At 43.1% G+C, this 288,358-nt stretch overlaps 4 protein-coding genes and 2 long non-coding RNA genes across 35 annotated transcripts; 3 read left to right on the top strand and 3 right to left on the bottom strand.

Moving 5' to 3' along the window:
• Positions 1–1,406: 1,406 nt before the first annotated feature.
• On the bottom strand, positions 1,407–14,486 carry CCNL1 (cyclin L1). Its single transcript, XM_083614972.1, has 11 exons — positions 14,111–14,486; positions 13,669–13,743; positions 13,256–13,365; positions 7,176–7,296; positions 6,791–6,855; positions 5,076–5,175; positions 4,864–4,968; positions 4,177–4,318; positions 3,356–3,467; positions 3,156–3,254; positions 1,407–2,236 (listed from the first exon to the last, which is right to left on the bottom strand). The coding sequence occupies exons 1-11, from the start codon at positions 14,384–14,386 to the stop codon at positions 1,888–1,890; spliced, it is 1,554 nt and encodes a 517-aa protein (XP_083471098.1). The 5' UTR covers positions 14,387–14,486; the 3' UTR covers positions 1,407–1,887.
• Positions 14,487–26,960: 12,474 nt separating this feature from the next.
• Positions 26,961–32,552, bottom strand: LOC310762475. Its single transcript, XR_014547998.1, has 3 exons — positions 32,494–32,552; positions 30,954–31,101; positions 26,961–27,860 (listed from the first exon to the last, which is right to left on the bottom strand). It is a non-coding gene; the product is annotated as an uncharacterized lncRNA (long non-coding RNA).
• Positions 32,553–57,047: 24,495 nt separating this feature from the next.
• Positions 57,048–211,051, bottom strand: VEPH1 (ventricular zone expressed PH domain containing 1). 19 transcript variants are annotated; one of them, XM_083613207.1, is made up of 20 exons: positions 210,035–210,154; positions 192,069–192,149; positions 189,981–190,107; positions 188,128–188,320; positions 181,894–182,001; positions 179,496–179,567; positions 174,713–174,963; positions 173,309–173,524; positions 169,615–169,789; positions 149,932–150,098; positions 143,988–144,197; positions 127,537–127,757; positions 120,636–120,743; positions 115,886–116,095; positions 112,538–112,932; positions 94,709–94,848; positions 90,775–90,909; positions 78,318–78,435; positions 64,708–64,844; positions 57,048–60,604 (listed from the first exon to the last, which is right to left on the bottom strand). In XM_083613207.1, the coding sequence occupies exons 7-20, from the start codon at positions 174,848–174,850 to the stop codon at positions 60,368–60,370; spliced, it is 2,607 nt and encodes an 868-aa protein (XP_083469333.1). In that variant the 5' UTR covers positions 174,851–174,963; positions 179,496–179,567; positions 181,894–182,001; positions 188,128–188,320; positions 189,981–190,107; positions 192,069–192,149; positions 210,035–210,154; the 3' UTR covers positions 57,048–60,367. The 19 variants fall into 19 exon arrangements, 17 of the variants coding, with proteins under 17 accessions (XP_083469333.1, XP_083469334.1, XP_083469337.1 ...); XM_083613208.1 differs by lacking the exon at positions 188,128–188,320; XM_083613211.1 differs by lacking the exons at positions 179,496–179,567; positions 181,894–182,001; positions 188,128–188,320 and adding an exon at positions 202,841–202,917 and having other exon boundaries at positions 210,035–210,157.
• PTX3 (pentraxin 3) lies at positions 157,990–164,968 on the top strand. Its single transcript, XM_083613437.1, has 3 exons — positions 157,990–158,296; positions 158,714–159,256; positions 163,233–164,968. The coding sequence occupies exons 1-3, from the start codon at positions 158,155–158,157 to the stop codon at positions 163,850–163,852; spliced, it is 1,305 nt and encodes a 434-aa protein (XP_083469563.1). The 5' UTR covers positions 157,990–158,154; the 3' UTR covers positions 163,853–164,968.
• LOC310762507 lies at positions 180,955–194,280 on the top strand. The gene is made up of 3 exons (XR_014548040.1): positions 180,955–180,983; positions 181,119–181,347; positions 193,987–194,280. It is a non-coding gene; the product is annotated as an uncharacterized lncRNA (long non-coding RNA).
• LOC310762434 (lysosomal amino acid transporter 1 homolog) lies at positions 209,845–224,257 on the top strand. Of its 12 annotated transcripts, none has more exons than XM_083613562.1 (11): positions 209,845–210,156; positions 211,480–211,593; positions 211,782–211,836; positions 213,389–213,474; positions 213,957–214,095; positions 216,673–216,802; positions 217,996–218,086; positions 219,334–219,458; positions 219,738–219,833; positions 220,740–220,925; positions 223,907–224,257. In XM_083613562.1, exons 4-11 carry the CDS (start codon positions 213,408–213,410, stop codon positions 224,003–224,005), a joined length of 933 nt encoding a protein of 310 aa, XP_083469688.1. In that variant the 5' UTR covers positions 209,845–210,156; positions 211,480–211,593; positions 211,782–211,836; positions 213,389–213,407; the 3' UTR covers positions 224,006–224,257. The 12 variants fall into 12 exon arrangements, 11 of the variants coding, with proteins under 11 accessions (XP_083469688.1, XP_083469692.1, XP_083469691.1 ...); XM_083613566.1 differs by having other exon boundaries at positions 209,846–210,156; positions 213,756–214,095; XM_083613559.1 differs by having other exon boundaries at positions 210,070–210,156; positions 211,480–211,601.
• The last annotated feature ends 64,101 nt before the right edge of the window (positions 224,258–288,358 follow it).

Here is a 288,358-nt window from a genome sequence, read left to right as displayed (position 1 = left end):
AACCACTGGTCCTACTAGGTAGGGATCATGGGAGTTGTAGGCCAAAAAAACACCTGGAGGACCAAATTTGAGGAAGTCTGGTCTAATCACATGGTTAAAGCAACTACTTTTTGGGTGGAAAGTAATCCTCGAGCATTATTGTAAATAAGGGACCAGAATTCAAAGCCTAGCTTCCTACCATCCAGGCCTGTATTCTTTTTTTTTTTTTTGCATGGCTTTAAAGTTATGATACAGGGTTCAGAACAGGATTTATGGGCCACGAACATTAAACAAGAAAATGCTAGGACTTTTTCTGAGCAGTGATAAATGCAAAATTAAATCAAGTCCTCTTGCAGCTGAGGTTGAATTCAAACGTCTAAGTGGCATTCCAAACAGGGGCTTTAAAGGAAATGCAGTGGTCTGCCAAGAACAAAATCGGAATGAGAATGAGTGGCGTAGTCAAAATAATTTGTTAGTGTGCCATCTCTATTCCAGTTGCACAGTGTTATCCTAATTGTCTCTACACATAAGCCACATCCCCTCAAAACTATGTCATGTTCTACATATAAATTCCTGTACAAGCTGAGAAAGGTAGCATGTTTACAGGCCACCATTAGGAACATTTTTTGTGGTAGAAAAGGACATAAGACATGAGGAATAAGATACAGGGGGGTCCTCTTCCTGCTACCAAAAGGCTCTCTGAAAGCTAAGGCTCAGGGCAGCTACAATAAATCCACAGTATTTGTTCCAGGACAAATAACATATTATGGCCATCCTCTTCTCCTAGTCATGAAAAACCAAGAATTAAAAATCTTGTAATATCATTGCACTTCCTATTACTAGCACAACAGCTTTTCAGTTTGTATTTAAGCTGCATTGATGACTGGCTGTAGTCCTTTTTATTACTGCAGTTGAGCAGCAAGCTTGCAAAACACGAACATGAAGTTTAAGTAGGGATGAGGAGGAAAGGAAATACCGTATTTTTCGCTCTATAAGACGCACCAGACCACAAGACGCACCTAGTTTTTGGAGGAGGAAAACAAGGAAAAAAATATTCTGAATCTCAGAAGCCAGAACAGCAAGAGGGATCACTGTGCAGTGAAAGAAGCAATCCCTCTTGCTGTTCTGGCTTCTGGGATAGCTGCGCAGCCTGCATTCACTCCGTAAGACGCACACACATTCCCCCTTATTTTTTAGGAGAGAAAAAGTGAGTCTTATAGAGCAAAAAATACGGTAATTACTGGCCATTTACATGCACGAAAGTCTAGTGACTTTAGATGGAACTAAACTCACTCCTTGAATTATACTCTGAAAAATAATCAAGCCATGCTACTTGTAAAACATCATGCTCCTATACCATTTAACTCAAAACAAGCTCCAGTGAAGCAGATTTGTGTCTGTGTTACCAAGCATTAAAGAGATAGCAATTTGGTATGAAAATTTCCACATTTTGATGATTTAATGAGGTATTCAACAGAGTAGTTAAAAAAAAAAAAAGAAGTCGGTATATTTTATTTCTTGTAAAAAGGTTTTCACACATGCAGACTAAAACCAGTGTAAGAAAGTATTCACCATTATTTTAAACAAATAACTATACTTAAATAGAAATGTCTGCAGTATGCGTGTATAAAAATAAGGTACATTTGTACAGAAACAAATTCTCCAGTTTTCATATTGATACAACTCTAACACATACAATTTAACCTGATCATTGTTTTAAATCAGTTTGATACTGCTAAGGTATTTTATGTGCAAAAATTCAACACCTTTTTTTTTTAAAAAAAGTCCTACCCATTGAAGGTGTTGGGCTTCAAATTAAATCCTAATTTGACTTCTTTTCAAGTTTCAAACAGTCCTGCACATGGTATAATATGCAAGTGTAACTAAAGGACAGTTCAGTCTGCCCCGTCAGCGCCTGTGTCTGCTGTGTCCTGAGCGACTGCCACTGTGGTGCTTTCCTTTATGCGACCTTTCAAACGAGCGAGATCTCTCTCGCCTGTCCCTGTGGTGTCCTCGCTCGTGCCTGTGTTTTTTGGTAACATCTGTGTGGTCCCTGGATTTGCTCTGAGAACGGGAGCGAGACTTTTTCCTTTTGTGACCATGTCTATTTGCACCTTTCAACTCTTCTCTGCTGTGCTTGGGTTTTAAATGTGGTGATCCGTGATTATGATGCCTCCGAGGACTGCCGCTGTGACTGCGTGATCTGCTTCTGGATCTTGAGCTGTAGGTTCCAGAGAGACTCCGTCTATTGTTGTAACTTAAAATGCAAAACAGCACAGTATTTAAACTTGCACAGCATACAAATTGTCTACTGCTTACTCGATGTGAAACAGCATCTACATCTAATCAATTTGACACTATATGGTCTTTTGTTCCTAATTTTCATGAATAACTCTCGAGAGATCACCTCCTACTACTTGTGCTGAGTTTTTGGAGGGGCTGTATCAGCTGTTTTCCTTACTGTTTATCTGATTTCGATGCTTATCACTGCTTTCCACACATATACACCACTGCTTTGTTACTGTTTCTTAATTGTACTATTTGCAAAATAAAAATTAAACTTGTCACAATACACAAATTATCTATTGCCTACAGTAAGTGAAACAGCACCCCAGCTCATTACTAAAGAAAACCGTATCAGACACCTGAGATTCTCTCTCACTCATATCTGTATCTGCCTACAATATATAAAAATTGCTTTCAAATTTTAACAGACGGGACTTCTTAGGTGCAAGAATATATTATTGCATCTGTCCACTTGGTAGAATCCCAGGGCTACATAAACTCCCATAAATGTTATTTCATGCAGTATTTCTTCAGTTAAGTAGGGTGGCAAATTTTAGTTTACTGGCACAGCAGGGGCTAGTTCGCATGTACCAAATCCACAAAAGATAATCTTGTTTTTATTGCATATTTAAGCTGAAACACTGTGCTGATATTTGTTATTTCATTTCAGTGTTCCAAGAGCTTATAAGTTGCCAACTTTTGATATTTAATCATAAAAGTTACTCAAATAGCTTTAGTAACTTTGTAGTCTCAAAGCAGAAGGCGTGATATTTTCACATTAGAAGCCCTTAACTGCTCTTTATTTTCATGTTACTAAGCTTCCCTTAAGAAAAACATAGGAGAAGGAAAGCATATTTTAAGTTATATTTAACCATTATTTAAATACTCACTGTCTCCTTGGGGAATGGGATCTGGACCGTGACTTTGTTCTTGACTTTGATCTGCTAGCACTTCTGCTGCTTCTACTTCTTTTGCTCTCTTTTCTCATACTGGATTAAAACAGTAAGCATCATATCAATTTACAAATGCATATAACAACATACAACTTAGAATGAAGTGAATAAATCATATTTTACAGACTGCTACCTACCCATTGTAAGGGCTCTTGGAAACCACTTGTCTGTCTTCTGGTTCTTTTTTGATAATTTTTGCATTGATGCACAACGGAGATTTCTCTTCCGCTTTCATTTCCCTTGGAGAGCCTATTAATTGAAATAACTTATGGTAAGAATGTTGAAGAAACAGAACTCTTGACATTATACTTTATAGTGAATTTGCTAATGCAGGTTTCTACAAATGGCATCAAACAAGGATCTGATCACACAACAGATTTACATTGAATTTCTTACTCCTATAAGATGTCACACACCCCCAATTTTCTTTCTAACGTAGTTTTAATTCATTTTCATCTTTAAAATGATTAGCACAGGTATCTTACCACATGTGCATGACTGTATATATGTGTGGTGCCAGTAAATAATTCAATAAATCAAGTTAAACAAAAAGAGCAGAAAAACAGCTAGCAATCCCATGACAGTTTTTGCACAGACTCTTGAGGCCTGTGGAGTGCTGAGAATTTGAAAAAGGAGGTTTGGTGGGAGCAGCTGTGGTGGAGTTTAGTGGAGTCCTCTGGTAATGAGGAAGACAGTCACCATTCATGCCAGTTTGGCAAGTACTGCTGGCTTTTTAAAGGGGTTTCCAAAGGTTTATAGGGTGTTTCCCCACTATATTTCCCATATCCACGCAGTACCTGGAAACCTAACCCCATGTAAGTGGGGAGATGCCTGTATATAAAGGCTGTAATATTTGCTCAGTCAGACATTCAGGGACTCCTAATTCTGCTCTGATTTTTCTTTTAAGAATTAAGTAAGTAGACGCAGAATCAAGTGGACATTGTTACAAAAAACGTACAGGGCTTGGAAGCAGGTGAAAAGCCTCCCAACGTGGAAAGGGCTGGCGTTCCATCCGGGTTTAATCCTTTTGCTTTTAGTTTAGCTTCTTGAAGTGCCATTTTTCTCTTTTCAACTTCCTTATCAAGTAATTCATAGTTAGGCTGCAAGGAGAACCAGAGTGGGCATATAAACACACACATGTATCTCTTTGATTTTTAGCAAAGTATCTTATTTAATTTTTTATTCCACCCTTCCTTTCGACTGTGGCCAAAGAGGCACACAAAATAAAATACAAGTTTTAAAAAGCAATTAAAATACTAAACCTTGTCAGTTGCCAAAATGGAGCTTAAAATTAAATTACTTTATCACAGCATGCTAGCAGCTTCCATGCAGCACAAGAGTCCTGGAATTTATACAACTTAGCAATTGCATCAGGGCTGCTTGAATTTGCTCCCAGGAATACACAGCTTCTGTTCCAGGCTGTTCACACCCTCCTCTAATGGCTGAGTTTGGAAGCAAAACAGAGCCTCTCAAAAGTATAGCAGACACTCCTACACACTTGATGTGGGGTGAAGGCTTCTAGATATAAATCTTAAAATATTTCTGTGTAAGAAATTGCAACACTCCCCCCCAAACTCCCTAAAAGAGCACATCTTTTAGCATGTATGTAGTACATTTCACCCCACCTGCAAGTACAGACAGTTACCTTCTTTCTCGTATACAACTTAAGTGTTGTTAAACATATCTCTTGAATTTCTTCTTCAGTAGTTCCAAAAAGCAAAAACCAATGGGGACGGTTAGGCAAAGGAATCTGGAGGAGAAATTATTACAAAAGCGGGTCAGAATCTGAAACTAGGCAATTTTATTTAAAGATTATTGAGATAAAGGTATGAGTGAAAACAGAAAACAAATTCTTACCTGTAGAGCTCTAGCTGCAAGGTAGATACAAGCACATGCTATTGTCTCTGGTTGAAATCGAACAAATACATTGGTTCTGAGGCTGTCGTTCATGTAATTCCTGAAAAATATGAATGTGAATTTGTTCCAAGTTCTAAGGCCTATTATGAAATCAAAAACATGAAGTTGGAGACTCAATCTACTTTATTATTTTTTCTTCACCTTCATACTATTAATTTAGATTCCAAAACGTCAAAATAAGTCTTAAAGACAAAATGCCTCAAATGCCCCAGGATCATTCCAACATACAGGCTCTTATCATCTCTCTAGAACTCAGGAAAGTACAAGCTGAGTTTTGTTTTGAGTTCAATCTTTATCACCACAAGTCATCACTATACAAGTCGTCACTATGGCTTTACATACTATTATGTAACTCATGATTATTCTATGAAGTGTCCATCAACTAAGATTTAACTCTAAAATCATCTGTTCACATGACCACTTTAAAAAAGTCTAAATATATATTTAAATTTAAATCATTCTTTTGTCAAACAAATCAGTATGTTTTATTTAGTGCTAACAGCTACAATAGCTAAATGCATCTCCTATGATACAATGTAAAAACAAGATCTACAGGATATGTACTTCATTTCATAAAATTTATATACCAATTTAGCATCATTTTATTTTTGTAAAAGGTTAAGCACTTGTGCATTCCAATTATGTCATGGGAATGATTTAAGTACGTGCTTAACACTTCTACTAAAAACAGTGGGATGTGACTGGAACTTGCTAAATCATTTTTATCAGCTGTTTCCATGGACTTTTAATGGCCCGTGTGCAGAGAGGCTGCAAAGACTTTACAAAGTGAATGACATCTATACAGATGAGATACAAATATAAACTATAAAAACTCTGTGAAGTCAAGTTCTAACAAATTAAAAACATTCTTAATCACTGAAAATGTTGGTACTCAAAATTGTGATTTCAGAATTTAGTAATAAACTTTTGCTTCTGAACATAAGGGCGAGACCTCCAAACATGCCAACTAATCTACTGTGGATGTTTGCTGGTTGCGAAAAATATGCTCAATACACAAAACAGTAAATAGTTAGGCATGTGCTAGTCCCTCTGCATGCACAACCCACCGCCAAAAAACCCCCAACCACTAGAATCCAAATTGAGATAAAACTGGAAAAGCAGTTAATTAGGAATCTGTGCTACAGCTAGACTTTACCATTTATGCTGACAGGTCATGTCATAACTAGAATAACTAGGAAAACAAATACACATTTCATATGTATGTTGAACAGATACTTCTAGAATCAGATATACAAATCCTTTTGACACCCGGACAGAACTAGAAGATGCTGCCAGATGGATATGGACCACTTCAGTAAATCTTGGCTGAGAGCTTGCACTGCACTGGCTGGAGAGAGAGGCAGCCAATCAGGCCATCCTCAGGTCATGAGCTGTGGTGCAGAGGGCAGAGTTCTATGACTTACCATCAGAGGCTACCCTTTAATCAAAGAGTAGAAAAAAGAACAAAGTTAAATTGAGTTCTCCAAGAAAATGTGCTATGAAAGCCACGAAAATAGTAGGCAGAAAACAAGCAACGACACACATTTCACAAAGCGTTTACAAACTTACAGTTCATTCTTTGGTATATTGGACACCAAGCTTGTTTTTTTTCTGCTACTATTTTCCTGGCTAAGAGAGAGAAGAGGAAAACTTACCAGGCTGTTTGGACGAGTGTTTGATTACGTTCACATTCTAAGACTTGTAAGTACATAACAATGATCTGAGAGAGGAAGAAAAACAAAAAGGTAATTAAAACACCATTTAAATGTTAAGGAACATCTGTACCCACATCCATCTTGAACATAAAGCAAGGCAAACTTAAGTCTTAAATCTCATAATCTATCAACCCCCATTTCTGATGAAAATTCAAAATTCCACTCCCCCTAACCTTAGCTTACAATTAGGAGTTTTACCCTCTTCCTAGAAACAGGCATGTGTTCTTGAGTTATACAGGTTGTCATGTCTAGGAATAGTTTACCTTTCCTGTCACCATCAAGACATTTTCGCAGTTCAATATTGAAGAAACTTTCGTGGACTCACCTTATGTGGATGCTTGACATGAACACAAAATCCCAATTCCTTCAGCACCCTCCTTTCTGCTTTGATTACTTGATTTTTGGTGTTTATGTAGTTCTGATCAAGTATCAATGGGCTTGGAGTCCTACAGTTTGTGAGAAATAGAGTCAAAACGGTTTTCTGTATCGAAGACAACGGCTTTTCTGTTTTCCCTTCCAACCAACTAATGGCAACAGAAACCAGATTCTAAACTCCTGCAAACAAGTTTTAGCTTTAATCTTGTGCTGTCCAAGTTAACTAATTCAGTACAACTATGTTAACTTTAAAAAGCTTTCCTATTAACATTCAGAATTTCACATTCAAAAACATTTCACTTCACATAAAAGAGATGATATACAAGGCTAAATTCCAAGTAATTCCTAGTGATGTCTTTTGGGAAGATCCCATTCTCTGAAAAGGAGCATAGTGGTGAATTCATCATTCACATTACCACTGTAGTTGCAACATCTGTAAAAATAAATGTGTTATGCATGGGAAATAAAACAAAGCTAAGCTTCAGTCATTTATCTTGATCACAGAATAATCTAGATTTCTTAAATTGTACGTAGACTTATTTTTTAAAATGTACTAACAAACAAAAAATGAATACTATGCTATAGTAATGAGAACTATGTTATCAGAAAGCCCTAAACGGCCTTGGCCCTGTATACCTAAAGGAGCATCTCCACCCCCACCGGTCAGCCGAGACACTGAGGTCCAGTTCAGAGGGCCTTCTGGTGGTTCCCTCACTGCAAGAAGTGAAGTTACAAGGAACCAGGCAGAGGTCCTTCTCAGTAGTGGCACCTGCCCTGTCCAATGCCCTCCCATCATGTTACACAGATAAACAACTACACGACTTTCAGAAGACATCTGAAGGCAGCCCTGTATCAGCAGGTTTTTAATGTTTGATGTTCCGTTATGTTTCTTATATTCTCATATATTTCCCGAGGGTGGCTAGGGAAAACCAGTCAAGATGTGTAGGGTATAAGCAATAAATTATTATGAACATATTCCCTACCTCTAAATCCCTATAATCTGTTTTATCTTGTATCTATGTCACAAATCGCTAAGCAAGCACATAACCTAGTTTGTTAATACAGCTGAAGCAACATTATACTGTTCTCCATTAGTTAAATTTAAACTACCGGTATCTTGCAAGGAGCAAGTTAAAAATATTTTACTGTGGCATTATTATGGAGTCTTCTACAAGCATCTTTTTGTATGAATGACTTATATTGGTTATGGATAGCCTTAAAACAAAGTCTCTTCTCATTAGTTGTGTACTATCCATAAGCAATAGAATTCCTTTCTACATAAAGATGCACACAGAAAACTATTTTAATATTAAAATATTAAAGTATTTTAGCTTGCTTGTGTGCAGTATGTGTGTATTCCCCTACCTTCATTTCCATTGTTTTCTGTATTGAGATTGTAAACATCTTCAGGTAGTGATGTGTCCTCTTATATTCTAAAGCATCATGCACAAGGATTGAACTATATATACAATCAATACTACTTACTGCATTTTACAATGTTTGACATTCAGCAAACTGACTGAAGATCATAGGGCTTTTTTTTAAGGAGGCAAGTGTTTCAAATCCTTTTATGTATAAGAATCATAAACTGTCCACAGCACAATCATCTGAATTCTGCCCCTGCATTTAACTAGAACAGGGATAAAAGCAATTCAAACAACTGCATTCTTTAGCTGTTTATGGTAGAATGACACTTCATTCATGAAAACTTGATACGTGAGGTTGCACTATATATTTCCTAGATTATCCTGATCCAAAAGCCAATGCACATTACTGCATTGAAGACAGCTTAGCTTCACTAAATTATTTGGTAGTGCAACAGAACTAACCTAGGCAAAACAGGCTGTAAGATTCTGTGCATTGATATAAATTTACCTTGTGCTCAACCTAGAAAACCTTAAGAAATCTGTATACTAGCACTTGTGAAAGATGCTTCATAACATACAGGTATTTCCTGTTTCCACTTCTTGTTGGTATACTGCCCAAGGTTAATTCAAATATTTGTAAGGCAGTGTTGATGAACTATATACTTCTCAGAGGAACGTTCATTATCACACACACCCTCTACTCCAAATGTAACTCTGTCATCTTGCTGTTAAAGACCAGCACAGCTTCCCTATCCACAACTTAATGCAAGTTACTAAATGTCTCAAAGTGTATATTTGCAATATCAGCCCTACTAAACTGTTTCTGAAATATACCTTTTTAACTTCGCAAATTAATTTACTTCTAATTTAGATGCAAATCTAATTAGACTTGGCAACTTGTTAACCTGAATACCCATAATATTTTATTAAAAAGTAGTTGGGAGGGGGAAGAGATGCCACCTTATAGAGCCAAAAAAAGATTGTAGAAACTGTCTCAAGATTAGACTTGTCAAGATTAGCTGTCTTCCAAAAAATTAAAGATCTTATATTTATTGCGATAGCATGTCAATTATTGGGCTTAGAGTCCTAGGTTGTGGTCATTACATTTTTGCATTTTAACTACATACCAAACTCCTGTTTGGCTCTATGCAACCTGTCCAGTTAAATCAAGTAAGCCCAAAGACTGCCAAGTGGCTAGCTATCCTACATTTCTACGCTGGGCAGGGAAGAGTGGAAGTCCCCCTCTCTGCACCTACTATGGAAATGCAGATTACTAGCATCTTAGGAGACTACTTTTAAGAATGCCCTCAGCCGGCAAAAGGACAGGCAGGGTGACAGGCTTCCCTTCCTATATAGGCAATTACAGGGGGGAAAATCAGACTAGTATTGATAGATCTCTCTGCATGGAATTCCTTGTTAACTATGGTTACCAGTAGAGTGGTTAAATACAAGGTCAAGTTAGAGTTAGCTATCAGAATACAATATACCTTTCAAAAGGACTAAAGGCCACATTAGTGCTCTTCCTAACTAGACAGCATTCCAACTGGAATGATTGGCATATGCAAACTTTATGCAGTTGTGTGTAGAGTTCACCATAGTATTAACAATAAGAATGCAAAAAGGGTGCTTTCGTATCAAACCAAGAATTACATCAGCTATGCTTACATATTAGGCACTGAAAACAGCCATGGCACTGCATAAATTTAGAGTTGTGTTAAAAAGTGTAATTATTACAATTTTAAAGGGACAAGAACATGATTCTCTGAAGCATAATACACTGAGGAAATAACTTTCCCACAAATTTTACTCCACTGCTTCAGCGCTGGAATAATGGCTCAACAAGGGGAAGCATTTCTTACTAAGATGGCAGTACGCATCTTATCAGAGTTACACGCGCATATCAAATCAAAGTCCGACTTTAGAGTTCAACAGAGGTTACTCCCAATTAATTTCATCCTCACTTACGAGACTTGCTTCCACTTAAACCATGCACATGATCGGGATCAAGCAGCAAGTCTGCAAGGTAACTAACCATAACATTCCTTGTTTAAGTGTATCCAGATGTTACATCAAACAGCCCATCAACATTCATGTATATTTGCAGATATGGCATGTGTTATGATGACACTCTTTCAAATTCTGCTTAAAAGGGTGTCAGGTTAAGGATCTAAGCCCCAACCTGCGAAATACTAAAGAAGAGTGACTTGACCCCCTAGGAATGCAGTAATATGTACAAGCAAAGAGAAAATTATATTTGTTATGTTTTCACTGCTCTTGGTTTGTTGGCATAGCCTTCGATACAAATTATGTGACAGCTCCAATGCACGCACAAATGTTGTGCTAATTCCAAATGCTTCACATTAACAGTATGTACTGTTGACAAAAATCCAACCATTCTTGTCTGCTGACAATTGACTTTTGTAGCAGCTTTCCCAGCCTTACTACCGAAGATCCCTTTTCAACTGGAGATGCTGAGAATTACTCCAAGCAAGCAAAGCCAAATAAGATGTTGCTCCTCCCAGTAAAAAATTCCCATGTGCAGAGAGCTTAAAATAGATTCTTTAGTGCACACCTGCCTATGATTGCAATGCTTATTACTTTTAAAGTATTTATTTCCCCCAGTTACAAAACTGTACATTAATCATATAGAATGTACACAAAATTTACTATTTGTGAATAACCTTGGTAGCAGCAAAAGCATTTTGGTTTACTAAATGCTATTTATGTTCTTAAACATAAATTTGCATGTTTGTGGCAGTCAGTGCTATACAACATCAACCACTTTTTGCATTCCAAAGTAAAAACTTTTCTAATGAGTCTTTTTTCCAGTGAGTACTAGATTTTAGTAACAAATACTACAATTGTACTTGAGTGAACTACATTAAAGGTGAAGATTTCATTAAATACACAAAATAAAGCATTGAAATGTGACAGACAAACTATTAAGCACAGCATACCTAAATTTGCTAGTTAAAATTCTAACATTTGGCTAATTTCCAAAAACCTGGACAGCAAAGATGAAAGCTTAAAACAAGATGCAGGAGTTCTTCCAAATGGTTCACCAACGGCCAACCTGTCAGTTCCCCGATTCCAGTGACCTATTCTCAGAGCACTGGCTTCTCCTTGGGGATTTTCCATACGTCACTCACTGTTGCCATGACGACAGCTTCATCTCTATGAACCACTCCACATCACCCAGGCTTTGGTAAATGTAGCTGGTCGCTGTATAGTCGGTTGCAAGGGAAAAAAGAGCTAAAGTTAATAACATGTACAACTGATTTGTTTGTAAAACTGTAACACGCACAGAATAATGCTTTCAACCCATTTTTAAAAATGAGCCTGCATGCCAAAAATGTAAGATTTCTTATAGACTTGACTTGCTCCAGACTTTTCAGACAGTATTTGTTTTTAAGTTAGCTAAAAATGAATCAAGTAAAGTACATCAGCACCCAACATGACATGCCAGGTTTTTTATGGGAAGACTTCTTTTTTTTAAGAATTATGTTTTTCATCTACCCGCCATGCTACTTTTCAAATCCTGGCTGGCCAAGATTTATATTATTAATTAATTATAACTTCACTTGAAATCTAGACAGTGAGGGAAAAAGCCTTAGGTGCAACTGTTTCATTCAAATGAAGATGAATAATCTTTTTAAAATAAAAAAGACTTGAAAAGAAAGTATATTAGTACATGTGCACGTTACCTGTGTATAAACTAAATCTACCTTTCTGAAAAATAGCTTGTTTTGCCTAGATATGCTTTTAAGCGGTAAGACACATATTTGTATGGTGTTTTTAGAATGCCTCAGTATCCCACAAGATTTGGCAAAGAAAAATAAGCTCTTAAAAATGTCCCTAAGTAGTGAGGATATCATTGAAATCAAGCCTATATGTATTTGCTAGTTAATCAAGAGACAGCTTCAGAAAAAAAAATCAAGATAGTGCGCAAGTTTTCCTGTTTAATCTTTCCTTACTCCTTTATAATTAAAGCTTTACAAACCCACAAATAGGGACAGCTCTACAACAACCACAAAAGCACACACAAAATTGAGACTCATCTGATGTATAGACAATCATGCTGAATGACAAGTGTTGTTCCTGTAATTCTAGATGCACATTGCTTCCAGGATTCCTTTGTTTATATCGTGAAGATACCATTAAAACAGGTATATGCTGTAAACCAAACCAAGCTGTCAACTTTCCCAACAAAACCACTACTATAAACGTAAATAGGCTAAACTTCAGTCTTCTGCTAAGAGCTTGAGAGACAATTATACACTCTCTACTACACTAAACATGGACAGTGGTCTAACAAGACCCAATATACATTTTCAGTAAAGTTAAGATGTAATAAAAGATAACTACAAGTTTCCACTACAAAACAAAAAAGAAAAGCAAAGCAAAACAAAACAAAACAAACAATACTAGCTCAGACCTGAGTTCATCCAGCTCATTTCAAGGTCCAGAGTTAAGAGATACTTCAATCCACTAAGTCACACTAAGACACAAAATCAACAAAATTCAAGCCTATGTCAGCTGTTTATCACCTTCAACCTGATCAAGCCAACCTACCCAAGCAGAACCTCTACAGTCTTTGGACTACATTACAGTGGGACAGTGTACAGTGGTACGTTGTGTATACCAAAAGCGGAGCTGATCTTACCTTTTAGCTCTTAACTGGCGCAAGTGATGGGAAACGTTGATCACATCTCTTATGCGACGAGGCGCTTCTTCAATTTTGGAAGCAAGATTGATGCAGGCCATCGCAACAATCTGAAAAAGAAGCCCATTGCTGTGAGAAACTTGTTTCCCCTGGGGGTTCATACATAACACATTATAAACATGACTAGGAGCTAACCCTAATGGGAGATATGCCAAAGAGAAATCCACCCAAGCCAGAAACAGTGCTGTGGAGACTCCTTGCCTGAGGCAAAAGAGCAGAGTCAAGATGAGCAAATCCTAGCTGAAAACACTCACTTCATACGTTTGAATGTCTTCAGTACCTCTCGCCCCCTCCCCAAAAAACCACAACCAACGAAAACCTTAAGCCTGCCTACACCCACCAAAAAAACTCACCTCGAAGCTGTGCTTGACGAACGACTTGGAATAAAAGAAGCGGTGAAACAACACCTGCCCGGTCGCCATCGCCACCTGCGAAGACAATCCCCCGGCGGGGAAGAGACAGGAAGATAAGCCATGTTAGTAACAGGCGAAGCGCGCATGCGCGGAGTCCAGCTAACGCCTCCCACCCTCCCTTTTCCGGAAGCGGCATCGGCGCCGGGCCTGTCAAGCAGGCCGAGGTCGCCAATCCGCCGCCATCTTGTGTCCAGCGCCCTCCTTTCCCCTCAAGGAGCCCCGTCTCGGGTCAGCGCGGGCGGGAGAAGAGAAGAGGCGCCCTTAGGTGGCGGCGGCGGCTTCCCCTCCCTCACTCTCCTTCCCCTGCCCACAAAATCGAGGCCGAGGCCTTGGGCTCCGCGGTAGGCCCCGTCGGAGGCAGCTCCCCTCCCCCGGCGCTGACCTGCGGCAGGCGGAGCATGATGCCGGCGGCCTGGATGAGCTCGCAGCCCAGGATGCGCAGGTCCGTCTCGCTCTGGAGGTCCAGCCCGTCCTGCATGGAGGGCGTCGGCGAGAGCCGCTCCTCGGGGATGAGCGAGTGGTCGATAGTCAGCGACACCTCCGAGTACAGGCGGTCCCCGATGAGGATCCCCGCGGGGGGAGCCGAGGAGGACGCGGCCGGGGCGAGCGAGGCGCCTGAGGCGGCCGGGGAGGGATGAGTCCCGCTGGAGGAGGCCATGGCGAACGTCCGCGACCAACACGCTCGCCTCGACGACCGCACCCGGAGCCGGCCACGCACGGAATAACGCGTTTGCGCCCGGCGCCCGATGACGCAGCGCGGAGCGGGGCGCGCTGGGAAAAAAGAGTCCCTCCCGCGCTGACGTCAGGCGAGCGGCACGTTCTTCGTGCGTGAACTCGTCTTGGCGAGACGGCCTCCCCCCCGTGCTATTACAGGCCCGCGATTTCAGGGCGTTGGAATGCAGTTTCGGAAAATGTTCCTTGATGTTACAAAAAAATAAAAAATAAAAACGAGCAGCTGCTAGTTGCCAGCCCACGTCCTCCTGCAAGTAGGAAACGTAGCATTTCAGGGATGTTTTAGCTCAGCCTGTCGCTGCTCTGCTATGTTTCTACTTGCAAGGACACACACACACACACACACACACACACACACACACACACACATATATTATTATATATTTTATTTTATATATATATATTATTGCCATAGGAGCATGAGCATAGCCAAGGAGGGGGACAGCTGCCCCTCCTATAAATCAATACAAATCTGAGCTTCTCCCCCCCCAACAAAAATCCTGGATACGCCCATGCATAGGAACCAACAGCCCTCCATAAAGTATTTTAGGGGGGCAGCCCTGCCAAAGTGGATGGGGATTGCCATTCAAATGGTGCATGTGTGCCACATCTTGTGATCAGTTAGGTGGGGAGTGGCTTACCTCCACCCCCCCTAGTTTCTTGGTTGCTCCCCTGTATATTATGCACGTGAACACACAAAGGGAAGCATGAGAAGTATGTTCCCTTTATGTGCTCTTAGAAATAGTTATGTTCACAGCTCTGCTTGCACCATTCCATGCTGTTGCAAGTTTGGGCAAAGGCCCAAAAGAAGATGGAAGCAGGTCTTGCCCAAGACATTTTGGCACCTGAGGCAAACTACAAGATGGTGTTCCTGTCTGATTCACAGCTGTTTCAAACACCACACTATTTTGCCACAGAAAACTCACGTCGTGTATTATACATCTATTCACAAGTGGGTGTTTTGTGGGGGTTTTTTTATTAAAAAATGCTTTAAAAAGTGCTTTCTGTGTAGGAAATACAGTAATTGTTTGTCCACATTTGTCTGCAAAGAGCTTAAGGCTGTATACATAGTATCTCCCAGTGTCAGATTTACGTATAAGCTAAACAAGCTATTGCTTAAGGCCCCACTCTCTTGGGAGCCCCCTAAAAAATTAAAGGAAAAAAACAACTGGATGTACATTTCCAAAATATAAGAAAAAACAAATAAAATAAAACCTACATACATACAGCAACACCTTTTAGGTTCATAAATTACCATATATTCAACACAAAAACCCGACAATTTCTTGTTGACAAAGGACAGCTGGACATATAAAGGGCCCCATTACCTTCAGTAGCTTAGGGCCTCATCAAACCTAAATCCAGCCCTGCTCCAGTCCCATTTTATCCCATTAGTCCTGCTAGGTTGGAGGACTGGCCCAAGGCTGAGCAGGGCATATGGGTTCAGGTTTCTCTCCCGCCCCATATTCTTGTCTGTCACTCTAACCACTATACCTCACTGCAACATTTACATACGTAACAAAGCATCAGATGAAGAAATCCCATCAAAGTGAAGACAGTTAAGAAGCAACACAGAGTTCTGAGCCAATATGAAGGCCTCTTATCCCAGACACGCTTTTTGAACACAGGTCAAAATAGTTGCCTTCCCTCTGTTCAGCTGCGTGACTGAGCAAATGTCCCAAACTGCGCTTCATTTTACGAGGCGAACAAATGCCAGGAGGTGAGACTTCCTTGTCTGCATCATAAGTGCTCTGGCTGGAGTTTCCTGGTAAGCGAGAGAAAGGTGCACTCTGCGTATGCTCAGGAGCAGTGTTCAAAACTCCCATTGTTCTAGGCCGGGGTAGGCAACCTAAGGCCCGTGGACCGGATGCAGCCCAATCGCCTTATCAATCTGGCCCGCAGGCAGTCTGGGAATCAGCGTGTTTTTACATGAGTAGAATGTGTGCTTTTATTTAAAATGCATCTCTGGGTTATTTGTAGGGCATAGGAATTCGTTCTCCCCCCCCAAAAAAAAATATAGTCCGGCCCCCCACATGGTCTGAGGGGCAGTGGACTGGCCCACAGCTGAAAAAGGTTGCTGATCCCTGTTCTAGGTGCATTTTGAGACAGGGAATTCCATTAGCGCAAGCTGCTTCTCAGCTCTGGGTACTGTCCTGCGCATAGCTGTCAACCTTTCTGTTTAAGGAAAATTCGCTTATTCCGAATAGAATTCCTCGCAAGAAAAGGGAAACGTCGACAGCTATGGTCCCACGCCTAAGATTTCAGATCAATACTAGACCATGTGAAAAATGAACGTAATATTTTAGCTGCAGTTTCTTCATTTTCAGCTTTGTGTTCTTGTTATAAAAAAAGCGCGCCTGGAAGGATGCAAACCCAACAGGCTTCCACTCCATATTTCAGCTGCTGAGTCTCTTCTCTCACTGCTGCGACCTCTTGCAAACTAACCTCCGCCCTCCCCTTGTCCCTCTCCGCCAGTCTCCGCCCTCGCCGGCTTTTCGCAAGAGCTTGGCGCAGCTCGCACGCGCACGTGGGAAATTCCCAGCATGCCAGACGACTTTTCGGACTCGGCACCGTCGTCATTCCGCGGCTTTCTGGTCGGTCTCGTATCCTTCCGCAGCCTCCAGGGCGAGCCGGGACTTCTTTCGGCACAGAGCCGAAGAAGCGGGCTAGGGGGAACGTGCCGTGGTTGACAGGGAAATAATGTGGCTGCAGGAGGGCAGGCCGCTCGGCTCCCGTTCTCAAGGCACTGCAGACAACTGTGTGCATCTTAGAGGCTTGAAGGACAGCGAGGTCCTCCTCTCCACCCCCCAAGGGGAGGGGGCAGCTGCTAAATCAATCAAAATCAATACAAACCAATGCGAATCTGAGGTGCTGACCCCCCCAACAAAAGCCTGCCCTCCCTAACAAAAATCCTGGCTATGCACTTGCAAATCACATTTTTAGGCTGCTGTGCACACAGGAGAGGAAGAGTTATAATAATAATAAAAAAATGTTATTTATATCCTGCCTTCCCCAGCCGAAGCTGGGCTCAGAGCGGCTAACAACAGTAAAAATAACAGAGTTTAGATAAAATCACAATCAATTAATTGAACTACATTCTGAAATCAATTCAGAATCAAATTAATGGCAACCATTGGGCTAGAGTTCTATGAGGATTACTGAAGTGTGTGATTCGTGCCCACAACCTCTCCTGAACTTCCAAGGAAGTTCAACTTGCGCATGTATGCAGTGTTATAAGAAAAAACTGGTCCTGTAACATCCCGCCCCCCCGCAACTAGTATTAGAGGCATACTAGCTATGGAGGCCTGGTGGCAGCCCCCAGCATACCTGAGCATTTGCTGGGGCCCAGGCACCCTGTGAGGCTTGCCTGCTCCTTGCTGCCCAGTGCCTGCTGCCACAGAGCTGACTTCCTGCTCCTCCTTCCACCGCTTGCTGGCACACTTTATCAACACTGCTGGCAATCTAGTGGGGCAGAAGCCAAGTGGCCACCTGTCTCCCAGCCAGCGGCAACGATGCTGTTGCTGAATAACGCTGTGAACAAGCAGCGGGTCGGGTCAGTGCTGGCTGCCCTCACCCTCGCAAACGAGAGGGGAGATTGGCAGCTGCTAGAGCTCCATCAATGGGTCCCAAGTGGGTAGCTTGCTCAGCCCCCGCTCCCAAATGTGCAGCCACACCTGTCTAGGATCCTATACATAGCGTATATTTATTACCTAATAATAATTTATTACTAATAAATAAATAAATTATTTATTTATTAGTAATAAATCTCCACCCCCATCATTCTGCCCGGACGCTGAGGTCCAGCACCGAGGGCCTTCTGGCGGTTCCCTCATTGCGAGAAGCAAAGCTACAGGGAACCAGGCAGAGGGCCTTCTCGGTAGTGGCGCCCGCCCTGTGGAACGCCCTTCCAGTGGCCGTGATCGTATCGTATAGTAACGCCCTTCCAGCAGATGTCAAAGCGATAAACAACTACCTGACATTCAGAAGACATCTTAAGGCAGCCCTGTTCAGGGAAGTTTTTAACGTGTGATATCTTACTGTATTTTTGGTTTCTATGGAAGCCGCCCAGAGTGGCTGGGGAGGCCCAGCCAGATGGGCGGGGTATAAATAATAAATTATTATTATTATTATACGACTCGCAGCTGCTCTTAGTCGTCTTCACTATAAATTTGCCTAACCTTCTAAAGTCGTTGGCTGCAATCGCCACAACTTGAGGCAGCAGGTCCTAGAGCAGGGGTCAGCAAACTTTTTCAGCAGGGGGCTGGTCCACTGTCCCTCAGACCTTGTGGGGGCCGGACTATATTTTGAAGGGGAAAAAATGAACAAATTCCTATGCCCCACAAATAACCCAGAGATGCATTTTAAATAAAAGGACACATGCTACTAATGTAAAAACACGCTGATTCCCAGACCACCTGTGGGCTGGATTTAGAAGGCGATTGGGCCAGATCCGGCCCCCGGGCCTTAGTTTGCCTGCCCAGAGTTTAAACACACTGTGTTTGAAGAAACAACTTCCTGTTGCCTGTCGCAAATTTCCCACTATTTGTCCTAGGACCCAGGTTCTAGGATTATGAGAAGAGAAAAGCCTTTTATCAACACTTTCCACGTTATGCTTGACTTTCTACATCTCTGTCATGCCCTCACTTATTTGACTTGTTCTCTAGACTAAAACATCCCAGATGTTGTAAACTTTCCCTGCTCCTGCCCCCTGGTCATTTTGGTCGTCATTTTCTGCACCTTTTCCTGTATACAGGATGTTTCAGATGCAGGGGCTGTGGGATAGAAAGCTGTCAGTCAAGTCCAACATTCCGAGAGGACTAACTGCCTCTGTGGCGGGCAGTTTAGTTAGTTGGTTGGTTGCTGCAAGGAGTGTTAACTGGTAACTGCTCGGATGCAGTCTTCTCATGACTCACTACTATCTAGTATATAGTTTATCTGTTATGTAACCTAAGCCTGCCTCTGTAAACCTGACTCTGTAAACCTGTAAACCTGTAAACCTGTAAACCTGAATGAATCTGATAGTAAAGTAGTTTATGTTAATATCATTCAGATTCATGTGTGTTTTCTTTAAGAGGGACAGAAAGGGATTATCAACCAGGAGGGTATAATTATTGATAGGACTCAAACAAGTTAGCAACCCGCTTGTAGCTGCATAAACTCAAACGGAGGATTGTTTAAACTCCGCTAATTTATATAAACCTTCCCACAGTGACCAGAACTACGGACGTCATTCCACATGTGGCCACGCCATAGATCTGCATAAAAGCATCATGAATTGGGCAGTTTCATTTTCCATTTCCTAACAATCCCTAGCACTGAACGTTCCCTTTTCGCAGCTGGTGTCCCCTGAGTCAACATCTTCATGGTTGTTCTCATCTAAGGGTCACATGTGTTTTCTCTTAGGACCTTTGGCTGGCTATTATACCCTATTGCCTAGTTCATAGTAGCCAGCCTTTTTGGTCAATATCTCCTTATACCTATCACACATACAACCAGTGCTTTTTTACCCTAAAAAAAATGTTTAGAGGTACTCTCATTTTCCTACTCAAATTGAAAAACCACCCCTCAATGAGGCTGAACTTAGATTCACAAAACGTTTAGGGGCATGTGTCCTCCTGCGTCCCTCCAGAGAAAAAGCACTGCACACAACTACCGGTACTGCCTGCAGGCAAATCATTGGACATTTAACTCTGCAGCACACCAGGTCATGGCCACATCTCTGCTGGCTAACTACCTTCATACTGGCTTTTTAAAAAAATTACCGTATTTTTCCGTGTATGACTAGGTTTCCCCCCTAAAAAATAATGTCAGAAATTAGGGGGTGTCTTATACACAGATAGTGCCGAGGGTGGACTGTGTATTTTTGAGTCCCCCAAAACAGTCTTATACATGGGGGCATCTTATAGACGGAAAAATACGGTAAATTAGGGCTGTTTACTTGGAAATTTGTAACCTGTGAGATAAAAAAAGGGAATGTTGATTCCTCTGGCCTTATCCTGTTGCTAAAGTCACACAGGTGGCTAACTCACCTGCCTGTTTAACTTTGACCCTTTGTCATTGGGACTGAGATGCTTTGTCAGCTGTGGCCATTCCTGGCTGGCTTCCCCTAGTTGTTGTAGCAGCCATTTAAAGTAGCGGGAGCTTACTTAAAAATAAGAGTGTGAATCAAGTGCTCTAGACTCGAGTGAGTGGAAATTTAAAGGGGGGTGGTGCTGTTAAATCAATTCACACTCCCCTCCCCTTCCTGGAAATGGTGATTTATTTATTTTAAAAAATGCCTTTATATCCCAATTTTTCCGCTGAGGAGCTCAAGATGGCATACATTGTTCTCCCCTCCTCAATTCCCACAACCACCCTGTGAGGTGGGTTAGGTCGAGAGGCAGTGACTGGTCCAAGGTGAGCTTTGTGGCTGAGTAGGGATTTGAACCCTGATCTCCCAGGACCTAGTCAGACACTCTAATGGACGACTGAGTGAGGATTAAGGAGAGGGTGTGAACATTCCTCTGGGAATTCAAATATTCAGCTCATTATACTCCCTGCTCGGTGTGCACTTTTCCAAATTTACACAGTCAAGTTTTAAGACTGGGCTACAATCTGAGCTTTCACTTTGAACAAAGATCTGCACCTCCTCTTTAGCTTGTAAGCTGTACTTTGGGCCTAAACAGAGCTTGAACGGGAAACTAAGCTTGCATTTTGCTTTTAGGTAGAATTTGCAGGTCCGTAGAATTTCATTTTAGCTGTGCTCCCTTTCCAACGCCAATAATCTTGTGCCATCTAGTGGAATTATTTGGTTTCACATAACCGTCCTTACCAATGCAGTTGACAAATGAATCCTACACAGAGGTATTCAGTTTGCCGGGACAATTTCTTGCGGAGATGAGGAGTGCCTGAGAAAGCAACTATTTTGTAATGTGTGCATGGTGATGTAGAGTGCTGTGTGTATCGCTCAGTCTGACGGATTGGCCTTCATTCCAGGCATGGCGCAGGGCAATGTCGCTCCATCTGACAAGTCCGAACATTCATTCAAAGCCAGATCCTTTTATTGCAATGGCTGCCTTTTGCCATTCACACTTGGAATTTGTGTTCAGCAATCCTATTGTTAAGGGCTGGGCTAAATGAACTCCTGGGGTCCCTTTCTACTCTGTGATTCTGTGTTTGTAAGAAGGCAGCTGCTCATATGGGTCAAATGTATTGAGCCAGTTTAGTTTGGCAGAGATCCCTTTTTCTTAGGTAAAAGGTAAAGGGACCCCTGACCATTAGGTCCAGTCGTGACCGACTCTGGGGTTGCGGCGCTCAACTCGCTTTCCCGGGTGAGGGAGCCGGCGTACAGCTTCCGGGTCATGTGGCCAGCATGACTAAGCCGCTTCTGGGGAACCAGAGCAGTGCACAGAAACGCCGTTTACCTTCCCGCCGGAGCGGTACCTATTTATCTACTTGCACTTTGACGTGCTTTCGAACTGCTAGGTTGGCAGGAGCAGGGACCGAGCAACGGGAGCTCACCCCGTCGCGGGGATTCGAACCACTGACCTTCTGATCAGCAAGCCCTAGGCTCTGTGGTTTAACCCATAGCACCACCCGGTAGATGGGCTTTATTGATGTCTCACAATAGCTGGTTTTAACAACGGCTTCTGGAACGGGGATGCCTCTCAGCTGGCTAATAAGTGTTAGAAAGGAAAGGACAGACTCTGTTTCTTTGAGACAGACACAGGAGAGAGAGGGCTGAGTTTAGACTCTGAAAAGCCTAACAGTATCTAGGGCTGCCAGTTCCCTCCCTTAAAGACCGGATGTGAATGCTGCGAACTTGGGGTGTCTGCTGGTTTAATGTTGCCCCTCCATCTATGTTCAACCTGTATAAATGTAAATAAACACAAATACTGTATGTTCAAAGGCTTCTGGTGACCTCATTCCAAAGGAGGTCGGGTCTCACTGTTTGGAGAATCAAGGTGAGCACAGCAGTTATGTATGAGACTTTTGAACTCTCTTGGTTCAGTGCTAAAATTAAAGTTTAGTAAACGGTAGCTGAGAAACAATAGTGATCAGGCTTATTAACCCTGCTGTGCCTCAGCTCCACTGGCTGGGGGTGTGAGAGGGATACACACCCAATGCCTAAGCCAAGGTTTCCTACATCTGATATTGATAATGAAAGTTGTGGCCATTTTAGATCCCAGTACACGTTGTCGTGTGTGAGTCACTGGTCTCGTTCAGTCACCAAGAAGGGAGGGGGTCTCCGCCTGGGCTCAAACAATAGTGATCAGGCTTAAGTCCAGCATTCCTCTCTGTGGACTTTTCCACTCTTGATGACCCTGAAATTTTCCTGTCTGCTGTGTGCAGTAGTGGGACTCAGTCTGATTGTGCAGTGCAGATTGTGAAATTCAGGATGTGCTGAGAATCAGGGCATCTTCACTTTGATTTAAAAGCAACACACACATGCTTTGAGTCAGTTCTTTTGGTGACTGTTTCTCTCTCACACACGAAGGTGGAATCTACACACATATAAAAAAAAAACATTCTGAAAATGCTTTTCTAAAAAGCATTTTTAAAAACACGTTGAATTTTCCATAAGGCTCACCATCACCATCTAGTGTCACATTGTATATTGCAGTTAAAACACCCTTAAAATGTTTTATAGCTGAGTCCTAGGTACCCTTTGTGGGACTTAAAGTCAAGCACACACAGGACTGGGCTATGTGAGATGCATTGTATCTTGTTGAACAGGAAAGGTGTGATGACAGATAACCCAGGTTCCCCATTCTTTCTCATCCAGCATTGTTCCCGCCCTCCAGCATTTCACCAAAACAGTGTTTAGACACAGTTAAGAAATTCTTCATATATTCTCTGTTCTAGTTTTTCCTCTGGTAATACTGCCAGTTTGATAGCAGGCAGACACCTTCATCTGCTCCAGATACGAAAAGACATTTTTCTCTTCCATATCAGCCTCTACAGCCCCAACTAATGCTGCAATCTTTCAACAGTTTGACTTCACCGCCAAAGGCACCCTCCTCCATTGTCTCGCCAGATGCCAGGTGGGTGCCAACAATCAACAAATAAAACCTTCAACAGCTTGGGACCAGTTTATCTTAACCCATATGTGCCCACTTGACCACTTCAATCTGTGGAACTTATTCAAGTGCTACAAAATGTTTGTTCTGCAATTGCCAGAAATTGACCCTTCATTGTGGCAGCACCTATTCCCCTGAAATTTCCTGCAGGAACCTTTGCTGTAAAGTTTTCAACACCTCCCCAAAACTTTTTTGTTTAGGCAAGGTTACCCAGATATGTAATTTTATTATGTAGATTTGTTTTAGAACTGATGGCTTTATCTATATTTTGATAAATTTTATGTGTATTTGCTTTTTAAAAGTATGTAAACTCATTAGAGGTTTTTATTAAGTGGTGTGGGTGTATATCTGGATACATAAAAAGAAAGCATCAATATAAGTGTGTCACCTCTGATGTCTTCGGAAAATCTACTCTTTAGTTTCTAATGGTTAAATATAGCCATCCTGTTGGTGAAAATTAAGCACGTCTCCTAAATGAAGCACATTCCCTTTGCCATGTTCTGTTCGATCCAGCAGGAGGCAGCATTCCACTATAAGAATTATCCAAAAAGTGCTGAACAGCTAACAAGAAAGATGAACTAAATACTCGCTCATTTAGAACACTTCTGGATAATGGTACTCCGCAATTTATAGTTCAGCTATTCACATACCAATTGAACCACTTTGTCCTACAAGTACATTAAGGTACAGCGTGTGGGGACCTTAAAACAAAACCATAATCAAAACACACTGGGTTCAATTGCCAAAGCCTTTCCCCCCAGATGCCTGCCTGCTTTCTACCCCCTTTTACAGTAATTTTCTTTTTCTTTTTCTCAAGCGCGTAAAGCTGAATACGCACAAGTTAAACGTGCAGACGTTGTGGGCTTACTCTATTTAAAGAACTTTCTTTTATCCATCCTGAATCAGAAGGAATCTGTCCTGAAGAAAGAGCACCCCTCTCAGAAAGCCCTTTGACGTGTCCTGCAGCACGGGCAGCAACGGGCGGGTTGAAGCAGTTGATTAATTCTTACGCAACAAAAAACCCGACATCAGTATATATAAATCTTTGTTATTAGCAAACAATTTGATATACAGGTACCGAGGGAGGATTGGAATAAAGAATTAGAGATCTCGATTTTGACCACACAGTGGGAAACTGTTTTAACTGCTATAACAAGGGTGTCTCTGGATCTTAAATTGAGACTCATACATTAAAAAATAATATTTAGAACAGGGGTCGGCAAGGTTTACCGGTCATGGGCTGGATCACTCCCACGGAGATCGTCCGTGGGCTGGACTGGCGCAGCACGATGCCGGAAATCGCGTCTGCGCATGTTGGCGGCGCCAGAAATTGCTTCTGCACATGCCCAGACGCCAAAAATCGCGCCTGCGCAGAAGTGATTTTTGGCATCTGGACATGTGCAGATGAGATTTCCAGTATCTGCACATGCACGGACGCAATTTCCGGTGCCACTCGTGAGTCCCTGCGCTGTGCTGCACCGGTTTAGCGCTGCACGCGGGGTGGTGGTGGCTCAATTCAGGGGTGGCTCGTGGGCCGGTAAAACGGTCTTCGTGGGCCACATCCGGCCCATGGGCCACATGTTGCCGACCCCTGATTTGGAATATACTGGACCCCATTATGTTTGTTTAGAAAAGGGTTATCTAAGGTATTTAACTGTTGGAGATGCAACAGGGATAATGTTTCTCTAAAACGTATGTTTTTTCACTGTTCTATATTGAACGATTTTTGGCAGAAGGTACCTGGTGAAGTACAATAACAACCTTGTAAAATATAAAAATATATATAAAAAAGATTGACAGGACGTTGGCGCTTGGGCCTCCTTCGGCCTGCTCCTTCCACCTGCCACCACCAACCATACGTGAGGGGAAGGATGGGGGGTGGGTGTCCAGAGAGCTGGTTGGGTGGGCATTCATTTATTTTGCTCAAGGGTAAGGAAACATGTTCAACCCGAGGGCCACATCCCTTTCTGGGCAGCCATCTTGGGGGGGGATGCATACTAGTGGAGGGTAGTGCCAGAAGTAAAAGGTGCGTTTCAACTTTGTACAATAAGCCAGTTTCCTCACATTCACACACCCCTCTCCATCTAGGCCAGCAAGAAGCATTATAAGAGTGCAAGGGTGCCTTTCGCCCGGGCAAGGAAACTTGAGGAGGGTGCAGAGCAGGTCTGGGGAGGTTATGTGTCTTGAAGTGAGTGGTGCATGATCTAGTTATCTCCCGTTTGGACTACAGCAGCTACCTTTGAAGGTGACCCGGAAACTACAATTAATCCAGAATGCGGCAACTAGATCCGTGACTGGCAGTGGCCACCGAGACCACAAAACACCAGTCCTGAAAGACCTACATTGGCTCCCAAGTATGCTTCTGAGCACAATTCAAAGTGTTGGTGCCGACCTTCAAAGCCCTAAATGGCCTTGGCCCAGTATACCTGAAAGAGCGTCTCTACCTCCATTGTTCTGCCCGGACACTGAAGTCCACCTCTGGGGCCTTCTGGTGGTTCCCTCGCTGTGAGAAGCCAAGTTACAGGGAACCAGGCAGAGGGCCTTCTCGGTAGTGGCTCCCGCCCTGTGGAATGCCCTCCCATCAGATGTCAAGGAAATAAACAACTATCTGACTTGTAGAAGACATCTGAAGGCAGCCCTCTTTAGGGAAGTTTCTAATGTTTGATGTTTTATCGCTTTATTATTACTATTATTCTGTTGGGATCAACCCAGAGTGGCTGGGGAAACCCAGCCAGATGGGTGGGGTATAAATAATAAATTATTATTATTATGAGTCCTGTGGGCCACTTAGAGAGACTCAGAGGGCCACATTTGGCCCCCCAGACATGAGGTTCCCTCTCCTTGCCTTAACTCCTTGAGCTGGCTCAAGAAATATTCAAGAATAAATACCTTCTTCTTGAATCAAATTGATTCATTTCCGAGGGAGTTGGCCATCTCTGGTGGATGGTGTTTCGACACAAGCAACAGTTGAGTCCGAAGGATGATTTGGTGTTGGTGTTAATTGCTCTTTTCTGTGACATGAGTATTTAAAGCAGATATCAGCAGCACGCGATTCCTGTCCCAATGCACAGCCAGGTAATGTGTGAGATCCAATGCACTGTGCAGGCTGGTTGTCAGTTGCTTCAAGATTCATACCCCACTGAGATGTCGAATCCAGCCAGCAGATTTCAGAGCAGGCTGATGTGCTCACTTTGTCAGGGTTTGCGTGTCGAGGTCCCCAAGCCACCCCCCAAATAACTCACAACGCACACTTAATTTTTGTTTAAGGTTTTTGGCATAATTTTGGCCACAACTTTATTTAAATACAAAACCGTGAGTGGTTGTTTAGGCATTGGTTAAGACTATCTGTCCCCCTGCCTGGGGACAGAACTGACTTCCGGGCACCACCGAAAGACAGTGTGGGTGAAAGCAAGTTGGGGAGAAATGGAGCCGAGTCACAGACCCTCAATTCTCATCCGCATGCTCCCCGAAGGCTTGCCGGCCCTAGTCCCATTCCAGGGATTGGACGAAAAGATGGCAAGCCCCAGGATTCCTTTAACGGAATTCCCTTTCCGCAGCAACCATGGAGGGGCAGGCCCAGCCTATCCTAACCCCTCCTCCACCAATTTATAACCAATGCCTAACCGCCAATCGAGCCCTTTATGCTCGCCGCCAACCACTCACAATCCCAACCCAACCTTCAACCTTGCAGTTACCGCATCCAACCAAACATCATTCCCCACTACAGAGAGATGTACTCCATCATTGCGGTAAAGGGCCAGAGTCTTGAAGGTAATATCCGGGTGGGAAATAACCAATCCACCCAAATCCGCCACCTTCTTACACACTGCGGAATTAATGCGCTTCCTGGCCCTTTCAGCAGCCTCAGGTCGAGAAATGCCGTGCCAATTGCGCCTTTGCAGCAATTGTGACCAAAATATTTTAACTGTGGGTATTAAGGTCACCAATACCCCCAAGTCTCTCTGAATCGTGGAGCGCAAAGTAAAGCAATCATAAGTTGCCACATCGTTCTCCCCCAGCTGAACCACAATTGCCATGGGGGGGGCATCCGAAAGCACCCTCTGCTTAATTAGCGGGATGAATTCGCTCCACTGCATTCTGCGCCTGGACATCCACAACACCTGCACATGCTGCGGGAGGCCAAGACCCAGTCTCCTTCCAGACTGCCTAGCTCTGATGCCAGCCCAGTAAACGATGCTGTGCCCCACAATCCAGATGCGGACTGGAGCTAGAAACATGGGCAGGAAGGCCGAGATGGCGCCCCCAGTCCAGACTCGTCAGGGTGCTTGCCAGCTCAGTGCATGATGCTGTGGCCGACAATCCAAATGCGCACAGCTGCTCCTATGAAAAAAGGAATAACAGACAGGCATCAGCACAGGCATCATTGGCGATGCTTCCTGACATAACCTTTGTCAGCGTCAGACTTCCAATGACCCGTATTCACAATCCTGTCTACTAACAGGCCCCAGTGCGCAGCCTTTGCCGCAGCACCTATTTGGAAGGAATGAGGCGTGTTCAGCGGTAGGCAAGCCGCAGGCTGCAATAACTGGCGCACGACGTGAGCAATTAGATGCCTGTCGAACCGGAACCCATTTCTGTGCACTAGGATCGAGCCAGCCCCCAGGGGAACGAAAAGCCAAATATTTCCGGTATCCAATAACAGGGCAAGGGCCCACCTCACCTGTGACTGGAAGCCTGATGGCGGCAACCCTGCTCACTAGGTCTGACTTAGAGCTCCAGACACTTATGACAAGCTCCAAAGCAGATAAGGAAAAGTCCTGAGGCAATAAGCCTCCAAACTCAGCCCTGTGCTGGCTCCAACACAATTTCCCCAACCCTCAGTACACCAAAATTACAATGGAATACTGAAATAAGTCTCGTCTTGATCTTGAACCAGCCGACAAGGCTTAACTTGTTGCGGATACTGCATAGGTCAAAGATTGACTGGCTTCAAGGTTGGAGCCTATTCCAACCTTCCGAGACCCTGCGCACGACACACTTTTAGAAGGGTCTCTGAAAAATTAAAGCTTTACTCTAGCAGACATTGCAGCGGACTGAATTCTGATAGTTTTAACACTGCATCCGATCTGAAGCAGGTGGGCGAATTACTGCAGGTCCTGCTCAGAGGATGGGGGCAGGTTCCTCTGAATGGCCGAGGACTGCCAGCTAAATTTTAAGAAATCAGTCCAGGTCTTCTCATAAGACCTGAAAGCGGATGGGGAAACGTAAGCTACTACTCCTCATAATTATTAATTGTTGCCAAGTGCCACAGGAGCTCCAGAAAATCCGGTTATAGCTGGGCGTCCAGAGCCCAGGATCTGAACCTCTCCAACTGAAAAAACGGGATAGAGCGACAGCAAAAACATTAGATGATCCCGAAATAAAGCAAGCAGAAACGCAATATTAAACCTTAAGCAGTGCGAAGACTCTGCCAGAGCATGAGGACCGTTTTGCCAGGACTCTCACACTGCCTGGTTATCAGACCAAGACAGACCCGACGGCCCCTAAACTCCTCAGTTCAGATGTGCGCTGACACTACAATGGGGAAAACTCGAGAAAGGTTAGGTTACATGTGATTGCCTTGCCCTGCCAGGCTCAAGGCCACTGTACATGATGATGAAGGGACCCCGGGCCATGAGACCACCTGGCCAAGCAGGAATGGAAGGGGCAGCCTGGAGCAACCACCCTGCATGCAAAATTTAACTGACCTAGGAATGATAGGATCTGACAAAGCAACACTTGCTTCAGAGGAAGTATTACAAGAATAACATCCTTCAAGGCAAACAGCTTTTCCACAGGCAAGCAGATGTTTGGGCAACGGTATCCAGCTAGCCCCCAAATACGTTAAAAGGGGCAGTAGGACCCACTGTCCCCCACTGCCAACAGAACACCCAGCTCCTCAGGGAATAAAGGGGCATCTAGTTAAGCTAAGCAGAGGCTGGTGTCACATGAACCAGCCAGTAAAATAATCCACATAACGATACCCCCAGTTAAACGAGTCTTGACTCGCAATGTTCAATCCAGAAAGGCGCTAAAGGACTCAAGTGCTGCACAGCCTATTGAGCAACCCACTGGCATCGCCTTATCAATATATAAGGACCATCCAATTAAAGCCTAACTACTTAATATCTTGAGGGTGAACTGGCAGCAGCCTAACAGCCGATTCAATATCGCATAATGGCAACAAGGCACCTCCTCCAATTTGTTGGTAAGCTCAACTGCCTGATCCAAAGATGCATATTTCACGGAACAATTCCGGAGGGATAGCATCATTCACTGAGGTGCCTTTGGGATGCGATAAATATGGATCAGATGGAATTATATGGGGCTTTCTTAGGGACGGTCCCCAAAGGGGATAAATGAAAATCGGGACTAGAAGGAGCATCAAGGGGATCCCACCATACGTCCCAATGCAAGCTGCTTCCTAACCTTCTTTCTGGCTACCACAGGTAGCTCTCTAAGTGGCTTTTGAGTTGCTGTATTCTGAGCCACTGACTGAAAAGCCAGAGGAATCCCAAACCTTGGGAAAAACCCTTCCCACAAGCACAAAGCTACTGACCCATCTAGATAACCTTTTAGCCAGGCTTTCAAGGGAGATATTTTTATGGAAATATGGGCGAGACGTATTGAGTTATTGCTTGCCAGCCCCCGCTTGGGCAAGATGCCCTGCCTTGTGTTGCCACCATGATGTGTAAATTTACAGGGCCAACACTGGCCAGAAACCCTAAAGAAGTCCCAACAAAGCTGCCACTGGGCCAGCTTCCTGCATACCAGCTTCAGGTTCTATTGCTCAGGGAATTTCCATTTGAAATGTGGAGCTGTGCAAGTGGTCCACATGTCCCCGTCCCTGCGATCCTAGCGAGCTAAGGGGATGATGGCAGCCCTGCGTCTAACATTCCCATCATAGTGAATTACCACTTATAGAATAGTGGGGTTGGAAGGGACTCCGAGGAACATCTAGTCCACTCTCCCACAATATCATCATCATCATCATCTATTTGTACCCCGCCCATCTGGCTGGGCTTCCCCAGCCACTCTGGGCAGCTTCCAACAAAATATTAAAATACAGTAATGCATCAAACAGTAAAAGCTTCCCTAAACAGGGCTGCCTTAGATGTCTTCTAAAGTCTGGTAGTAGACATCTGGTGGGAGGGTGTACCACAGGGCAGGTGCCACTTCCGAGAAGGCCCTCCACCTGGTTCCCTGTAACTTGGCTTCTCACAGTGAGGGAACCACCAGAAAGGCCCTCGGCGCTGGACCTCAGTGTCCGGGTAGAGTGATAAGGGAGCATGCAGGTGTCCCATACAGGGACCAATCCTGCAACCTAGGCATTACCGGCACCATACGCTTAAAGACCTGGAACAGCCTCACCCTGACCCCTGGAGAGGTCCAAGGTGATGTCTGAATCATAATCAGAGCCCAGTGATGATTTACCTGCAAGGAGGTGTAAGCATCATCCCTGCTCTGCTTTTTCCTGCCTCTGAAGACGCTTCCTTCTGGAAGAAGGCACCTGGGGCATCAACAAGTCATCCTCTGCAGGAGAGGCAAGCTCTGGAGGCATCTTGAAAGGCCCTGTCATAGTCTGCAAAAAGAAAAAAAACCTAAACAATGTGAGGAACAGGTGAAACCAATGCCTTGTGCACCACATGGGGACGCTATTCAGGCCAGAAACGCTGCCAGAGGCCATCAAATTCTAGGGCCAAGCGGGCCAAGCCCTAGGATCACCTGCTAGGCCAGACATAAATGTTTCCAATGAGATAACAAACTCGAGGCAGCCCACCGCCTGTCCAGGTACCCCTGCTTGCCCTTTAGAGGGAAGCACCTCCTCAAGAAACCCAAAGTTCTTTTTGGGAGCAATATCACAAATGGGCCAAACTACCCAGCAACAAATTAGTCCAAAAGGAGCAGCTTATTTTGCTTTGTTATAACAATGGCTAAGTGGGGGATATGAACCCTGTCTCCCAGGTCCTAGTCCTGTACTCTAGCCACTAAGCCACAATGGCTCGTCTCTAAAATGGCAGTCGCCACTATCAGGGAAAAACAAACCTGAAGAAAATAAACTTGTTCAGAAACAGCATAGTTAAAGAGCACACAAAGAGTGCTCATTGGAGGCACAGAGAGCCTCTGGCTCCACTCTGTCTGCCTAAGATATACATTAGCAACAAGTGAGCCTGCAAACAAACAGATACATTCTTATAGAGAGAATGAGTCACATGTCACAGAAACCTAACAATTTACTGTACTGCTAACTGCAGCAGGCTTAGGCTTGAATGATATGTGCAGGCCGAGCAGGCCTCCCTGCTTCTGCTCTCTGCCTGTTTGTGTCATTGCAATATTAAAGGAACTCAAAATAGTGCTCCCGCCCAAGGCTAGATTAAAATTCAGCCAACAGCACTGCAATCACCCAAAATAAAGCCAGCCTATGAGGATACTATAAACGAAAGTGATTCCAGGCAAGCTGGCAATTTACTGTACTGCTAACTGTAGCAGGCTTAGGCTTGAATGATATGTGCAGGCCGTGCAGGCCTCCCTGCTTCTGCTCTCTGCCTTTTTGTCTCATTGCAATATTAAAGAAACTCAAAATAGTGCTCCCGCCCAAGGCTAGATTAAAATTTGGCCAACAGTACTGCACACACCCAAAATAAAGCCAACCTATGGGGATACTATAAATGAAAGTGATTCCAGGTAAGCTGGGAACAGCCCTGACTAGCCCCACAATTAAACAGGCGAAAATGGGGAAAACCTTTTTGCAAAAGAAAGCCCCGAATGGGGGCTCTCTCCCTATTGGGAAAAGCAAGCAAAGGAGGATTATGCACAGGCAGCGCTCACAGGTACAGGGAGAATCTTCCCAAAGGGCAGAGTAAGGGGTGGGGTGGGAAATCAAACAGAAAAAAGGGGGGGATTAAATTAATTAAGGGACTAGAGAAGATTAAAAAGAAGGGGAAAATAAAGAAATGTAACCAGACAATGAGACAATGAGAAGATCACTCCACTGTCCTCCAGACGGTCCAAGCGCTCCAGGTGATCCGTTGCACACAGCAAAGAGAAAGCTCCAGGCTGCGTGCAGAGTATTTAAACATTTTACCCCTCCCACCAAAATTGCAACATAACTTTTACCCCAGCAACCCAGTGAACCAGTCACTGCCCCAGGCCATCTTTAGAGACCCTGCCTGGTAACAGAGGGGTGGCTCAGCAGACCCCACCGCAACACGTGCTCTCCATGAAGGAGAACGCGCTTTTTGCTCTTAGGGCTCAGTGTCCCAGATCACTCCATGCTATGCCGGCTGTGGTTTAAGGTTAGCAAAGTACTTTATGAACTCTCCCTTTGCTTCTCACTGGAGCAACGGGAGAGGGAAGTTTGCACACAGCTTTAGTCTAACAGAAAGCAGACATCCTGGCACAGATGCACGGGAACAAGGTGCGAGGTGGGAGTTTTCAAGTACATGGCTCACCACTGCCAAACATTTATTCTGCAGGCTGTATAGTGTATAAGCAACTGAATTAGGGAGAACACGAAATGAATGCATAGCACAGGAACAAGCGTTTGAGTCCGTTTAATGTCAACGTAACAAGCCATTCAGGCATTTAAAAGAATGTATGAGGGCACAGACTGGGGTGTGTGTGTCTAATGCAGCCCTCTCAATTTGGCCCTCTTCCCTACTGTCAGGGACAACTCTAGGAAAGTAGGTGTTTGGTAGCAAACTGCTACAACATTTGATACGTTCGGGATCACACCCACTGACCACTAATCTCTTTGCACCGTCATGACAGTGTAGATAAAATAAGGGATGAGTGAATCCTTCAATTTTGGTTTCTCTCTGATTCTTATTTTTTTCAGTCTTAGGTTCAGTGTGCTAAATTTCCAAAACAGTTTGCAAACTTTTTTTTTCTCTAAAAAAGAGTTTTATAAAAGCATGCATTTCTCTCCATTTCTGTATGCCGTTTTGCCTAAAATGCACATTTTTGCAAGTAATTTCCCCTAATAGAATGCCTTTTGTGCATTATTTTCACTTGCATATGCACCTTATGATTACTTCAAGACACACGTTTGGTCCACGTTATTGGGCTGAAGAACTGCATCTCAAAATGTGGAGAAATTAGATGGATAACCATCATCAGTAACCAAAGGTAATATAAATAAAAGGAAGCATCCTGTGGTAAATAGCTGGTACACCTTACCTTGTTTAAAACATTTGATTCTGCAAATGTTGCGGCTCCTTCATCCTTAGAATAGGGATGTGTGTGTGTGTGTGTGTTTCTGGAGTTGTATGTAGAGCACTCCCTCTAAAACTGCTCAGTCGGGAGCCATCCGAACACGTTAGCATGGCAATCTAAACATTATCTCAGCCCATTACTATGCCACAAGTGACAGGACATGAAAACCCTGTAACGAGAATTATGGGACTTGCCCCAGTGCAACCTGAAAGGCTCTCCAGCTATTTCCAGCTCCAAACAGTCAAACATAATAGACTGTGTTACAAGAGAATTTATTGCTGGCCTGTGGAACCTTCGCTCGCCTTGCACCAGCACTTTGCTCTCTGAACAGAAAGAATATTGTTCGGAATGGGTGTCGTGGGCTCTTGTTTTGGTTGCATAACATAGTTACCATTCACTGGGCCGAATGAATCCCAACAAAGTCCAGTTAGGACAAGAGCACTTAAACCGATAAGATTTAGTGTGCCTTCATTGCAGCTGGCTCATTCGGTAAAGGCGGTGGGTGGAAATTAACAATAATTATCTAAAATTAGCTAGCTGTGAGTGTTGTCAAACCTTCTCTTTGATAGTCTTGCAGCCTGGAAGTGACTTCAGTCTTTCTAGGTTTTTTTAAATACAGAGGTACCTCGGGATGCGAACAGGATCCGTTCCGGAGCCCCGTTTGCATCCTGACGCGAACGCAACCCACATCCACGCATGCGTGGGTCGCATTTCGCCGCTTTCACGCATGCGCGTGACATCATTTTGACTGTTTGCACATGCGTTCCGTTACTTCCGGGTTGCTGTGGAGCGCAACCCGAAAATACTTAACTTGAAGGACATTTTCCCGAGGTATGACTGTAAAATAATAATAATGTGGAACTAGTATTTTAACCAGGGCTTTTTTCAGCCGGAACTCAGTTCTGGCACCTCTCAGGTAGGCACCATTGCCATTATAAGGGAACAAGGGAGGCGTTCATGGTGAGTTCCGGCACCTCTTTTTCTTGAAAAAATATCACTGGCTTTAACATTCTCCTCTGTTTAGACTTTTCAGCGTCTTTGTGTTCTTGCGTTTTTAATAACTGCAGTGATACCCAAACATGTCATACTCAGAGTAGACTGATCAAAGTCAATGGATTTAAGTTACCAAGTCTGTGATGGATGGATTGCCTGGGCTTTGCAAGGCCCTGAGAAGCTCCCTGCAGCGGCTTAGCAGCTCAGAGCCAGCCCCCAGGTTCCCAACCCCTGCTTTAGAGGCAAAGGCGCTAACTATCATTTGCCAATTTGGGCACCATGGCCAACTATGTTGAGAGAATATGAAGCAGGGAGTGTGTGCGAATAGAGCTCAAGAGCCTTTAGCGCCTTCCAGAACCTCCAACTGTAGCTCTTAAGACATCTGAACCAGGCCATTATGTTGAACTGGCATTCTTTTATAAGACGATAATGTGGTCGGACACTTATTTTAACCGCAGCACTGTTTGATTTATAGTTTCCCATTTGGCATTTTAGCTGAACTTGGAGCGGTGAGGCCTGACCGATAAACTCATTGCTTTTGCTGAAGGGACCAGCCCATGACATGTTTGGTGCAATCCATCAGGCCAAGGCAGATACTGGGGCCCTGTGCCCGGCTACGCTTCCTAAGGTCCCTTTCTGCTGTCTTACCTCAATTTCAGTATATAGCGTAGAAGGCGAGTGCAAGGGCTGGAAAGTACCCCAAAATAAACATCTTCATTTAATAATCATAGCCTCAGCCCAGCTTCTTATTTCCAAGAGTCTTGTTGTTGTTGTTTAGTCGTTTAGTCGTGTCCGACTCTTCGTGACCCCATGGACCAGAGCACACCAGGCACTTCTGTCTTCCACTGCCTCCCGCAGTTTGGTCAGACTCATGTTGGTAGCTTCGAGAACACTATCCAACCATCTCGTCCTCTGTCGTCCCCTTCTCCTTGTGCCCTCCATCTTTCCCAGCATCAGGGTCTTTTCCAGGGAGTCTTCTCTTCTCATGAGGTGGCCAAAGTATTGGAGCCTCAGCTTCAGGACCTTTCCTTCCAGTGAGCACTCAGGGCTGATTACCTTAAGAATGGATAGGTTTGATCTTCTTGCAGTCCATGGGACTCTCAAGAGTCTCCTCCAGCACCATAATTCAAAAGCATCAATTCTTCTGTGATCAGCCTTCTTTATGGTCCAGCTCTCACTTCCATACATCACTACTGGGAAAACCATAGCTTTTACTATACAGACCTTTGTTGGCAAGGTGATGTCTCAACCTTTTAAGATGCTGTCTAGGTTTGTCATTGCTTTTCTCCCAAGAAGCAGGCGTCTTTTAATTTCGTGACTGCTGTCACCATCTGCAGTGATCATGGAGCCCAAGAAAGTAAAATCTCTCACTGCCTCCCTTTCTTCCCCTTCTATTTGCCAGGAGGTGATGGGACCAGTGGCCATGATCTTCTTTTTTTGATGTTGAGCTTCAGACCATATTTTGCGCTCTCCTCTTTCACCCTCATCAAAAGGTTCTTTAATTCCTCCTCCAAGGTCCTTTAATTCCTCCTCCAAGAGTCTAGGGCCTCTGAATTCAACACCAACCAGGCTCAAAACCATGGTTTAGAACCATGTTTCAATGTAGGTTTGCAAGACGTGATCTAGAGGCAGTGCGAAACATAGCTTGGCAATTTGGACATCCTGGCAAACTACGATTAGAGCATGCCAAGTGACCAAAGAGGAGGAACATAGGAAACTGCCTCATACCAAGTGAGATCAACCTAGCTCAGTGTTGTCCACACTGACCACCAGCAGCTCTCCAGGGTTTCCAGCAGGGAATGTTTTCTCGGAGATGCAGGCGACTGGGCCACTGAGTTACAGGCCAGGGAACATGAGGGAGCGAGGCTGGGGCTGGTGGATTGGGTTCATGTCATCCGAACTGGGAGAGTTTCCTTCCTGCAACTATGCATGCTATGCATGCTCTAAACCAGCAAGAATTCCAATGTCTCCAGAATGTTTGTTTGTCTCCCCCTATTTGAGGCGTTTTGTTGCCTCGTGTGCATAGTCAAGTTCTCTGCGGATCAACGATTTAGCATCCTTTGAAGATTTACAACATCCACATGAGAGTCTCCGCATATCTAGCCACAGGGGCTCCAGCAAGGCTTTGCCTAAATCCATTTTCCAGAAGAGAACTATCGACAGAGAGGGGTGGGTGGACTCACATGAACTCAATGTGATTTCTCTCCCTCAAGTCATCTCACATCAGGAATCCCATGGACCTAGCTTGTTGTTGGCAACTTATGATGACGGGCTGTTATTGATGTCCAGAAAGCAGTAGACTGTGTTTGCCTAGCCTTCACTGTTGTTGCCAGTTCACTTAAACATAACTTTGCTTTCAAAACATAAAAGGCTTTGGCAGAGCACATTTAGCACAGTAAAGCAACAAAAGCCACTTGCCTGCAATTCTATATATCAATACTCTGGGACTGTGCTTATGTAGGCAAAACCACACCACCAAAAGAGAAGGGAGATGTATTGGGCAGACCCCAACATACACACATATTCAAAAACATTGAAAACATTTTTTGCGGGGGGGGGGGGACTAAGGGGGTAGGTAAGACCCCAAAACAGCCTCATAACAACTTGTTGGTATGGAAAGTTGAGAAACTGATGCGGTGGGCAATGGGGAGACGGGATGGGACACTCTGACATTTAGGTGGTGTTAGCTGCACATAAGGTGTCCATGAAGATGAGATTGTGCACATTATTCAGTCACTATAATACTCCTCATTAGGTCTTGGGGGAATGTGCATAATGCGTCAACATTCTCCAGGCATTATACATAATCTCCAACAGAGATTGTTTTGAAACAATACACCTTTACTGGGCCAATATGCAGATTGACTGGGGAATGTGCACAATTCCTGCTTCATGGAGAGATTGTGTGTTGAACGTGCACAATGTCCTGTTGGCATGTACATGAACAGTTCAACTCTACCTCTAACATACATAAAGAGTAGGAAGAACCATCTCACTATCTGGAGGGATCATAAGGAGAACTGAGATGTCCTCAGGGGCAGATCTGCCCATAAACTTCAAGAGAGAAAGCAAATAATTGAAGTTGCTGGGATTCAGAGCAAGAGTGTGCAGCCCAACCACCCAGGATTGAGCATCAGGGTGTCCAACTGTCCATCCAAACGAAACAAAAATGGAGGGGACCCCCCAAAAACAGTAACACCCCAATGAGGACAGAGCTACTAGCTTAGTGAGCCCAGAATATTGATTGACTTGGGGGAGGGGAGACAGAATGGATTTTGATGTAGTGCCCCATTTGTTTTTCTGATCAGCAAGTCTTCCTAGGCAGGCTTGAGGGCATAATGTGGAAGCCTTGGAAGCTGCTGGGATCTTTGCTCCCTGGCAGAGCCCACCAGTAGAGTAGAAGAAGAGGAAGAAGAGTTTGAATTTGATATCTGGCTTTATCACTACCCGAAGGAGTCTCAAAGCAGCTAACAATCTCCTTTCCCTTCCTCCCCCACAACAAACACTCTGTGAGGTGAGTGGGGCTGAGAGACTTCAGAGAAGTGTGACTAGCCCAAGGTCACCCAGCAGCTGCATGTGGAGGAGCAGAGATGCGGACCCAGTTCACCAGATTACGAGTCTACTGCTCTTAACCACTACACCACGCTGGTGTAGTGTAGTGTAGTGTAGTGTAGTGTAGTGTAGTGTAGTGTAGTGTAGTGTAGTGTAGTGTGTCCTGCTAAATTTCCCACAATGCACCAGTGCTTCCCCAGGGCACTGTGGGAAATGTAAATGGCAGATTTTACAGTCACCTGTTGCTGTAGTCAGGTAAGCCCACAATCGGGGCACCCCACCAACGTACGAGGGGCCCACCACTTTGTCAAGGTTGTCCTCTCAACCGTGGAGCTGATCCTGCTCCCTAGCTGTATGTATCAACAGCTTCATGGCAACCCACTAGTTCAGAATCCACACATATTTCTGTTTAGTGGCAGCTGCCGCAAATAAGACCACTGGGTATACGTTACGTATTTATTTTGCCCACTAAGCAAATAAACTGATTCCAGCTATGCTATATGTTTATGCAGCATACTTGGCACTTTGCAGAGGATCATAAGCCTACCCTGAGGAGTTTACAATATACATTTCAACAGCGGAGGAGGCATCAGGGGAGGAAAGAGCCAAAGGGAACCGAGGCTGAATATCTGCAGGGCAGCCAGAGGTTGTGTAAGCGCCATGCATTCAGTTAAAGTACATGGCTTCCCCCAGAGAATTCTGGGAGCTGCAGTTTATCCCTCAAGAACTACATCTCCCAGCACTCTTAAACTACAGTTCCTACAGTTCCTGATGAGGCCCTAAGCTCCTGAAGGTAATGGGGCCCTTTATATGTCCAGCTGTCCTTTGTCAACAACAAATTGTCGCTGTTTTTTGTGTTTTAATATATGCTATATGGTAATTTATGGACCTAATAGGTATCTAAAGCCATTTGCACATAGCAAAATATGTATTTTATCAAAGTAATTGTTGAACTGAAATACAATTAAGAAGAAGTATATTAATAGTGAAATTTGGGGGGGCCTCCCGAGAGAACGGGGTCCTAAGCTATAGCTTGTTTAGCTTATATGTAAATCCATCATTGGTTCCTATGTTTCTTTGGGGTGGCTATGTGTTTTAAATGTCGTGTATGTGTGTACACACCCACAGAAACATTGGTCAGCCCCACCCTAAACATTTAGAGCATACTCAATGCACATTTAAAACACATGACTCTACCCATCCCCCAGGGAATCCTGGGAAATGCAGTTTCTCCCTCACAGAGCAAACTACAGCCCCCAGGATTCTTTGGGGGGGGGAGTCATATGCTTTAAATGTGTGTTTAATATGTTTTAAATGTATAGGGTGGAGCTGCCCTTGGTGTTAACTTCAATAGGGGGCGAGAATGACAAGCCACAGAAGACGTGGCAACTGAAGGGATGTTGTGTGTGTGTGTGTGTGTGTGTGAGAGAGAGAGAGAGAGAGAGAGAGAGAGAGAGAGAGCGAAAGAGACGGACAGACAGAAAGGGACTGAGACAGATAGGTAGTTCCACTTAGGAATTGAAGATCTAAGGAGAAGCAGGCATAGCCTTATTTCAGCTGGAACTCAACAGAACTCACTTCTCCGGTGGGCGCCATTGTCATTATAAGAGAACAAGAGAGGTGTTCATATTGGGTCCCAGTACCTCTTTTTCTAGAAAAATAGCACTGGCTAAGAGGGGAAGAGCTTAGGAAGCAGGGGGCTTTTAAGAAGTGGAAGGCTGAACAGCTTCAGGAACTACTGTGTTGTCATAGGAATCTGCCTTATAGCACCTCAGGGCCAGCCCAATGCATTTGAGCACCCGAGGCAAGCCACAAAATGGTGTACCTCCTCTGCCCCCAGGGAAGAACGGGTGTGTGAAGGTCTACATTGGGAACAAGGCAGGGGGGAAATAAAATCAACCCTACCCAATGGTTGAAGGGGAAATCAAAAGCCATTGTAGGGTTGTAGGGGAAGGGGTCCATTCTGAATTACACTGGGTGGGTGCAGAGCTCAGGAGACCCTAGAAGGCAGCCTGTACCATTTCCTCCCTATGGAGGGGAGTCGCTTCTCCGGTTTGCCAAAAGGTCACTGTAGAGGTGGCATTGGAGGGGGCATGGAGGTGGTCCATCCTGCCTCCAAAGAACGTGCCTCAGATTTTCTGTCCCTATGGATCCTGCTGCCTGAGGTGGTTGCCTCACCTTGTATCATGAGTGGGCTGGCCCTGTATCACACCATGCTATCCATCTCACCCAGCACTCTCACAACAACCCTCCAGGTTTCAGGCAAAGAATCTTTCACCTCATCGGTTCCTTCACTGAATATGCCAAGTGTTGAAGGTGGCACTTTCTGCGTGCAAGGCCTGATTTCTTCCATGGAGCTCAGGGTTGTCTAAGGGTATGTAGTAGCCCAAGGAGTTTCCTTCTAGGCTAGTTTCTGTGGGCCACATGCCAGTTCTGGGCAGGGCCAGGGGCAAATGCGGGCAGAGTGAGCAATGAATGTCAACTTTACTTTTGTCCAGGCAGGCTAGTTTCTACAGACATACACATACCCCTCACTAATCTCCACCAAAGGAAGCAAGCGGCGTTGTCAGAGTCCAAGGACACAATCCAGCCGGGCACTCAAGAAGAGGGTGGAGCAGGTGTGGGCAGAGACATCCAGAGAACCACATTTGATCAGGCAGTTGTAGACCAGAGCACTGCCAGGCACATAACTACATTTGCAGCAATCTATCATTCTATGGCTATTCGGGTTGCAGGAACCCAATTTCTTGCACCAACCTTGATCTCTTTCCCTCCTTGTCTCCTTTTGCTGATTCCTACATTGCTTTTGCTTCTCTAGACCCAAGAGCTGCCTTGTGGTTGTGTCTATACTCTGCTTAACCTACCCAAAGCCAGCATTTCTTTGCTCCGTGCCTTATCTTAAACCAGAATCCGGCACGGCTGTTCCTGAGCTCCCATAGTAGCCTCCAGCTCAACACCTTGTTGTTGTTGTTGTTATTTAGTCATTTAGTCGTGTCCGACTCTTCGTGACCCCATGGACCAGAGCACGCCAGGCACTCCTGTCTTCCACTGCCTCCCGCAGTTTAGTCAAACTCATGCTGGTAGCTTCGAGAACACTGTCCAACCATCTCGTCCTCTGCCATCCCCTTCTCCTTGTGCCCTCCATCTTTCCCAACATCAGGGTCTTTTCCAGGGAGTCTTCTCTTCTCATGAGGTGGCCAAAGTACTAGAGCCTGAGCTTCAGGATCTGTCCTTCCAGTGAGCACTCAGGGCTGATTTCCTTAAGAATGAAGATGTTTGATCTTCTTGCAGTCCATGGGACTCTCAAGAGTCTCCTCCAGCACCATAATTCAAAAGCATCAATTCTTCGGTGATCAGCCTTCTTTATGGTCCAGCCCTAAACCTAGTATCCCCAAAGACTGACACCTAGGTCTTGACTTTTTGCATGATGATTATGCTTCTGGTTTTATCCCTCCATTTTGCTGCTTTCCCTGGCTTGATTTCCTAACCTGACCATTTGTCTGAACCTCAGCAGTATCTAGGAGAATCTCGTTTGGGTTTTTCTTTGTTCGCTGAATAGCACGCCAGCCCTCGTCCTGAGCCAAATCATTCTTAGCCTTAATTTTGCAAACACCCCCCCTGCAACTTGGAAGCTTGCAGCGAGCCCTATTTGCAGCAGCAGGTAAGGTAAGGTAAAGGTACCCCTGCCCGTACGGGCCAGTCGTGACTGACTCTAGGGTTGCGCGCTCATCTCGCTCAAGAGGCTGGGAGCCGGCGCCGTCCTGGCCAGCGTGACGAAGCTGCAACTGGCGAGCCAGCACCAGTGCCGCACACGGAAACGCCGTTTACCTTCCCGCTATAAAGCGGTACCTATTTATCTACTTGCACTTAGGGGTGCTTTCGAACTGCTAGGTGGGCAGGAGCTGGGATCGAACGACGGGAGCTCACCTCGCCGCGGGGATTCGAACCGCCGACCTTACAATCAGCAAGTCATAGGCACTGAGGTTTTACCCACAGCGCCACCTGCGTCCCCTGCAGCAGCAGGGCAACCTATCAATTCAATTTATCTAGACCCAAATCCTTTCTCATTTGGATCCCGAGCGCAGAACCCCGGGTTTCCGTGACACAATAGTGTCATCCATCTCCTATTTGCCGTTCCATTTGTGGCCTCCCACTCTTGTACAGTGCAATGGAAAACACAGCCCTTAGGTTTATTTAAAACAGATGCTTAGACATATGTTTCCAAGTTGGTCGCCACTGACATTTTTTATTTATTTAAAAAAGCACCCTTTAAAAAATTCCAAATTATGCTGGAAAAGAGGAAATTAATGATGTGTCATCTTCATGTTCTTTTTGGCTCAATAGCATTGCTGCTGCTGCTGGGAGTTACAGATTATGACATTTAAGGAGAAAAAGAGAGAGGAGGAAGAATCCTGCTTCTTTGGATAATTGTACAGAGTTTTCCTTTTTAATCACCTACTAATAAAGCATAATGAATTCCATCATCTAGTGCAGGCATAGTCATTGTAGTGCCCTCCAGATATTGGAGCCCAGGTCCCCTCAGCTATAGCCAGCATTGGCCCAAGGCGAGGGATGATGGCAATAGTGGCCAACTCTGGAGTGAAGCATGTTGTCTGCTCCAGACCTAAGGAATAGCATTTTAAAGAACCAGCGAGGAGAAATGAGTAACAGAGCACAAGGAAGGTTATGCAAAGAAAAAATACATCCGGAAAGAACATCTTCAATGTTTTGCAGTGATTTTGTGGAGAGTGTGCATCCTGCACAGATGAAATATGCAGCTGAAGCAAGGATAGCATTAAAAGGAATGATGCACAGCTTACAATCGATGTGCCTTCAGAGGGATCTTGCTCGTTGGCTTGTGAAAGAACCTACCCATGTAGAAAAAAGCATGTGTATGCCTAGGCTAATTCAGAAGTAATGCTCATGTGCATATAGAGATTGGGAGAGGTGCCAGTAGGTGCATGCGGGTATGATCCTGCTCCCCTCCCTCTATGCACATTGATGCTTCACACATGTACTAGGTGTAACTTGGGGGTGTGGGGTGGGCATTTTGTGTGTCTTCCAAGATCTGGGAAGCAATATTACTGCTTCGCTCAGCTCTTGCAAGAAGACCTCTTTTGGAATATTGCATTAAGGTCTGGGACACAGCAGCTGGAGTCAGATGTTGACACCTTGGAAAAGATTCAAAAGAGAGCTAAGAGCATCATGAGATGTGTAGAAGGCAAATCCTGTGAGGAAACATTGAGGTAACTAAATAGGCTTTGCTGAGTGGGGAGCAGGGGAGGCTGAAGGTCTGTACATTGACCGTTTCCAAATATTTAAAAAAGATGTCAGAAATAAGAGAGGTTGAACGTTCAGGAGTAGGGATGGGTGAAACTAACAGTTTCGGCTTTTCTGCTTCTCATTTTCCCAATCCTAAATTCAGTTCTCCATATTTCTGCATTAGTTTGTGATCAATAAAAATCCTAGTGAAAATTCACCAGCAGCTTACCCAGAAGCTGTCTGTGGACAAACGCCGACTTCCCCGGCCAATAAAGCGAGATGAGCGCCGCAACCCCAGAGTCGTCCACGACTGGACTTAACGGTCAGAGGTCTCTTTACCTTTTAGTGTACCTTTATCCCAATGTACACATTTTTGTATGTGATTTTGCATAGTAAACATAGTTTTGCAAAGCAACTTCCCCCCAACAAATGCTAATAATTGCATTTCTATGTGCACTTTACCCTAGGACAGGGGTGAGGAACCTCCTCTTCATGGGCCAAACTGGGCCTGCCAGGGGGTCCAAATTGGCCCTGGAATCTCCCACTGCTCACAGATTGGGATGGTGCACAACAATACTATCTTCGGACGTGATTCCATAAGGTGAGAACAAAATCACTGCAATGCAGTTGCCTATGTGTTTGTAGCAGTCCAGTAAGATTTGAGGGTTTATAGCAGAGAGTGGGGGGAGCTCTTCATACCATTTTTGGATTGGAATTCCCCCGCTCCAAATCCTGGGAATGTAGAATGGAAGAAAAGAAAATTATCAGCATCCATAAAGGACAACTTTCTGGACTCTTTCAGTGAAGCCTTCAAAGCCACAACAATTAGAGTCACATATGTGAACCGAACGCTTTTGTCTCCTGTATGTTTTAAGCAGCACACGTGGGATCAGTCTCAATGCCAGAATTTAATTCCGTACATCAAAATAAGTACATCTATTCAGAGCAGAGTGATGAAACAGTCTTCAGAACATCAGACCTTTTTGTTCTGACAGAGCTGGAGAAGCCTGACGTTAATATCAGCAAATTCCGAATGTTCCAAATCATTTCAATGGCCTTGCGGTTTGAGCCGAGACTCATTTAGCTTCTTTCTTCAGCTAATTAGGCAACTGGGAGATTTATGATGTAATTCAGTCTATTAAATGTTTTCTTCAATTTGACATCTAATTCATCAATGTCCACTGCCTCTGCAGGTGTAATTTAAATTCTCCCATACTAATGCACAGCATTTTCTTATTATCAGAGGAAGCACATTGAATTCTCCAGGACCACCATACATTTTTTGACCACATAATATACTGGAGACAAATTCTAGTAGCTCCCTTTCATATGCTTCTTTAAAAAAACAAACGCTGGGGTGTATGGAAGGGAAGGAATGTGATTTAGATGTCTGTGTTTTCCTATCCTAAGCAGTACCCTCCATATAAATGGGCAAATCGCTTCTTGGCCTTTTGGCTAAGATCAAGCGCACCATATACGTGGGCAACTGCTTCTGAATATTGAGGAACACCTCACCATCGGTGAAACCCACGGGGGAATCACATGACTGAATGCTTTCTCATGTCAGAAATTCCCTCCCAGTGGAAAGATAGCAAGTCTGAGAGAAGGGAGCCTAGCTTAGCTTTTTAACTGATGTGCTAGTTTTCTAACCATAGGGTTTCTGCTCCAGCAGAAAGCCTCGAACATGTATATGAAGCTTAAGGTAAAGGACCCCTGACCATTAGGTCCAGTCGTGACCGACTCTGGGGTTGCAGCGCTCATCTCGCTTTATTGGCTGAGGGAGCCGGCGTACAGCTTCCGGGTCATGTGGCCAGCATGACTAAGCCGCTTCTGGCGAACCAGAGCAGCACATGGAAACGCCATTTACCTTCCCGCTGGAGTGGTACCTATTTATTTACTTGCATTTTGACATGCTTATGAACTGCTAGGTTGGCAGGAGCAGGGACCGAGCAACGGGAGCTCACCCCATCGCAGGGATTTGAACTGCCGACCTTCTGATCGGCAAGTCCTAGGCTCTGTCCTAGGCTCCACAGCACCACCCACGTCCCATATGAAGCTTAATTGTCCTATATTTGTATGCAATGAATTGCCTTTTGTAAACTGCCTTGGCAGGGTTTTCCCTGAAAGGCAGCATCTAAATATTAAGAATGAATGATTGAATGAATGAATGAATGCAGGCCCCTCCAGACTGGTGGGTGGGTTTGTTTTGCAGGTGTATTTTACAACATGTCATAGATGCCATAACAGTGCACCTGTGGTGGATTTATTCTGAACTGTCCACACATTGTTCGGCTTTGTGCGTTGCTCTGTGATGCTGCCGAAAGGATACTGCATTGTCATGCAGAGGGGAACTTGTTCTAGCCAGGATAAAGACATGCATCTTTAGCATACATCAAAAACTGTACAATGAAGGTGTCAACCATACACCTCTGCAGAGAGGAAATTCCACAACTCTTGCACTATAGAGCAACAAAAACAGGACAGCCTCCCCCCACCTGGATATTTGTGGTATGAAAAGTTCAGATATAAGGACCTACTTGAAAATAAAACCCCAAGGTGGTTGTCACCGATGGAAGTGAAGGCTCAGAAAAAGCTCAATATGGAGGCCAAATGGCCGAAATATTGGGAAATTTTGGAACAAGAGGGAGATAAATTAAAACTGCAGAGCTTTGAAAAACTAAAAAATAAAGTGCGAGATTGGCTTCATTATTATCAAATAATGGAGGCATACAATTTGGACAAGAAAATTGGCTTCCAGGTGGAAAAATCAAAATTGGAAACAGAACTGTTAGATCCCAAAACTAAGACTCTGTCAAGGATGTATAATCTGCTGCTGAAATGGAATACTCAGGATGAAACGGTGAAATCTGCTATGATTAAATGGGCACAGGATATCGGTCATAACATTATGTTGGCTGACTGGGAACAGTTATGGACCACAGGTATGAAGTTTACGGCATGCAATGCCTTAAGAGAGAATATAATGAAAATGATCTACAGGTGGTACATGACACCAGTCAAGCTTGCAAAAATCTATCATTTGCCCGATAATAAATGTTGGAAATGTAAAGAGACCGAAGGTACATTCTTTCACCTTTGGTGGACATGCCCAAGGATTAAGACTTTCTGGGAGATGATCTACAATGAAATGAAAAAGGTATTTAAATATACCTTTCTGAAGAAACCAGAGGCCTTTCTCCTGGGCATGGTCGGCCAATCGGTGTTAAAGAAGGATAGAATTTTTTTTATGTATGCTACAGCAGCAGCAAGAATACTTATCGCAAAGTATTGGAAGACACAAGATCTATCCACCCGGGAAGAATGGCAGATGAAGGTGATGGACTACATGGAACTGGCGGAAATGACTGGCAGAATCTGAGACCAGGGAGAAGAATCAGTAGAAGAAGGTTGGAAGAAATTTAAAGACTATCTACTGAAACATTGTAAAATTAAGGAATGTTAGAAGGATGCTGGAATGAAGTTATGTGGTTTTAGCAGTAATGTTATAAAGGAGTATGTAAAAATGGATTGTTAACAGGTGAGAATGTAAAGTCACAATACACTAAGATAATTTATTAAGATAAAAACAAAGATGGAAAGGATTTGCTGAATTAACTAATTGAACTAGAATACAAAAAAGGGAGGTGTGAGGAGGTCAAGGAAACAAGCAAATGAAAGATAAGATGTGGAAAAATTGTCTTGTTTTTTAATTGTCTTACTTTTCTGTATTTTTCTGTATTTTGTATTTTTGTTTTATTTTCTTTTATTTTTGTAATTCTTTGAAATTTTAATAAATATTATTAAAAAATAATAATGAAAAGTTCTAGGATTTCAGCAGAAAGCTACAGGACATGCATGGAGCATGAAACAGTACTGAATGCAGGATTACTACCACGCTCCCATCATGAGTACAAATCATCACAAAATTTGGAGGGCCCTCCAAAATAAAAAGGCAGCGGCTGCCGCAGTGGATTGCTCCCATACTAATATGAGGATCTGTAAGTTTTTTCACCCCACTTTGGTGACTCCGCTGCCATGCCGATGTGTCACCCCTTCTGAGATCCATCACTTTGTGTGGATGAGGTCAGCTATACCCTCCACCATTTCTCCGATGAAAATAGGGACGTCCCATTCCAAAATGATAATTTTACTATTTATACCCCACACATCTTACTGGGTTGCCCCAGCCACCCAGGGCAGCTTCCAACACATATAAAAAAATAATTAAACATTAAGCATTAAAAAAACACCCTTCTCTATACAGTGGTACCTCGGGTTAAGAACTTAATTCGTTCTGGAGGTCTGTTCTTAACCTGAAACTGTTCTTAACCTGAGGTACCACTTTAGCTAATGGGGCCTCCTGCTGCCACCGCGCTGCCAGAGCATGATTTTTGTTCTCATTCTGAAGCAAAGTTCTTAACCCGAGATACTTTTTCTGAGTTAGTGGAGTCTGTAACCTGAAGCGTCTGTAACCCGAAGTACCACTGTACAGGATTGCCTTCAAATGGCTCAAGGGTTGGATAACTCCATATTCTCCAACATTTCTTGGATGAAAATAGGGACATCCTAAGGAAAAGCGGGACGTCTTGGGATCAAATCAGAAACCGGGACGGCTTCTTTAAATCAGGGACTGAGCTGAAACAGATTCCATTCTCTTTAAAGGGGCTTCCATTAGCAGATCTGTGCACATTTTGCTTGGATTAGTCAACCTAGTCATGCTATTCCCAGAAGTGGAAATGTGTCTGCAGTCAATGGTTTGGATCATTCCAAACTCATGAGAAGACTGAGTGCAGAGAGGGACAAAGGAGTAGCATTCCTTCGCTTCTTCCATTTGTTCACACATTTCATATGGCTGGAGGACGTCCTCTTTCGCCGTTAAATCTGGCTTGTAAAAATAATCGTATGCACCCGAGAGGCCTCGGTGGACAGAAACACCTTGGCACAACAGTTCTTATCAGCTTTACAATTCCATGTTTACTGAAACGGTACTCCTGGTGGTGTGTCCGTTGCAACATTTCCACTTCTGCTGTGCCAGCTTTTCTCCCTCTTCCAGCCTCAGCCGGTTCCACCCACCCACAGCCGTGGGGGACCTGCTGCCTAGTAGCAATCTTGGAGAGATGACATTTGCATCCCCCGCCCCTGCTGCAGCCGATTTGCCAGTTAGCGGGGACTCTGAAGAGGCGTGAGCCAAGGCAGTATTTGCCAAGGTCCTCATATGTTTCCATTTTGTTCTCCTTTTTACAGCCAGTGAGGCCAGAAGGGACTGTCACTGCCATTTATCATTGCGGGAGTCAGAAGGGTCAAGGCAAACGTTCTTTGCATAACATGACACAAGGAATAAAAGTGCTGATGGCACCTAGCGGGGAAGATACAATTTGCACATGGTCCGCAGTCATGGAACTGAGCTCCGTGACATTTGGATTTGGGTCAAAAGAAAGCTCAGGAGTGTCCAGATATCTTCGGTTTTGGAGAGGGGAGAAGGGGCGGAAAAGGGTTGGCTGGCAATGGTTGGATGGGCTTGTTTGTGTCAACCCTCTGTGCAGCTCAGTTTTGAACACAATGTTAAAAAATTGTTTCTTCTGGGAATTAATTTCTCTTCCCTTCTCAGTTTTATGTAAGCAGCATTTTGGAAGGCTGGCCATATATATAGGCAAGAGGATAGAGATGTTGTTGTTGTTTTCAAATTTAATGGGACTTACTGTATAATGTGAGTTAAGTGGATTGCCTACTTCTGTGCTAGGTTTTCACAGTTTTCGCTTTACACTAATCCGAACATGAGGAATTAGTACCCAAACCTTACTATAAACTCTACAGATTCAGATATCTGAACAGTGAGAGCCAGTGTGGTGTAGTGGTTAAGAGTGGTAGTCTTGCAATCTGGGGAACCGGGTTCGCGTCTCCGCTCCTCCACATGCAACTGCTGGGTGACCTTGGGCCAGTCAGACTTCTTTGAAGTCTCTCAGCCCCACTCACCTCACAGAGTGTTTGTTGTGGGGGAGGAAGGGAAAGGAGAATGTTAGCTGCTTTGAGACTCCTTAGGGTAGTAATAAAGCGGGATATCAAATCCAAACTCCTCTTCTTCTTTTTAACTTCCTTGTTTGCCTTTTGCTGGTTGGCTGAGGAATTAAGGGAGGGGGAAGGGGCGTGATCGGATAAATCAGAGAGTGTTTGGGAGAGGGTTCCCGGTGTCCCCCCCTTTTCCTTTTTCTTTTGGGGGTCAAAATTCCATGGCTGGGAAATTTCCCCATAAGAATCAGTGGAAATTGTTAACTTGTAATCCGAATGCTTGTGTAAGGAACAATTTGCAGGGAGTGCATTGTGTTTGGTAAGCAGGGCCTGCATGTATCTGTGGCAAAGCAGGAGTGGCAAAGCCATTTACCTCAGAGCGATAACACTGTAATAGTTCCTGGGGGATGAACTATGCTTGCAGCCAAGTCCTCCTCAAACATCAGAGCAAGCCAGAGGGCCGCCGACGCAGCCTTCCACATGACGGCTTTTCGCTGGCCATTTTGTGAAAACAATTAAGGGCCCATCTCCCACTAGCACAAGGATGTGGAACCTACGGTCCTCCAAATCTTGTTGGACTACAACTCCCATCATCCCTGACCATTGGCCATGCTGGCTGGGGCTGATGGCAGCTGGAGTTTCCCATTCCTGGCACTTACAGAAGTTTGCAGAGGGGCTTGTAATGGTTCAGTCAACCTTCAGGCCTCTCCATGGAAGGTCCTCATGCCAGCTGGTAGCAAAGGAATGCATAAGCAGAAGAAAGCCTACACAGATAGAAAAGGATTGATCAGATGGGGAAATTTGGGGCTATGCTGTCAGGACCAATCAGAGGAACCTGTCCTGAAATTCATTGCTGGAGATGGAAGGGCCATTTCTTCTCTCATAGGAAATATCGTGAGAAGCAGGATTCTATTCAGTATGTGGGAACAGAGTGGATTAACTATGTTGACTTTTGTGTATTCATTTAAAGGGAAAATGTACTTTTTAAAAAACAGCCCTGACAGCGAAATGTTTCTTGGCTTTAGAGGGTCTCCGTTCTGGGAAACCTGTTGGCATTTTATTGTCTTGCACATTTGTTTGTGTGTTGTTGTCGTCTTTTGCTCTGAATACCACAAGATGATTGCTATATGTGTGTTTTTTTAAAACAACCCACCTCCCACAGTTTGGTATTTTCAACAAAGGAAAACAAAACCCTCATTCTTTCCCAGTAAAATGATTATATGTTGCTTTGGTGAAAGTTAAATTGCATTATTCCCTTTCAAGGGCAAGTTGTGCAAGCTTGATGAAGAATTGTTTCCTGGGAAAGAAGAATATTGCCCTTCTGTAGCCAACCGAAGGTTGGTTTTAGACCAGAAAACTGGGAGGGCTGGAGGGAGGGGTCCTCATTCCGTTCTCAAGAGTGGCTGCTAACATCTGTGGGGGTAAGGACAGGACCAATAATGGAAAAAAAACAAATAAAAGTCAACAGAGCCGCATAATTCTTCATAAAAGGTGCTCCGGTCCAGTGCGTTTGCGGGTTGTAATTTTGGACAAAGCTTTCATAAAGCCCATGCTAGGACTGATGCTCAGCTCAGGAGGTAAATTGAATAACTTTTAAAATGTGGAACACGTAATCCTTATTTCCTGCTTGCGTTTCTTTTCTTTTCTTTTCTTTAGCCATTTGCCAGTGTGGCATTTGTTTTGATGGTTCTGTTTTCCCTGAATAACTAAGAATACAGTGGAACCTTGGTTCTCGACTCCCGAAATGTTCGAAAACCAAGGCTTGGTTTCCGGTTGGCTGCAGGAGCTTCCTGCACTCAAGTGGAAGCCGTATCAGATGTTCGGCTTCCAAAAACGTTTGAAAACCGGAACACTTACTTCCAGGTTTTTAGCGTTAGGGAGCCGATTTGTTCGTTGACTAAGCTGTTCGAGAACCAAGGTTCCACTGTATAGGAAGCTGCTGTGCTGAGTCAGACCACTGGTCCATAAAGCTCAGTATTGTCTACACTGACTTGCAGCGGCTACCCAGGAGTCTCTCCCAGACCTGCCTCCCTCTCTCTCAGGGCACTCCCTTCCTTTCCTACCATCCTGCAGCCTTGGCCTGGACCTCACACCCCACAAGCCCCCACAACGGAATTGGCTGCTGCCACCTGCTAGCATCCTGGCGAGGTGAGGAGGGAGCGGTGTGCAGGCAGGGCCTGCTGTCATCCCCTGGTGAGCACCTAGCTCAGTCTCTCAGGGTTAGCCCCATGCCAGGTAGCACTGCCTCCTGCACCCAGAGCCCGACTGCCCAGGTCTTGAAAGCTGTGCAGCCTCTGTCAGGTGGGGGGGGGGCCTCAGCCTGGGCTTGGCTCCGGCCTCCCTCCCTTTGTCTATTGGGAGACCTTCTGGCAGGGGGTGGAGCAAGAGGCTGCCCCAATATTTTATTCAAGTTGGTGTCACTCTCCTGGGAAGTGTAGTTTACCTCTTAAAGGTAAAGGGTAAAGGGACCCCTGACCATTAGGTCCAGTCGTGGCCGACTCTGGGGTTGCGGCGCTCATCTCGCTTTATTGGCCGAGGGAGCCGGCGTACAGCTTCCGGGGCATGTGGCCAGCATGACTAAGCCGCTTCTGGCGAACCAGAGCAGTGCTCGTTAAAGCCATTTACCTTCCCGCCGGAGCGGTACCTATGTATCTACTTGCACTTTGACATGTTTTCAAACTGCTAGGTTGGCAGGAGCAGGGACTGAGCAATGGGAGCTCACCCCGTAGCGGGGATTCGAACTGCCAACCTTCTGATCGGCAAGTCCTAGACTCTGTGGTTTAACCCACAGCTCCACCCGTGTCCCTTTTAGTTTACCTCCTAGAGAGCTTCAATTCCCAGCACACTGAGCAAACTCCAGTTCCCCATGTGCTTTAAATTTCTGGTGTGTGCGCAAACAAATGAGGATGAATGCTCAATAAAAGGGTTGTTTGGAAGCAAGTGAACGCATACTGGCCTCTTGGGAGGATGAACCAAGTCTGGATTGGGCCTCTGAATATCCCTTCCTTCCCCATCAAACCACTGAACAGCAGGGTACAAGCTGTTTTTATAGTGCTGCTGTGCGGTGCACATAAAATTGATCACAATTGCGCTCATAAAACTAGAACGCAACGGGTTGGCAACAATAACATCCGGATCTTCTGTTTTTTTAAAAAAAACCAAGCTAAAACTGAACTGAGGGACGAGTTCTGTTCCAGACCAAATGGCTAGCATGGGTGCACAACCTTGATAATCTAATATAAACTGCGTAACAATGGCATTCTGAGCTCTGCAGCTTTCAGGCTGAGTATGGACATTACTTTGAATGTCACACTGAAAAAACAAAACCCTATAAAAGTTTATTTGGCAGTTGAAGTATAAAATATGCAGCGGTGGGATATATACACATATACTTTGACAGCTTCCTCTGCATTCTGATTGATGCCTTTTTGCTTATGTCTTTCCAGAAGGGCAACGCGAAAGCGCGGCAATGATGTTTCCCTTTTATTGTATTCCAAGGTATAATCGACTACAGGGGGACCCAGCTTATGCTTCTTATTTCATGCAATTATGTTTGGCTCTGAAGCAGGGGGTCTCTTCAGTTTCACAGTTTTATGTTCCATATTGTTCCAATAACACTTAGGCTGAAGGGAAGGATTTAAGATGGCTGATGATAGCTTTAGTGAAATAATGGGCTGCAAAATTGGGACAATTTCACACAAAATTCTGCTGGAGTCAGGGAACCGTAATTTTGTTCCAAAGGTTTCCGCGTCCACGTGGATTTCAAATTACTCAAAGTACCACTGCTTACGAAATAAATTAAATGGTCCCACCCGTGACACAGGTATCGGCCTGCCCCCTGCCCCGCCACAATGCTCCAGTTAATACATTACCACATAGTAAGATTGAAAAGCACCTCATAGATGAAGCTGCCTAATGCCAGGTCCAACCAACTCAGAGTATATTGGTCCATCAGGGATGTGTGTGGCGCTGTGGTCTAAACCACTGAGCTTCTTGGGCTTGCTGATCAGAAGGTCGGCGGTTCGAATCTGCACGATGGGGTGAGCTCCCGTTGCTTTGTCCCAGCTCCTGCCAACCTAGCAGTTCGAAATCATGCCAGTGCAAATAGTTAAATAGGTACTGCTGCAGCGGGAAGGTAAACGGTGTTTCCGTGTTCTCTGGTTTTTGTCACGGTGTTACGTTGTGCCAGAAGTAGTTTAGTCCTGCTGGCCACATGACCCGGAAAACTGTTTGTGGACAAATGCCGGCTCCCTCGGCCTGAAAGCGAGATGAGTGCCTCAACCCCATAGTTGCCTTTGACTGGACTTGACCGTCCAGGGGTCCTTTATCTTTACCTTTTTACCTGTATTGGTCCATCTAGCCTAGTGCTGTCTACACGCACTGGCAGCAGTTGTCAGGGGTTTCAGACAAGGATTCCCCCTGCCCCACCTGAAAATGCCAGAAACTGAACCTGAATTGTTCTGTGTTACGCATGAGGCATGTGGGTACTCACAGAAGGAAAAAAAAGTTTCCAACATAATTAACCCAATGAACTGATGTCCCCAATTTGATGTCCCCAAGTTCTCAAGGACTGCCTCTTCCCATATGAACCAACCAGGACACTGCAATTATCATCTGAGACCCTTCTGAGCCACCTCCACTAGAGGTCTGGAGGGTGGCAACACAAAAATGGGCCTTTTCTGTGCTCGCTCCCCATTTGTGGAATGTTCTCCCTGGGGAAACTCACCTGGCACCTTCATTGCATAGCTTTAGGCACCAGGGGAAAACGGTCCTCTACTCCCAGGCCTTTTGCTAATTAAGCAAACTATGGCCTTTAAAACTATAGGTGTGTTTGTGCACGTGCAGACATGTGTGTTGTCTTTGTTACTATGTTACTACAGTGTGTTATGTATTTTTTGTGTTTTTATATTGTAAACTGCCCAGTGATCCCTGGATGAAGGGCGGTATAGAAATCTAATAATTTCACCTCCCTCCTTATGTAGGCACCTGCTGCTGCCTTCGCTGTGTGTCTGTTTTGAGCATCTATCACTGCCTTTCTCAACCTGTGGGTCCCCAGATGTTGTTGAACTACAACTCCCATCCAGTGGCGTAGCGTGGGGGGTGCAGGGGGGGCCGGCCGCACCGGGCGCAACATCTGGGGTTAGGGCAAATCCACGGGTTAGGGGGCGCAAATCCACGGGTTAGGGGGCGCAAATCCACGGGTTAGGGGGCGCAAATTACTTGCCTTGCCCCGGGTGCTGACAACCCACGCTACGCCACTGCTCCCATCACCCCTAGCTAGCAAGACCAGAGCTCAGGGTTGATGGGAGTTGTAGCCCAACAACATCTGGGGACCCACAAGTTGAGAACCACAGATCTATCACATCAGCCTGCAACACACTCACATTACTAATGATGTAGGATCATGACTCAGGAAGCTGCCTTAGTCAGACCATTGGTCTGACTAGCTTACCACTGTCTTCCACACTGTCTGGCAGGGTTTTCAAGACAAACGTCCCCTCCCCACACATTGTCCTACCTGGAAATGCTGCAGAATGAACCTGAGACTTTTTGTAAACCATGTACCACTGAGATACCTGCCTTCCACAAAGCGACTTCTACTTCCTCCATTGTGCGATGTACACTCATTTATCTGTGAGTCACAGAAATCAGAGGACTGCCAGTTTGGAATGTGGTCAGCCCCTGCACAGTCTGGATCTCCTACATGTCCTGAGTTGATTTTGTGTGGGGTGAATTGGCTCTTTGTCTTGGCTGTGCCCACTGTCTTCCCCCATGGCAAGGAATAAGTTCAGTTTTCCAGATTCTTAATGGTGGCCTTTCAGGCAACTGAAGTTAGCTATCATTACAGGAAAGACAACGTAATATATTTTCCTCCCTTGTGCTTCAGAGATGTAAGGTGCCCTACAAAGGGTAGTGTTTCTATTCCCCAAACTGGCAGATAATCTGCTTCCATTATCAGGAATTAACAGTAATTCCTAGGCAAGGATTCTGTTCTTGTAGGATAAGACAAATCTAATGTTGATTTATGCCTTCTGACGTCAACTGCAGGAAAGGAACAGGAGGAGGCTGTGAAGGCATCATCCCTTCAAAGCACATTGCTTTCAAGACATTCAGCTAATTTTAACTCAAAGCCAACCTGTTGAAACTAATGAGCATGGCTAAGTTAGGTCTGTTAATTTAAATAGGGCTACTCTCAGTAAAGCTTAGTTCAGTATTGCCCATTGTATGTACGCACATTTCAAAACTTGTGGAGCTAAATGTTCTTTACTCCAGTTATTCCAAGAACCTTAAAATTTCAGTATTGTCTTTAGGCATCCAAAGTAGCTGAGAGGGTCTGGACTTGGTTAAAAAGCTGTAGTGGCTGCTTGTCAGATTTCCTTCTTCCCTAACCCACATCATTAGTGCCATTGTTAACTTTTATCTCTCTTTATCAGTAAATATCCTGTTGGTCTCAAAGTTCTCCCAAATCTCACATTCTGGGGGTTTTTGTTCTCAGTCACACACCGTGTGACATGATTTAGCATGACTTCCTGTTCCAATTACAGTGTGAAGACCGGGAATAAGATATATTGTCTATCTACTGCCAACCTTTTTGAAGGTGCAAGCCAAGTCTATAATTTGAAACGCTTTAAGGCATGTGTTTATGCTCTACGCTTGTGTCGCAGGTCGGGGAAACTTTGCCCAGAGAAATCCAGATAAGTACTGCATTGATAGAGGTTCTGGCCTGTGAAATTCCTAGTGGAACCATGTTAAAACACACACACACACCAAAAAGTCAGATTCAGCAAAATGAACAACAACACCCAGGCACAGAAGAAATAACCAACACAAAGGAGGAACCACTCAGATTCCCCCCTCCCCTGCTTTCTGTTTGAGTTGGACTGGGAGAAGGTTGTTTCCCTACTAAATCAACAATAGAGCAAGTCCAGGGACAGCTTGCAGCAGTGACAGAACACACACTTGGCTAATAAAATAGCCATGGCAGAATGTCTTGCATGAATGTGTGCTTTCAAAGCCTATTAAGCTAGCAACCACTGTAACTTATTGTGGCAATGGATCTGATTATGTGTTGAGCTCGCACACACACACACACACACACACACACACACACACACAAAATGACATTTGGTTTGTATACCTTGCAAGAACTGGATGTCCTAAAGAGACCGACCTAAACAATGGCGTGTCCTTGGATTGTGAGCGCTCAAGGGGGCGCAGCTCGTTTCCTTATGTACAATTACTTTTGACATTTTTCAACTGCGGTGTGACCGAGTTTTCTAATCAGGTTTTGCCAGGACCTGGCCCCCAGTGCAAGGACGTACTTCTTTCTCGATGTTCCTTACACAGTAATACAACGGTGGACAACCACAGTTCTTAACTGGGCAGCAGACATTTCCAAATGGTAAAGAACAGACACTTTTCCACCCAGGGACTGAACGAACTTGGCAGAAAAAAATATAGCATACATCAAATTTAAAGATAAACTTTGGATAAGAAAGCTTTAAGATAGAGGAAATTCCTAAATTTTAATTTAAACATTATTTTCTGAACGACATCCCCTCAGAAGAACAGTACACTTAAGGATACTGCAGTGTTAGAGATAACAAAATTAGATCAGCAGTGACATCCACATTCTACATTAATATTTTCATTTGCACATCCATGGAAGAGACTTGCATAACCATGGGGATACAAGCCTGTGGCTGGCAGGTATTTGTAAATCACATACGCAAATGAACACTTACTTGATTACTTGAAAAAGGAATATTTTTAAAGTAATGAATTTTCATCTGTTCATTAGAAGTACAATGGTTAATCCCAAACTCCAGGCTATCCATAGCTCCTGACTGCTCTCTCATCCTGCCATACATTAATATGGCAGCATGTAAGCTTCTTGCGGGCAGAGAACTTATTGCTTATGAGATGAAAACTCGAGGGCCTTGTACTGTCCTACAAATGACTACATTGTTATTACTATTGTTATTTCTTCCTTCTATAATACTATCAGTGTATATGGGGCTTTGCAGACTACACAGGCATAAAGATGAATGTGTACAACTGCAGTTAACGTCCCCCGGTCTTGTTTTAGTGGAGGATAAAAACCCAGGAATTAAAAGGTAAATATAGTGGAGCTGAAAACACCAGGAGTTAAAACAATAATAATGAAGTAACTATTAACGTATAGGAAACAGGCACAAAAATGATCTAACGCAAAGCCAACATCATAAAAGTCTTTATGATGCTAAAATTCCAGCCCAATTTTGACATGCTTTGCAGATAAAGAGCCTGCCCCATTAACCCCAAGCCACATTACAGCAATGCCGAAAGGATGAGAGGCCTCTCTGGGCTCTGATGAGATCTCTCCAGTGGAAAGATAAAGCCATCTGTGTATGGGGCTGGGCTTGTATTTTCACCCCCCCCCCACTTACAGTGTTATCAATGGCCTTTCCAATCAAAGTGCCAGAGGCATTAAATCCAGGCATAATATTTCAGAGTTCACGCACACTAGCAAAGGCTCAAATTCATGAAGCGGGTGACCACCTGCGATACTAGACACAGCTGATAGGGTTGGGATACATGTGAGTGTGTTTTGCACATCACAGACACCAGAAACATTGTGCTTCAGTGGGAGGTGAAACCAGCAGCGGTGCAGCAAACCGATTGGGCGCCTGGGACGGCGCACGTGCCATGTGCTCAGGGGCAGGGCCAGCCGCCTGTGGGGGCGGGTCCAGCCGGGGCAGGATGCTCCACAGGGCCTCTAAGGAGTCTCTAAGGAGTCCTCCCACTCAGCCACCCTACAGCTGGGGGGGGGGGGAGAGGCAGCGGGCAGACCATTTGGGGCAGCATGGAGCCTGCGGGCGCCCAAGCCACTGCGTCACTCCCAGGAGAGATTCATGGCTCAGGCGTGCTGCAGGCCCTGCGGTGAGTTCCACCCAGCATTTTGTCACCCCTCCCAGTGGTGACAGTCGGCCCAGCCTGCACCCACTGCACCCTCCTTCCCCGGAAACCAGAACAGGTTTGCAGCTGAGGATTATAAGGATGCTGCATTGACTGCAGCGAGTTCAGCAAAGGTTTTAATTCCTGCGTTGTACTGGCTTGGAAGAATTTACTCTCCTTTACATACCCCAGTGGGTAAGACAGATGGACAGAAGATCCTGCTGACCTTCAGTGTTTTCATAATCTACAATCTCTGTTCCACACATGCTTATGACTATCCTCAAAACATTCTGGGCCCAATTTCAATCAATGGGTGGAATTCAATAGAGCCCCAATGAGATTGTTCCATCAGTACAAGATTTTCTGCTTGCCTGATGGAATCATTTCACTTCTGCTTCTCCTACACACTGTTCTGGGGGTTCTCCCAGCCCTCTTGAAAAATTTTGGGGAGGCTTAGGGGGCGCATGATGGGGAGAAAGCCCAGTTGCATTACCAGGAGTCCTTGCACTGGCTTTTGCTGCTGGAACGGCTTAGCTGAATCCGGCCCAATGTGTACAGACGGGTGTGGCCTGGGAAGATCTCCCCACCCTGTCGCCATCTTGTTAGTGAGTTTGTGTTGGGTGCTATTGCGGTGGCAGGCTGGAGGCACAGAAGGTGGCAGGCAGGCGGGATACATGCAGTGATGTCAGGGCAAAACATATAGCAGAGTTCATGTACAAAGCCCACCTTGAGTGGGTCCTACATCCACCCAAAGTGCAGTCAAAGTCAGTCGAAAAAGGCTGTGTGGATACATAAACAGCTGTTGAGATGGTGGTGATAATAAGAGCCATTAATATCATCAGGGTGGACTTCAAGAAAGACATGGTTGGCAGAGCTGGTAAAAAAGTTAAAGGCCTCATACTGCCCCTGGAAAGCAGGGTCCAGGCACTGTGTCACTCTGCACACATGAACAGGTTTCTATTGCATGCTACTTAAACAATACTCAGGACAAAGGCAATCTTATGTACATCTGTAGGTATTATCCAAGGAGCAAGATGTTGCTTCTGTAGTGTCCATGTTCGTTCTATGCACAGAAATGCATTGGTCCCCCGAACAAGCACTGGGTGCACTCAGATGTGGGGATTATTGTGATAGTTTTCTGGCTGTAATGCTAGCGCTTCTGTCCCTGTTTCCAACATTCCTTTTATGCTGCATTACCTGCTGCATTACAGAACTGTAGCCTTTTGACAGATATATCACCATGCCGTGCTAAATGCCATTCGTATCAATGGCTGTGTCGTAACACAAAAGCAAATACCACTGTATGCATCACATCCGTTTTGAGCATGCCTGCTTCTGTTCCCCCATGAAAATGGTGGGAGATGAAAGTATGCCAGAACAGCACCACCATTTCACATGAGCGCCAGTGGTGGGATCTGTGAAATTCCAGCACAAGACTCCCACAGTTTTTCCAAGGGGTTAACGAGGTTGCAAATGGTTTTTAAATTTTTTCTTCCTGGAAGCAATTAACGTGGAAACGAGTGTTGAACTTCCACTAGATTCTGCTAGATTTCCTGAAGTGTGTGTGAATGATCAAATAGGACACAAAAATGTTCTGGTGAGGAAATAGAATAAAGTGCTGCCTGAATGCAGCCACTGTAGAACAGGAGAGATTGGAAGGGCGTTTGTCAGTCTGAAGCAACTATAATGGACATGGCATTAGTTGCATTAGTCCCTGCGCCACTCCTCGTAAACAAGGGATGTTGCAACGGCGCCCAGCTTGAGCAATATTATCAATGAGGTCTTATATTGCCTTTTTTTCTCCTTCCGTGACTCAGACGATGAGATATTTTACATATTCGTGTGCGCTAGCCTTGTGAATCATATAAACAGGCCCAGAGTTCTTACAAATATGTGGTTGCTTCCCTGCTCTCCCTTTCTTTCGCTTGGGCAACTGCTACGTTAATGCACTGGAGCCATTCCTCGGCATTCTTCTCATCTTTGGCCTTGAAAACGTAGGTCTTACTGTCCGTGAATATTTCAAAGGCCCGAGGGAGGCTGCGGTCCCTGCGTTTCTTGGCCACCACTTTGACACTCTGGACCTTGCTGAGCTCAATGGGGCAGTCGTCTGGGTCATCTTTCTAAAACAGAGAAGGAAGTGAAGATGGGGGGGGGAGGGAAACAGAGTTCAAGGTTTGTTCTGAATATACCGTATATACTTGAGTATAAGCCGACCCAAATATAAGCCAAGGCACCTAATTTTAGGACAAAAAACTGGGAAAACATATTGACTTGAATATAGGCCAGTTCACCACACCACAAACCTGGTGGTGGTGGCAGCGGAGGAGGAAGAACAAGCACTCACTCCTCCTCCGGCGCCGCTGACAGGGGCAAAGGAGGCGGAGGAGGAAGGAGCAGCCTGAAAGGGCTCCTTTTGGGCTGCTCGTTCCTTCTCTGCTGCCACCACCACCAGGTGATAACCCTGAGCTATGAAGGGCTCCTTTCTTGCCGCTCGTCCCTCCGCCGCTACCCGCCTCACTCGAGTATACGCCAAGGGAGGCTTTTTCAGCATAAAAAATATGCTGAAAAAGTTGGGTTATATTCGAGTATATATGGTACGTGGTTGGTTAATCTGCCAAAAGTGGCCTGTTGCTGATGTGGTTCTTACATATTGTTCATCACCACACTATTCCACAGTATTGAACTAGTTTAACACCTTTTCCTTTCTCCAGTGAACCCAGGGAACTATAGCTCTATAAGAAGTTAGAGGAGAAAATTCTCAGCACCCCTACCAAACCACAATTCTCAGGGCCCTTGGAGAGAAGCTGTGGCCGTTTAAATGGCATAACATCGCCAGACGTTTCTAGGGCAGATATACACTCAAAAGTCTCTAGGGAGGAAAAAATAACTCTTAAAACATAATTTGTTCCACTGGAGTCAATCTTTAGGAGTGCGGCTTAATGAGACATCAATAAATTTTTGCATAGTTTAATCTACGAGTTTCTCCTCTTTCAACATTAGCACAGTTCTCTAACTGAATCCAGAGATGTAGGATTTGGGCAATTTTCCCACCAGGGTTTTAAGCAGTCTTAATGCATGTGAAAGATGCCCGACTGATAACCCTGGGCTATGAAGTGCTCTGTTTCTTCTCAGAGTCAGCCTGGCACATGCAGAGGTGTATCCAGCAGGCTTCCACAGCCATACCACCTGCAACGGTTCCTCTGGTGCAAAAGTACAAATTGTGACAGGAGGTGGGCCGTTAAGACACAAAGGCTTGAACTGAAGCCCATGGTTCATTTATCTCCATCCCATTAGCTGTACGTAAGCCCACAGAAATTACTAGTGGAGCTAAATGGAGGTACAGTGGTACCTTGGGTTACATACACTTCAGGTTACATACGCTTCAGGTTACAGAACACTAACCCAGAAATAGTATCTCAGGTTAAGAATTTTGCTTCAGGATGAGAACAGAAATCGTGCTCCAGTGGCGCGGCAGCAGCTGGAGGCCCCATTAAGAACAATTTCAGGTTAAGTACGGACCTCCGGAACGAATTAAGTACTTAACCTGAGGTACCACTGTACTGTACTTGTTCTCCTCTTCCATGAATTGGCCTTGATAGCATCTAGTGACGATCCATTGGAAAGTTTTGTGTGTTGCTGACAACCCTTTGGTGACCCACCAGTGATGCTTCCCTCTCCATTTTGCTCCCTGGTGCCAGCTTTGCACAATGCAAGGCAAGAAGAGCTGGCATGAGGGCACTGACATTCTGGAGTATTGCAGGAGCTGCAATGCTGGCAAATTGGCACTGGGCACGATCTGCCATGGCGACAAGGCTATCATAACTCGGCACGCAAGTTTGCCATGATTATATTTGGTACATTGGTAACCATTTGTTGAGAGTGTAAGACTCCCTTGCCATCTTTACAGTGTATGGAAGGAACTTCAAGGCCCAATTAGGCTGCAGAAATCTTACTACAAAAGTAAAGGTAAAGGACCTCAACAGTTAAGTACAGTCGCGAACGACTCTGGGGTTGCGGCACTCATCTCGCTTTACTGGCTGAAGAGTTTGGATTTGATATCCTGCTTTATACCCTAAGGAGTCTCAAAGCGGCTAACATTCTCCTGTCCCTTCCTCCCCCACAACAAACACTCTGTGAGGTGAGTGAGGCTGAGAGACTTCAGAGAAGTGTGACTAGCCCAAGGTCACCCAACAGCTGCATGTGGAGGAGCAGAGACGCGAACCCGGTTCCCCAGATTACGAGACTACCTCTCTTAACCACTACACCACACTGGCTCTGTGCCGAGGGAACCGGTGTTTGTCCGCAGACAGCTTCCGGGTCATGTGGCCAGCATGACTAAGCCACTTCTGGTGAAACCAGAGCAGTGCACGGAAATGCTGTTTACCTTCCCACCGGAGCGGTACCTATTTATCTACTTGCACTGGCGTGCTTTCGAACTGCTAGGTTGGCAGGAGCTGGGACTGAGCAACGGGAGCTCACCCCGTTGCGGGGATTCGAACCACCGACCTTCCAATCGGCAAGCCCTAGGCTCAGTGGTTTAGACCACAGCGCCACAGAAATCTTAGTAGCTGTTACCTATTATATGCAAAAATTAAAAAGCGGACTGATCCACAGGGGATGATGCTGTCATTTTATTAGGTGAAACAGCTGGGTAATGGTGTGGGGCATATAACCAGAGTTTTAATGAGTTTGCACCTGCCTCAATTGCACCTTAACCTAGAAATCCACATTAAAACTGTAATAATTCTGGATGAAATCCTGTTTATTGTTTTAGGCAGAAGAAGAGTGCTTAGAATGTTACTTGGGGGAAAAAACCTGAACAAAAATTAATCTCTCTCTTTTAAAATCCTCGAGCCCGCTAGAAATGGTTGTTCAGCAATTCAAGTCTGCCAAATCCATTTGCTTTCCAGAAAGATACCCACTCCTTTGATTTACAAATGAGATCACCCATAAAGAAACTCCTTGCCATTTTTAATGATGTGATATTCTTTTACCATTGAGAATAGAGGTACTTTTATGTGCCTCCTGCTCTGTTATGAAAGCAGGTCTAATTATCTTCCATTACGGCAAAAGTCCTTTTTCTAAGTCAATCAGATATGATACAATTGGTAGCAGAATTCATCCAATTAGGCTGGGAGAAAATCAACCTGAAGTCTGATGTATTCTTAAAACTAACCATCAGCTAATGGGATCAAGATGAGCAGGTGACAGCAAAGGTTGCAAGGTTTTAAGCTGGGGCAATTGGAATAAGATCCACTATTTGACTATTGATTCAAAAACCCCAAATCTATTTTATATAATTGACTTTTTATTTTTATTCTTTGTATATCGTATTGTCGTTTTATTGCTATGGCCGATGGCTGACGCAAATAAAAATTCATTCAGCCAATGGGTTAATCTATTTGTTATGGCTTAAGTTGGTTAAGGCTTTACAAGACACACTTTAAGTGTTCCAGAAATATAACTCAGGGGATAAATCTACCAATTGTCTTATTTCTAGTTCTCTCTCAAGCCCACACCTCTCTCTTGACATTTCTGTTATATCTGTGACTCACAGAGGCACAACACGATCACAACCGCCTCCTCAAAGCAACCAATTCAGTTTCTGTGTCAAAACAAGGCACAGATTAATTAATTCGTCTCATCTAAGAGTGCCTGGAACAAAGTCAGCCCTGGGAAACCACTAAAAATTAGGGCAAAGTCCTTAATCATCAGCTGGTACTGCCCCGATTGAGTGATGAGCATACATGTTAACTCACTTTTGGTATGTTATGTATAATAAGCTTTTTCAGACATGTGAGTGTCTCGTTAAAGTTTGTGGTGTATGAGAAATAATCATCAAGACTTTTAAGGCCTGATTATGCAGGGACATTTCTAAATAAAAGGATGTCACATAGAGGAGGGAGAAAGGTTGTTTTTTGCTGCTCCAGAGAAGCGGACACGGAGCAATGGTTCCAAACTACAAGAAAGAAGATTCCACCTAAACATTAGGAAAAACTTCCTGACAGTAAGAGCTGTTTGACAGTGGAATTTGCTGCCAAGGAGTGTGGTGGAGTCTCCTTCTTTGGAGGTCTTTAAGCAGAGGCTTGACAACCATATGTCAGGAGTGCTCTGATGGTGTTTCCTGCTTGGCAGGGGGTTGGACTCAATGGCCCTTGTGGTCTCTTCCAACTCTATGATTCTATGATTCTAAATGATTTCTTTCCCCTCTCTCCCAACTTACAGATTTCCCTTTGCGAAAGAGAAGCTGATTCCCAGCAAGCGTGAAATAGCGGGTTTTCCACCTTTTGATGAATTTCCACCGAACTTGCTTTTCTTTCAGCTTGCCTTCAATTAAGGGTTGGCCATCTTGATTGACAACTGTGGAAATATGAGAGAGAGAGAGAGAGAGAGAGAGAGAGAGAGAGAGAGAGAGAGAGGGAATTGTTATGAATTCTTGTTTCTCCTTTGGTGGCTCAGACTTTACAGAAAATTTAGAATCAGAAGCCCAGGATGTGGCATCTATATAAGCCATTTCCCTATATCCCCCCCCCACCCCACAAAACAAGCAGCAAAGAAACCACAGTTCAGATGAACCACAGTTTGCCTGGGTTTGGGTGACATGACAAGCTATGGTTCATCTGAAACAGAAGGGGAACCTTCTAAACTCCTCACTGCACTTGTGTTGGAAGAGGAGTACATGGGCTCAAAGCTTACTGGGTTTCATTTGTACAATAGGAAACTTCAGCCCATTTTTTCTGTCAAGGAGTTAAACTTATTCCATGCATTTGCAAAATAATTTTCAAAATTTTGATAAACAAGATTTTCCTTCCTTCTGTCCCTATGCAGCTGTTAGGAGCCAATCTCCCAGAGAACAAAGAGGACATTTGGTGGCTGAGGAATACTGTTCTTGTCAACTCTGAGAAACAATGATGAAATTTAACAATGTATCTGTTTCTAGAATGTTTTTACTATTTTAGAATGTTCTTGTGTAGGAATTGTAGATGTGTTTGATGCCCTGGGCTCCTTTGTGGGGAAGGGCAGGATATAAATTCAATAAATAAAATAAATAATACACCCAGAATTTGTCTGCAAAAGTAAATCATTTTACACAAATATGTCTGCTCTATTCTAGCTATAGATCTGCTGGTACCTGACTAGTGTTGTTGTTTTTTAAAGGAATGGATTCTAAGTAACGAGTCTTATTTTCTTTACTTTTAGCAAAGCCTGTTTATTTACAAGGGAGCCTGTAGATGCTGCTTTTAGAATTGCAAGAGATTAGATTATTTGCAGCAGGACAAGGTTGCATAAGCTTTGAGAAACACAAGCTTTCATGTGATGTTTGAAAAGCAGTTTCTTGTTATGAAACTTCAGGTCCAAGTGAATTTTCTTGGCCTTCTGATGCCATGTCTCAGCAATGTGGGACGCAAGAAATTCTAGTATGTCACTGAAGAGCTATGGTGGCCATGGACAACTTTTAATTCTAACTCCCACTGTGTATATTTGGATAAATCCATGGCTATGCAGAAATGTCAACTTTAAAGGGCGCCCTAACGGATGAGATGCCAACATGTCTGAGGGAGTAATTAAAACAAAAAAAGTTCAGAGGGTCACAATGAACTAGTATTCCAAATACTTCTTTTTTTATTTTCTTTGCAATTAAGCTGTCTAAACATGTACAGTTTTATACAGCAACCTTCTAACCTCTTTGTGGTAGAATCTTATGACTTTAATGGAAGCAACCTTTTCCATGGTATCTTAGTCACTGGATGAAGTGCTTTGGCCGGCATTGTAACAAAGCTTCTTATCTCAATCCATCCGATTAAAAGTTAAATGCATTACCTTACCGTAATATTGATAAGAACAAAACTGGATACTAAGTGCCTCTCTGGCTAAAGACTTGTGGGCATGTGCATCAAGCAAAATATTCATTTGGGCTAACTAGGCTGGGATGAAGCCTAAGAATTGAAAGTCACGCACACCGAACAATTCACAAAACAGACGTCACAATCTCATTTGCTGGTGTGGGGAAGAGGGGGGGGGGAGTTCTGTTGCACAGGTGTAGATTCTTGCGCTGAAGGAACAAGTTACATAATGCTACTCTGGCTACAACTCTAGGTTTTGAGAGTGTTCCCTTAATATTCCATCAGCACTAAAGGAAATTTATCTCCTAACAGGGCTAACAGCAGTTTGGGGGCATTTTAATAAGGGAAATGGCAGGGAAGAAAGGGTAATTTCTCCATGAGCAAATGAGCAATGGTCCTGCTCTTGATTTCTCCCTTCCCTGTCACATATCTGTTATTTGAAGAAAAAATTAAGGGACCAGATGTAAAAGTGAGTATGGAATTTGAGGTTTCCAACCATTTGTTTGAAGCATCCTGCATCAATTAACAACGTTTCTCATTGGAACATGCCCAGACCAACCCATTTTTGCGAAATTTGCACATGAAAACACAAATGGCGCGCATAGGCTATGTCCTAGTCAGCATCCCAGTTTGGGATTTTGTTGCATTAAGACTGCACTCCTACACCTACATACCTGGAATGAATATTCTTGGGGATTTACTTTGGGGTAGATATGTATAGGATTGTGCTGTCAGTGCTGCGTTTAGTTTGGCACTAGGTGCTCATTAGAACGGCAGCCTTCTTCCGGTTGCTAAGTCACTGGAAATAAGAAATTACTGTCGATCTGCTGCACACCACCCAGAAACCTACTGTATGATCACCATTTCCCCCCCACCAGCCTTCACTTCTTCCACAGTGCATGGAAGATGTGTGCTATTTGCATCTATCCTGAAATTTCAATAGAGATATTCACAAAGCTCGTGTTTATGCAGAGAGGATTCAAGGAAGTAAATGTTTAAATATTTGCCTAACTGGGAAATAAACGCTTCTCGCAACATACGACTTCATTGAGAATCCCTCAGCAATGTGAAAAATGTTGGCTGAAAAGGAAAGTTAAACACGATTCTCCTACAAATGCTTTTATCAAGAGTTAGGTTCATAACCCAACAGTAAAGTGAGAACTAACCTTCACCCAAAGATCCCAGAGCAGTTCACAACATAAAAATACAAAGTGAGAATACAAAATAAAACAAATACAAATACAAACTAATAACCCCTCTCCTACAAACACATTTTAAAAACCATAGAGAGGCCTCGATGGCAGCATTCGATCCCCAGGCCCAAGCTCCCCGACCCGGGGGTATAAAATACATGTGTATTTCTGCTACTAATTTCCACAACATGACTTTTGTTTTTCTCTAAAGGGAATGCTTTATAAGCCAATGTAAGAAAAAAATATAGGACTACGTGTGCAAAAACAGTCTAAAGATGCAATTCTATACACACTTAACTGAGAGTAAGTCTGATTGAATCTACTCTCAATCCCCATAAATCTACTTTGCTAAAGAAAAGACAAGAAAATAAATTAAAACAGCACTGAATTTCTAAGAAACACATTTGCACATCATGTGGAGTTAGCCCCTCCACAGTATTTCCTAGGTAGTGAAGTGATTTAAGCTGTTAATGGAGAAAGGTTGATGTTGAAATATTGGGCTGTTATAATATCAGCCAACTTTCTGTAACATCAGGCCAACTGGTGGCTGGGTACAGATGCACAAGCACAGGGGGGAAGAGAATGAAGTATGCTAGAAAAGGACCTGATTGGCTGGAAGACTTGAAGACCCAAATCTCAGTTCTTTCACTCAGTCTGGTTCATTTTGCTTCCTTAAATACATCTCTGGGGTTCCAGGTTCCAGACCATGGGTAGGCAAACTAAGGCCTGGGGGCCAGATCCAGCCCAATCACCTTCTAAATCCAGCTTGCGGATGGTCCAGGAATCAGCGTCTTTTTACATGAGTAAAATGTGTCCTTTTATTTAAAATGCATCTCTGGGTTATTTGTGGGGCATAGAAATTTGTTCATCCCCCCCCCATATAGTCCGCCCCCCCACAAGGTCTGAGGGACAGTGGACCAGCCCTCTGCTGAAAAAGTTTGCTGACCCCTGGGTCCAGAAAATAAAACACTGTCAACCTAGGGCATTCTATGGAATGGTCTTTGGCGTCTTTAGGAAACTTTAGGATTGCAATTAAAACACGATATATATACAGTGGTACCTCGGGTTATATACGCTTCAGGTTACATATGCTTCAGATTACAGACTCCGCTAACCCAGAAATAGTACCTCGGGTTAAGAACTTTGCTTCAGGATGAGAATAGAAATCGTGCAGCGGCGGCGGGAGGCCCCATTAGCTAAAGTGGTGCTTCAGGTTAAGAACAGTTTCAGGTTAAGAACGGACCTCCGGAACGAATTAAATATGTAACCAGAGGTACCACTGTATATTGCTTCAATCTTATTAACATCAATGAGGACTACACAACCTTAAAGGGGTGTGTGGACTGTATGGCCCACCAGATGCTGTTGGACTTCAACTCCCATTACCCCTAGCCAGCATAGTCAATGCTTATGCCACGGGCCAGGAGTCAGCTTTGCCTGTTGAACAGCAGCCTGAAGGGGGAGAAGGCGGATTGACTCCACCTGCAGCTGATCAGCCTTCAAGGATACAGAGGAGAAGGCACTGATGAGAACCAGCTGGCTTTAGCCTTCTTAAGCATAGCTTCCAGAAGCAGTCAGATGTTGGTAACATTTGTAGTTCCTGACCCTGCCTTGCCGCTTCCTGCTTGTCTTGACCATTGACCGCATGATCATCAGATTACCTGACCTTGGACCATCTGACCATGCGGCTTGCTGTTTGGTGGACCCTAGGACTGGACCTGACTTTGGATGCTGACTCTACCTCCAGGCAAGTATAATTTAGAGACTCTTCTGGTTGGCTGACCTCCCACTCTCCTGAGCTCTGCATGCTGCTGCTCGGCAATGAGACTATGGCAGCTTAGCGATGATGGGAGTTGTTGTCCATTAACATCTGGAGAGCCATAGGCTTTCCACTTTAGTCTAAAGTCTCCTTGAGTTATCTCTAGAAATCGGTGTATGAAGCAACTGAAGAAAAATGGTGCACAGTATATCCATCACCAATGAGGGCAGTGACTCTCATTGGAACTACTCAGTCCCTAATTACAAAACCAACTCAGTTGATCTCTGGCACAAACTGCTAGACCCTGGAAAATTTTCAGGATGTACAGGGATATTCATATATGGTTTATTATTCACGTTAAAATAGTTCATGAAGAATGAGATCTTCATTTCCAAGACAGACCCCACCACAACAGCCTTATAGAATGAGTTAGAAGAAAACTTAATATTTGTAAGGCACAGCGATTCACTAAATACAAGAAGTGTATCCTTCCAAACACAATGGAACAACCTTTCTACCCACTCAAAAATGCAATAAACACTGAGAAAGGAGTCTGGAATTTCCAACTTTGCCAGCTGAAGTTATTGTCAAGGGTACAAAATGTCCTGAAACAAGTCTTGAAATTCCTGACACAGCTACCATAAATCATCAGAGTTTCATTAAAGCAAATTATTCTCTTGTGAGTTTGTGCAAATGAGGATGGCATCGGTGGATTTACTGGAAGGGAGAATTAGCAGTGATGAGAAGAAGTCCTTGGCTGGCTGCGCTTTGATCCCATTGTGAGGTGGATATAACTGGGAGCTGCGTTTGAAAGCAAGAGTGCTGGAGGAAAATGGTCCATGAGTCATTTTCTGTTCTCTACACGTATCAAATGGATGAGATATGGGTCCCTTCCAGATCATCTGCTTACTGAGCATTCATCCTGATTCATATGTACAAAGTTTGTGGAGAGGTTAGATGATGTCAGTGGTCGAGCATTATGGCCAGGTCAAATGAAGTTGGCGATAGTCAACTTTCCAGCACATTTCCCCATGACTTTACTTACCACAAAAATCTGATTGGGGGAGGGGTGTTACTTGTTGTGCAAATGTGCCAAGCCAACTTTAATTGTGCGAATGTACTGGTTATGTGATTGAATTTTGCCTGCAAATAGTGACCAGCTGAAAGTACATATGGAAAAAGAGACCCCAAAATAATATTTTAAGGAGCCATTGTATTGCCTGTTGGCTTTATGGCAGTGGTTCTCAAAGGGTGTGGTGTGCCACACTGGCAGGAAGACTGAAGGACAAAGAAACATTTAAACATTTCAGTATAGTGTATAGTATAGTATAGTATAGTATAGTATAGTATAGTATAGTATAGTATAGTCATACCTCGGGATAAATACGCTTCAGATTGAGCGCTATCGGGTTGCACTCCACGGCGACCCGGAAGTAACGGAGTGTGTTACTTCCAGGTTTTGCTGCTCGCGCATGTGCAGACGGTCAAAATGACGTCATGCGCATGCGCGGAAGTGGCGAAACACGACCCGCAGATGCGCAGACGCGCTATTGCATCTTGCGTTCCTTTCGGGATGCGAACTCGGCTCCAGAACGGATCCCGTTCGCATCCCGAGGTACCACCGTATAGTATAGTATAGTATAGTATAGTATAGTATAGTATAGTATAGTATAGTATAGTAGTATCAATTTATTTATTTACAGAATATGGATAGGTATCTTTTCAAAATGAGAGCAAGAGCATCAAGTGATACTGAGGACAATTCTAGTTGCATTTACCAATGCGTTTTTTATCTTATCAACAACAAAATTGGCTTGAGCAAATTTTTATTTTGAAAGTGTGACCCAGAGAATAAAGTCTGAGAACCACTACTTTATGGCCTTGGACACATGATCCCACCCTTTCTGTGCCTTGTGCTACTTTAGTTCCGAATAATAATTTACAAATCCACACAAAGAGATTTCATGAGTAGGTTTGTTTTTAAAACTCTCTGGTTAAAAATGTGTTGCCTTTTAATTGCCTGTAAGAAAAGCTGTTTGGAGCAAAACTACACGTTTACGAAAAGCATGGGGCTGCCACCCAAAATGGAATCTCCGGGTTACATTTCCCCCCTCCTCCATTGGAGGCAGTGTGCCTCTGAATACTATTTGTTGGGAATCGCAAGCAGGGAGTGTGCCACTGCACTCAGGTCCTGCTTGGGGGCTTTGCATAGGCATCTGGTTGGCCACTGTGAGAACAGAGTGCTGGACTAGATGGGCCATTGGCCTGAACAAGCTGGGCTCTTCTTGATGTAAGCCTGTGCTCTGATGCCATGTGGTTGTGGTTTTCCTCATTCTACCATAACTGACACGCAGCGAAAGGATGATGACAGTGTGAAGACATAACAAAAAAAAATTTTTTCCTTCCAGTAGCACCTTAAAGACCAACTAAGTTAGTTCTTGGTATGAGCTTTCTGAAGAAGTGTGCATGCACACGAAAGCTCATACCAAGAACTAACTTAGTTGGTCTTTAAGGTGCTACTGGAAGGAAAAAAAAATTATTTTTTTTTGACTATGGCAGACCAACACGGCTACCTATCTGTAAGTGTGAAGACATGTCTCACAATGTGTAATTCTACCCTTATATGAAAGGGACACGGGTGGCGCTGTGGGTTAAACCACAGAGCCTAGGACTTGCCAATCAGAAGGTCAGCAGTTTGAATCCCTGCGACGGGGTGAGCTCCCATTGCTCGGTCCCTGCTCCTGCCAACCTAGCAGTTCGAAAGCACGTCAAAGTGCAAGTAGATAAATAGGTACTGCTCCGACGGGAAGGTAAACGGCGTTTCCGTGTGCTGCTCTGGTTCACCAGAAGTGGCTTAGTCATGCTGGCCACATGACCTGGAAGCTGTACACCGGCTCCCTCGGCCAATAAAGCGAGATGAGCGCTGCAACCCCAGAGTCGGCCACGACTGGACCTAATGGTCAGGGGTCCCTTTACCTTTACCTTTACCCTTATATGAATCATATGTTTGCACTTTTCCTGGAGAGCTACTCCAGATAATACCCATCTGCTGCCCACAGGGACCAGGGCAGATGGCAGAATTATGAACCACACTGACATTGCTCACCTGGACTCTCTTAAGGGTTTCTTTTTGCCAGCTTGGTACATGCATATCTGATGTGTCCTAACTCATGGCTGGCCCGTCCATTAGGAAGAATGAGGAGATGGCCTCGGGGAGCTGATTTGAGGTGTGATGAAAGGTTTGCAAAATTGTTACTCATTTGATGGTTGTCCTACTGACAGGGAGAGAGGTGTTTGTGGGCTTTTCTGCCTCAAGCTCCAAAGTACATTGCATGATGTCTTCAGCTGAATGGTTCCTTCCATTGGAAAGTATTCAACTTACATGAGCTGATGGGAAAGCTCTGCCTCTGGGATTTGAAGATGTGGTCACTGGATGATGAATACATGTGCGAACTCATCATTCAGTCACCCACAGCTGTCTCCTAAACCACACTCAGGCTGGGCACCCCACTGGCCAGACCATTATCTCCATATACCCCCGCAGGCGAAGTCTGACACGTGGCCAGGGTCAACCACCTTTCAATCATCTGACATCACAATGACAACACGTGTCCAGCATTTGTTCACATGGTTTGCACTCAAGCAGAATGGGCAGCTTCCCAGTGTGGCGGTCAGCTGATATTCAGCGCAAGATAAATGCTGAGCATAGGGCTTTCCAGGGGCTGAATATCAGCTGACAGCACTTGGTAAGGGCTGTGCAAGGGGCTTTGTAGGGACCACCAATCAGCTAATCAGCAGGGCCAACGAAGCCCCGTTTTCCAAACTCCATCTTTACCTGGATCCACACTTGACAACATTTATGAGATTAAGTGTGGGGCAGGAGGGCATGGCTTGGTTGAAACAGCCTGGCCTAGTTATGCCTGCAGATCAGAGGTCCTTCAGCCTTGCAGTACATAAAGCACTGGTTCAAGGTCCTTGCATTAATTTACAAAGTCCTGAGCAACTTAGGCCCAGGGAACCTTAGGGACCACCTGAACCTTTACATCCCACTTGATCACCATGATCACCTGCAGGAGCAGTGTTCCCTCAGCTGCTGAAGTTCATCTGATGACAACAAGGAACCAAGTCTTTGGTGTCTTCAATCTGCCAATAGAGATTCAGCAGACACCTTCGGTGACAGCTTTTAAATGCCTGCTGAAAGCTCTTCTATTCTGTCAGGCCTACAGAATACATCTTTTCAGCAAATCTGATTTATGGTTTTATTATATATATTGTTTTTACTGTATGGTTTTATGCACATCTGTCGTAAACAGGTTTTTTATGAATAGTGGTTCACAAATATTTTTTTATAAATAATAATTTTTAAAATGTATATTTGGAAAGCTGGAAATCAGGAACACTCAGAGGTGATAGACTTGGCTGGTAGCAAAACACAACACAGGCACGAAACAAGACGCAGGGATTAAAGGACCAGTGGGTGAACCACATACACCACATTGAGCTCCTTGGAGGAAAACATGGGATAGAACTGCACTAAAATAAAGAAATAAAATAACTACTATGAGGGGGCAAATGCTAAGGGTGAGGCATGGACAGAGCTGCGCCTGGTATGTCTCTGATCGGATTTTAGTGCAGAAATCCCTTTTAAAACCCAGAACTCACATTCAATCCCAGTTCATAACGTAGGACCAAATGTTTAGTTTTGATTATATACATGTCTGACTCCCCACTGTCTGCAGTCTGCATTTCTCCTATCTTCCTCCTTTCTTATTTCCTTTGCTTTTTCCCTTTTTCCTTCTTTTAAGAAAACTTAAACAAACAACACAAATGGCTGCAGTGTCACTGGGTGTGACCCACCTTAGGGTGGGTCACGACCCATCAGCTGAAGACAAAGGGTCTAATGGATATCAGTAGTCTCTAACATGTATTTCCAGGGTGAGGAGTCCAGCTGCCTGTAAAATAATATGCTCCCCATCTGGCAGATGACTACTCAAAAAATAAACCCATTTCATTTTTTTGCTATGACAGCAGGAAATGAGCAAAGAAAGCCCCCAATATAGTGAGGTTTCTAATGTCAAACATTTTGATTCAATATGTTCCACACTGGAGTGTTTGGATATATATATATATATATATATATATATATATATATATATATATATATCCTTGAAAGTGGCTACTTTTAAATAATAACTAAGGGAGACAGGAACTGGCAAAACCATACATTTAAGTCTTTTAAACAGACATTTTATGTCTTTTTAGCTGAACAATTTTCCTTAAGAACTATCAAAAGCAGACATAGCATTCCATTTAGGAAATTCAATATGTTAGGAGTCTACTGAAAAATTATGAATGCAGGCTTTTAACGACTTTTGGATTCCTCATTGATTTAGCTACAGTTGCACATGCAACCAAATTAATTAATCAAAGTAATTTGTTACTCCCCCAAGAGTTAATATTAGGCCCGCAACAATATTTTCTGATTTCAAAATTTGCATTTGATGCAGCCTGAGATGCAGCTGAAAGAGGATCCACCAAATGGAATATCTGATTTGTTTTGTTGCTGACTAGCACACTTTTGTTTCTGTAGTGACAACTTTTCAATTCCCAATTCTATTCTTCCTTTCCTGCACTTGACTTCATTTGTCCACATGGCTGTTTAATTGATTGATTTTACTTACAACTTTTTGTGGTGACATATTGGGCATATTGGGCAAAGTGTTGGCACAGCACTGTCAAAAGTACATCAGTTGGCACAGCTGTGAGCAAATTAAGCCATGAACCAGGAATTGGGAATTTGCCACTTTCCAGAACTTGCTGTAATATCATTCTTATCATCCCTGGGCTGCTAGATGGTGGCTGGACCTAATCAAAGTCCAGCAACATGTTCCTGCCGTACATAGTGAAGGCTAAGAAGAACAGAAATGGTGCTGAGAAGAACAGCATCGAAACCGAATGAAGCACTGAAAATAACAGAAACAGAAAGGTGCTTTTTGACACTTGCAAAACAAGGGAAGCCATTTTGTCTCAGTCATAGTTTCTACATTCTACAATGGCGGGATTGAAAAGAGATTTGCCTGTTGTCCAATACAATACTCTCCAGTGCATTTTCCCACCACTTCCCTTATTGCCAAAAGGTTCGGTTTTTGGGGGGAGAAGCAGGTTTGTTATGGAAGAGTGGCAAATCAACTTTAATTGCCCAACCTCAATTTTTCACTATGAGATTGAATCCCATATGAAAACAGCAACATTTTGGATTTGCCCTATACTTCACTTGGGACTGTAAGATCAACCAGAAAAAGGAACTGGGGCCCAAACAGCTACCTAGATCCACGGATGGAGCTTGTCCTGGCTTAGTGGAATTCTTTCCTTTGAACAACTTGCATGGTAGAGTGCCTATTAGTTTGGAAAAGAAATGGGACTGTGCAAGAATAAGTTGTTGGTTTCTATTATCCCCAGATATACAGAAGTACATAAGTTTACAATTTATATATATTGTACAGAAAAGCTTGAAAACCAAAGAAAGATCAACAAGCACCTGTAAACTTCCAGGACTTATGTAACATTGATGACATAACTGATGAGCCCATGGAAATAACTCACCTCATTGTCCAGAGATGGAACTTCTGGACTTACATTAGACACTAAAAACAGGAACTCTTATTTTTTGTGGCTATGCTTTGTTTAGGAGATGGGGTAAGGTTGGCAGGGGGTTGGACTCGATGGCCCTTGTGGTCTCTTCCAACTCTATGATTCTATGAAGCATGACAAAATGATGCCCCAAATCCTGATCACTGCCCTCCCCCATGATTGCCTACTGCCTGTGTCCAGAAAGTATGATTCTATAATATTCTATGCAGGTCCCCTGTTCTTAAAATGTCCAACAGTTGTAAAAGTAGTCTGCGATGTGGAATTGGGTCCACTCTTTGAGAAGTATAAGTAAAAATGCCCTTCATTTAATTATTTGTTGGATCCTGGCCATTTTCAAGTTTGCAATACACAGGCACCTAAACAGCTGTTCTTTGTGGGTTGTCTTGTATCTCATAACAATTATGTTTCCTTTCGCTGGAATGGGATGAAATTTGGTGACTGAAGGTAAACTGGGTTTTAGCAGCCCTAGTTTGTATTTAGATTTTAACTGGTAATTTAGATGTCCTCAGTTTAAATTATTGTAAGTTAAACTCCCAGGATTGGGTAGGAAAACCTTTCAAACCCCTAATTAATTTCTTGGAAGTAAGCAACTTATTATTTACTCAAGTTCTATTAGTTTCACTGGAACATGCTTCCCTGTAGATGTGCTTAGGATTTCAGTCTTAATTTATTTTGTCCAGGGATTGCATAGAAAAACTGCTTAATCGAGCAATGACTCTGTCTAGATCATACCCTTCAGCAGATGTGCTGCTGAATAAAATGAACCCAGTTTTCTTTGAAAAATGCTGGAAAATTAATTATGACTTGTGCTAAACCGAGTTGGGTAAAATACAATGAAAAGCACTTCACACAAATGCAAAACTCTCTGATGATGTTAGTGAAAATTTAGAAAGTCTTCAACTCTGTGTAATAGCCAACAGTCAGCATTAGAAAGTTGTCCAAACTCCCTAATTGCCAGCTGTTTCCACCCTGCTGTATGATTTCAGTAGTGTCACATCTTCAGATGGCAACTCATTTTAATTGGCATCTGTTTTTCCCCTCATATCTCCATCTGTCCCAAACCATGAAATGTTTTTTGTGCAAACATGCTGGCCCAAAAGCATAATTGGTGTAAGTCCATTTAACTGAGCCACACCCCAAAGAAGCAGAAATCAGTAATAAAGCAAGCCAAGTCATTATAGGAATTAGAGCTCATCGTTTACTAATGGGAAGCCAACCAACAGGTTTAGAAAATTACGTATAAAAAATCATTATTATGGCTTTGCTGGGCATGGTTTCATTAGCTTAAATATTTTTAAATGGACACATGAAACTTGGATAGGTACACTTGCATATGAACACTAGTTGAGTCCTCCAGTAATTTAGCCCGCTACTTCCAGCAATATCTGGAGGGCCAAAGGTTCCCCATCCCTGCTATAGAGAGAGAAAGTATTGCATTATATTTGTGTGTATCAATGCTGGGGTTTTCTTTACCACATTTCTCCCCATGTAAATAAATGCTCCAGCACCTTGATGATGTGGCACACAGATTTGTGGTTTGCCCTTTGAATTAAGAAGTACTGGCTTCCTGATCTGATGAATTTCCACCAAAACATTCAGCTGACACCAGGGAGAAGAGACGGTGGAAGAAGATTGGAAGAAATTTAAAGACTATCTACAGAAATATTGTAAAATTAATGAATGTTAGAATGATGTTGGATAGAAATTAAGTGGTTTCCAGCTGTAATGCTTTAAGAATATGGAAGAAGGGTATAAATAGGTAAAAAAATAATTAAAATGATGTTGGATTGGAAATAAGTGGTATTAGCAACAAAGTTAATAAGAATATGCAAAAATGAATTGATAATGGATGAAAATACTGAGTTATAAAATGTTAAGTTATAGAGATAAGATAAATGAAAGAGGGGAAGAATTTGCTGATTTGATTATTTAAATGGGAATACAAGAAGGGGAGGTGTGAGGAAGTCAAAGAAACAAGCAAATGAGTCTTAAGTTATCAAAAAGAATTGTTTTTAATTTTTCTTATTTTTTCTGTATGTTTACTTTTATTTTTTTATTTTTTTATTATGTGTTTTTGTATATTTGTCTTTGTAAAATCTTAATAAATATTTCTTAAAAAAAACAACATTCAGCTGAGATGCAACACACAGTGGAATTCTAAGCAGTTGTCCTTGGGAGAAAGTCCTATTGAATTCAAGGAGATCGCCTCCTTGTAAATGTGTTTTAGGATTGCAGCTGTAAGTGACTCTCCATTTGTACATGTTCATTACAGACATGAATGGTTTGGTCGCCTAATTCATATCGTCTGCACAGTTCAGCCCTCAGCACTGTCAGATTCTGAACAGTATTACTTGTGTATCTCACTACTACAGGAAAAACTCGTTACCTGTTGCTTTTTCAGGGTTATTACACATGAAGCACTGCCAAGCCCCTGCTTCCTCGCTGTAACCAAATAAATCAAAGAACCTCACTTCTTCCAGATGTATCCGCACATGGTCCAGATCCTAGGCAAGTTACAAAAAAGAAAACGGGGGGGGGGGAGAGATACCAACCCTGTTAGGAACAGACTTGACTGATGTGCAATTTATTACCTGCAAAATAAAAAGTAATAAGGTTAAGTACTTCTAGCAATGGGAACTGAAAGTAGAAGTTTATAAGCAATGGGAACTGAAAGTAAAAGTTTATAAGCAATGGATTCAAGCCCTCAGTCTCGTATAATATAGCAATTACGCTGTGTGCTGTTCTGTAACTACTCCAGTCAACGTTTTGGTGATTGACTAATGAAATTTTTTAAAGCTGTACAGAGTGCAGACCGAGCACTATGTCTGATTCTCCTGTGGCCCTCCAACTGAAAATGGCTTCTCATCCCTGCCCCACAGTGATTATTTTGGAGGTCCTCAGTGTTGCAGAATAGTCCAAACTGAATGGTCTTCACTTTTGTACTAATGACAGGCTAAAGTGAAGGTGTCATTGTGGATTGCAGAAGATCCATGCTGTTGTTTGCTGGGCTATCTGGTATTTAGTGAGGAACACGTGTCCTTTGTTATTGTTTAGTCGTTTAGTCGTGTCCGACTCTTTGTGACCCCATGGACCAGAGCATGCCAGGCACTCCTTTCTTCCACTGCCTCCCACAATTTGGTCAAACTCATGCTGGTAGCTTCGAGAACACTGTCCAACCATCTCGTCCTCTGTCGTCCCCTTCTCCTTGTGCCCTCCATCTTTCCCAACATCAGGGTCTTTTCCAACAAGTCTTCTCTTCTCATGAGGTGGCCAAAGTATTGGAGCCTCAGCTTCAGGATCTGTCCTTCCAGTGAGCACTCAGGGCTGATTTCCTTAAGAATGGATAGGTTTGATCTTCTTGCAGTCCATGGGACTCTCAAGAGTCTCCTCCAGCACCATAATTCAAAAGCGTCAATTCTTCGGCGATCAGCCTTCTTTATGGTCCAGCTCTCACTTCCATACATCACTCCTGGGAAAACCATAGCTTTAACTATACGGACCTTCAAGCCCCTTCGCCACGGCAAGGCAGTGATCCATGAAGGGGAACACATGTCCTTTAGGATGCCCTAAAACTAACCCAGAAAAACAAAATATTTTGAAGCTAAATTTGTAGAATCAGTTGGAAGGGACCCAGGGTCATCTAGTCCAACCCCTGCAATGCAGGAATCTCAGCTAAAGCATCCATGACAGATGACCATCCAACCTCTGCTTAAAAACCTCCAAGGAAGGAGAGTCCACAACCCACCGAGGGAGACTGTTCCACTGTCGAACAGCTCTTACTGTCAGAAAGTTTTTCCGAATGTTTAATTGGAAATTCCTTTCTTGTAACAGGCTGAATTTTATTAGAACAAGATCTTTTAGCTTGATGACAAAACAGAAATGCCATTTTATCTCCCACAAGAAACTTGTTCAAAGTTTTCTCTTCTTCCCCCTTTAGGGGAACTTTTACCTAGATTTTGTTGACACCTTAAAGGACACAGAGTAAGATTTCCTTCGCAAATGACAGCATGAGCTAACACAAATGATTTCTAAATGAATCGCAAGGAGGTTGCCGTGTTTGTTTAAAAAGTAACATAGCCTATGTACTTTCATAAATATCCATGAAGCAATTGACCGGAAATCTGTTAGGAAATAAATACATCTGGAAACATTTTACTTACCAGAATATTTGAACTACGTTATAAAAATATTTTCTGCGGTATGTGCATACTGAAGAGTACAACACAACATTCTTTGCTAGCTAATTTCTTTTTTTAAAAAAAGACTCTGTTTAACCCATATGCACTGATTTGGCCATATTCTGCAGTCTGTTACAATTATACAAGTCATAAACCCTTTCACTGAAGTCACTGGGGTATGTTCTTCTGCCAGAGAAATTTGCTGATTGTGTAAACTTCAAATTTACATGAGTGGAAGTAAAGAGAAAGAAGAAGAAGGAAAAAAAGGGGGGGAGAGAAGAACCCCTCACCAGAATTTAGCACCAGCAATTTTTAAAAATATATCTAACTGAATACATCACCTGTGCTTGTATTTACTCAGAAGTAAATTTCATTGGGTTTGATTCGGACTTATTCCCAAGAAAGTGTTGCATAGGATTTCAGCTTAAGAATAACAGGCTATTATTGTCAGGTAGCTGCATAATAAAACACTTGCTGTGTATGATTGACAATATGATAAATTGAATTTCATCCCTGTATTTTGTACTAGGAGCTGTGCCCCAGCTCATGTTTCTTGCCAACCTCCCTAGACATCATTTTTGCTCCTTTTAATTGACAGGTGGGTCATGCTCAGGATAGCATGTATGTTTCTCTGTGTCCATTTAATGCTCACAACAATCCTAGGAGGTAGGTGGTCCTCTCAAACCTTGGCTGAACCTGTCTTTTTCCTTCAGGTTAGGTGAAGCCAAGCAACAGTGACTGGCCCAAGGTCAATCAGAAAGCTTCATGACTGGAAGGCAATCTGAACCCAGTTTCCCCCATGCTGCCTCTTAATCACACCGATACCCGATTCTTCCTCCAGGGAGGAAGCTTACACATGGTTCCCCAGCAGTCTCCTAACTGAGCAGCTTACAGGACCAGGCCTGCTTAGCCTCAGTAGAACCATGTGCCTTTCGGCCATTCTTGTTTCAACAAATTATTCCGGACCAAGGTAGATGTGCTGTGGGAAATCCATGACTGGCTTTCCAAATATGTTTCTCTTTGGCTGACGAAGCAGTTGCATGAGCCTCCAGTTTGGATTTGGCAGAGGTGCTTAACTCTTTCCTCACAATATCCTAATAACAGAAATGTCCATCTAATGCACTGCTTTTTCTTGCACACATTGGGAGGAGATTTCCATCAGGGAAACGGCACTCCACGTAGGTGGGATAGTAAAAGTCATGGTTTAACAAACCATAGTTTAACAAATCACGGTTTAGCATTATGCAGACTTGGGCATCAAGTGATGGGCAACTCAAAACTGCATCCTCACTAGTCTTTGGTACAAAGCACAATCCATTTTTTAAATCCCTTCAGAGCATCCATGTGCATTTTGAAAGCTACAGCAAAAGCTGGCGTATGTCCAGGTTGAGGGAACTATGCCAAATAACTGATAGACAGGATGGATAAGGTCTTCCCTACCTCCTGAGTAGTTGTGACAAATGTTTAAAAATGCTATTTCAATTGGCTAGGGTAAAATGAAGCCTTAAAAAAAAAATCCCCAGCAAAGAGAAGTTTCTTTAACCAGACTGCCCGGCATTCTAAATTTCTCTGACTGATATAAAACATCTGGCTGTCTCTGATGAAATGTAACAGAGTAGTGAAGTTGACATGCTTTATTATGATAGGACGGACTAGTTGTAAATTAAAATAAAAACACAAAAACCCAGATTTAGTAAATCACCATTCACAAGTTTTCTTTGCTGTTTATCAATTGGCCTTTTCATGTTCCATTTTCCATTAAAAGGTCTTTCCCCCTGGAAGACCTTGCTTGAGCTGCAAAATTGACATTCCACAACTGAAGGCAATGGAGTACAAATAATTCATGTCATAAAAACTTGAGAAGAGACCTGGATCAGACTAAAGGCCCATCTAGCCCAGCATCCTGTACTTACAGTGGTCAACCAGATGACTCTCAGATGCCCACAAGCAAGACCTGGGCCCCACAACACTCTTTCCACTTGTAATTTGCAACAGCTGGCATTTAGAGGCATACGGTCTCTGACACTGGCAGTGGTACACAGCAATCATAACTAGTAACCATGGATTTGTCTAATCCACTTTTAAAGCCACCTAGGTTAGTGGGTAGGGGCACGGGTGGCGCTGTGGGTTAAACCACAGAGCCTAGGACTTGCCAATCAGAAGGTCGGCAGTTCGAATCCCCGCAATGGGGTGAGCTCCCGTTGCTTGGTCCCTGCTCCTGCCAACCTAGCAGTTCGAAAGCACGTCAAAGTGCAAGTAGATAAATAGGTCCCACTCCAGCGGGAAGGTAAACGGCGTTTCCGTGCACTGCTCTGGTTCGCCAGAAGTGGCTTAGTCATGCTGGCCACATGACCTGGAAGCTGTACACCAGCTCCCTCGGCCAACAAAGCGAGATGAGCACCGCAACCCCAGAGTCAGCCACGACTAGACCTAATGGTCAGGGGTCCCTTTACCTTTAAGTTAGTGGGTGTCACTACATTTTGTGGTTGTGCATTTCATACTTCAGCTGTGTGCTGAATAAAGAAGTACAGTCATACCTTGGAAGTCGAATGGAATCCGTTCCAAAAGTCCATTTGACTTCCAAAACGTTCAAAAACAAAGCTGTTGCAGCCAATCAGAAGCCACGGAAGGCCCGTCGTGCATTCAGGTTCCAAAAGAACGTTCGCAAATGGGAAAAATCACTTCTGGGTTTGCAGCGTTCGGGAGCCAAAATATCTGAGTTCCAGGGCGTTCAGGATCCAAGGTACGACTGTACTTCGTTTTTCCTGTTCTGAATCTTCCAACATTCAGCTTCATTGGATGATCCCACATTCTAGTATGAGAGGAAGAAAAACTTCTCCCCATCCTAGTTTCTCTACACCATGCATAACTTTATATACCCCAACCATGTTTTCTTTCTAAGCTAAAAAGCATAAGATGTTATAATTGAACCTTTTCTATAATATTGTTTTTGAGGTATGGTGACTAGGGTTGTACACAGTGTTCCAAGTGCAAAGTATAGATTTGTTTAATGCCCATTAGGATATCGGTAGTTTTATTTTCAACTCCTTCTCCCAGGTGGAAAAAAGCCTGCAAGGCAGGGAGCAGGTCTTCCAGGAATCACAGCCAAGATGTTAAAATAAGTTTAAAAGCATCAGTCTCAACTGAAATTCTTGAGTGCACCTACAGGTTCCTCCTCTGCGAAAAATATCAAATGATACCTGCTCTCTGTCTGTCTTGTTCTTTAAACAGTTACTGATCTGTAAGAGGACAATGTGTTTTGATCCCATGACTACTAAGCTTACCGTACTTTTCCCTTTAAAATCATACTAAAAAGTGGGGGTTGTAACTCTGTGCCATATCCCCCCATTTTCTTAAATTAGTCTGCAAAAATAGAGGGCATCTTATACATGGGGGCGTCTTATAGACAGAAAAGTATGGTACTTGGGAGTCTTTGGTGAGGAATTTGTTGAAAGTCCAAGTTCCCAGTCTGGCTACATGGACTGGTAAGATGTATTTGGTGTCTTCTTAATTCCATAGAATCATAGACTTGTAGAATTGGAAGGGGTTCCAAAGGTCATTCTAGTTCAATCCCCTGAAATGCAGGAATCACAGCTAAAGAATCCCTGACATACAGCCATCCAACCTCTGTTTAAAAACCTCCAATGGAGGAGAGCCCATCATCTTCTGAGGTTTCCACTGTCACGGTCCGGTTCATGGGCGATCGAAGTCCCGGCAGGGGACGTCAGGACTGGGGGCAAGATGGCGGGGTGGGAGCAGGAACGGGGGTCCAGAAGCCAGGAGTCAGGAAGCCAAGAGTCCGAGGGTCAGGAAGCAAGGAGGCACGAAGTCAGGGGTCCGAGGGTCAAGAAGCAAGGAGTCAAGGGTCCAAGGATAAAGAAGCAGGGAGTCAAGAAGCCGAGGTTCAAGGATCAGGAAGCAAGAAGCCAAACGCAGCAAGCCAGGGAGTGTGTTGCTGTGGCAAAGAGCCAAAGGGAAATGCTGACCTTATATCCCTTCCCAGCTCTTCCACCAGGTGCTGTGAGTTACCAATCAGCCTCACCTATGAGGCCGCGCCTTGCCTCTTCAGAAAAAACTTAGGAAGGCCCCAGTTCTGCAACGTCCTATTGGCATAGCCATCAACTTTTCCCTTTTCTTGCGAGGAATCCTATTCGGAATAAGGGAATTTCCCTTTAAAAAAGGGAAACGTTGACAGCTATGCCTATTGGTCACAGGGCCTGGCTCCTGCATGCACACCTGACATCCACTGTCAAACAGCTCTTATCACCAGAAAGTTCTTCCTAATGTATATTCAGAATTTCCCCTCCTGTAATTTGAATCCACTGGTTTAGGTGCTACACTCTGGAGCAACAGGAAGCAAACTTGCTCCGTCTTCCATGTAACAGCCTTTCCGGTGTTTGAAGATGACTATTATATCACTTCTCAGTCTTCTCTTCCCCAGGCTAAGCATACTCTGCTCTCTCAACCATTCCTGGAAAGGCTTGATTTCCAGACCCTTCGTCACCTCTGTCGTCCTGCTCTGCACAAGTTCTAGCTTGTCAATATCCTTCGTAAACAGCAGTGTGTTTCTACGGCACTATGAGGAGCAGCAGAAATTGGTAACCCTAGAAGCAGGAATGATGTGGGACTGAAGAACTTCATGCTGACAGCATTAACAGTGGCATGCAGACTGCACATGCCTCACTGTCTGCATGATTGTCTCCATACCTGCAGTGCACATATTCATGCATCCCTGCAGACTGATGTCAAATGCTGCACAAACCACAGGGAGTGGGGGAGATCAGATTCATATCAGAAGCACATAGGTACAGATCTAATCTTTGCAAAATCTTTGATGTAGTCCAGATGTTCTCTCGGAGAGCTTACATGAAAATTGCATCTCATCACACCTGAGACTCTCTGGGCCTAGTTATTTACCCTACAAAGCACAAAACATTTAAGTCAATACTCTGGCTCTTAAGCCTGTGCAACACAGCTGTCAACTGTTCCCTTTTTTAAAAGGGAAATTCCCGTATTCCAAATAGGATTCCTTACAAGGAAAGGGAAAAGTTGACAGCTATGCTGTGGAACACTGTAGAAATCAACAGGACTAAGGCTGCAATCCCAGACTTCCTTACTTGGAAGTAAGTCACAGTGAAAGCAATGAACCTGATTAGGATGGAGTATCCTCCTGGTCATTCTGCCCCAAAGTCCTGCCCTGATAGTCTCACTGCTGGACTCTGACAATTACTGGAAATGACTCCAACTGGAAGGAGGCAAGATGGGAGGTGAGGATCAGCACTCCCTTCCAGCACTCTGTTTGTTTTCTAAAACATCCGCTGTGTCCCCAGCTTTGTACATAATTGAAGCTGAACTGCATTGAAACCGACAAGTTTTCTGCTTTCAGCTCTACTTTGGCTCTAACTTTTGGCTCTAGTTTTGGCTCGTCTTTCGTAGGATGAAGGTATGCAACCACTTTCAGCGATAGCCAGCTTGTGATAGGCTTCCCCCTGCTTCCTCAGCATCAGGGAATTCCCAGTAAGAGAAAATAGCCATGAAGGTTTTTGTTTTTTTTAAAAAAAGACGCAAAGCCCACCCTTCAGAAGCTCAGCTGGCAAACAGAGGAGGTAGAAGGAGCTTCCAAAGTTTTCTACGAGGGATTAGCATGCTCCAGTTCTGCAAAAACGAGACGGCTGTAGTGATAAGGAGACTCAGCACATATTTTTTACAGAATGTGAGCAACAGGACAAGCTTGTTCATCTTTCTTATGAGACCTTGTCCTGCTCGTAATATGATTATGCAACTAATACATTTGAGAGCAATAGCACTTGCTGTTGCTGCGTGTTCAACGTCTTTGGGGAATTTTGCATGATGTATTAGAATTCTGGCCAAGAAGGATTTCACTTTCCTAAGCACTTTCCTCTCTCTTGGTGGTTCCCTCAGTCAAGTGCTGTGTCTCTAAAGCTCAAACTACACATTACGCAGAGTGCCACCCTCAACTTTCTGCATTGTTTAAAAGCCAAAATGAGCTCGGGTAGGCTGTGGATCGGGGAGTAAGGAAGGGAAGACTGTGAGACCTTTCCACTCGTCACTTTCCAGCTCCAAATCCCTCTCCCCATCCTGTTTTGCTATCTATACTTTACCCAAAGTTAAAGGGAAGATCTAGCAGATCAAAGCATCACTGGGATGTGTGTGATTTTGAGCTGAAAGCAGCAGGAAAAAAGTGAAGAAGCTTCTTTCCCAATGTCCTGTTGGGTTAAGACCCAGGGTGGTGAATGCTAAACAAGGCTTAGCATATTAGCATGATATTAAACTAGGAAAAGGACAATCCTTGGTCAAATTTTTGCTCAGATATAAAGTTTACTGGGTGACCATGGTCAGCTCATTATCTCTCAGTCTAACCTACTTTGCAGCATAAAATGAAGGAGTGGAGTAGAAATGGATGCTTTTTGAAGAAAGGGCAGGAAAGATTTTTAAAATTATGATAAAACTACTACTATTTTATTTATTAGACTTCTGTCCCACCCTTCCCAGGATGGAAAACAACGAAGTAGGAAAATAAAATGAAAACAAGAAATAACATATTTCAAAAAAATGTAAATGGCAGCAGGTTCACAACTAGTACTTGCAAGGTTGCAGAGAACACCATCCTTCAGATTCCTAGATTTACTCATTAAATGTATGGGTGAATAGGAAAGTTTTTTAGTTCCTCCTGGATGCTAATAATCAAGAGGGGGGGGGGGGAGACAACTCACCAGGGATGATTTCCACAAACAGGGAAATGCCACTGGGGAAGCTCTGCCATAGGTCAGTGCCAACCAGGCAACACTCACTCCACCAACAGAGCTTCCACTGCTGATTGTAGGTCCTGAGATGGTTGATACTGGGGAAAGCAAACACTTGAGTCCCAAGCCATTCAAGGCTTTGTAGGCTAGTAAAGGTAAAAAAAAAAAAAAAAGGTAAAGGACCCCTGGATGCTTAAGTCCTGCCAAAGGTGACTACGGGGTTCTGGCGCTCATCTCGCTTTTATGCCGAGGGAGCCGGCATTTGTCCACAGACAGCTTTCCAGGTCATGTGGCCAGCAGGACTAGACTGAAACGGGACACCGTGATGGAAGCCAGAGCCCATGGAAACACCATTTACCTTCCTGCCGCAGCGGTACCTATTTATCTACTTGCACTGGTGTGCTTTCGAACAGCTAGGTGGGCAGGAGCTGGGACAGAGCAACGGGAGCTCACTCCGTCATGCGGATTTGAACCGCTGACCTTCTGGTTGGCAGGCCCAAGAGGCTCAGTGGTTTAGACCACAGCACCACCCACATCCTATGACAAATACTACACCCTTGTCTTAGGCCTGGTAGCAGCAGCTACTACTACTACTAACTCATGGAACTCAGTCAAATGTTTAGAAGCAAATATAATAAAATCTCTTTCACGGAGATTTCCAAAGATACTCCAGTCCTCTCAATAAGAATGCAAAGGGTTTTTTTATCCCCCCCCCAAAAAAAACTCAAAGCCACACATTATTTCTTTGTCCTATTTTATACTTCTCATCAAAGGAAACCCCACCCAAACTTTTTCTAAGCAGAGAAAACATGTGACTTGATCTGATTGCTTTAAATTCAGTCCCACATTGAATGCGTCTACTCCCATCTCTTGTCATGAGGCCTTTCCAGCACAGCTGGAAAGTTGGGATTGGAGGAGTGAGGATTGCTTCAAAAATGTCCCAACATGGCATTAGGAGTATGCTTGTTCCCTGAGAAGTTTTGCTGTTTGCTTTTTATTTCACTGCGTTTTTGTGTAAGTAAGCAGCTCTGGACGCAAAGTGAGTCTCTTGTTTGTAAAAAAACACATTTTTTTATTTACAACATTTTTGTTCAATTTGTGGGGACATTGGGAGGACTTAAATTATTATTTTTGAATGTGATGGTCAATCCTATAGCAGTTTAGCCTCATTCAGACAAAAGTTGCTATTTTCTGGTCTTCATGTTTTTTGGATCTTTTCTGTCAGTGAGAGTTTTAGAAAAGCATCTCTCCTTGCTTGATTTCCAATTATGCAATTTTAAGTTAGGGTTGTGCATATGTGTGTGTGTTTGTGTGCAGTTTTTCTATTTTTAAAAGAAAATTGTAGGTAGTTAAGACTTACTTCAATTACATTTTTAAAAAAATCCATACTGGTCACTTGCGTGAACCCCAGTTAAAGGCTAATAGCTCTGACCAGAAATCTTTTGCTTTGCTTCGAAACAGAATTCTTTGCCATCTTTGAAATTGCAATTGCTTTGAAGCAGGGATATTTTTAAAGGGCAAAGGCTGACAGGACAGAGCATGCACAAATCATTACCCCTGCAGAGTCAGTGCCATAGCCCACAATTATGTGAATTTGCAAAAGGCAGCTATTCTCTCTCTTTTTGTAAATAAGAGCAAAAGCCAAGTAGCATTTTCATTTTCCATCCAGATATCAATTGCATGTGCAAGGGATTAGGGACAAAACTCAACGACCTTTCAAAAAACAGCACAGAGGACATCAATGCAAGCAATGACAAGTTCAGAAACATATTAAACTTGGTTTAAGCAATACGATAGAAGTGTATAAAAGTATTCATGGCATGGATAGTGGACAGAGAAAAGTCCCCCCCCACTTTATTATTATTAATAGAATTATTATTCAAATTTGTATACTGCCCATCATCTGAAGAAAACAGGGTGGTTCACAACAGATAAATACAAAATGAGAAAACAAAATATATAACAAAACGAACCAAAAAACCCTCCCACATTTAAAAGGTCATAGAAGGTTTAACTAGCTAAAGGCTGGTTATAGAGGAACACTTTGCCTGGCGCCTAAAGATATGTAATGAAGGCGCCAGGCGAGCCTCTCCGGGGAGAGCATTTCACAAATGGGGAGCCACAGCATAAAAGGCCTGTTCTTGTGTTGCCACCCCCTGGACCTCGTGTGGAGGGAGCACAGGAAGAAGGGCTTCATATGATGGTCACATGGTTCACATGGGGAGAGGCAGTCCTTGAGAACTTGGAGATATCAAATTAAGCTGAACGCTGGAAGATTCAGAGTAGACCAAAGAACATGTTTCTTCAAACAGTAAAACTATGGGATTCGCTCCTGCCAAAAATAGCGAGGGCCACCAACTTGGATGAATTCATAGAAGATATGACTATGTTCCATCTCCACTGTCAGAGGCAGTATAGTTCTGAGCTCAGATTCTGTTTGCAGGCTTCCCATAGGCATCTTGGTGAGAACAGGATGCTGGAACAGATGGGCCACTGGCCTGATCCAGGAGGCTCTTCTTATGTCCTAATGTCCTCTGCCACTATGCCCCAGTCATGAGGATGGGCCTATGGATTGGTTTTACCCATGAAGGCCAAATGATCAAAGGCAACTTACCTCTGAACAGCATTTAAAAACAAGAGACTGTGCAAAAATTAAAAAGGAGACTGTTAGGATATAGTTCCGTCCTACCGTAAAAGGAACAGGCATGACTGCTGTGTGTCACATGCCTGTTTACTTCCAGCACAGGCTTGCTGGGAACTTCCATTTTGTATATTGCTTTTGCTATATTGCTTTTTTTTTTTTTTTGCTTGGACACGAAGGGAAGCAGACATGTATTTTCCTTTGTTCCTGAATAAACACCTGTAAATAATGCTTATACATGTCTCTGTCCACCACTTCCGTTGTGAAGATTTATTCACTCTGCTGGTAAGAGCGTGCTTAGCTTCTGAACGTTTTGGAGGCTCAAGTCGCTGATTGATGCTGTTCTGGGAACCGGAGTTTGCCCGGCTGCTGGCCGGTGGCTAGAGCCAGCTGGGGGCCTGCCAAATGCCCCCGTCTCCCCGGACGCATCCCATCAGAGACAAGCTCTGCATGCAAGTTCACATATATGTGTCTATATAAAAGTACATATTTGCAATAGTTCATTAGGTTAGTCAGACAAATGACCAAGACAAGTGTACTTCACAAAAGGATAGCCTTTATCATTCTGGACAAACCCATATGCTTCCCCTCCTTTTCAGTCTCCAAAAGGTGATCAAAATAACGGTGTGTCTAGGAGGTTGAGGGGAATAATACATTTGCACTAAATGACAAAAAAACAACAACAAAAAAAAACAAGTCCACATGCAAGATTAGCTACCCATGAAGCAGAGAAAGAGACTGTGCCCTCTCCTATGTGGTGCTGTTAAAAGTAACACCTTTCTGTTCCCAGTTTTATATTTGCGAACATGTGAAACGAAATGTATGCTATGTCCCTTCAAGTTTTCTACTTTATCTGCATTTTATACCCTCTTAACATGTGGAGCTACACCACTCCCAGTACTTCTCTGTCCTTTCAAGGGAGTTCATATCTAGGGATAACAGCATCCAATTGATTCTCCCCTCAGTTGATTTCCTCAGTTTTGATTATATCCACACTCTTATTTACAACCATGAATTTTCAGCTTCGGAGTACTTGAATTCAGTGCTTCAAGAAGCCCATCTTGTCTCAGAGGCTTCTAGCATTCGCATATAAACTCCACAGCCAATGGTCCACTAAAATTTCACTATGATCCTGAGGAGCAGCATTGATTTGATCTCTCTGTCCAGATTTGGTGGCTGCTGCACTGATCTATCATATAGTAATGTGTACATCATACCCTCATGAATGCTCACTGGGGGTGGGGAGGAAAGAGGAAATACCTTTTGGTGTGGAAATGTAGACTGAACCATTGCAGTTTCAAAGCTGTGTGTTCCCTTCAGCTGGGTTTTCTCCCACAACGCTTTCAAGGCTTGTACAGAATTATTTTGCATGGACAAAGCTTCTGGGAACAAACTCTGCTGGGCAATATTGAAAGAAGAAAGCGTCATGGACAGTGTTTCCCCCCACAATCTGACAATTAATACAAAACACAGGTTAGAAAAGTTCTGACATGCAACCCAGTTAATTATTTGGTGACTTCCCAAAACTCTCAGAGTTGATAGCAAAAGAAACAATCCTAATAATTTTCATATCGGGGATAGAGCAATGGGACAATGGATAATTTAAACTTTTCCCCTTCTCATGTCTTTCTGAGGCTTAGGCTAAGGAAGCTGAGGTACAGGCAGGCATGGCAACCCCGTCCCCAACACATTATAATTGATTCAAGCGACCTACACTATACAGTACATAAAACCTGAATCTGAAACCAGACTGTAACTGAAAGCAACAGGGTGATACTGTTATGCCCTGTCATTTTAAAAAAGATAAAAATTATAACTCCCAGGAAGTTACAGAATAAAGGGAAACCAATGTGGCACAGCGACTGCAGTACAATTATTAACCCAAAATTTTATAAAAAAATGTTTTCTTTTCCACTGTGTTTACCTTCAATCTTCTAAATTCAATACAGTGGTACCTCGGGTTAAGTACTTAATTCATTCCGGAGGTCCATTCTTAACCTGAAACTGTTCTTAACCTGAAGCACCAGTTTAGCTAATGGGGCCTCCTGCTGCCACCATGCCGCTGGAGCACAATTTCTGTTCTCATCCTGAAGCAAAGTTCTTAACTGAGGTAATATTTCTGGGTTAGCAGAGTCTGTAACCTGAAGCGTATGTAACCTGAAGTGTATGTAACCCAAGGTACCACTGTATTGTTAATACATGGCTTACTCCCACCTGTTATCATGTTTTCCTCAGTGCTGATTTTCATCTGTATTTAACTATTTCACCTTATTTTCCCCAAGACCAGGTTTTAACCTTATTCTTCAGTGAACTTGCTGGAGTATAGTAGCTTCATTCATCAATGGTGTCTTTGCTCCTTGCATCCCCCCCCCATTCAACATTCTTTCCCCATTAGCTCCTCCAATATACACTTCCTTTTAATATTCTTTATTTCCTTTATTTGATTCAATTAATTCTCTATTCTGTTCAGATTCACTCAGATGCTTCAGCCCTTACTTCAGTTTCTCTACTGATGTAGTTCCATATCCTTAACACCGATACCACAAGTTTCTCCTACCCTTGGCTTCTAAAATCCGCCTGGGGCAAGAAATATATTTTCTGATGTCTCAGAGACTGCTTCTGTGGGACCTTTGACAGAGTGCACACAATTATCTAAATAAACATCCAGTTTTTAGCCTCCGGTTAACTGTAAATAGATGAGACACTCAAAGGAAGCGTGCGACTTGAAAGTTTCGCTGAATCATTGCCATAGTACATAAATGCAAATGGAAATGTTCCAATGGGTTTTAAGCTACCTGCTGATTGGTGCTCTTGGGATTTCTGCTAGTCCTGTTTCTTCAGCTTTGGCCAAGCATAATAGTTGTGCCACAGCTCAATAGCAGGATTTGTGAATGGCAGGAGTGTCAATTTGTGATTGACAGGAGTGTCAACAGTAGTGACGGGCAGGGGTAATTAAGGAGGAAGGAGAAGGCTGTGAAGAGCTTCCAAGAGGAAAAGAAGCTTTCCGTTTCTGTGCCCCATGCTTTCTAGATTCAAATACCTGGTGAACAGGTCATGTTATTAAACACTGCACAACGTAAATAAATGCCAGCTATAACTTTGCGTGGCCAGGCAGAGACCTCCCGACCCCAGGCGACCCCTGGGAGGACTAATGACTCATGACAACCTGTTATGGGATTAAACTGGCCACAACTTTATTAAACTTTCAGATGTAGGGAGACCTTGGCTTAGGCATTGGCCGTTTATCCCTCCCAGTCCCCGTCCGGGGATCTGGGGAATAGCAGAGTTATCCAGACTGTGGATAAGCAGAGAGCCCACCTCCCATTTCGCCGCAACTCAGGGGAGAGCACTGACAACCTAACGGCGTATGGCCAGTGACTCCCTTCCACGCAACTCCTTTAACGGGGAACCCTGGGATCGCCGCCGCAAGGGGGGCGTGGGTCATCGCTTCATGCCCCCCCCCATTTAGGGAAGATAGACTAAAGGATTCCACCCAAGGCCTGAAACTGCCTTTGTTGTGATGTTTTGCTACGGGAAAGGCAAAACCTGCCAATGCAGGGAAATTCCTTCCATCAATGACTGTAGCAGCGCCTGCATACCTGTAAAGAAGAGGTTACCCTGCAAAAGGAAGGCGTAAACTGAGGGAGGGCAGGGTGGGAGAAGCTCTGGAGCCGACTGAGGACTCCCAGGTAAGTTCCACCCTCTATTGTGTGTGCAGGGCAGTCCTAACCCTACCTGGTCAACTCCCCTGGCAACACCCCCCAACTGGGATTGGTTGGGCTCCAGGTATCCAGCTTGGGGAGGCGAAGACGGGCTGAACTGCCGGGGATCGTGTAGGATTGAGGGGCTGCACACGACCCCACAAAAAGCGACCCCCCATTTGAGGTGGGGAGCGGTCATTATTGTGTGAGGACAGCCCCATGTCAGAGAAGACATCTTTATAGGGGTCCAATTTCAGTGGCAGAGAGGCAAATAAATTTGTTCGTATGGGTGAGTGGAAGAGATTCAAAGCAAGATTGTACGATATTCTCTTTGCTATATTGAACATTTACGGCACAATCCTGTACTCAGAAGTAAGTCCCAATGGGTTCAGTGGAGTTTACATATTTCCCTTGCTGGGGATTAAGTACTATTGAACTTAACAGACCTTGCATCAGAGTGGGTATGTATATCACCACATTATAAATTGACGAAATGCAATTTCGTTGTGTTGTGGGGTGTTGTGGGGGGCGGGGGAGGACAACGCCTCCTTCCTCTGGTGCCTTTGTGTCTTGATTATTTGTCTCTGAATTAGGATATGTAAGAATAAAATGAAATTTGACAGCACTGAAATTGGGTTGGGATTCCTGGACTAATGCGCAGACCGGCTCTCTTCCTGCACACTGCCTTTCCCTTCAGTGGGAATGGGATACTGATACTGAGCTGTGTTTTGCTTTTCATTTGCACTGCCTGTTATTCATACTGTATTTAGACTATTGTGTAGATAGGAGTCAAAATATGAGAGCTGGAATCATCACATGGTAAAAAGAAAATCCGTCAAGAACATTAACATTGTTTGAAATGGGCCACATTTTCCATATTATTACAACTTGCATGCAAAAGCAATTTAGTCGGTCTTTATCCTTTTCCAGCATGATTGCAAAATCGAGTAAAATGTTGCGAAATAATTAAAATAAAATAAAAACCCAAACCACCAGAAGCAGCATACAGTACAGTTAAAGCTAAAGGCATGTTAAACAGCATTATTAGCAGACGGAAAATCACAATAATGACAATCCTGGAAGTCTGAGGTAGACATAACACTGGTTCCCTGAAAAATGTAGATTGCAAATCAATAACCTGCCCCCATTTGTGGTGCAATTCCGCATCCATTGCCCTGTTGGTATTAATGGTTTCATGCTAGACCAATGCCAACTGTGGTTAATACAAGGACCAAAGTTCCTTGCAAAACCCCAATTTGCAAGCCCTTTCCAAATTCTGCCTTACAAGGAAAGCATAGTTAGCAATGACCCCGGTTAGTATCAGGGCCCCAGTAAATGCAAACCCAGAATAATAATACTCACCTCACAACAACAGTGATAAGGGTCAACAGCATCTCCAAAGAGATAATAATTTAGACTTTAATTGGGGGTGGGGTGGGGGGAACCTTTAAATGATAAAAGTGCCACTGTTGATACGTACATATTGCACACACCTGTTGAAAGAGAAACATGATGTGGATCCAAAGCTGAGGCTGTTGACTGATGAGAGTAAAACTGGATTTACTGTACAGGCAGTAATGTCCTTTCAGGGGACAGCTGAAGAACAACTTTGCTACACAACTTCTGACGGTATCTGGGGAGGAAATACATGTCATTAGCATCAGCTGTTATTATTTAATGGAAACCTAAGCATGATTATTTTACACTTAAGGCTTGCACTCTTCGCTGATACCTAGTACTGTGGTGTTATGGCATGTTATAAAATTCATCCCTACGGAGGGGTGTGGTAAGGTAACATCCGCCAACAAACTTAACAAATCCATAACAAACATTATGGATGTGATTCTGAGCCCTGCACACACATATTTTTCATTCTTTACTATGAAATTTCATTTGCATGTTAGAAGATGACCATACAGCCAAGGACAAGTCCGTCTTATGGATAATAAATAAGGCGGCCATGTTCCTGTCTACACGGAACTCTGGATGCAAACCACTGTTTGGACGTACCACTTCATGGTTGCATACAAGCTAAAAAGTCTTTTCACTTCATAATAAACACCAGCAGTTTCTCTCTCTGTCTGCGTTTTCTTAAGTGCATCTAAATTTCTGAGGTCATGAAGAAACAGATAGATCTCTCAGTGTGCTGTCACTTTGGCCCAAATGGACAAGCCAACGTATGCTCAGCTGTCTCCTCAGAATAGTGTTTGCAGAACGTCTTAGGGGGCAAACCATCACATTGGCAGTACTGAAGACCTGAACAATTGCCTGGCAATGATACTACAATAGGAGGAGGAGACTGCCAGATTCTTTTATCTTCTGTTGCTGCAACGAGTATTAAGTCCAATGGTAGGCATATTTTAAATACAGTGGTACCTTGGGTTAAGTACTTAATTTGTTCCGGAGGTCTGTTCTTAACCTGAAACTGTTCTTAACCTGAAGCACCACCTTAGCTAATGGGGCCTCTCGCTGCTGCTGCGCCACCGCCACGCGATTTCTGTTCTCATCCTGAAGCAAAGTTCTTAACCCGAGGTACTCTTTCTGGGTTAGAGGAGTCTGTCACCTGAAGAGTATGTAACCTGAAGCATCTGTAACCCGAGGTACTACTGTACTATACTATACTATACTGTAAATTACTGTACAGTACTATACTGTAAATAGACTGTACTGTCTATACTGTAAATTACAGTATAGATCTGTTTTTTTGTTTATCTCATGCCTTATATTTATATGCCTAGACCCCTTAACATTCAAATGAGTTGTACACAACACACTCGCTTCTTCGACAAGTGTGACTCTTTACCACCTGATGCTTTCTTAAATAAATAAATAATAAATAATAAATATTCAGTTTGCATTCACAATCTTGCTTACTAAAGCATACTTGGTTAACCACTGTTCACTGTTGGTTATTGTTTAATCAGTGGGTTCCATGATTAAAAAGCTTCTTAATTTATGTTAACTAATAGGCTCTTTGAGGCCTAAAACACATCCTCCAGTTTAAACATAATTTGTAGCTTTACTTTAAAACATGCAGCTGTCATCGTGGTCTTTTTTATTTTTAGTAATTGTTAATTGAAGAAGAATCTTCCATTTTGTCCTTGAACAGAACCACAGTGAGACACAGAAGAAACGTATTTATGTGGCATCTATTTCGTGGCACTAGCCCAAACACAACGTTCATTCACATGAAACAAATCAGAAACCACAAGCCAGAATCTGCGAATTTCATTTCATTTAAAAAACAAACACACAAATGAAACATACATTTGGCAGTCTCTTATAGCTATCTTTTAACTCACATCTACTATATTCAGAAGTAATTTTCTTCCAAAATAAAAATAAATAATGCAAGGACGAACTCATCCTCACCACAGTATCAAAGGGAGATCCACATGGGTCTGTGTGGCTGTGTTCAGACACCATGTTAAATTACAGTAGATTGGGTAGAGCTATCCCTTTGTTCAGTCCTGTCTGTCCGTTCCCCATTCCTGACTCTGGAGCAGACCACCCCACCAATAAATAGTAGAAGATAGTGTGCTAGAAAAACTGAGCCACAATGTGTTTAGCATGAAATCTGTGGAGAAAGACCATCAGTTTGTATTTTTTTAGCATTTTAAATAGTGGGTAGATTACAATGACCTAAGCACACAGGAAGCTGAGGTTTAATGCTTTTTGCCGCAGCCTTACTACCGCTGAAAACCATCCCTCAAAAATGGCATTAGTCCCAGAGAAAATGCTCCCACTGGTGCCAATGGGAGCACACACACACACACCAGGGTCTGTGATAGCAGTGTGGTGACTGGTGAGAGTGATTTTTGTTGGGACCATGGTGGGTTGTGAAAGGGTTAAGTCTCCCCTTTCTGCATATTGTGGTCCTGATGAAAATTGCGCCTCACCTACTATTGTTATTGTTGTTGTTTTTTTAAAAAAATGATAGCTTCCTAATGAGATGTTTAAAATCACATATACCAGTTTGACCCCCCAAAACGTATCAAGTCTGAGCAACTTTGGACACTGCTGAATGGGAGAGGACGGATAAAATTCATCCTTTTTTCCTTTCCCCCCTGGAATTCCTGGAATTCTCTATATTGTCTGAAGTAGAACATTTTCTAGACTCTTGGGAAAGTTGTCTTTCCTGTTCCCCTGACATTCCATAAGGTCCAAAGCCGTTCTCGATTATTCTGTAATGCTTTCTCCACTCTGGATTCTATTATTTCTATCAGTGACTTTGAGACTTAAGAAGCTCAAATAGGAACAGCTACCCGCAAGATAACCAAATATGTATATGATTAAGGCCCACAAAATGTAATAGTTTTCCAGACTTTCCTCTACCACTTAAAAGTTAGACAGGAGATGCCAACCATAGCTTGTATTAAACTTCATTTGATGCTGTTTTGAAGCAGTAAAGTCAACAATCTATTCAAGATGGAGCTGCATATATGGCTAGAAAAAGTAAGGGAATAAAGTAAAATTAGATAGATAGATAGATAGATAGATGATAGATAGATAGATAGATAGATAGATAGATGATAGTTAGATAGATGATAGATGGATAGATAGATAGGATCAGTGCAGATTAAATGACCATTTAATTCTTTATATTTTTGAAGGCTCCAGTGAATCCCAAAATCTTGTCTTCTTTTAACAACAGTCTAATACTGTTCTAATGGGGAAACTGAGGTCCTCCAGATGTTGAACAACAGCTTTTTAAAAAAATATATATTAATTTATTATTTACACCCCGCCCATCTGGCTGGGTTTCCATCATCATGGTCCACTGACAACGCTAGCTGGGACTTACTGGTGTTGAAGCCCATAACAATGAGGCTGGATGAGAACTATTTCATCCATTCATATTCATCAGCTTTCACTTTCTTTGAGCAACATCTCTGCTGACTCGTCTTTATGAATGTCCCAAGCTAAATTAGGCATTGAGGAAGATGGCTGCCATCTGTAAATGCTAGTGATTATACTATGCCTCTTCACCAAAGGCTCCGAATGACCAAAATATGCTTTCTGAAGTGGGCAAGAATTGAAGGCCATATACATGACATAAGCTGTGGGAACTATAAGGTGCTGGGAATTATAGCTCTGTCAGGCATAAACGACAGTTCATAGAATTCTCCAGGGGAAGCTGTGTGCTTTAAACGTATGGTAGGCATACGGCCTTAATGTCCTTAACTGTTATGTACCTTTTTATTTTATTTGACCAAACTGCGGGAGGCAGTGGAAGACAGGAGTGCCTGGCGTGTTCTGGTCCATGGGGTCACGAAAAGTCGGACACGACTAAATGACTAAACAACAACAACCTTTTTATCGGGCTGTATGAATTTAACCAGAGCCTGGCGTGCTCTGGTCCATGGGGTCACGAAGAGTCGGACACGACTAAAAGACTAAACAACAACAATGAATTTAATCTCGTCCCAGCAAAATGATCAACAAACAGTGGGAAGAGAACAGTAGCTGTACGCAAATAGAACTGAGATTAGCGTATTTGGGACCTGTGCTTTTTCACTTGTTTGTTAATGATCCAGAGTTTGGGGTAAGCACTGAGGTAGGCAAGATTGCTGGTGATACAAAATTGCTGAAGAAAAGGGAATTGTGGGGATCTCCAAACCTCCCATGCTGGCAAAGCCATACAAGGGGAGGAGGCAGACACACAGACACTTGTAAACATGATATTGGCTATTATTACAGATTACTGATATACAGTATGGAAACTACCTTTGGAAATAGGTGGAACGTAATAAATAATAAAAGCCGCAGGCATTGCGATAAGCATTTATCACAAGCCATACCCTAAGCAGTAGGAAATCTCTGCACAATAAAAGAGATCCATCACGCTCTGAAATATGGGGAATTTCTTTAAATCAACAACATATGGTGACCTTACATAGTATCCCTTTCTGTGTTTTCCTTGTGGCAGTACGCAAGTCGATTATTCGGTTATTGTGAACACATTTGACCTTTGCAGGTTAACAAAGGAAGGTTAGAAAATGCATTCCATGAAAGACAAAAGAGAAAAGGCAGAGCTCTAAAGCTACAGGAAAATGGCTGCATGGATGAATTTAAAGTAACAGCCTGGATGAAGTGTGGATATTTCCCCTTGCTCAGACTGCTGCTTGCTCCTTATGTCATTGCTGGCATTTAGCTATCCACTTCTCCTGCATCAGATCTAAGTTGCCTTGGCCCTTCTTTATGATGGAAGACTCGTAATCAGAGGCCAGGGAATGGTCCAACAGTTTGATGTGCCACTACCATTGTTAAGGCTTAGATGTGTCCCTGCTAGGATGGGAAGAGGGCCCTCATTTCATCTGCATTCATCTTCTTGGAGAAATAAAGGTGCAATACAGCTACTGCAATCCCTTATTTGACTTGTGCATTTTCAACCATACGCTGGTTGAAATTGTACAAGCCTAGTCCCAGGCAAGGTGGGCAGCCCTTAAAAGCCCTTTTCACACCGGGTCCACTTGGGGTTTCCTGGCACAAAAAGAGCTTTCAGCTCACTGCCTTGCTTGCTGGTCAAAGCCCACTCACATGTTTGGGCATACGGTGGTACCTTGGTTCTCGAACAGCTTAGTTGTTGAACAAATTGGCTCCAGAACACTGCAAACCCAGAAGTAAGTGTTCCGGTTTGCAAACGTTTTCCAGAAGCTGAACATCTGACACGGCTTCCAATTGAGTGCAGGAAGCTTCTGCAGCCAATCAGAAGCCGCGCCTTGGTTTTCCAACGGTTTCAGGAGTCGAACGGACTCCCGGAATGGATTCAGTTCAAGAACCAAGGTACCACTGTACTGAAGAGTTTCTGTGCACATGGCAAACTGATTCATTCTAAATCCACAATTTTCAGGAGCATAACACCAGTCTTTAGAACAGCTTTAAAACACTGCATAACAACCCAAAATGCACTGGAAAGAAGCAGCAGCAGCAGAAGAAGAAGAAGAAGAAGAAGAAGAAGAAGAAGAAGAAGAATGCTAATCTAGGTGGTAATCAGTAGTGCAAGAAGCCAATGTCCATCCGAGTGTAACTGCCTGAGAAGGCAAAACTTGCAGAGAAAAATGTCCATAGCTTCTTGAAGGGCAAGACGGAAATTTCCACATAAAGGAATAAATTCATAAAACATGAAAATAATCACCTGGGACATGTATGATCATGAGGATTTATTCTCTCTATGTGTCCATATGAACAGTCCAAACAAGAATATGCAGATATACTTCAGGATTCAGAGTATATCACAGGAAAAAGGCAGTAATAGGTGTAAAGTGTAATGCTGAAACCAGCCCTTTAGTTCATTTCACAGTAGCTTAAAGTTTAATCAAAATGGCCAACAGCAAGCAACTTACGGTGCCTGTTTGGCAGCGGCATAAAGATTCAGCTGATGGGGAAACTGCTTACAGCAGTGTTTACTACACACCCACCCACCCACACCCACTCCACTTCTGATCCATTCCAAACCACCTCACAGAAACAGAACCTCTGCTGCCTTCCCAAGGAGTTTCTAGCTCTGAAGTAAGATTTCCCTAGCAATTAAAGCAAACATGTTAGGTGATGTGGGAGTTCCATGATAGGAATTATCAACCTATATTTCTTTTACAGAAAGCAGCTATTGAGAAGAGCCCCGGTCAGGACTGTGGCATCAGGGGAAGAAGGTTTAACTCTTCCCCACATTGCACTTCCTCGCCCTCTGAAAATTATCCACTGAAGCTGCTATCCGCACCCATTGGAAAAGGTAAGGCCATGCAGAGCTGTGACATCTGGCTAAATAATGCCCCCCTCCTAGTCATGAAAATGGGAGAAGGTCCTTAATTCTATTTCTGAGCAGCAAATTAGTGCCCCTCTTATAATACTGGCTGTGCTGCCACGGGTACTAAAGTGCAATTGGTAAAGGCAGCCTACATAGAAGAACCGGTTTGAGTATTGGCATGTGAACTTTTCACAGTATGGGAACAGTACTTTTGGGTCTGTAGCTTAACATCAGATTTAAATAATAAGAGGCCAGCTAATTTTTTATTTTTGGCATAGTGAAAACACAACTGATTTTCAGAAATGCTGCTCTGCGTCTCTGCAAGTTTGTGGTTGCATTGAGCTAGCAGAAGCCCATGTGTTCTCAATCATGCTTTGGCTCATGCCATGCTTAAATTTATCAAAAGGTTCCAGAAGCAAGCACTGCAGGGGAGCAGTGATCTTTCCCATCTATCCCATCATATGGTACTAATTATCTCACAGCACAGCATAAAACATAACACCAACCAAATTCAGACCAAGGGCAGTCTTGCCCTAGTTATCAAGGGGAATTCTGTCATACACTCCATCAAATATTTGCTGTTTAAGTTTATATCCTACGGAAAATAATAAAAGCAAGGGGGGAAAGCCAATGCAGAGCTTAAGACAAAACTTTACAACTGTCGTACCAATTTGCTTTCCCCCAATCTAACATAAAATGCACAATAACTCATCAAAACTACTTATGAAAACTATGCAGCATTGAAATATAATATGATGATGGAGGCAGGGAAGATGGCGACGGAGATAGCAGCACAGTCAGGTTCGCCTGCTTTCAATTAAGATTTTAAGTAGTTTTTTATCCTTCCTGGACTCTAATTTTATAGTTTTAATGATTTATTGGCTGCCTTATCACCTCACCACTGCCTTTGTTTTTCTTAGTTAACGTTTCATGCCTTGTTATCTTGATGTCCGGAGGGTTTGCTCCCCGCGCTGCTACGCTCCTCAAGTCTGACCGACAATAAGGAAAACGGGTGACGGCTGATCTATTGCCAACTTCGTGTTATGCCCTGAACTACAAGCTATCAAATTACAAATTATAAACAGCTATCCCAAATCTTGTCTCAATTTGGACCTTAGCCTATAGCTGGGTGGAGCTTCCGACTTCCTAAGAGACATAGTTTTTGAAATAGGAAGAATAACCCTGATTGGTAACAAAGATTTACAAATGGTACTTACTAGAAAGAAATGTAGGGACCTGGGGATAGTGACAAGCCCATTGTTCCAGGAGTGTTATGAGAAACAGAGTAAAATCACGCAATACTTTTTACATACAAGGGACAATGAGAATGGAAATGGAAATGGGCAAAAGATGGCTGAGATGGTTGAGTCGAAGCAGGATGAGGCTCTTCTTTTTCCCTCTGCTGCTCAAGATCACTCAACCTCCTCTAGAGGAATACAGGACACGGAGAATAACAACCAAAATAGAAACACAATGAGCCTGGCCCATGAAATAGTCTTGGCTGAGATATTATCTTCAGAACTACAGGAAGAATCCCGAAACTCCCAGAAATCCCAGACTTCATCTATGGGCTCCCAGACGGAAAACAATGACTGCTATCCTCAGGACTGGCTGCTCTCTATAAATCTGGATCTGGCAGCTATGAAAAAATACTTAACAATAACAAATGGGCTGCTCCTGACATTAGTGGAAAATTATCCCCTTCAAGCTAAAGGCTCAGAATTTCATGGTGCCGATCCACCAACCACCCTTCAAGAGCCAGAATATACAAAGCAACCAGCAACCAGCAAGTGCACACAAGGATCAGCAGCGGAAAATCATTTACACCAAGGAAAGGACATAGGGTTGTATGTACCTGTCCCTAAAACTGAATTTCCTACCGAAGTAAATCAAAAGAAGCGAGGCACCAGTAAGAGATCCCATAAGAAGAAAGCTGAAACTAAAAAGAAAAGTAAGAATATAAAAATTGCAAGGAAATCTGTTATAAACCGACGTGCATGTAAAGTATGCTGGAAAAGACTATATAAGCTGATCCCAACAAAATCAAAAACAAACTCTAACAAACCTGCTATACATGGTAGCAGAGAGAACAATAGTGTGGATTCAGGAAAAAAGATCCAGCTGAAGTCTTTGAAAGAAACATCATCGCTGCCTAACAAAACAAGTGAGGAAACGGAATCACAACCCGGGTGCTCTATGCTGAAACCCCAAGGATCCACAAATATTAAAGAAGACTCACCCCATACCATTGATTATGGCAGATCTCAAGTTGAGCCAGTAGCAGGGCAAGACTTGCCCCAGGATAAAGGATGGAAACTGATGTTGGCAGATAGGAAGTTAGCATTTCTTAACTACCCGAAGCCAAAGGGCTTCCTTACACAGGAAGAACGCTCGGTGCATTTTGTGAATACTTTAGATGACATGCTGCCAGGGAAAATAAAATTAAAGGACATTACCTCAGTAGATTTTATATTCTACAATGGATACTCTCTGCGAGTGATTGCCTCCTTCAAAGATCAAAACTTGGCTAAATATATATATAGATCAAGACATCTGCTGTTAAAGAAAAGGATAACGGTAACAAGATTCTTTGAAAACAGCACATGTTTGAAATTGTTTCCTGATGAGTTTACGACAGCTGAGATAAGATTTTCTTGTAAACCAAAGGTGGAGAGAGGACACTCAAAAGACAAACTGGAACATACTGAGCAAGGGTCCTTGAAACTAAGACAGGAGATGAGACTGCCTAATGAGGGGACGGATAACTTCTATCCAGAAGAAAAGGCATTAATAAATCAGTTTGGATTGTTGCCTTTCCCTGCCCAATCTGAGATCTTGAGAAGATTGGAGACCCTTAGAAATAAGCTAACAGAGATGAATGCTCAGGAAAAAGTAAGAGAGAAAGAACCGGCAACGGATCAATTAAAGAAAGAGAACCTCTCTGAAAAAGCCAAGACAGACCCCATGAAAGATTACTCTTATAATACCTCTGCATCTGCAGAGATAAACCTGTTAACAACAGATCTAACACAGTGCGCAAGGGACAAACTACCATCTAAGAAGGAAACCATCCTTATGGCAACCATGAAAGACTACCTTTATAATACCTCTGCAGCTGCAGAGATAAACCTGACAGCAACAGATCTAACACAGTGCGTAAGGGACAGCAACAATCTACCATCTAAGAAGGAAACCATCCCTATGACAACCACAACGCGCTCCTGGACCAGCATGAGATACCTGGATGAGGATGAACTTGGTACCAGTCAAATAGAACACCTCAAGGTAGATTCGCCAAAAAAAGGAGTACTGATCACTAATGTTAGCACGCTGCACCCTTCAATTGATTCCATTGAGTACCTGGGCGACAATACATCTATGGACACTGCCAAAATGAATGAAATCCAACTAACAGATAAAAAGATAGGCCCAAAAAATCTTTTAAAGGCAAATTGACTAAGATCAATGTTTGGCAAGACAGCGTGCAACCTTGCCTTGCTAACTTGGAATATTGCAGGTTGGCAAAAGAGGGTTTCTGACCAATCCTTTGCTAAATATATCCAGAGACATGACATTGTGTTCCTCCAGGAGACCTGGAGCACAAGTGAAGTGGAGCTAAATGGTTTTTCTGCGTTCTCCCTCCCAGGTCTTTTAAGTACTAGAGGGGGGCGAGTTAAAGGTGGGTTAGTTACCCTAATTTCAACAAGGCTAAGGGCCATATTTAAAGAACTAGACCCACTAGACCATCTGGCCACAGCTGTGCATGTACAGTGGAGAACCCACAGCTTGCTGCTGATTAACGTATACCTACCCCCACAAAGAGAGAAAAGATTGATAAGAAACACTTGGGCTCAGTTAGAACAGTATCTTGACAAACTATCAAATCAATTTCCTGATGCCTCTGTAGTGGTGGCAGGCGACCTAAATGCCAGAACTGGACAATCTGATGAGGCTTTGTATGCCCATTTCCGCGAAACAGTCCCCATTATAGAGGAAACCCACCCAATACCAGCTAGAGTCTCAAAGGATAAAGGCTGCAATTATGCCGGCTTATGCCTACTACACTTGGTCAACAAGTTGGACTTGGTTATACTAAATGGCCGTACAGAGGGGGAGAAGGTCGGAGAATTCACATTTATATCTAACAATGGCGCCTCCACAATTGACTATATAATCGTGTCGTATGATTTTCAAAACAGAGTTCTGGAATGTAAAGTGGAGGAGCGCTTAGACAGTGACCATCTGCCATTAAGTGCACTCGTAGCTGCGGGAAAGGATTTATCCTGCGCTGAGAAAATCGAGCATTCGAGCCCTACAGCTCTGGAGCTCAGATATTCGCGTATCAGATGGACAGATGAACTGCATAAGGAAATTTCAAGTAGGCTATGCTCAAAGGAATTCCTCACTAAGAGAGAAAACCTTATAACTTCCTCTAGCCATGAACTAAAGATAAATTTATTTCAGGAGTTAATTTCACTCCTTCAAGATTCCCTGAAGGAAAAAAGGAACAGGCCAAGTAGGCAATCTTCAGCATATAAAAACTCCAAACCCTGGTTTGATCAAGAATGTCAGGACATGAAGCTAAACTTACTGAAAAAATACAAGAATTATAGATCTGCCAATTTACCCCAACTCCCCACGGGCTGGTTTGAAGATAAACGAAACTATAAAATTTTGATCAAAAACAAAAAACTCCTGGCACAGAAAAGAGAATGGAAATGCCTAATAGATGCATCCAGAGAGAGAGATTCGGCCACCTTCTGGAGACTGGTAGCAAATGGAGTGCGATCTACTTCCTCAGAAGTGGAGTATACTATACCTGCAGGGACTTGGGAGGCATTTTTTCAATCTTTATATTCAGCTCTGCCTTTGACACAGCCACTAATACAGTGTGCGGCAGGTGATGAGTGGCCTCCGGTGTCGGTTGTGGAGATTAGGAGGCTTATTCAGGCACTCAAACATAGAAAAGCCCCGGGAGCAGATAATATCTCTCCTGAGCTTCTCAAAGCCAATATTGACTGGTGGGCCCCAGTCCTTGCCACCCTTTTCACCAGCATAGATCAAACAGCAATAATACCAGAGGACTGGGGACTGGCAATCATCGTTCCCATATTCAAGAAAGGCTGTAAACTTGATCCAGCCAATTACAGACCAATCAGTCTCTTAAGCATCATTAGCAAACTTTATGCAACTCACTTACGTGAAAAGTTTGCGGACTGGCTGGAACAGGAGCACATCCTAAAGGAAGCCCAGGCTGGTTTCAGGGCACATAGATCAACTCTAGACCAAGGACTGGTATTGCAACATCTAGTGGAGAAATACACCTCAAAGAAAGGAGGCTCTCTCTATGTAGCCTTTATAGATTTCAAATCAGCTTTCGATTCGATACCCCGGCATAGACTTTGGGAAAAATTAAATGCCACAAACATCGATAGACGTCTTTTGCTTCTTATCCGTAGACTACATGAAAATACTCGGATCCGTGTTAGATGCGACCGCTATGGGAACCTATCAAAGGAAATCCAAAGTTTCCATGGTGTCAAGCAAGGCTGTGTTCTTGCCCCTATTCTATTCAACTTCTATATAAACTCCTTAGTCGGAAAGATGGAGGAAGCAAGTACTCATTCCCCAAACCTAAACAATATACCAATCCCAGTCCTTTTGTACGCAGATGATGCGGCACTTATTTCCTTCTCCTGTGTGGGTCTAAGAAAACTTTTACGAGCTCTTACAGAGTATTGCGAAGCTGAACACCTAATAATAAATTACACTAAATCAAAAATTATGGTGTTCTCCAAGAGAAAACTCCGACATAAATGGAAAATTAATAACCAATCTATTGAGCAAGTAACGTCTTTTAGATATCTTGGAATAATTTTTGATGAGAAAGGATCTTGGTGCCATCAGATTAAGAATTCCATTGCAAATGCGCAAAGATCTTTTAGAGCTATCATAAGATTCTTTTACAGAAAAGGAGGTCAATATGTTCCTGCTGCCTCCCAGGTCTTTGTTGCAAAAATACTTCCACAACTGATGTATGGCACCCAGATATTTAACTGCCAAAAACTCAAGTCCCTGGAATCTGTACAAACTAAATTTTACCGCTCCCTACTAGGGTTACCTACCTGTGTCTCCAACACTGCCATTAGGCTGGAGGTAGGTCAACTCCCTATTAATGCCAGGATATGGATCCTGAAGATTCACTTCTGGCTAAAACTTATATTTTTCCCAGTGGGAGTGGCTCCATTGACCTTATTAGACCCGTTTCAGTCTAAATGGAGATTGTCGCTTTATGAAAAATTGAAGGGCCTGGGGCTTTCCCTACAAGAACTTATAGCCGCAGGTTTTGAAAAGGCTAAAATGATGGTGAGCCAGCGAATAGGAGATGTAGAGCTTCAGGACCATATGAGCAAGATAGATAAATACCCAGCTATCCAAGATTATGGGAAAGGGTTTAATTTAACCCCATATTTGCTGGATCTACAAATCGCAAAATATAGGCGGGCGTTTACCCTTACCAGATTTGATGTACTGCCATCTGCCTTACTAAAGGGCAGATACGAGGGCACACCCTATGCCGAACGAGTTTGCCCATGTGGTCTGAAGGAGGTGGAAACGGCTTCACATGTGTTGTTACACTGCGACCTCTACGGGGATATCAGGTCACTGTTTATCTCTCCTATCGTTCAGAAATTTCCAGGTCGATCTGAATCTCAGCGGCTGAAAATCCTACTAGGAGATAAAAACCCAGAAGTAACACTGAAAGTGGCCAAGTTTTCTGCGGCCGCGATCAAGCGGAGGGCATTAGTTGTAAAAAAGTAAAAGATCTGACCCTTGGACAAGCCCCCCCCCCCTTTTTTTTTTTTTTTTTTTTTTTTTCTTTTAGTCTACACATATATTGTAGTGCATATATGAGTATATATGTGCGCGTGTGTGGGTGTGAGTGCATATGTGTATTGTTTTGTAAACTACTGTTGTTTTTATGTTTTTTTTCTTCTGGTCTATGACCGTAATAAACTTATTCATTCATTCATTCAATATGATGATTTATGCGACGGAATGCGAGCTATCATGGACACTGATGGGAATTTCATTTCAGCTGGTCACTTCAGTTGTAGGGCTTTCTAAAAGTTTTCATTCTTATCTTCAAGTGTCAGCTGGAAGTGGGAACCAGCTCCAAGGAAAGTCCCCAGAGCCCTATTCAGGCAATCAGTATCTGTGGGTACCAAACAAATGAAACATCTTTTTGGAATGTGTGGGGCTAGCTCTCATGACAATCACAAATATGCCGGCCAATGCAATAATAGTCTTGCATGAGAATAGGGTTTCTGACACAGTCAGGAACCCTGTTTGACTAGGGCTCTTATTTACATGTTTGAAACCCTACATGCACAGAAGCACGCATTCAGGCTAACACAATTCATGTGTCAGCCTGTGGCCTGGCTGGCAGTTGTGTTGTTGTCAAGAGGATGAGGCTAGACCTGTATGTTATCACAGGATCCTTCATGTGGTCAGAACCAAATGTCTGAATGAAGCTATCTTTGCTATCATACTAGCTCAATAGAAGGCTCTTAGGACAGAACCTTTTATCTGTAAAGTCCATAAAAACAGGCTAATGTCAATCAGATAATAGGTGGACATCTAAGGCCACTGCTTAAAATTAGCTGTGATTTTAGCAATACATTTCCCACTTGTTTCCTGTCTTACATGCTGTTGATCATAAGGTCACAATATTGACTGCATTGATCTCATGTGTGCAGGCAACCTGAGAATGATCTCAAAATATGTCAAAGTAATCAATTTCTGTAAGATCAAACAGGAAAAAGAAAAATATCCTGTTCTACTAGATATATACAGAAATAGAACCGGCTGGAAATCCCAGCCAACAAAGTCCAACTAGATTTAATAAACGAACTGGTCCTCCAGGAAATTATAAACCAGTAAGCCTAGCTTTGTAGTAAGCAAAATTCCTGAAACGCAGATAAGAAGGAAGATCGCAAGACATCTGGAGAAATATAAGCTGATGAAAACTACCCCTCCTTGTTTTGTTTTTAAATTAAAAGAGAAACAGGTGGAAAAGATGGTAATTTTTGGAAAGTAAGGAAGAAAGATGAAATATTGTGGTTGTTGGTGCATTGGATCTAGAAGCTATTTCATATATAAATATTAAATAAGTGATCTTGGATGGAATTAAGCAAGATGTAAAGCAGGTTCTTTATTAAATTTAACAGATCAGTTTTTTTATGGTTTGGATCTTGTTTCTTCCCCCTCTGAAATACCTAAGCACTAAACTTGAGCTCCAAGTTATGCAGCCCAATTCTAGAACTACTTCTGCTTACTGAGTGCCCTGGGACTTACTCCTAGCTAAGCATGTATAGGATTGCAGCCTCATAGACATAAATATGAACCTGTGCCAGGTTGTCATGGGGTTTGATTTTCACAACAAAAGATAACATTTCTAGCCAAGCAAAGGACACTCCTAAACTAACTAAATAGCCATTCACTTCAAAATTGCTACCCAACTCAAGCAAAGTCCTTGCCGGGAACAAGAGGCGGGAGAGTTACTCTTAGGGTGGCCGCATAAGGCCTGCTAAAGAAGAAGTGTACCACTGAAAAGAGAGCAAAATAGGGTGCAGGAGTGCATAAAACTTGCACACACTAATTTATATGTGTTGATGCAAATTTGGAATAATTAACTGCTGTATAATTAACTAGAAAGGCTGTGCATCCCTCCACAGTGGGGCTGTGTGGCTTGTGTGCTTATTGCTCAGGAGGTAACTGCTGAGGGGCAACTTCAAGCTGTCTGCTTCCATCCCTTCTTCTGGGTCTGTACTTTAAGAACTGGATGGGACAACTCTTCAAATAGAGGAGTCCTTCAAATTGTGGATTGTCCGCAGGCAACCCTTCAAATAGAGTGTTATCCTCTGTAAAGTGGGATACATAGTTATAAGAATCATAACAGCTAGGGCTTATCCACACTTACCTTTCTGCCACACTTTTCAGGCACAGTCTGCACTTTAAAGCTCTCTGTCTGACGGCCCCACTGTTTTTCTCTGAAGCTGAATCAGAGCAAACAACAATCCACAGAAAACCTGAATAGCTGTTTGCTCCAATTCAGCTTTAAAGAGCGGGTTTTTGAGGGGGAAGCTCTGGAGCAAAAAAGAGGGCACTTGGACATGGACCTGTGCCTGGAAAGAACCATAGAATTTTAGAGTTGTAAGGGACCCTGAGGATCATCTAGTCCAACCCCTGCAATGCAGGAATATGCAGCTGTCCCATACGGGGATCGAACCTGCATCCTTGGCATTATCAGAACCATGTTCCAACCAACTGAGTTATCCAGGCTGAGTGGGGCAAAAGTGTGGATAAGCCCATCGTTTAACTATGGCAAACTGAAGCTTTATGTGAATCACAATCCTTTTCCTTTCTTGCCAAGAGAGGACTCAATAGCAGGGCCTATATCACATCATTGCTAAATCATTGTATGAGAAAAGCTACCAGTGGAACAAATTTCCTGCACTCTGGGATCTCCTAGGTCTTTGAAGGGGTCCTTAAATAGATTAAGTGAAGTTTCCCTAAAGAAATATAGAACAAGGAACTAAACTGGTTTCTCAACTGTAGGTTTCATTAAATCTTAAAGGCATTTCTATACAAATTCTCACTGATTTGTTGACTAACTGCTCAAAGCTGCACCAGTAAGCAACACTCACCCAAATCCCAAGTGTGTTTACCCAAAGTATACCCAACCCTCCAAATGCCCTGAAAATACTGGGATTGTCATGAAAATCCTAAAGCCATCATGGCTCTCACTTTCTCATGCACAGCCCCAAATTTCCAAGGGTCTTACTGGAAGTTCAGATATGTGCATCCATTTAACACATTTCTTAGATCTATGCCTCCTGCTCCCTTGCCCCTCCCACTCAACATGGTGTCACTTCCTGTTTTTATGTGCATGTGTGTAAACAAATATACTTGTGCCTACCTAGAGAGCACCCTGAATATGTATTTTTGAGTGGGATTATTTTGCTTTTCAAAATGATAGATGCTTCCCAAGAACACTAATCAAAGAAATAATGTTTCATTTTAAAGGTATATAGAACACAACTGAAGTGGCAGTTCTGAGAACTCTTCGTACTTATACCTTGTATATTGCAGTACAGTCATGTTGTAACAAACTGTTAGTCATGTGTGGTTTGACACAGATTGCGTATTCACCATACTCCTTACATTTAATATTAATAAAATTGCAGCAAATTCCAGTTTGGCTAATGCAACACCAAACAGCTGTGTATTATTTGTAGCAGGATCTTGTGAACAGTTTCTTAAGAAATGGGTGGGATGAAGAAGAGTCTCGCTCTTGATGTACTAACTGCAGAAATTAAAGAAGTTCAGATTGCAGCCAAATTTCAGAACAAGTAGTTTTTGGAGTTATGGAAATATTAGCTAAGTGTCCCACGTGCAATGGACATGAAGGTATGGCTGTGCATGTATGGAGTATCAGTCACATCAATCTTACAACGTGTCTTACTCTGGGAATTTTGCCTCAATAATCTTACTTAAGGAATTCTCAGGAAATTACAACAGTAAAAGAGAATTCTACAATAATGGCACAGTTTAATTACTGGAGTCACCATGCTAAAAGCTTTGGTTCACACTGAAATGAACCCAATAGGATACAACTGTGGGGAAATTAGGAGGGCTTCTCATTCATTCATTCATTCATTCATTCATTCATTCATTCATTGAATTTATATACTGCCCTATACCCGGAGGTCTCAGGGCAGTTCACAAAAAAAAATCACAATATATAAAATCAAAATAAAAGCAATAATCCAATACCCCCCCTGAAAAAAGAGCCACATTTTAAAGGGTATAGGATGTTGATTAGGTCAGCCAAAGGCCTGGTTAAAAAGGAACGTTTTTGCCTGGCGCCTAAAGGTGTGTAATGAAGTCGCCAGGCGAACTTCCCTGGGGAGAGCATTCCACAGATGGGGAGCCACTGCAGAGAAGGCCCGTTCTCGTGTTGCCACCTTCCTGACCTCTCAGGGAGGAGGCACATGAAGGAGGGCCTCAGAAGATATCTCTGCAGGTGATCATGGTGATCTAGCCAGTGTAAAAGAGACAAGGCGGTCTTTCAGGTAACCTGGTCCTAAACCTTTTAGGGCTTTATACACTAGCAGTAATACTTGGAACTTAGTGCATTGCATTCATGACCAACTAATTCATTACAGTGGGTCTACTACTCTGAGCATAAACTAGTTAGATACAACCCATGAAAAAGAGTCCTGGGAACTCTGAGCACATATAGGACTTGTTAGCGGAAGCACACAGCAAGCATGCAAGGGCAGCCTGCTAGCAGGTCCTTTATGAGGTAAAGCACAATGAAGCACAGAAACAACGCAGAGGCAAGAAGGAATCTCAAGACAGTGCCTTTTAAAACAACGCTGTTATGCAGAAACACGTTTCAGCTAGTGAAAAGAACTCATGCTTAGAGGAGGCTGGTTGACAGCTTAAAAGAAGGTCCTAAAGTATTTTCTAAAATGCTCCCATCATTTCAAAGGGTCAGGCCTCTTACCTTCAATAACACACTCATCTGGGAGAGGAATTTTCTTCCCCATCTCCATGACATATGCTTTCACTTTAGAGAGATTTTCCTTTAAGTGAAAGTAAAGCTTATCTTGATACTCGGCAGGATTCTGTATTGTCTTCGGGCTCCCTTCATGGCAGTTTTCTTTAACGGGTTCTGGCAGATTCTCTGGTTCTGTACATTTGATACTTGGGTGAGAAAGTGAAGACTGTTCCAGCTGCGACTCTTCAGTGTCTGCACTGGAAGGCAATTTGTCGGCTTCTTGGCTCAGATAGATATCTGTGAAAGAGATGCCGGCTGTAACATCTCCATTCTCCATCTCTTGTCCATTGTCAGAATGAACACTCCTCAAACGGACAGCATGCAAAGCTAGACTCTTGGACCTGCAGTGTAAACAAAGGCAGGAACAAATGGCTTGGGCAAAAGGCAAAATGGACTGTGGTGCATGGCGGGGGGGGGGGGAGAGTAAGAACCTTAATTAGCTCCAAACCATAATTAGCACTAAATGATAGTTGCTTTATAGGGACGCGGGTGGCGCTGTGGGTTAAACCACAGAGCCTAGGACTTGCTGATCAGAAGGTCGGCAGTTCGAATCCCCGTGACAGGTGAGCTCCCGTTGCTCGGTCCCTGCTCCTGCCAACCTAGCAGTTCGAAAGCACATCAAAGTGCAAGTAGATAAATAGGTACCGCTCTGGCAGGAAGGTAAACGGCATTTCCGTGCACTGCTCTGGTTCGCCAGAAGCGGCTTAGTCATGCTGGCCACATGACCCGGAAGCTGTATGCCGGCTCCCTCTGCCAATAAAGTGAGATGAGTGCCGCAACCCCAGAGTCAGCCATGACTGGACCTAATGGTCAGGGGTCCTTTACTATAGTTCTTTTGCATAAACCGAAGCTGATTTCCTCAAACCAGTCTGGGATGATGGTCTGGGATTCTGGTTTGTGCAAACCTATTATACTTGTCAGGTTAAATTGCAAGCTATTATTTGCTGCTAACAAAAAGTTTGATTGTGAAGGAAGGAGAGAGGTAAGGAGGGAACATAAAAGCTCGAGGCTCACTGCTGATATTTGCTGATCATCTCATTGTGGCCAACACCTTATCTAATAATATCCAAATCCAAAATCAATACAGTGACTCAGAGTATATACCACATAAACTACTGAAAAAATTAATCACACTGCACAGCAGAAATAACCATTCAAAATGGCCATATCTACTGCAAGTATTTTTGTTTGTTAGCCTTCTTTCCAATAATTAAGGAAATACACAGTTTTGTCCTTGAGAAATGAGCGAACCTCATAGATGATTCATCTTCTCCCGCTGAAAACAGATGTGACCTCTATTGAAAACTTAAACTTTTTTAAAAGTTTCAACTGATGTTGTAAGCTGCAACTTGCGTGCCAAGCAAATTCGTAAGAATGGGTCTGGGATGTAAGTGCACTGCTTTAATGGAATTTCAGTGTAAATTTATGCTCTTCTGCCTTTGAGATTAACACAGAAAACTATCCAAGTTTCAACAAAGGCAAAAGCTGCTCCCTCCTTGCCACTCGGTGAAGCCTTCTATTATCAAATGAGTGGATGGCTTTTGCCAGTCTTATATCTGCCAGTTCTGCCCCCGCCCACTTGCAACTTGAGTCCTTTTGGGGTATTCACCCCTATGTTATTGAATTAGGTGGAGGAGAGAATGGGCCTGTGCCACTAGTTCTGGCCTGGCCGTCATGTGCTATTCTGGCTCTGATTCCCAGCATTTGTGCATCAGGGGGGATGTCTTGCCATGTGATCGGGAGCCTTGATTGTGCAGTATTCCATCTCACATCGAGAGCTACATACATATACACCAGGCTCACCTTTACCATTGTTTCCTTAATGTGTGGATGGTAGGGGATGTGATGGCAGAAGTGTAGCCAGAGGGCACAGACCTGCTCCACCCCTCTATATGATTACAATTGCCATAAAAGGGTTTTGGTTGGTCTGGGACTGTATGGAAAAGGGTAGTAGTGGAAGAAAAGTTAGCAGTAGGAAAGGTTGGCATTGACAGAGATCTGCCACCAAGTCACCCCAATCTGAGCTGAAATTAGAGGGGCACCTGGCTCAGATCATAATGGCCTTGGGATTTCAGAACTGGGACAGCTGGCATCTCTACTCGAAAATTCTTAACAGGATTATTTATCAGAAATTGTTTTGAGAAATCTTGCTACTGGAGGATTACATGGTAGCTTGTTCCAGAGTGGGCACCAGACTTCAGAGGGCCCCCCCAAACACACACACCACCCAATGCAACCAAATCTCTTCCCCACCCTACCCCCCACTGCCACCACTGTAGCAACTGGGCCCCTGGCAGAAGTACCGCTTCTGAACAGGAGCTAAGCTCAGCTCCCACCCATGGTTGCTGCCTGCCATTTTAATTTACCAGGGAATGCAACGCTCTAGTACAAAGATCTATGAAACCCATAGATTTCATAGCTCTGATGGGCTGGGGCATTGCATTTTTGGTAAATGAAAATGGTGGGGAGCCACTGCAGATGTGAGCCAAGCTTGACTCCCGTTCAGAAACAGCTGTCCCACCATGAAAATGACCGAGGGGCCCAGTGAGGAGGCGGCAGGGTGGCACAGCTTTGTTGGGCTGGTGAAGGGCCCTTCTGAGCACCTACAGCCCTTGATCAGTGCCCAGTCTAGGTAACAGTTAGCGCAAGACCTGGCTTGTGCTATTGTTTAATTCAACATCTTAAAAACCTGAAGATTAACATTATTTACAAAGAAATACTGCCCTAGATAGGACTTTCTTGTTTGGGGGTGGGTTTCTTTTGCTGTTGTTATCCCTAATGCTTTACATATGTGATACAATCTCTTTTAATGCTTTGTCTTTATTAATTTTGCATTATGCCAGATTAATTCTAACCAATTGTTTGCTGCATTTGTACCTTTCGTTTTCTCTGGATCTGCTTTGACTATATATTTATGTATGTCTGCATACTTTTCACTCGTTGACAGTGCTTATAAACCTGCTGTTAAGGTGTCCAAATTGCCAAAAGAATTTCGCCAACTATACTTACGGAAAGCGATCTTCATTTTTGCCTGAACTTTTTCAAATCCAGTGTTCCTTTGCACCTCCCCCTGCACTCTGGAGCACAAGGTAGGTTAAACAAATAACTCGGAGATCTTATCCAGCTCTTAGAGTTATTGACAAGATGTCTGGATACAATTAAATGTCTGATGCCCACAGGTACTATGTAACTTGCCTGTTCACTTTAACATTTGGGGGTTTTTTTCCATGAAAAATTATGTATGGGAAAACCAATCGGCATGCAAAACCACTGACACACTGCACTGAAGCATACCTGTTAAACCTCATGTCCTTCCTTTCTTCTTTAGAAACCTGGCCAAGACTATACCGGCGTACAGAGCCAGGAGTACTGCTGTCAATGTTTATTTTCTCTTCAAAAGCTTGTTTTTTAACCTGAAGCTTTTCATCGTCTTCATTCCCATTCATAGTGGATTTTAAGTCATCCAGCTGAGAAGGAGATTCTGTTTCAGCAACATCTTCTACCCTAGGAGAAGTGAAAAACTGGGGGGTTAACAGAAACATCGTCCTATTTTGCAGGTGGTAAAAATAAAAAATATATATGTATCTCTAAGGGTCCATATATATGCCAGCATTTATTCCAAGTGCATCTGTGGCCAGGTTCTTTCGAGGGATCATCATTCCCATTTAGTCCAGGCCTACACCTTTCTGACTTGTGCTATATAATTCTCTACTGTCGGTCTTACCTCACAGCTCCTTCCCATATGTCATATTTGGCCAAAGAGTGGTGTAAAAAGGTGCCAAAATAAATAAAAGGCTGTATCATATATCTGTCATAAGGAGTTGACTAAATTGACTTTAGAGGCAACTTTTACAAGATAATTTCAAACATTTCGCTCTGTGGAAATATATTACAATCAGTGAGAAGAAGAAGAAGAAGAAGAAGAGTAGTAGTAGTAGTAGTAGTAGTAGTAGTTTGGATTTGATATCCCGCTTTATCACTACCCGAAGGAGTCTCAAAGCAGCTTACATTCTCCTTTCCCTTCCTCCTCCACAACAAAGACTCTGTGAGGTGAGTGGGGCTGAGAGACTTCAAAGAAGTATGACTAGCCCAAGGTCACCCAGCAGCTGCATGTGGAGGAGCGGAGACGCGAATCCGGTTCACCAGATTACGAGTCTACTGCTCTTAACCACTACACCACACTGGCGCTCAAGAACAGGGGACTTTTGACACCACCAGCTATACGCTGTGAGGATGCCTAGACTGGCTTGCCCCCTGCTTGAATCAATGGCATCATCACCTTGTGTAGAGGCCTACATGTGGGTGCAGTGTGGCTATGTCCGTATTGTGCAAACTGCCTCAAGGGCTACTGCTGAATATATTACTAAGAGAACAATAGATGAGAAATAAATTTGGATGTCTAAGCAAAGAGCTAGAGGAAGAATTCCCAGTGATATGATCTTGAATACCAGCTGGACATCTCTAAGGCAAGTATTCTAAAATGCAATTTAGAACAGATTAGTAAAAGTGCTATATATAACGAGCAGCCTTTAGACACCTGCAACTAATTTGCTGTCAATGTATATAAATGTGTGTGTGTGTGTGTGTGTGTGTGTGTGTGTGTGTATACACATAGGTGACACATATTCTTATATATACATCAAAATAATCAATCTTTTTAGTGCCCTCCAGACAGACTGCAGGGTGCACAAAATGTGGAGTGGGGAAGGGGGTTGCAGAGAATAAAGATGGGAGTCTTCCAGTGGTGGCAGAAACAAGAGAGGCGTTTTCTCCCTTCAGTGGTCTGTGTGCTGGCATTTTCTTTCCCCCAGAGTGCCTGGAAGCAATGTTGTCCTGGTGCACTGTGGCAAGAAAACATAGCTGCACACACACACACACACACACACACACACACACGTTGCACCTTGTTCCTGGACAAAACACAATCCATGGAATGGCTTTCAGTAATAAATCATATTCAAAACAAAAACTTGCATTACAATAAAAATCTAATTTACCCCAATAAAATGCAATAAAAGCATCATAGTACACAGATAAAAGACCACACTGTCAGACCATAAATCCCACAGTCAGTTTCGAAACAGCCATCTGCAAACAGTTTGCTAGAGCCTCACCAACATCAATATACGTCAGGGCTTTTTTCCAGCAGGAGCTCAGTTTTGGCACCTGCTGGTGAGCACCATTGTCATTGAAGAGAACAAAGGAGGCGTTCATAGTGAGTTCCGGCACTTATTTTTCCCGGAAAAATAGCACTGAATATAGTAGCAGCTTGGAACTAGCTGGTGTGTCCCTGTAAGACTCTTTCCCTGAGCTGAAAAAGACCGCTGCATATCTAGCAGTTTTGCATCCCTTGAATCTCCAACGCAGAAAAAGGCATTACATTCAAAAAGAACCAAATTACAGCTGAAAAGGTGTGTTCCAGATCCTTCCTTCCTTCCTTCCTTCCTTCCTTCCTTCCTTCCTTCCTTCCTTCCTTCCTTCCTTCGCAGCCTCGGCTTGCAAAAAAGGAAGGAAGAATTGGGAGTGGACCCTAAGTGTGCTCCCAACTTCTTCTTTGAAGTGGTATCTCCTGGCATCATTGACAGGTGTCTGCCCTCACACACCTGTCAAAGTGACCTGCTGAAGTCGGGAAACTCCTGAATCTACCCCCAGTTGGATCCAGTTCCCCATACCTGCCTTAAAAGGATAGGAGATACAGCTGTGCTAGCCATATTGTATTCTCTTTGATTCTATGTAGGGGTCCAAGATTGGAAAAGGGAGAGCTTATGGATGTTTTGTGATGGGGTTGACCAATAGCTCAAAGTTAAGGGTAAGTTAGGGTATAGAGCCTCAGAAGGAACAGGGAGAGATGCCTATGTGCATTTGAGTGTACATGTATAGGCAATTTGAAGATGTGCATTCACATATGCATACTAGGGTAGAGACATGTGGGGGTGTTACTTTCTCCTGTATGCACATCCTCTAAATACTTGCAGTCCCTCTGGAACCACCTGAGAAGGGTTTAAACTCATCACTACATCTTGTGACAATGAATTGCATAAACTTTTCTGAGTTCCTACTATTAGATCCTCATTCTACTCATGAACTGTATGGAGATCTGATTGAAAATTCACTTTTTACTTGGTATTATAGGTCAGGACATTAATAGGCAAGATGTTAAATTGTTTTTATATGCAACAACTGCGGCAAGAGTATTGTTACCCAGAAATGGAAACAAGAAGAAATTCCGACGAAAGAAGAATGGCAGATGAAATTAATGGACTATGCAGAATTGGACAAAATGACAGGAAGGATTCGAAACCTGCGGGACCAGAGATTTACAGAAGATTGGAATAAGTATATGAATTATTTGAAGAGCAACTGTAATCAACAAATTACGCTAGTAGGACTACAAGAAGTTTTGTAAGGAGAAATATAAGAAGTGTTACAAAGTAGAAAAAGATAGAGATATTGGTTATGAGTTTGAAATGTAATAGGGAAGATAAGAAATGCATACTGAGAGATTAGATTGGACAATTTTCAGACAGGATTGACGGAAGTCAAAAATTTGAATAAGATGTAAAAGTATGTTTAATTACTATTGAAAATGATATGTTAAAAAAAACTACTAAAAATTATATTAAAAAAAAAGAAAATTCACTAAATATAATATGTAAAGAGTAAAATGTGTTCAAGGCAGCATAAGAGTCTGCATCAATGTCAGGTCATAGAAAGAAATGTTTGTAACAGTCTGCTGTTTTTAAGGGGACATTTTGTTCTACATTTGCATGTACATTGTTTACTATGGCTTAGCAATCTATAAAATATCTAACTTGGCTTAAGACTCCTCTAGTTAGCTAATATCACACAAGTGGAATTCTCAGAATAGAGGATTCTGTGCTGTCTCGCCAAAGCCAGCCCCCAAAATCTTGTCCCCGGAGATCCTCTTCAGGGGGTCCAACATTGTATTCTGCTTGTTTACGTCCAGGCTGACCTCCAGAACAATGTGGTTTTCCAGGCAAACTGTTTGCTGGAAAGTAAGACTAATGGAACAAGCATGAAATGCTTCACTTATAGCCTTCATACTATGTACAACTGTGAGATATGTCTCCTCCTCTCTTGCCTCTTCTAGGAAAAGAGTCAGCAATAAAACTAATTACTGGTGAAAATTGTGAATAGGTTTAATTCCAAGATGTTCTGCCCAAACTCTAGGGTGGTAGTCAGCTAACTTTCACTCAGAGTAGACCACTGAAATCAATGGCCCTAACTTGTTGTTGTTTAGTTGTTTAGTCGTGTCCGACTCTTTGTGACCCCATGGACCAGAGCACGCCAGGCACTCCTGTCTTCCACTGCCTCCCGCAGTTTGGTCAAACTCATGCTGGTAGCTTCGAGAACACTGTCCAACCATCTCGTCCTCTGTCGTCCCCTTCTCCTTGTGCCCTCCATCTTTCCCAACATCAGGGTCTTTTCCAGGGAGTCTTCTCTTCTCATGAGGTGGCCAAAGTATTGGAGTCTCAGCTTCAGGATCTGTCCTTCCAGTGAGCGCTCAGGGCTGATTTCCTTAAGAATGGATTGGTTTGATCTTCTTGCAGTCCATGGGACTCTCAAGAGTCTCCTCCAGCACCATAATTCAAAAGCATCAATTCTTCAGCGATCAGCCTTCTTTATGGTCCAGCTCTCACTTCCATATATCACTACTGGGAAAACCATAGCTTTAACTATACGGACCTTTGTTGGCCCTAACTTAGCTAGACAATAAGTCAACTTCAGCAGGTCTACTCTAAGTAAATCATCATAGCCCTAGAATTTTGACATTTGAAAAATATTTCATAAACTTGCCCACTATGCCCAGAAACTGTTCTAAGTGCCTTTCATACATTATCTCAGCAATATTTACAGCAAGCTTGAGAGGCAGGCAGTATTAAAATCTCCCTGCTACCAATATAGGAAGAGGTGGGAGCTCAGAGGCAACCTGCATAAAGCTATCTAGCCCAAAGTGATTAGTATTCTGCTCTCCCTAAAGGACTTACGCTAAAATTAATTCTATAGCAGGATCTCTACTTACAGTGATTTTAGTGGTTCTGAAAAAGTTTGAGCAATGGTGAAAAGTTGCTTGGTGAGCCCTGATATGAACCTTCCTAAGAGCAAATGGTCATAATCAAGATGCATGGCCCTGTGGAAAAAATATCCTACACTGGATCATTTCCAAAGAGCACATCAATATCATCATGCACTTTCAACATTGCTTATCTTGGCAAAGCGCTGTCTTAAAATGGACGAATGGTAGTGAAAATAAAAGGTGTAAGGGGCTGCAAGAGCCAAATCAGATATGGCAGATCAAGCCTCGCTTACAATGAAAAGGAATTCAGTTCATCCGGCTATTAAGAAAAATAAACAAAACCAAAAAAAGGATACAATGAAAATTTCATGCCTTGTTATTCTCAAGAATTGTGGTTGGGAGGTTTCTGTAGATCTGCATTTTCTGTTTGTTGTTAAGTTGACCATGGTTGATTTCTAAGATGAAATCACTATATATTAAAATTCTTCATTCACATTTGAATGACCTGAATCTTTGGGATCAGCAGGGGGCCGGGGCATTCTAATACTGCATGGTTTTCATTAACACATGGTTTTAATTACATCAGATATATGCAAAATTCCCCATGTCAAAGGATTCAGGCCAACAATTACTGTATGAAAAGTCACTTCCCTATAAGTACAGTAACTGCAGGTTTCCTAAAGGAATGAATTATTGTCGACACACAAATTTTCAAATTACATTGTTAATTCAAAACCAGCTTTGATATTTGCATCTGACCTCAGAGTCAGGGCTACTTCAAACACTGAATAATTATGAGGTGGAATGCTTTTCCATGGAAGAAATGGGTTCAGGCTGTACACCCGTTGCGGATCTGTGTGCTTCACTATACTGTATAGGTAAAAAGGTAAAGGACTCCAGTCAAAGGGAACTATGGGTTTGTGGGGCTCATCTCACTTTCAGGCCAAGGGAGCCAGTGTTTGCCCACAGACAGCTTTCCAGGTCATGTGGCCAGCATGACTAAACCACTTCTGGCGCAATGGAACACCGTGACGGAAACCAGAGCTCATGGAAACGCCATTTACCTTCCTGCCACATCAGTACCTATTTATCTACTTGAACTGGTGTCCTTTTGAACTGCTAGGTTGGCAGGAGCTGGGTCAGAGCAATTGGAGCTCACTCAGTTGCAGGGATTTGAACCATCAACCTTCTGATCGGCAAGCCCAAAAGGCTCAGTGGTTTAGACCACAGCGCCACCTGTGTCCCTTTCACTATATGGTGCATACTGAGTAAGCATGACAAGTGTCAACTTTTGAGCGCGTGTACAGTCATTAGCAGGGGTCAGCAACCTAAGGCCCATGGGCCAGAAGTGGCCCATGGAGGTCATTTGACCGGCCCACGAGCCACCCCAGAACCAAGCTGCCCACTCCCGCGCTGTGCTAAACTGGCACAGCACAGTGCAAGAACTCAATTCCACGGCGCCGAAAATCACATCTGCACACATGCCGAAAATTGCATCTGTGCACGTGCAGATGGCAAAAATTGCAGGCACGCACACTCATGCGTGCCCGCAATCCAGCCCGCGGACGGATCTCCAAGGGACTGATCCAGCCAGGCAAGATAAACCTTGCTGACTCCTGGTCATTAGGATTTACACACAGGTTTCTGTATAGAATGGTACAGTGAAAATTTATAAATCTAGAGAAAACTAGAGGTAGAGATGGGCAGCAGATTTCTAAAGAGCCATATCAACTTGAAGGCAGCGTTGACCTAAGTGTTGCCATTTTCCTATCACCACCATTTCTTCCAGGAACGAACAGCAGATAGCTTATGTGTGCACTCCATCCAACTTTGCAGCACGGAGTTTCTTCATCCCGTGTTCAACTTCAAACAACCTTACACCATCTCTAATGGTTTAAAACAACAACCTGGGAGGCAGCCATTATTCCAGTTCACATACCAGTGACTTCAACTGGAGGGACGTATCTGAAGCACAAGCAAAAACTACCCCTATCAGATGACAGACGACGGATTGAAGCCAAGGAGTGCTAAGCTGAATATTTGTAAAAATGAAGTAACAGATGGGAAATAGTAACAAATGGAATCAACCTTCTTGTTAAAGAGCTGAGACCTATTGGCGCTGAACTGGCATTGTGCATGTTGCAAACACAACTCCAGCAGGAAACACCAACTCATTTTACGTATAACTTTCTGTTGCTTCAGCTTTTGACAGCACACAAGACAGCTGCCTTGAAGTAAAAGGATTTGTCGTGTCCTGTCATCAATCCTGTGAGCAAACCAGTTTCATAAGACGAGAGATTTACCCTCAACAAGAGGAGATTGTTTTAGAGGTCCCTAACAGATCCTGTTTTGGATCCTTGCCCTTGAAGACCAAATCCCGTTCTTACCTCTGAAATAATAAATCATAGCTCTGAGGAAAAAACAGGACAACTCTGGTGTAAAACAATACTTGCCCCAAACTCCCAAAACCAGGTTCACACTTTCCCCTGAAGATTTGGGGTGGGGGTGGGAAGAAGGTTAGGGAGAGAATCTGCATTGTTCAGGTAGAAATGTAAGTTCTTCCTCCAATATAAGCCAACAAGGTGCTCTTTATGTAACAGCTTATACTAACCTGGAGGAAAGCCTAGCAGGCTGTCTGCCTAACTGGCTGGAATCCTAAACAGTGGTGGTCCTGTGAGTTAGTAACAATATAATGCAAATATATATATATATATATTAAATATACAAATACCATGTGTCCTTTTGCAGTTCTTCAGGGCAGATTAATAAAGTCCTGGCATGTTTTAATGAAGATGATTGGCACACATTCTTATTGAATTTAGTGAGACCTGTAAGTTATCTTCCATGGGAAGCTGAGGGAGACTGGGAAATTCATGGATTGCATTGCCTTGCAACTCTGGTCATTACACACACACACACACACACACACACACACACACACACACGGCTTGCCTGTTAACAGTCTGGTATGAGGAGTTTGGCTGTCTGGCACTGTGGTGGTGCCTCTGCAGGTCACCTATAGGCAGTGCTTTACCTCCCTAAAAATGTTTAGGGGTACTCTCATTTTGACTCAAGAAAACCACCATTTTATAGTTCAACTCTTGTTTGGCCCCACCCCAAATCTCCAGGGAAAAGTATGAACCCAGTTTTGGGAGTTTGGGACAAGTATTGTTTTACACCAGCGTTCTCCTGTTTTTTCTCAGAGCCATGATTTATTATTTCAGATGCTCCTCAACCACCTTGATTTAACAGGTACATCCTGGAATTACAGAAGCCATCCTGGCTTCTCTTTGGATCCTGGAATGTCCCGGTTTTTCGGTCCAGCACTCTAGTGCAAAGTCACTTGGCTTGTGCCAGAGCGCCAGATCAAAAGATGCTCATTTTTTGGTCTTGTGTGAGAACCAGCTGGCTCCCATGAGAGCTTGAGATGAAAAAACAAGTGTCCCAGTTTTGATCAGAGGGATGCTGAGGGGTATGCATTGTGATAACATTTTATTTGTCAGCCAGCTTCCCTCTATAATCTTATCATAGGCTTTGTCTGCAGAATGACTCCTCCCAACCTCCTTTGGGCTTCCAGAACACTTCTTTGAGTTCAGGGATAGGTTTTTCCCTCTATGAGTTGCCTTTAGAGATACATATGGGATACACATCAATTTTCTGATACAATGCTATTAGTAATTAATATTTTTATCACGTTTGCCGGGTTAGTTTGTCTGACATTTGCAGAATTTCAAGTCCACTAAGTTTCCTTTACATCTATTTTTAATTCTATCCAGTATTTTGGCTCCCACTGCAAGCATAAGACTGCTTTTCATATTTGTATTGTCAGTGACATCTGTGTTGCATCTTATCATATGTGTGATTTCCCATCTCCTCTTGACCTTTTAAAATCTGCTTAATACCAGTGATGAGGATCTCATGCAATTTAAAAGGGATTACTGCACATTAGTAGCATATGACAACAAAAATGACTTGTCCTTATTGGACATATATTATCACACTAGGTTTGAGGCGAACTGTGTTTGCACAGAGGAGTTGGTCTTGCTTTACTTAATACGACACTCACTCACTGATGAGCACGCTAGGGATAGATGAAATAAAATAGTTACTGTATCCTTACAGGTTTTGTGCTATTTCATTATAAGAGTGAATGCTTTTAAAATACTGGGCACATGCTAGTGAAAGGTGAGCACACTTGAAATCCAATGATTTTGCTGAAGTTAAGGGCACTCCCATTGGAATCAATAGAGTTTAATTCTGACAGGTTTGTGTCCATAGTTTGTGCTGTTTTCTTTTTCATTTGGACACACTGACATTTTTAAGGAAGGCTTTGAAAATTGTATTTAACATGGGTTGTGTGTTTTTTGTATGCTTGCACTTAAAATGGCTATTTGCATCGAGTGCAAGGAACAGGACTTATTAGAAGTTCAATAAAATGTAACCATTTAAAGAGCTGAGCATATGAAAACATTTAAAACTTGCTTTGGGAAGCAAGTACAGCAAAGTGTTTATGAAGCTGAGTGGCGTAGAGCTAATAGACAGCTATTTGAAAAACAGCTGGGTATATCACATTAATGAAAATATACCCCAGTGGAAAGTGAAATGAGATGTTTGCTGGGATTTTAAGGTATTAGATGTGAGACAGGAAGACTGGTGTTCATTGTTATGCTTGTAGCAGTTAGAATAGGCTTTTCTAAAACTTTTATAATCCAATATTCAGCCTTAGCTAATGTTTATTGGGTTTATTAAGAAAACAGACTTGAAAAACATCTGCTATGTTAAAAAGTGTAGTGTGTAGCTGTATCAATACAGTTATAGGGTTGTGTCCAACACATCAGATTTTCACTCGCCCTTCCTCATCTTATCCTCTCCCCTGCAGCCCCCTTATAATCTGCTCCAGAGGGGGGGGGGCCCTCCCCAAGCAGTGTTTAGGGGTACATGAGAAGGGAAAGTCCCATTGTGCTAGGGCTACTCCATTCATGAAGAACTGGATGCAACCCATAGACCAATACTATTTTATCTGTTTCCTTAAACATCTCCTGCAATCTCAAACTATGAATTTATAGTTGCCAGTTATTTATTTATTTATTTATTTATTTATTTATTTATTTATTTATTTATCTTATTTCATAAAATGTACACATCACTTGATTGTAAAAACAAAAAACAAACCCAAAAACCAAAACCCTCAAAGCGGCTGAATGGGAAAATGCCTGTGGTGTATCCTTGCTATTTTTTAAATTTATCCTTTCTTTCTGTAGTATGTGAGCCAAAGTCCCTCAAAGTAATTGAACCATACTGCTAAATAATGGAGTCACACTTTCAAATACTTCCCAGAAAACAGACCTTTTTATCCTTTCCCTTCTCAGGTACCGTAAAAAGCTGGCTGATATGAGATTTATTCGCATCTCTTCTACCGCTTGCAAGGTAAGCTCTTCGCTGGCCATTGGAATCTCTTCCATGTATTCAATGCTCAATGGAAATGTGTACAGTGAGGGACAGTGTGGTTTCAGGAAGTCTTACACCTGCACACTATGGCATGACAAGCTGTTTTCAAATATGCTGTCCTACAGAACTCACATGGGATGCAGGTGACGCTGTGGGTTAAACCAGAGCCTAGGACTTGCCGATCAGAAGGTCGGCGGTTCGAATCCCCGTGACGGGGTGAGCTCCTGTTGCTTGGTCTCTGCTCCTGCCAGCCTAGCAGTTCGAAAGCACCTCAAAGTGCAAGTAGATAAATAGGTACCGCTCCAGCGGGAAGGTAAACGGCATTTCCGTGCGGTGCTCTGGTTCGCCCGAAGTGGCTTAGTCATGCTAGCCACATGACCCGGAAGCTGTACACCGGCTCCCTCGGCCAATAAAGCGAGATGAGCGCTGCAACCCCAGAGTCGGCCACAACTGGACCTAATGGTCAGGGGTCCCTTTACCTTTGCCTTACAGAACTCACATATGAGCTGGTAGCACATATTTAGGGTCTCCAGGGTTTAGAGAAGAGCCTCCTCCTGAAACTTCAGCAATTATAAAATCCTCCAATAACTGATCTACATGACTAGTCATCAGACCACAGCTGATAAGAAAACACCATCCTTTAAGAAATGTGTCTGAGATACATTTTATCATATGTAGTGGACTTGTAGAGTAGCTAAGGGATATTAAGAGATGATACATAATGAGATAAAAAATTTTTTTAAGAGGTCTCTCCCCAAAATATCAGAATCTTTTCTTCTAGGGATAATTGGACCAGATGCACCAAAGAATCAATAGAATTTGTTTGTGTACATGACTGCAGCAGCGAGAATATTATATGCCCCAAAACCAGGGGAGGAGGCCATACCCACGAAAGGGGATTGGCAGTTGAAATAATAATAATAATAATAATTTATTTAATAATTTAATAATAATAATAATTTATTATTTGTACCCCGCCCATCTGGCTGGGTATGTAGAATCAGCAAGTTTGACTAGTAAAATTAGAGAACAAAATGAGACAGCCTTCAAGGAGGATTGGAAAATGTCTGTATATTATGAAAAAAAAACCAATACTGTAAGTTAGTAGGTTGGCAGGCGTGGAGTAAGTTCAGCAGTAAAAGTTAATTTGAGAATAAAGTTGAGAAAAGAAGGTGTTGATTAACTATAATACACAGCAGTAAAAGATAACCATGACAAAACCATGGAAGGGTAGAAAGGAAGTCATTTTTTTTAATTGAACGTTTATTGGAAAATGTATGATTAATTGTATTTTCCCCCTGAAAAATTATAAATAATTTTTTTTTAAATAGAAAGGCATCTGATGGTTAAATATTTTTCAACTGATATACTAAATGTGACCATAGCACATCTAAGATGCCACACATATTCATTAATGTGCTATGTCACCTATATAAAGGAACAAAAGAACTGGGCTTACCTGCTCTCAGCGGTGGCGTCGTTTTCCAGCTGTTGGATGAGAAGTTTTGCTATGGCTGTGAAACTGTTGCTCATACGATAAATGTCTCTGCTCTGGATGCCCAGGATATTGGAGAAGGTGTCTGTGATGTGCTTGATCTCCAACAGAAGAATATGGTGAAATGAATGCTCCATGTTGGCCAGCTGATTAACCAAGTAGATCAGGCAGATCCTGGCTCTTTCCTATTCAATTGAGAAAAAGATGGTGTTTTAAAGTGAACGCTGCTAGTTTCAAAACTTGTGACTACTTTACCAGAAAAATAAAATCCACAGAACACTTGTGGGGGAGGAATTCGAACCACTTGAGCATTTGAGTGAAAAATAAAAATCCTAAGTACAGCTGGGATAAACATGTTACACAGACTTAATGAAAGTCTTTGTTTAAATAACTCAAGCAAAATGTGTATAAAGATAGAATGGGGAGCACTGACCCCTTTCAAATTCTCTGGTGTCGTGTATATTGTATACTGGCTAAATAAATGAGGAATGTGATTGGCAAATATAAATCCTAATTAGGGAATGAGGTTGTAGTGCTCTTCTAGCTTAGTAAAATTGGAAGAAGAGGCCAAGAAGAAAGGAATATGATTCCAATGAGTGAACAGGCCGATCTAGATCAGTAGGAACTGCCACAAGTACAACATCTGTAAAAGAAAAGATGGGCAGTCTATGCCATACCCTCAAACATTTCTCCGATGAAAATGGGGACGTCCCATTTCATAATGATAATTTTATTATTTATACTCCACACATCCTCCTGGGTTGCCCCAGCCACTCGGGGTAACTTCCAACATATATAAAAACAATAAAACTTTAAACAATTTAAAAAACCCTTTCCTATACAGGATTGCCTTCAGACAGCTTCGAGGTTGGATAACGCCATACCCTCCAAAATTTCTCCAATGAAAATAGAGACATCCTAAGGAAAAGAGGGACATTCCGGGGTCAAATCAGAAAATGAGATGGCTTCTCTACATCAGGGACGTCCCTGGAAAATAGGGTCTGCTATGCTTGTTTAACGGTAAAGGGACCCCTGGCCATTAAGTCCAGTTGTGGACGACTCTGGGGTTGCAGTGCTCATCTCTCTTTACTGGCCAAGGGAGCCGGCGTTTTGTCCGCAAACAGCTTCAGGGTCATGTGGCTAGCATGACTAAACTGCTTCTGGCGAATCAGAGCAGCGCACGGAAACGCCGTTTACTCAGATGTCATTCCCAGAATGGGCCTTACTCCCATACAGTATACATAGGATTGTGGCTTAGATTTCCTCTCCAGTATCAGCCATGAAAACCTAGCAATAAGCAGACACAGGGACAAGCTACATGTTACACAGGAGATCTGTAGGTGGATCTCCTAGCATATTTTCTTTTACGAAGAGAAGACTCCCTGGAAAAGACCCTGATGTTGGGAAAGATGGAGGGCACAAGGAGAAGGGGACGACAGAGGACGAGATGGTTGGATAGTGTTCTCGAAGCTACCAGCATGAGTTTGACCAAACTGCGGGAGGCAGTGGAAGACAGAAGTGCCTGGCATGCTCTGGTCCATGGGGTCAAGAAGAGTCGGACATGACTAAACGACTAAACAACAACAACAAAAAACATGGGGAACTGTCAATTTTGTCATGCAGCAGCTGTTTTCCCAATCAGGAAATACAGGAACAGCTGCTGATATATAGATAGTGATTTGTTTCAGGGGGTTTCATGAAGGTGTGAAAAACGGCCCACCTACTTCCTAATGGGAGTCAAATCCAGTGTTTTGAACTCAAAGAAAGTTAGGACAGCCAGCTTTTTGATTAAAACAACAACACATGTGGAGAATAAATGAGCTATGGCCAGAAGAACATACCATACAAAGTTTGACCACCCCAAAAGTCTTTCAGCTCAAAACCCTGAAAATGAATCTCATTAGGAAGTAGACAATATTGAAGTATGAGTACAATGAAGGTGTAAGAAAGACCTTGCTAATTCATTCATCAGAAACAGCAGAGAGGACATAGAATATAGATCTCAAGAAGTGGGCTCAACAAATAGAAAGTTTGCATTTAAAAGGTAGCTGATATATTTGGAAAATAATGATTTTATACTACAGTGGTACCTCAGGATACATACACTTCAGGTTACATACGCTTCAGGTTACAGACCCTGCTAACCCAGAAATTGTGCTTCAGGTTAAGAACTTTGCTTCAGGTTAAGAACAGAAATTGTGGTCCAGCGGTGCGGCGGCAGCAGGAGGCCCCATTAGCTAAAGTGGTGCCTCAGGTTAAGAACAGTTTCAGGTTAAGTACGGACCTCCGGAATGAATTAAGTACTTAACCTGAGGTATCACTGTACCCATCTCTTCACTTTTTCTTTAGGGTCAGAGAGATCAAGACATAAACAAGACCTTAAGTAATATTTAAAGAACAGTTCGGTTTCCCAGACAATATCTGCAGTAGACTCAAGAGGGCCGGGAAGCATCATCCAGCCGTTTCCTACTTTGATCTAGCTGGCAGAAATCCAGAAGTGCTGAAATTCTGCTATGCATCTAGAGGGAATTGTCAAGGAATAATGAACTATACCATTATAGGATATGGAATTAATATGCACACACGTGCACACAAAAAGTCTATAAAAAAATTATCATCGACTTAAAAGCAATAATCTTTAGCAAGACCAAGATCAGAAGTCTCTTGTAAAAATAACGCTTGCATTTTAGTTACCATTGTTATTGTAGGTTTGGTTTTTGAGTGGGTAGCCTTACGTTCCTTATGGGAAGCAGATTTTCTATTTTTATGGTATACAATTACATTTGTTGACAGGGGAGTGATGTTCATATAAAGTGTTGCAACCGCTTAAGCTATTTTATTTTGCTGCATGAAAAAATATAAGCAAACAGCAGAAGACAAATGTGGAGTGACTCTAGATTTATCTTGGTAAAGTTATCGCCACTATTGGGCATTATAAAGGGTTGATAATTCAACTTTGGAGAATTTATTCAACAGACATTGCATTGTAAGATCTTTGCTAGAGGCAGTGGCGGAGCTTCATGCAGGTGGGGGCGTGGCGGGCATCCCGGGGGCGTGGCACACCACCAGCAGGGGCGTGGTGCCCAGCAGGGGGGGCAGCCACGATGGCACCCCACTGGGATCATGGTGCCTGGGTCGCTGCGCTCCCCCTACCCCCCTCTTCCTCCAACAGTGGCTAGAGGTTCCTATAAGATCAACCAAATTCAACAGCAAGTCATGACTAACTTGAAGAACATACCGTATATACTCGAGTATAAGCTGACCCAAATATAAGCCGAGGCACCTAATTTTAGCACAAAAAACTGGGGAAACTTATTGACTCGCGTATAAGCCCATTCACCACACCACAAATCTGGTGGTGGCAGCAGCGGTGGTGGAGGAAGAAGGAGCAGCCCAAAAGGGCTCCTTTCGGGCAGCTCGTCCCTCCGCTGCTGCTTCTGCCGCTGGCAAGAGCAGGGATAGGAGCTGCGGTTGGGAGAGGCACAGCACAGTGCAGTGCCTCTCCCAACTGTGGCTCCTGTGCCTGCCCTTGCAAGAGGCGGGCAGCGGTGGCAGGAGAAAGGGCTCCTTTCGGGCCGCTTGTCCCACCTCCACCGCCCGCCTCACTTGAGTATAAGCCGAGGGTTTTTTTTCCAGCATTAAAAATGTGCTGAAAAAGCCAGCTTATACTCGAGTATATACGGTAGGAAGATCCCTGCTGGTCCATCTAGTCCAGCATCTTGTTTTCATAGTGGCCACCCAGACACCTGTGGGAAACCCTCTAGCAGGAGCCGAGCACAAGAACACTCTCTCCTGATGGTGCAGGGCTCCAAATGGAGGGCTCCATATGTTTAGCGGAAACTTCATGCTTCAGACCTTCAGACCCAATGCATAGACAATGGGAGCTAGAGCCAGCAGGGGTTGTGACAGCAATGGGGCAGTGAATTTGCATAATGGGGGCATCTTATTGCATAATGCACATCATAGCTACAGGTAAAGGGGTGGGTGGGAGACAGCCAAGTATGTTTTAAATGATTTATTTTAACCCACTGTTCACCAGACTGTTGCTTTGGCCCGAAGGGATGCGGGTGGCGCTGTAGGTTAAACCACAGAGCCTAGGATTTGCCGATCAGAAGGTCAGCGGTTCGAATCCCCGTGATGGGGTGAGCTCCTGTTGCTCGGTCCCTGCTCCTGCCAACTTAGCAGTTCGAAAGCATGTCAAAGTGCAAGTAGATAAATAGGTACCGCTCCAGCGGGAAAGTAAACGGCGTTTCCGTGCGCTGCTCTGGTTCAACAGAAGCGGCTTAGTCATGCTGGCCACATGACCTGGAAGCTGTACGCCGGCTCCCTCGGCCAGTAAAGCGAGATGAGCGCCGCAACCCCAGAGTCGGCCATGACTTAGACCTAATGGTCAGGGGTCTCTTTACCGTTACTTTAACAGACAGGCAAAAAGGCCTTACCTCAAGGCCGTACTCTTCTGCAAGAAGAAATCAGAAGAAATCCAGCAGCCCCCGAGCCCTTGTCCCTGATTGGCCTTGTGGGCACTGCCCGTCCATACCTGAAAGGCCATTGCGACCGGAGGTAGGTGGTGCCAGGTGTCCATTCCCTCCTCTGGCAATGCCGGAGGATGGCGGCCTCCATGGACCCAGTGCAGCCACGCCATGCAGCAAATGCCACCCACCCAGAGCCCCAGGTGAGCACTTAATTGGGGAGAGGTTCTCAGTGACTTCCCAGGGACTAGCCAATCAGTACTGTGCACAGTCATCTTCTGCACAGAATTGGGTGTGTGTGTGCTTTTTTCAGCAGAGCTCAACCATGGGGAAGAATCAATGTTTTTGGTCTGAATGCAGTGGGGACACTTTGAAATCACCATCATTATCATGTTACACTTATCTTCTTCCTATAAACAAGGAAGCAGCAGCAAACTACTGCTACTTGCCTTAAACCTGCCTTAAATCATTACTTGTAACAGGCAGGGTGATGTATGAACAAAATCATAGTAATTTTAAGAAAAAACGCAGACAATTTGGGGGAAGGATTTCAGACACAGACTCTCCAAGCAAGATGAATCACTGGACTGAATGCAAAGATAAGGAAAAGGTCAGTGGGGTGTCTATGTGGGTAGAAACTATTTTATTACTTGTATTTCTCAACTGGACACTGCAATAAAAAAGTGACGTCTTTTGCCCTTTTGTTCTCATGCAATGCTTATAACTAAATAATCATGCTTATTATTTTTAATGGGTATTCTAATTATTTGTTTTGCAGAACAACTTCAGCTTTTATAGTGCCAGCTGTGTTTCTGTTTAATTCATCTCCAGTCCATTTTCAAATGAATAATAAACAACAACAAAAGACCACAAATTTAGTGGATTTTTGAAACGATAAAAAGTGGTTTGGATTTATTTCATTTTAAAATATCTCTATCTAATCTTAAGTCATTAAAAGCTATATAAAAATTTAAAGGGTAGGGAAAAAAGAAATACCAGCACCATCTTTTTTTAAATCTGGGAGGAACAATTGCCTATGAAATCCAAGACTTGAAACAGCAGAGGATAAAGAGAGGAACAAATTGTATATCATTTTTAAGATCAATACATTTCCCTGAGCCATGTGTGAAAACTGGTAGAAGAATTTCATTCTGCAGTTGTTTCCTAATCCTGAGCAGTGGATTTATTGCTTAAAGCATATGTTCCCATTCCAGTTTTGTCCAATGTAAATTATTTGCTTTAAGTAAAGGGGCCAGATGCACTTACATGTGCCACTCGCAGTCACACTGCAGTATGCATTATATCGTTTTGCAATTGTAAACAAGAAACAACAAATTGTGCTTTAGCATCCTCCCCCTGCTGTGCATCGGTCAGCCACTACATCAGAGTTGTTTGGAGGTTGCAAAAACTGATATATGACCAGCCTCTTCCCCTTGAGCTTACCGTTTCCCAGGTAAGGCTTCTTGCAGTAGAGCCCGACTCATTTGTCTTGTATCTTTGGGAGATGTGCTAAGAATGAGGGCCACCCCCTTTCCCATATTTAGCTCCCCCAAACCAGAGTAGGATTCACTTTGAGAGGTAAGTCCTTTGCAAAGATGGGTCATAAGTTGTGCCTCCAGTCTCTGTCAACTGTATGAGGGAACCTCTTAAGAACAAACCAAATGTGACATTAATTCTGAGAATGCAATTTATGTAGATGAAGAGGCATGAAAGAGTTAAAGTATTGCGAGAGTAGACATGATTTGTTTCTGATGAATCCAATTTTTGCTTTCAAGAATGAAGGTGGTTTTTCATAAAACAGTTATAATTTAAAAGGAATGCAGACCTCACTAATTCATGTAAGCACAACATGAAAGATGTATGGATTTGACCATGACCACTAGAATTTTTGGATAAGGCTTTGGAAGTGATGGAATGTCAATACTCAATAAATCACATGCAAATTTCAGATTACATAGTAATGAGTCAAAGCTGAAAGAAGCACTCTCCTTATAGTTTAAAAGCAGCCCAATCAGAATAGTTAACTACTGGCCCAGACAATTCAAAACTTCAAAATCAGCAAATTTCAACAAATAAAGGTGCAAGACCAAGGCAAGGATCAACTATCTTTGACACAGTTAAGCATTCATAACTCAAATATTAACCAGTTAGTCATTAGGATCCAGTTATAAAGTGATTACACCTTTTTTATTTTTCAAAGTGTGAGGATGATAGATACTGAACTTGTGCTGGCAAGCTCCCCATTGCTGTTTTTTCCCTTGTCAGTTCCATAAATATTTTTAAATATCTCGTGAAAGGTCTTCCGGATGTCACTGAAACTGGACCTAGTGATGAAAATGCCCCATCTGTGCCATCCCTTCAAGTAAGCGTTACTCCTAATGCCACAGCCAGGCTGTAACCAAACACCTCACTAAGTCTGCATGTCAAAACTACTTAAGAGAATTCAGCATGGTAACAGAATGTAATGTCAGCGACTAAACATTTAAGCAGATACATTAGGAGGAAATATCATTTTGCCCACCGCAGGTATAAGGTCTAGGCACAGGCAATGTAGAGCTCAGCAACTCCGAAGGGATAAAATGGGAGTCTTTCCACTGAATGACATCTGCAGCTTACATTTCAGATCGCCTTATAGGATGCATGAGTCTTTTCCAGCCATTCAAATTGCACGCAGCATCAACTCAAGGAGAGCAAGCTGAAATGCACTCACTGTTCCTGCCCACAACTTCTCCATGTTAACCGGCTTTGTGGATATAATGACTGTGCATGTACGCTGTTGGAAGTAGAGTGGGACTGAACCACATGGTGTGTTTTCCTATTCCAGGGTACATTTTTCAGTTCGGTATTCCAGTGTCCTGTCCTCCTACCTTATCTCCCAAGGGAGGATGCAGGTTCTCTGCCTTTACCTCCACTTATGAGCACTTTCCTACAATCAGAAGAGGCTGCAGCACCAGAGAAAACAACAAACAACCTATTAAGGTGTTGAAGATTTTGTTCCAAACTCTCCCAACTCTCTCTCCTTACTCAGGAGGGAAGCAAACAGAGGGGAATGGCCCAGGGATGCTGACAATCAGCCCATTGACTGTCAGACGTACCCAATTAAAGGGCCTGCCTAAGATCTAGAGGGAGCCAGACTCAGTCCTTGGCTAGGACTCAAGACTGGGAAATAATCATGATGGGACAGTAACCAAACAAAGTACTGTATTTACTGGATTAGAAATAGTATCCTGCATGACGTAAGCAGCTCAATGTCTTGGGACATAGATTCTGTACTCTGTACACAGAACTTACTATGAGCAATGAGACAAAACCGCTAACTATTCATCAGAGGTGGGAACAAATGCATTAAAAAAAAACTACCCTACATCTTATTGCATCTACGTCCTGCAATGAACAGAAGTCATTGCGGAATAAAGAAGAGTGTAGTGTATATTGTTAGCCAAGGAATAATTTTATTAGATGGCTCATAAATATTGTTTTGATTTTCAAGGGCAGCATATTAATACTGTCTTATGAAGAGCCGCTCTCTCAATAGATTGGTTTCAACCCAGAGTGTCCTTGGCATGAATTAAGAGAATTATTAACCAAGGTGGCTCCAATTATCTGCTTCAACTGCAACTCAGCACCACATTCCATGCTGTTCCAGAGAGTACCCCAAGTCCAGGAATAGTTTCTCAGGGAGCACAAAGAGCTATAGGTATGGATGGGACCATATTGAGCAAGTGGTGCTGTGCTTGTACTTCTCTGGATCCAAGCTACTGTTTGTGGTGACAGTGCAAGACTCCATTACAAATAATGAGAGACATTTCACATCACCACCAGGTCATTTTATGCTGGAGTGTATGACTGGTGAGACCCTGGGTATATGTTTTAAGTATCTATCACAATGGGGCTTTTGGAAGTGACATGTGTAGCTTAAACTGGTGTCTGGGAGAAAAGCAGCTCAGCTGAGTGAAACTGAATGAAGTTCAAAAATCTCTAAACTACACCTGAAAATAGTTTCCCTAATTTCTGGGTGAAATAAAGGTAAATTGGGGGGGGGGAGGGTCAGAAAAATAATAGTTCATCTTCCTGTACATTCCCTACCCACCATCCTTCTCCCATTAGCTTTCACCCAGAAAGTTATAAAGCAGTTATAACCAAAAAGTTATATAAAAAATGATAAAGCTGGAGGTAACAATCCAAGGCTTATTAGCATATATTGAGGCACTGCTGGTGCTAATGTCACATAGTCACTTAATCACTGTTGCAAAGCAATCAGAAGGAAGGAATGTGAGGCATTTCCTGTATCTTCCCTGCTAAAGAAATTCACTCTCTTCTGACTGGAGCAGCTTGCAGTGGAAAGTATTGGTACAGGAACAAGTAAAAGATGCCTTGTGTGTGAACAGCTCCGTGGCTGACGACACAAATTAAACAGGGTAAGTCTTTTCAGTTGTAGAAATACAATTATGGATGTGGCCTCTGATTTCATTTAGGACCCTAGACTTCAGCACAGCAGCTTGCAACTTTCTGAAATCTGAAGGGTCCGTCCCCCCCCCCCCCAATGATGAGCTTGAACTGAAAACCAGAATTGTCATTAGTTTCAACTCAGAATAAAAGAGCAGGTTTTCCTAGGGAAACAACAGGGGCAGAGGGAACCATGCTTGGGCATGGACCGGGAAAGTACAGACCTGTGCCTAAAAAGCATGGTGCAAAATGCACGTGTGGATGAATCCTTTAACTAGTTCTTTTTAAGAATTTTTTTTCTAAGCTCAAACCCATACAGACTTTCAATCCGTTAGTGAACTAAGCGTTGCAATGGCACCACCAAACCTTCATTCTACAAACAGGTACAAGTTGTAGTCCAACAACATATGGAGAGCCATAGATTCTCTATTCCGGCTCTAGAGGGTAGATATATAGCTTGGTTCTCAAACGCTTTGGTTCTCAAACTCTGAAAACCCGGAAGTAAGTATTCCGGTTACTGAATGATATTTGGAAGCCAAACGTCTGATGCTGCTGTCGGCTATTGTTTCCGGGTTCTTCACCAATCAGAAGCTGCGCCTTGGTTTTCGAACATTTTGGAAGTCAAACAGACTTCTGGAACTGATTAAGTTTGGTGCTTTTATTTTTGCTATTTATTTTGTGTTTTTGTTTTTGAGGCTTTTTTGGTTAATGTTTGTGACTGTGTTTAACCCAGTTCTGCTACTCATTGATTGATTGTATGACCGCGGAAGTGGATAAAAGCCCCCCATCCAAACAATGACTATCATCAGTGCAGGGAAGGAAAAAAATAAATTTTCATTTTTATCATCTACAATACTGTCTTATTTATTTTATAGTACAGTACGTTGATTATTGCTTTCATTTTATGGATCAATGGTCTCGTTAGATAGTAAAATTCGTGTTAAATTGCTGTTTTAGGGGTTGTTTTTAAAAACCTGGAACAGATTAATCCGTTTTGCATTACTTTCTATGGGAAAGCACGCCTTGGTTTTGGAACGCTTTGGCTTTGGAACGGACTTCTAAAACAGATTAAGTTTGAGAACCAAGGTACCACTGTACATTCTTTGTAGAACAAGAAAAAGGCAACTAATGTCGTAACATAGAAAAAAACATGTAAACATATATTGATAGCTATCACATTTCCAGTTTTTCAGGAGTTTAAGGTATGCAGACAACAACAACTTCTGTTAAGTAGTTCAAAAACAGTGAAAATGAATTTGGGAAGCAATGTGCTGCAGACAAAGCAAGCACAGTCACCAGAGCAAATACTTAAAGTTGTGAGGCTGTGTATGCCTAGTGCCCAGGTCATCCAAGCTGTTTCTGACTACATTCCACACAGCCTTTGAAGTGTACAAAAAGAGAGAGAGAGAGTCACTAGCCCTATATATCCTCCCAAGATGTCTGAGACAAAGTGTAATAGACTTCCAAACTCACCCTTTTTGTCTCATATCATGCCAGGGGAATCTATATCCTCTTTACTGAGAAAACTGCGATGGGCTGTACTGATACCCTCTCCTTAAGAATACTAATTAGAATATTAATTAGCCAGGGCAAAAGTTAAAAACAAATGATAAATTACAGTAGTTTATAAAGGAAATTTAAATGGGATATGTAAACAGGATACATAGCTATCTCAAGTAAAAGCTTTAAGAGAAGACCACACAGGATATTCAAGGAAACAGGAAAGCAGATATAAAGTTAACACTCAATTGGCACACTAAAATAGGACTTCAGTTTCACTTGGAAACCTGCAATTGGTTCCAAGCAACATTTTTAGAAATACTGAAGACATGGAGCTTCTAAAACAGTTCATGTGCTGGGGGAGGGAAGGGAAGGAAATCAGCCACACACACACACCCCAACACATTATAGGATAAATTTTCTTTTTCTTTAAACAAGATTAGATGAGAAATGGCCATTGTTATAATACCAGGGGCCCTGTAGGTTTTCAGCGATACAGAAAAAACCACATTCCTAGCATTCCCCCAATTAAACTGGAGTAGAGACAAAACTAGGAAAATGGAATCACATTCCAGCCCTTTCAGGAAAGTGAATTGTGAAAGTCTCCAGGCACAATCAAACATGGAGCTAAGGATGCTTAAGCCCATTGATTTCTGTGTCCCTAGGCACACTTAACTCCGTGTTGGATCGTGGCATCACAGTTTAAATGGCAAACTCATAGAAAGACGCCTCCATCAAAAGCTGTGTCACAAGGACACATTTTCTTCATTAAGTTTCTTATTTTTTATGTGCTCCTATTACACTGGTTATCTCTTGCCGTACCAGAGACAATGCTTAATACAACGCGCAATAACTTGATAAAGGGACACTGAATTACTCGAGGGTCTCCCTTGGTTCAGCCATCAGAAGTGGGCTTTCAAGTCTGAAGGCAGGTCATTTATCAGGGAGCTTACAATCTGTCTTCTAGTCTTGCCAATGGCTACATTCTCATAAAGTAAGATTTATTACTTGAAGGTGCTGTCAGCAAGCCACCCCATGACAATCTGCAGAACAAAGTATCACAGTCCATTCTACAGGATACCCAGGAAATATTATGGGGTGAAGCAAGATAGGTAAAAAGAGAAACAATATTGTCCCACAATACTTCTAGGTCAAAATCGCAATAATAATAATAAAAGGTCATGTTTCAAAGGTATCAGATCATAAAATACGAAGAGAAGAGTCAGTGGAGAAAGAAGTAGGGAATTCTAGTCACAATCCTTTTGCAGTTAATTTCATAGGAATTATTTTAAAAATAAATTCTGGGCTCTCCACTACCATTCTTAAAAGCAGTGCCTCTTGAAGTTTGAGGTGCTTCATAAAAAATAATAAACCTTACAAATTTTTCATGAAGCTGCACGTTTGTTTCATGCTATATTATTATTATTGCCAGGGCTTTTTTTCACCCAGAACTCAGTTCCAGCACCTCTCAGCCATTGCCATTGTAAGAGAACAAGAAAAGCATTCATGGTGAGTTCCGGCACCTCTTTTTCTGGAAAACTGCACACATCATGGCTTGTAGCTGCTGATAGCTTTCTCCTCCAGGAATTTGTCTAATCCTCTTTTAAAGTCATCAAAGTTGGCAGCCATCTCTGCCTCCTGTGGGAAGCGAGTTCCATAGCTATGTGCTGCACAAAGATTTTTCTTAAAAAATCTGCCCTGAACCTTGCAACATGCAGTCTTCCGTAGACTGTGGTTTGCCTTACCTACATTAGTTATGGGCCCAGGTAATCATCATGGGAGGTAGCGGGTAACCAACTGGGAAATCTGTAGTCTCACTGTTGAGGTTCAGGGAAAGCTGGTATTCAACAGCCTAGCACAATAGATGGCTATGCCTGATGTTGGACATCTCCCAGGCCCATTTCATTCCCTCCGTGGCAGCTGTTTGGGGCTCTGCTCATACAGTCATACCTCGTGTTGCATCCACTTCATGTTGTGTCTTTTCGTGTTACGTCCCATGACAACCTGAAAGTACTGGAATGGGTTACTTCTGGGTTTTGCCACTCACGCATGCCCAGAAGCGCTAAATCACATTGTGCGCCTGCACAGATGCAGCGCTTCGAGTTGTGGGCAGTTCACATTATGGACGGGCCTCCAGAACGGATCCTGTCCGTAACACGAGGTACCACTGTATTAGAATTTAAGCAGTCTTTTAGAACTATTATGGTAATTAGGATGGGAAGACATTCTTTCCCTCTACAACTAATTAATCTCCCCTCCAATGACTTTTTGAGCATCAAAGGGGCCAGAGCACTTAAATGCTTATAGCACCCTGAAGTGTGTGTGTGTGTGTGTTGAAAGATATTCATCACTATTAGGGGCTCAAGCAAGTTAGTTTCCACCCCTCAATTTTCCTTCCTTCCCTCCCTCATATGATGTGCAACTTCTTTCTACATTTTGTGCAACTTAAAGGGCAGTAGACATGTGCAGGCCTATTGTTTAATTTACAACTCTTTTTCCTGCCTGGAACAGGGCCACACCCGCTTTACTACTAGAGGAAATGATTGGATTTTCAGATATTTCTAGAAATTTGAGTGTACTGTATAGCTTCCTACCAAAATACTTAATATGTCCTGTGGTTCTCAAAACTCACTCATTGGGTTCTGGTACACACAGATGTACGCACCAGGCATACAGATCTCATGGGAAGATTGTTTATTCCAGTGGTTTCGGGTGTAAGTACAATCTCAGAGCTAAAAGAAAACACTGCCTTTAGTTTCATCCATAAAACAAGAAAAACTGTTGTGTTGCGGGGGTGGGGGGAGAGCTCAAACCTATTAATTTATGGTAGCTGGCAAGGGACATCAGCAAAAATTGGGGAAAGGTTTGTTTCATGATGTTACAGACAAAGCCAGTTTCTTGTGTCAGTTGCCATCATTTCTAGTGATTTGGGGCTGGGTGGATAGGTAAGAAATCAGTGAAACTAATGCTAAGAAGATCTGGAAAGTTCAGAACACAGAATAAACTATTCTGGTTCCTGTAATGTAGGCACTGTTTTTATGTTTCTTAAAATGTTTATCTTTACTACATTCCAGTCATTTTCTGGCTATAATCAAGCGTAGTCACAGAGCTACAAATCAGTCGTTTATCCAAGGCTATTGTAATGCCACAGTATGCAGCTTTCAGCTCAACAGACTCTTTAACTGCTGTGAGGCACACTGTGCGCTAAGGCTGCAATCGGAGCCACACTTACCTGGGAGTACGACCCACTGAATTCGGCTGGACTTACTCCTGAGTGGACATTGTTAGGACTGCACTGTAATATATCTAGCCACAGGAATCATTAAAAAAAAATCTCATTAAAAGCATGGTGTATAATCTTCAGAGCAAAGAAGACCACATGTCATGAGAAAGCTTTCATAATTTCAGAAAGTTAATACCAGAATTACCAGTAAAAGCTATGGTTTTCCCAGTAGTGATGTATGGAAGTGAGAGCTGGACCATAAAGAAGGCTGATCACAGAAGACTTGATGCTTTTGAATTATGGTGCTGGAGGAGACTCTTGAGAGTCCCATGGACTGCAAGAAGAACAAACCTATCCATTCTGAAGGAAATCAGCCCCGAGTGCTCGCTGGAAGGACAGATCCTGAAGCTGAGGCTCCAATACTTTGGTTACCTCATAAGAAGAGAAGACTCCCTGGAAAAGACCCTGATGTTGGGAAAGATGGAGGGCACAAGGAGAAGGGGACGACAGAGGATGAGATGGTTGGACAGTGTTCTCGAAGCTACCAGCATGAGTTTGACCAAACTGCGGGAGGCAGTGGAAGACAGAAGTGCCTGGCGTGCTCTGGTCCATGGGGTCACGAAGAGTTGGACATGACTAAACGACTAAACAACAACAACAATACCAGAATATTATTTGTTTAAAACTTCCACTTACCCACAAGACCCTGCACAACTCACCAAAGGACAGTTCTTCCTTCTCAAGTACAATGAAGATTTGTGGTATAAATACTACAAAGTATTTAACATGCAGTTCATTCTTTCCCTTCTCAAGGGCTCAGGCTTAGAGTGTACTTCTAACATACAATGCATTGATAACAGTTTATTCAGAAATTAATATACTATAGCACATTTGTACTTTTCCTGGCTAAACTACCCACATGTCTTATTTTGCTGTATGTGAATAGTACTAGTTCCTTAAGCATTTAAACAGCAGTTACTTGTACTGGAAATATCCCCCCCCAAGGCCAATGATATTGATATTCAGCAGCCTTTTATATTAATTGATATACCAGAAATACACCTTTGTGGATTCTTCTGAGTCTGGGGCTGAACTACCACTGGGTGAGAGGTTGGGCCATGTTTCTGGCTGATGCTGAGCCTGGTCAGAAGCCTGCAGAACCTGAGCCAAGACCCTTGTACAGTGGTACCCCGGGTTACATACGCTTCAGGTTACATACGCTTCAGGTTACAGACTCTGCTAACCCAGAAATAGTACCTTGGGTTAAGAACTTTGCTTCAGGATGAGAACAGAAATTGTGCTCCGGCAGCGAGGCGGCAGCAGGAGGCCCCATTAGCTAAAGTGGTGCTTCAGGTTAAGAACAGTTTCAGGTTAAGAACGGACCTCCGGAACGAATTAAGTACTTAACCCAAGGTACCACTGTAGATGTCTTTTGCGAGACCCAACTTGCGTTTGCACCTGCACAATTGTTTCCTATAGTCCCTACACAGATAGGCAGGATATAACCCAAAAATACAAGTGGGCCTAGAGTTGTTATCTGTCACACAAGTCCACTGGAAAAGTGCCATCAGCTATCAAACACTATACAGTATCAACAGAGGGATTTTATTTTGAATATCCAGAGAGGGATGCTTGCAACAGTCAGCTGTCTTAAGTGGAAGACAGAGTAGTGCTGGAGCAGATTAAATGGTCTAACAGCTAAATTGTAGGAACGGAAGGTATTTTTATACAGTCAGATGCGACTTGTGGTTAGAGGATAGATGCACACATTCACCATATAGATCCCCTGAGTGTGTTACATAAAACATTGTTTGTGGCTCAGACATGACCCGTGCAAGGAAAAGCACGGTATGGCAATAAGCATTCTACACTTCCCTTGGTGCAGGTCGGCCCTGGGTCAGAACTGCTTCCTGAAGTGCCTTGATTGGAATGCTCAAGAGAACAACACATGAATGTGCAACACAGCATTTTGCTGTCAGAGGGCAGAAGGTAAACTAATGTAATCTGCACTGATACAGACTGTAAGGGGGGGGGGAACTCCCATAATATGATTTCTTATCCGCAACAACAGTGAACTTCTCATATACTGATGTGGAATGGAAACATACTGTCAGGGGACTGCCATTGGAAGGGGGGGGCAGAAGAATACAGGGAGCCTCCAATGTTGCTGAGAAGTAGCTCTTTTTCAGGCAGTGGAGAGAGCCACGCCTCCAGCATAGCTGTCAACCTTCCCTTTTTTTGCGTGAAATTCCCTTATTCCAGCGCCATTTCCCGCTGCTATCCCGGATTGTTAGATATTGCGTAGACTGTCCCCGGGACAGGTGAGGCTGCTGATCCCTTATTTTCGAGGCTGCTGATCCCTAATTTTCAAATCTGAAAGTTGACAGCTATGGCTTCCAATCAACTTTCACTGTACAACCTGAATTCCACCCCAAAATAGTTACTGAACAAAAACAGCCCATGACCCCAGAATTCTGTCTCAGGAGAAACTCATGAAAATGTATCCCACTGGGGTTTTTGGTCCACTGTGTTCCTCCAGAGAGGCTTTATTAAGTAGATCGCATCAAACTATCCCCCAGCCCATCATTATGAAGGCCAGAGGACTATTCCTTAAGATATGTTCAAAGTAGACACCACTCAGTTTGCCTTTGCTCTCAGTTCCCATATTCTCCTGGTAGCTGGTGACAGATTTACCCTTAAGTTCTGACTGCTGGCCAGTAACACTATAGGTAATAAGTTTATGAAAATTTATTCCTGGCACATAACAGTTTCCATACCTCATCAACATGTCCAACTGCTCCATAGATCTTTGCAGTTTGTCCAATCAGACTTGGGAAACTCTCCCCAATCTCCTTCAGTATTGGAAGCAAATTGGTCAATACTTCTGGTTCATAGTCCGATATTTCTATCAGTATATTTAGGATGAGGTCATTGTGATGGGGATCTCTTAGGTGACTAGTGAGAGTAGGGATACATTCTTTGAGCAGCTAAAAAGAAAGAGGCAGAAGGAAATAGAAATGTTAATTTTGCAAAAACGTTCTGCATATTATTCTCTTTACAGAGAATTATCCAAGAAGTCATTGCAAGTTCAGCTCAGCACAAGGCATATGGAGTAGGCTGCTGCCTGAGGTTATACATTCATAGATGTAGCATTTCATAATTAAGGAAATCCTTTGGTGTGTTTAAAAGAAGAAGAAAAACATAGAAAATTCTCAAGTTTCTCCCCTTAGACTAGTATGAAGTTTTATTGATTTAAAAGAAGTTGGATTTATCCGATGACACAGTAAATGAAGGAATAACAGAAAATCCCATGGTCCCCAAGGAATCCTTAAAAACCTAGGTCTGATGCCTAGAGCAAAGAATGAAATTAAGGAGCCAGACTCTGTGCTGGCTTAAATCAGTGTCAGTCCATATGCCGCAATGAAAGGACACAGATTCACAATGGCAAGGACTAAGAACCTTGGCAATATGAGAAATAAGCATCATACCACTGTAACAACTATCAAAACAGGACACATTGGCCTGGCTTGGACAATCATTTGAGGCTTCATAAATCATGGCATATGAAGCTGGGAACAAGCGTCAGCACCAATCAAGCGTCCCTGCCTTCTCCCTTCCTCCTGTTGCACTCTGGGATCAACACAAAGAACCTGGCTTGGAATAAGATAGAGGTCTCTGTTATGTATTGCTCTGGACTGCTCATTAACCAATCAGGAAAAGAAGTATGGTGGAGGGAGGAGGAGAGTGCCCAGGCCGGATACTTGCTCCTGTCTTAATAAACCGTATTATTTGAAGCCAAGAATGATAGTGCAAACCAGGCTATATTTGAAATAAAAGGGCAGCACTGTTCATCTGATGGCCCAAGAAATGTAATTAAAGTATGGAAAATTGGAATGCCTTGATGTAACTATTCTTGTGGGAATGTTCAGGGATGCAGGAGAGGATATATTGTTTGATTATAGCCTTTCCAACTTGTGTTAACAAGTTCACAATTTAGCAGAGTAACATCCCCCTTTTTAAATTCACAGCGGATGCGTTTGCTCAGGCTCGCTAAAGCCTCTATAATAACTGTTCTGGTATTTTCCCCTTATTCCCTCATAAAAGATAAGACACGACACAGTCTTCTATAAAAGTATAAAAAGAGTTTACTCAGATTCAGTTCACAATCAGATGCCAGAAGGCAGACTTAGCTTAGAAAGGTAACATATACCTGGAAACTATCTCATAAGGAGACAGTCCCTCTGTCCTCTCTTGGGAAGCCAAGAGAGCATCTTTGGCTAACCAGATGTTGCTTCTTCGATGCATGTAGTCAAAGAGAGAGAGATGGCTGCCCTGCCCTGTGCTTTTGTCGTTACCTGCACAGGTGAGGCCACGCCTACCTCTAGTCTCATGCAGAGGAAGTCTGTCCCAGCCCAGAAGGAAACAGGAAGTTTACCTGCTGGCTGGACAAACATTCCTCCCCATTTGTAAACATGTTCACTCTAGGAATGTTGTACTTGACTGCTCTTGTGTTTCACATCCCACAATTCTTGCAATGTATTAACATAATAATAATAATAATAATAATAATAATTTATTATTTGTACCCCGCCCATCTGGCTGGGCTTCCCCAGCCACTCTGGGCGGCTTCCAAAAAAATATTAAAATCCTCTAATGCATCAAACATTAAAAGCTTCCCTAAATAGGGCTGCCTTCAGATGTCTTCTAAAAGTCTGATAGTTGTTGTTCTCTTTGACACCTGGTGGGAGGGCGTTCCACAGGGAGGGCGCCACTACCGAGAAGACCCTCTGCCTGGTTCCCTGTAACTTGGCTTCTCGCAGTGAGGGAACCGCCAGAAGGCCCTCGGCGCTGGATCTCAGTGTCCGGGCAGAACGATGGGGGTGGAGACGCTCCTTTAGGTATACTGGGCCGAGGCCATTTAGGGCTTTAAAGGTCAGCACCAACACTTTGAATTGTGCTCGGAAACGTACTGGGAGCCAATGTAGGTCTTTTAAGACCGGTGTTATGTGGTCTCGGCGGCCGCTCCCAGTCACCAGTCTAGCTGCCGCGTTCTGGATTAGTTGTAGTTTCCGGGTCACCTTCAAAGGTAGCCCCACGTAGAGCGCATTGCAGTAGTCCAAGCGGGAGATAACCAGAGCATGCACCACTCTGGCAAGACAGTCCGCAGGCAGATAGGGTCTCAGCCTGCGTACCAGATGGAGCTGGTAAACAGCTGCCCTGGACACAGATTTAACCTGTGCCTCCATGGACAGCTGCGAGTCCAAAATGACTCCCAGGCTGCGCACCTGGTCCTTCAGGGGCACAGTTACCCCATTCAGGACCAGGGAATCCTCCACACCTGCCCGCCTCCTGTCCCCCAAGAACAGTACTTCTGTCTTGTCAGGATTCAACCTCAATCTGTTAGCTGCCATCCAACCTCCAACCGCCTCCAGGCACTCACACAGGACCTTCACCGCCTTCACTGGTTCTGATTTGAAAGAGAGGTAGAGCTGGGTATCATCCGCATACTGATGAACACCCAGCCCAAACCCCCTGATGATCTCTCCCAGCGGCTGCATATAGATGTTGAAAAGCATGGGGGAGAGGACAGATCCCTGAGGCACCCCACATGTAAGAGCCCAGGGGTCTGAACACTCATCCCCCACCACCACTTTCTGAACACGGCCCAGGAGAAAGGAGCGGAACCACTGTATGACAGTGCCCCCAGCTCCCAGCCCCTCAAGACGGTCCAGAAGGATGTTATGGTCGATGGTATCAAATGCCGCTGAGAGATCCAGCAGAACTAGGAAACAGCTCTCGCCTTTGTCCCTAGCCCGCCGGAGATCATCAACCAGTGCGACCAAGGCAGTTTCAGTCCCATGATGAGGCCTGAATCCCGACTGGAAGGGATCCAAATGGTCCGCTTCTTCCAGGCGTGCCTGGAGTTGTTCAGCAACCACTCGCTCAATCACCTTGCCCAAGAATGGAAGATTTTTTATGTAAGAGTTCTGCAAAATCAAAGGTCCGAACATCTTCCTTTTTTCTTAAAAGACCTTTGCTGCTAGATCCTGAAAGATAATGGTATCAGTTTGATTCCATCCTCACAACAGCCCTGAGAAGTAGGCTAGGCTAAAATATGGTAAGGTGCCTAAAGTTCCAATTAGCTTCTGAATGAATCTAGACCTCCCTTGTCCAAGTCCAGCTCCTTATATGCTATACCATACAGCTGCTTCAAATTTTAAATTGCTGGGTGGTGGATTTTTGTTGTTTTTTTTTTTTTAAACGTCAGATGACATTTTTACAGAGCAGATCCCAAAGAGTCCCTGTAGTGTCGCAAACAGACATTAACAAGAGAATGGAGATTATGTTGAAAAGGTGTCACATGACCTAGGCTCCAAACAAAGGCTAAAATGGGCCTCATCAGGCTGGAAAGTCTCTTTTACAGGAGGAGTTATACTTCCTCTGCAACTATATATTTTGAGAAGGTTCCCTTGTACATACTGAAAGGTGGATATTAATTTCCTGGCTGTTGCAGTTTTTTTTTTTTTTTTACGAAGACTGCTAAAATTTATACTCTGCAAACTAGGTATCCTTGAAGCTTGTTATAATGCCTATATCTCATAAACATCCTTGTGAACCATATCTGAAACATTCAATGTTTCTGTTGTGTGTGTTTTTTGCTTCTTCAAATTCGGGCAAATTTTCACTGTAATCTGGTTCTAAAAACTACTGAAGCCTTTTAAAAACACCTTTATCTTTGCAGATTGAACTACAATAAATGAGTAAGGAATTCTTAAAATATTAAGAAGCTTTAATCAGAAGATGGCTAGATTATGACAGGCATGCTTACTCCCTTATGCCCCCTTTCTCCTCAAATTGGAAGGCAACAAAGTCAATCTTGATCATTCTGATACTTTTACGCACATCCCATTAAATCTCTTCTGATCCACTGAAGGACCTAATTGGCTCAATTCTCCATTAACACTGATTGTGATAACATCACTCATCATGCCAATAACATTTTGGAAACCAGTGACAGTTTATTTGGTAGAATTTATTGAACTTTTACCCAACTCTCTTCTGCAAATTCATACTTGCTGCAGTTTGTTGATTTGCAAGAACTAAATGAATGGAAAGCCTTTATTTTTGTAGAATTACACAGTCTACCTCCGACTCAGTGCAGGATGCTGCAGATGGTCATTATAAAGATGCAATGAGTATTGTCGTAATCATATGTAAATATATGTGGTTGTTTGAGGTTATGCAAATGCATCTAAATTTAGTTATACTTCTGCATAAATAAATATGCTACACACACACACACACACACACACACACACACACACACACACTTCCTCAGATTAATAAAGCAAAAAAGAGCTTTTACTGCTTCAATTTTTCAAGGGCTTATGCGGCTTCAAAGCGAGAAACGGCTTTATGGCCAACTCTCCCACCAGGGCAAGGATCCATTTATACCAGGGGTCAGCAAACGTTTTCAGCAGGGGGCCGGTCCAGTGTCCCTCAGACCTTGTGGGGGGCCGGACTATACTTTTTTTTAGGGGGGGAATGAATGAATTCCTATGCCCCACAAATAACCCAGAGATCCATTTTAAATAAAAGCACACATTCTACTCATGTAAAAAAACACTGATTCCCAGACTGTCCGTGGGCCGGATTTAGAAGGCGATTGGGCCGGATCCGACCCCAGGGCCTTAGTTTGCCTACCCATGATTTATACCCTTCTAAGTCAGGGCTGGGACGCGGGTGGCGCTGTGGGTTAAACCACAGAGCCTAGGACTTGCCAATCAGAAGGTCGGTGGTTTGAATCGCCATGACGGGGTGTGCTCCCGTTGTTCGGTCCCTGCTCCTGCCAACCTAGCAATTCGAAAGCACATCAAAGTGCAAGTAGATAAATAGGTACCACTCCAGCGGGTAGGTAAACGGTGTTTCCGTGCGCTGCTCTGGTTCACCAGAAGCGGCTTAGTCATGCTGGCCACATGACCCAGAAGCTGTACGCCAGCTCGGTCAATAAAGCGAGATGAGCGCCACAACCCCAGAGTTGGTCACGACTGGACCAGGGGTCCTTTACCTTTACCTTTAAGTCAGGACTGGGAAACCTATGGTGCTCCAGATGTTGTGGGATCCCGACTCCCATCAGCCCTAGCCAGCATGCTCAATGGTCAGGGATGGCTGGAACTGTAGTCCAGCAACATCTGCAGGGCTGTAAGTTCACGAACTCCATTCTAAGGCCATCTGTTTACATTTGTGTGCATAGTCTCAGGTGTGCAAAATAAGTGTTACAGCTGGACAGATAATTACAAACAGCGAACAGGCTGAGTAAACGCAGCATCACCTAGTATTTACCACACCGGAGTGAAGTCCTGGAGAGAGGGAGGGTTTACGCCAGTGTGCAAATTCCAGCACTCGCAGTGTGAGGGCATAGTCACACGGTGTGTGCAGTGAGCTGCAATTCCGCCAGAGAGAGTGCATTTTCCTGCTTCCCCCTCTTTGTGCCTAATCTCTAAACTGTTTGTGAACTAAATGAAAGTTTAGGGTTCAAGGGGCACTACTTGAAAGGAAATACATTGGACGGGCAAACAGAATATTTGTGCCTGCTTCTCTGGAGGAGGTCCTAATAACATGGGAAACTTGATTGTGCTAAAATGGTATTTAAATTACAAACTCCCTTGAATGAACAGCCACATAAAGTAAGCTGGAAAAATATGAATTAAGAAGTGTTACCTCTGGTTGTTTTTTCTTTGCAACTATAAGCAAAAGCCGTAAAAGGTGCTGCTGTTCAGGCTGCTCCAAATGGGACATCAGCGATACCAGATCCTTCAGGTGGCTGTTAATTGGCTGCGATTGCTTTTCATACAAGCAGGGTAATACGCGTAGCAACATTGCGTTCCCTATCGAGAAAATGAGAATGGAAGAATAAGAGAGAGCCAGCATGGTCTTTCTTGCCAGCAAGTCTCTCCCTTCATAACATCTCTCAAAGTGAAGAGATAAAGTAATAATGGAATTGGCATTTTATTACCCATGATTTCTGGGGAGGAGATTTGTGAAAACTGGTGTTTGTGTCGAAACATATGGCACAAAAAAAGGAAAATACATATTGCATCAAGAAATCAAAACATTATCTAATGTGGAATGCGGCTAAGCGAGGCAACATGGCCTTGTGCATAAAGCAAGCTGCTTAGATTTTCAAAAAAATGTATCGATATTTAATTGAGCACTAAACCACTGCAAAGGTTACTGCTAAACAAGCATGAAAAGTAAGACAAGCCAATGCATTTTAGCTACCCCCTCCCCATTTGTTGGATTCTTTTTTTTTTTAGAAAACCAAATTAAAAGGAGGTCTGGAAACAATATTTGGCTTTTAAAAGTATAAAATTAGCAAAAAGGTAAACTGAAATACAACCAGTTAGGATGCAATTTCTGGGGACTAGGGAGTTGCTCAAGCATGGAAAATGAAAGAGAACAACCAGGACAAAAAAAAAAAAAAAATTCTCACACACAGTTTTGAAGAGTGTGTTTGAAGATGTGCGTGCACAATTTAATTTGAAGCCAGGCTTCACAGAGAAATCTATAACATGAAACATTGTACAAGCTGGGCCTGGAGTGATTGAAGTTCCATGCTGACAGCATATGGGAAACATCTGCCTATCACTATATTACATGGTTTCACTCTCTAAATCTTCTAAACATACTGAAAGCCCCTATGGATTCACTTTCCAGCAAAAAAAAATGTGTATGCCGATCTCCTATGCTTTCTTTCATTTAAATTTGCTCACTCTCTTAACGTGGAAGACAACCAGGTCACTCATCAGTTGTATGATAGCAAAGTTTCAGACTGTTTAGTAGAAACATCAGCTGTTAAGACATTCCTTCACCCTGTAATTACCAGCATCTGGAATGCCATATGTATAGTTCGACATCTCCAACAATTAAATCACAACTGTCCTAAAAGTCTATACTGTAAGGCAGGGCCAAATCAGAGTTAGCTTTATGGATGAAGGAGAAATTTATTTGGTTTGCATTTTAAAACAAACTGACCTAATTCACTGCTCCCAAACTTACATGCGTATTGAAGCTATCGGTTGGACTGAACACTTTTCCAAAGTTTGTAAAGCAGTTTTGGTTCAAAAAAACAACACACCCAAATGTGTGCTTTAAAGGAGAAATGTGTATTTGAGGGGGAAATGCAGTGAGAAGAATACATAACTTTCTATTTCAGGGAAAGAACACATGTAAAATGTACATAATTTAAATGGAAAATCTTCAAATGTTTTTTGGAAACATCTAAAGAACTGACATGGAATCAGATCCTGACTATCCCTCCTTCAATGAAATGTTTGTGCCTGCCTCAGTCCTAATGCTATTAGTTGAAAACCTTTTCAACTAAGGTGCTATTGCAAGAGATGCCTAAAGTGCCTTTTCAACGTTTTGCATTGCTTAGATGTTAATGTCAAATGCTGATAGCATGTCTTCTCCATCAGCTGTTTCTTCTGGAATATGGCCTGGGACACACGGGGAACAGTTCAAGTAGCCTGCTTTGGGTTTTGAATGACACCCCTGCTCCACTGAGGTTGCAATCCTATACCCACTTATTTGGGTGTAAGCCTCACCAAACTCAGCGGGACTTCTGAGTAAGCATGCAAAGAATTGCACCATGAGGCTCTGTGCCTGGGACCCATGGCAGACACTTCAATTTCTCATTAAACAGATGCTAAACCACAATATCTCAATGGGGAATGATGTGTTCTTCAAGCCTGCCACTGGTAATGGCAAGCTGCAGCGCCTTCCTAAAAATAAGTTTAAATAACAGCAGCACCCCAGCAGGCAGTTACAAGTGGCAGATTTGTCCCTCGTCATTTTTGTGCATGAAACACAGTGACATACATTGCTGGCAAAAGTTTAGAATTATAGGGTAGAATTCAATGTAGTGCTAAGGCAACCAATGTAGTGCTAATGCAAGGATTTCTGCTTGCATAACAAAATATTTCCCCTCTCTTCTCCCTCCCTTAAATCTATTCTAGGGGCTCCCTCAACCCTCTGGATCAGATTTTGGGAGGGCAAGGAGACGTGCAGGGGGAAGAGAAGGGAAAAAGTCTATTTGCACAAGCAGAAATCCTGCACTGATGGGATGCATTAGTAGAGTACCACCCCCCGTGCCCCCCTTTTTCTAGCCCTATTAGCAAAGGCACATGGATTCCACAGGACAGATTCAACTAAACCAGGCATGTCCAAAGTCTGTTTCGGGGGGAGGGGTGTAAAATCCAAAAAAAGCTCAACAACTAACAACTTGGGGATAAAACTGAAAAAAAAAACCAAAAACCTGAACTTCAATCCTAAAAAAAGCTCAACAACTCATGCATGTTCACTTCATCAAATCTGGTTCTCTTTGAAGAAAGTTTGGGCATCCCTGAAACAGTTGCACCAGCAGGAGCCAGCATATCGAGTCCCACTAGCACAGTGGCCCCCTCAGCTTCTCTCCCATATTAGCTCTTGGGAGTCATGAAGCTCTTGGAGGTGACAAAAGATCATTTCATCTGACAACCAGAAATGCTTGCACTGATAGAACAATCATAATAGCACAATGTTGAATTACACCCTCTGTTCATTTTGGGGTCAATGGTGATCAGCAACTCAAGAATGTGTTTCTTCAAGATGGTGTCTGTTCCTAGGACACAGCTCATTCACCAGATGATTAGAATTAAATATAACACATTGAGAAGGATATCTAAGTAGTACCTCCACATTCAGAGGCAGTTGTTGTTGTTGTCATTGTTGTTTTCATTCCTTTACTGATTTATTTATTTTTTTAAAAGAAAAATCTCAAAGCGGTTAACAACCTACATTAAAGCATCAAATAAAACAATCCAGAGTAAAACATTAATGAAGAAAGTAAAATATAAAGTATACATTCAAACCAACACAATTAACAGGAAACTAAAGTATTACCTTAAAGATTTCAAAACTAAACATTACAAAGGTCAACTATGGAATGCATATTTAATGCAGCAAAGTTAACCAAATTATCTTAAACATTTAAAAAGAACACGTTACTAAAGGAAATCAAATATGAAATGCACATTTAAAACAACATAGTTAGCAAGAGAATAATACATTGTCATAAGTGTAGAACATATTTGCTGCTGTAGCTGCCAATCCTGCCAATACCAGTTCATAGTGGGGGTGGCTGTGGAAGCTCAGGCTTGATGACCTGGGTCTCCAGTAAGAGACAAGAAAGATGGTCTCTGGCCTCTTCAACAGCCTTGGCTTGTGTAGTTGGAGTCAATCAGGGCCACACCCTCCATGGCCAAGAAGGAAAAGGCCAGCAAAGCAGGGAGCAGGTCTCCCACAACTCACAGCCAAGATAGCCATGAATGCCAGTTGTCAGGTGCCAAACAGAGGAGGAAGGAGATTGCCTTCATGCTTTGCTTGCTACAATTCCTGGAAAACTCTAGCTGGTGGCCACCATTAGAAACAGGATGCTGGACCATGTTCCTAACTATGATTCAAATGCCTGCTTTAGATATTTCGTGTACACCCTACATCAATCATCTGTTACAAACAAAATTGTGCACACTGCATCATTCTGAAGAAACTTGCACTGCATGACGAGTAACTTCTCACCCTTGTCCGCTTCCACTTTGGATCCATGCCCCCATGGGAAAACAAACAGCATCATCAGTCTTTTAAGTCTAGGAATGTCTGAGTCAGCAGCAGATCGGGAAGGATTTCCTCATAGGCCTGATGGCTATCGCACAACTTTTTCCCGCTTCACAGCAAGTCAGTCACTATTGCCAATGCAGTGACTGGACCAGATGAAGGATGCCTCCGATTAAGTAAGCTCCCAGTGAGACAGCAGAACCAACACTCCTACTGGGTTTTGTGTTTTAATGAAAGAGCTCTATGCCTTAACTTATCAGGCCTCCATGAACCAGTCCACTCCTGTTCTAACTATCCAAATTAGGTATCCAATTTTTCTTCACAATACCAGAATAATTCCAGAGGGGCTCTCTGGGATAAGAAGCCTGACATCATCATTACTCACCCATGTTTGTTAAGCCTCCGTAGTGATTTGGAGCTAATGATATATTTCATACTTACTACTAATAGAAAAGAAGTGAGCATGAACCTGGGATTTCCAAATTGACTTCTTCTTTTTTAAAAAAGGATGTGAGCAGATGTTCATTCTTAAATCCAGAGGTGCCTTCAGATATAAACCTTGGAATGCAGTTGAGTCCTTGTGAATTAAAAGGTGTGAGGGAAAAGTTGGCCAATGGATTCTTCCAGGGGGGGAATTGTTTGACATGAATTATGAACATAAAAAGGAAGCATCTCTTGCTCCCCTAGCCCATCTTTTGGAAGCTTTCTCTTGATGCTGCTATGTACAAAGTACTTTCAGATGACCAAATCTTGCCCTGTTGTTGACCCGACATACCACCACTACTGTGTATTCTGGCAAGATGTTTATCAGTCACAGCATAGATGATCGACATTGATAAAGGTTCTGGCAAAGCAGTCGCCCATATCATGTTCGTGAATTATGAAAACATGAGGCCACAGTTGGAAAGAACTCAGTTTTGTAACAGAAATGGCTAGATACCTACAGGGAACTGCTAGGTCTTTTGGAGCCTGTTTCATATGCTATCCATGTGAAGGGACGCCAGATAATTAAAGAGTTGTGCTGATGGCTCCACGCCCAACACTGCGCACGGCTGCCCAGTTCTGCATCCCCCTCTCCAATCTCCATGTGTTGAGTGAAGGTCTCAAGGGACACCATGCTGTAAACGTGGAGGCTCTTTCCTGTGATTGAGAGCCCCTAGCTACCCTTTAATCCTATGGCTCTTCTAACAGGTGAACAAGAGTACTTTGAGGCAGCTTCTCACTTTAGATTTCTATCTCTCTCAGAACTATGCATTATGTTCCTCGTCTCTTTGCACAATTCAAAAGTGACACAAGGAGCATATATATTGCACTCATGGGTTCATATCCAGTGTTATTTTTAATCGGCACAGCCCCACTGAAAATACTGGACACTAACTTAAGTCCATTCATTTCAATGGGTCTGTTCCGAGTACAGCTAACGGTTATAACCCGTGTATTTTTACTAAAGAACAAAACATTCCCACACGGTAGGAAGCATCTATCCTCTGATGATGATTATAGAATTGTAGAGTGGGAAGGGAAACTGAGGGTCATTTAGTCCAACCCCCTGCAATGCAGGAATCTCAACTAGATCATCCATGACTGACGGCCATCCAACCTCTGCTTAAAAACCTCCAAGGAAGGAGAGTCCACCACCTCTCGTGGGAGTCTGTTCCACTGTTGAACAGCTCTTGCTGTCAGGAAGTTCTTCCTGATGTTTAGTCGGAATCTCATTTATTGTAACTTGAAGCCATTGGTTCAGGTCCTAGCCTCTGGAGTAGGAGAAAACCAGCTTGCTCCATCTTCCATGTGACAGCCCTTCAGACACTTGGAGATAGCTATTATATCTGCTCTCAGTCTCCTCTCCTCCAGGCTAAACATACCCAACTCCCTCAACCGTTCTTCATAAGGCTCAGTTTCCAGACCCTTGATCATCTGGGTTGCCCTCCTCTGCACATGATCCAGCTGATCACTATCCTTCTTAAATTGTATTCCCCTATTCCACAAAAGACTGTGCACAACGCAGCTTACAGATACACTGAAACCACAGCCAAGTCATAAAGAACAAAGTAGGAGGAAATCAATGAACATTTCCACATTTGAAAACCCTGACTGGCAGATCTGGAGGCCAACTCATATGTTAGCTAAATGGCACAGTTCTGCATAGTTGGAGAATGGCTGTATTTACATGGGCCTGTAATAATGTACGCTGAGCCAAAGCTACGCAGGCTAGAAGTCATGCAACGACTCAAAAACAGCAGCCTCATATCTTCTGATCCTCTCTCTGCCTTCCAGTAATGTCTACTGAACATGTAACTTGTCATCACTATACTTGAAGCTCCCCCCCACAGCCTCTTCTTCATTGGTGGCTGCGCCTGCAGGGGCAGGAAAATCGTTTTGCATATTTTATTTTATTGAACATTACTGAGAGAGGGCGGGTGGCAGTTAGGGTCTGTATTTTGCATGTGTGTAAACCACACAACTCCTCTCACATCTAGTTCTCCAGCCTCAGCAGTATGAGTCATTAAGGACAATGGGTCATTAACTCCCACTTAAGTCTTTCCGTAAGTACCCCCACATCTGAGACTGTGCACCTTTCTGCAGAAGTGACTTTAGGGTAGTGCAACCGGTCACACTGGGTATCACACTGCAGGGGCAGCTAAAGCAATGCTGTAGAATGGAGTTCAAGAGGTTGGGGGGGTGTGCCAAATTCTAGTGCCGCGCAGGGTGCTTCTGAAATTTGAGAGCCCAAAAGTCTGCCACTGCTTTCTAGCAGGGATATCCTGATTCTCATAGAATAGACATGGGTTCTTTTAAAGTTCAGTAGACTAATATATCATACAGGTGACTAAGTATAAATTGGAAGCTGTCACAGACAGTTTCAGTCTCTAGAGAAGGCTCCCCTCCTTGAATAGTTCTAGTATAGTGGATCAAATGTTCACTTTGATCATACATTTTGAATTTCTGTTCCCCAAATTCCAGCTTAACCAGGTACATAGATTGAGGGTGCCCTTGAACAAGGGACATGTTAGAGCCTAAGCATTCCATCTGCAAACTAGGAAGCCCTGTGATCCATCTGGCAGGGCTGTTGTGAGTGTTAGCAAAATCAGGGTTCTAATCTAAAGCCACCTGCAGACTACTGTCTAGGTCCAGCAAGGCATCTCTGTGGGTAGATGTCAAGGCTTCCTTGAGCAAGTCTTCTCAAGGAAGATCAGCATGCAGAAAAGAATGCTGCTGGCAAGGGTGGTGAGGAGAGGAACACATCCAGCGCCTGGCACTTTGTTAGCAGCAGCCCATCCTAGTTCCCAATTTATCCATGATTTGGGAGCCTGGTTAACTCAGTTGGTTAGAACGTGGTGCTGATAACACCAAGGTTGAAGATTTGATCCCTGGAATAGCAGCATATTCTTGCATTGCAGGGGGTTGGATGAGATGGTCGTCAGAATCCTTTCCAACTCTAGAAGTCTATGATTTCATGATCCTATGAAGGACAGCTGATTGCCAGTCTTAGGGGGGGTGTAGAATATGTTCAACTGGTGATCATTGCTGGGAAAACCCAGTCAGTTAGGTGGGGTGTAAGTTATTATTATTATTATTATTATTATTATTATTATTATTATTATTATTTTCTATACAAGTGAGCAGCTGCAATTTCATATAGAAAAAGGGGTCTTAGTCCAACCCAATGTATCACTGATTATTATTACTATTAAGATATATTTAAATTACTGCATTAAAAAAACAACAACCCAGTACACTTCAATTTGGGAAACTTCAAAGTTATGCAAAATCTTTTTTTTTTAAAAGGATTGTAACTTGGAATGTACTCTAAAATGTTTTCGAACCATAGCTTGAAATTCCAGTCTCTCCTCATTTCAGCAAATTCACAATTTATTTGTTTTCTTGGCTTTTCATCCTTCAGAATATTTTTTCAAGAAAAACTAGTCTCCAAGGAGCTTTGCAATTCGTAATAGGAGTTTTCCCCATGATTTCTCCCTTCACACTGCTAGGTAATCCAGCCACATTTCAAACTTTTAAGGTTCAAGATTGTGCAACCTCCCACCCCCCCTTCTCCTCCCCCCAACTCCCATCCAAAAAAAAAAAAAAATTAATAATAACCAGAAGCACTCCGATTACAGCACCAGCACTAGCATTACTCATTCATTCAGGTCCAGGCACTCTCAGAGTATTATTTAAGGGCTTTCTGCAACTCCCTCTCTTAGAATCATCTCTGCTCGGTTTCTTATTAGAGACCTTTTCATTCAGGGACACGCGGAGACTTTCAAGGAAACAGCTGGGGAATCCTAAATGAAAGAAATGCTTTCCTTTGTGATCCTGTTTTTTGCTCTCGGGTCTCCCTCATCTAGTCAGAACCAGGATGAGTACGATGACCTCTTTTTCTTCAATTTTGACAATGAAGTTGAAAGTGTAATTCCTGCAACAGAAGAAAGTAAGTAGTTCTTTTGCCTATTTCGTCTCAGTCTTGCAAGCTAGCTGTTTCTGTAGCCATTGAAGGAAAGGACATTCCGAGTTCATGTTTCTTATGCTTCCACTGTTGTAAAAGCTGTAGCCAGCTAACCAAAAGCATGGCGATTACAAGACCTTTATAGGTAAAAGAAGTAGACGCCTGTGTTCTTTTCTCTAGTTCCCTTTTACAGTGCTAAGGTTGGCCACATAACACCACCAGCACTATTTGAACAAGTCATACCCTTGTCTTCTGGGGAAAGAAAGCAGTGGGAAGTTTTGAAGCACACCGAAAACAGTGTGCTCCAAAAGACTTATTTAAAAGACAACTTTGCTCAAGGAAAAAAATAACCCACTGCACAGAAACATAGATTTAACAGCCGCTGTGTTTATTCTGCTCTAGGTATTTCGTGCGACTGCCAGCGAGAACACACAGAATGGGACAAACTCTTCATCATGCTTGAGAACTCCCAGATGAAAGAGAATATGCTGCTCCACTCCCTCGATGAAATCCTTAAGGTGGAGCTGCAAGCAGTGAGAGGGGAGATGCTCCAGTTAGTGCAGACCTTGGCTGGCACGTGCACCACTTCCACAGAGAAAGCTGCCTCCCAAATCGTGAGCCAAATGGGCCAGATGCTGGCAAAAAGCAGCAGGCAAACTGAGGACTTTCCCGGGGTGCCTCATGTATCTGCGGAAGGGAAGATCCTCAAAGAGATTCTGCAGCTGAGCCAAAACATGTCCAGCAGGCTGGGTCACATTGAGCACACTTGGCAGAGGGGAGCTGAGGTGGATGTGCAGCAGAGGGGCTTCCTGCAGAGAGACCGATCCAGAGACATGGCAAGTGGGGGCGGTTCCATCCTGAATTCGCTATGGCAAGAACTGCAGGAAACCAAAGCTGAACTGAAAGAAGCCCAGAAAAGGACCACACAGCACTTGTTGCCATTTGGTAAGTTAAACTATTGTTAGTTAATAAGTTTCACATCCGTTCCCAAACAACTGTGTTTAAGCAACTCTTGTTAAATAGCGCCAATCCATGTTTTGATTATACAAGGGGAAGCATTGTTGTGAAGCCTGAGATGAAGGCATATTGTGTGGGAGCAGACTGTGTTTAGCAGATGCCCAGATTGTACAATATGGCAACCAAAGAACATGAACACACAGCATAAAACCCATTTACAGGATGCCTAACAAGGAGACTATAGCTAGCATAATACTGGATGGTGCCAAAGGGAACATCGTTTCCTATATTTGACCAACAGAAAGACTCCTCTACAGTGGTACCTCGGGTTACATACGCTTCAGGTTACATATGCTTCAAGTTGCACACTCCGCTAACCCAGAAATAGTGCTTCAGGTTAAGAACTTTGCTTCAGGATAAGAACAGAAATCGGTCTCCGTCAGCGCGGCAGCAGCAGGAGGCCCCATTAACTAAAGTGGTGCTTCAGGTTAAGAACAGTTTCAGGTTAAGAACGGACCTCCAGAACGAATTAAGTACTTAACCCGAGGTACCACTGTACTGGTCTACAGCTTTCACATTTCCAAGGCCTTAATGTCTTCTTGACTCCTGGTTCCCAGCTACAGACTTCCCCTCGTGTTTGCAAGAATAAGAACAATAATCCACAAAAAACCCCTCTTACTCCATTCCATTTCGGTCCCTTCTTTTCCTTCCTCTTCCCAGCAACCTACCTGCTGCCTCCTTCGCAGCATTCCTCAGAGGCTATTTATGAACAAAACTTGACCCCGTGAGCTCACTGATTATGTCAACACGCTATTCATCAATTCTCATGCTTCAGGGCATAAACAGATTCTCCACAGGGGTTCGGGAAGGCGGAATAGCTTTCACCCTGTGCAGCCCAACTGCATAGCGATCCATCACAAAAATTCCCCTGCAACTTTTCTTTGAAATACCAGCACGATTCAAGGGCTCCGGCAGAAGTCACCATTATGCATGTCATGACTCATGTTACAATGAATAGAATAACCATTTTCATAAAATAGTTTTTGAACTTATCCTTCTCTGCTCCAATTTACAACCCAACAAGGATTTTTAAGGCAATACCTAGATGAATATCAAATCCTGAAGTAATCAAGGAAATATTCCACTAAAGGAAAAATCAAGATACTTATAATACTAAGTTAATATAGAGAGGATGGCTCCTGAGTTTAGAACTAGCCACACAGAACCAGCATTTACCACAGTTCAAGGGTGCCTGCAGATCTGTGGGGTAAATGATGCCAACTGCAGATTTTGGTTGGCAGTGCCAATCACTGGCCTCCAAAGCATCAGTTGCCTGTGAAACTGAAACATTAAAGTTTCTTTTGTTTTATTTGACTACAGTGGGACCGAAAAGCAAACAGATGGCTGAATAAACCCATACCATGTGGTTGTGCATTCATTAGTCGAAATAGGTAAAATCTCACTGCACAGATATTCCTTTTATACTCATTGATAGAAAGCAGCAGTCTGAGAATGGACTACTGCACATTCAAGAGAAAGTTTGCAAGAACTACAGTCAACTTCTTAAATTCAAGAAACAAAAGACTATAAGGAAAAAGTGTTTGTTTTTTAATTTATGAGAAAGAGAGAGAGAGCGCACATTTTGGTGGAGGGGTGGGGTGCAGGGAAAGTACCCTGTAGCACAGACTGGTGCACACTGACTTTCAAAATATAAGGCCAAATTAAAATATAGTGGTTAAAATGCATTTTTGCATGCACCAGTTTCTGCTTTGAACAGAGCAATTCCCAAGGACCTCTAAGAAATTCTTATTGGCCCTTTGATTATTTTAACAGGTGAGCTAAAAAATGGATATTAACAGCTCACTTTTCCCTGGATCAACATTCTGAGTTGCTTAAAGATGGGGGCATCAGACTAACATTTCTTTTGCAAACCTTTGCAGCTGTGAAATAAAGGTGAAACTACTCATTTTCACTATACTTAAGAGTAACAATCATACAGGTATGATCCAGCCAAAGGTAAGCACATTTAACGCTTGTGGACTTCAATGGGAAAGTTACGCCGGAACTAAATGGCGTGGCTGATGTGTGCCTGCTTTTTTAAGGGTGATCCTGTATCTCCTTCCCTTCTCCTTTGTAACATTTGGTAACACAAAATATATGACGCAACATCACCTTGCAAGGTTCCTCCCACTCCACTTCATTGGCTGCTGCTTGAGAGGTGGGGGAACTCACAATGCAATGATGTCACACATGTTTCACATTATTAGACATTATAGAGGAGAAAGGAGGAGGAGGGGGAGATTCGGGATTTCTGTTTTCTACGGCAGCCGCATGTCAGCTGCAATGTGCAGTCCTGGCTTCAAGCCCATAGAAATTAACGGGACATAAAAACTCTTAACTTTGGCTGGATTCCTTTCTGCATTTTTGCCCAATTGATGAAGTCAGTGTGAAGTCCAGAATAACTCAGCCGAATTCACAGGACCTGCTCTTAATTCACAACAGACTGACTACAGACAGAATTTCGTTCCATATGTTTTGATAGGAGGAGGAAGGAAAGTCGTAATATGATTAAGAACAAGAAGAGTGTATTTTTGAAATACCCCACAGATCCCTCTGGAAATCTTTTCTAAAAGAGTTTTCAACAACTGGTTTTGATTTCTTGTGTATCGTGGATTCCTGCCAGGTTGACTCTTAAGGGGTTTTTCTGATCACACTGTTGCTGGTGTCTTATGAAGCTGGTTTTAATTTTGGCTACCCCTTGATAATAAAGCCAGAAATCCTGCTAATTAAAAAGCCATGTCTCTGCACACAGCTCTGCTGTCTTTAAAGAAGAGTCCCCACAGAATCATGTCCTAATGCCCCACTTCTCAGTGGTCAAAAGGTTGTTAACACACTCAAAGCTAAAAGCACGTGACTGGCCCGGTTATTACAGCTGTGATTTCAAGATGCATTTTAGCTCTAGGAACTTGACATACAAATGTTCATTGCTCATACATAGCTCATTGCTCACACATAGTTCATTGCTTATACAATAATATGTCCCCTCCAAAAACTCCTGTGATCTCTTTACTTCTGTATTTATTAGAGTACTTCTATTATTGACCACCACCAGTCCCATAATACACTGATGGCCAAACTTGGCCCTCCAATTGTTTTGGGACTACAGTTCCCATCATTCCTGGCCACTGGTCCTGTTAGTTAGGGATGATGAGAGTTGTAGTCCAAAAACAGCTGGAGGGCCAAGTTTGGGCATCAGTGCTTGAAGAGTTGGGGCCAGAATAGCCCTCATTTTGTTTTGAATTTGTTTTTTGGTCACTTCTATCCCATCAAATAACATGCAGTTCTTGAGGACTACTTTCAACATTGCAAGGTGATGTTTGCAAGGTGCCATTTCTACGTGGTTTTTGAGGTATTACACTCTTTCTGTGTAATACTACTGTTTATTTGGTGTAATACAAGTAATCCCAAACAGGAAATAACATACAATAAAAGTGCCCTAAACAAAGCATCTAATGATGTGCTGATCCTATAAAGGTTTTATGGACACTCGTTTAAAAAAAGATGCACTGATCAAAATGTCAAGAAAACAATCCACAACTGCAATAAATCTTTTCCATCTTCCACTGTCTGTCCTAAAATCTTGCTTCCTTCTATTGTGGGCTTTCAGAAGAACCTTAGTTTTGGAAAACTAAAACTTTCAAACTGGAATTTTGGTGAAAATCCATTTTTAAAATCCCCCAAATTCAGTGGTGGAATATATGTCCTTTTTTTAAAAAAAACATAAACAGAACTTCATACAAGCAACTCCCAGTTTGCATTGGGGTTGCATTCCAGGTCATTCAAGGTTGTAGATATGGAGATGTATGGATGGTGCCATTTTGGTTCCCTAAGGAATGGCACTCTTATAATTACTTTGGTTGTAACTTAACTGGTTGATGATAACATCATTCCGTTATTTTTGCAGGTTGTGAGATGGCCCTTTTATTCCCAATGCGCTCCAAAAAGATATATGTGAGTGTTCACCCAACTTCCACAATGGTGCTCTACTCCTTCACTGTCTGCACATGGGTTAAAGTGACGGAAATTCTAGACAAAACTATTGTATTCTCCTATGGAACAAAGATAAATGCCCATGAAATTCAGTTGTATCTGAGCAATGATTCAGCTGTTCTTGCTGTAAGCAATGACAACAACAAGGTCATCGCCCAACATGTTGTCTCTTCTGGACGGTGGATTCACCTTTGTGGCATTTGGAGCACAGTTAATGGAAGTATTTCACTGTGGGTAAACGGGAAGGTGGTGGCTGCCTCCACAGAAATTGCTGAGGACCACATCGTTCCAGATGGTGGGATTTTGAAGATTGGCCAAGAAAAGAATCGCTGCTGTGATGGAGGCAGTCTCGATGAATCTTTAGCTTTCTCTGGGAAAATAACTGGCTTTAATATTTGGAACAGAGTCCTCAGCGGCAAAGAGATAACAAGACAAGCTGGAGAAGAGGCTTGTAACATTCGTGGCAACTTAGTTGGGTGGGGGGTTACAGAGCTTCTGCCTCATGGAGGAGCTCAGTATGTTTTTGGGCCCTGAACAGATGCCCTTCAAAAGTCCATGTAAAGACATCAAATGCAGAAAATCTAGGAAGCCTGAATGTTTAAGGAACTGGTCATACAAAAGAGCTTCCACAGGGAAGTTGCTTTAAATCTCAATAGACAAGCAGTGATATGGGGGTGGGGGTGGGAATGCTTAATTCATGAGGTGCCACTTCAGCCTAGTCCACACAGGAACCCTTGGATAAGGCTCAGCATGGCAAAAAGCCTCCAAGTGACTGTAGCAGCTACAACTACATCACTCTAATATTTTCCCACTCTCCTCTGTTGTTCTGAGTCCAAGAAGGAAAAAAGTTGTGCCAGAGGGAGGGTAAGTGGATGAGTAGCACTGAGAGATGGTTAGAAGATAGCAGACATTATCTGCTGCTAGAACAAGTAGTTACTAAGTCAGTGGGAGGCCTTCTCACCACAAGGAACCTCATTCTCCGGGGCACAGAAACAGCTGCCACAAGGAACAATTTAAAATGGCTTCCATATGGCAGCCATACTATGTGCTCTTAAATATATCTCATGACAAGTTAGTACTGTAAGCATGCAGCAATAAATTGAGGTGTGGATGAAATGTTGTTTCAGCAAGCAAAAGTTAAAACATAATCAAAAGTAGTTTGCAAACCTATTCAATAATTATATTGGAATAACAGTCCTTTATGCAGAAGCTGTTCTCACTCATAGCAAATAGGTGTCATTCATGATAATCCGAGGACAGATTTTGGCTCAATAACTTTCCCTAAGTAAATATATGCAAACAAATGGCTGGAGCTCTTTTTCTGCAGAGCTAATATGCTGTCTTCTGGATATCTCCCATTTGTAGATTTTATATTAGCAATGTGAATTTTACAGATGTACCATATAAGAGTATTGAAGTAACGTTTGTTGTTTTGTTTTGTTTTTTGTTGCAACTGATATGTACACCTTAATAAAGCTAGTGCTGTGTCCAAGATATTATTTATACTGGAAACCAACCTAGCATTCAGATAATTGTAATTTTCTTGTTTGGAATGGATACAGCTGTACTATATTGTAAATTGATTTTGTACTAACATTATTGAAATTATTTTTTATAAAATTGTACTGTAAATAAAAATGCTTTATCAGACTGGTATTTCTTATAGTTTTATTCAAGAGGTCTGAATTGCCAAAGCAAGCACAGCTTTGGATTGGCATGTCTCTTTCCTCTTGTCTTTCTTGTCTACACAATCTATGTACAGTGGTGCCTTGGTTCTCAAACGCCTTGGTTCCCAAACGCTGAAAACCTGGAAGTAAGAGTTCTGGTTTTCGAACGTTTTTCAGAAGCTGAATGTCCAATGCGGCTGTCGGCTATTGTTTCCGGGGCGCCTGCACCAATCAGAAGCTGTGCCTCAGTTTTCAAACATTTCAGAAGTCAAATGGACTTCCAGAATGGATTAAGTTTGGCACTTTTGTTTTTGCTCTTTATTTTGCTATTTTGTTTTTGAGGCTTTTTCGGTTAATTTGTTTTTGTGACTGTGTGGAACCCAGTTCAGCTACTGATTGATTGATTGATTGTGGAAATGGATAAAAGCCCCCCATCCAGACAATGACTATCATCAGTGCAGGTAAGAATTTTTTTTTTAAATCATCTACAATACTGTCTTATTTATTTTATAGTATAGTACATTGATTATTGCTTTCATTTTATGGATCAATGGTCTCTTAGATAGTAAAATTCATGTTCAATTGCTGTTTTAGGGATTGTTTTTAAAAGTCTGGAATGGATTAATCCATTTTGCATTACTTTCTATGGGAAAGCGTGCCTTGGTTTTGGAACACTTTGGTTTTGGAACGGACTTCCGGAACTGATTCAGTTTGAGAACCAAGGTACCACTGTATACTTCTCTGCAAACAGAATAATCTCACATAAGAGTTCATATTCAGGGGCCTGAGAAGTGAGTAATACTCAATGGCCGCTGTCCAAATAAAACTGTACTAAACTAAGCCAGATGAAATCAAGGCCTGTACTAGATCTTTGGTCATTCCAGCAAAACCTGCTCTATGAGAACTGCAAAAGCTACTGTATGGAAACTAGAACAGCCTTCTCCAACCTCATGCTCTCCAGAAGTATTGGACTACTGATCCCATTATCCCTGGCCATGCTGGCTGGGGCTGATAGGAGATGTTGTACAAAACACCCAGAGGGCACCAAGATGGGGAAGGCAGGAACAGAAGACAGCAGGGATGAGGTCTCTGATTGTCCCATGATAGGGGATTATCCTAAAAGGGAACAAGTAAATGGACTCCAGTGAGCTAGCTGGCCAGGAATAGAATCACTTTAAACTTCTGCACCATCAGAAGGAGAAGCTGTGGTGGTATAGCAGATTTTGTTGTTGTTGTTTAGTCGTTTAGTCGTGTCCGACTCTTCGTGACCCCATGAACCAGAGCACGCCAGGCACTCCTGTCTTCCACTGCCTCCTGCAGTTTGGTCAAACTCATGCTGGTAGCTTCGAGAACACTATCCAACCATCTCGTCCTCTGTCGTCCCCTTCTCCTTGTGCCCTCCATCTTTCCCAACATCAGGGTCTTTTCCAGGGAGTCTTCTCTTCTCATGAGGTGACCAAAGTATTGGAGCCTCAGCTTCAGGATCTGTCCTTCCAGTGAGCACTCAGGGCTAATTTCCTTAAGAATGGATGCGTTTGATCTTCTTGCAGTCCATGGGACTCTCAAGTGTCTCCTCCAGCACCATAATAGATAGCTTAATACCACCTTTGTGTCAACAGCTGCCAGTGCAAGGGGAAAGCCTTGCCACAGCTGTTAACGCATTGATTGCTTCACAACTGGATCACTGCAATGCACTCTACATGGGGCTTCCCTTGCGCTTGATCCAGAAGCTGCAGTTAGTGCAGAATGCTGCAATTGCTGATTACATCAGCTCAAGGGCAACAAGGGAACCACAGATGTACTTATACCAAGCCCCTTAAAGCCCAATCCTTTAAACAGCTGTGCTAGCAAAGCATGAAGTTTTAATCCCAGTTAATTGCACTAAAGAAACTGAAAAGCTCTTGGGTACTTTTAAACGAAAGATTTTAGCTCAGTGGTAGAGCATCTGCTTTGCATACAGAAGGTCCTAAATTCAATCCTGGGATAGGTCAGTCAGTAGAGCATTAGACTCTTCATCCCAGGGTTGTGGGTTCAAATCCCACGTCGGGCAAAAGAATTCCTGCATTGCAGGGCCTTCAACTAGATGACCCTCATGGTCCCTTCCAACTCTACAATTCTGTGATTCTGTGATTTCAAGGTACGGCTGGGAGAGATAACCCATTAGCCAAAGTAGGGGAATCTGAACCCAGTCTCAACTGTCCGGGTCCCAAACAGCTGGCCAACACTATCATAGATATAACAGCTCTATGCACACACACCCCACAGCTGGAATCTTGCACCTAGCATCCATTTGCATACACAAAAATGCAGACAAGTTAGGAACATGTGCACAGAAGCACATTTTTGCATGCACATAGGCCGTCTATGGATTAGGGTGTCTGCTCATTCATGCATATATATTTTTCAAATTCTCCCGCTTTCTTACAAATAATAATAACAACAGAAGGCAGCCTGCTAGTTTCTTAGTTCCTACAGCATCTCTACGAAACTAAACATTCCTTGCAATTTTATCTTAGATATCCAGAGCAACACCTACTGGTCGAATGATGGAAATGAAAAAAAGAAAGAAAATAAATGGGATATAAGTTAAATACTACGAAGAATTCTTAACTATATTTAAGTTAATGATAGAGTCATTGTTGCACATAATTTATAAAAATTGACCCATAGCAAGCAAGGAATGGCATGAAAGTGGCAGACACAGGAGTAAACAGCAGCCTAGTTTTTTACACACAAACTCACAGTATGTACACAATACCCTTTATTATTATTATTAATTTATATTAATTTATATACCGCCCCATACCTGGAGGTCTCAGGGCGGTTTACTCTGGCTTCAGCACATTGCCATCTCTGTTCTTTCAACTCATGTACACTCGACGTTGGGACCTGGGTGGCGCTGTGGTTTAAACCACAGAGCCTAGGACTTGCTGATCAGAAGGTTGGGGGTTCGAATCCCTGCGACAGGGTGAGCTCCCATTTCTCGGTCCCTGCTCCTGCCCACCTAGCAGTTCGAAAGCACGTCAAAGTGCAAGTAGATAAATAGCGGGAAAGTAAGCGGTGTTTCCGTGCGCTGCTTTGGTTCGCCAGAAGCAGCTTACTCATGCTGGCCACATAACCCGGAAGCTGTATGCCAGCTCCCTTGGCCAATAAAGCGAGATGAGCACCACAACCCCAGAGTCGGCCACGACTGGACCTAATGGTCAGGGGTCCCTTTACCTTTACACTCGACGTTATCCACAATTACGCACAATCCACTGGTTTCTTCTGAAAATGCTGCTTTTGATGCGTTTTCCCTAAGACTAGTTTCACTCTGACTACTCCAAAATTGTTTGAGTGGTGAATTCCAGGTGTATACAGTGGAACGATTTCCTGGGGTTGATCCAACGTGTCTGATGTTGTGGGGTGCAGTGCCTTTTTTTTTAATAGAAAGGAAGGTGCCAGGACTCACCATGAAGTTGTCACAGAAAGTGCCAACCTTTAAACATTGGAGGTGGGTGGGTGTGTAAGGTGCTGGTACTGCATACCCTTAAGTGCCCCCAGAAAAAAAGCGCTGGTGGGATGTGTGTGTGCATATCATGGAGGAGTATCCCACTTCCCACCCACTGCAATCTTACCAGTGTCTACTCATAAGGACGTATTCAATGGGATTTCAATGGGGGGTTAGGATTGTGTTCATTTTTTAAAAAGAGGTGGTAATTCTACTCAGCAGAATTATGCCCAAATTAAAAAAGAAAAGAAAATGTTTGCTATTGTTGTCAGGTTTCATCAATTCCGTCAGTGCATTCATGGGTGCTTTGCAGCTATAGAAACCAATCAGGAACCTCTGGAATGCCTGCTTGAATTCTCTTGCAGACACTGCCTGGTGTGAGATTCCGAGCTATGTAGAAAGTCTGTAGAACTATCTGTTTCAAGTGGAAGGGATGATTTGCAGGCATGGAGGGGGCCAGACAAGATAACATCTGGAGTTCCTTCCAACTCTTTAATTCTCTGATTCCATAACGCAGCCTTCCCTGACCGTTGTCCATTATGCCCAGGGATTTAGAAGTTGTAGTCCAACACATCTGGAAGACACTATGTAGTGGAAGGCTGCACACACACACACACACACACACACAAGCATAGCCAGGGGGGGCAGGAGGGCAGCTGCCCCCCAAAATCAACAAATATACAAAGCAAACTGAGCTTCTCCCCCCCCCACAAAAGGCCTGCCCCCTTTACAAAGATCCTGGCTATGCCCATGCACACACACACATGCAACATTACCCATTATGTTACATTACTCACCCTGAAGGGGCCCACACATTGACAGGGAAGTGAGACTTTGTTTTTGCTCCAGTCTCACATACATTGTCTAACCCACTCCTGAAGTCCAAATTCAGTCTGCATCAAGGACTGAGCCAGGAATCTGCACAATTTTGGGACAGTAGGACCAACATGGAGTCCCCTGAACATGAGCGCATGAACATGAAATCTAAGGCACGCATTCAGATTGCTGTGTCTGAAACTATCCTGACTGTAAAACTTTAGATTTTATTTATCTATTTAAAAAACAAAACACCACATGTATAGAAAACCTTACAGGACCAAATAGGCAAATCAGAATAGCGCAATTCTGATATTTCTTACCTTGCAGGACACTTTTTACAATGGTTTCTGTGTGCTCAGCCAGCAAATCTGCTTTGCTAATTGCAGCAAGGGAGAGATAACTCGACATGTTCCTGCACAGTTCTTTGTTGCCCCTCTGCAGAAACTTGACTGCGACGGGGACAGCCAATGCCATGATGGGAGGACGGTTATAATTCTGTTGAGGAAAACAGAAGCACCAAAAAAGCAACATTCATTACAAGTCATCTGCTTGGGTCCATCAGCTAAGACCATGGAACTTCTCTAGACATGTTCCTTTTAGCACCATCTTGGGCTTCTCTTGGACTCTCCTTTTAATATTAGCTCTGAAAATTATCACAAGTTTTTACACGCTATTGTAGAAAAGCAACAATGGTCCATCTATGTAAAAACTGAAAGAATGGTTTTTCAAGACAAAGCTGCAATGTTTTGACCTGAGAGCAGCAGCAGGTGGAGCGGGGGGGGGGTGATGGCACTCATCCAACCTCCGCTTGCAAGTGTCACTGCTGCATAGCAGAACAGAGAGGGTCAAGGTGGCAGTGAGGCTGGTGCAGTGCAAACAGACCAGCAGGAGTGCTGGACTGGCTCCGTTGGTTTGCACTGAGCCAACCTCACTGCTGACTTTTTTCTACTTGCATCAGTATGCAGCAGCAAGGGGAGCAACTGGGGGCCAGGTGAGCACAACCACCCACCCCACTGTCCACTATGGCCTAAAAGATGTGCCCTGAGATCCCTTACAATGTTTCAGACGATGTGGGACCATCAATCCGGACCATGCACAGATGCACATAACTTGAGAGCTGGATCCTAGCAATGTGGAAAGCTGCATTATACCAGGCCATACTATTTGCCCATCTAGACTAGTATTGTCCACTGACTGGCAGTGGCTCTCCAAGATCTCAGGTGGATTCCCCCCCCCCAATCACTGGCCACTTGATCCTTCTAACTTGAGATGCTAGGGGTGGTGAGCCAATGTTCCAGGGGCCACATGTCAGTGGTGCAAGGGGCCAGTTGCAAAAGTAGGTGAAGCCACAAAAGTGAATGTTACCTTTGTGCTGAAGCCTAGTTCCTGCACACACTCACTCACCCCTCTCTGCCCTCCATCCAGGCAAAGGAGTGGCATTATTGAGCACGTTGCAGCCAGGCAAAAGCACTCAAGGGTGATGGGAAGAAGTGAGGAATGTGGCCTGGGAAGAATCCTGAGGGCCAGACTGTTAAGTAGTGGGTGAACATATCAGACGACACAGTGATTCTTCAAACAGCTCTTGTTTATTCACAGGCCAGAACAGAACTGAACTGAAGGGTTCAGCCAGCCTGCTTATATAGAGCTCCACTAGAACGCAACAGTAACCATTTTCTGTAACTATCCAATCACTGAACGTCACTTTCGATCCCTTATTTGCATATGTGGACCTGAACTATCTACAGTATCCCCCTGCTGGCCCAGGGTGAGAACTTCAGTACATAACACAGACAGAGAGGACTGATGGGCTGCATTTGGTCTCTAGGCCCAAGGTGCTACAATTACACCTGGGAACTTCTGCAGGCCACGTATGTGCTCTACAATGAGCTATGATTTGTTTTGCATTTTGCACCAACACAAAAAGGCAATTGCACTTTGCAATCCCTTTCCCAATGGCTTGGATTTCTCAGGCAACTTGTATCATCTCTGGAGTTTCTGGCCGGAATGGCAACTGATAGCATTTCTCTCTTTGTCTCTCTCAGGTGTACTTCTTTGTATAAAAATACTGTAATGAGAATAACTTACTTAGGAGTTTGCCGCCTAAGGAGCATCAAATTCAGTGGGAGGCTTTTGATCACATGCCCCTTGTTTGCGTCTTGATTACAAGTACAACTGATTTTAAGGCAATTAATATACTCCAGGCAACAAGGCCCTTTGTTTTGACAGTGTTACAATAACAAGCGAAGTGGAGACAATGGGGGCTTGTTCTGTTTATTAAGGAGTTATATTTCTGGAAATCAACACCTGTCTTGGATCCAGGATAGTTTTTTCAACTTCCATTGCATAAAATGTTTATTTGGAGCTGGTCCTAGAATTCTGAAGCTGAAACAGACAGAACTGGGCATACAGAGAGTTTTAATTTGCCACCACACTGATGGGAAACCAGGTCTAGGAGCCCTTTCTCTCCCTCTCCAATATCATGTTCTCGACCTTTTGGATGAAAACAACCAAGAGTCAAAACAGATTAATATGATTTTTAAAGCAAGACAAATCTTTGAGGTTAGTCCTGAATGGGAGCCAGGGTGAGATAGCAAGAAACATTTTAGTGCTGTTGAAAGTTTGCAGTCAGGAATGGCAGGATTAAGAATTAAGTCTGAAAACAAGGGTGTATTCACATGACCAAGTTAGAGCACAGCAAACTTGTTGGTTTTTTCAGGTGTGTTTCACAGCGCTGCCGCCCCCCCCCCCCAGTTGCTCACGACAACATAGTAATTAGTGTCTGATACACTTCAATTTGGTTCGCCATAAGCGGCTTAGTCATGCTGGCCACATGACCCGGAAGCTGTACGCCGGCTCCCTCGGCCAGTAAAGCAAGATGAGCGCCGCAACCCCAGAGTCGGTCACGACTGGAGCTAATGGTCAGGGGTCCCTTTATCTTTACCTTTAAGGAAATGTGATGAGACACATTCACCACTGAATGCCTGGCATTACAGCCATCTCCTATCCACTAAAGGTAAAAGGTAAAAGACCCCTGACTGTTAGGTCCAGTCACAGACGACTCTGGGGTTGCGGCGCTCATCTCGCTCTATAGGCCAAGGGAGCCGGTGTTTGTACGCAGACAGCTTCCCGGTCATGTGTCCAGCATGACTAAGCCGCTTCTAGTGAACCAGAGCAGTGAACGGAAACGCCGTTTACCTTCCCGGCAGAGCAGTACCTATTTATCTACTTGCACTATTTATCTACTTGCACTATTTATCTACCTGCACTATTTATCTACTTGCACTTTGACATGCTTTCGAACTGCTAGGTGGGCAGGAGCTGGGACTAACAACAGGAGCTCACCCTGTCGCAGGGATTCGAACCGCCAACCTTCCAATCGGCAAGTCCTAGGCTCTGTGTTTAAAACACAGTGCTACCCGCATCCCTGAATGCCTGGAGATAACCCAAAAGGTGAGCTGGGCTGTGTGAGAGAGGAAGAGTTACCGCATTGGCCCGAATATAAGCCACACTTTTTTCTCAAATTCCGATCCGGAAAGTGGCTTATATTCGCAATCACAACCTTATGATATTGCTGCTGAAACAGCTGCCCAGAAGGGCCGGGGGGGGAGCAGGACAACAGCGCAGCACCCGCCCACAACTCCCAAGCCTCCCCCAGCTGTCAAAACAAAGGGGGAAGACTGCCGGCAAAGCAGCGCATCTCCGTCCCCCAGGAAGCAGCCTGGAAGCATGGGACAACGGCGTGCAGCCCACCCGCTGCTCCCAAGCCTCACCCAAGCCGCCGTAAAGAAAGGGGAAGGTGGGTATTGTTTTTTTTTCCTTTTCCTCCCTCCAATTTTAAAGGTGCGGCTTATATCCATGTGCAGCTCATTGTCAGACCAATACTGTTCCTGAGAAAGCCTGTGGCTATGGGGAGGTTCCAAATCAAGTCTAGGACAGTTCTTCAGTCAACCAAAAGCTGGTTGTTTGTGGAAAAAAGCACTGATCATTGCCAAGGACAATGTATAACGCTCTCACCTGCAAAATGCAGCTCATAATATCAGAAGCAATCTTTGCATGTGGTGTATCTTCATCTTTCCCCGAAGGTTTCAGATTGTGCTCTAAGCAAGATTCCCAGAGTGCAACAAGGGCTTTCCCATGTTTCTCTATGGATTCTGTTTCCCGGATGGCCGTTGTGATTCGAGTGATACAGATCTCCACAACTGCCTGGTCGTTGTCATTCGTTTGGTAGTCCTGATTGAGGGCAAAACAGTTTGTGAGGCTTAGGTACGGTACTCAAGTGTCATCAGAATGAACCAAGGAGGTTAAATCTCTCCCATACACTATACCAATCTATTGCTTTAGACAGAACTTTCAATTTTATTTATGTCACTGCTCTACGAGCAGGTTTACTCTGGATTAACATTTGCTCCGATCTAGCTCTGAAGAGTGTGTTTTCTGAGGGAAAGCGGTGTGGCAAAAGCAAAACCACTCTGACCCAAACCTAGAAAGCATGGGACAAATGGGAAACTGCTTGGACCCTTGCTTTCTCAGTACTGGACATGCAGAAGTGTAGATGAGCTCTATAAGTTGGTGACACACTGTGGATGGTACTACTTTCCTCTGATCCTACTGCCAATCAATTTGAAGGGATGACCTCATGTGCTGGTGTTGATGTGCACTTATTATCAGCCCCTCTCAGGTTCCTTCCCAATCTTTCTTTCTCCCCCCCCCCCCAGCGGAAAAGGCTCAAATTCTTATCCCATCCTTTGAAAGGAAAATGTTCTCTATCCTACTCCTTTTATTCATTCCTTTCTGCCCATCTCCATGATTTTTCTTTGGGGGAATGTTAGAGAATAATGATATCTGTAATTTTCTAAGGCTTCATTCACGTGACATCTTAACTGAATTATCTGAATTTGGAAATCATATGGAAGCGTGTGTGCAACGAAAATATGTATCACTGATGCCCTCTAGTGGGAATTAACTTTTAGACTTGGTTTTTTAAGGGAAATCTTTTTATGAAATGTTTTTCAAATATTAAGAACTAAAAGTTGGTGCAATGTAAAGGATAATGTGCAAAATGGGGGGGATACCTATTTCCCCCTTCCCCACCTTGCTAAAAATGGACTTCTTTTAGGTGGACATAATTGAGGCTGGCCCATTTTGAAACCCTCACACCACTATAAAAACTATCTTGCTCCTCCTCCCCCCTTTTCTCCCATTTCAGGCAGTGAATGACTGGAAATTTATTCTCACAATAATCGTGTAAAGCTCGGTCCCATTTTACCTATGGTAAACTGTGGATGAAATTCTGCATTCACTGTGTGTGTGTGTGATTGTACCCTCACACTCTTCAGCTCTTTTGAGATGCTCACGTTTTCTGATCCATTATTATACATTCCATCTCACACTCAAAGGGGCATTAAATGCATTACTTACTGGAGATGAACTAATAGTTTTTATTTGCTCGAGAGCTTCTGACAGACATCCTTCTATTTCAGAATCGTCTAAGGAGAAGAGGTCCCCTGCACGTGAAAGATCCTTTTGTCCCAAAACGAGTCCAAAGAGATGGTGCATAGTTGATTGTTCGGCCAGAACGTGCTTCAGTCAATAATCCATCATCAAGAAGGTGTCCCTCTCCCACACATAGGATTCTTTTTCACATATTTTTGGACCTCTTCTGCCATAATCTGAGAAGAAGAAATAGATTAACAAGAATGCTTGGCTCTCTAAAAAATTTTTTTTTAAAAGAAATAATCATGGACATAACCACAAAGACACCAGTACTATATTAATTTTTAATACAGTTATACAGTATTTAATAGGGACACGGGTGGCACTATGGGTTAAACCACAGAGCCTAGGGCTTGCCAATCAGAAGGTCAGCGGTTAGAATTCCAGGGTGAGCTCCCATTGCTCAGTCCTAGCTCCTGCCAACCTAGCAGTTCGAAAGCACCTCAAAGTGCAAGTAGATAAATAGGTATCGGTCCAGCGGGAAGGTAAACGGTGTTTCCATGTGCTGCTCTGGTTCGCCAGAAGCAGCTTAGTCATGCTGGCCACATGACCCGGAAGCTGTACGCCGGCTCCCTCGGCCAGTAAAGCGAGATGAGCGCCGCAACCCCAGAGTCGGCCACGACTGGACCTAATGGTCAGGGGTCCCTTTATCTTTTTACAGTATTTAATATTTAACACAGTACTATATTAAATTTTTAAGCATTTCAATGCAGAAGTGAAATGCATTCAACTATATATGGTAACTTATTAAAAACAATTAAATACATTTAAATAAATAAAAACAATTTATTGGTCTTTTTTTTTCCTTAAAGCAGAATCTGTTTTTTATTCATGTAGTGAGCTGCCTTGGGTCCTGCACTGGGAGAAAGGCAGGATATAAAATAAATAAATATTCCCCACCCATCTAACCAGGTTATGAAATTAGATGTGTTTTGGCGAAGATAAATAACAGAATAGCAAGATCTGCCCCAAACTTTATTGATTTCAACAGGAATTATATGCTGATGATGGAAGCATTAGAGAAAATATAGAGAGCATTAAAGAACAAAGAAGATGCCAATGGTGAGGAAATATACTAGTGAATGGTAAGACAACAGGAATACTCCTTTGACCCTAAAAGGCAAAACCACATGTGCTTCTCAGAAACATTTGCAGCAAATATTTTCTGTGCATTATTAAGCTCCTTCCCACCCTGCCTCCAGTAAGAAGGGCTGGGAACTTACTTAAAATGAAAAGTAATACTTGGGGGAGTGGAGGGGGGGACCATATTCTATGCTATGCAAAGTGATCACAAATAGATCTTTAATTTGTCAGGCTGAGTTGGTTTTCGTGAGAAAGTGCATTTCATCTGCCATCCCTGCCCTTGTCAAATTTGCTGCTATCCGCATATTCTTAATTTGTGACTGTTATGTTGTGATTTTTGCATTGTTGTAATATTTTTATTTTGCGGTTTTAACTGATGGGAGCCACTTTGTCCAACGCATATCTGTTAGAAAGGTGGGGGACAAATCAACTATAGACTCCTTATGCTTTAAATTGATATCCCCCTATTCAATGGGTTCATGCATGAGTTCTCTTGTACAATGGAACCCACATGCACAAGCACCAGAGGAAGGGGCGACTGCTCAATGGCCCAGCAGATGTTTTGCACTGAGGTCGCAGGTTCACTATCCAGCACCTCAGGTTAAATGGAACTCTGGCAGAAGGTCTGGGAAAGACTACTACAAGTCAGAAAGGCCAGGCTTTTGATTCCTTATGAGGTCGTATTATCTCTTCATACATTTCAATGGAAAATAAAATTTGGAAATCCCATTATTTTGGGCTGGAACCATGTGTTAGCATCTAACTGCAAGGCTTTTGAGCTAACGTCCCCATGTATTTTGATAGAATAGAGCAGAATGGAGCACTTTCATTGGTGAAAGCACTCTCCTCCCTTGGCATTTATTTGTCCTCCCTCTAGTTTGTTCCATAGTACAGTGGTGGAGCATTCCCCGCTGGCACAAGAGGCATGCATGCGCCCGCAGGAACTAAGCAGGGCCAAGCTGCATCCGGCCGCACAGTGGGGAGCCCGGCCGGCCAACTCAGACGATGCTGCCCTGCTTTGAGAGGCGCACTCACGGCACCCTGCAAGCCTGCATCGCTTTGCAAGACTTGCAAAAATGGAGCAAGGCTGGCAGGGCACATTCCTGTTGCGTCCTCCTCAAGCCGCCAGCTGAAGCCTGTTGCATCCTCCTCCACCTGCTGGGGGGCAGGTGAGAAGGATGCAACAGCTCATTGAACTCTGCAAACACAGCACTGCTGTGTGCCCTGTCCTGTTTTATCCTTCTCACCTGCCCCTCAGGCTGCAGAGTGCTGTGAGAAGTGCAACAGCTCACGACATAGCAGGGCATCGGGAGGAATGTGCCCCCGCCAGCACCCCCATGTTACTCCTCTGCCATGATAGAATATGTCGTTGGACCTATTTGTCCAGACTTCCTCTGCAGATGCACACAGCAGGAGCCCACAATGGACCCTCCTAGCTACTCTTTGGATGCAGAGTCTGCATCTTGCATCCCCAATCTAATCCTTGTCTTTTGCAGCTAAATCATGCCATTTCATTAGGGCAGGGGCACCTTACTTGCCAAGGACGCAGGTGGCGCTGTGGGTTAAATCATAGAGCCTAGGACTTGCCGATCAGAAGGTCGGCAGTTCGAATCCCCGCGACGGGGTGAGCTCCTGTTGCTCGGTCCCTGCTCCTGCCAACCTAGCAGTTCGAAAGCACGTCAAAGTGCAAGTAGATAAATAGGTACTGCTCTGGCGGGAAGGTAAACGGCATTTCCGTGTGCTGCTTTGGTTCACAGAAGCAGCTTAGTCATGCTGGCCACATGACCCGGAAGCTGTATGCAGCCTCCCTCAGCCAATAAAGCGAGATGAGTGCCGCAACCCCAGAGTCGGTCACAACTGGACCTAATGGTCAGGAGTGCCTTTACCTTTTACCTTACTTGCCAGCAACAGCAACAGCCAAGTAGTAGGGTCACACACACACACACACACACACACACACACACACACACAAACACGTACGTCACTGATGGCTGTGCAATTATAGCAGCTGTACAGGCCATGGTGCAAACAACAACCTCCTGTAAAAACTCACTTAGCCAGGTCTGTGCAATATGTATAGCACATTTTTTAAAGAAAACAAATGTCAAGGGTAGCCACATAAACCTGCAGGATCTGGGTTCAGTCAACTTGTCAACCGCTAGCAATCTGTCAGCATCAGGATATTTTTTAAAAATACAACAGGACTTAGAAAAGAAGAAGCCTCAATATTTTGCATTCAGCAAAAAACCCACCTATATAACATATATAAAAGAACCTATTGGTTTTTGCTTTTTCTGGCTTCGTACCTGAAATAATAACAGATGGTGTGCCATCAGGCTTCCTGCAACTGGATCTCTTCAGTGTATAATTAGAATTAGAGGCAAATGTAACTCTTTTCAGCAGAGTTTTGCTCTAAACAAATAGCTGGTTTATACATCATGGCAAGGTTTGCACACGACTGCCATGGGAGTTACAGTAGCCTAAAGTACAGTAGCCTGATGGGAGCATCGGTTCACACAAACACCTTTACCATATGAGTACAGCACGAAAGCGATCTGACAGCCGCCCCACAAACTTCCAGATTGAGTTCAGAGCCACTCCTGAGCTCTCAACTGTGATTACTGAAGAAGAGCCAGTGTAGCGTAGTGGTTAGATTGTTGGATTAGGATGTGGGAGAGCAGGGTTCAAATCCCCACAGAGCCATGAAACTCACTGGATGCCCTTGGGCCACTCACAGTATCTCAGACCAATTTACCTCCCAGGGTTGTTGAGAAGATAATAAACAAGGAGAGAAGCACAGGTGCCACCTTGACCTCCTTGGAGGATAGGTGCAATATATTGTAATGACAAATATAAACATGAATTCAGCACATCTCAGAACTCATGTTGTCAATGTCAGCACACTGTACACTGGACACCCACCCAACAGTGCCTGTGGTATAAAGTCAGGCTTACAAACCCGCTTACAATTTGCAAAAGTCTGCGGCTGTCTGCCTTAGTAGAGTAGAGAGATAACCACTCCAAGGCACAAGCAATGCCACTCTCTAATTTTTGAATTTGGCATGTGCCCACTAATGAACTGATGGACCTAATAAAATTTTTTAAAAATCTCATGTCACTAATCTCATGGGCTAATTGACACCCAAAGCAAAAAAGCAAGTTTGCCTGTTCACACTTGTGATTGTTATTCTCTCTGAGTGATACTCTTACTACAGGGCTATGTGAATATCCTAAATGCAATCCAACTTCTTACGTCACTATGACACTTCTCTTTACCCTGCTAAAGAAAAGCAGCCCCTTTTCAGTTCTTGGCAACACTGCACATGGAAGTATAAGCTAAATTTTTAAAATGCTACCTTGCTTTGCACACTCACTTCCCTGTCCATTGCAATCCAGTCTTGTGTATATACTGATATATAGATAGATAGATAGATAGATAGATAGATAGATCAATAGATCGATAGATCGATAGATAGATAGATAGATAGATAGATAGATAGATAGATAGATAGATAGATATATGATAGGCCACATTATGGAATGGAAGCCAGCTTCCCATTTATATAATTCTGCTACGCATGCAGTAGGAAGAGGTCACCTCCAGCACACATTTCACTGTCAGTACCTTTCAGTCCTGGTACAAAATGTAGTCACAGCGGCTCTAAGCTCAAAAAGCACACAGTGTCTTTTCCTGACTCTTTCTGCAAAAAACATTCAAATCGTATCTCACCTAAAATGTCAGTTTGACCTTTAACTGCAAAGCTGGAAGAGTAAAATAGTTTGTACTGAACCACCTCCTTCCATTAGGCCCAATGACACTGATTTAATACCATTCATGTCAATACAATTTTTTGAAAAATTGTGTAGAACACAATAAAGTATAGTGGCAGGAAATCCCTCTATACAAACATCCAGTTTGTGTATTATTTTTCTTGCCATAAAATGGACACCTGTCATCTTTTTCTCTTGCCCTTTTAAAAACTAAGATTACAGAGTTATCCATAAATGAGTATACATCTTGGTAATTAACAAACACAGCCTAGCAATAAAACACGAGGCAGGGGGTAAATCAAAACCGCACTGACAAGTCAGGTTCTCTGTCTGATTCAGTAGCCTAAATGACAGAACACTTGAAATCAACAAAAGTACTGTGGTATGAGAAAACAGGTTCAAAATAGAGGTGCTTTTTCAGCATTTCTGATTTTACTTTTGAAAGGAACCCTTTTAGAAAGGAAGCATATACAATGCTTTACCTGAACATGACTCCAGAACAGCATCCACAGGTAGGGTTTTTTGGTTTCTCTCTCTCTCTTTTTTTTGCAGCGGCAAAGTTGCGTATTTTGAGAATCAGGGTTGATGTGCAGCTTTGCCTGTTTGTTGCAACAGTCCAGCATCCAAGGGCACAACAAGTGGAAAGTTATGGAATCTACTGTTCACGCAGTGAACCTGAAGCTGTTAATTACAGGGCCACGAATAAAGAATTTGAGGAATGCAGCCTAAAGCAGCCTTAAAAAGTTACCAAGGGCTTCGTCAGGTGACCAGAAAGGACCTAAAAGCAGAGCAGCCTTAACTGTGAATGAAAGCCTCTATTATTGGGACAAAAGCCGAAAAAGCCTGTTCGACTTGAGTGCTTGTTGTTTCCAGTGGATAAAAGAGAGCTCTCTGTTGGTGGAAAACTATCCTCTCCTGGGAAGACGCCCCAGTGGGCTTGCAATATTTTTTGTTCTTTGAAAGAGAGCAAATGAATGAAACTTCTATGGAGAAGCCATTATTTCTCCAATGAATAAAACAGCTCATGAATACAAAAAAGGCCTGAAGGAGCTGCCTGCAGCCCTCTTGGGTCAGTTTATGATATGTAATACCCCCAACCCCAACATATTTGTGCACTTGAACATGAACATGTCATAGCAGTGCAACTCAGGAAGCCTCTACACACAGAGAGAGTTCAATTGGTTTGTCATTTCCTCGAAACCAGGGAATCTTGGGAACTGTAGTTCTGTGCAGATTTTAACAAGAGAATTATCAGTGCCCTCAGTTCTCAGGACTGGAGTAGCCATAGCAACAGAGCTCTTCTGAAGCCAATATAACAAGGCTGGCCTACCCATGACTCAAGGTGCGGCAACCACCTCAGGCGGCAGTATCAACGACAGGGGGGCACACATTTTTGAAAAAATCCTAATGTGTAATATGGTCCCAGTATTACAATTCCTGAATTCATTTCAGCCTCTCGTTTCTTTATACATTCCAGGAATAAACACAAGATGGAAGTGAAATGAAGCGTCAGCAACCGCTGTCAAAATCGGTGTTTCTCATCTTAACCCACCATCATCTTGTCCGAGGATAGGGAACCAGCAGCTCTCCAGATGTTGCTCAACTCCCACCAACCCCAGCCAGCATGGCCAATGTTCAGGGATGATGGGAATTATAATCCAACAACATCTGGAGGGTCACAGATTTCCCAGCCCAATAGGAGGCTGGTGAGTGGAATCCACAGCTTTTGATTATCATATACAGTGAGGCGCAGCCCTTACCACAAGATAGTGTTTCTTTAAAAACATGGAAAGCTGTCTTAGTTGACCATTGATCCATCCAGCCTGGTACTGTCTGCTCTGACTGACAATGGTTTTCTTGGGTCTTGGGCAGTGGCCTTTCTTCATCTTTTCAACTAGAGATGCCCAGGAATGAATCTGGGACCTTTGCATGTGCTCTACTGCTAAGCTCTAGTTCTTCCCCGAAGATGTTTTTTTTTGGGGGGGGGGATTCATCCCAGATGTATTTTGCAATGTGTTTATTAGGTATATATGACACAATATAAGTATGGTGCCTGCCTCTGGGGCCTATATAAGCCTTGTATCATTTACCTCTTATCACTAGAGCCTGAATAGAACTAGATTAAGTGATTTATAGCACAAAGCAAACTTGCCGGCTTACATTTTTTGCCCCTTCGCTTTAAGGAAACAGGAACAATTCTAAGAAAAATGCATTTGGCTCAAGCAGTCATTTAAGGAAGTTATAAATGAGACTTGCCCTTTTAGGTGAAACATGTTTCAGTCAAAGGTTTTTTCCTCAAGCTTTGTTTTTTCCTCCTAATATTTTCTTCCAGAAAAATAAAACCTTCTTCCTCGTGCTAACTGAACAAGAGAATAATTGTTACATGTTTTGAAGGCAACTTCTACATATTTGAAATTTATCACTTGCCCTCTCTGCTCTCCTTAATTTTCTTCATGTTAAGCAGCAAACATTCACTTCCTTGAACCTTTCATTTGATGTCTTGCTTCTCAACCTTCTCCAAAAAAGACCTTACTGTTCAGGTACTTACATATGGGAGAAGAGAGTATTCTTGATAAACTGATCCCAAGTTCTTTAGGGCTTTAAAGATTAAAACCAGTACTTTAAATTGGGCCCACAAATGGATGGGGAGTGTTATGTACTGAGTTGAATAGGATCCAAACTGCAGCAGTCTGATTGGTCCTAGAACAATAGGATTCAGAATGCAGCAGTCAGATTGGTCCTAGAACAATGCAGCAATATGATTGGTTGGCAGGAACCACCCAATCATGCTCCAGATAGAAGTGAATCCACAACCTGATTGGCTTACAGTAGAATTCCGGAATTAGCCAATCATGTGCAGCCCATTGTGTAAATAATGTATATAAAGCAGATACCTTGAGGGGACTTTCATTCATTCCTCCTCACCACTATGAGCTGAATAAAGAGCATGAAATCACCTTGCGACTCTGAGTCTATTTCACTGGCGACGAAGGTGGGATCCCGCTGAGCTGACTGCCACACACAGCACCGCAGCACCGCCACCTGCCGCACCGCTGCCTCGCACCGTGTATCCAGGCTTCAGCTCCGGGACACAAGGAACTCAGAATGGCAACCGACAGCAGCTTCTCGCCGTTCAACCCAGCATCTGGAGACTGGGAAGCGTATGCCTCCCGTTTCACCTTCCTCCTAGAAGCCAAAGGGGTCACCGATGAAGAAGACGCCAAGAAGAGGGCGATATTCTTCAGCGTCTGCGGAGAGGAGACGTTTGAAATCGCCCGGGCTCTCCTTGCACCCGAAGACGTTGCTACTGTTCCATACAAAACAATAATGGAACAGCTGAAGGGGCACTTTTCGCCACAGCCCTCTGTGGTGGCTCGTCGAAATGCCTTCTATGCAAAGCGGCAAGCCCCTGGGGAAACCATAACTGGGTTTGTGACCTCTCTCCGCCAAGCTGCCCGGTTCTGCAACTTCTCAGAGCTGGAGAACATGCTTCGTGACCGCCTCGTCGGTGGCCTGAAGGATGAGAAGCTGCAACGATGCCTCTACGCTAAGAAGGAGCTAACGTTCCAGGTCGCTCTGGAGGAGGCCCTGGCAACGGAAGCTGCCGAGAGGTCGACGCAAGAGGCACGGCCGAGCCAGCCGTCCCAACCGAGGGTCCACCACGAAGACCTCACCGACGACTCAGGATCCAACAGGGAGGAGGTGCACCGAGTACAGCAGCGCACTCAAGCAGCCCACATACCACAGCTGCCTCGACGAGAAGCAGGGAACTGCGCAAGCTGTGGAGACAGTCACGAGAGGAGGACCTGCCGTTTCCGCAACGCAGAGTGCAGGCAGTGCAGAAAATTGGGACACATCGCCCGGGTGTGTCGAGCTCGGCCCACCCGACGCCAGGCATCAGATGACCAATCCAAGAGCCCCAGGTCCCGGGGCCCAACACACCAAGGCAACTCGACGGAGCTCACGGACTTCCAGGTATACCAGTTGCCCCACCCCAACGTAGAGAAAATTTATGTAGAGGTACAGATAGAGGGGGCCCCATGCCGCATGGAGCTTGACACGGGTTCAACTCTATCCATAATCTCGGCAAGGACCTTAAGGAAACTGTGTCCTACTGGGGGTCCCAAACTCAGGCCGGCCCCATTCACCCTCCGGGACTTCCAGAAACGTAAGGTCCCCACAATGGGGGTGGGGACCTTCAGGGTGCAATACCGAGGGCGGACGCGGCAACTGGACTTGCTTGTGGTCAAGGGCCCCTACATTAGCTTACTGGGATTGGCATGGTTTGGACCACTGGGGCTAGCCGTCACCGGGGTGAACCACACGAGCTTACAAGTGGACGTGGACGCCATATGCAAGGAATTTCCGGGGGTTTTTGATGGGAAATTGGGACAGTATACGGGCCCCCCCATTGCTCTACAGCTTGACCCCGCAGTACGACCAGTCAGGCTCAAGGCCCGCCGGGTCCCGTTCGCCCTGAAACCCCGTATAGACGAGGAATTGGACCGACTCGTGGAGCAAGGCGTGCTGGAGCCGGTGCCTAATGCCCCCTGGGAAACCCCAATCGTCACACCCGTCAAGCCGAATGGTTCAGTCCGCATCTGCGCAGACTACAAATGTACCATAAACAAGGCCCTCACGGCCCATGCATACCCAGTGCCAGTGGTCAGCCATGTCCTTGCCACCCTGGCTGGGTCGAAAATTTTTGGCAAGCTGGACTTGGCCCAAGCATATCAACAACTGCCGGTAGATGAGGCCACAGCAGAGGCACAGACGATTGTGACGCACAGAGGAGCGTTCAGGGTAAAGCGGCTGCAATTCGGTGTCAGCGTGGCACCAGGCATATTCCAGAATCTAATGGACTCTCTCCTTAAAGGGATTCCTGGCGTCACCCCCTTCTTCGATGATGTGTTGATTGCCGGGCCCACACCAGAGGAGTTTGAGGACCGCCTCCGCACCGTTCTGCACCGTTTCCAGACGGCGGGTCTCAAGGTGAAGCGGGAAAAATGTCTACTAGGAGTGCCTCAGGTGGACTTTCTGGGATTTATGGTGGACGCAGAAGGGGTCCACCCGACTGGGGACAAGGTACGGGCCATTTGTGATGCCCCAGCGCCCAAGAACAAGACTGAACTTCAGGCCTTCTTGGGACTATTGAACTTTTACCATTCCTTCCTTCCCCACAAGGCGGCGGTAGCGGAGCCCCTACACAGACTCCTGGACAAGCGGGCCCCTTGGGTGTGGGGCCAGCGCCAGGAGGCCGCATTCCAGGCAGTCAAGGACTTGCTTGTCTCAAACTCGGTCTTGGCACACTTCGACGAGAGGCTGCCGGTGGTGCTAGCATGCGACGCCTCACCCTATGGCATTGGCGCTGTCCTGGGACACCAACTCCCGGATGGAAGAGAGGTACCGGTGGCATACTTTTCCCAGACACTCAACGCAACCGAGCGGAACTACTCGCAAATCGACAAGGAGGGTCTGGCAATCGTGAAGGGAGTAAAAAAATTCCATGATTTCTTGTACGGGCGGCCCTTCACCGTGGTGACTGACCACAAGCCCTTGCTTGGCTTGTTTGCCTCCGAAAAGCAGACCCCCCAAGTGCTGTCTCCTCGTGTCCTCAGGTGGTCAATTTTCCTTGCCAGCTACCAGTATGCACTGATTCACCGCCCTGGGAAGGCGATGGGCCATGCGGACGCCCTCAGCAGGCTACCACTACCGGAAACAGGCCCCGACCCAGCACCTGCACAAGAGGTTATGAGCCTGGAGCTGCTTCCCGACCGCCCCATTCAGGCACAAGAAGTTGCACACCATTCCAAGAAAGATAGGGTCATCTCCCGCGTCCTGGACTGGGTGTGGAGGGGATGGCCCAGCAGCAGCCCCGGGCCAGAATTCGCCGGCTACACAACCCGCAAACATGAACTGTCAGCCCACAAGGGGTGCCTGTTATGGGGAAGCAGGGTCGTTGTTCCCCAGCCCCTCCGCAAAAGGGTCCTCACAGCCCTACACGAGACACACCCAGGGGTAGTAAGAATGAAGGCCCTTGCCAGGAGTTATGTGTGGTGGCCGGGGATCGACGGAGAGATAGAGGCCTGGGTCAAACACTGCCAGGCCTGCCAAGAATCCCGCCCAGATCCCCCAAGGGCCCCAGTCCAGTCCTGGGAGTCCGCCCGAGCACCATGGTCACGCCTGCATGTGGACTTCGCTGGCCCCTTTCAGGGGAAAACATTCTTCATAGTGGTGGACTCCTACACCAAATGGCTGGAAGTCGCACTGGTACCGTCCACTTCTACGTCCGCAGCCATCCGGGTACTACGCAGGCTGTTTGCAACCCACGGGCTCCCTGACACTCTCGTCTCAGACAACGGGACTGCATTTACGTCAGGAGAATTCCAAACCTTCACAGCGCAGAACGCCATCCGCCACATCCGTTCGGCGCCATTCCACCCTGCCACCAATGGCCAAGCAGAACGCATGGTGCGGACCACCAAGGACACCCTTCGCCGCATGACGCAAGGGGATTGGGAGTACCGCCTTGCCACATTCCTCCTAGCACAACACAGCACCCCCAGCTCAACGACTGGCCGGAGCCCCGCTGAACTACTAATGGGTCGGCGCCTTGCAATCAGATTGGACCGCCTTCACCCCGATAGAGCTCAGGATGAGGTAGTGGTGGGGGAAGGCAGGAACCCCCGGACCTTCGAGGCCCAGGACCCAGTGTACGCAAAGAATTTTGGGGCAGGCCCAGCATGGGTACCCGCCACAGTCACCAGGGTCACTGGTCCCGTGTCGTACGAGGTGCTAACGGATGGGGGGCAATGCTGGCGCCGCCACTGCGACCAGATACGGCGACGATTCCCGGGAGAAAACCAGGAGGAGGAAAGGTCAGAGGAGTCCCAAGGGAACAGAGGGGCAGTGAGGCCCATAGAGCAGGAGGGGCCAGCAGGAGAGGCAGAATCAGTAAATACAGAGAGGACCCGCGAAGCCAAAAGGACACCGGAACCAGAACCACGACTGAGCGAGCCGGTTGCACCAGACCAGACAGGCCCATCACAGCCAGCATCCTTGGAACATGAGCCAGAACCTGAACCCCGGACCAGGGAACACCCCAGGCCGCAACGCACACGTAGGCCACCGGCGTACCTCGAGGACTATGAATGCGACCTCCCGGGCAGGACTGGAACTTAGAGGGGAGGGGTGTTATGTACTGAGTTGAATAGGATCCAAACTGCAGCAGTCTGATTGGTCCTAGAACAATAGGATTCAGAATGCAGCAGTCAGATTGGTCCTAGAACAATGCAGCAATATGATTGGTTGGCAGGAACCACCCAATCATGCTCCAGATAGAAGTGAATCCACAACCTGATTGGCTTACAGTAGAATTCCGGAATTAGCCAATCATGTGCAGCCCATTGTGTAAATAATGTATATAAAGCAGATACCTTGAGGGGACTTTCATTCATTCCTCCTCACCACTATGAGCTGAATAAAGAGCATGAAATCACCTTGCGACTCTGAGTCTATTTCAGGGAGCAAGGGCAGCTGACAGGGACAGACATAAATGGTCAAAGGGACCAGTCCCACTTAATAACCTTGCAGTATTAGTCTGAGCTAACTGTTCCAGACCATCTTTAAAGGCAACCCCATCCACATTAGTCTAAACAGGAGGTTACCAGAGCATGGGCTAATTTTGGTCCAGGCTCTCTCCTTCCAGCTTAGATCACAGCTGGTATATGAGCTGAGGCAAACTGTGCGGAGATTTCAACAACACACATTTAAAACTAGCTTTTACATTCTGATAGTTTATGTCCATGCCTTTAAAAGTAACATAGCAGCAATATGTTTGCAGGGAATGTTTTGGCCAGGGATGGTGGGGCTACCTAAATTGACTTTAGGGAAAGTAGCTTCCAGACAGTGGGATGAAACCCAACACAATAATGTCTCACCTGATGGCCTGTTTGCTCTGATGCTGAAAACAGATGTGTCAATCTACATTCTACACAATTTATTAATCACAACTTCTCTAACCTAACCTTAAATATGAAACACAACCCAGACCTGACTTGGTTCAACTTAAACGCCATGTTTGCATTGATTTTAATGAAATGATGCAGGCATTCTGGCTAGCAAGGTCCATGCTTAAAGCCAGTTTAAAATCAGTAAAACTAGACTGGTTTCAATCCAAAACCTTCATCAGACATGTGGCAAATTGTAACTTTTGAGTACCAAGTGTTCATTTTCTCATTCTGGATAATATTAAAGTCCTGTCAGGGAAAAAGACAGGGTATAAATAAATAACTATATAATAATAAATTTCCTCTTTGGCCATAACATGTTTGCCATCCTTTGCATCCTTCCAGAGCAACATAAGTTGTTTTATTTTTATTGTTGTAGAATTCATAGAATCTCCCAGGCAACTTTTCAACAACATTCAAAAATATATTTCCAGTGAAAGGAAAGGATTAACAATATCTTGAAAGAGAGCATCTTACTTCCACAAAGCATGTATGGTCTACTGCAGTTCCCATGGGATCAGACACATACATTGAGACACTTCCTACAAAACAGCCATTGTTTCTGACATGTCTCTCAGTTTCCTTCTGTCACGACGGGCTCCTGCCCTTCATTTTGACTAACCAGGCCATAGACGGCATGTAAACTCACGTAAGCAAATAAAGATGCCAGCTGCAACCAAAGTATTCAGGGAAGTGATTCAGTCCAAGTTGTTCTGCATATGTTTTATACTTTGCACTTGTAAATTCAGCTCTTTATACTGCTTATTGTTAATGAAGCTGTCCCAAGAATTAGTGTTCATCTATATGGTTCTCTATACAGTGGTACCACAGGTTACATACGCTTCAGGTTACATACGCTTCAGGTTACACACTCCGCTAGCCCAGAAATAGTGCTTCAGGTTAAGAACTTTGCTTCAGGATAAGAACAGAAATCGGGCTCCGGCGGCACGGTGACAGTAGGAGGCCCCATTAGCTAAAGTGGTGCTTCAGGTTAAGAACAGTTTCAGGTTAAGAACAGACCTCCAGAACGAATTAAGTACTTAACCCGAGTACCACTGTACACACACTGTCATTTTCAGCTACAAATTTCACATTACTAACTTAAAAGATTCCTTACCATATTGAAAGGGTGAGATTTATTACAGAGGGAAAGTTATTATAAAGATGGTTTTCTTATAGTAGAGTCTAATTTGGGGGTATATACATGTCTTTCATCATCGTTAGAGCTTATGTTCCTGTAGATGGGCAAAACCCAAAGATCCACAGTGGTAGAGTATGTGTTTTGCAAGCCTCAGGTTCCAGGTTCAGTCCCTGGCATCTCCAGGTAGAGCAACCAGGAATGTCCCATCTGAACCCCCGGAGAGCAGCTGCCAGTCATTGCAGACAAGCTGAGCTAGATCAGGCTTTCTCAACCTTGGGTACCCAGAAGTTGTTGGACTACAAATCCCATCATCCGCGACCACTGCTCCTGCTAGCTAGGGATGATGGGAGTTGTAGTCCAACAAATCTGGGGACCCAAGGTTAAGAAAGGCTGGGCTAGATACACCAGAAGTCTGATTTATTATATTATATTCTAGACCCATTTAGGGCCGCCTCTGCTGCAGCGCTGGTAGGAAAAGAAAAGTTGGAAATCTACAATATGCAAGAGTTTCTTTAAATCTCAGCGTACATTTTAGCATACTTCTGGTGTGGCCAACTTGAAAGGCTGCCTTCTCCCATATGAACCTGTCCAAACATTGCAGTCATTCAGAATGCCGTGCTTCGAATCCTGTTATGTTCAGAGGCTCATCTGGCTGCTGGAGTGCAAGACAGGATCTTGTCGTTTGTCGTGCCCACAACTCCCAGGCAGCCAGATGGACCCCTTTCTTCATGGTTTTTTTAAATGAATTTACAAAAACAAAAACAAAACCACACACACACCTTTGCTTCACCAGATCTCTGCTAGTCTGGGGTTTTATTCCTCTCCTGTGAAATCTTTTGATAGCTTTAATTTTAGGGGATTTAAAAAATTGGTGACTGTATTTTTTATCTTATTTTTGTTTTTAATGATGTTTTAAACTTTTTGATGATTAAAAGATGCCCTGAAGATCAATCTGGGCAGAAAACTGATGTAAAAATATTTAAATACAATAAGATTTTTTTAAAAAGGTTTTCCAAAATACTGGTGTCCAGCATCAGGGATGGGCAGAACAAGTGGAACCCAACAGGTCTGAGGCACAGCGTAGAAAAATATAGACTTTACCTCCTCTCCAGACACCAGTATGGGTGACATGATAAAATACAGTTTTACTGGTTGGGCCACTAACATATTTCCTGCTTGGTAGGCCTACCTGTATCCAAATTACCCAGCGTCAGTTTCTGGTGATGCCTCATAGGTAGATAGTTTGACTTCAGAGGAATGGAAGGACTGACCTAGTCCAGCGAAAGCCTACAGTTCTACATTCCAGTTTTTGAACCCTAATCAATTATAGAAAGAAAAAACAAATCAATCAGATGTAGATGCTTAAGGAGCAATCCTAAATATGGAAGCCAGTATAAATTATGACGCTTTAAATTAAGATGGCATAAAGTATGCTAGATCCAAACTCTGTTCAGGGGCAGGGCTACTACTGGCTGAGCTGGCCAAAATCTCAGCAGAGACTGTAAAATAGTTTGTCACAGCCCCCTTTTTAATGGATTAATTTATGCCACATCATGTGACAATGCTGGAGAAACTTAGGATCCAGCCTAAAACTTCCTCCTGTCCCACTCCACAACATCCCCAGAATGCCCGCTTTTCAGCACTTACCGTATTTTTTGCTCTATAGGACGCACTTTTCCCCCTCCAAAAATTGAGGGGAAATGTGTGTGTGTCCTATGGAGCGAATGCAGGCTCCTTGGCTTCAGCGATAGCAACGCTAAGCCTCCGAAGGGCAGAGGGAGTGCTCCCTCCATGCTCCAAAGGCTTCGCGTTGCTTTCGCTGAAGCCTGGAGAGCGAGAGGCGTCGGTGCGCACCGACCCCTCTCGTTCTCCAGGCTTCAGGGATAGCCACGCATAGCCCCTCCGGCAGGGAGAGGCTGCATGTGGCTATGGCTTCTTTAGCCCCGCGCAGCCTCTCCCGGCAGGGAGAGGTTGCGTGGGGCTAAAGAGGAAGCCAAAATAGCCAGCGGGATGGATCCCGCTGGCTGCCTTGGCTTGTGACATAGCCGCGCGCAACCCCTCCGGCAGGGAGAGGCTGCAGGGGACTATGGCTTCTTTAGCCTTGCACAGCCTCTCCCGGTAGGGAGAGGTTGCGTGGAGCTAAAGAGGAAGCCAAAACTGCCTTGGCTTGTGACATAGCCGCGCGCAACCCCTCCAGCAGGGAGAGGTTGCGTGCAGCCTGTACACTGCTCTTAGGGGCTGGGGGGAAATAAGATTTTTTTTCTTGATTCCCCCCCCCCTAAAAACTAGGTGCGCCCTATGGTCCGGTGCGCCCCATGGAGCGAAAAATACGGTATATCAGTTTAAGAACCACCAGGCTATGTTCAGCCAGCTGTGTCCCAGCTGAGCGAGGCTAAGAAGTAGATATGCTCAGCTGGAGACCTGCTAGACCCTAACCTGGGGGATATAGCTTTAGGATTGACTTCAGTCTGTATAATACTTAGCATGAGGATGTAGTCTTCCTTCCTTGACAAAAGGAGGTCATAAAATCCACTCCACTTTGTTAAATTAAAATACAGTGGTACCTCAGGTTAAGTACTTAATTCGTTCCAGAGGTCCGTTCTTAACCTGAAACTGTTCTTAACCTGAAGCACCACTTTAACTAATGGGGCTTCCTGCTGCCGCCGCGCCGCCACAGCACGATTTCTGTTCTTATCCTGAAGCAAAGTTCTTAACCTGAAGCACTATTTCTGGCTTAGTGGAGTGTGTAACCTCAAGCGTATGTAACCCGAGGTACCACTGTAAACCTACATTTTAAAGGCTATGAATATATTATATATTTTTATTTGTGAGGTGATTCTTCAGCCAGAATCAGAAGCAAACCCTGCACCCTTTTAACCATTAGATTAGAAACATGACCTACACCTGGGATCAGGTACAGGCAATATGTCCTTCCGAATTTAGTAGACCAACATAAATGCCCATAATCAGGTTATTATAGGACAACAGTTCTTTGAAGACTATTGCCTGAAATACTGAAACAAATGTAGCTAACATTTGCTACAGTATTTGAGCCGTTCATGTATCCTTCTGAGCTGTTTAGTGACAACTGAGCAGCAATAATACATTTGCAGAAGATGAAGGAATAGCACAATGTTATTTTATAATCTTCTACTTTGCAATACTTCTGCACTGAATATTAAATCCCAAATTAATGTTTCTATAAAGAGTTGAAGGTTAAGAGGTGCAGGGTTGACAAAACGTAAGTAGATAAGGATATAACCCTAGAAACACTTACCTGGGAGTAAGCCCCACTGAATTTAAGGGGCTTAATTCATGCTGGATTGCGCTGTTAGTATGAAGTATTGTATTCACTGACCTGGAAGTGTGGATGGGGAGAAATTTAATTCAGTTCACATTTAAAGGTGAACCAACCTAATTCATACATTGCTAAACAAATTTGTAAACCGAAATACAGCCATCCTTTGAAATTCACACTTCTCCAAATTTTGCAGTGTAGTTCTCCAGGCAAGTAATATGTACCAAGATACATATACTAGGGTAAAGTGTGCATAAAAATAATATATTAGTGAAAAATAATATACAAAAATGCATTATGCTGGGGGGAAATTCATATGCAAAAAAACATTATATTGGGCAAAATTGCATACAAAAATGCATATCTTAGGGAAAATTTGCACTATAATTCTGCTTACTTTTCATAAGAACTTTTTAAAAATTGCAAACTGATATCAAAATATGGAGAAATGAACTTAAAATTGGAAAAATGAGAAACCAAAATACAATTCCACATACAATCTGGGAGTAAGCCCCTTTGAACACAGTGAAACTTACCTCTGAGTAAGCATGTGTAACATGTTGCTGTTAGTTATGATTTATTTTCATAATATTTAGTGTATTAGTACTTAGGTGAGCCAAAACAGTTCTAGACACATTACAAACTTTTAGCAAAACTTGATTTTGGTTTAAACTGGAGACAGACAGAATGAAGCATCCCAGAGAAGCCTAAACTCAGAAAAAGCTTGATTCAAAATATCACAGTCAGTTGACTGGGACCCTCAGAATCCATTGTGAGTGCAACTACATAGCGTTTCCTCAATGCTCTTGGGGTCTGCCTCAGTGACTGGCAACTAGACATCTATTAAAGAAACTCTGCAATGAAACAATGATATTTTTGTTCTCTTAAACTGAACTTGCCCCCAAATTAAGGCTGCCACAATACAGCATTTTGTAAACGAAGGCGGCGAGAGAGAAAATGCGTTGTCCCAGAGAACTGAAGTGAAATTAAGAAAGGTGAAAAGAATCAATCTATATGTACACAGTGAAACATCACGGTCTAACAGAGCCTGCCTCCTCTTCCAGTAGCATCTGAACCCAATTCACACCAGATCCAGCCCACATATTAAAGAGCAACATCAATGCCAGTTCACACACAAACATCTGTAGCAATAGCCATGTCATTTCCCAATCCGCCACAACTTCTAAGGTTGCGTTTTATGCTCCCTCAGAAATCAACTTTGGTGTTTTGACATGCAGAAATCTGAGGCTCTGTCCCCCCCCAACCCCACACACAATTCATTATTCATCAGTGAAAAAACTAATAGGAATGCATATTGGTTTAAGTTAATAGTTATTCATTACCTCGCAGAAAGAGGGGCAAACAACCCCTCTGCAAAGCATTAATATTTGAAGAGAAAACAGTCAAGCCTTTGGAGAAATTCTGATAAAATCCATTACAACTGTCAGAGTCCCCCTGCCAACCCCCTGCCTCTGGTATGTGAAGCTGCTGGCTGAATGTTCTGCCTTGTCAAACCAACCGTACAGTCTATTCAGTTACCCTGGAGTTGTCATGTGGAATCAAGCAAACAAATATCTTCCCTCTGTTTCTCTCCCCAAACTCCGCCACTCCAAAACCAGATTAATTGGTTACAAAACTTAAGTGGCCGGAGTGAAAAAGGCAACAGGAGTAGATTTGCGCCTTTGAATCATTACGGTTCTAATAGTACAGGGTTGGGGTTCTTTGTTTTGTTTTTCTCCCTGAAAGAGGAGATGAGTGCTTCTCTATTCAGTTAATGAATAAACTGCTCAACGTAGCAAAGAGCATTTTTTAGAAGTTAATATAAGTCGTAGGGCCTCTTATCAGGGAAAGAAAAGTTAGGAGACTGAACTTTCTCTCTCTCTTTTTTTTTTTTTAGGAATACAAGAGGCTAAAGAAGGATTGTGAAGAGCCTTTCAAAAACAGTACCTGGCATTGCACCAAACCCCCAATTTAAAACTTAAAGTGTTATATGGATTTATGCAAACGCTGGATCCCTGGATATGACAGACTGTGTTGGCATGACCTATATAGCCCTAATGGGACTGGCTTCTGAGGGCAGCCAGCTTGAGCAACTGTCAGATGCATTTATGGGAAGGGCAATAGCTTAAGCAGTACAGCATTTCTCTTACAAGCAGGTCCCAGGTTCAGTCAATGGCATCTCCAAGTGCGGACAATGGTTGACGTATTATAAGGCAGCATCATTTTTTTTCATTTGGCAAAAGATCCAGTGGCCATGAAATTAAAAGACGCCTGCTTCTTGGGAGAAAAGCAATGACAAACCTAGACAGCATCTTAAAAAGCAGAGACATCACCTTGCCAACAAAGGTCCGTATAGTTAAAGCTATGGTTTTCCCAGTAGTGATGTACGGAAGTGAGAGCTGGACCATAAAGAAGGCTGATCGCCGAAGAATTGATGCTTTTGAATTATGGTGCTGGAGGAGACTCTTGAGAGTCCCATGGACTGCAAGAAGTTCAAACATCTTCATTCTTAAGGAAATCAGCCCTGAGTGCTCACTGGAAGGACAGATCCTGAAGCTGAGACTCCGGTACTTTGGCCACCTCATGAGAAGAGAAGACTCCCTGGAAAAGACCCTGATGCTGGGAAAGATGGAGGGCACAAGGAGAAGGGGACGACAGAGGACGAGATGGTTGGACAGCGTTCTCGAAGCTACCAGCATGAGTTTGACCAAACTGCGGGAGGCAGTGGAAGACAGGAGTGCCTGGCGTGCTCTGATCCATGGAGTCATGAGGAGTCAGACATGACTAAACGACTAAACAACAACAACAACAACCAGTGGCCCTGTTCTCGTTTTGCCCAAGACACCCAAGAAACTCAAAGGCACTATGCGAAAATTCACACATGAGATCAGAAGGGGTTCCTTGGGTGTGCCTTCTCCAAAGCTCCCCCGGCGCAAATATCCTGGAGCTGAGCCCTCATTTGAGTCTCCTGATTTCCCCTGCCATGTCTGCTCATTAGCATTGGTCCTGTCCGTTTCACTTTCTGATTCCTACCAGGTGGTTTCCTACTAGGTGATTCCTAGCCAGTGTGGTTACTGTGTCAGAATAGGACCTGGGAGATCAGGGTTCAAGTCCCTGCTTGTCCATGATGCTTGGGCCAGTCATTGTCCCTCAGCCTAGTCCATCTCACAGGGTTGGTGTGGAGATTAAAGGAAGAGGGCAGGGGGAAAGCATGTGTGTCACCTTGAGCTCCTTGGAGGAAAAGGTGGGGTATAAATGCAATATAATAATAATCAATGTCGTAAGTAGCCTGTAGCCATCAAACACAATACCAACAGCAGGTGGATACAATCAAGGTGGGCAGGTATGAGAGATTTCCTTTGTTTCAAGGATGTTTTTGTTTTGGATATGAAAGAAGGGCCAGCGGGAAGAACTTTCCCTCTGAATTCAAATAGCATTGTTGGTAAAGGGAGCCATTTTCATTCTCTGCAAGGTGAAGTGGGAGGGATTATAAACCTTTCCCTCCCCACCCCTTGCAGTCCCAAGGGTGCTCCCCCTTCACATGAAAGAGTGAAGCAATGATTCTTCAACACCAGCTTCGCTGGACTGGTCATGTTGTGCGGATGCCTGATTATCATCTTCCAAAGCAACTGCTCTATTCCAAACTTAAAAACGGTAAGTATAATGCTGGTAGTCAACAAAGAGGTTCAAAGACTCTCTCAAGGCAAATCTTTAAAAATGTAGTATAAACACTGACAACTGGTAGGATTCGGTGGGAAAAACAATACACCTGGAGGGGGAAGGGTAAATCTGTGAAGGGATTACCTAGCCCGGGGGTGTAGTTGTGAGGTGCCCAAGATAAGCCGCAAAGCCAAGATAACAAAGAGAAAGAGAGCTCAAAGTCTGTTCTGGTAGAGGGTTTAGGCTCGTGGTCAGAGGAAGTAGAGCTTGAAGGGTTAGAGAGAAAACCCATAGCAGAACTTTGGAACCAGAATCTTGAAAGAAGCCTAGCCAGAAAGAACAGTACTGAGAGGCCTGCGAGGACTCCAATTGGAGAACAAAGGTGTCATGGGCTTTGAAGACTCTTGAATTCAGGACAAAAGGGAGAAACACGCTAAGAGGAAGGCACACTTGGCAAACCCTCACCGTGATCAACTCCAGCCCGGAAACCTGTGTCCCCACTGTGGAAGGACATGTGGATCCAGAATTGGTCTCTATAGTCACTTACAGACTCACTGTTAAGACATGTTCATGGAAGAAAATCTTACTTGGTTACAAGTGATCACCAAAGAAGACGCAAGTGTGTGTGTGTGTTTGTGTGTGTGTGTGTGTGTGTGTGTGTGTTAGCTGCATTCACACAATTTTGTTGTGTCATATTGAGTTTGGCCCTTAGACTGAAGTTTACAGCATGAGTCAGTCAGATATATAAGCATATGCTCAACAATCCACTTGACATCAACAGGACTTAAAAATGCTTAACTTGGCTGGACATTTCCCATTTATGCTAAATATAGAAACAGCCTCTTGGCCCCATTTTTGCACAGTGTCTCTTTTGTTCCCCTGTTCAGGAATGAGAATGCTTGCTAGCAAGCAAATTATGATAATTACTTGGTCTGCTGCATCCTTTGCCTGACTAGCTAGCAAGAAAAGGGGAACAATCTGTGTACATGAATGCAATTTTAAATTCACTCCAAATGCTGCTGAGATAGTGATATTGAGAAAGTTTTTCTTTATAACCTGGTTGGATAGGACTCATAAATTAGTTATGCTAGGAGTATTAGCTACTGTGGTTTTGGGATATGAGAAATAAAACACCCGCATATTTGTTTTAAGGTGGATTTGCAGCTGCTTATGGCTAAGGCAAATAATTAAAATAATTGATAATCTCAGAAAGGATACCACAAAATTGGAAAAGGTGCAGAAAAGAGCAAGGGAAATTATCAAACACTTGCAACTCTATTTGTTCTTCTATAGAGAGTTGCAGTGTTGAATTTACTGTCCTAGGGCTGAAATAAAGAAACTATTTTACCTAGATGTAATTATGCACTTATAGGGAGAAAAACGTTTTGGTATTCATGACACTTAATCTAAATGAGGTATGTTAACTACTTCTCAAAGAATGCATTTTAATTTTTATAATGACAATGCTGACAGTTACAATATCATTTTAAACTGAAACTTGCTTGTAAATAATTAACCATTATGGTCTATCAATTGAATATTTTAATTTTAAAAATCAGCTCTGTTGATTTCATATAAGTAGGAAATCATACTGGAAACATATAATCTTGAAAGAAAGAAAAAACACCATACATTGATGCATGCTATCAGATATAAGATTATAAGATAACACACAACAAGACCAGAACTGGGTCTCTTTGCATTAGGGCCAAACCAAACAAATAAATGAAATCACATTACAAGCGAAAATGTATACACCAGACTATAGCTAGTGCTTCCCCCCCTAAAATATGTTTAGGAGTACTCTCATTTTCCTACTCATATTGAAATATTGCCCCTCAATGAGGCCAAACTTAAGTTCACAAAATGTTTAGGGGTATGGGTACCCCTGCGTCCTCCCAGAAAAAAGCACTGATTATAGCCTAGCCAAATCTTAAAAGGGTTGCCTCAAGTTGATTTTTAGTTGAGATGTAGCCCATTAACAAAGTAGGAAATTTAGCAAAAACGCCAAAACATATAGTTTTTGAGCTATTTTTATGGGAAAACGGCACTGCTGACATGGGCTTCCATACGTCAAGATATTCCTGGACCCTGAATTCTAAAGGGCAAGTCTCTAAATCATACAGAATGTCAATTCAGCAAGATACAGGGGATTAAACAATGTTCTGAAATTGTGAGAGTCAGAGGGATGATTTCTGATAGTAAGTTTTGAAGTTCCAAGATGAGGTTCCAAGCCACCTTCTTGTACAACCACATTCCTCTATTCCTCAACTGAGTCATTTTTTTTTATTCAAAATTTACTGTTGTCCACATTATGTATAGTTGTGTGGTGGGAATCCAAACTGCACCATTTCAGACTGCAGGTGATGTGGTGGAGCATACAGGTATGTGCACCAGATGTGCCAGGTCTGCTCTCTGAACAGGTCTGTTCAGGGATCGTGAAAAGGGGTGAGTATGCATTAGACACATAGCTGTCAACTTACAGATTTGAAAATAAGGGACCAGCAGCCTCGAAAATAAGCGATCAGCAGCCAAAATAAGGTATTTTAGTCAACCAGCTCCTTTCCTTTCCCCCATAACAGTCAATCGAAGGAGCCTCCAAAACAAATCCAAAAGCCCCCCCCACAAGATCGCCGCCCACCATTGTACTCAACCAGCTCCTTTCCTTTCCCCCCACCATGTGCCCCCGCTCCAGACAGACCTTTTCCCCGGCAAGGGTGAGTGGGCCGTCGATGACGTATCCATCCGATTCCAAGCACAGGTATGTTCAACTACTGACCCCCTCCAAGCCAAAGGCAGAAAGCCCAGCCAGCAGCCAAACGAAGCCTCAAGTGGTGGTTCCCACAGCGCAACAACCCGGCAAAGGGGATGCAGCAAGGAAAACCACCGTCACCTCTCTGCTGGGAAGCGCTGAGCAAAGGCAAGTCCCCGGGCAACGTGGCCGATTTGATCGGCACAAGGCATGCAAGCTCCACTCCCCCAGTCGTTCTTAGACTCCTTATTGGGTGAGCAACGCAGCCAAGCAACACAGTTGGAGCCTCCCTCCTCCCTGGCCGGCAGAGAGGGAGGGAGAGGAGCTGCTTCCTTTGAAACCTGGGAAATTTAAGGGACATCATCAGTAAGGGACGGGAAGCGGCGCTGGGATAAGGGAGTTTCCCGCCAAATAAGGGACGACTGACAGCTATGATTAGACACCTGGCTTGCTCAGCTGCCGTGAGAAGTGGCAGTAGGGAAGAAAGCAAGCAGACAGAGATACTGGCAGAAGAAAAACACCTGGATGGATCCTGACTGGATCTGCAGTGTCTGCCTGTTTCTGTATCTGGAAGTGGCGGTGGCCATGGGTGACTGTCTCTGTCTCATGACCCTGTCTCTCCCTTCTTCTTCCACCACCCACCAAGCTCACCACCTTTTGTGGAGACTCTCTAGGACAGGAAGATAAAGAAACCTTCCTCTGCTTTGGTCAATCTCAGTCAGCTCATTTTCTGGTTAAAGATAAAGATCATGAAAATTGACTATCTCTTTGCATATGCCTGATTATCACTGCAGCAACAAATGGTATTTTGTATCTCGTTTTTTAAGTTTCTTAGTTTAGTTGTTAGTTTAAAAAGTTTTAATTTATTTAGTTTGTTTGATGAATTAAAAATAGTGTCATTTAGTATTGAGCATGAATGTTTGCAAAATAAAAAATAAAAATCCCCTGGATGCACACCCTAATGAAATGTGTTGTGCATGCCTATGGTAGAACGTCTCTTTTCCATGCAGAAGGTCCCAGGTTCAAACCCTGACATTTACAAGTAGGACTGAGAAAAGCTTCTGTCTGAAACTCTGGAGAGCTACTGCCAATCAACAGTGAGCTAAATAGACCAATGGTCTGACTCCGTATAAGGCAGCTTCCTATGTTCCCTGCTCATAGTAAATTAACACGAATAATCTCTGACATGTTAACAATTTCTTCCGTGGGAAAACATTTTTTTAAAGGTATATATTGGTTGATTATGTTAGCCGCTGCCTTTGCACAAAGAGGTTCGAAATGGACTGTAACACACCTATGTACAATAACCATAAGTAAAACAGAAAAGCACAATTCAAAACTATAATTTTAAAATATAATTCCCCACCTGCAATTTGAAGTGGTACTATCCAGAATTCTACCACCTGATTCCATGCAAAGTGTAGATCAATTCTCAGTAAGCCAGGGGTGCACAGATCAGCAAAGGAATGGTAAAACTGAGCAAGTATCACGGTTGGTATTTCTCATCCCCATCATACAAACACGGCAACTGTTGTTAATGGATAGGCTGAAAATTTAACTAGTCATCCATCTTCTAGTTGGAAGATCAAGTTACATATTTTAATTTTCAACCTGCATGGATTGCTAATTGAGCTGCATATTTTATTGGCCTGGAGAACTGCATTTCATGTCACTATTGTTACCAATCCAGGGAGCTTTGCTAATTGAGTTGCATACTTGATGAACTCTGGAGCACTCTGTGCTAATTGAAGAGCATTACTGAGCTGCTGAGCTCCTAGGTGATGCTTTGAACTCACCGAAGTATGAGGCATGGTTGGACGTGCCATTCGAGATGCATACTCCACTACTGGAGTACCTGACCAGTTCAGCTGGCAAAATGTTGCATACTTTTCTTAATATATTTTAAAAGCTTCAGGAGTTGCACTGAAGACCACCTGCCTTGAACAAATACGTCCCAAGTATGACTAAGGTAAGCAGTACAGTTTAATTCAACTTTAAGAGGAAGGTACTTCTGCTGTATGACTGATTATTTCTTATTCAGATACTGCACTTTGAATGCCAAAAAAAGGTCTCCAAACTATTTGGGAGAGAGGCTCAGCATAGAACACCGATTCTGCATGCAAGAGGTCCCAGGCATTAAAAGTTATGGGAAAGATTCTAGAAAACATTTGCCTGTTAGACAACACTGGGCTAGATGAGCAAATAGACTGAGCCATAAATCTGATATGTGGCAGCTTCTTACATATTATTACGAAAAAGGGGATATGGGATTGAAACAAGGGCAAACAATACTTTTCTTCATCTGTCTGTCATCTTGTATATAAAGATCTTGGCCCACCACGTGGGAATCAGAAGTCAGAGGAATTGTCATGATCCACTTGTAATAACAGAGCTGATTTATAAAATTAAGGATTTGATACTACTTCAGAATTTAATTTTGATTTATTTTTTCAGTGCTGGACCTTTTCAGATTGACTGTTGAAATTTGCCTTAGAAGAACCCCCATGTAACAATGTAGGACCAACAACAAAAATAATAGTGTTAAGGATGCAATGATTTTTGCAAGCCTCCTAAATTCAAGAATATCTGTAATTTCTAATAATGAAATAGTTCAAATATGGAGAAAATGTGCATTAAATATCATGGGAGGATTAAAAGTCCATAAAAACACATTTTAGTTGTAATCATTGTTTTAGGCAGTAGGAATGTCAAGGTTTCTTTATGTTGCTGCCACTGCAAAAATCAGAGTCAGGTCACAAGGCTATGAACTATGATACCTATGATTTATGATTCACCAAATGTTTAGCTAACAGCATTGTGACTTAACTGAGAGGCCTTTTATGGAGTTTTTACACCTTTCCTCACTCCAGTTCTCCCTGTACTCTGACCACTGGAAAACCAGTTTAGCATGAGAACACCTTACTCAAGGCTTACTGTTTTAGTACACTGAAACACACCATAGATCATGAATTGCCACCACTTGCTGATTTTTGATGTTGTTAACTGAGACATTTTAGATACAGTGGTACCTTAGGTTACATACGCTTCAGGTTACATACGCTTCAGGTTACACACTCCGCTAACCCAGAAATAGTGCTTCAAGTTAAGAACTTTGCTTCAGGATAAGAACAGAAATCGGGCTCCGGCAGCGAGACAGCAGCAGGAGGCCCCATTAGCTAAAGTGGTGCTTCAGGTTAAGAACAGACCTCCGGAACGAATTAAATACTTAACCTGAGGTACCACTGTATGCTGATCAGAAATCTAGGTTGCATTCACAAAGTTCCAGCTCTCCAGTCCCTATCAAAATTAATCAAATACGATAATATTTTACAAGTATCTTAATCACATGATCAGGTAGTAAGGTGGGGAAACACTGAGCTTTTACTTAAAATTACAGTGAGGCAGTGGAACAAGCAGCAAATGACTGGCTACTGGAAATGGCAGAAGATCTCTGGATCCTGGCCATACTGGTTATTACAGTCCTCCCATGCTATCTTTATCCTGTGTCTCATTACTCTGCTATTCAATAAAAAAACCCAAGTTAGTTCAATATTATCTCCCAAGAAAGAGACCATTATTTTAAAATGATACACAACTTCTAGTAAGCACTTGAACAGAAAAAAGTCTCACTAAACTTCTACAATATATTGTGGAGGATCAATTTTTTCTCTCATAAGGTTAAAAAATTTAAACCAATAATCTCTATTATATAAGTCAACACATAGTCCTTTGCGTTCACAATATAACTTGGTAGCGCTGTCCCCAAGGTTTGAATTTATCAAGTGCCCAAGCATACACATTGCATAAAAATTGAGAAGCAGAAAATTGAGCACTGGCCTTTCAGCCCAGCTCAGTAGTAAAAACGATTGAATTTTGCTGTCAAGTACATTAGGGAGAGAGATCGCAAAATGGAGATAAATCAGATTAACACTTTAAAAGATAAATGGTACTCTAGCCAAGTTTAATCTTACTTTTGAAATGTGCAAACTCATCACAAACCTTTATTGTAGATCAAAAACATGGTGCAGTGCACTAGAAGTCACTATAGGACACGTAATCACCCTCTCATTGTGTTCAGGGCTTCCCCTGGCAAATATGGATACGATTAGTTCGCTACATCACAGGAATGATGCACTGGTGGAGGAAGAGGAGTGCGGGGGGAGCACACCGCCCCAGCAGCGCATTCCCGGTTGAGTGCCATTGCGGCTGACCCCCAACCCGCCATGCCCCCAGGACGTGCACCCGCCCCTGCCTGCTCTCCGCCCCCAGGTGCCAGAGCATGAAGCTCCACCACTGGAATGATGTTCCAAAATCCAGGTCAACCAGTAGCCACAAATACCTTTTCTTCCCCCCGGTCCTTATATTGTTGCCTTCCAAGCTCTGCTTGTGGGCTTCTTGGTGACATCTGGTTAGCATCTGTAGGAAAGAGTATTGGATGAAATGGACTGTTGGTTTGATTTGGCAGTGTCCTTCTTAGAGTCACTTGATAAGAAAAGAATTACGGTGCATTAAAAAATAGCCTTAATTAAAAATAGAAGGACTTTGAGAATCTTTTTTTTTTATAATACAAGAGAAAGCCGTGCCCTAATGTTAAGAAGAGAAAACTTTATTGGTTGAATATGTTGGTTCAAGACCTAGACCTTCCATTGCCTACCCTGGTGTCATGCATAAAGTGCTCTGTTTGGGTGGAAGCAGACTGCCACTGACTACCGGGGTTTGAATTAGGAGCTTCATGGTCTGAAGTTAGACTTGTCTTGGTGGACTACCTGGGACAGTACATGCACAGGTCTCAAAACCAGCTTCAGGCACAGAGGGGATTAGTGATATGGAATACCGCCACCCCACAGTTGGGAGCAAGAATTGACCAAGTTTGCTGTAGATGCTGGGAGTTTGGCCCTTAGCCTTGCTTACCCAACAGACCAGAGCAGTAACTTCTGCCTGCTGTACTACAACAGTTGACCACTGATACCCTGGAGAAGACACCTATAAGGTTTAGATTTTGACACAACTACTTAGGGCCCACACTAATAAAGAAAACAGAACTACAGAATAGCTGAGATGATGGTAACTATAATATGAAAAACAGGGCTTGAACAACAGGCTTGGGGGAACTATCAGTTTAGCTATCAGCATACACAGAATTGCAGCAGTATTCACATTTTGTCTGTTTAAAAAATACATCAAAGTTGCAAGAAGCTCATAATTTCAGAATTATGTATTATTCATTTTGCTATTGCATTGCAGGTGAACCAAATCATCTCCATAAATACGTAATGTTGTATCCCACTTTTCATATTTATTAAACGTAACTCACATTACAAAAAATAACATGACTTCATTCAAATAGAATGAATGAAAATAGCTGCCGTGTAGAACACTGGTTTAGATGGAGTTCAGGATGAACCTTGGCCAGTTGATGAGTTTCTGAATATGCTGAATTTGGAGCTGTCATTCCACATTACTCTGCACCCATTCCATGTCAGCTTCTATGCAGTTCCCCTAAAAACTCATTATAATTAAAGGCAGTCTGGGTCTAATAGGTAAAGGGTAAAGGGACCCCTGACCATTAGGTCCAGTCGTGACAGACTCTGGGGTTGCGGTGCTCATCTCGCTTTACTGGCCGAGGGAGCCGGCGTACAGCTTCCGGGTCATGTGACCAGCATGACTAAGCTGCTTCTAGTGAACCAGAGCAGCGCACGGAAACGCCGTTTACCTTCCCACCAGAGTGGTACCTATTTATCTATTTGCACTTTGACGTGCTTTTGAACTGCTAGGTTGGCAGGAGCAGGGACCGAGCAACGGGAGCTCACTCTGTCGCGGGGATTCGAACCTCCAACCTTCTGATCGGCAAGTCCTAGGCTCAGTGGTTTAACCCACAGCACCACGGTAAGAACCTAGATTGGTCTCTATTTTTGAATAGCTTTGTTGAGCTCACTTCTGGACCTGGGTCAGGTCCTTAAGGATGGCTTTGGGTCCATCGTGCAGATGTTGTTTGGAGGACTGCTCATGTTTTCCATCTGCCTCGTGACGCCATTGACTGTGCCTCCTCTCCATGCCCACTAACAATTAAGGGCCTTTTCTGATTCCCTTTCCTTTCCCCATCCCTTCCCTTCAGTTTAAAATCCATTTACTATATCCATTTACTCTATAGATTTACCAACTGCAGATGCTCAAGAAAACTGGAAGCCATTTCCAGTAGCGGCACTGACTCACTGCTCATGTACTTTAAAAAATGTGTTAGTATCCAGATTTCCAGTGAATGAATGGGGAAAAAGACCCCAATGATTTTCACTTATGAGAAAGCCTATTTCATTCACAACTCTAGCTCCTTGAGTAACTATGCGAGTAGCAAGTAGTAGGGCATGTGCTTTCCAGACAACACAGATGAGGTTTGAACAAGTAATCAGGAAATTTAACAGTGCCAAGCAAATCTGCTTCACTGCCAAAGACAACAGTAGGCAATTGACTGGGCAGTAATTAAACCAGAACAAAACACGTCCCCCAAGCTTTTGATAATTCATTTCAAAAATGCCATGCTAATCTTTCAGACCATAAGCTTACAGAATTCCTTAGTATCATGGACACTATGTGAAGTGCCTTGTTTAACTATCGTGCTACCATATTTGAATTTGATCAACTGTGTCTGCCTGGTAGTCAGCTTCTGTTCTGACTCATCACAGAATCATGGGAACTGTAGTTTACTCCCACCAGTGCTACAATTCCCAGCGCCCTTAACAAAGTACTGTACAGTTCCCAATATTCTTCGGTGTGTGTGCTTTAAATGTATGGTGTAAAGGCAGGCTTGCTCAGTCTGCTGTCCAGGTGATCATTAGTGATGGGCAATGCTAGGACCCCTGCTCTCTCCTCTTATACCTCTTATCTTTAGATCAGACAACCCTTCTCTTATTAAACATGGGGGGGGGGAGAGAGAAGAGAAGCAAAATTGTATGGGTGGATCCCCTAAACAAACTGTGGGAACTACTGCAGTAAGGAAGATAATTTAAGCAACTTTTTACTTTGGGTTTACTGGGAGCAATAGCAACTCCTGATTCCAAATGTGTTCAAAGATGTTACAAAAGGATTCTTAACTTGTAGCATCCTAATAAAATCTCAATAAATGCTAATTTATTTTTATTTATGAGGGGACTTAGCATTAGTAAAAGAGTTTGGCTGGATACATAGATAAAAGCCATCTGTTTGTTCATAGGACAGAAGCACCCCAACAATTGGAGAGAGATGAATAAATTATTCCAGTAGACACTTTGCATTTTCCTTTATACTTTGGATCTCAAATGTTTGACTGCTTCTTCTAGAGACTGAGGTGGTTCAGTATTTAACCACTGCTAGAGCTCCATAGTAGGTAGGAAGGCAAAGTTGAGGATTATATTGATGTAGTAAGTAGAAATAATGTTATTGGTTTTGATAGAATGTCCTTCCACACAATGGATTTCAGGCTGGAGTGTTAAATTGCCAAGCAGTTTTCAGAGGTGAGCTTAGTATCCATTGCCTTACAGTGGTTGCTAGTGAGCTATTCCATTTTCAGTTGTGTTTTGCATTCTAACAGAATAGGACAGACAACAGAGTTCTTGTAATTCTCCTCTCTCTATAAAACAGGGTTGTTTTTTTCGCAGTTTTTTCATACAGCACATTCATGATTTCTGGACTTGCTGTGACATAATGTGGAAGTAACCAATGGTATAAGGGGATTCAGAGATTGCTGCTTTAAGCTAACAACAACAGGCAGTGTGGGGTAACTACCTCACCACCTCAGTATTCCTGATCTCCTCTCTCCCTTCCATACCTCTTGCCCAGGGGAGCTGCCTCCTCATGTCTAGACTAACTATGCCCCCCTAAAGCTGTAATCCTGCACCCACTTACCTAAGGGTAAAGGTAAAGGGACCCCTGACCGTTAGGTCCAGTCACGGACGACTCTGGGGCTGCAGCACTCATCTCGCTTTACTGGCCGAGGGAGCTGGCGCACAGCTTCCGGGTCATGTGGCCAGCATGACTAAGCCGCTTCTGGCGAACCAGAGCAGCGCACGGAAACGCCGTTTACCTTCCTGCCTGAGCGGTACCTATTTATCTACTTGCACTTAAGTGCCACCAAATTCAATGTAACTTACTTCTCAGGAGGCATACATACACTTGTGCTGCAAGATACCATTTAGGGGCAGTCACCACCTTCCCCCAATCCATGTTATATAGTCCCCATGTGATTCTTACTCGTAATACAACTGTGGCCAGCTCACTGGTTTTAGAAACTGAAAATTAAGTGGCCCACGAAGTAAGTTTCTGTTCATGAAAGCTTCTTCTCAGTAATGTCTTCTGAAACTTTGCAGCTGGTTAAGGACCTGATTCAGAAACATACTCTTCAGAAAATCCACCCACCTAGCAAACCATTTAATACATTCTTTCAGTGCATTTACCATTCCCAAACAGGCATGCCCGCTACCCACAATCACAGCTCCGTTCAGCCATGAATGCTATAGTACTTGTAGGGTGACTCACATCAGATCATATACTGTGATACGTGGTTTCAGAAACCAGGCTTTGGGGAAACAGACATTGAGCATTCTGATTGAACTAAGGAGACAGTGTCATCTTGCTCAGCTAGTTAAGTCTATACACTTACCTGGGGATTAGTATACCGTAATTGAACTCAGTGGGATTTATTTCTGACTGTGCTGTATAAAAGCTTTAGCAAACCAGGTCTATCTGAACCAGCAACCTATTACAGAGTACAATTCCACATGCTTCAATGAAACAATTGTCAACAGTAGATCAAAATGGCAAAATTCTCTATCTGCTGTCAGTCGTTCACAACTTTCAACATTTTAAAGTTTAAAATTGGGCATCATTTCAGATTTGGGATAGTGGTAGAAGTTTTTAGTAAGAGGTGCAAGATTAAGCAAGGTCCAAATTGCGACTCTTGGAACTGCAGGATATGGGTATGTACTTATTGCATGCATCCCCTTCTTCATGAGGGTCTTTTAGTTTTGACAAGGCTATTCTGGAGCCATTGCATCTTAAACTTGTCGCTGTTACGGCACAGCAGCTTTTTAACAATAAAAATTTGTAGCTACTCCAACATTGCTCTAGCTTTTATAATAACTCATAGTGAAGACAGCTTAGTGAGAAAACTGCAGGTGCGGCAATTAGTGGTGTATGGTAAATGTAATTTATCACATGATGTTATTCATCACACTGACGGCATCAAGGCTACTAAGTACAGTATACAGTACTGTACTGACCAAACAGATATCCAGCAGAGGGCAGTAGTATGTAAGTGCAAAGCTATTTATTAGATGGTGCCTTGCTTCATTCATAATAACTAATATATAGTACTACTGTTGCATTGAATTTCTTTAATAAGAACTGAAGGCAGCTTTGCACATGTATTTAACATGCTGATGTTAATTTTAAAAGATGTGCAATGCTTGCAGATGTATAGACAACTGGATGTTCAATCAAAGCCATTCTTAAAAGAAGATGCTAATGAATATTTTGGATTGTGATACAGACTGTTATAAAGTGTTTGAGGAACTATAAAACTCAATGCATGGTGAAACAGAAAAGCCTTTGCTAACCTCAGAGAACATTGGTTTCCTCACTCACTGAGATTACTACTAGAACTAGTGCCATCAAAAATAGTTAGGAGAACTCCTCTGAGGCCAATCCACAGAAAGTATCCTTTTCTCAAGCTAGCCGGTAAGTGATATGTGGCTTTATGGCTAAACCTGCCAAGTGGCTTTTTCAGATCAACTTTTCAGATATAAGTTTGCAGGGCTACAAGGCAATCTTCTTTTCAGTGCAGCTATATAGCTGGTGAAATAAGCAGCAGGAAAGTAAGCAACAACTCAAGATCTATAAGGTTTCAGTCCTAAACACAGGGTAAGTCCGAGTGAAGTAAGTCAGACTGAATTTGCAGACATGCAGTTCTAAATAAACAGGAATGAAATCAGGATACCTGCAATGAACGTGGATGGAAAGTTTTTGTAGATTTCCCCACCTAATCTTACTTACATTTACTATTGAAAACACGGGACTCCTGTATCACGTTCTGCAGTAAGAGTAATCTGGCATCCAATGCCAATTTTGTGCTGGCAGATGCTTGTTTGATTTCTTTTCTATGAGTGCCTAGTGGGAAACATGGATCACAAATACAACTGCGTGTGTTGAAACATTGCATTCGAAATATATTAGGATCAACGTAGAAGAGGTACAAAACAGCTACGGTAAATATGTAAAATATGGGGGGGGGGTCCCTTAAAGATGATTTAGGTGGTAAAGGGAGAACCACTAGCCTTACTTCATTTCCTAGCCTTGTGTAACTTCCCTCTACCCAGGGGAGATGACTTTGTGGAGGCGATCCCTGCTTGTAGGCTAGCACGCTCAGGCCGGTATTATAGTGTAACCCACATTCAAAACAATTGCGCCCTCCAAGTGTGACCAGATGGTGCAAAATTAGATGAACTCTTTCCATTTTTTGTGATTGCACAGGGGAGGGAAATTTTGGCAGGCGCCGGGGTGTGTGTGTGTGTGTGGTGGTGGTGGTGAAAAGAAAGCATGCTCCATTAATAATAATAATAATAAATTGTATTTATACCCCGCCCTCCCTGGCCAGAGCCGGGCTCAGGGCGGCTAACACCAGTTGTGGAACCAGAAAGCATTTTCTATTGTGGAACCATAATAGAAATCCTAATGGGTCCAGGTGCGAATTGAAGCAACCGTACAAGGTTGCTGGAAGAATCCAGATTTCCACACCTCAGATTTTTCCTGAGAAATAATAATAATAATAATAATAATAATAAACAAAACAACAACAACAACAACAACAACAACAATAATAATATAATTCATAATTCATAATAATAATTTAGAATAATAATAAAGTTATTATTATCATCATCATCATCAACAACAACAACAGCCGTTCTTTGCAATCCTGTGGACTCCAAAGGAAGCCCCTCACGACGACCGACCCGAGCAGGGCCCTAGGCCGCCTCCTCCCTCGGAGCCCCCGCGGCCTTTCCTCTCGTCCTCCTGCTCGGAGGTTTCCCTCAGGGAAGGCGGCCAACTGTCAGCAGAGGGAGCTGCAGGCCAGCCGGCCAGCCGGCGCCATCTCCGCCTTCTCTCCCGCAGCTCCGGGCTTGGACAGCAGGGAGAGGAAGGAAGAGGCCTGCCTGGGCTGCCGGCCCTCCTCGCCGCGCTCGGTCTCAGCCCGGCTCAACGGCAACGGATTCGGCCGCTGCAACGAAGCCTTTCCCGGGACCGGCGCTCTCTTTCTCTCTCTCTCTCGGCTCGCGGGGGTGGGTGCCTCTCCTATACTGGGGGATGGGCTGGGGTAGGGGCTTCATCTTTAATGGAGTTTTAAAAATATATTTTTCTCCACAAAAGCTGGAGCCCGGTTCTCTTCCTGGGTGTAAAATAAACGGCATTGTGGTGAGATCTCCGTTGCGTCTAGAGCAAACTGTCAGAAACTTCCATCGGCCTGGATTGATTGATTGATTGATTGATTGATTGACTGATTTACAAATGTTTTGTTTCTAACATCTTGTCTCCGCACAGGCTGCGCCCTCGTGGAATGTAACGTGTGAACGCCCGCAAATCAGCTGGGGTTGAGGGTTTAGCATCTTCCTGGGATCAGATCGAAAGGTAAAGAGCCACCCCTCTTCCTGTTCACACGCAGCCCTACCGGGGTGTGCGTGTGGGATATTTGGAGAAGGGAGGGTTGACTTCACACCTGCTGCCCCTGTTTCTGACCTCCTGGGTGCTCGTTCAGAAGATCAAATGAATGTGTGGAGCTTTGGAGAAGGGAAAGCAGGCGCATCCCCCCCCCAAAAAAATCAATTCACTGTTCATCCAAAAAGGTTGACGTTAACTTCTTTTCTGGTAGGCCAGTGAATAGGTGAAAAATGTAAACCCAGCAAGAATTTCTTAATCCCAGCACCTCTGGGTGCCTTGTGTTTATTGTGGGATAGGTACACTCATACATTCTTATTTATTTATTGCAGCATCCGCACAACACCATTGACATCTAAATGCCAGTCTATACACTCATCCCTCCCTTAAACTGGATGTACCCTTTCCAGCATCTTTTGATAAGTAAATAATAATAATAATAAGAATAAGAATAATAGCAACAATCCTGTTGCCAATGTTCTATTTCAGGTGCGGGGTGGGGACTATATTCACAGTAAAAAAAATAATAATACAGTAGTTTAAAAGTGGTGGGATGATCCTGATCACACAGTGTCACCAAAGTTTTAAGAGCTATCTATGTGTTTACTTACCACCCATGTCACTGCAGGAATGCTCCCTTTTACCAGAAGTGAGCCTCTCTATTGCTTATCTCCCCTTGCATTTTGGTAGTTCTGGCCTGTTTTTGGTGTAGCTGCATATTGTTCTTAACAGCAGAATCCTAAGCTTGTTCAGAAGCACCTTTCTGTTAAATGTGGTTTCCTGCCAGGTAAAGTGATACAGCATTGAAGCTAAAGCAAGAAGTCTTGAATTTCGAGCCTGCTTGATAAGCCCTTGAAGCTGACCCTATGTAGGTGAAGTGCAGGATTTGGCAAAAAGCATCTAAGTGTCTTGACCAGCTGACAGGTTTTCTATGAAATCTTTTAGCTGATACTAAGCATACTGCTTGACAATGGCTGGTGTTGCATAAATGTTAACTAGCAAAAGACAACAGAATAACATGCACCAGAGGAGATGTTGTGCAGCAAGGGGCCAAAGGCCAGACCTTCAGCCTCCAGAGGATTGTCAGCTTACCTGTATAATTCCTTTTGAACTGCTTGCTTCCTATAATAACTGGTGCTGGTTAACGTCCTGATGTGTCAGGTTAAACATGAAAAGCAAGTTACCCAAGATGACTGTAGATATTTAGCTATCCTTTCAGTAAGTACTGAGTAGTACCATAATCAAGGTATTCACCTGACTAAACCAGAATGTACTCTCCCCCCCCCCCACTTCCAGGTCACATGATGCTAATTCCCAACAATATTAACTGCTAGTTTGATACTCCAACATGTACCACGTTGTGTTGTTAGAGCTACCACAGAGGCCTCCCAGGGACATGCAAGCCCCGAGGTAATGAAGTGAGTTCTGCTTTAATAATGCATTGCATTGATTTTTTTCCCACTGTATTAGTCTTTTAGTTTTATGGTTGTTATCTTGGATTTTTTTTACAGTTTGATTTTTCTTTGTCTCCATTTCAAATTTGAAAAGAGCCAGGGAAATAATACAGTCTGGTGGCGCTTTTTTTTCTTCCTTAATAGGTTGTTGCCAATGCCTTTAATGTGTGGCAGAGGGGAAACTTTCAAAGGAACGAAGGTAATAAAGTCAAGTAGAAAGGAAATATGTAACTATCTTTGTTTACATAAAATGGGATGATACTTTATGTACCTTTAGATTTAAAAGTAGGGTTGTGGCACCTTGGGTAGATCAGGGTAGATCAAATGGGTAATTTGTAGCAGCTCGGTAACGAGTTCTAAGTTCCAGTTTTTCCATATGCCATATGATTTGTTTGCAGATGACTTTGTGTCAAAGCAAGCATTGTCCCACAGTTTCCAGTACATTCCCCCCCCCCCCAATCACTTTCCATATTGCAAAAAGTCTGGTTTATGGGGAAAGGGGGTTTGTTGCACAAGATTTCGCAATCAACCCATGGAGGACATGGAATGGAGATTAGCCTCTTGGTGTGTGTAATTCTTAGCTAACGCTGAAAAATCTCAAGAGAATGATACAGTCCCATGCTATATCCTTCTCGTCTGCTAAACACACTGTGCTGCAAATCAAACTTGTACCAGCAGCCCCCCTTTGTTTTCCCACCCCTTCATATGGTTCTATATGTGCTAATTATTACACTTAAGAGACAAGACTCAAATGTATTCAAAGTTTTGTAATAATATTTTTCCTCCATAGTATTTCGTGAATTTTAGAGGGTACCAGCAACATGGCATACTGCTGTTACCTTCCAAAGCACCTTCATATTTTATTAAATAAATTCTTGAACTCTGGAGATTTAGATGAAAATCCTAGCTTTAATTTGCAGTACAAATTAGTCACATAGGATGCAGATAACTCTATAAATTTTACTCGTTAAAGCCCTTGAACCAGTCTATACAGTACTTAACAGTTAGTCTGGCAAAAGGTTGGGTCACAGATAAGGGATATGTATCCATATCTGTAGTTGCAAGCATGGGATCAGTGACTGCCAGTTATTCCGTATTACTTAACAAACAATATAAGAATATGGTGCTTAGTTTTAATTTCTTTTGTTCTGTAGTACATATTCACATCACAAATGTTCTACCGTTTTTCTTTTCTTTTTTCTTCTTCTTTGCTTTAGGATTAATTGTTTTAATAATAAAAACAATTAATCAAAGCGTTATTTAGACAGCATGAAGACATATACAAGAAGGCTGTAAATGAGAAGAAACTGAAACATTCCAAAACAAGTTTACAAACCCCATCCAAGTCATATTGACTGCATCAAATATTGCCTCCCAATTTAACGTTTAAAACTAGGGTAACAGTGGCAAGTCAACTGGACTATGAGCCATGCAAGAGTATTGTAGCTGCTGTTTACTTCAACAGGGCTTGTACTGGAGAATTTCCAGATGGATTGATCCCTCTGTTATTAGCTTATGAAAAGTCTTGGGGGCAAGGAAGGAAATGAAAAATACAATCAGTAAACTGCTGCACCCAGGCAAATATGAAGCTTCTCCCACCGCACCCCCATGTCATTAGTGTTAAATAATGACATAAAATGGAATTTACGCAATATGCAATGTAGCAAATTATATTAAGGAAAACCATTATAAACAGTTCAACACTTGTTTTTCCTTCTGTTACTCTAATGCAGTTGTTTGTTTATTTATAGTAATACATCCCGTATATGAATGTATCATGCTTTCAAAGGTGCAGAAATGTTAAATTACAATTTTGCTGTAGTGGACACTTTAGCAGGTACAACTATATTACTGTTTTTACAGTTCTCCGACTGTCTTATGATAGAAAGGTAATGACACTTAAGAAACTGCGCCCTGAGATCCGGTATAGAAAAGTGGCCCATTTCAACTGGCATAAGAATACTCAAATGCTGAGTGGGTTAACATCTATATTTTAAATTTTCTTTCTTGCTTTGGAGTTTGCCTTTCATATGTGTCCAAATAGAATAATTAGCTGGATTTGTCTTTTAAATTGATGTATGAATGCTGGATGTATTTTATTTTCTTTGAATTTGGCAGGCCCTCCTGTGAGGTTGGAAACAAATTGTTGTACCCAATCATCCATCTGGATGTGGGAGCTTTGAAGGGGAAGAGAGAATATTCAGAACTGGTAAATGGATTTGCATGGGGTTCAGAACTGAGCCAACTTCTGAAATAATATCCCTCAACTTGAATAGATGGCTCTTCAGCAGCCTCCACATGCTTTTAATATCTCCCCAGTCGCGGATAGGAGATTGTGTCTAAATGGAACACCCTGGATTTGGCATCTCCTGGAAGAGTGTGTCGGGAATGCGTGGGAGTATTGGAGTGTTGTCATAGGCCTGATCTCCATTGTCTGCTTTCTGTTTGCTGCACTACCGTGAGTTTAAAATCTTTAAGTACTTCTCAGATTCATACATGAGTAATCTTGCCTGAAGCTCTTCTCAGAAGCTGCCTCTCTCTCTTTTTTTTTAGGTTCATTCTTTGATGCATTTCTGTCCCTATCTGCATCGAATAAATAGGATATGCCAGAGCAGCATGTTTCTCCTGTTTAAAGCAATATTTGATGGTTGACAAATTAGCTTGCTGCACTCTACTGTTGTGGTGACTTACGCTAATCTTTGCTATTTGGAGCAAATAAGAACACGTCACCCCCTTCTCCTTTGATCTCTGCATCATTAAAACATGTGCATTTCACACACTTAAATGGAGAGGGCAGAGTACATTATTATTGTTGTTGTTATTATTATTATTAAAAAATAATAATTAGTAATAATAATTTGTTTTTTATACCCCGCCCATCTGGCTGGGTTTCCCCAGCCACTATGGGTGGACCCCAACAGAATAATAATAATAATAATAATAATAATAATAATAATAATACGATAAAACATTAAAAACTTCCCTAAACACGGCTGCCTTCAGATGTCTTCCAAAAGTCAGATAGTTGTTTATTTCCTTGGCATCTGATGGGAGGGTGTTTCACAGGGCGGGTGCCACTAGCGAGAAGGCCCTCTGCCTGGTTCCCTGTAATCTCACTTCTCACAGTGAGGGAACTTGCCAGAAGGCCCTCAGAGCTGGACCTCAGTGTCCGGGCTGGACGAGGGGGGTGGAGACGCTCCTTCAGGTATACTGGGCCGGGGCAGCATTCTGTCCATTCTGTTGTTTGGTTCAAAGGACAAGCTGCCACACCTGTGTTGCTTCCCCCACCCCGACAGCAAGAAGACTGACCCACATGTGGTGGTGGTAAAGAGTAGATCTAGGAGTGTGTAACATAGTATCCCGGAACCAGGTGCGCTCAAGATGCTGTTGGAGTGTAACTTTCATCCTCTCTGGCAACCACTGAGTGCAGAGGAAGATGTGCTGCTTCCCCCTCTCCACCAGCCTGCACCTGTATGCAATTCCGCATCACCTGTGGTTCCAGGCAGGAACTTAAATACAATGTTGTGCTGCAGTTTGTTTTCCCAGTACATACATCACTTGCAGTAACAAAGTATAACAATCTAGCTGGTTGAACCTGAAGGGGTCACAGAAGAGCTTTAAGTCACCTACTGTCTTGTCTTAGAAAAGAGCAACCAACTTTTCCCCTGGTATCATGATGTAACCCAGGGTAGGAAATGCCCACCAGGTGTTTTGGACTGCAACTCCTGTCCTCCCTGAACAGTCGCCACGCTGGCCAGGACCGATGGGAGTTTGGGCATAAAGCAGAGAGTCTTGGGTTTGGAAGGCTAGGTTCAAAAAAGATTTCATTCAGTGATGTATTCGCTCTCTCAATTCCTCACTTGTACAACAGGAATACCAGAGACCATCGCCACAGGTTTATTGGGAGGGAAAATGGGAGGTTTGTAAAACACTTTGCTCAGCAAGTGAAAATGGATACAGCCATTATCACATACCAAGAAAGAGAGGGGAAGAAGAATGTGTTTTGCCCATTGATATCACTGGAGCTTACTTCTGAGTAGATATTTAGCACCGCAGCTCCCCTATTCTTCCTTCTGCTTTCTGCCAATGTTCTCTCTAACCTACAGAGCATTGAAATTGTTCAAAGCAATCCATATCCCATTTGAGACCAATGGCAAAATTCCCATTGATTCTTTTCCTGGATTGCCCCCATTGTACCACTTATTGCTTCTCTTTCAATTGCTGGTTAGTCTCTGTGCATTCATTTCAAGTATGTAGGTTGGCAATAGCAGGAACAGAGCATGGAATTCTCCCAGCAGGGAGGAAATGGCTGAAGTTAAGTGGGATTCATTTTGAAGTCTGTTATCTTGGGGAAGCCTGTAACTTATTGAACCAACTGTCTGGAAATTTGTGCTGAATAAAACCTGTGTTGCAAAGCCTTTGAGCCCCTTGGGTTTTACTCAAAAGGGGCGTCGTCATTAAAAATGTCACTTTTTGTAGAATGGGATTTTTTTTTATGGGTCACTTTTGGTAATGAGCTCCATGAACAGTTTAACAATTCAAAGGCTTGAATAAAGCTCTCAAGTCTGTTATGAAAGCTTTGTGTGACCCTAGCCATTTTTAAGTGTGAATGTGCACTTTTTCAGGATTACTGAGCATGACAACTGAAGCATTATAAAAGCTGTTGCTCATAGCTCCTTCTTGTCTTTATTTCTGTGCTGTTAGTATGTATGATACGTTTGTGTATTTTTCATTAGGGCTGATTAGCAAAGTGTAAGAACTATTACTGTGCTATTCATTTTATGTATTATTTATTAATTAAAATTCCCAACCCCACACTTCTTGAGCTAGTGAACTCGTAATGATTAGCAGCACAGAAATAATCAGAGCAGTATTAGAACATAATATGATCAACACTTATAACTGTTTTGAACATGTTTGGTGTGAGCTTCCTTGGGGGCTGCCCACTTCACATCTTCTGCACTTTGCACTTATTTTTAGATTTTATTTGTGTAAAATGCAGCGCATCCTTTGGATTATTTTTTTTCTCCCCCAGTCAACTGTATGTTGCCTATCGGAATGGAAAAGTGGATCAAGCACTTTCATTGGGCTTTCTGCTATGCTGGATTGCTGGAGACCTCACCAGTTTTATTGGGTGCTACTTGACAAATCAACTTCCAATACAGGTAAGTAGTCCAAGTTTTAAATACAGTGGTACCACAGGATGCGAACGGGATCCATTCCGGAGCCCCGTTCACATCCTAAAGGGAACGTAAGACGCAACTGCGCATCTGCGCGTGCACTGGTCATGTTTTGCTGCTTCCCCACGTGCGTGTGACGTCATTTTGAGCGTCTGCGCATGCGTGAGCGACGAAACCTGGAAGTAACATGATCCATTACTTCCGGGTTGCCACAGAGCGCAACCCGAAAGCGCTCAAACTGAACCACATTCAACCTGAGGTATGACTGTATCTGGCTTAGTAGAGACCTGAGGCCAATTTTGCCTGTTTTTTTTTAATTTTACCAACTCAACAGGAGTCATTAACCATGAAAAAGACCCCCCCAAAAATTTTTTCCACTCAGTGTTTCTTTTAAGCCAGTGCTCTATTAATGCTCCCTCTCTTTGTACTCCATAGCACGCGTTCTCTTCCCTCCCTCCCTGCACCACCACAGATATATCTGAACCCCTTTGTTAACCTTTCCTTCCTCTTCTCTTTACGCCTCATTGTGTACCCTCTTCTATTTCTCTCTTCACTCCCATCCGGTTGCCAATGAGAGAACAAAATGCTGGGTTTGCTGGGCCTTTGGCCTGGTTCAGCAGGCCTCCTCTATATTCTTATCTCTGTCTTTGTCTCACTTCTCTCACACAGATCTCTTTGAAGTTCATCTCTGTAGCAACCCTCCCTTTCTCTCTACAACCCACAGAGTACTCTCCAACCTCCTGGCCTCCTATCCTTGTTACTCGCTTCCTGCCATTTTTCTCACCTCCGCTCTTCAGCTTTTTTGCTCTCCCTTCACCTCACACTCTCTCTGTTAAGAGATTGGGCCACATGGTGTAGTGGGGCTGGTTGGCTGCAACAGGCTGGGAAGTTGGCACCCAGTCTGCCATAGATTTCTGAATACGCAGAAGGAAAGGAGCAATGTGGACATAGTGACATAGTCAATCCTTGCCCCACATTTCATAGCCTTCCTTTGGCCTTAATTTTTTCCCTCAAAGAGGTGGGAAAGGACCACAAACAACAGAAGTTTGGAATTCTTTTTTATTGCCTGTTACCTTGATTTGCATAAAAGATAAAAATGGGATATAAGTAAAGATGCTATTTTGCCTACTTTGGATGTTTTGCACTAAAGTATGCACCGTTCTTTTCATCTTTTTCAGATAATCACTGCCATCTTTTACGTTAACATGGACATTATTATGATATCCCAGTTTGCCTATTATAAGCTAAAAAATCAGAAGGCGACAAAATGTGAGTCTGTTATTGGAGACTGCAGCTGGATGTAATTTGCTGCTGCTTTTAAAAACAAATTCTTAACACTTAGAAACTGCTTAAACCCTGGGTGTGTTTTTAAATAGCGTGTTTGCACTAGATGGCTTAGACTCGAGATGCCTTAAACACTAAATGTTTTTGCAGTTAGGATGCAATTACTTCTAGAAAAAGTTGCATTCCTGAATTATGATAGTCACACACATTCTCCTCCTGGCACTAAACAAGGGAAGAACTTGGGACCAGCGTTCAAAACTCCCATTGTTCTAGGAGCATTTTGTGACAGGGAATTTCATTAGCAGTTTCTGAGCTCTGGGTGCAGTCCTGCGCCTAAGATTTCAGATTAAAACTGCACAGTGGAAGGAAAGGGGAACGTTTTTCTGCCTCCCCACTTCCAGCCACTCTCTGGAGAAGACTGGAGAAGAGATCTTCTTAAGAATATTAGAGGGGCAGGCAGGGGAAGCACGGCTTTATTTTTTGCAGTCTTCAGATGAGGACTAAACCATGTGAAAAATGAACATAATATTTTAGCTGCAGTTCATTCATTTTCAGCTTTGTAGTCTTGTTATAAAAAAGTCTGTCTGGACATTCTGTTGTCGCTCCCATAACCTACGTTTAAGGTGCCATTTAGCTTTCATATGTCAGTTTCTAACACTGCTTGGGACTCATTTATTTTAAATAGATATCCTGGATAATGATTGGATAGTAAAGAGGTTGCTAAATCAATCCAGAAAATATGCCCAGGTTTAGGCTACAATCCTAACCCCCCCCCCCACTGAGTAAAATACCATTGAACTCAGTAAGGCTAACTTCAGAGCAGACTGGCATAGGATTGCACTGTCCTGCATTCATCTGTGTTCCATGGTTTACTACTTTTAGCATGATAGAGTTACCCTTAGACATTCCTGTGCAGCAGAACAAGTTCCTTGTATAATTTGCTAATAACGCTCAGCTGCTTTTCGTAGACAAGCCTTTGTGCTTTATGGGATCCACTCCAGAGGGCCCCAAGCTTGGAAGGCAGTTTTGAGGGAGGGGCTGGCATTTGAAAGGAAGAGGGGGCTTTTTTGTTTGGTTTTTTAAAAAACCACACTATTGCCACCAGTTCAGATGCTGGCCTGAAACTATTGGTATCACATATTATGTCTCTGTATATCACAAACAAATGTTAGATTTCTTTAAAAGCAATAATGAAGTACTTAGTTGGCCCTGATTTTCATTTGCTTTTCAAGGTGGCATAAACTTGAAAAACTGTTGTGTCATCTGGGTCTTGATGTGCATCCTACTCGGTTTGATTTTACCTGGTCCGTTACTGCTGCGGAACCAAGTCCAGAATACTCTTTCAGGAACAAGTGAGGTACAACTTTTTAATGTTTCTATTTTATTACTTTGCTTGTGCTGTTCTTGATACCGATAGTAGTGTGGTATAGAATTTCCAAGTACTTAAAACCCCAATGCTAACTAGCAGACTCAGTTTAATACCACTTTTTCCCATTTATTTAAATGATTTCTTAATTAATTGCATTGACTGCTGTGCATAGGTTAGGAGGCAATGCTGCCTTTTGTGTTTAAACTTCTGTCAATCTCGAAATTATTATTTCTCTCTGTGTGTGTGTGTGTGTTTTGTTATCTTCAGAAGTCTCATGGCATGATTGAGATGTCAGGATTTGTGTGTGGCTACATATCGTGTCTCTTTTATTTGGGATCTAGAATTCCCCAGCTGTATAAAAATGTAAGTATTTTATTACTTATTTCTAAAGACAGTGCACGCCACATGCAACATTTATTGATCAAGTTGGGGTCAGCTGCAGAGATTGGGAGCACTGGATCGTTCAGCATTTGAGGCTAATTTGAATAAATTCCTATAATTCCACTAAAGGTGACAAAGGTTTAATAGGTTGCCTATTAGGTTTATGATGCTGTGTCTGTAAAGGGACCCCTGACCATTAGGTCCAGTCGTGACCGACTCTGGAGTTGCGGCGCTCATCTCGCTTTATTGGCCGAGGGAGCCAGCGTACAGCTTCTGGGTCATGTGGCCAGCATGACTAAGCCGCTTCTGGTGAAACCAGAGCAGCACACGGAAATGCCATTTACCTTCCTGCCAGAGTGGTACCCATTTGTCTACTTGCACTTTGACGTGCTTTCAAACTGCTAGGTTGGCAGGAGCAGGGACCGAGCAATGGGAGCTCACCCTGTCGCGGGGATTCAAACTGCCGACCTTCTGATCAGCAAGTCCTAGGCTCTGCGGTTTAGCCCACAGCGCCACCCGCTGTATCTATAGTGGCCTGTAAATTTGGGAAAGTATTTAGTAGTGTAAAGCCTGTTTTGCATGCCAAGGTCCTAGATTCAATTCCTGACATCTCCTGGTAGGGCTGGGGGGGAATCCCTTTGTGGAATCCCGGAGAGCTGATCCCAGTCACTATAGACAGTATTGAGCTAGATGAACCAATAGTAGAAAGTTGTTCCTGTGTTCCTTTCTTTCTTTCTCTTAAAAGGTTGCCAATGAGAAAGACATGTGGAGGCCAAGATAGTTATCACAGGATTCCTAATTTATTTCTGGTCATGCATGTAAAGAAAAAGAAAAAGAAAAAAGTATGTGTACTTTTGCTATAACACTGCTTTTACATTTATTTTTTAGTTCCAAAGAAGATCCACAGAAGGCACCTCTTACCTGCTTTTTGCTTTAGCCATGATGGGAAACTGTACCTATGGTCTAAGCATTGTCTTAAAGATGCCTACGACACAGGATCTCGTAAATCTTTATTTCTGGCATCATCTCCCCTGGCTTATTGGGAGCTTTGGGGTTTTGTTTTTAGATATTTTTGTATCCTTTTCAGATGAAAATTACTAATATCACTGCAGCCTCCTGGTAAATAGCATTTTGCAGGCATATGATGAAGTAACAGCTTTTAGGTGAAAAGGCCTTCAGGGCTGTAGTAAGGAAACAGTATTCAGTAGGCTACCCTGTCATCAAATCTTTGCCCAGTTGGCACAAGTTTACTAAGTTTAGCTTCAGGTAGGTAGCTGTGTTGGTCTGATGCAGTCGAAATAAATAAAAAGAATTTAAAAATTGTCCAGTAGCACCTTGGAGACCATCTAAGTTTGTTCTGGGTATAAGCTTCCGTGTATCTGAAGAAGTGTGCATGCACACAAAAGCTTATACCCAGAACAAACTTAGATGGTCTCTAAGGTGCTACTGGACAATTTTTTAATATTTTTATTTATTTAGCTGTTATAGCACGCACATTTGTTCAGTTTGCTCAGTTGAGAACACATCTTTGAATGCGTTCAGCCTATATTTGTTGTTATATGGGATTCAAATAGGTATATCACATCCATCTGTCCATATACTGTATGATTATACTTGAAAGTGTGGCTTTGAAAAACTGTCAGAAGGAAGAAGAATGTTTAAGTCTGCAATCTTATGTACACACTTCCCTGGGAGATAAGCTCTACTGAACACAGTTGAAATTTAGTTCTGAGTAAACATGCATATGATTGAGCCCTACGTCTGCTACCCTGTATACACACCAAGTCCCATTCCATAGGATTGGGCTGTAAAATACATACAATTTTATATAGCATGTAGCACACTTACCATAAGGTTTTGTGGTTACAAGTTGATTAATAAGTAATTGATGACAACCTTAAATCACGGGTCTCTAGCATAATTTGCATCAGGAAGCGTTCATTAAATAAATGCTGCACCTTATTGGCTTTGCCTGTGCTGTTTGTTTCTGGTTTTGGTTTGGCAAATTGCACTCTGTCCCAGATAAAAGCTTATGGTTAGTCTGTAAAGCCATCTGCTAAATGACACAAAATGCTCCAGAATGAGAGGAGGGGGGAGGAATCTTTTCACCAAATTGTAGAAATGTGGTTGGCTTCACATTTCATATATGTGCTTCATGCCCACTCTAATATAGAAAGGAATTGTTTCAGATAAGCCTTAATGTTGTTAAAGAAGCACATTTTTTAAACAGCTGGCATTATCTATCAGAATACTTGTTCAGATTAAAGCGCCAGGCTGGACTGTCAAGTCTTTAAACCCAGAAAAAGAACATTTTATTCCACCCCACTTTATTCGTTTGCTAGGGTAATAATACGTATGTCTAACAATCCACTCCATAACACAGTTCAGTGACATTACTCCACTTCAGTGGGTTATATTGACTTTAATGCAACGGGTTTCACTTAACCTGAGTGAGCTGCACCTTGAGCTTTAAATGTTGCATTAAAGCCATCTCCTATCCACTAAAGGTAAAAGGTAAAGGACCCCTGACAGTTAAGTCCAGTCATGAACGACTCTGGGGTTGCGGCGCTCATCTTGCTTTACTGGCCGAGGGAGCCGACGTTTGTCTGCAGACAGTTTTTCTGGGTCATGTGGCCAGCATGACTAAGCCGCTTCTGGCGAAACTAGAGCAGCGCACGGAAATGCCGTTTACCTTTCCGCTGGAGCAGTACCTATTTATCTACTTGCACTTTGACGTGCTTTTGAACTGCTAGGTTGGCAGGAGCAGGGACTGAGCAACGGGAGCTCACCCCGTTGCGGGGATTCAAACCTCCAACCTTCCGATCAGCAAGCCCTAGGCTCTGTGGTTTAGACCACAGCACCACCCGCGTCCCTTCTCCTATCCACTAGATAACAATAAACTGCTAGCATAATTACCAAAAGGTTAATTAACCAAAGGTGGTTGGGAGGCTAGGTTTTCATTTTTGATAAGTTAAAGCAGACTTGATAACATGGCTATGGCAGATCAGCCAATATTGTGTTTAAGTGTGCCCTGTCAGGAGAATAATAGAAGTGCCAAAGGGGGTGGAAGCCACTTAGTATTGGTGTAGAAAAAGCTGCATGTGCCCTGTGATACACTTAGTGCATTGTTCTGTGAATATGCACAGCACCGGGAGAACCAAGACAAATCGTGACAATGCACAAGAACTGAGGTCACATAGGCCCCTCTCTTTTAATTCGTACTTTAATTGAAACGAATCCTAGTTAACAGGCTTGAAGTAGTCCATAATTCCCACTGTAGTACAAAAACGGTGTTGCCTGCTGCTGTGGTCTTTTTGCCTATTGGCAGCCTTCTGGAATGTATGGCTTCTAGCCATAGTTTGAACAAAAAACATTTTATTCCCCCAACGGTGAAAACCATGTCTGGGTCTATTTGGCTTTAGCTGGAAACATAACACTGGGAGGATTTCTCTCTCAAAAATCTGCCTCTGACCATGGCGGTGTATTTCTTGCCCATTTTCTAACGTTGTTTTATGGCACTGAACTTAAAAGGACTTGAAAATCACTAGCCACAAAGTTCTCCATGAGCAAAATGGCACACAATTCCCTGGCCACAAATATCTGCGCAGATTATTCTGTTGTGTGTCCTGTGTGAAGTCTGAATTGAATCTTAACGATGGATGATATCCAATTGTGGTCATCTGTTAGTAGGATGACTTTAAAGGGGGGTTAGTCAAATTCATGGAAATTAAGGATATTGGTGGCTACAATTCTCATGGCCATATTTTGTCCAGTAACGGGGGCAGTTTGCCTCCGAATACCAGTTGATTGCTGGGGTTTATAAGCAGGAGAGTTCTTCTGCGCTCATGTCTTGCTTGTGGGTTTCCACTCTTCATCTGATTGTCTACTGTGGGAGCAGAATGTTAGACTTGATGGGCCTTTCAGGGTGCTTCTAATGTCCTTCTGGCTGCTTAATTTAAACATTCACTTTTGTTGCTCACAACTCGAAAGCGATCGCTGTATAAATTGTCTTTCTGTCTCAAGTGACTAATAATTTCCCTGACTTTAACACCCAGATAACTGCACAGTTTATTTTGTATCGCAAGCGGAAGGAGAGAAGACCCAGCTTGGTGGCCTTGGAAGTTGAACCTCTGCTCATAAATGAAGATTCCTAACCTCCATATTTTTGCAGCGTTTCATTCTGAAGTCTGGAAGGCTTTTCTTAAGCGAGGGGTGATGCTCATTAAAGACTCAACACACCATCAGGTGCTTACGCTTGGACAGATACGATATCACAAAGGAGGGGGAAAGCCAAAGTTAAAGTTCCAGGATATTGTTTGCGCTTCGGTTACTGGACTTCAAGAAGAGCTAACTCTTAAGGGGATTATCCATCCCAGGAATAAAGTTATTTTCCCCCCAATATTAAATCCATAGTTGCAAATATTTCATTTACTTTTTAACTACTTGGTTCATTCCTGCAATCTAGAGCTGCATTTCTTTTCTATGTGACAGTGTGATTCTAGTGATATCCTGGCTTTAGTCATTGTGGTTGTCCATTGTGCTGTCGAGGCCGTCAGTTCTTGTTTAGGGAACTAGAAACAGTGAGTGTGTTAAAAGCAACAGAGATGCTTGAGTTGTTCCTTGGAAAAGCAAGTACAAAGCCTGTATTATTTAAGATGCTTACGACTCTTGAGAATTTTGGGAGAAGTGGTAGTTCAAGAGTTATCAGTGTGGCATCCACAAGTGCACATGCAAATGTGCCTTGGAGACCGCTGGTTCCCCAAAGCTCCTTGTTAAAATTTGACCTGAAAGAAGCATTTAGTTGCAGCAAATAGAATAGTTTGTGGTGTGTGCCCATGACAATTTCTCTGGTTTGCTCTTGGTCCCATGTTTGTGTAGCACAGTATAGAACTCGATGGAGTACCAGTCATTCTCAGTCTAAAACATATTACAGTGGTACCTCTGGTTACGTACTTAATTCGTTCCGGAGGTCCATTCTTAACCTGAAACTGTTCGTAACCTGAAGCACCACTTTAGCTAATGGGGCCTCCCGCTAATGGGGCCTCTTCCTGAAGCAAAGTTCTTAACCCAAGGTACTATTTTTGGGTTAGTGGAGTCTGTAACCTGAAGCGTATGTAACCCGAGGTACCACTGTACTACTACTTCTTCTTCTTCTTCTTCTTCTTCTTCTTCTTCTTCCTCTTCCTCTTCCTCTTCCTCTTCCTCTTCCTCTTCCTCTTCCTCTTCCTCTTCTCCTTCTCCTTCTTCGGCAATCACTCATAGCTGAGTAAGATTGTCTTCCATGAATGTGTTCTTAACAGTGTGTCCATAAGTGACTGTGGAGGCCAATTCTGGATCTGCACATCCTTCCACAGTGGGACCATAGGTTTCCAGGTGGGAGTTGATCACAGTGAGGATTTGCCAAACATACCTTCTTTGCTCACTTCTCCCTTTCGTCCTGAGTTCGTGTTTCTTCAAAGTCCATGATGTCTTTGGTTAAGGCTGTTCTTCAGTTGAAGCACTCGCAGGCCAGTGATTCCAGTTGTCAGTGTTTATACTGCATTTTTAAAGATTTGCATTGAGAGCATATTTAAAGCTCTTTTGTTGTCCACCAGCATTACCATTTGGGATACTAAGGTTCTCAAAGTGTGAGATGGGCCACCTTAAGGACACAGTACAATAGAACAGGCACAATCTGATGCCTAGCCCTGATTAAAAATATGAACATGAAGAAACAGACAAACAAAAGTTCATAAAATTAAAAAATTGTAATGTTCAGATCCCCCTCTCCATATATGCAAAATAACTACAGCCCGACCTCCCCAAAAAACAGGCCAAAAGAGGAAACAACTCTTCCTGCAGCCAAACAAAAAAGTTATTGCCTGTGAATCCCATGATTCCCATGTAGCAACCAAGTGAGTTTAAGACATCAGAGCACATCTTTTAATCTCACATGGTTCGTGGGATTTTAAAACTTGGAATATTCCTTTCCCTGTCCAGTTTTTAAGTCAAAAGAGAGTATTTATTGTATATATCCCTCTCCACTTGGGTGCTGCATCTGTGGATCAGGTCCATGTGTTTGCTGTATACATATTTTACCATGTGCAATGTTTGTTAATTGTTCCACTGTATGGGGGGTGGGGACACCAAAGTTTATATGGATTTTCTAGCTAGAATCTGATTTTCTGGGGTGGGGGAGTACAGTACAGTCTAACTTGGAGACAGATGTTGTTTCGGTCATTGCTATTTTTCTAGAAAAAGAGGTGCCAGAACTCACCATGAAAACCTCCCTTAATCTCTTACAATGCCAATGGTGCCCAAATGAGAGGTGCTAGTACTGAGTTTCCGCAAGTTCCGGCTGGGGGAAAAAAGCCCTGGTTTTGGTTGATCTGGGCTACCCAATTAAGGTAGTGGGTTAACTTTTTGAACCAGATCTACTAGGGCATTTATTCACAGAACCACATGGATTGTGATCTGACCATTTGCCTCAGGCAATTCAACTAAGAACCATGCTCAGTGTATTGTAGAAATCTTTTCAGACTTAGGGTATATTGAATGATGGTACCTTCCTATTGTCTCAGTTCCATACTTCCGTTGTGTGAAGGTTTTAGGATACAGGCATACCTTAGACCCCGAATGCCTTGGTACTCATAACGCCACAAACTCGGGAGTGTTCTAGTTTGTGAATGTTCTTTGGAACCCGAACGTCCAGCGGGGCTTCCGCGGCTTCTGATTGGCTGCAGGAAGCTCCTGCAGCCAATCAGAAGCCGCACTTTGGTTTCCGAACATTTTGGAAGTTGAACGAACTTTCGGAACGGATTCTGTTTGACTTCCGAAATACGACTGTACTTTCCTTATAAAGAAAAGCTAAAGAAATTGTGGAGGCTCACTTTTGAGTGAGTGAGTGTGTGTGTGTGTGTGTATAAATATATATATATATGAGACACAATATAGTTTTATCACATTATGAGCAACATGGTGAGAGTGGAAAGAAGGAATCTTAGAAAAACTATTGGTATCAGGTTTTTGGTGTGATCCCATGCTGCAGATATCCCTCCCTTCATTCCTCACCATTGGCCATGCTGCCTGGGACTGATGGTAACTGAAGTCCCAACAACATCGTGGGAGATCCCTGAACTAGAGCATGACAAAGACAAGCCCTAATAATAGGATTTCATTACTATGCTTATCTGGAAATGAGCCTACGAGGTGCGGGAGCGGAACAATGTAGTCAGATAACGAGGGTTTGGGGTGACATCTTTTAATTTAGCTTTTAATTTCCTTATAATGCAGGATTTACACTGCAGCCCGTGGCAGCTCCTTGCAGTATCACGGTGAACCTGGGATGCTATGATAATTGGTAACTATTACATCTGATGTACCATAATGACTTGGCATATCACATTGCTAGGTCTTGTGTTAATTTTCCTGGTCCACCAAATGTTGACAAATGTCAAAGTAAACTTGTGTTCCCTGTGGATTTCATTTTTCTTTTGTAGATTTCTAAAAGCATAATAACTGTCATGAAATCTGGCAGCCGGGCACTGGGATATTTTTAAGTCTCTGGTTTCAGGCAAAATTCCTAGAACGGATCAGATTCCATTATCTGAAACTGACTCTAAAGCAAGAGACCTCATTACTAGGAAAGAAAGAAAAAAAAGACTGTTGTGCGATGCCTATGAATTCTGGTTCATGAGTATTTCCAACCAATTCTTTTGACATTTAGTGTAACACTGAGTTTCTGTAGAACAAGAAAAGGTAACTGTAGCTATCTGCGTGGAGCGTTCATGGTGATGCAGATTGTTCATGAATAATAATTCTGAGCACAAATTCTTGCTCCAGAGATGCTATCTTCATGCATGGTTCCAGCAAATTAAGAACCCCACATATTATGATCCAAGAATGCATAGGGATCTTATGTTTCAGATCCCTGATCTTAGCATACTTGGGTCCGCATGAATCAGCTGTGTTGATATTGCTCAGGCTGTTGGGCCTCTGCTCCTAAAACTAACACAGGTGAGCTGTATGACCTGCCTATCAAACATTAAAGGATGCTAACCCGCCAACAGGTCATGGGCCATCAACCACCCTGACTTGAACAGGTTTTTTACTGTTTACTACTAAAGATAGCTGCTGCTGTTTTTATCTATTATTATTTTTTTGTACCCCACTGTTCAGGTACCTAACAGCAATAAAATATTGACACAATTGTTATTTGTTTGTTTGTTGCAGTTTTTTTTATTTTTTACCCTGCTCTTTTGGTTGGGGGTGGGGAGCATCCTGAGTGCCTTACATAGATCAGTGGTAAGATGATCCTTGCCTCCAAGCTTACAATCTAAGAGTGCAGTAGGACGCAGGTTCAAGGGACGCAGGTGGTGCTGTGGTATAAACCACTGCGCTTCTGGGCTTGCCGATCAGAAGGTTGGCGGTTCAAATCCCCGCAATGGAGTGAGCCTCCGTTGCTCTGTCCCAGCTCGTGCCAACCTAGCAGTTTGAAAGCATGCCAGTGCAAGTAGATAAATAGGTACTGCTATGGCGGGAAGGTAAACAGTGTTTCTGTGCGCTCTGGCTTCCGTCACAGTGTTCCGTTGCGCCAGAAGTGGTTTAGTCATGCTGCCCACATGACCCGGAAAGCTGTCTGTGGACAAACACCGGCTCCCTCGGCCTGAAAGTGAGATGAACACCGCAACCCCATAGTCACCTTTGACTGGACTTAATCATCCAGGGGTCCTTTACCTTTTACCTTTACCTTTACCTTACCCTTTGGTTTCAGATAGTACATGGGTAGACGAGTCTAAAAAGCCCAGGACACAAATTTTCATGGCCCTCTAGCAGCTATGGTGGCTCATTTACCAGAAGTAATGTATTTAGTGTTAACTCTGGAAGTGTAAACTCGATTCTGCAGCCGCCTAGAGCAAAATATACCATATTTCCCCGTGTATAAGACTAGGGTTTTTTCCTAAAAAATAATGTCTAAAATTTGGGAGCATCTTAGAAATGGGGGCCATCTCCCCCCATTTTCTTAAATCGGCATCCCCAAAAATAGGGGGCGTGTTATACATGGGGGCATCTTATAGACGGGAAAATACGGTGCAGTGGTACCTTGGGTTACAGACGCTTCAGGTTACATACGCTTCAGGTTACAGACTCTGCTAACCCAGAAATAATACCTCGGGATAAGAACTTTACTTCAGGGTGACAACAGAAATTGTGCGGCGGTGGCACGGCTGCAGCAGGAGGCCCCATTATCTAAAGTGGTACCTCAGGTTAAGAACAGTTTCAGGTTAAGAACAGACCTCCAGAATGAATTAAGTTCTTAACCTGAGGTACCACTGTACATACATTTGTGTCCCAGGCTTTTTAGACTCGTCTACCCATGTACTATCTGAAACCAAAGGGGCGCATGGGTTGCCAGGTATGAAGTATATTGACATTATTTTCAGCTCTCCTACCCCACTATAAAAGACTTGACACAAGGGGGGGGGGAGGCTGGGGAGGGAGGAGGAAGAAAGCAAGCTCATGCATCAGTTCTTAAAGTGACCTGCTTGGATGGGAAACAGTTGAGGCAGCCAGATGGAAAAGCTAATTTCAATAGTCACCTGGGCACCTGGGCTGTTCCATCGCAGGTAGCAAAATGTGTTTGACTGACCTTGGGAGGAGTGCCTATTAACTCTCTGCTAATGCCTCCAGCTAGAAACATGAGGAAACAACATATGGTTTGGCCCTCTCTGGTGTTATATCAAAAGGAAAAGACACATACAGTCAGATGTTTTAAGATTCTTCTTTCATTTTCCGCCCCCACTTTCATAATTTCTGAAATAACATTAAAAAAAAATGCAACCAGTAGTGGAAATAAACAACAGATTTTCATCTCTTGCTTGCTCTTTTCAACAACTGTCAGTAAATCAATATTTTAAGGTCCTCCACATTCCATTAGATTTACAAAAGGCAAGATCTCCATTTAAAGTAGCGGGGAAATGTAGGTTTTCTGGGTTATCGGCAAATCTCGCCTCTGACATATTGAAAAGACCTCGGTACGCTACTGAGGCAGGCTTGTTGAAGTTTTGGCAGATGAACTTTTCAGGGATGCTTTCAAAATTGCTGTGTCTAACCTGAACCTTTCAAGTTGGTTCAGTAAAGATGTGCACCCCCAGGGATATTCCCAAACACCTTGCACTGGTGTAATCCTGCTGAACCTAATTGAACTAAATCAGTGTAAGCAGCCTGTTCAGTGAGAATTTTTGCTGCTTATTCACTTAGCAGGCTTACCAATGTAACAGGCCATGTGTTTTTTTCTCTTCTTTTGTACTCCCGGGACTTTGTTAATAAGGAGCTTATGATAACTGCAAGATCATTTATTTTCACAGGAACTCGCCAGACAGTCTCTCTGGTCCCTACTTAGACGTTTTCTAACGTTGCTTACCAATTTCTTAGTGTCTAGTAAATTTGTAAGCAGTTTTGCAGCCGTCCACAGGCAAGGCATCAAACAAATTTCCTTCTGTTTAGCCCATATTCTGACATGATCCTAGTTCTAGCGCCCAGGGAATGGAAAGAGACGCTGCAAATCTCAGCAACAGTGAGTGCTGTTTGATGGCGCTCTAATCTGAATCCAGCTAGATGCTATGATGAGACATCTGGGGCACCATCAGTGGGAGAGTTAAATAGGGACAGCGCAAGAAGGATTCACTTTTCATAAATGTTCTCAGCAGCATGAAACAGCACCCCACTTTTTAAGTAATATTTTAAGGGCTGCATTAAAAGATGAAAACGTGCAGTTGTACAGAATGACGGCAACAAGTCATCTAAGTGTCTGGATCCTCCATATGGACAATCTGCTTTCTTTCTCAGTCAACTTCACTTGTCGTTAGTGACATCACATGGCCAAATCTGAATGGCTACATAGCACCGTGGTGTCATCATATATATACAGTGGTACCTCAGGTTAAGTACTTAATTCGTTCTGGAGGTCTGTTCTTAACCTGAAACTGTTCTTAACCTGAAGCATCACTTTAGCTAATGGGGCCTCCTGCTGCCGCTGCGCCGCCACTGCACGATTTCTGTTCTCATCCTGAAGCAAAGTTCTTAACCCAAGGTACTATTTCTGGGTTAGCGGAGTCTGTAACCTGAAGCGTATGTAACCTGAAGCGTATGTAACCTGAGGTACCACTGTATATATACTGCTGATTGGCTGGGATAACTCTATGAAGGAGAAAGAAACCCCAAGCTAAGTAATAATGACACCAAAACTAAGAAAATAAAGTTGAACAGTAATCAATAGGCTTGAAGCAAAGTGGTGAAATATATTTTCTGACACCACTTCAGGAATCAGGTGGTGTAACAGATAATACGTATTTAATGCAACATAGCTTAGTCAGTACATTTATTACACTTCTATCTGTTTGTCTTCTGGGGGTGTCGGAGCCATTTAAGTACAAGACAGTAGCCGAACAGTAGAAGAAACTTCTTAACAAGAAGTTCAGTTTGACAAATGCTTTGGGGGGCTGGTGTCCTGTCCTTCATTGAGGGTCTTCAGACAGAGGCTGGACCACAATCTGCTCTAGCTCTGTCATCAAGCTCAGAGCTAGACTAGATGGCTCTACCTCCCATCTCTATGATTCTAGATGCATCCTCCTATCAAAGCCAAACCCAATGATAACCAGCAGTTGAAAATGAGTCCCTTATAGCCCCCAACATTTTCTGCAACATATAACTGGCTAAACTATCACTGTTCCATCCACCAATTCCATCCATAATTTGCTAATAACAGCTAGATTGTGCCTATGATGTTGGGAATCTGCGTACATGCAGCTACTCACACAGAGTCAATTAAGGTTTGGCAGACAGACAAACGGTCATGTGAAGGAGTAAGTCTGCCTGGTGATACAGAAGGCATGGAGACTGCTCCATGATTGGTCAAGCTCTCTCAAGGGAGTGATAATTAATGGCCTACTAACTGGAATGTGTTAGTTCAGAAGTTCAGTGGTTCAGTGAGTGTAGGAGTTGTGAGTTGTGTATGAGAGAGCTAGCTAAAGATCCGTGTTCTGTTCCTGTAAATACTCCACTGTATATAATAAACACCTAACTACAAGTTCCTGGTTCCTGTTTCGTCTATCCTGTCTGCAGCCAATTGCTTCCATGGATTCTGCGTTTACTCTGCTAGGTCTGGCTAAGATCCTGCAACTAGTCAGAAAGTTGTGAAACACCAATAGGTTTTGCCAATATATGATTCCAACAGGGCTACTTTTAAAAATAATCAAGTAATAAAATAATTATTATTATAATAGCAAAATTTAGAACTTGCTTCTTATGAAGAGGATGGGGTGGGGGGTGAGGAGAGAGAACGCTAACCCAGCAATGGATGGCTTATTCATATGACTAATTTGTGAATGCTATCATTCAGGAAAGGTCCTGAATATCCAGAATGCACTTGCTTCCTGTGGGTCACGCACACTGCCCTTGCCATCTGGACCCATCTTTAAGCATGCCAAAGGCCAGCATTTGCCAATACCTACTGATGGGTGAATCCTGCACACAGTTGCATGAAAGGTGACCCCAAGCAAGGACTCAGGATGCTCTCTTGACCACTGTGTCCATAACTGTCCAGTTAAAAGGACCTGTGATGGCTTTAGGGGTTGCTTGTGCGTAAGTTACCACCGCTCTGGGCTAGGTTGCCTGGTTAAACCTTTTCTCTCTGGACAGCCATCCACTCCGTGGCTGTTCAGTCGTTAGCAGAATCCGTCAGTGGGCGTTTCTTGAACCTCTTCCAGCAAAGAAGTTCTTTGACGCCAAGGCGCCGCCTACTTTCCCTGCGCGGAAGTCTTCTGCGCAGGGTGGGTGTGGGCAGCGGAGGACCTGTGCTCTCCTTGCTGGTCTCCTGCGAAGAGTCCTGGAGCCTCCTCTCTGCTTCCCCCATTGGCCCCCCTCTATCCCTGGTGTTGCGCTGATTTTCTTCCCCAGCCGGAGACCTGCCTCTCTCCCTGCTTGGCCCCTCTCCAGCATCGCTGTGGAGCCTCGCCTCCTCCTCTAGTTCCGATGGCAGTTCCCTGACAGGACCTTAGTAGTGTTATAGGAATTCTAAGGTCTTATATATATATATAAATTAAATGTTCATAAATGTACAAGGTAAACACATACATAAGTATATAAACCATGTGTCTGAAATAGTATGGGAGAGCAACCCTGAAGCCATTTTGACTCTTTCAGTTGCTCAGTGACCTCAAATATTCCTCTGCAGTGAGGAAGCCTCCCCATCATCTCTTTACTCACAAATCCTGTCTTATGGGCATATTTGTGCATGAATAGGGGGAGCCTGTGACCTGGATTCAGGAACTAAGTATTTAGCATCTCACACGGAATGGCCAGGCTGCCCAGGTAAAGCAATCAGTGACCATTACCAGGTATCCTGACAAACAGGATTTCTGTTGCCTCCTTCTGTGATGTATGTATAAAGTTTTTTGGGGTGGTCTTGAGCTACAGGGTGGGCGATTTCAAAAGTCTATATACAGGCTTGCACACCATTGTTCTGGGTTCCTCCTCCCTCCTGCATGTGGTGAGTGAGGGCCCTGTTGCAACAGTTTAATAAAGATCAGGCTTACTAGCTGCTTTGCTTCTCAATATTCTCTGGTTGGCCTCTGTTATTTTCTCCTTCCAATAGGGAACCTACTTAAGGACTCTATACGGGCTCTTGGGTACCCCATAAGGGAAAAGGAGCAAATCTTCGTGATGTGCCTAAGATAGAAAATAAGACGCCTTACTAGATGGTTGGTCCATCTAGTTTGGTATTATCTCCTTTGCCTGGTTAGGGGTTCGTCGGGTTTCAAATAGACGTTTTTCTGAGCCTCACCTGTAGATGCCAGCAACTGAACCTGGGACCTTCCTCATGCTTTGTGTTCTACCACTTATTGACAGCCCTTACCCTATCACTGTGGACAGTCAAACTATGGAAACTGGAGGGCACGAAAATTGAACAAGTACATAAATTTAAATATTTAGGAATTTATTTTCAATATAATTTAGGGTGGAAAGCGCACGTTGAATATCTTCAAAACAAGACAAAAGCCCTATCACACTCCCTCCTCCATTTTTTCTACTCTGAGGGGGCCTTATTCATCCCTGCGGCCTTGAAAGTGTATAGCATCAAAGTGATGGCCACAATGGCCTATGCTGCACCTTTATGGGCTGCCTTTGCAAATCATATGCCTAAGCTTCCTTGAACTACACCAGGCACAGGCAAACTCCGGCCCTCCAGATGTTTGAGACTACAATTCCCATCATCCCTAGCTAGGGCCAGTGGTCAGGGATGATGGGAATTGTAGTCCCAAACATCTGGAGGGCCAGAGTTTGCCTATGCCTGAACTACACTGATAAAGGGCCAGATTAGCCGATATACAGATTTCCCCAGGCAACTAATACTAGTGGAGAAATTACTTCGGTTCCATCCCAGAGCTACTTCAAGCACCATTAGGACACTTGCAGTGGGCAGATTGCTGGTTTTGTGCACGACACATTGATTTCTCATATGTAGTTGAGCATTGTGATTTTCAAGCTCCTCTTTCCACCTGATGTCATTTTGAATATGCTTGCAGAAAAGTTCTTGCATCCAACTTTGAATTGCCTTTTCAAACAGGTTGCCCATTCTGCGGAAAGTTTACCTCTCTTCCTGCAGTTGATCTTCTCGAATGGCAGTGTTTGCATATGTTCTGTTTGTGTGTTCCCTTCCCCACCTAGAAAGCAAATAAAGTTCTGAAAACGCCTCTCGTAGTTTCGCTATCTTTGTCCATATGTTTGACTGCTTCTGCAGAAATCATCTGATGTGTTGTTTGAGCATCAGCACAGAATCTGACTTCCAAGCTTGCAATACGTAGAGTTTTCAGCTCTCTACTTTGTGGTTAGACTGTCTCTGGCTTCTCACCATTTCCCTGGGTAGTTATTTCTTAGATGCCTGTCATCATTTTGAGTCTGCTGGGGTTAGAGTTACTGACATTGAGGCTATGCAGTCCTAGGCTTGTAAATTCCTCTTCACATGCCTCTGGACAAGAGGACTAGGGATCGAATACTCTTTATTATTCCTTTGCAACCTATAAACCAGGACTATTCCAAACCCTTGTTAGTGCAGATCCCGCAAATTATCCCGTCTGTCCACAGAACTGTCTACAGAGAACTGATCATGACAGTATGTGTGATTCTGATTTACAAATTTGATTGGCTAGGATGCTGACAGAGGGTGGTATCATAGAGGCATCAGATGATCAGAGAGTAATTTCCAGGTCAGGGTTTGTCCCCTGCTGGGGAATCACTGTCAGCAAGAGATCATTTGGAGCAAGATGGGGAAGGGCAAAGGGAGAGGCAAGCTTGAAGCCAGAATCTATTAATATTATTGTTTATTAAATTTATATACCGCCCTTCCCCCAAACATCACCGGGTGGTTCACAATATAAAAGTATAAACAAAACAATAACAAACCAATAAACCTCCCTTCGACAAAAACATTTAAAAATACCTAGAATATTTAATCAGCCAAAGGCCTGGTTACAAAGAAACATTTTTGTCTGGTGCCTGAAGATATGTAATGAAGAAGGCAGCCAAACCTCTCTGGAGAAAGCATTTCACCAATGGGGGGCCACCACAGAGAAGGCCCAGTCTTGTGTTGCTATGCTCTGGACCTCTTGTGGAGGAGGCACATGAAGAAGGACCTCGGATTACGATCTCAGGGCCCAGGTCAGTACATATGGGGAGAGGCGGTCCTTGAGATACTGTGGTCCTGAGCCATATGTTTTAGGGGAGGAATAGATGGACAAACTAGCTATGAGTCTGCACACAGACTAACAAGCAACTGTGCAAGCAGAAGTGTTTTTCCTGCACGCCTGGGATCCAGCTCCTAGTTTCCAGAAGTGTCTCACTGACACACACACAAACACTCCAAGCTGACTTCTCAGATTACCACCAGTTGTGCATCATCTTACTTGTTTGGATTTACCGTGCTGCATTAAAATCTGCTAGACAATACTTGGGATAAAACACAACTTCTGTTGCCCAAATGAAACAAGTGATAGGAAGCTCAGTGTCTTAATTTTGGTGGCAGAACCAACATGGAACTGCTAAACTGCATTCCTCCTCAGTGCATACACACACACAAACACTTGAGACTGACTCTTTTTTAAAAACAACAACCCACAAACCTGTGATTTCAATAATTATAATTGCAGAAAGTTCATAAGCCGTAACGTTTTATTAAGATACAAAGACCGACTGATGTTTGCAAAAGAAAACCATTAACCACTAGATGGAGCACTTGTGATTCTGAAATGAAATATCAGGCCATAAAGAGCTTAAAGCTGTTTAGAAAAGGGGGGGGAGCTATTCTGCCTATCAATCTCCAGCTGCATTAACAAGAGGGACCCCATATGCCTTGAAGACTATTCTTTCTGTTCCCTGCCTTGGTACATTTTTCTACCTCCCCTTGGGCCAGGTCAGCTGTGCCTTGCCACACACATTGGGAAGTTGCTGCCTACCTATGGTATTTTTTTTCCAGCTGGCCACATCTTAATGTTAAATGACTGACTGATATCATTCACTCCTTGACGATTTGCTACTAGCTACACAGCTGCACAGCTGATCACATAATCATAACAAGTCCTACCACCACTACCACCACCCAGGATGCAATAAACAAGCCAGGGTGGAAATAGACATTACCCTTGACATGACCTCCACCAAGAGGCCTCTCTCCATCCCTGCCCATGCCTGCATCTGGCTGCAATGCTTCTGATGGAGAGGAGCAGCATTCCAGGGTCTGCCTGTGAAGATCCCTCTACCTTCTGGGCAGAGCTCCAGAGAAACCATCACCCAGTCCACTCCACTCTGCAGCACCTCTTTAAAAACGGGCATTGAGGAGGTGATGGCCTGTAAAACGCTCCATTCTTTGGATGTCTTTTTGGACCACTTACTTATTTGTGGTACGGTTATGGGGTGTTTCATTTTTGCTGTTGTTTTTTTTAAATAGACTTGATGTTTAAAATGTCATTTTCACTTTGTTTAGCCTGGCCTTGTCCCTTAAGCCATTCGGTCAACGCTGGTGGGGGGGGGGGACTGCTAACTGTTTCCATTTAGAAAAGCACAAGAATGAATGAATCTTCAGAATAATGAATGGGATTAGACAGATTCACAGAAGACAGGCAGCCAATTGCTACTAGCCACTGTCAGAGACAGTATGCCTCTGAATACTAGTTGCTGAGAATCACAGATGGGCAGACTCGTGTTGTGCTTATGTTCATCTTACAGGCTTCCAATGGGCATCTGGTCAGCCACTGTGGGAACAGGATGGTAGACCTGATCCAATAAACTCATTTTACATTCTTCTGTGGCATCATTAAACTGTACATTTCCTTGCCCGTGCTCCACATCTTTGATTGGTTGTGGAGGTGAGATGCACAATGTGACAACAGTGGTAAGAAGGCCAATCTTCTGGAGATTCTCAACACAAGGTTGCCATTTTCCTGTTAGCAACTGATTTGAATAAGGCTCACTGTTTCATTATCTGCATCCTTTGAAATAATGATAAGATACCCAACCAAACAAAAAAACCGGGGGCCTGAATTAACCGTTTCTTCATTTCTTACTTGAGGTGTGTGGGGTAGAAACTCTCAGTTCACATTTAACAGACTACCTGATTGGCCACAGTCAACCGATACAGACCGAAAGTTTAAAATCTGTGGAAAAAGTCAACAAAATCAAAATTGATCATACCAAATAGTTCAGGCACTCCCTGTACAGTGTTCCTCAGAAAGACACACATCGTTTAATTTACAATAGAAGTAATTAACCCTTGTCAATTACAGTGTAATTACTCAGTGACTTGAGTGTCTAATTGACACTGATAATTAACTTTTCACACAATTAGGTGAAATGTGATTTAGTTTTTCCTGCGCGGCGTTGAATAAGTCATTTGAACCAAAGTGGACACACAGATCAGCCCATAACATGTGATCACCTTATGTGTTTAATTACTAGAGTGCAGTAACTGAAGGAGTATAAATATTATGACACATGATTCATCTTTTTAAATTTTAATTTGTGTGGTGTGTAATGAGTCAACAATGGTCACTGACTGCAGGATCAGAGCCCCACAACCATATCTATTTTGGTTTCTCTCACACGAGCATTATTTCATTTAAAGCTTAGATTATTCTTCAGGTTGAGATCTTTGAAGTATTGCTTCATTTAGGAAATTCCAGACTTCTCTCTCTCAGCTGATTTTGCTTCATTGTGAAAGGAGGCACCTTCTGTTTCAGCCTTTAAATGCCTGCAGAATGCTTTTCTATTCTGCCATGCTTAGACTGCATTCAAACAGCAGTTTAGTTCACATTCTCGATGTTTCCCTAACTGTTAATTTCCACATGATGCCTATTGGAGCGTTCACACGATGTAAAAACCATTTCTGGAAATATAATGGAATATACTGCAAATTCAGTGCTCCTTTCCATGTTATTTGCTTCTGGAAAAAAATCTGCTTGCAAATAACACAGAAATAAGCACTAAAATTGCTCAAATATAACGTGCAAGTTAACAGTAAGGGAAATGGAAATAGCTTCTGTGCGACTACAGCCTTATGCAGGCAATTAAGAATACATGTTTCCATTACAGTTATTTGATAGTCCCTGATTTTGGTTTTTATGTGTTTTTATTCTATATGGATATTATTCTAAATTGCTTTGATTTTTAAAAATCATATAGCATTGTATAAACAATTGTATAAAATTAAAATAAAGGAAAGGAAAGGGCACAAGGACTCTTGAATACTTAGCTCTTCAGTGCATGAATCTGTCGGTTTGGGTTCTCTCAGTTTCTCATCTTTTTCAATCTTAAATTCAGTTTTCCACATTACTGCAGCAATCTGCGGTATTTTTTAAAATCCTTATTAAAATTCATCAGCATTTTAGTGCAAATATCTCCTAAGAAACACATTTTTTTAATGCAGTTTTGGCTAATGTGTATATTTTTGCAACCAGTCCCGCCGAATATAATGTTGGAAGCCTCCCAGAGTGGCTGGGGCAACCCAGTCAGAGGGGTGGGGTATAAATAGTAACATTATTATTATGGAACGGGATGTCCCTATTTTCATCGGAGAAATGTTGGAGGGTATAGGTGACGGGACCAAGAGAAGGGCCTGCCCCAAAGATCTTAATACCTGGACAGATTTGTACGAGGGAATAAGGTCTTTCAGATAGCTTGGACCTAAGCCATGTGGGACTTTATAGGTCATAACCAGTACTTCAAATTGTGCCCGGAAACAGATTGGCCTGGTTATGACCTATAGAGTCCTACACGTCCAAAGCTATTCTGAACACACAGAGCTCGTCCCATAGCTTTCCAGATTGCTACCTTTCCTGTCATTACTTAGTTAGAAAGGTAGGCATTGCTAGATACAGGAACATGTTTACTATTCTATAGTGATGTGTCAAACTGTTCAAGCCCAACTAATACTACACTGTTACACAAAGGAGATTGAGGAGTATCATGGTTTCAATCAGCATTAGGGTTACATTAGGGTTGTGCACCCAATTTATCCAAGGTACATTATTTAATATAAGAGCTTGGTCGTGTAAATGATCACGTCAGTAATCTGCTGGAAATTACCAGTTTTCACATAGTACGTTATAAGCAGCTATCTATGGAATGTACACCAGTAACAAGATGATTGATCTCATCTAGAAGTATTTCTGCAACAAGGGAAATAACACTGGATCAGTAACTCAAAATAATAAGGGAAGTTCCTATTATCAGTATTAGTACATAGGTGGGAGTAATCAAATATACTCCATTATCTTTCTACGTTCTTTCAATGCACGGATACACTAAGTCACTGCTGATAAAATCCAGAATGAGATATAATATCACATCATGAAACTATAGTTTGTTTATTAGATCTATTGCTAAGCCACATTTTACAGTAGGTATCTATGAGTCCAAATTTACAGATACTCCTAACGTTAGGGTGGTTTCTCAGTAGAAAGCTTTTTGGGGCAATCTGAGGTTGAGTGGTTCCTGCTTACTCTCTTGAAATATTCTGCTAAGTTGCCCTTTTTGTTGTTGCTTCATTTTTCTTTTGGTCTAGTTTATTGTGTATTTTTAACTAGGTATCTCACTGATTCTAACATCATTTTAACTGATTTTAATATTGCATTTTTCTTTTGTTGATTTATTTATTTCTAAAAAGTATTTCTGTGTCACCAGCTCATACAATACAACATGCTAGATAAAGTACAAAACACCATAAAACCAGTACAAAATGATCATTAACTTGACTGGCTGGTGGGGGCAGGGAAACTAAACAGTTGCATGCATGGACTTAGAAAGGATTTATGCTGGTGGGTGGGCAGGACCCACCCGTCATCAACATCTGACTCTAGCAGATTTGGAATGAAATGTTTTAAATTACTTTCTTTTGAACCTAAGTGCTCAGAAAAATCTGTCAAAATCTTTCTACAGTTTCTACACTTAGTCAAGTATTTTTATTTATTTACCTGATGTGAGGAGCAGCTGCCCCCCTATCCCCTGGCTATGCCCATGGTTGCATAGGACTAACTACATAAAAAGGTCTTTGAGAGGCATCTGACAGTCAAAAGTGACGGTGCCTGCCAAATCACTGCTGGAACAGTATTTCACAGTGTGGGATGTTAAATGTTGTAACCCAATTAGTAATAACAGTATATTATTACTATTACTATTAGTTTACTCAAGTAAAGGAAAAACCTGCTCCTGGCACTGAGCAACATGATTTCTTCTTTAGTTTAAATAACTGATATCTAAGCAGCTCAGAAAGATGCAATACAAAAAATAAAAATCAGTTCAAACTATAAAACCAAACTGGAACTTCAACAGGGAGGGAGCCTGCCTGACCTCAACTGGAGTCCCATAAAATGGGGACTAAGATACTAAACACTTAGCCCTAATGATTGCACTCAAAGGCTTCATATAGACGTTAAATATCTGACAGGGACCTCACAGCCAGAGGATGGAGCAATGGGCACCGCAGTATTTTTATTTTACTTCTTCCCACTTGCCATAATTAGAGGTGTTTTGATCTTTAAAAGTCATCTGTAAAAGAAACAATATAGTTGAATGCTATACTCCCCCCCCCTTGTGCAGGTCTTAGATTGTTGGGTTCTCTCCCCCACCCACATCCCTGAAAAGGATATCCTTAAGATATAGAAATAATATCTGAGATGACCTGCCAGTTTTCTGAACTGCTGTAATGGTTATACTGTAAAGAAACTCTTGACAATGATGAATAACCGCTGAAACTTCAGAATAGCAGGCTTTGTTTATTTTGCCATCTTGTTGCATTTATGTCAGGTTTTTCACTTGGGGCTACACTTATTCTTTGAAAGCTGAACTGGTTCTCTGTCATTTAACATTCTCTTCCCCCTTCCCTCCTCTTCCCTCCCTCCCACCCTACCTTACTTTTCTGAGGCATTACATGGAAAAATGATGGCTTAAGATGTTGCAATTTGGACTTTCACATTGATTATCTGCTGCTTCAAACCTTTGAAAAGGCTCGGGCTAGGCCCCACGGCAGGGCTTCTCTCCACGAGAAGAGGACTCAGTACGTGTGCATTTCTGGACTAGAAATTTCAAGCACTCCTGTTCTGCGCTGCTAGGCTGAATATGTTTCTGCTTGATGGCTGCTACCCTCCAACCACTGAGAACTTTTTGGTTCTTTTGGCCATGTGTACATAGTTGTCAAATGTGTCCTTAACCTGCTACCTGTTCCATGGGGTGAGCCCCAAAACAAAAGCAGAAAACTAACCACAGAACCTCCCCTTATTTTGAGGAGAATAGGAAAGTCTCATCCATAAGGGAAATATCAGTGGTTCAAGACAACTGTACATAGAACCATACAATAAATAATGTATTAAAAAGTTAAAACAAGAAATCAGAAAACCAAAATCAGATATGAAACAAACAAATATGCACAGAACCACCACCACCCACATTCAGTGAACGTGTGAGGGATTAGTGCGATTGTGTCTTAATTGTCATGCCCTTGATAATAAACATCTACCGGTATCTGACTTTTAGAAGACATCTGAAGGCAACCCTGTTCAGGGAAGTTTTTAATGTTTGATGTTTTATCGTGTTTTTAATATTCTGTTGGGAGCCGCCCAGAGTGGCTGGGGAAACTCAGCCAGATGGGCAGGGTATAAATAAAAAAATATTATTATTATTATTATTATTATTATTATTATTATTATTATTATTATTTACTACTACTACTACTACTGGTTGGCCATGCCCCTTCAGCCACGCATTCAACATTCATGTGAAATCCTCCTCCCATCTCTTCAGCTTTGCTATCCAATCCGGAACATTGCTTAGCTGAGATTCCCAATGGCATAGAGGAGCTCTACTCACATACATCACAGCAATTTGAGCCTGAGCATAGAAGGCCCCTTTCACAATAATGCTGTACACAGGGCATCCAACCAATCTGTGCTGTCAGAGGCAGGATTTCTACCTACTCAATGGGACTTTCCTGCCTCTCCTTCCTCTGCACTCTCCCCAGAGGGTTGGCGGAAGCCTTACAACAGATTTAGGGGTCTGTGGGGGCGGAAATGCATTGTGCTACTGGAAATCCTTGTGCTGATGGGACACACACTCAGTGCTCCTTTGGAAACAAACAACCCAGGGTCTTTGGGTGTGTAGCCAGCAAGTGTGTTAGCATGGAGGTGTGGCCAGTGAGCAAGACTTGCTCCTTCTCCCTGACGTGTTCCCTGAATACCTCACTGCTTGATGTAGTTTCTCAGTCTACCAAGGCTCAGAAAAAAGGTACCCACTGGAAATCAAATTAGTAAAGGTAAAGGGACCCCTGACCATTAGGTCCAGTCATGACCGACTCTGAGGTTGCGGCGCTCATCTCGCTTTATTGGCCGAGGGAGCCGGCATACAGCTTCCGGGTCATGTGGCCAGCATGACTAAGCCACTTCTGGCGAACCAGAGCAGCGCACGGAAACGCCGTTTACCTTCCCGCCAGAGTGGTACCTATTTATCTACTTGAACTTTGACATGCTTTCGAACTGCTAGGTTGGCAGGAGCTGGGACCGAGCAACAGGAGCTCACCCCGTCACGGGGATTCGAACCGCCGATCGGCAGGTCCTAGGCTCTGTGGTTTAACCCACAGCGCCACCCGTGTCCCTTAATCAAATTAACCTTACTTTAAAAAAATGAATGAATGAAAAGCCTGCCTGGCTTTCTCAGGAAGTTCTTGTTTAACGCCCCCTCACTCCCTTTTTCAAAAGGAAGACAATTTCACCTCATTTAATTTGGCCAAAGAAAAGGAAAAACAAGTATCAATGAAATGGTCTGAAGATGCAGATTAAGTTTGGTGGGTTGAAGCGTGCTGAGATGCAAGGAGGTCAGTTTTTGAATTGCAATTGGCTCTGAGGCAACAACTTTCCCTCACCCACATTGAGCAAACAAAACAGCATTGTGTGTGGAGATGAGGAGCCAAATGGCCTGGCCATGGGAATAAACCCAGAGGGCGAATGGCATGGCAACTTAAAATAACACAACACTGTATTTGAGTTCCAGACCAAAGGACTAATAGCTCCTTCTGATAAAGCTGTGGTAATTAATACCTCTGTGGTTTATTACAGGACCTCTCTTCTTGCTCTGCGCTATTGAAGGGTGTAAGACGTGACCCTGGGTGGTTTGTGGAACAGTTTGATTTCTGGTGTCTGAGGAAGAGAAGATCCAGTAAGCCTGGAAAAAAGAGAGTTTCCAAGAAAAAGCATGATTTGGCCTGTCACCTTCAAACCCGAAGGTAAAAATCCCCTGGCAGGAGGAATATCATATGGAATTTATATTTGGGCTGCTGCATTCTTACAGAGCTCAAACACAGGTACTGCTACACAATCAATACAGCACATGGCAATTGGCAAGTGCGGCGGCGTTGTGTAAATGCTACAAAGAGATAATCCAGTGCTGTGGGCAAGTGGCTGTAGCCAAGCTACCTCTTCATTGCATTTAATCCTTTTAACTGCAGAAGGACAACAGCATCTTTCTAGGTTTTTTATGACCCTGGATTAAGTGGCACTATTATTTTCAATATGGCCTTTTCATTTTGCCGCAGTGTCTTCCCCCTTCTCTTCCACACTATCCTCAGTCCTCAGGACTGCAGATTTTATAAATCTGGAATGTGCAACAAAGGAACTTTGTTGGGTCTGGTAAATTTAGAAACTCCCCTTCACTAAGCGTTATTGAAGGCACAATTTCCTATCTAAAACAACTCACAAAGAATGATGTGCAGCTTCAGAGCAGCGGCCATATTGCCAGTAAAATCATTGAAATCTAGCATAACCCATCCAAACGCAACTCAGATCAGGTATAAAACATGCTGGAACAGTTGCCCAACTTTTAAAAAGTCGTTTTCTGGTAATGAAAAGTTGTAAGCGAAACTTTCCATTCTGGTAATGAACTTACCATTCTGGTAATGAAAAGTTGTAAGCGAAAAGTTGCAGGCAAGCTACTCTGGGGAAGGCAACGATTGTGTTAGGCACCCATGACTGAGAAGGCCACCCTCCTGGGTACGTCTCTGCACATAACAGGTGATGTCTGATGGTAATCCTACTCAGAGTAAACCCTTTGAAACCAATGACTTACTGGAATATTACCCGATAAGTTTAATTACTTGACCTACATCTAATGCCACAACAGCCATTTAGTGGCCAAAGTCCTATTGGAAAAAGGAAGTATTTGCCTGCTGGCAAAAGAAAAGCAGACAGGAGGCCAGTCTACGCCAGATGGAAGAGAGTGTCACAACTGGGAGCAGCCACCAAGAAGGCCCTCTGTCACGTCCTCATCACATGTGTCTGTGAAGGTGGTGGGACTGAGAGAAAAGTCTCCCCAGAAGAGTTCAAACATGGGCAGGCTCATGTAGAGGAGATACAGTCCTTCAAATAGCCTGGATCCAAGCTACATAGGGCTGTGTTGGTCATAACTGTGCCTGGAAACAGTTAATCTGCCAGCTCATCCCACACCTGATGCCAAGTGTGCCCACCCAACTCTGCCCTCCTGGCATTAATTATTTGCCTAAATTTGTAGCTCTAAGTTCTGAGAGGGCATGCCACAATTTGGTCTGGTGCTCATAAAAACCAAGCTGCAAAACTTTCAAAACGCCAATAATAATAATAATAAACACAAGTGTCTAAATCTGAGGCCTCCTGTTGAACTTGAGGTCCAAGCCTCCTGCCCTCACCCTGGGCACTGGCACCCTCCACTCAGAGGGCTAATGATGGCTTCTCTTACCAATGAACCCTTTAAGCTTCACTAGAACTTCGAAAGAAACCTTGACAGGATCACAAGCAACCATTGAAAATATTCCGCTATATCCTGGACAAAGTACAATTCTCCTTTTGTATTGTTTCTCACTCTTCTTTTTCTTGTTTTCCTTTACCTTATTCTTAAAAGTTTTCATTCACTGCTAATTCTAGAAGCTAATGTACTGCTAATTTATTTAGTAAAGGTCAACCCTATTTTCCTGTTATATCCCATTTTTGTTGTTTTGCTATTTCTGTTTTGTTTTCTAATAGTACATCAGAATAACTGATATGGTCAGGTAAGTTGCCCAAGCCCATGTCTAATTAATAGTAATATTTATATTTTAAAGGATCAATACCAGCGCTTGACCTCAATGTACAATTTAAGCTATTACTACATCACTAAATATGAAATGAACTATAATACATTTGAGAGGCAAACCACTTATATCGAACCCAGTTAATACTGATGACGATCTTTTATTATACCAAATGAAAGTGGTGTGGTTCAATTTAAATACAACAAATAAATGAAAGGGTGCATTGAAAGATTTTTCCATAGTTAATTTACTGAGGAGGAGGCTAACCGGGGCCTTCAATATGCATTATCCTTCCCAAGGAAGAAAAACAAACGTTTCCATGTGATAGACCATACAACCTGGACTGACGAAAATAGCTCACTAATGTATTCCAAATATAGTGCTTACAGTATATAGAAGAAACTATAAATTTTGGTAGGAGAATAAAAGCAGACTACAAAGCACAATGAAGGAATTTAATTTCAGTTATAAGATGCCAGCCGGTGTGTTTATCACAAACACTGTTAGCTGACTCAATGCAGTACTCAAAAGCTATTTACTCAAGGGTGTGAGATAACTTTTTGACTCATGGATTTCCCCTTCCTCCAACACACACTGTACATTTACACAATGTAAAAAGAAAATGTGTGGTTATATTGACTGGACTATGTTTAAAGGTAAAGGGACCCCTGACCATTAGGTCCAGTCGTGACCGACTCTGGGGTTGCAGCGCTCATCTCGCTTTATTGGCCAAGGGAGCCGGCGTACAACTTCTGGGTCATGTGGCCAGCATGACTACATGAATGACCACATGGCGAACCAGAGCAGTGCACGGAAACGCCATTTACCTTCCTGCCGGAGCGGTACCTATTTATCTACTTGCACTTTGACGTGCTTTCGAACTGCTAGGTGGGCAGGAGCAGGGACCGAACAACAGGAGCTCACCCCATCGCGGGGATTCGAACCTTTGACCTTCTGATCGGCAAGTCCTAGGCTCTGTGGTTTAACCCACAGCGCCACCTGCATCCCTGGACTATGTTTACTCAAGAGTATATTTTCATCAACAGGAAATAAGAGAGTTAGACCCACTGAATCTAATGGACCCAAGTTATTCATGTCCATTAATTTCAAAGGGTCTATTTTGAGTATGAAGAATATTGGATACAGCCCTTACAATGAACTGGTAAAAATCAGAATGACTTCACTATCAACTTCTGCCATTGTGTTCAGAGTCACTACAAGGAAAAGCCACTCCATCTAGCAACTCTGGTTCCAAAGGAAGGTCTCCAAGGAAAGAGAGAGAACGTCCTAGAAACTGGGTCCAAGTTCTTAAGAAATATCATTGTTTTGTTCATTTTGGCAGCTGCTTAGGACATTCCTGAATAGCTGGGAATTTACTTGAGGCTCTTTTGCAACACACTGCCACAACTTACGACATTTGATTCCTGATGGCAGTGTGCCAGAGTTGGACGCACTGGTTGGTTACCTCTGTTCCTTTCACTTCACAGCACTCATAAACACTGGTTTTTTCCTGCCCACGGTGCAACAACTTCTGCAATATGTATATGAAAAGAGTCCATATGCTCCTTACATGGAGGACAAAATTAGGTACTTTGAGGGACTGTAGCCAGTGTGTGCTGGTCCTAGAGCAGTCCTGGAGCGGGGTGACTATTGTTGATCAAGATCTTCTGAGATTCCCACTTCTTTTAGGAACCCACAATGTCACTTACCATGTCAGGCTCCACTTCTATAGAATGAATTCAATGGCAATGTATTGTACCACTAATCATTTATCAGAATCATGGATCATTTCAGACAATCCTTCACTATGGGGATCCTACTGCATGGTTGCTGCAAAAATAGCTGCTGTGGGGTGGAGGGAATGTTAGTCACCACTAATGTGATAGATCTGATATAATGAAGAGTAGTGAGCAGAAGCTACCATCCTTGCAGACCTGGGTTTCAATCTGCATGAAGTGAATGAGAGAGTGAAGGAGCTCAGAATTATTGCATATCCTTCTCAGGAGAAATACTGCACTAAGTCAGTAGACCCACTGTAATCAACAGACTTAAGTCATGGCCAGCTTAAGTGCAATGGGCTGGATTCAGCTAAGTTGTGCTAGCAGAAGCCAGTGTAATGAATCCAAAGTAGCCCAATAAGACTTTCTCCCTTTTGCTCCTCCACATGATCCCCATGTCCTCCCCAGATCTCCTTGAGAGGGTTGGAAGAAGTCCTAGACCATGGTGGAGCTGGGAGGAGAGGGAATAGCTGCAAGAAAAGCTTGCCCTGACAGAACGACCACCTTAGCGTGACGTCAAATTCTACCCATTGGTTGCAATGGGTTTACTCTATGACTCGATCAGAGACGTCCCATCTTTTATCATATAAGATTGCCTTTAGAAATAATTGGCCTGACTATAACAATAACATTTGTCGTGAGCATAAACATTGTAATGAAACCTTGGTACGAATAAGAAACCAAAGAACAGACTGTAGAAAAATGATCTAAATAACAATTGACAAAGAAAGTAATTTAATCTCTCCCTTTCTCTCTGCCGCCCTCTCTCTAATGCGTTAAAGGTTTGTCATCAATAACATACTCCTAATTAACTGTAAGTTTAAAAGTTTTTTTCCCTACCACATGGGTAAGCAATCTCTCGGAGTAATATAAAGGTTGTCAATTATTCTTTTATGTTCAAAACCCCCTATATTGTACTGTAGGTCAATGAGAAGCCACAAAAGGTGAAAATTGTTCAATACTCATGGCCTAAGGTCTGCAGAAATTTCCATAATATAAAAATGGAATCTGCTGGGACAAGAATGCTAAAATACAACCCTACTCCAGGCGATTGGTGTTCTGTTGCTTAGTGTGCCATAAACATTTCTAATGAACCTTTTTTTCAGAGGTGGATTTTAAAAAAACAAACACACACAGTGTTTGTAATTAAAGCATTATCTCTGCAATAGTACTTCAGCCATAAAATTAGGCAGATTTATCAGAGAATGCAGTTTCATGGGGAAAGCATATGACCTTTGGGGGGAAAATATTGGGCATTTACATAGAATGTATTCCTTCCATTAAATGAACAAAGGGCACCATTTTAAGTTTCAGACTGGAAAGTGTGGGAGGTACTTTCACAACATGGTTCAAAGGCCTAATCTTCAAGAGAGACTCCCTCCCTTAACCCCCGTGTATTTAATGGAATTAGTCATGGTTGCATTTTATGTTTGCTGGTTTGTTTGTTTACAAATCTGTGCCCTGCTCTTCAGCCCTGAAGGGTTCTCAGAGTGGCCAACACAGCAATCAATTTAAAAACAGCCCATCATTGATATTAAAGCAGCAGACCATTAACAAACAAGCTAGGAAGATATTTTTTTTTAAAGCACATTATCAACAGCAGCTAAAAGGCCTTGACAAAAATAAAAGGGGTATTCACATGGTGCTTAAAGGATAGCATAATCAGGGCTAGGTGAGCATCCTTTGGTAGGGTATTACAATAATGTAAAAATACATTATTATGGATTGTGAACAGCCTCACTACAGATGGTGGGGTAACCTGTGAAATACTGATGAGTCCTCCACCTCCTTCAGGAATGACCGCTCCCAGCTTAAAACGGGGGGCGCCCTTTGCGTGGACGCGTGCAGCCCCTAGATCTGGAGCAGCTCCAACAGCATAGGCTTGGCTTTGCCTTCCCTCAGGTGGGATACCTGGAGGTCTCCGCCTACCTCAGTCAGTTGTCCAATCCCACCTGGGGGAAGCGTTGCCAAGGAGACCAGGCCAGGTATGGGAGGGATTACCTGCCCACACAATAGAGGGAGGATCTTACCTGGGAATCCTCACTTGGCTCCAGAGCTTCTCCCACCCTACCCACCCTCAGTTAATGTCTTATTTTGCAGGTTAACTTTTCTTCACAGGTTTTGCAGGTTAACTTTTCTTCACAGGTATGCGGGCGCTGCTACGTTAAGGTCGCTGTTAAAGGGCCGGAAAGGAATTTCCCTGCATTGGCAGCTTTCGCCTTTCCCGTAGCAAAACGTCACAACTTTGGCGGTATCAGGCCTTGGGCGGAATCCTTTTGTCCATCTTCCTCTTTGCGGCGGCGATACCAGGGTTCCCCGTTAAAGGGGTTTTCTGAAGGGAGGCTTTGACCGTACGCCGAAAGGTCGTCATTGCTCTCCCCTGCGGCGGCGGCGTTACGGGGGCGGCTATCTCTGCTTGAACATATGTTCTCCAGAGCCGGCCCATCCCCCCACACACACACTGGATAACCCTGATGCTCCCTAGGTCCCCGGCTGGGGACTGGGGAGGAAGAACACCCAATGCCTGAGCCAAGGTCTACCCACATTTGAAATTTAATAAAGTTGTGGCCAATTTAATCCCATAGCACGTTGTCTTGAGTCGTTATTCCACATGACGGGGGGACCGCGCGGGATCTGGGGACTCCGCCTGTCCACGCAATGTTGATATGTCTGAAACACAGGGGCAAGAGAAGTGTTGCCCTAGCCTCCCTAAATTCCTGCCTTATGCTATTTATTATTTAATCTATGAAGACTGTGTTTGAATGCATTGGCCACTCTTGTTTTCTTACATTTCTACCCTGCCTTTCTTTCATCATGGAACCCAAGGCAGCATACATGTGGTTTTGAGGCAGTCATCCATCCAAATACTGACCACAACCAAACATTGCTAAATTTTGTCATGCACCTTGAGACCATAACCAGGGACTATCCAATATTCTTTATTAGGTAGGGTAACCTAGTTTGTTTTCATCATTCATTCAGCCACTCATTCATCAGAGATAGCATGATATTCAGTTGAAGATGATGAGCAATTGGAGGAATTACCCTTAGTTATATTTGTAACGTAGTCTTTGAGACAGCATCGTAAAAAGCAGAGACATCACCTTGCCAGCAAAGGTCTGTATAGTTAAAGCTATGGTTTTCCCAGTAGTTAAAGTTATGGTTTTCCCAGTAGTGATGTATGGAAGTGAGAGCTGGACCATCAAGAAGGCTGATCGCCGAAGAATTGATGCTTTTGAATTATGGTGCTGGAGGAGACTCTTGAGAGTCCCATGGACTGCAAGAAGATCAAACCTATCCAATCTTAAGGAAATCAGCCCTGAGCGCTCACTGGAAGGACAGATCCTGAAGCTGAGGCTCCAATACTTGGGCCACCTCATGAGAAGAGAAGACTCCCTTGAAAAGACCCTGATGTTGGGAAAGATGGAGGGCACAAGAAGAAGGGGACGGCAGAGGACGAGATGGTTGGACAGTGTTCTTGAAGCTACCAGCATGAGTTTGACCAAACTGCGGGAGGCAGTGGAAGACAGGAGTGCCTGGCGTGCTCTGATCCATGGGGTCACGAAGAGTCGGACACGACTAAACGACTAAACAAACAAGTCTTTGAGAGCCACTGGATGGCAGAACAATGAGAAGGACCACTTCCACTGATCTTAATGTGTGATAGAGAGTAGGGATGGGTGAATCTATCCATTTTGGTTTCTTTCAGTTTCTCATTTTTCCACTCAAAGGTGCAATTATCCACATTGCCACAATGTTAAAAAAAAGGGTCCTCATGAAAATTCGCCAGTTAATTTATCCTAATATACACACATTCACATGCAATTTTGCCTAATGTACATGTTTTTGCAAAGCAATTTCTTCTAACATAACTCAGTTTTAATATTTTCACTAATATATGCATTTTATCTTAGCATATGCATTTTTGTACACGTTAGCTGGCTGAAGAACTGCAAAATTCAGAGAACTGCGAATTTCAAAGGCTGGCTGTGCTTCAGTTCATGGATAGGTTGGTAAAGCAAGAATTAAGTTGGTTCGCCTTTAAATGAAAACTTAAATGAATTTCTTTCCCCATCCCCAATAAAGAGGCAGGTATTCCTTCAGATATCTGGGCCCCAAGTCATTTAGAGATCTGCATGTCCATGTAAATATCTTAAATGGGCTCATACCAGCAACAAAGGCAGGCTCCACAGGACCAGTCTTATACGATCTCATCTGGCTTTGCCACTCATTGTCATGTTGAAGCAGGAAGGGCAAAATAAGGGAGGCTATTCTCAGTATAAAAATATTGAGGACTCCTCCCTCAAATCAGTAAGCACAGTGCCATACTAACAACTTAAGACGGTGGCAGTCTCTGTTCCTCCCAGGCAAATATTATCTTCCTAAGCCTTGCTTTTCTCTGCCTGTGGTATAAAATGAGGGGGTTTCCCCCCCCCCCGCATGTACCATCCCAAAGGAAAGGTTTGTGAGTGAATGCTGATCATTCCTCTTTAGTTTAAATTAATTAAATGACACTGCTATCTATTGTATGATATAAATGGGAATCATTTTACATCGTATATTGTATAGAGTGATTAGGAAGTATTGGAAAACAATGTAGTTGAGCTTGCTAGAACATGGTCTATAGAGTGCAGGGGAATGTCTTGCAACGGCTTGTAAGCAGCAAGGCACCGTAATCCATCTTGGCTTAATAACTAACATGACAAATATATAATCTGGAGTAATGTACAGCATTGAAAGTACAACTTGCATGTGACTTCGACTTCATGCAAACCATGTGTTAGTGGCCAACTTCCGTGCGCTGCATTATCAAAAAAGAAATACTGAACCGGTGCCAAGGGTAACATTTATCAATTGTCTTGTGAGCTGTGTAACTTTGTTAATGTGTTCAGTCTGTGCTAAATTAATTACACAATGTGATTTTTACATTATTATTATCCAGGCTGAGCCAAAACTACTAACTCATTTCAGTGAATGTTTTTGGCAGCACCAACGAACGCCTTGTTTTTTTTTGTCAAGATTTCTCGGCACAATTGTTCACTTATTTATCGATTTTATTTAGTAGACTTGCATCCTGATTTTCAGGATAGTATCCTCACAAAGCAGCTAGAAAAGTACACAAACTGAAGAAACCATAAATGATAGGATCATCAAAAGGCGAATATTCATAAATATTGTTTCAGGAGCTCCTGTCATTAAAGTAAATAAGGCAGCTTGTGAAAGCAGTGAAGCTCCTGTTGTGAGTGAATATTTGTTTTGGTGAATGCAAGAAGGAAGCATCCTTATCATGGACTGATGCAAAAACTTGGACGACTCAAATTTGCCCAGCCTGAACATCACCCTCAGGAATTCAGGGTGAATTCAGATGCAATAGCCAATACATATGGAGACAGCCGTGTTGTATACAGTTGGTAGGTGATACAGTGATGGGGATCCAGTCCAGTATTCTTGGGGTGATGTTCTTTAAGCTTCAAGCTCTCCTGAGAATGATCCACAAGTCACAGAGGCAACAGGCTTAGTTATTGTAGCTTGTATCCACCATGCCTTCAGGCTCCTATTTGGATAATCATGAAGCAATTCATAGCATTCTCATTTTTCATTATCTAACTGCAAAAGTGTTTTAACACTCTACACTTTTTATTTAATATGTTATTATATCCCCCCCCCATTTAATTGTGTAACTTCTATTGCACAGTAAATTTATTTATCTGAAAGCTTTGTTTTCTTTTAAAAAATGATATGGTAAGATTGCAATGGAAGTTACCTGGAAGTAAGTCCCACTCAGTGGGACTTGTGATTTTTTTCCTGAGGAGACACATATAGGACATTTTTGCCTTTGCAAATCTCCACAAACTTGGTCATTAGAAACTTGGCCCTGGCTTGGCCTGGCCTCGTTCTTTCTATTTATTCTGAGGGCAGAAGGATGGGGACAATCTCAGTATGCCGCCTTGAATGAGTCAAGTTTGGTTAAACTGTTTTTGCATGAAACATTCCAAGAGCCACCAAGAGCTCTGTGTTTACACATATATATCCTCTGGTTTTTAACTCTGTGGACATTTTTAGTGGTAGTAGATTTGGATCCACTAAAATCATTTGGATGGATACTGTTATAAGACAGAAGAATCGATACAATCATTCAGCCAACACAGAAACATTCCTGGCGAAACAATGTTGGGATCTAGAAGCATTCCAAAAGCTTTCTTGGCTATAAATAGTAGACTAGGCTTTGTGAAAAACTGATGTACCAGATTAGCAAATAAGAGTTGTACTATATACTTCATAATGTCAAAGCCCAGTGTTGAGGTTCTTTCAGAAGCAATGTAAGCCTGTTTTTGGTATTGATTTCCTGGCTAGTGATAAGATGATATGGTATGGAATTTTAACATCTGTAAACTTTTATCTTGTAATTGGTGCATAATATATACAACCTTTTCACATGTGGTCAGCCACATGATGTTTGAATGAGGCAGACTATGCGCTGAATGAATGAAATCAGTATTTATTAATGGTTTCTAACAATTTCCAGTGGGGTAGTCATGCTAGTCTGATGCAGCAACTAGTCATGAGGCACCCTGAAAACTAACCAATTTAGAAGGGCAAGAATATTTGTGAGCCATAATCCATTTCAACAGATGCACGGTGCATCTGATGAAGTGGACTCTGGTCTGTGAAAGCTTATGGCATATTATTATGTCTACTAATATTCCGGGGTGTATGGGGCATTGGGGGAGGGGTAGTACTTCTAGTGAGGGGACATGTCATGTTCCTTCTGAAGTAGTTTGTCCACCTTTGGTCCCCAACCTGAACCCAGCTCTCACCTGTGGCTCACAGAAGCTGTCAGCATGTGACAGCAGCCACTGTCGGAATCTAAAGCCATATCAGTCAGAGGAATTTGGCCACTCTCCAGGTGCCCGGCTTGGATTCCTTGTTGATCTCCCCCGTCAGCGACTCCCGGCAAGACAAGGCGAGATCCCGGCGATTCTCCTCCAACGTGAGAAGAACACACCTTTCCTCCCCCATCCCCAGGGAGGGGAGAGAGACAGACAGAAATGTATTTACATGCCTTTATTTCTGTCTTTCCAGCAGTGCAGAGAAAACATGTCTGCACTCTCTTTCAACAACAGCAGAGAGGGAAAAACTCCTCCCATGTACTTCCAGTACAGGGTCATGTGACACTCTGAGCTAACATCCGGTGCTCAGTGCACATAATAGACTGTTCCTTATTCCCACGGTACAGTCCCAAAACATCAACATCCTGTTTGGCTTTCCAGCCATCTGGAGCACTCAGCAGCATTGCTCCTTTTTCGTAACAGCCACACCCTGGAAACAGCTTTGACTGGCCGGCTAAACCAGGTGAGGGTAACCAATGGGTCTCAAACCCTTGGTGAATTAGAGACTTCCCCTACATGCAAAGACAGTGGATTGAGTGGATGGGATCAATAGTGGGTCCAATAATCAAGAAGGCACTTTCTGTATATGCTGAAGAGGGAAGTGAGGGGCAGATGGGGCTTGTCAACCTGGGAAGGTGTCCCATCTAGAATGAAAACTCTGATCGTAAACCTCTGCTGCTTTGCGGGATATCTTTGGGAGAAGAAGAGTCTAAAGATTAAACCCTACACAAATCCAGAGTGGAGTCCCTAAGACGGTTGGATGGTGTCTTGTACGCCTTCTTTTGGCAGCTCCTGCAGCCCCGCTGGTGCCAAGTATACTGCTCTCATCTACAGCAGCAAGGCTGAGAGGTGGGACTTGTCATTTGGGCAGCCCAGGACCTCCATACACACTGCCCAGCTTTGCGCCTTGAGGAGGTCACGTTGGCGCTGCTAGCACAGCGGTTTGACTTCACCCCCGGAGGTGAACTCCATTGTTGCTCTCATCACACCACGTTCAATGACAGAAAGGTGTTGAGGTATCGAAAGATACATTTAGAATGTCTATGCTGCCTCAAACATTCCCTGGCAGCTCATAGAACAGCAGCTTATGAATGCAGAGTTGGAGTTTACACAGCCTTGCCCCAATCCAGCTCAGAAGATCTGCATATGGAATCAAGCTTCCTCATGGACAACTGCTGCACATGTTTCCTGTTAGGTGTGCTGCAACAGAGAGGGGAAATGTCCCAAGCAGTTTTTGTCAAGAAGCGTAACATTTCCCCCTTGATAAAGAATTTCCTCAGAATGCATTGGGAACTGTATCCATCTGTGCAGCTGCCTTTCCCGCCCCCCGACCCTTCAGTGCTTTTAAATTGAATTTGAGTTTTTATGTTTTCAGTTGGAATGCTCATTTTTATTTTTATTTTTGAAGAGAACTGGCTCCTTGTAGAATCATAGGTATCCTGGACCTCTTAGAAAAATGGGCATCATTGCAGCAAGTGGTTGGCCTTTGTTAGGGAGATTGCTTGCTAATAGCCCAGAATGGTTGGTTACAATTTTCTCAGTGTCTGGTAACAGATGGGAATCTCATCTGCATGTTTTGAATGAGATACGCATCAGAACTTAGAGACGGTGACACCCAGGGCCAGCCCAAGACATTTTGCCATCTAAGGCAAAGGACAAGATGGTGCCTCATTCCACCTACAGAACCTGATACGATTGGAAGGTTCAACATTGATGACAGGACGACATCATCTACTGTACCTGAAGCAGCAGGACAGATTACGGGTCCCAAGACAGGCTGTGTGGCAACAGAGGGGAATGGCAGGGGAGCTCAGAAGAGACACAGGAGTCTGCTGCTGTCCCTTGCCCAAGTATCTGCAACCTAAGGCGAATGGCTCATTCTGCCAATTAGTAGGGGCATCCACAGTGACCCCTTCTGTAGCTACGTGGGGAGAGACTGCTTAAAAGTGTCACACCTTAGAGACCAACTAAGTTTGTTCTGGGTATAAACTTTCGTGTGCATGCACACTTCTTCAGATACACGAGAGCTTATACCCAGAACAAACCTAGTTGGTCTCTAAGGTGCTACTGGACAATTTTTTAATTTTTTAAATTTATTTTGATTGCGCCAGACCAACATGGCTACCTACCTGAATGCTTAAAAGTGTGTGAGAGACATAGGGAGAGTAAGGGCAGATACAGCAGCTTTTGCAGAACATTGGGTAGGGTTTTGGGCTGCCAACACAGGGACAGCTTTCTTGGTAGAGCATGAAACTCTTAATCTCATGGTTGTGGGTTCGAGCCCCATGTTGGGTTGGACTAGATTCCTGCACTGAAGGGGGTTGGACTAGATGATCCCTTTCATCTCTACAATTCTGTGATTCTGTGACTTTGGGGCAGTTTACCAGGGACGTGGGTGGCGCTGTGGGTTAAACCACAGAGCCTAGGACTTGCCAATCAGAAGGTCGGCGGTTCGAATCCCCGCAACGGGGTGAGCCCCCTTTGCTCGGTCCCTGCTCCTGCCAATCTAGCAGTTCAAAAGCATGTCAAAGTGCAAGTAGATAAATAGGTACCGCTCCGGCGGGAAGGTAAACGGCGTTTCCGTGCACTGTTCTGGTTTTCCAGAAGCAGCTTAGTCATGCTGTCCACATGACCCGGAAGCTGTGCGCCGGCTCCCTCGGCCAGTAAAGCGAGATGAGCACCGCAACCCCAGAGTCGGCCACGACTGGACCTAATGGTCAGGGGTCCCTTTACCTTTACCAGGGTTCCACTCAGCAAAATGAGCAGGAGTTTCCCCAAACATGGCAGGGCTGGATTGGCACATTTTCAAGCAAGTGAAGTTATACAGGTTACCGTTTAAAGAGGGGAGCCAGTAAGACTATGAAATCAGGAGTCTAAAACGACCTTGCGGCACCACTAGCATCTGTAAACAGAGCCCATATTTTTAAAAATGCAATAAAAACTGTCTTGAGTGTTCTCTAAAGGAAACCAAACCCGGGTCACTCTGCCTTTGGAAGTTTTCACTGCTGGGTGAAGTGAGGAGCACACAACAATATAAATATATATATAAACTGGTTTGGTACTATAGGAAATGTAGTTAAGCATAAAAATGTAAGCATCACATACAGCCGCCGGCCCTTATTTACTCAACCATATCCCCTTAGAAAGTTTATCGTATATGTTCTGCAAGTTAAATGCATTTTCAAAAGGTATGCTGAAATAATAATAAAAAAAGGATAAAAGGATAAACCACCCTTTGCATTTCCCCCCTCTTTCCGCCCAGGCATAACGTTGCATTGAAAATGAGCTACTAAAGGACTAATATTGAACCTTGTAAGCAAAAGCAGCAGATCCAGTCAATGTAAATACGGGCTTGTGCGACACGTTTCAAATGAATATGAGTTGATGAATCCTTTGCTGCTGACCTGTTCGAAAGAGCCCCAGTCGCAAATGAATGGACTGCTTCTCCAAGAGAGGTAGACACCAGTTGCAGCCTGGGGAAAGAGGAAACACATAAAAGCAAATCTAGATTTGCCTTGCAATGACAGCTGCATATTAATCTAAAGAATTTCTCAAAAATCAAAAAGACATTTTTCAGCAAAATACACCCCTAGAGCCTCTATCATAAAGCAGGGGAATAAACTTGAAACGGGATTGATTTCATCTTAAAGGGAATATCTCTTTGAAACGCTACCAGCTGCAGTTGTCTTATTTGGTTTTCAATACTATAACAAAATTATGCCATATTGTGTCAAATAAGGAGATAATATAACAGCTTTAAACAAATTTTGTAATTATGGGATCAGTCAAAAAAAATGAATTAGATTTGTATGCATTAGGTAAGTAATGTCACCGAATATTGAATAGATCCAAACACCAACTTCCCCCCCCCTTCTCTTCCTGCTTTGAAGACCTGTCATTCTAAATATGGCCTTTTAAAAATAATAGAATGACAACCATAAAGGGAGAAAAAGGTACATGCAAATTTTAACTACTGAGAAGTTCAATGCAATCTTTTGCCAAAAGATCACAAACAAATCCCTTTTTGTTAATACAATGAAAGAGAAATACTGAACATGATTTGTACAAAAAAATAAAAAAAAATCCAAACAGCCCTTCCCCTTCTGTATTTTAACTTGCAATAAACCGGTATTGCTTGGTTTAGCTGCCACGGCAGTGACTTGGAATTTACTCACTGCTCATTTTGTATACCATCTTCATGCTAGACTGCTAGTAAGTTGTAAGAAGAGTAAAACATTCTGTTCACGTGTGATGCTTACTTTTCCTCCAATTACCTGGAGTTGAATTTTAGCATCTGGTGTTTAAAAAACCCTTTTATCTGGAAACTGCATATCGCCCAGACACAGGTGATGTGATATCTCCCTTCCAGGTGGGACTGAGGTGTAGAGGGAACAGGAAGCATGGGGGATTTCTGCTTCCTTTACCCTTCAGAACACCATCCCGTCGCAAAAGATCTGTTGAACCAAGAGCCAACCCTCTGAAAGGACACAGGACTAAAAAAATGTAGCTTGCCTTTTCGACTAAGAAGAACTCACCTTAGGCTATAGGCTTCTTCACATGCTATTTGCATGAGGAAGGTGAGTGTGCTGACAAGCAGGGGTCTGAATTTGATTTGAACGAATCCCCAAACAAAGCAGGCAACTCTGGAGAGACGTGAGAATTGCCTCAGCTGAAGTGGGAGTTCTCTGAAGCATGCTGGACCAAAGCGATTCGGAATGATTTGGACATTTGCAAAAACTGCAGATATTTGAAACATTTGTTCCCAAGTTTTCCATAAAAGGTAAATATGAAGGGGAGGGAGCTCTTTTGTGACTGACATGCCTAGCTTCTAATCACGCAGAATGGTTTTACAATAGCTGTTCAAACACAGCGCTCTGGGGAAGGGATATTGAAGTAGAGTGTAGCAGACCCACCACCTAATACCACCAACTAATAATGGGGCGGATCCAGTCCCACTAACTGCCCCCAATTAAATATAGTACACCCACCTCATGGTACACCAATTACACAAATTTCAACAATTTACCACAGATTATCTAGTGGGGGACTTGTGTGAGGGAAAACTTAGAGTGCCAGGCTTCTAGAATATTCAGGTTTCTAGAACAGATGGTAGAATGCTCAACTCCGTTTCTGTCACTTAGATATTACAATCAAATAACTTTCAACACCATACTGCTTCCTTCACAGCTGAAAACTTTGATTCATGAGTGAGGGGCACTTATCCTCAGCTACCCACTCTCTTAACAATCCCACACCTGAGGTCTTCTAAATGGTATAACAGACTCACCCCTTGTTACTGGTTTGGGAGTCTTCTATACCTAGAAGAACTCTCCCTTCCTAGCTATACTGAGGCCCAGGTAGCCTGCATTCCCACAAGATCTACCTCTCCCGGTTCAGTCACAGCCCTCCCAGAACACTCCTGTCTGTATATCTGTCAGGATGCTGTCAGCAGCTCCCAGCTGGTTGCTCAGGAAAGTATAAAGACAAGGAAAAGTTTCTTACCGTCCTTTTTTCTTTCAGTCTTTACAGAGAGAGGCTATAGGACCCAGCCTCTTAAATACAGTGGTGCCTCGCAAGACGAAATTAATTCGTTCCGTGAATTTTTTCGTCTAGCGAATTTTTCGTCTTGCGAAGCACGAAATCCCATAGGAATGCATTGAAAATCAATTAATGCGTTCCTATGGTCAAAAAAAGTCCAAACAAAGCCAAATTTGGTACAACAAGAGTTTATTAAGTGCTCTTTAAAGTCACACATACTGTAAAGAGCATTTCAAAATTCAAACCCAGAAATTTTTTTAAAAAACAGCAGAGTGGCCCAATGGTCACAGAAAATCATAAAAATGCAGAAAAAAGGCACAAGCTTCCAGATTCTTGCAAACCCCTCCCCAACTGTTCCCCCAGCCACCCAGCACACAGAACTTCAAATCCAGAAATTTTTTTAAAAAACAGCAGAGTGCCCCAATGGTCACAAAAAATCATAAAAATGCAGAAAAAAACACCACAAGCTTCCAGATTTTTGCAAACCCCTCCCCAACACCAAGTCCTTGAATTCCAAACACCCCAACCCAAAATCCAAACCCCCCCAAAAAAGTTTTAAAAGCTTAACTTACCAAATGGCTGCAAAAGAAGTTTTGGTAAAGCTTCAAAAATCACCAAAGTCTTTAAAAACCTCAAAAAAAGGCTACTATGTACACTGCGTTCTATGAGTTGCTCCTCGAAGTCAAGTCGCAACTGTATTAACGGTGTTAAGAAAAAGGAAACAAACTTGCAAGACGTTTTCGTCTTGCGAAGCAAGCCCATAGGGAAATTCGTCTTGCGAAGCAGCTCAAAAAACGGAAAACCCTTTCGTCTAGCGAGTTTTCCGTCTTGCGAGGCATTCGTCTTGCGGGGCACCACTGTAATGGCATTGTCCCGAGTGAATCTCCACACACACCCCAACTCTCCCACTTCCTCATTCATTGTTCTCATCATCTCCTCTATGGGTGCTGCTACATGCCCTTTGTCTTTGAGCTTTTTGCCCTCCTACTTGTAAGGCTCGCCGGGTTCTGGAAGATGGAGGGTCTGAAATACTTTCTAATGGCAACATGTCAGCCAGGTGTTGTTTCGGCTGTCTCATGATTTCCCAGCTTCCCCCCTCATCTGCCTCTGAGCTGCTACCTCCCTCAAACCCCTGTTGCAAATCTATACTGTCTTCCTCTTCCTCGTCCATGGGGTCAGGATGGGGACGTGGTCTCCACCATTCCTCCTGTGTCCAGACAATACCTTCCCCAGACCCTCAACCCAGTCTCCTTATCCAAGCTGTGAGGCTTTGTCATCTCGCTTTGGATAGTCTCCTCAATGTGTATGCTTAACTTTACTCAGAACCAATTCTCCCTCAGTCAAATCCTATCCTATGCCTCAAATCGAGCCCTATCTCCAAAACCTAACCCTCTCTAATCCCCTCCCTCCGAAACTGCTCCTTTTATTCCCCACCCAACAAAAGTGCTGTTCTTCCCCTTGCTTGTTGACTTTGTTGCCCATAACCAAGAGGCTCCAGCATTCTGGTGGAGTTTCAGAGGGAGTGCATCACCAGACTCTAGTGTGGCTCTGCTGTCCATCACACAGAGTATCGCAGCTTGTTCTTGCCTGTGCTGTACTGTCATCTTTGCTTGTTCTGGTTGTAGGTGGAGATTTCAGGCACAATATATATACAGTGGTACCTCGGGTTACATATGCTTCAGGTTACAGACCCAGAAATAGTACCTCAGGCTAAGAACTTTGCTTCAGGATGAGAACTGAAATGGTGCTCCAGCGGCGCGGCAGCGGGAGGCCCCATTAGCTAAAGTGGTGCTTCAGGTTAAGAACCATTTCAGGTTAAGAACAGACCTCCAGAACGAATTAAGTTCTTAACCCAAGGTTCCACTGTATATATTTTTGCTGTGCTAGGAATTCTTGTCTCTTCAAACCTGGAAGTCCTTTGGTAGAGCTGAAAAACTTCCTATTTCCTAATTGTTATATATCTACATGGTCACATAAGCACATACTGAGCCCAGAGTTTTATTAAGCTGAACATAGTATTCTCTATATTTTTCATTTTCCATTCTAAAGGAAAGGGGAAAATCTAGTTGATTTCAATGGGAATCGGAGTCAAACCAGCGCTGGCTTTATCTGAAAATTCCAGCTGTGGCTCAAGGAGCAATAAAGCCTTCTGCTGACACGGAGCTGGAAACCCATTAATCCTCTTCCCCAAATTTCTTCCAAGAAGCTCTTGAACAATATCAAGTCTGCATTTCAGCACACAATTAAGTAACTGTGTGCATTTCAGAGGATTTACATAAACACACACACACACACACAGAGAGAGAGAGAGAGAGAGAGAGAGAGAGAGAGAGAGAGAGAGAGGCAAAATACTGAGATTTCAAACATAATGGTAATAACATCTTGGGTGCGGGGTGGTTTTCCTGTCCTGGTCATTAGTTTAAAATGATACTTTAGTGGTGTTATATGATCTTGAGTAGCCTTTCCTGGTCGGCTGTAGCTCCCATCAGCTCCAGGCAGCATGGACAATGGACAGGGATGATGGGAATTGTAGTCCAAATCATTGGGAGGGTACCAGGTTGGGGGAGACCTAGGGAGGTTGTGGGCTCTTCTTCACTAGAAGTTTTTAAGCAGATGTTGGATGGCCATCTGCCATGGATGCTTTAGCTGAGATTCCTGCATTGCACGGGGTTGGACTAGATGACACTTGCGGTTCCTTCCATCTCTACAATTCTATGATCGTGAGTATATACCCTAGGAGAGAGGTAGATTTGCCACATTATTTTACCCCTAATTCAAGGCAGCACTTCACTTTCTAAAGGAGTATTGACATAGATTTTATGCCTGACCAAATTTTATGCTCTCTAGATGGGCAGTAACCGGAGCAATCTCCCAGAAGATACTATCAATCGGACATTGTTATGGCTTTTCTAGGTTGAACCCAATGCATTTTAAAGACACCAAATAACAAAATAAATAAAAATGATTACACTATGTTATCCAGTCTCTGCCGGGATTAATCCTCGTCAAAAAATAACGCAAACAATAAGGTTCTGCCGTGCTTTTGGAAGATGCTTGGGTACCAACTTTAGCTAGTATCCAGAGGATGGGAGTTTGGAAGCAGCCACTGAATATGCATTGTATATGTAATGTTGCAATTTTTGCATGAAATATATTACTTGTTTTCTTAATGCATTTCATACTACTCTGTGGGACCTGCTGTCAGCTCCATGTCTCCAGCATAATACCGTATTTTTTGCTCTATAAGACTCACTTTTTCCCTCCTAAAATGTAAGGGGAAATGTGTGTGTGTGTTATGGAGCAAATGCAGGCTGCACAGCTATCCCAGAAGCCAGAACAGCAAGAGGGATTGCTGCTTTCACTGCGCAGCAATCCCTCTTGCTGTTCTGGCTTCTGAGATTCAGAATATTTTTTTTCTTGTTTTCCTCCTCCAAAAACTAGGTGTGTCTTGTGGTCTGGTGCGTGTTATAGAGCGAAAAATACGGTACTTCATCTTCACTTTCCTATCACTCCAAATGCTCTTTTCAGAGGCTTCAGTGCTGCGATTTCCTCCTCCAAGTTGCTTTGTGTTTAAGCAGCACAGCTGCCTTCAATGCTGCTAACAGTTTGAATTTCCCCCTTGCTTGGTTCCTCAGATTTCTACACTTGTTGTCTAGCCTGGCTTTTCTTTATTGCCTAAAGAGATAAAGGAACTGAACTCACAAGTTTTAAGACATGCTTTGCCAGACTCGAGGAAACACAGAAGTGAATTCCTCCCTCCCAGCTGTAATGCACTCTGTGTCCAGTTGAAAGAAAAGGGATAATGGGTTTTGCATAGAGTAAAATTACATCGCGCTAGAGAAAATGCAGTTGTGGGTATTATCTACAGCATGCATGCCAAATAAGCAGACTTAGTCTTGTTAAGAGTTTAAAGTTAGGTAAAAGCACTGCCAAACAAATTCAGCTATTTGGGCAGTAGAATAAATGGTCAAGCATCTTAGATATATAGTAAGAAGTGATGGTTGGTTTATTCTTTTCTCCTTTTTAAGGAACATCAGCTTCAGGCAACAAAAGGCCAATATGAAGTCCACAATTTCACTTGTACGTAGCATATATGATAGCAAGAATCAATGGCACACAATGGAATAAGACAAAGCAAAAAATCTTTGTCAGAAGAGGAGAGAACTTCACAGACACTCTTAGCAGAGAATTACAAAGCATAAAACAGCCTCTAGTCTTTTTTACCCCACAGTTACTCAAATAGCATTAACCTCCACAGTTAGCTTTTTTCTGAAGTTATAATTACCTGGGAAAACCAAGTCCAGTATTTACTAGTCAAACTAATTACTGTCCAAAGGCAGATAATAAGGATCACCAAAATCATACAGGTTTCTGAAGCAGTTGGAGAAAGTGCTTTTTAAAACCCTTAGGGCTGCTGGTTTTAATCCATGGTTTTGATGTGGCTTATGAGGGAAATGAACCAGGGGAAAAAAAAACAAAGATCGTGTGTGCAATATTTCTAGCTTGCCTTTTCAGGAAAAAACCCTCCCAAGGCGGCTTTCATAAAAAGGACAATGCATAATTTCAATAAAAAGAATCAAAACAACAGTTAAAATTGGTAAAGGTTTTCAGTGCTGCTGTGGTTTTGCTATGCTTATTTTATTTTATTTTTCTACTACTATGCTGTGTTAACTGTTATTTTTTAATTTGTGTATTTGTGGTCTAGAAACACCATTCATAAATATCTTAAGCAGTGGTGTAGCACAGGTTGCTAGCACCCGAGGCTACATGGGGTGGGGGTGGGATGGACAGAGTACGCATGCACATTCAACTGCCTAACAGTTGAATGTCACCTGTGTATGTCACCAAGGAGATCGCAACTGCAATTGTCTGTAGATGTTACTTCCTGGTTTGCACAGAGAAGCTGTTTTCCATGGAGTCCAGCGATGGACGCACACAGGTGTATTGAGTCAGCACTGGGTGTTGAAATTTTGCACCCCTGACAAATTTGCCCCCAGAGCAACCACCCCATGCTACACTCCTGACCTTAAGTGCCACCTGATTCCTTACATCCCTGCTCAATGAATGAGGTCTTTGGGGATGTCACTGTTCATGGTTCCCGACTGCTTAGACAAATAGCTCATACCCACCAAAAGCTATGTGTTCAGTACTGTGGGCCCAATTCTGTGGAATTCCCTCACAGCTGAGATCTGAGAGGCCCAACGCTTGTTGAATTTCAAATGCTTGGTGAAGACCATTTTATTTCGGCAGACATTTTAAGCGCATTTTTCTGATTTTAATGCTACTTTTTACTGTTTGTATCATTTTTGTAACCTTATTGTAGATAAGTTAATAACTAGGTGCAAAGTAGTATATAAACTGTTGAAATTTGCATTGCACATGGGTCGCTTCCAACTCTACAATTCTATTACTCTATTATTCCATGAAATAAATATGAATTCTGTTTATTCCCCTTCTAAAGATATCTAAGAGACTGGCCACCACCACATCTCATGACAGAAAAGTCTATAAATCAATTATATCTTGTAGGCAGAAATACTTCATTTTGTTGGTTCTGTGGCCTGATTTTGGCCAGCAAGCTCAGCAGTAAATTCCTGATTTCCCTTCCCTCCATCAGGCCATTCCTGTGGTTAATGTCAGTGCCTCCCTTTCCGTACCTGAATCCTACTACTTTGCAGGCTGCAGAAAGCCCACTTGAAGTAAAGTATTAAATAAACATTATTGCACGCTAACTTGCTAGTGCATACAATCCTTTAGATCGGACACGCCTCCAGGTTCACGATATGTTAGAAAAAGAGATATGACCTTTAATTGATCTGTGTCTCTGTTTCACTACGCAACCCCCAAATTTAAACAGAAGTATGCAGTGGTCAAACTGATGGCACCGAAAAGCTTTCTCTCTCCTCTAATTATCCCTGACATTTTAAGGAGTTAGAGACTAGAATTGCAAAGCACAACTATGGATCAGACCTGCCTCCCCAAACCCGGAGTTCTTTTCAGCTTTTGACATAGCAGAGGAGCAGTGGAGAAGTTCAGCAGCGCCCACAGTTCAAGGCGTTGCAAGCGTCTGTATTCAGGTTCGCTGCTAATTTGTAACCAAAGTGGTTTTTTGCTGACCTGACATTTACTTGAATTTTATATCAAGTCAATATTCATGCGGCCCATGAGCCACCTGCGCAATCTAGGTCTTGAGTGAGTGAGTGAATAGAGGAGAGTAACATTTTTTCCCATGCTTCTTTTGCATGTAATGTGTTGTGTCTGCTGCCCAGGTGTTTGGAGTCTAGGACGTTCTGGGATTTAGCCATCTAAGGGCCTTCTTCTGGAGATTTAGAACAAATGCGATAGCTCCATCGGTAGAGCGTGAGACTCTTAATCTCAGGTTCGTGGGTCAAGCCCCATGTTGGATGAAAGATTCCTGCATTTTAGGGAATGGGACACGATGACCCTTGTGGTCCCTTCCAACTCTACAATTCTATGATTCTATGCTGCTCTAAGTGTTCCAGTGCAGTCAAGGCAGTAGAGCAGCCTTTCTCAACCTGTGGGTCCTCAGATGTTGTTCAACTACAACTCCCATCACCCCTAGCTAGCAAGGCCAGAGCTCAAGGGATGATGGGAGTTGTAGTCCAACAACATCTGGGGACCCACAGGTCGAGAACCGCTGCAGTAGAGGCTCTTCCTACCCATTCACTTCCTGGTTCTGTCATCTGCTACCTCCTGCACCTGATGTGTAACATAACTGGAGACCTGCTTGCCCTGTCAACTGAGGATGGCAGGGCAGATGAAAAGGTGGGAGCTGTCATGTGTGCCTTCGCACCCACTGCACTGTGTTGTTTAAAGGTGTCCATTCATCTAGTGTGGGAAGTGAAACCCCTAACTTCTCTCACCAGAAACCAAGATGCACAGGATTGGGCTGAAGGGGAAGACTCTTGACCCATTTATCAGCAGCACAGTTACTTCTATTAGTGCCCCCGTGTTTCGGCTCCATGGTTCGGTGGTTCTTTTAAAGGACTTTTACCTGGCCTTCCTCGGGGCAGGGAGGAAATGAGGAGATTTGGAAGTTTCCTTGGTTAATGGATACTTGGAAGAACTTAGGGCAGTGTTGTCCAAACTTGGGTCTCCAACTATTTTGGGACTACAGTCCCCATCACCCCTGACCACTGGTCCTGCTAGCTAGGGATGATGGGAGTTGCAGTCCAAAAACAGCTGGAGACCCAAGTTTGGCCAACATTGACTTAGGGCATTGGCAGAGTTGACCCTAGTTTGGCTGCTGATCACAGGTGGCCTTAGTTCCAACATTGTGTGGTACCAGTGACCCTAGTTTGGATGATAAGAAGAGGCATCCTTAGTTGTGGCATCGTGCAGAGTGGGGATGCTGAGCAGACCAGACCCTAGTTTCGTGGTGAATCAGCCTTTCTCCTTCCATGTTGCCATGATTAATAAAAAGAGCACTGTCGTGGTAAGGTTTGGTACCATTCTGAGAACCAACACAATACACATGACCAGAGCCCATTAGTGAGAGTGAGTAGTAGTAAGCAGTAGAAAAAAGACAGTCCTTTTTTGTAAACTTAGTATTAGAAACTGTACCTTTGAGTCCTCAATCCTTTATTACTGCACTTTGCTTTACCAAGGTTATAATACTTCAGAATTTTTGGGAGTTTTAACCCCCTTTTTTGAATTTTGGTCATTTAAGGTTTATGGTTTTTCTATTTCCTTCTGAGGAAACTGAATAGTTCAGTGAAATGAGGTTTGTAGCCAGCATCCCGTTAAGGCTTTGTACAATTCTAGGTTTTTCTAATTTTTTCCTTAAACTTTTTGATTTTTATTAGTTAGATTATTTCTATAAGATAATATTTCTAGTCGATTACTTCTCGTTTCAGGGATTTTCATGGTATTTCATTAGTGAGAGTGAGGCAGCCACCTCAGATGTTAACCCCTGCAAAGAAGTGCTGGTCTCCCTGGCCTCTAGGGGCAGAGAAGGATTGGCAGCAAAACTCTGAGGAACGCCTCCCCTTCTGACGAATCAAGATGGAAGAAGCCTGCCAAATTCCCACCACTGGGCAGGATCAGGGGATAAAGGTGGAATTATGGCAGCAGGACCAATTCTGCTTCACTGGGTGCCGAGCTTACGGGGCACTGCAGTGCGTCACAAATATGACATAGTAAATTGAGCAGAACAGAAGGCGAGAGGCAGGAGGGGTGCCGAATTTTGGTCTCACACGGGATGCCACTGAAATGTGAAAGACCAAAGTCTGCAGAGGATCTGGAAAAGACATTTCCCCCCTCTCCAGCCAGGCAGTGTGGTGGGGCTTCATAGGAGCAGCAGCAGGGTGTTTTGCCTCCGGGACCAAAATGCCTTGGGCTGCCCCTGTTTTTGATGATTTTTGTTTGTTTCTTTATAATACTTACATTATACTTCATAGCCCAAGGAGGCTCTCATAACATCTCAGAAAGAGTACTACTACTACTACTACTACTAATAATAATAATAATAATTTATTACTTATACCCCACCCATCTGGCCGGGCCTCCCCAACCACTCTGAGCGGCTTCCAACAAAATATTAAAATACAGTAGTCCATCAAAAATTAAAAGCTTCCCTAAACAGGACTGCCTTCAGATGTCTTCTAAAAGTCTGGTAATTGTTGTTCTCTTTGACATCTGGTGGGAGGGCGTTCCACAAGGCAGGTGCCACTACCAAGAAGGCCCTCTGCCTGGTTCCCTTAACTTGGCTTTTCGCTGCGAGGGAACTGCCAGAAGGCCCTCGGCAATGGACCTCAGTGTCCGGGTAGAACAATGGGGGTGGAGACTGAAATAAAATCACACTCAAACCTAGTAGGTGAACAGAAAAGGCGTGGTGTCCAGTTGGAACCAAGATCATGCAGGCAGCATTTCTTGCTGCTGCTCTTCTTTTCCTCCAATTTCATCCCAGACGTCTCCCACCTTAACCTTCTGAAGCAAGGCAATGGGGCCTAGCAGTTGGATCTTGCTCACACTGCCATCTAATGAACGCAGACTAAGTTCAGATTCTTATTTCAACTTCTTATTTCTAAGAGCCCAACACTTCTGAATATATATCAGGGAGGTGTGGTGAGGTAAGCTTTATATAAGAAGGCCTGGTGGATTTAAAGGTTCTGACCTTACATAGTCAGTTGAAATCCTATATAAAAGTAATACATTTCACAGTTTGTTCTGCTTGCTGAGCTTGTGGTACCTCCTACATCCCAGCAAGGCAGAGTGCTTTTTGAGGGGGTCGGGGTGTTTAAAAATGTTGTTATGTATATATGCACAACATTTCTTGGTTCAAGTGCAAAGAATAACATTCTAATCAGCTGGTTTCCTCTCACTTAAACCTAATTAGTTTGACATAAGCATCCTGAATAAGCAAGTACTGAGCACTTAGTAATCATTAGGAAAAAGACAAATCACACACAGAGCTTTGCAAACAAAAGATTAAGAGGGAGAACATTTATAATTTTTTACAGATGACACACTTGATGGAATGCACGTATGATCTCCCTCAGGAAGCCTCAGACAACCCTGGAATAGAGTAAAAAAATAAAATAAAAGGAAGGCACTATTAAAAATTTCATTTTAATGAGCTTCTGATATATATATTTTACTCTGTTTATAAACAAGTTTAATGGGGTGCCATGCTGTTAGCAATACTGATTAAATTTAGATAAGTTACCATCTCATTGGAAGAAATTCTAAAGCAAGGAGGAAGGGTGGTCCTTCACAAATATGAACTGCACACAGCACATTAACATTTATACTATATTGGGTATACATTTCACCAAAACGGTGTACTGTAGATTTCTTGATTCTCCAATACGGCTTTCTTTTGTCATTCTAAAAATAACATGGAGAAATGATGAGAGCTTCTCTGCTTTTCCTTGCCACAGAATTAATGACCAGTGGGAAATGGGGGAAACAGAAGAAGCAGACTGGTTTCACTAGTCAGCTTTTTCTCCAGGGATGCCACCTTTCCAAGATGCTCATTTGCACTATGGCCTCCCTCTGCGCATAGGTGGCCTGGGCAGCTGTCAAAGGAACCAGACCATCATGGCCTCCCATAATCTTTGGTCATTCCCAGTTAGCGATGGCCAAATTGATCAGTTTCGCTCAGTTTCTCATTCTTCTAGTCCTAAGTTCAGCTCTCTGCTTTTCCAGATTTATTTGTTTGTTTGTTTCTGTTGGAAGTCCAATGGCTAGAGAAGCCCAGTCAGATGAGTCCCCAAAAAGTATGTATGTGGTATGTATGTATTTAAATACATAAATAAAAGTCCTCATGCAGATTCATCAGTATAATGGCGTGAATTTTTCCTAATATACACATGCTTCTGTGCCATTCTGCCTAATACAGTACAGTGGTACCTCAGGTTAAGTACTTAATTCGTTCTGGAGGTCTGTTCTTAACCTGAAACTGTTCTTAACCTGAAGCACCACTTTAGCTAATGGGGTCTCCTGCTGCCGCCGCACCAATGGAGACAGATTTCTGTTCTTAACCTGAAGCACTATTTCTGGGTTAGCGGAGTGTGTAACCTGAAGCGTATGTAACCTGAAGCATATGAGGAACGGCTAAGGGAGCTGGGCATGTTTAGCCTGGAGAAGAGGAGGTTAAGGGGTGATATGATAGCCATGTTCAAATATATAAAAGGATGTCACATAGAGGAGGGAGAAAGGTTGTTTTCTGCTGCTCCAGAGAAGCGGACACGGAGCAATGGGTCCAAACTACAAGAAAGAAGATTCCACCTAAACATTAGGAAGAACTTCCTGACAGTAAGAGCTGTTCGACAGTGGAATTTGCTGCCAAGGAGTGTGGTGGAGTCTCCTTCTTTGGAGGTCTTTAAGCAGAGGCTTGACAACCATATGTCAGGAGTGCTCTGATGGTGTTTCCTGATTGGCAGGGGGTTGGACTCGATGGCCCTTGTGGTCTCTTCCAACTCTATGATTCTATGATTCTATGATTCTATGATATGTAACCCGAGGTACCACTGTACATTTTTGCAATACATGCTTTCCCTAATATTTTAATATTTGTATTTTCCCTATGCTTGTATGTTATTTTCACTAACATATGCATTTGTGTGCATCTTTTACCACGCTACAGGCATTTTGGATTCTTTTATTTAAAAATGTTGACATATAATACAGTAAAAACCAAACTGGTCTGTGTGTTTTGTGAGTTTCCCAACAGCCAAGCCTAACACCTGACAGCAAAACCAGCCCTGTGGAAGTCCTTGTTCTGTCCCTAACCTCTTCTTACTATTAGGCAGCGTGAGGTGGCATTTTGAAAACCCACCCACCTCCCATCTCTCCAGCTTGAAGAAGTGTAAATGGCTTTCCCCCCATCATTGCTAATAAGCTGATGACTAGCTCACTCTAGTCCACCATGTGTTTGCCTTTAAAGTGTCTTCATGACCCCTTACTGGGTTTGTGACAGCAGACTAAGATGGCTAACATAGGAACCTGTTACTCCCAAAAGGTGTTCATGAGAATCACGGAATCATGGGAATGAAAACCATGCATAACCTTGCAGGATTAGTTTCCTAAAATGGCAGTCACATTCAACATCAGCTTGGATATGATAATAAATTCAAGATCACTTTGCATTGTCATTGTCATGTGCCTACTGCATAAAGTCTCTGTATCCACCTCTGGCATTGTAGAGCTGCAATGGGGATTTTTTGGTGAGTCAAGTCTACAATGTTGTGCGATGGGTGTGTAAGCCTTCCGAGGTCTAGGACTGATTCACACTGTTGGTGTTATCTCCTTTGCAGCCAGAGCTGTTTGAAAATCAAGGTGGGAATTGTCATTTAGCTGTGCTTTTCTTAAAATAAAAAAACACAAAAATTACATCTCAAACATATTCCCCTAAGCTATTGAATTTTTGAAGATTGAAGGCTTTCCCTTAATAGGAATATAAATTAGGATATTTCACTTAAAGGTCTCTCTGGAGCTTTTTTTAAAAAAAACACCCACTAGAAGGAGTATTATTCTAAGTGAAAACTTAAATTATGGTCCAAGTAACAGACTACAGTGGTGAAATGTCCCATGGATGGAATACATCTCTGACTGCTCATTATCATGTAGAATATTAACTTGCTTCAAAGAAGAAAACCCGCATTTGCTCTCATAGGCAAATGAGCCCCTCAACTTGCTACGGCTGCCGAGACGTACATGAGCAAAACATATCAGTGCCGGGAAAGAAATCCCCACCATCATCACTGCATTAGCTGCAGCTTGTTAACCAATTAACGTTTTGTGAGGATGCCAAGAGCAGCATTTGTTTTCCAAATGCTTCCATCTATTTTGCCCCGGCTGTCAGTCTTCATCATGAATGCACCTGCTTTAAGCGAACAGAGCCAAATCAGCATTAATAGGCGTTTGTATAGAGGGCAGAGATCATATTTATTAAATCAGTGTTATCCACTTGTCCATCACCCAGTTGCCAATTTACCCCATGTTGATTGATTTCACACTTCATAAAATTAGCCCCAAGGTGCCATTAGAGAATTTTTGTTGCTGTTGCCCCGCAGAGTGTGCTTTAGATCTATCTGTCTGTCTATCTAAGCGTGTCATCTATGGCCTGGATGTTTCCGCCTAAGTGTGCGAACAAGAAACCAGTCCAAGCCTACAACAAAAAGTAAGGGCTTAGAGGAAGTCTTCCAGCCGGAAGCTGGCCTTCTGGGTCATAGCTGTTTCTCTTAAAAAGGCCATGTGACAGATATTTGGTTCATAATGCATACATGACACCTCTGACCTCAGAGACAACTCTGACATAAGAGAGAGAGAAACCTAATGTTGGAGCCTTCCTCTCCGATGATGATGCCCTGGACCAACTGATGTCAGAGATCCAAAACTGGTAGGGTCCAAAAGGGAGTATTCTCTTGGTTCAAAGCTCTCCTGGTCCCCAATTGGGGGCAAATTTAGACATGCTTCTCAGTGAATCTAAACCTCTCCCTCTCATTTTTTTGAATGGAAGGGAAGATGAACAGCAAATTAAAAATTAAAGGCTTGAAATGGACAGAGGAACACAAAGCAAATCCTGTCCCCTCACTTTGACGCCCTTGGCAGCATTGGGAAGGATGAACCTTAAAATTTAATTAGTGTCTGAAAAATGCAGCTATATTAAAGTTTGGACAATATCCAATTTGTTTAAATCTAATCACATTGTTAGTCAGTTTGAAGGCATATATTAGAAATAGACATTAAGCTGTTGATGCTTTGGTGGTGAAAGATCATGGGCAGTTTAAAAATCACTGTTAGCCACCATCCTGCTGTTGCTAGTCTGCTAGAAGTGCCATTTATTATTATTATTATTATTATTATTATTATTATTATTATTACCCTATATAATAGCCATCTTGATTCCACTGTGTTGATGAGAACAATGGTAATTGTGATCAATATTATTGAAGAAGGACTTTGGTACTAGAATCATTAATGAAGTCCTGGCAATTCATTTTAATGCTGCAAAGGAAAGCTCTTCCATGTGGTCTGGTGGCAGCTGCTGTCACCTAGGCACACTTTCCCAAGAAAACAGGGTTCCTGCATCTGTAATTAGAACTCGGCCCTTTGTTGTTAGCAATAGCCACACCAAAGCATGAGATGCGCGGAGAAAACTATGGCACAAGCTAACACTCGTTTGCAGAAGCTGGGATGTACCGTTACCTTGTCTTCCAACCTGCAGCTGGTCAGTTGAATAGTTTTGCAGCTTGTTGTATAAATAGAATGTTTGTTCTACATAATGGATTTCGGTGTGATATGGTAAATATCGACTCCCGGGTGGGCTGAAATGCATAATTCATTGTGCAGCACATTCCGACCACTCTGCCTCTTGCATGATTAACATGGGAGGAATACATTTCACTTTTTCCAGGGACGTAGAGACTAGCATAGAAAGTTACGGAGATGAATGCCTAATGCTCAGATGTGCTGCAGAAAATTACCCGGCTCCGTTGCAGGATATCTTCGGCACCCAGCCACCTCTGTCACTTCCAAACATTATCATTAAGGCAATGCGGTGATTTTAAGGATTCGGAGATTGAATGTGCCTCGGTCAGTCCACCCCAAAACAGTTATCTTGGCCACATTGCACATATTGCTCTCTGTGGTATACATGAATAAGTCAAGGTAATAGGTTATGGTTTGCATTTAATAAGAAAAAGAGCCACATAATTCATTAAATAATAGTGGGGAACGTAGATTTCCAATAAAAGGGAACTTTTCAAATGCGTTGGGGGAGGATTCACTCAAACAATAAGGTGGTCTATGATGGAAATGCAGTGTGTTTCTAAGACAGTCACTGCCTGGTTGATTTTACATTACCAACTTCTATTGGTTTAATGCCAATTTAACTTTCCATAATCTTTATTACTTTAGGCTCCCTTGTATCCTAGGAGCTCCTTCAGTCCTCCAACTGCTCCTGGGTGAGGTTTTCAGCCCAGCCAAACTGCCAACTTTCTCCTTCCTCACAGAAATTGGACTGCAAAACTCTTTAGTCCCTCAGCAACCTAACATTCTGCATCATTACTCTAATTCAACCAATAAGTGCCAGAGCCTTTGCCCCCATGAGCACAATGCAATCTTATCTCAGCCCCATATAACTTTAAGCCCAATTTATTAAAATATTTTTTTTGCAGAAGACTCAATCAATGCATAGAGGTGGTGGTGGGGTGTTAGCTGGTGCAATTCTGACCCTTGCTTGCATGCAGTGATTGCACACTGAATTGCAATCTGCATAGGGATTATATGAAACAATATAACCTTTCAACAGACAGATTTCATGAAACTATATGTTGCGTCATTTAGAAAGAGCCATTTATCTCTAACTTATGCTCAGCAGAGAAAGGCAGACACTGAGCGCTTCAAACTTCAGGATTTGAAAACAGCATTGATCCTCATTTATCTGTGTGAGGTCTACATCAAAAGCCCAACATAGTCTTGACTTTGTACCTTTTGAAATATTTGATGTGTGTCATAATTAATCAAGCTCTTGCTTAACATCCTATAGATTTCTTCAGAATTGTCCCTGTTCTTGTTTGCAGAAGATCCTAATTCACAAAGTCAGAGACTCTCCCTGCTGCCAAGTTGCACTAGTTGAGGGGAAACTGTCAGGTCCTTGTGATTACTGGATAGTTCAAGAGAGGCCCAAATAGACTAGCTGTAATTACTTGTTCCTCGAGCTTCTGTAAATGAGAGAACAGATGGTGTCAAGCAATTGCTAACATTTTCAGTACAAATAATTTCCTTTTTGCAGGAAACACCAAAAGAATTACCAGTGTTCACTCTCTCTTTCTTTTTTCTCTCTCTCTCTCCAACCACTAGCCCATTATAAGGGTTAGTGTTGTAGGGAAATAACTGGGAATAACAGTTAATCCTGAAGTCCCATATATGTGGGAAAATGCAAAAGAATAATGGCTGCCTCACTTTCTAGCAAAAAACAAAAACAAACCTCAGCAGAGTTTTAAACAGAAATATACGCAGTGTTTACAAAGCACGGGAAATATAGGTTGATAGACCCTTAAATGCCCCAGTATTAAGCGCTTACAATTGTGCTCTCCCAATAGACCACAACCTTAAGTAAGTTCAATGGTTCAATGAGGAGAGAGAAAGGAACAGGTAACAACTCTTATTTCTTCCCTCCCCCCTAGCCCCCGGAGGTGAGGGATCATGACTAATCTGAGTCTTCTCTAGCCATTTAGAACTCTGTGATCCTTAACCCCTTTCTCATTGCCAATTATGCACAGTTATGTTTGGCTGCATATATCTCCCACAGGTGTGTGTGTGTGTGTGTGTGTGTGTGTGTGTGTGAGAGAGAGAGAGAGAGAGAGAGAGAGAGAGAGAGAACTGTTATATTGTGCGTCCTAAGTGGCTTGGTGTTTTTGCAACCTATGATGCACTGAATTGCAGGGAGAGTAGTTTTTAAGTGGAGTACAGTGGGACCTCTGGTTGCGAACGGGATCCATTCCAGAGGCCCATTCGCAACATGAAAAGAGCGCAATCCACAGTGGCACGTCTGTGCATGTGCGGGCTGTGATTTGCCGCTTCTGTGCATGACGTCATTTTGCACTTCTGTGCATGCGCAAGTGGCGAAACACGGAAGTAACCCTTTCCGGTACTTCCGGGTTGCCACGGGACGTAACCTGAAAGAACATAACATGAAGCGGACGTAACATGAGGTATGACTGTATATGTTTTTAGCTTTTTAAAGAGCTTTGTTCTGTCATATTATTTCCTATAGACATGCTAAATCACATCTCTGAGATGTGTTTGCTCACATGATTGCTTTGATAGTGACTTTCCCCTGTATGGTGCTTTGTAGTGTGTGTGTGTGTGTGTGTGTGTGTGTGTGTGTGTGTGTTTCTATGCTGTGGCCCCAACCCGAAACGCCATGTGGAAAACTGTTTTTGAAACCGAAGCTGTGGGAAGGATGAGCTTTTTGAAGGAAAGCAAGTTTTCAAAAGATCAGAACTAAACCGGGCAGATGCCTCTTGCATGAGCCTAACTGGCTCTCTGACCCATTTTACTTATGGTATTTGGAATATAGGAAGCTGCCTTACACCAAGTCAGTCCATTGGTCCATCTAGCTCAGTAATGTTGGCACTGACTGGCAGCAGCTCACCAGGGGTCCTTCCCAGCCCTACCTACAGACACTAGAAATTGAAACCATTTGGATGCATAGCATGTGCTCTCTAGTACTCAGCTGTAGCCCTTTGGAATTGACCTGTTTTCCTCTTAGTCCAAGACTAGATTTAAGTCAAGTTTTTCTGCTACTTTAGTGGGTATTTGCTTCTCTTCCATATTCTCTTTTTCGCTTTTTCAGTCATGTAATGGCAGCATAACAAAAAGCCATCTTGGTAAATGAAAGAAATGTCATTCAGCAATGCAGTTTAAGGCCTCAATAAGTCAGATGTTAAACACCTAAGGGGTATCATCTCCTTTTAATGTGAGCACGGTCCCCATTAACATTAATGGGGGTTATTCTGGAGCTTCAAAAGGAAATGGTGCACCTAAAATTGCAAATGATCCCTTACAAACTCCACTGATAAATTATTCATGCATATCATTAAAGCCAAGCCACGCCTCCACAGGCCGCGGCAAAACCAGCCTCAGCGTTCCTTCTTTAAAACAAGAGGGAAGCTATGTTCTAGCAGGCAAAATGAATTTTATGTAAATATTGATTGATTAATGAATTAAATTTCTATCCTGGCCTTCTTTCCCCAAAGAGCCCAGGTTAACAAACAACACAAAAGCAAAACCATACTTTTAAAAAAATTAAAATAAAATAAAACCTTGGAAAACACAGAAAACATTTGAAAATGCTTACCTGAGCTCTGATGGGCTTAACTTTTGATGCTAGGAATACATATTTAGAAGTAAGACTCACTGATTTAACAGAGCGTTCCAAGCTCCCAGGTTCGCGAGGTAGAGAGGTGGCTTACTCTATAGGCATTGCACTCCTCTGGAACAGAGTGGGTATATGGCTTGGGGCTCCTAGATTCAACATTGTCACGAGAGGCTTGGGTAGTTTCGGTCGCTACGACTTTCAATTTCAGCTTTGGCCAGTTCAGCAGCTCCAACCCAATTTGGGCACAGATGACTTGGCCACCGTACTATGGTGTGCTCCAGATTAGGCTATCACAACACGCTGTAGCATGAAATGCTGCTCTTGGAAACCACTTGGAAGCCGCAGCTGGTGCACAACACAGCAGCCAAGTTGTCAATGGAGATGGCTGTGAGAACAAACCATTTGTCCATGTTTAAATAAGCATTTGGGACGCGGGTGGCACTGTGGTCTAAACCACTGAGCCTCTTGGGCTTGCCGATCAGAAAGTCGGTGGTTTGAATCCCCGCAACGGGGTGAGCTCCCGTTGCTCGGTCCCAGCTCCTGCCCACCCAGCAGTTCGAAAGCACGTCAAAGTGCAAGTAGATAAATAGGTACTGCTCCGGTGGGAAGGTAAACAGCGTTTCCGTGTGCTGCTCTGGTTCGCCAGAAGCGGCTTAGTCATGCTGGCCACATGACTCGGAAACTGTCTGTGGACAAACACCAGCTCCCGTGGCCTATAGAGCAAGATGAGCACGCAACCCCAGAGTCATCCGCAACTGGACCTAATGGTCAGGGGTACCTTTACCTTTACCTAAAAAAGCATTTGATATGTCCCCTATGTTTCACTCCTTCGTGGATCACTGCCTTGTCGTGGTGAAGGGGCTTGAATAACTCAGAGAAGCTATGAGCTATGCCGTGCAGGGCCACCCAAGATGGACAGGTCATAGTGGAGAGTTTTGATCCAGCTGGAGCAGGAACCGGCAAGCCACTCCAGTATCCCTGCCAAGAAAACTCCATGGACAAAAACAACTGGCATATAGAAGTTATGACGCTGGAAGATGAGCCCCTCAGGTTGGAAGGCGTCCAACATGTAGCTACTAACATGAGTTTGACCAAACTGTGGGAGGCAGTGAAAGACAGGAGTTCCTGGCGTGCTCTGGTCCATGGGGTTACAAAGAGTCGGACATGACTAAACAACTAAACAACAACAATGTTTCACATCTAACTGATTTTCAGGTTGCCTAATCATCAATATTTGTCAAAATTGCAACTTCTCTCCAGAAGGCAACCATAGCCAGTGGCATAGTGTGGGGGGGTGGACACAGGGGCAGTCACCCCAAGTGCAAAATGGTTAGGGATGCAAAATTGCTGCCTCAATACAGCTGCCAGCTTCCTTCGCTGTGCTCTGTTGAAAACATCTTCTCCATGAGAACCAAGAAGTAACTTCTCCAGACAACAGCATGATACTTCTTATCTCTACAGCTGCGATCTCCTGGGTGACATAGACACCATTAGGCAGTTGAACGTGCATGTGTACTCCATCCATTTCCCTCCTTCCTATCCTCCTTCCACACGGCCTTCCACACGGCCCTAGGCGCCGACAACCCACGCTATGCCACTGCCAATAGCAACTTATCATGTTCTTCACCAACAGTAACTTTTCCTCACAGGAGAGTTGCTCCAACCCCTTGTTAATTTTGAATGCCTTCTTCTGAACCTTTTCCAGCTCTATATGCTTTCTGAGGTGTAATGACCAAAACGGTATACAGTATTCCAAGTGTGGCTGCATGATAGATTCATATATATGGCCTAGGACCCTCGTACCTATGGGACCGCCTCTCCTGGTATGCCCCACAGAGGACCTTAAGGTCTGCAAATAATAACACCCTGAAGATTCCAGGCCCCAGGGAGATTAGACTGGCCTCGACCAGAGCCAGGGCCTTTTTGGCCGTGGCCCTGGCCTGGTGGAACACTCTCTCACAAGAGACCAGGGCCCTGCACGATTTGACATCTTTCCACAGGGCCTGCAAGATGGAACTATTCCGTCAGGCCTTTGGTCAGGGTTCAGTCTGATTCTTTTCTTTCTGTATAAGAACAAGCATTAAAGAGACCGCTCACAGGTCCTTTATAAGACCAGTGGTAACAGTTGGCCCTGGAGAATATTAACCACTCTCAATTTTACCCGTGGACTGCCATCTGTCCAGATTTTAATTAGCTCTGAACTAATTTTAAGATGTATTTTAATTAATTGATTGCCTGTTTTTATGTTCTTTATATACTGTATTAGTTTATGATGTTAGCCGCCCTGAGCCTGGCTCTGACCGGGGAGGGCAGGGTACAAATTTATTTATTTATTTATTTATTTATTTATTTATTTATGTTGTTGTTGTTATTGTTGTTATTATTATTATTATTATTATTATTATTATTATTATTATTATATAAAAGTATGATATTGGAAGTTTTATTTTTGAAGTTTTCCTTCTGCACATGAGAGGTAGAGGTTTGCATTCATCCCAAACCCTATTTATCAATACTGTTATGTCACCAATTGGAATCCTTGCCTCACTGACACTTCAGTGCTGTAGGGGGGAGGAGTGTTAAAAAAACAAAAACCCTCAACTTTTATGTCTTTTTTAATGAGTCTAAATTAACTAGAATGAAGCACATTCCCTTTCTCATTGCTTTCCAAAGCTAGGAAACCCATTTGAGCTTAGGGACAATTTTTTAATTATTGTGCAGATTAAGTTTAATAAACAACCAACAACGACATGTTTAAAACCCATGATACTAAAAATATGTTATCCCCCTAATAGAAGACTATTAATTAGGAAATGTTGACCTAATGAGCTGTGTTCATTTGGTGGATGATAAACATTGCTTTTAATCAGAGCTTTTACAAGCCGGCAATTGTTAACTTCAGGTTGTTAATTATTCACACTTTTAAATGTTAAGGTGGATAGAATATTTCATGAATGCTCTCTTTTTAATAAAAAGTGACACTGGGTTTTTATGAGCTTGGAATCGCACTTACTAATTTACAGTCATTTTGCACTTCTGTGCCAGTCGTTTATAATTAACTCTCTCTTTAAAAATAATAAATGACCTCTAGCTCGCTATTGTCTGTCATAATTAGCATACTGTCTTTTAAAGAGGAAAGTCTGTTTTCTCTTCATTAACAGTAATACTACCTAGGCAGACAATCAGTAAGTCCATGATCTGGAAACCGCGGTGGACGCCAAATTACCCTCTCTACCAGGACAAAATCAATTAACACCACAAGGGATGTCATTATTGTCACATTATGTCACCTGATATCCTCCAGGGTAAATAAATGATTTGTGGAATTTTTAATGAAACAAAAACACACGAGAACTTTGGCTGAATTATGCATTCTTTAGTGTGCTATGATATGCCAGAGATTCTGAATGCTGGAGAACTCTGTCCTCTTGCTATTGTGGATATCTCGACAATCCCACTTGTCCAGTCTATGCCACCCTGGAGCAGTAGAGGCTCCGCCATTAGGGCAAGTGGGGCACTGCCCCACCACCCTCGGCTAGCCCTCACCTGCCTGCCTTCTTGCTTGTAACCACTCTTTGAGGGGGGGTTACTGTCAGGAGCTCGTCCTACACTCGAGTAGGACTCTGGCAGAGACACATGCCCGACTGGCATGTTCTCTCCCTCCTGGCCGTTCGTTTGGGAGCTTCAAAAGCTTTCTTCAGCCCGAACATCACAGCGACCGATGCCAACAGACACCGGCACACTTAGGGATCCGCAGAGTGTTCACAGTTTGCGTAACAGACTTCAGCAACTCAGCATTTTGGCTAATCTACTTTATTTACATATAAACACACATGGAGCACTGCAATATGGCTCCCCCTCTCTCTAGCATCAGGGAGCAAAAAGTGAGAACAAAGGACAATAGTCCCACTTCATGGAACACAGTAACACAAAACATCCTGTCTCCGTCACTTTCCACTCTGTGGAATGAAAACATACACCATCATGTGATAAACAACAATCCTATGACCGCAATCACAGAGTGGGAATCTTAACAGTTACTGCCTGTCAGCTTATTTCCCCTCCATCTTGCTGTTGTAGAACTCAGCGGAGAGTAGACGGGGAGGGGGACAATGTTGGCTTGTTTGTCCTTGGCCCTGGCTTGGCTCCACCAGTCCTGGGCTTTGGCCCCACCTCCCAGGTTGGCCTCCCTCCCAGGTTCCATGGGCACCAACCACCTGTGAATTTATTAATTTCAGTCACAGACCAGTTCCAGCTCACATACAATATCACGGAAGTCATAAGACACGATAGTGATACATTTGAATTTGCAGTTGGGTATAACAGGGACAATACAGATATAGCAGCAGTTAAAAATATGTAAGTTAAATCTTAATCACTAAAATATAACCTAAAATTGTCATTCAAAGCCTTAGCAACCACCTGTGCAATGAAAATTGGACGCATTCCCTTGACTCCAGAAACCCCCTCCCCTTAAATTAGCATTTCTGCAAGTGAGTTAAAACAGATTTCCTTGGTATAAATTAAATGATTGGAGAGCCCCAGTCAGCGTAGACTATACCGATTTTGATGGACCAATGGTCCGGCTTGGATTTAGGCATCTTCCTATGTTCTTCTACTAGATGACTTCTTCTTCTTCTTCTTCTTCTTCTTCTTCTTCTTCTTCTTCTTCTTCTTTATATGCCGCCCATCTGACTGGGTTGCCCCAGCCACTATGCTTAACCCTACATGTTAACTGGGTGCACTTGAAAACAAAAAAGGCATGAAATACATCCACTATCACATTTTTCCTTTCTTTACCCATGTTCTGGTCCAAATTCCAGCATATTGTTACATGAAGTGTTTTCATTTCAATTGGTTTTCAATAAGATATTAAGCCGGAGTTTGAACACTGAGAAGAAACACTCCTTCTTCTTAATGGATATATTTAAAGACAAAAGGACACCATCTTCTTTCGTAGGGGACATCTTCAATATCCAGTCATGTCTTGATGTGTGAGGCAGGACCACAGCGAATCTGTCATGGGGTTGACCTCCCATTTTGAATCCCAGTGGCTAAATACCAGGAGAAATATGTCCCAAATTTCATACATAATGTGTGACATTAATCAGGGGAAGGCATATCATTAATTTTATTTGATCCCATTGCCTCCTCCCCTCCCCCACCCCCCTGCATTCGCTTAATCAGTGTGGCTTAGTGGTTGTTATACAATTTATTTTTAAACAACTACAGGACATTTTTTGCGGGGGGAGGTTGTTGGTTATATATTTTTGTTTCCCAGCTGCATTTAATAACATTCACATCTCTTTTAAAGAAAAGTATACACAACTTCTATATTTTTGGCCTACATCAGGGGGTATTTAATTAAGTCTATTCTGTCTAACATGATCTGATGTCATTGTACAAGGATATGTTCTTTGTTAGCAGCACTCTTAGTTTCAGACTCCTCTGTGTATTTGAAACCATGGTAACAGAACAGTAAGCTAAAGCCAATGAGATAATGAGATATTCTCATTGTAATTGTGTTTCATGAGGGCACACAATCCCATGGGTGGTATCTGACTGCCTTACAACTGCTAACAGAATTTAAGAAACAGGCATATATTAACATGGTACAATTTTTCACAACAGTAAACACTTCTGACATGGCATTTTTTTTTTAGTTGTTTCCAGCATGTTCAAGTCCATAATATGCCTTTATGTCGCAGGAAGCCGTTCTATTAATGAATATCAATATTTTAAAATCCTCAGAACTTCAAGGAACTTAAGGTCTGCAATGCATTAATGAGACTGAGAGATGCTGTTTTGCATTATAATTATGGTCTGGGTTCTAGCTGGTGCCCAGCAGAAGCTGTGGAGGCAAAAAGCTGGGGAGGAGGGTAAATGAATTTAAACCACCACAACTCTTGAACATGAGAAAATGCTTAAGTCAGAATTCAGATTTACAAAGAAAGAGCTCAAGCAGCTCCTTGTATCTTTATCCCACGGTTTTGTGTTCTAATTATAAACTTTGACAAGGCTTTTAATTGTACAACTTTGGGGGGAAACTGGTCATAAATAAGGCATGCGACTGTTACGTGGTTTCCCCACTGTCTGTTCAGAAAAATGAAAAAAAGAACGATGGGATTAGGTTTGAAATATTTGAAGTTTATCAACCATCCCCTGTCCACCCCCCACCCCTTTTGAAGTAAAGAAAGAAGGTTGCCACATTTTATTCCCAAGTGTGGCTAAAGACACTTTAATCCTGCTTATGCTACTGGCCCTGTATGACTTTTTTGTCCTTTAATCAATAATTTAAAATTATTTTAAATATATATTCAGAGATGATAAGAAAACAGCGGGATGAATTAAGCAGGGCTCCGGCTAATATTCTCCAACAAAGGGGTTGGATTGTAATGTCACTGGAACCACTCATGGCCCCATGTTTGTCCTTACATTAGTAAAAGAGGCTTAAGACCCTGAATTACAAGTACTCTGAAATATTTATGTGAATGTTACTAGCGAGTCTAACGTGAATTATAAGCCTTTTGGGCAAAGGGGCTCCTTTTCCTCTTCTAATTACACTATTGCACTACGAGAACTCAAAGGAAGCCCATGCAAAAGTTGGTGCCTAAAATGTATTTATTGGCGGGTGGAAAACTAACTTACCTCTTAGCTCATGTGGTTTTACATAAGAGGGACCCCGACTCTGGGTTGGATGTCTTTGTCCTACACTGGGAATGAAGATTCAACACATGGATACGGTTAAAGGTTGTGTCTGTTGACGTATAACAAGGGAAATCTCTATCAAAGCAAAGTGTGAGCAGACATAACCTAGGCTAGCAGGCCGAAAATCCCATGCATCTTGTAGAGGGGAAAACTGCCCCAGAGAAACTTCCTTACAGAAGCTACGATGATGGATGGTGAAACCATCTTTCCACAAAGGGACGTTGTAGGTGTATGACCTGGTGGATGCCAGCTACCCCTGCTGTTCAGCGAGTGGCATGCGCCAGTTCCCAAGAGCACCACACCAAGTAGCTAGACTGGTGACTGGGAGCGGCCGCCGAGACCATATAACACCAGTCCTGAAAGATCTTCATTGGCTCCTAGTGCATTTCCAAGCAGAATTCAAAGTGTTGGTGCTGACCTTTAAAGCCCTAAACGGCCTTGGTCCTGTATACCTGAAGGAGCGTCTCCACCCCCATCATCCAGCCCAGACACTGAGGTCCAGCGCCAAGGGCCTTCTGGCGATTCTCCCGCTGTGAGAAGTGAGGTTACAGGGAAACAGGCAGAGGGCCTTCTCGGTAGTGGCGCCTGCCCTGTGGAACGCCCTCCCAGCAGATGTCAAGGCAATAAACAACTATTTTACTTTTAAAATACAACTGAAGGCGACCCTGTTTAGGGAAGTTTTTAATGTCTGATGCTGTATTGTTTTTAATATTCAGTTGGAAGCCGCCCAGAGTGGCCGGGGAAACACAGCTAGATGAGCGGGGTATAAAGCAATGACAAACCTAGACAGCATCTTAAAAAGCAGAGACATCACCTTGCCAACAAAGGTCCGTACAGTTAAAGCCATGGTTTTCCCAGTAGTGATGTATGGAAGTGAGAGCTGGACCATAAAGAAGGCTGATCACTGAAGAATTGATGCTTTTGGATTATGGTGCTGGAGGAAACTCTTGAGAGTCCCTTGGACTGCAAGAAGATCAAACCTATCCATTCTTAAGGAAATCAGCCCTGAGTGCTCACTGGAAGGACAGATCCTGAAGCTGAGGCTCCAATACTTTGGCCACCTCATGAGAAGAGAAGACTCCCTGGAAAAGACCCTGATGTTGGGAAAGATTGAGGGCACAAGGTGAAGGGGACAACAGAGGACGAGATGGTTGGACAGTGTCCTCGAAGTTACGAACATGAGTTTGACCAAACTGCGGGAGGCAGTGGAAGACAGGAGTGCCTGGCATGCTCTGGTCCATGGGGTCACGAAGAGTCGGACACGACTAAACGACTAAACAACAACATTATTATATTCAATTGACAACAGGGTGTGTGTGTGTGTGTGTGTAGTGCCTTCAACCCAGCATACCTCAGGGTGCTGGCCCTTGTCTAAACCTGCCTGCACTTAATACCAAATAAACCAACCAGCCAGATTTAGCTCTATCCCACCATCAAATTCAGAGCAAAGTAGGTGGAAAAAAGGACCTCCAAATTCAGGGTGATTCCCCCCTCCCCCCAAAAAAATCCTACTCAGCAGCTGTCTAAACCCATTCTGCACCAGCCTCAATACCAGTGTCTCCTCCTGAATGGAACAACAACTTCAATGCAATTTTCAGGATGAAACCGGTGGGAGGGGAAAGAGTTAAAGCCCCTCTCTTTGCACCCCATGAACAGGACCCAGATCAGTCCTCCACCCCTACAGCTCCTATTTAACCCTCAAAACCCATATATGTTAAATGCAATTCTGCTTTTCACGTACCATCTCCTTCGGCCCCCACTTTCAACATTATCCTCCCTTATTGCCCTGTCACACTACCATGCTGTGAGCTTCATCATTCCAGCTACTTCCCTCCATCTGCAAAGTCCATCTTCCTGAAAACACAATAATAATTTAGGGGATTTCCACCAATACGAAAACCAATTCCTCATTTCAATGACGCTTCAGCGGAAGTGCTTAGTAAATTACATGTTAGATTAATAAGGAGACAGAATCACATTTTGTTTATTATCCTGCCTGTTATAACTGTGTTCAGAAATAATTATTAAGCTTAGCATTCATTAACTGGATTGTTCCCAAAGAATGATTAATCAGTTAGTTTAATTTACTTAACTGAGAGCAAAAGGCTTTCTGAATACTCAATGCAGAACCTTTCCTCCCACCCCCTTTCCTGTAGCTTCGTAGTGTGGATGTAGGAGGGCCTTACAAATTGTGAAATTCTCTTTGGTGCTATTGCTATTGCTATTGCTATTGCTATTGCTATTGCTGCTGCTACTTATTTTGTGTATTTATTTTAAGTAATTATATACCACTTTTCATCAGAAAAGATCACAAAATGGTTTACGAAGAAAAAGCAAAAAAAAAAAATACATGAAACAATAAAAATTGAATGCATCATAGAAAGCATCAAAACCTATAAAGAATACAATACAGAAAACATCAAACTCTATTTCACAGAACACTCACTCAATGCACTTATAATCAGTAGCCATGTCCACTAACACATCTGAGCTCATGTGGTGTAGTGGTTAGTGTTACGTTGTGGGTGAACATATCAGACGACACAGCAATTCTTCAAACAGCTCTTGTTTATTCACAGGCCAGAACAGAACTGAACTGAAGGGTTCAGCCAGCCTGCTTATATAGAGCTCCACTAGAACGCAACAGTAACCACTTTCTGTAACTATCCAATCACTGAACGTCACTTTCGATCCCATATTTGCATATGTGGACCTGAGTGAAAACTATCTACAGTATCCCCTGGCTGGCCCAGTACATAACAGTGTGTTGGACTAAGACCCTGGGAGCTCAGGGTTCAAGTCCCACTTGACCATGAAGCTCACTGGGTCACTTTGAGCCAGTCACAGTCTCTCAGACTAACCAATTTAACAGGGTTGTTGCAAAGATAAAATGGAAGGGGAACGACTTTGAGTTCCTTGGAGGAAAGTTGGGATATAAATGTAATAATATTGATCTCTCAGTATATCTATGTCCATATACATATATTTAAGGGGAAACATACATTTTCAGAGAAAACATGGATTTAAATGCATAATAAACTACATGTTTATATTTAAATGCAAAAGTTGTTGTTATTTTTAATTGTGGGTTAATGTCAACTCGAAAGAATGCAATTATGGGTTTAAAAAAGACACAAAATGGAAAGCGAGAGATTTGTGTGTCCATAAACCTGCAACCTTTGGCTGAATATGCCGAAGGAGCCTTAGCTGGCCAGTGTCTAGGGCAGCCCAAGTTCCTTTGGGGTAAGACGAATGTTTTCTGACATGGTAAAGAATGCTGGATTTAGACACACACTAAACACTGCATGCTATATTGCTGCTTAGACCTCCAGACAGTGGTGGATCTATATTTTGGGGGCCCTGAAACTTGAACTGTTATATGGGGGCCCTTTTTAAGCCAGCAACGAGGTCTGAGTAACCACTGTTATTTTCTTCAGTGAGGTTGTTCCACAACAGATCTCTATCATCTATCTACCATCTATCTATCTATTTTAAATAACTACTACATCTCATATTTTGATTAAAATTGCTGCATTGGACTATCTCATAGTTACCACAACAGTCCACCTTTATAACATCTGTGTTACCGACTCTCAAGCTTTGGGATTGTTGAGCTATGCACAACAAAAAATTAATCAGATGGGGCGTTCTAGACTCAAAATTCTTATGCCATTCTAGGTTAGCTTAAATCACTTCTGAGCCCCCCTCTGGGATTAGAGGCCCCGAAGTTTATGCTTCATTCGCTTCATAGTAGACCCCTACCCTGCCTCCAGCACAGTCAGCCTCACAGCCAGGGTGTATGGAAGTATCCATAAATCAGTTTCCACCAGCACCAGCTGGGGCTGATGGGAGTTGTAGTCCAAACTTTATGAAGGGCAAAGGGCCGGTGAATGATGCCATGAAGGCACAAACTCGCTTTTAAACCAATTGCTTCATTATAAGCAGTAATAAAGAAAGGGGGGGGGAGCAATGTAGCAATGCTGGTAACATATATTTGCTTGTTTTTAAAGCGCTATCTTGCTTTCCCTTTGAAGATTTAGCTCGGCGAGAAGATTTAAATGAAGGCAGAGGTTTTCATAGGAGGCTCCAATCAATCTTTAATTCTCGGCCCTTTCTTCTAGTTCAGGCTACTTATAAATAACTAAACAGCCACGACCATTTCAAAACAAAAGCTTGTTTTCTCTCTTACAGTCTTGAGCTATCTGTCTTGTTAAGATTCCCCCCCCCCTCCCTTCTCCCTTAAGCGTGTTATTACAGCTCAGGATCATAGTTCAATGCTTGTAACATAAATCTGTTATCGTAGCTTGCATATAATTAGTTCTAAATGTCTGTGGTTTTATTTTTCAACATCAGGGTGTACATTAGGCATCAGAAACACTTAAGAGCTTGGCTATCGCTGCACTTTATGATTCTGCTGTTCATTGAGCCAAAGAAACAAATATTTAATGAGACAGTGACATTAAAATATGGCTCAGCAGAATTTTTTTTTTAACGTGTTTAGCAATTTGCATTGCATGATGCAATAATGAGGCTTACATGTTAACTGTCACGTAACTCATCTCATTTGCAAGGAGTTTATAGCAGAGTGCCATGCTACTAAGACTGTGGTATACAAAAAAAGAAGA

The sequence above is a fragment of the Podarcis filfolensis genome (assembly GCF_964270895.1).
Source record: "Podarcis filfolensis genome assembly, chromosome: 5".
NCBI classification, from domain to species: Eukaryota; Metazoa; Chordata; class Lepidosauria; order Squamata; family Lacertidae; genus Podarcis; species Podarcis filfolensis.
The sequence above is the reverse complement of the archived record's forward strand: the minus strand, read 5'-3'. Positions and strand labels throughout refer to the sequence as shown.

Bases quoted from the DNA above. Each gene is read 5' to 3' on its own strand.
- PTX3 (XM_083613437.1), top strand. From the start codon at position 158,155: ATGAAAGAAATGCTTTCCTTTGTGATCCTGTTTTTTGCTCTCGGGTCT. The intron at 158,297-158,713 runs GTAAGTAGTTCT...ATTCTGCTCTAG, and splicing joins AATTCCTGCAACAGAAGAAA to GTATTTCGTGCGACTGCCAG. The intron at 159,257-163,232 runs GTAAGTTAAACT...TTATTTTTGCAG, and splicing joins ACAGCACTTGTTGCCATTTG to GTTGTGAGATGGCCCTTTTA.
- VEPH1 (XM_083613214.1), bottom strand. From the start codon at position 174,850: ATGCACCATCTCTTTGGACTCGTTTTGGGACAAAAGGATCTTTCACGT. The intron at 94,849-112,537 runs GTAAGAGGCCTG...TTTCCTCCCCAG, and splicing joins AGATGAGTGTGTTATTGAAG to ATACCGTCAGAAGTTGTGTA. The intron at 60,605-64,707 runs GTAAGTTGGGAG...TCTCTGTTTTAG, and splicing joins TCTTTCGCAAAGGGAAATCT to AAAGATGACCCAGACGACTG.
- LOC310762434 (XM_083613562.1), top strand. From the start codon at position 213,408: ATGTATCATGCTTTCAAAGGTGCAGAAATGTTAAATTACAATTTTGCT. The intron at 216,803-217,995 runs GTAAGTAGTCCA...CATCTTTTTCAG, and splicing joins CAAATCAACTTCCAATACAG to ATAATCACTGCCATCTTTTA. The intron at 220,926-223,906 runs GTATCCTTTTCA...TTTAACACCCAG, and splicing joins TTTTGTTTTTAGATATTTTT to ATAACTGCACAGTTTATTTT.
- CCNL1 (XM_083614972.1), bottom strand. From the start codon at position 14,386: ATGGCCTCCTCCAGCGGGACTCATCCCTCCCCGGCCGCCTCAGGCGCC. The intron at 13,744-14,110 runs GTCAGCGCCGGG...TTGTCTTCGCAG, and splicing joins TCATGCTCCGCCTGCCGCAG to GTGGCGATGGCGACCGGGCA. The intron at 7,297-13,255 runs GTAAGATCAGCT...CACAAACTGTAG, and splicing joins CGCCAGTTAAGAGCTAAAAG to GACTCCAAGCCCATTGATAC.